We start from the raw sequence: 238,111 nt of genomic DNA, 5'->3' as shown, positions 1-238,111 counted from the left end.
AAGGAAAGCACTTTACCAGCTGAGCTATCTCTCTGCACAACTACTAGGGCTTTCAAGACAGACCAAATATAATGAATATATGTAAGTCAGCCTAATAAAACTCATATGTATGTACATATGTACATACATGCATACACACACACACACACATACATATGGCCAGAACAGTCCAACAATGGCTGACTCATGCTGGAAAGGACAAGAACCCAGTAGTTGGTTATTCCACAAGGCCGAATGCTCCAACAGTCCCATTTTGACATTGAAGGCCTGGAGAGATGATGGTCCTCAGTCTATATGAGAAGCCCGAAGAATCCGGTTCTGACATCAGCTGCAACAGGATCAGGGTTCTGGTTATGAAACTGTCAGTCTTCCCATCTGTAAAATGTGTATCACAGAAGGCACCTGTCTAGCAGATCAGCCCTGGCTGGAGGCAGGAGGCCTCAGTTCTTCCCTCTGGCTTTCACCCTCACTGGGAGGAAGGAAGCACTTTAGCAGTTGCTTTTCCACATCCTGTCCTGCTTTTTCTCACCCAAAGCTGCTTCTAGTTCAGACACTAACCCCCCCTCCTCCACACAGCCTAGGGCTACAGGTAGGCTGGGCTCTCATCTCCTGCCTTGGATGGTCAGCACTACCAACACCCTGTTCCCAAGGGGTATTAGGGAACAGGCTGAATGGTCACAAAAGAGTCACACGGTTTCAAAGTTGAGAAAGGAGTGCACAGAGATTGTGTCTGGCCCAAGGCTCAGATCCTAAGGCAGCCACAGTGACAGACACCAGTGCTGCCTCACTGCAGTGTTGAGATAGAGACCCGTCCTGCCTTGGATGATCAGGAACCCTAGAAAGGCTCAGACCCAGGCCTGGCCACAGGGCTTAAGGTGCTCCAGGGAACTGATGTCCACACCCTCCAGGAGTGGGGTAGTGATTCCTACCATCCACTGGTTCAGTTTGTTTGTCTTCAGGACAGGGTTTCTCTGTGTGGTCCTGACTCTATAGATCAGACTGGCTTCAAACTCAGAGATCCACCTGCCTCTACCTCTCAAGTGCCTCCTAGCACTCAGGAGGCGAAGCTGGGGCATCTGTGAGTTTGAGGCCAGCCTGATCTTCAGAGTGAGTTCCAGGACAGCCAGGGCTACACAGGGAAACCCTGTCTTGAGAAACAAAACAAAAAATGGCCAGGTCCACCACCTCCAAGCTCTGTTTTTGAGACAGGGTCTTTCTATGTAGCTCAGACCGGCCTTGAACAAATGATCCTCCAGCCTTAACCTCCCGAAGACTGGGATTATAGGTGCTTACTACCATGCCCAGTGCCCTATCATCGTAAGGAAGAAACAGCAACTTACTACCATGCCCAGTGCCCTATCATCGTAAGGAAGAAGCAGCAACTTCCCTCAAATATCTTATTGGCTAGGTCCATATTCTCTAGGAAAATCAGGATATATAGCTGTTATCTTAGCAACTGAAGTAAACAAAGTTATCATGACATAGAGGGAAAGTAGACAGACAGCACAAGGCTGTGGAGATGGCTAATCATAGAGTGCTTGCCACCCACATGTGAAGATACCCATCACCTAGATATACCAGAAATGCCAGTTAGTCATGCCCTGCCTGTTATCTCAACACAGGGAAGCAAACTGGCAAGCTAGACTTGTGGAATTTGATGCGCCCTAGAGTCAATAGGAAACTGGGCCTGAATACAGAAGATGGAGAGCAACTGAGGAAGATAACTGCTCTGGTCCATACGCACAAACACCAGCATGTGCATGCACCTATGCAAGGAAGTTTTAAAAACAAGTGTATGCAATAGAATCCTATCATTGTATCCATCCATCCATTTACCCACCCATTCACCATGCAGCCTTCTATCCACTTAGCCTGTTACCCACCCACCCACCCACCCATCCATCACACTAGTCATCCTTCACTTACCCACCCACTCGCCTATCCATTCATCTGCCCACCCACCTATTCACCCATCCATCTGTCCATCCATCCATACACTCATCCACCTGCCCACCCACCTATTCATCATCCATCCACTCATCCATCCATCCATCCACCCATCCATCCACTCATCCATCCATCCACCCATCCATCCACTCATCCATCTGCCCACCCATCCATCCACTCATCCATCCATCTATCCATCCATCCACCCACCCATCATCCATCCACTCATCCATTCACCCACCCATCCATCCATCCAGTCACCCATCTGCCCACCCACCCACCCATCCATCCACTCATCCATCCATCCACCCATCCATCCACTCATCCATCCATCCATCCACCCATCCATCCACTCATTCATCTGCCCACCCACCCATCATCCATCCACCCACCCATCAATCTATCCACTCACCCTCCCCTTCAGCTGAAATTGCAGGGCTTTATCTGTGGTCACCACAGCGATGGCCAGGAGGATGGGCATTTTCTTCCTGTGTGTTCAGCCACAGTATTTGTACTTTTTTTTTTAAACAAGGAACATATTTAAATAATAAAAGATACCTATAATTATGTTTTCTAAAAAATGGAAGTTTGTTCTGTGGTCAACTATATGGCTTTTTTTTAATGACCCTAAACTTCTTTATGCACCTTAAAACTCAACATCTAAGCTGCTTTGTCTTCCGTGGGGTCTCCCATGAGTGTGGCTGCATTTAAATTGCCTCCTTTCTGATCCCCTGGGACTCCCTAGACTAGCCGTAATCCTACCGCGGTGCTCAGGAACCTTGACTGACAGCCCTAGGTAAGAACAAAGCCTGGTGACAGATACAATTATTTAATAGGGTGGGATGGTTCTCAGGGGCCATCAGAAACCAGATTGTTTCCCTCTCTCTCACTTTTGCTGTCTCTTTATAGAAAATGCCAGTCATGTGTATAGAAACTTTGCCTTTTCCCCTCTACTATCTACCTAGCCCTGGAGAAATGGCTGAGATTCAGTAATCATTTGTTGGCCAGGAGATGTGGTTCAGTTGGCAAAGTGCTCACCTTGAATGCAGGAAGCCCTGGGTTCCATCTCCAAAGCTGGATAAACCAGATGTAGTGGTACACACCTGTAATCCCAGCACTCGGGAGGAAGGTGGAGGCAGGAGGGCCAGAAGTTCAAAGTCATTCTTGGCTACATTGGGAGTTCAAGACCTGTCTGAACTTTGTAAGGCCTTGTCTCACAATATCAAACAAAGCACACAAGCACTTGATGAGGGAACAAGACTGGCTTCCCCATTTTCTCCAAGCAAAGTTAGACTACTCTCCTGCACCAGGCATATCCCAGATCCTCTCCCTTCTGTGACAGCCAGGTGTAGCAAAGGGTAGCCAGCTGCCCCTGTTTTTCACTCTGAGCCTAGGGAGAAGCTGATTGGACAGACAAGGCAGGTGTGTTCCTGATCTCACTGCAGCCACAACCAAAGACCAGGTCTCACTGGAAGAGGGGAACATGGACACACCCCAAAGGTACCTCCCACACCAATATGAGCTGATTTCACCTGAGACCCTGTGATGTCCAACTCTTGCAGAACTTCAGTGTCTGGATGGCAAATTATTCCAGGGGAGTTCATATAATACACAGGGGTCCTGCAGATGGCCCTACCCTGGTGAGGGGCAACACAGACAACTCTCTGAAAGCCAGGATGCCTGTCCCAAAGACACCTGGACAGCTAAAACAGGAAAGCAGGTAAGGCCAGGATCCACTGTCCCATATAGTCCAGAAGTCATTGTCAGAAGACTTTGGTCCTGTCTCCCCTACTGCCATGGGTGGCCAAAGAGCAGGCTGTCTAACTTCTTGGAGCTCCAGTAACCCCTTCTAGGAATGAAACAGGGACTTCTTGGTTCTGTGGAAATGAGAAGGCTGTTCTACCTATCCACTGCCTTTGTGTGTGTTAACTTTTCCTCTCAAAAGATCCTAGAAGAATACTTACTTACCTGGCAGGGGAGATACCATGATCACGAAGGTGGTTTTCCCAGGGCGAGGCTTATCCATTGCACTCCGGATGTGCTGACCCCTGCGATTTCCCCAAATGCGGGAAACTCGACTGCATAATTTGTGGTAGTGGGGAACTGCGTTTGCGCTCTCCCCTGGCCAAAAAAAAAAAAAAAAAAAAAGCTCCTAGAAGACAATAGCTGTTTACCCTCATCTTAAGACAACACAGGCTAAACCACTTGTTTTGGTGGCTATTTTTTTTTTTAATAAAGCACAGGGCTACGACAGTGGCTTACAAGTGTCCCAGAGGTTAAGAGCACTTGCTACTCTTCTAGAGGACCCTGAGTTTGGTTACCAGCACCCATGTTAGGTGGCCCACAACTGCCTGTAACTGCACACACACAGCATGTGTGCACACACAGAAATAAAAATCTAAAAAAGCTTTTAAAAATTATATTTATGTATATCTCTGTGTGGGTTTGTGTGTGCAAATGTCCTGCTCATGAAGACTGGAAAAGGGACATCAGACCTCCTGGAGCCAGAATAATAGGCAGTTGTGTGTGAGCTGCCTGGATTGGGTGCCGGGAAGCAAGCCTGCATCTACTGGGACAGCAAGCCGCCGACACCACCACGGTGGCTATTCCTCATCCCCCTCCCCTTCCTCCTCCCCCTCCCCCTCCTCTTCCTCCTCCCCCTCCCCCTCCTCTTCCTCTCCCTCCTCCTCCCCCTCTTCTTCCTCCTCTTCCTCCTTCTCTTCCTCCTCTTCCTCATCCTCCTCTTCTTCCCCCTCTTCCTCCCCCTCCCCTCTTTCTTCTTTTTCTCTCTTGAGTCAAGGTATCATTATATAGCTCTGGCTGTCCTGAAACTCACTACGTAAACAAGGCTGGCCTCAAACAGAGGTCCACCTGCCTCTGCCCATGATTAAAGGTGGGCGCCATCAGGCTCAGCTTGATGGGTAATTTTTTTTTTTTTTTTTGAGCTGAGGACCCAACCCAGGGCCTTGTGCTGTAAGACTCTCAGAGAGAATCTTCCCTCAGGAGGGAGATCCTCAAGCCCAATGACCAGACCGAGTCCATAGGCTGCAATCTGCAAGAGGATTTTTATTGATCAGGAAGCACAGGTATCTGTGGGCGTCCCAGTCAATTCAGAAGACTGGCGCGCCTAGCAGAACCAGGGACGGGTTTTTATAGGGCATTGAGGAGCAGAAGCAGGCTTACAGAAGCAGATGCATGGTTACAGGGATGTGATTGGTGGAGTAAATGAGGCATACGTATATGTTACCTATTTTGGCTATAATCATAACAGTGAGTTAGCAAAAAGTACATGGTGGTCAGGGCTTCCGGGGGGTCAGGGACTTTTTCTTTTTCCTGCCAGGTGGCCCATGGAGCAGTGCCCATAATTTAGTCTGGTTTCTGCATTTTGTTTTCTTTTCTGGTCTGTTTCGTCTAAATGATGGGTCAGCTTGTCCCACATATCTAAAAACTTACTTTTTACTTCTATAGTTGAGGGCCTTGGGCTTGTATAATTCCCTTTCTGGGAGGGGGTCTTTCAGTGCTTGCTAGGCAAGTGCTCTACCACTGAGCTAAATCCCCAACCCCTTGATGGGTAATTTTAACATTGACTTGCTGAGGTTAAAAGTCACCATAGAAACACACCTGTAGGTGTGTCTATGAGGGGTTTTCAGAGGACCTTCTGTGAACATGAACAGCACCACTCCATGGGCTTGGAGATCCTGGACTGAATACAAGGTGGGAAGCCAGCCAAGTATCAGCGTTCATCTCTGTGCTCCCCGACCATGGATGCAGTGTGACACAGAGCTTCACATTCCCACTACACACCTTCCTGCCATGGTATCTACTCTCAAACTGTGAGGCAAAATAAACCCTTCCTTCCGTAAGTTGATTTGGTCAGGGTTTTTTTTTTTTTTAAGTGTGTGTGTGTGTGTGTGTATGTGTGTAGGTACCCACAGAGACCAGAAGAGAGCATCTGATGCCCTAGATCTGAAGTTTATAGTGGTTATGAATTACCATGTGGGTGCTGGGAATTGAACTTCTTCCTCTAGAAGTCTAGCAAGAACCCTTAACTGCCGAGCCATCTCTCTGGCCACTTTTATCAGGTACTTTTGTCAGCGCAATAAGAAAAGTACCTAATACACTTGTCTAAAGCCACTTGGTGGCATGGGAAACCAGGCCATTGAACTGGACAAGGCCATGCTCTATGGGAGGGACATCCCTCCTTGATAGGCAGCCTACTATGTTTAACAAGCTGGCCACAGAGTGCACACAACTGAGGCAGGAGGGTGGGCAAGAGGGAAGGAGGGTTAAGAATGTGAGCGATTGATCATGCTACCCACAGACGCCACTCCCTACACAGACCATGCGTGAATCTGCTCACTGCAAGTGTGGAGTCCCACAGTTGTGGTTGTATGAGGTCACATTCTCTGGAGTCCAGAATGATGTGCAGAGGAGGGAACAAGGAACTATGGGAAATAAAGCCTAGCTAAACTGGTGTCCTGCTGTCTCCTCTGATCAAAGAGGAAAGGGCTAAGTGGTGGAGCCTCTTTACCTATGTGAGAATTCATGTTTTCTCAAAGGCAGCTAATCTGCCGGTTACCAATGTTCCACAAATCTCCCTTCTGCAAAGGAATTAAAACCTTAACTTTTTTTTTTTTTTTAAGTTTTTGGACACAGAGTCTTTGGGGTGATTTGAATGAAAATGACTCCCATTGGCTCCTACGGAGCAGCAGTGTTAGGAGGTGTGGCCTTGTTGGAGGAAGTGTGTTATGGGGTGGGCTTTGAGGTTTGAGAAGCTCAAGTCAGGCCCAGTGTCTCTTCCTGCTGCCTGCAGATCGCCTGCAGATCCAAATGAACTCTCAGCCACCTCTCTAGCACTGTCTGCCTATGTGCCACCATGTTTCCACCATGACGAAAATGGACTGCAAGCCAGACCCATTGAAATGTTGTCTTCTCTCAGAGTGGCGATGCTCCGTCACACCCATAGTAACCCTAACTAAGGCAAGTCTCACTGTAAGCCCTGGCTGGTCTCGAGCTCACTGTGTAGACGTAATAATCATACGCGGAGAGGAGTGCCTGCCTGACCAGGTTAATTTTGCTTTATTAAGGTGTTCCTTTGTATGACACAGAGAATATTCTTTCCCAACACCCTGCGGGGAGCCCTGGCACACGAGACATGTGCTAATATGGGTGTGCACTGCCAAATATGTTTCAAGGTGGCCATAGCAGGGAACCTTGGTGGGGGAGACCCTGGTGGAGATTTGGGAGGTGAGACTCAGTGTCTGACAGACTAAGAAAATGAGAGCTGAGGCACACTCAGCAGACAGGAGGCACGACCCACAGGACGCGCCCCTGGACCTGTGAAACCCAGCTGAGGCAGGCCCAGGGGGCAAGCTCTGCTAGATATTCTGTGAGCTGTCCTAAGCTAGAAGGGCCTTGGGGCATTGGGCCCAGGGTTCTGACCTTCCCAGAGTCCTGTGTGCTAGAATCAGATCAGCCTGGTCCCAAGAGTCCTAGATTTAGGGTAAGTCTTAGGACAGGGGACCTTAGGCAAGGGAGTTATCTTCTTGCATCTGCGTGTGGCGGACCATCTGGAGGGTAGAGACAATGGAAGGAGGCATGAGAGGAATTTCAGTCACACCATCAAACCAAGGTCTCCCTGTCGCGGCTCCCCTGCTGGGTCTGTGGGCTGCACAGAGGACAGGGGATGACTTGTTAATCTACAGCCCTGCAATACTGCCACCACTACTGCCACCATTACACACACACACACACTCACACTCACACAGACACAGATACACACACAGACACAGATACACACACACACAGATACACACACAGATACACAGACACAGATACACACACAGATACACACAGACACAGATACACACACATACATACATACACACATACACACACACACTCACACAGACACAGATACACACACACACAGATACACACACACAGACACAGATACACACAGACACACACACACAGATGTAGACACATACACTCACAGACACACAGAGAAGATACAGATATACACAGACACACAGACACACACACATAGACACACACACACCCCTCTTACAGGGCAGCTGCTAGCTGAGAGGCAGTTTAAATTCGAATGTGTCAAAATTAAATCAAACTTAAAACTCGCCTTTTCAGTGGCACTACCACACTGCAGATGCCTCGGGCGCCTCCTGTGACTAGAGGCTGCCAACATGGGCAGCACAGATAGAAGCAATGTCCTTCATTCCAGAGACTTCCACTGGGTGCCAGATTTCTCTTCTTCTTGAGACAGGGTCTTCTGTGATACAGAATGACCCTGAACCCCCTGACTCTCTATGTACCTTGAGGCTGTCCTTGAATTCTCAATGTTCTTCACTCCATCTCCCAAGTGCTACAGGTGGGTGTCATCACACCTGACTCATATAATTTGAATGTTTGGCCATAGGGAGTGGCACTATTATAGATGTGGCTTTGTTGGAGAAGGTGTGTCACTATGGAGGAGGTTTTGGGGTTATATATGCTCAAGGTATGCCCAGTGTGAAACAGTCCCCTTCTGCCTAAGGACTTTTTTTAAAGTTTTATTTTATGTATATGAGTACACCGTAGCTGTCTTCTGACACACCAGAAGATCCCATTACAGATGGTTGTGAGCCACCATGTGGGTGCTGGGAATCGAACTGAGGACCTCTGGAAGAGCAGTCAGTGCTCTTAACCGCTGAGCCACCTTTCCAGCCCTCTGCTGGATTAAATTGTAAGAACTCTCTGCTCCTTTTCCTGCACTGTGTCTGCCTGCCTGCCTCTCACCATGATGACAATGGACTAAACCTCTGAACCCATAAGCCAGCCACAATGAAATGTTTTCCTTTATTAAGAGTTGCCTTGGTCATGGTGTCTCTTCACAGCAGTGGAAAACCTAAGACAGCACCCACCCAGTTGCCTACAGTGGGATGGCGCTGCTCTTTGAGGTGGGCCTTATCGGAATCTGACTCTAGAAGAAGGCCTAGCCTCTGGCATTCCACTCTGCCCTGCCATGCGCCTCTTGTCCTGTGCTGTCAGACCCCATAAGAAGGCTACTGAGGCTGTGACTAGCATCTTTATTGGCTGGGTGGGGTCTGATGAAGGTTGAGGGCAGGGGATTTGAGTGTCTTTGGGGCTTGTTCCTGGCTCCCCACATATCAGGTAACTTTCCTGGGCAGAGGATTAATGATTCCACTCTCTATATACTCAAAAACTGTGTATGGGTCCTGGTCACCGTTGACAATGATGGCCCGATCGTAGTACTGCTCCAGGTCCCCAGAGTTCCTATAGAACAAGTCCGTTTGGAGCTTGATGTACTCCTCTGAATCCTTGGGGTTCTGCAGGAGGCGAGCCTGGACCTCTATGGTGGGAGGGGGCTTGTACATGAGATGGAACCTACAAGGGAAGCAGATGACAACGGCCTCAGTCCTCTGTTGCCCTCACTAGAGTCCCCTTGTCCTGTCACCATGACTGCCAGACACAAATGCCAGCTGGGCATCAGGACTAGCCTCAGGCTTCTGGGGCAAGAAGCTATGATCCCAGCTCAGGAAAAGGACAAAGGCCAGTGAGTGGGGGTTGAATATAAAGCCACAGTAAAAGCCAGATCCCGCTTTGATCTCAGAGGCCCAGGCAGGCAGATCTCTGCAAGTTCCTGGCTGCCAGGTCTGTGTCGTAAGACCCCACCTGAAAACAAAGCAAACAACATACAAAAGGCCCAGTTCCTTCATTCTTCCTTTCCCCTACTTTTGCGGCCCCCCCTCCCCCGCTCTCCCCCAGTCATGTGTGCAGCTGCTGAAGGCCAAAAGAAGATGTTGGGATCCTTGGAACTAAAATTCTACACTTTGTGCAGGCAGCCTGTATGAGGCATGGAAGAGGGAGCTCTCTCTGCCTGCCCGCCCTCGCTCTCACTGGCAACCCCATTCCTCCACTGGCACTGGAGCCGACTTGTTTGGGATTCCAGCATATACTGAAGACCAACTCTTGAATCTTCCATTGGCAGACTGGTATTGTTGGATCAGTGGTTCTCCATCTTCCTAGTGCTGCAACCCTTTAATACAGTTCCACCCATCCTTAAAGTTATTTCATTGCTGCTCCATAACTGTAATTTTGTTATGAATTGTAATGTAAATAGCTGATATGCAGGGTATTTGATATGCGACCCCAAAGGGGTTGCAACCCACAGGTTGAGAACTTATCAGTTAGCTGGACCACAGCCTGTAAACCACTCTAATAAATCCCACATATGGGCTGGAGAGGTGGCTCAGCGGTTAAGAGCACTGACTGCTCTTCCAGAGGTCCTGAGTTCAAATCCCAGCAACCACATGGTGGCTCACAACCATCTGTAATAGGGATCCGATGCTCTCTTCTGGTGTGTCTGACAACAGCGACAGTGTACTCATAGGCATAAAGTGAATAAATAATTCTTTTAAAAAATCCCACATAGATTCATTCTACCACTTCTGTTCCTGTACAGAACCCTGATAGATACCGGTCCTGGGGTCTAGAATAGGAAAATGTTCTTCAGCAGCTCCGAATGCTGCTCTACCGCTTGGACTTAGGAGCCAGCAGACCCAGTGGTCCTTGAGGTGCTGTTTAGAGCCTGTGGCAGGCAGCCCCTATAGGTGACTCACAGAAGATACCTTTGGGATTTGGGAGCAAGACTCTACCATTGTCTGTAGACAACTATTCCCTGTAAGAGACAGCTCTTGGCCTGCTATTGGGCCTTAGTGAAAACGGGACATTTGACAGTGGGCCACCAAGTTACCATGTGACCTGAGCTGCCCACCATGAGCTGGGTAATATCTGGCCCACGAAGACATCGTGGGATGTGCACAGCAGCAACCCATTATCAAGTGAAAGTGAATACATGACTGGGCCTGAGCAGGCCCTGGGGGCACAAGCAGGTTGCAGGAGTTGCCCAAATTTCTACTGCAGTTTCTACTCCCAGCACGGTGCCATCGGCCTCTGGGCATGCACTCCTTCTGGGGTGAGGAAGAAGATTGGGGCCTCGTTTACTGATGGTTTCCCACGCTGTGCAGGCACCGCTCAGAAGCACAGCATTACAACCCCTTTCTGGAACAACCCCGAAAGATACCTCTGAAAGGAAAATCTTCACAGAGGGCAGAATTTCGGGCGGTACACATGGCCACGTGTTTTGTTTGGAAGGAGAAATGGCCAGATGTGTGACTGTTCACTGATTCAGGGACTGTAGTTAAGGGGTTGGCTGGATGAACAGGGACTTGGAAAAATCATGATTTGAAAATTGGTGAGAAGGACACCTGGGGAAGAAGTGTGTGAACAGATCTCTGCAAATGGGTGAAGGATGTGAAGATACGTGTGTCCCATGTAAATGCTCACCGACAGGTGACTTTAGCCGAAGAGGAGGTCAGGAAATATGATGATTGTTCTGTGGCAGTCAGCCTCTCTACCCAGTCAGTCCTGTCATTGTCCAGTGGGCCCATGAACAAAGTGACCATGGTGGAGAGACGGGGGTTAAGTATGTGCTCAACACCATGGACTTCCACTCACCAAGGCTGACTTGACTACAGCTGCTGCTGACTACCAGGTCTGCCAACAGCAGAAACCAACACTGAGTTGGTCTTCTGAGTTCATGGCCAGCCTGAGGTCTACAAAGCAAGTGTAACAGCCAGGCTGTTACACACACATACACACACACACACACACACACACACACACACACACACCTGTCTCAAAGAAAGCAAGAAAGCAAGCAAGCAAGAAAGAAAGAAAGAAAGAGAGAGAGAGAAAGGAAGGAAGAAGGAAAGACAGACAGTCAGACAGAAAATCCATCACAAGTGTACCCAGCCACTTGAGTTTTAGTTAATTCCAGATGTGGACAAGTTGACAACCAAGAACTGCCACCACACAGAATTTCTTCTGTGTAGGACTTCCTGCTGTCCCGGAACTCCCTATGTAGACCAGACTAGCCTCAGAAGAGCTCCATCTATTTCTGCCTCCCAAGTGCTGGGATTAAAGACATATACTATTACAATGGGCTTATTATTTTTATTTGTGTGTGTATGTGTATGGGTGTATGATGTATACATATGTATGTATGGCTATATGTGTATGTGTTTGTATGTGTATGTATGTGTATGAGTATGTGAGTTTGTGTGTGTGTGTTTGCTGTATATGTATGTATATATGTGTGTGTTTGTGTGTGGGGGTGTGTGTATGTGTGTATGTGTGTGTTTGGTGCATATGTATGTGTGTGTTTGTGTGTGTGTATGTGTATGTATATGTGTGTGTACATGTGGTATGTGTGTATACACGTATGTGTCTTGGTGATTGAACTCACGTCCTCATGCTTGCAAGGCAAGCATTTACCAACTGAGCATCTTCCCAGCTTTGTCTGCCCCTTTTTCATCTTCGCAAACATGATTTGTCCAGTACTTCGGGCCTACCCATCCGGTGCAGCTATTTCTGAGGCTGGAGTCTAGCTGGGGGCCAGGATCACGGTGGCAGACTTCACCAGTCTGCTGCTGCCGGACCTGGTATGTCCCTTCCCTCTTTACCTTTCAGACAGAGGGAGCCAAAGGCATACCCAGAGGAGCTCACTGAACAAGCGTGTTTCTTGCCTCTGTCTGTAGTAGCCAGCACTACCCTGAAGCAGGCCCACAATAGCACTGCGTGCCTAGATGAAGAGGTGGCTCTCGGGGGACCTGGCCATCAGCAGACCTCCATGACCAGCCACCAGGAAGCCCTGACCAACCTTTCTCCTGTGACAGGGTCTGTCCTTCTCAGTGTGAGCCGCTCCAGGATGGAATCCAACGGCACATTCAGGAAGAACACCCTGGAGAGAGACCACAGTAGTCAGTTGTCAGTTGCAGGGCCAGGCAAAGTGTTGACAGCCTGGGCCTGCTAATCCTGGGGAGACAGTTCCTCCTGGCAACACGATTTCGAACACAATTTCGTACATAGCAAACTCACCAAGAGCCCGGAGCTCCACCCACCTTCTCTGTCCACTCTCTCTCTAGGTCAGTAACACCCTAATGGCAGAAATAGGGTGAGTAAAGACTGCCTAGTAGCCCAGAGCCTTCCAGAGTCACCCACTGGCCACCCTGTCCCCTTCCCTCTGCTGCTCCACCCCTTCTCCCCCAACCCCCCGCCTCCGTTGTGGCCCTGGGGGACACTAACCCTCTTGTCACTCATTTACCTCCATAGACCGAGTCCTGCTATAGTCAACCACAGGGAACCCCATGGTTGTCATTATTCCCCACATGTGGGTATCTATGTATTTCAGGGAGGGTCTGCCCCAGATTCCTGAGGCAGCCAAGTGTGTCCTTGCTTCATTCCTCTTGTCTAGGAGACACCTTTTCCCTCTGGCCCTCTGATGCCTGTGGCTCGGCTGTGACCAAGGCTTCGAGGAGGCGAAGCTGAGCTCAGGCTCCTCCTGGCTGCAGGGCTCCTGCAGACCCAAGCCAAGCCAGGCAGGTCACCTGCTGACTGCACAGTGGGAGAAATGGAAGCCAAGACTTAGCCAGAGGGCCTCCAGAAGAAGGCAGCTTGCTCAGAGCCACCAGGGAGGTGGCCAGAGACACTAGGACCAAATGTTGCCTGAGGCCGATGCTTGAGTTTGACTGACACAGGTGTGCAAATTTCTTTCCCTTAGGCCAACTCTCTCTGGGGCTCCTTCTAAGACTTACCCAAAGTTATTTTTTTTTAAATTCTTAAAAACGTTTATGTACTCATTTGGGGGGAGGTAGCGAGTGGACATGCACCACAATGTGTATTTAGAGGTCAGAGAATAACCATGAGGACTCCTGCAAGCTCTAGTGGAGACGAAAGGATGAAACTCAGTTCAGCCCCACTTACTGAGCCGAAACTGGTTCACACTTCTAAAGTCTGACACCAGATGGTTCATTTTAGCCGTATTTAAGCACAGCACAGTTTTGGGGAAATGTTTCCCAATGATGGTACTCAATCCTGTGTACGAAAAGTTTAAGACATGTTTACATTGGAACTCTACAAAGAACACATGCTTCTTCCATAAAGATGATCAAGGCAAAGACCTAGGGAGAACGACGGAGTCATGGTTGGCCTGGTGCAATAGAAGTTACTTAGGCTGTTGTAAATCAAATGTGACATCTCTCATAAGGATGCATTGAACTGAGAAGCTTGAAAAAAAGCCCAATATTCAGTGGAGAAAAGTCAGGGATGAACAGACATAATTGTCTGGGGATGTGGGTGAAGCCCTGCAGACAGCAAAACTCACCAGGTGGTAAACCCGTCCGTTCCCAGCATTCCAGCCAGAAGGCAGGCAGACATCTCTTTCCTTTGAAACATGCATGCGTGTTTAACCTTCCTGGGTTTCTTAGTGTTTGTCTGTGAGGGCAAGCATCCGGTACCCACAGACAACTTGCAGGAGTCCATTTCTCCTTCCACCAAGTGGGTCCCAGGGATTGAACTCAGGTCATCAAGCTTGGCAGTCGCCCTCACTACTGAGGCTGTGCCCTACTACATGACAAGAAACGGCTTGAGGTCGGAAGCATTTGCTCTGGCTCACCGTTCAAGGACACAGGCCTCCTGATGGAGAAGGCACGCTGGCGGGAAAATGAGGCAGCTCTCACATCGTGCTGACACGAAGCAGAGAGCAACAGGAAGTTGGGATGTGTCATTAAAACCTCAAGGCCCGTCTCTGGTCCCAGTGACAGACTTTTGCTAGCAAGGCTTCCACTCCTAACGGTTCCAGATCCTTCCTAGAAGGCACCAAGGGGCCACACACAGCAGCCAATCATGGTCCCTTCACATTCAAACCACACAGACACCTGGACACTTGCTGTCATGCACTAGAACGTGTATGAGCTCAAAAAAAAAAAAAAAATCACCACCACAACAACAAAACCCAGATGAACACCAGACAGGCAAGCAGAGCCCAGAGTTCCTTCTAAGGACAGACACTCCCAGGACTTACCTCCTTTTCCCTTGCCCAGTGTGATGATTTTGCTTATGCTTGGCTCAGGGAGTGGCACTATTAGGAGGTGTGACCTTTTTGGAGTAGGTGTGACACTGTGGGCACGGGCTTTAATACCCTCATCCTAGCTGCGTGGAAGCCTGTCTTCTGTCTGCCTTTGGAACAAGAGGTGGAACTCTTAGTTCCTCCAGTCTGGTGCCTGCCTGGACACTGCTATGTTCCTGCCTTGATGATAATGGACTGAACCTCTGAACCTGTAAGCCAGCCCCAATTAAATGTTGTCCTTATAGGAGTTGCCTTGGTCATGGTGTCTGTTCACAGCGGTAAAACCCTCCCTGCTGGTGCCGAGTTTAACTGCAGCTACCCAATGAGGCAGGCACAGCTGGTTCCCAGCAGCCTGGCAAACCAGAGCCATGATCAGCCTTTCCTCATCACACTGTTGTCTGTCAGGCTCATTCACTCTCTTGACACTGAGAATGATGTTGTCTACAAAGTTTACACTCAAGGACCAAATCAGGTTACAACCCATATGCTTTCGCACTTACTTGCACACACACATGCTCATATACACACACACTCATGTTTTACTAACCCAGGCTGCAAGTGGCCCACGGGCTTGAGGTGAACACACCTGCTTCCTAGCGACTCCAATTCAGATGGCACAGGACACCACCAATACAATGCAGTATTCGAAGCGCTGTATAAATTAGTGAGTCAGGTCCACCAATACATTAAAAGAATAATTCACTATTACAGCGAAGTGGGCTTTAACCTGGGAATGGAAGCCTAATACTTTTCAACTCAACTTTACATTTAAAGTGAAAATTACCATATTTTAGACTAAGTAGACAGCCTTAGTATGTAGCCTAGCCAGCTGTTTGCTGCTGCTGCTTCGCAGCTCACGATGGCCTTGGATTCTCAATCCTCCTGCCTCCAGCTCCTGGGTGTTACAATTGCAGGTGCATGCCACCGTGCATGAGGAGAGAGGACAGGACGGGTCAGCTTACAAAACAACAGAACTCCTAACGCCAAGCAAAAGGTAAAAGACTGAACGTTTTCCCCTGAAACAGGTCACAGGGCAGGGGTATCTGTTCTTACTACCCCTGCTAGACCACAAGTACACACACACACACACACACACACACACACACACACACACACACAAACACACACACACACACACAAACACACACACACAGTGATTTTAAGAAAACTGTATACCAAGCTATGTTAAAAAATAAAATATAAGCCAGAATGGGGAAAATATTTGGGAAATGCGTATCGGATTTGTATCCATATTTCAGAAACTGTGAGCTGCACACATGGTTGGCAACGCACGTGTGAGTGCTCCGGGGCTGATATACAAACGGGAAGGTGGCACACTCAAAAGCAGGTTCTGGAAAAAGACTCAAGTTGCCTCCCCCTTCCAACAAAGACCCAGCCTCTGTCCTGGGGAGCCCTCTTTCAGGCTGACAGGCACAGGGGCTCTGTCCAGGCCATCTCTGACTGTCCCTGGCCATCCTGGCCACGGGACAGCTTATGGTGTTTCCTCTCAAGAACAACAACACGGTGACCACCACTAAAGGAGGAGCTGGGAAGAGGAAACATATACGGGGCAGCAGACTGGGGCTGAGGATGGCCAAACGCCGAACAGAGCACACTGCTTGACTGGGAGCACCATCTGGGACAGGGAAGGAGAGGATGATGCCAAGGCGGTCCTCTGTCATCGGCAGACTTCAGGGTGTTCCCAAGCACAAAGCAGAAGGAGCCAGTTCTTTTTTTCTTTTTAGGTTTTTTTGATGTAAATATTTTTTATTTTATGTGCATGAGTGATTTGGCTACAGGTATGCTGTGTTCCACATTCGTACCTGCTGCCCACAGAGACCGTAAGAGCATCAGATCCCCTACAACCAGCCTATGGATGGTTGTGAGTCGACATGTGGGTGCTGGAAACAGAACCCAGATCTGCCAAAGCAATAAGTGCCCCTAGCTGCTGAGCGTGCGCATGAGGAAGCCATAAACCATCCTTGGGGGTGGTCCTGAGAGACTCTGTCCACCTTCCTTGAGATAGGGATCTCTCATTTTTCTCGAGCGAGCTCACCGATTGAGCTACGCTGAGTGGCAGGGAAGCCCGGATCTTTCCGTTTCAGTCTTCCTAGTGCTCGGGTTACAGCCACATCGCAGCATACCCAGCATTTTTCTGTGCATTCTGGTGATGCGACCCAGGAAGCACTTTACTGACTGAGCCACTTCCCAGCCTCACAGTCTCCACTACACGTTAGGACCCTACTGGAGGATACTCAGTCTCGGATTCAAACTTTGCCAGGCTTATGGACATCAAGGGCCAGGACAGGAGTTGAGCCTGCCTTGTTGATGCTGTGTCCTTCCCGCCCTGCAAATGCTCACAGCCAAAACCTATGCTGAAAGTGGACAGCTGGCTGTCAGCACACGAACTGGTCCAACCCCGTCTCGCAGCAAAGCACAGCTTTGACTCCCTGCTGTTGGCTTCTTGGCTCTCCTGGCAGGTGCCTGGGTCACAGGCAAAGCCTGCTAAGATTCCTGGAATTAAGTGTTGAGGGCGGCTGTGTCCAAACGGAGCAGTGGGGACATGAGAAGAGTCTGGACACGAGGCTTCCCTTGCCAGGATTTTAAAGTGTTTGCTTTGCAGATGTTTCACTGTAACACACTTCCATGAAAATCAAGGGCCAAGCCTTGCCAGCTGGTCCTACCAACCTGAGTGCCGTGTGTCTGGCCGTGTGTAGCAGTGACAACTCTGCTCACCTCCAGTCCCCATTCCTTCAAGATAAGGGCTCCCGCTGGCCATTTCTTGTTGAAACCAGTGCATAATTGACTGCACAAACTTACCCTGTGGGATGTGCAGTCTCTCCAGGGCAAGCAACAAAACTCACTCTCCGGCTGCTAACCAATAAATTAGTGCACACTCTTGGCAGTTTACCAAGTACATTTCCAAACACAGCAGTCCAGTTGAAGGGAGGAATGACCCAGGATACTCTAGCATAATCCAGCTCTTTTGAAAAAGCCCTCTAAAAATTTCTACCTCCTTCACACCAAGAAGAAAGGAAAAGAAATTTTCCCCATGTGCACACTGCCACCCAGGAGCTCCCCAGACAATGAGGAAAAGCCAACTGTCAGAGCCAGGTGGTTCTGCAAGATTCTCCCACAGAGAAAAGCAATGAATTTAAGGAAAAAATGACAGTAGACAAGCTGGCCACCAACAGTAAAGCCAAATCCCTTAGCAGGATTCCCGGGAGACCCAAGACATCTCAGGCCATCCTTGGGGCTTGGTAGGAACAGGAGGATGGAGGTGGGACAAAGTGTTCAGCTGCTCGAGCCTTCTGGTTTCACTGGTCACTGGCTGGCATGTGCACTCTCATACAGGCTTTGGGTCAGAAAAGGGCTGGGACCCGCATTCCTGAGACAAGAAGCCAACAGGACGCAAGACCTTCTAGGCTCTGGTGAGCTTGAAACATCTTCATTTGAGCAGCTTTTATGCCCTCAATTCCATGTTCAGACTCCCCCCATTATTCTGTTGTTTTAAAAACTAAGTTCTTGGGCTTGGGAAATAGTTCAAGAGATAAAGTGGCCTCCTTTCAAGAGCAAGGACCTGAACCAATCTGCAGGGCTTATCTATAGATGGATGGATGGATGGATGGATGGATGGATGGATGGATGGATGGGTAGATGGATGGACAGATGGACAGAGAGATTCCTGAGGTATGTGCTGGCTATCCCAGTGCTGGGAGGCAGAGACAGGTAGATTCTCTAGTTTATGACTAGCCAGGCTTGCCCACTTGGCAAGTTCTAATCCAGTCAGAGACTATTTCTCAAAAGAGAAGGCATTGCCTTAAGAATGAAAGCTATGAGTAACCTCTTTGACTTGTACAATCAGGCCACAGGTCCATGTGTCCTTTACAGCTTGACCAACATCAAACATTGACAAAAGGGTGCAGATACTTTTTTTAAAGAAAGAAGATATATTTATTCAATATGTATATGTGAGTTCCTGTATACATACATGTTCCCCACGTGTGTGCCTGGCTCCCACAGAGGCTGGAAGAGGGTGTTGGATCCCCTGAGATGGAGCTACATGCATTTGTGAGATCCCAAGTGGATGCTGAGAACCGAATCCCTGTCCTTTGCAAAAGCAGACTGCGTTCTTAACCATGGAGCTATCTCTCCAGCCATCAGAATACAAACGTTTTTGTTCTGATCACTGTCTGGCTAACACAACCAAGTGGCCCAGCTGGTATGATATGGGAAGATGTTCTAGTTTTATTTCCATTGCTGTAATAAAATATCCTGACCAAGGTTACAGTCTATCATAACAGGGATTTCAGAGTGGCAGGAACTAGAAACATCTGGTCACATCATCTCCACAGTCAAGAGCAGAGAGAATGAAGACATGCTTGCTTGCTTGCTTTTAGCTAGCTTTCTCCTCTCTTACACTAGTTAGGAATCTCTGCCTAGGGAATGGTGCTACCCATGTGGACTGTGTCTTCCCATATTAACAGTCAAGACAGACACCCCAACTCCAGACATGCCTGATCTCAAAAATTCCTTATTAAGACTCTCTTCCCAGGTGATACTAGGTTGATTCAAGATGACAGTTAAAACGACCCAGAAAGGTTTGGAAACGTCCTTTGTGGGACCTTCTTGTTTGAGACGACTATGATTTTGAAATGAAGAAACAGAGATATTGACTTGTGAGTATTAATACAACAAATGGTGCACAGCACAGAGATGTACTCACGGTATGTTAAATGAAAACAATAACATTGGGACCAGAGACTAAAGACACATGGTAAAATGCTTGCCTAGGTAGCATGAGGCCCTCGGTTCTGTTCCCAGCACTGCAGAAATCGGCATGTGGTGCCTGCTTGTAATCCCAACATTTAGGAAGTGGAAGCAGGAAGATCAGAAGTCCAAGGTCACTTTCAGCTGCATGAACAGTGAACAGAGAGGTGAAATTGTCTGATGCCACTCGAAGGTGACCAGGACAAGCCAGGCGTGCTGCTGTACCCTGCACTGCTTACTCAAGACTGACACAAGACGACGCTGGTGAGCTCAAGGGTTTGAGGTTACCTCGGACAACATGGTGAGATCTTGTTTCCAAGACAAAACAAAAGCCCAGTGGATAGAATAATAAAGATAACCCTCTCTTGCCACTGGTAGGACTACAAGCTCGCACACCCCCTCATCCTTCATGGTTTGCTGGGGATCTAGCCTCTGCAGGTCAGGGGGAGCCTGGGCAGTAACAGCACTTGTCCATTCCCCTGGTGTAAATTCTCCCAGCATATCTGCAAACTGCTTATCTGACAGCCTGAGCACGGAGCTGGGAATGATACAGAGAGTGATGTCTCAGGAGCTGGAACACATTGGCTCTTGTGCCTGCCACATGCTGCAGCCTCTGGGGACTACATGGCTGAGGGGTTCTTGAGCTTTGAGCTGGGTCCTGTGGATACACTGCTTTACTCCATCCTCACAACACCCTGTGAGGCTGTGGTACTATGAGGACATTAACACATCTCAGGCTATGAAGATCCAGACCCTGGACAAAGCTATTCAGCTGAAAAGTGCCTGAGACCTGGCCTTGGGACCACTTCCAGATGTTTGTTGCCCTCAGCTTCCAGATGTTTGTTTGCCCTCAGCTTCCAGATGTTTGTTGCCCTCAGCTTCCAGATGTTTGTTGCCCTCAGCTTCCAGATGTTTGTTGCCCTCAGCTTCCAGATGTTTGTTGCCCTCAGCTTCCAGATGTTTGTTGTCCTCAACTTCCAGATGTTTGTTGCCCTCAGCTTCCAGATGTTTGTTGCCCTCAGCTTCCAGATGTTTGTTGTCCTCAACTTCCAGATGTTTGTTGCCCTCAGCTTCCAGATGTTTGTTGCCCTCAGCTTCCAGATGTTTGTTTGCCCTCAGCTTCCAGATGTTTGTTTGCCCTCAGCTTCCAGATGTTCGTCCCTGACCTCCCTGTGCCATGCTTACTTCCTTCCAAATTAGTGAGGGAATGACTTCAGTGACTCCTGCTCTGGGCCTTCAGGAGGCCAGAGTCGTGACAGTTACCATTGCAAGAGCAAGAGACCTACCGGGGCTAATTCCTACTCTCTGGCCTCCTTCCCTCTGGCCTGCTAAGTCATTGTCCCACTGCCTGCCTGCACCACGTCCTTAAAGGTTTCAAGTGTTTTGCTTCTTTGCTTCGGTTTGAATCTGTGGTCTTCCATTCATTTCCAGCACCAGCACCAGCACCGTCATCATTAGTCACCACTGTAACTACCATCACCCCATCACCACCATCACCATGGTAACCACCATCACCACCATCACCATGGTAACCACCATCACCACCATCACCATGGTAACCACCATCATCACCATGGTAACCACCATCATCACCATCAGTGCCATCAACGCCGTCATCACCATTGATGATATCATCATCACCATTAACAGTGGCACCATCAACACCTTAGTCACCAACACCATCGTTTCTATCAAAAACTTTCGTTAACTGTGTGCCAGAGATTTGTACTAAGCACATGACACATTACGGCACCCATCCTCCGCCACGAGAAATACCTGCATAGGTGCTGTGGCCCGGCACTCAAGGGTCAGCCTAGAGGCTTTGTGCTGTCTCTAGGCTGCGCTCCAGGTCCATCAGACTCTGCGTACTCTGTCGCCGCCCTGTGCTCCTGTGTCAAACAACAGTGAATCACTCTCCTGAGTGGATGGGATATTCCAGACCTCAGGGAGACTTGGGACTGCACAGCGAACACTGAAGCTGCGGAACTCTAGGATGTGGCTAACTGCTCAGGGCTCTGTGTCCGCCCAAGGACTGACTGACTCCTCACTGTCTTCAGGAGGGATGGCGCTAGCTGCCTCCTGGGGCCAAAGACAAACAATGCAGATTACACACACACACACACACACACACACACACACACACACACACACGGTGGCTGCCTTGCCTGAGGACTCTGACACTGTTTTTCTTAAACCGACACTTTAATTACTCCAAAATTATGTTAACTCCTTGCAGAAAAGCAGCAACAGCCCTCTTCTGAGGAGTTTCATCACAGGAAGTTGGGCTGTCTCCAGAACACTTGGTTAAAAGGAAATAGAGGTCTTCAAAATAAAGGCAAGGAGTCCGACCTTTGTCCGCCCCTCCAGGGGTCAGAGACTTGGAGGGGCCAGAAACCTCCCAGTTTACACACAGAAAGGAAAGGAAACACCCTTTGGCTCTGCAATGTAATAGGCTTTACTTCTGGAAAAAAAAAACAAGCCCAATTAAATATTAATAACCAGTGGTATTAATTAAGGGGGAAGAGTCCATCAAGAGAACCCCAATATGTTTACAGTGTCCCCAGGAAACTGGGAAAATTCACAATCAAGTGTGTAAATGTTCTAAAAAAGGATCTTGAATATTTTATGAATATTTGTCATAAAACAGAAATAATAACCACTGTGCAGAGCTATTAGAATTAATATTTATGCCGCCCGCCATGAAATATTCATGGGGACAGAGAGAGGGGGGCCTAAGACAAGAATTAATTTACATTGGGCTCGGTTTACCCGCTGGCTTGATGTTTAAAGCCAGTTGACAAGCCTCCCTATGAATCCACCAGTCACTTCCCTACAGTCTAGGACGTGGAGGGGGTGGGGACTGGTCCAGGCTGCTGACAGCTCACAGATTGAGTTTCTGACAGCCCTGAAAAAAAAACCTAAGTGGCCCCCACCTTTTTTCCCTTATTCCATTGCCCAAGGCGCTCTGTTCCAAAACCGTTAGTCCTATCTCCCCTTCCATCTGCTGGAATTAACGAATTAATGAGCGCCGATACACTTTACTGGTGGGCCCTATGAATGTTTACAGGCGATTAAATTATAATGCAGGGGGTGACTGTATAATTCATGAACCAATTAAAGAAAGTGTTAGTTGATTTGATGGGACTAGGACGTACAAAATGCATTTAACTAATGGGGAGCCTCGGGCTGCCGAGGGCCAGCTCCCCTCTCAGATTACGCAGCTAATTGCCCGACTTTGCGGGGCTGTCACAGATAGCCATGCATATTTCATTGTTCTCAAATACTTCAATTGTCTGCGTCAGTGCTGGGGCTGTAATGTGGAGAGGCCAGGCCAAAACTTGGGTGTCATACAGTGTCTGGCCTGGCCTCACCAGAAACCTAGACCAGTGAGCTCAACAACCAGCCATTAGGTGATTAAAAGGGCTCAGCATGTGATCGGTTGTCTTCTGTTTGACTAGGGGACACTCACTCCACTCGCTGACTTCATGACCTTGGGGACCCTAGGGACTTGACCCCCTTTTATCAGGGGAGATGGGAACTGAATTTTGCAACCCCCTGTATTGTTTCTACCCTGGGAGCCCTCCCCAGCACAGTACCAATCCAGCGTTCCGGGGTTCTGAGGGTCCCCCTGGTTTTCCCCAGGGCAGCTCACCTGGAGGCACTTGCCACTCTAAGTGTCTCCTTCAGGCCTGACTTTGTCCATTTGTACAAAGCAGCCACTCGGGGCTTCATTAAATGCAGATCACGGCAAACTTGGACTTAAACTTGAATTTCTGCCACTGGATGCTTGAGGGGCTCAGGAAAGGAAACAGGCAAAAAAGCAGCGGTACCCATCTCAAGCATAAGAAGTTGCCTGTGCCAGAGAAGAGGGAGGGCTAAAGGAGGTGAGAGAGGGTCCCACCTCCTAGCTGGAGCAGCTGGATGCCTGGGGGAGGGTCTGCCTGCTGACTCCACCCACCCCAAAGTTTTCTAGCTCCCCTCAGATGGTCAGAACCTCCGTAGTGACTGAATCATACTGTCATCTCTGGGCATCCAAGTCAAATCACATGAGAGAATTACATAGGAACGCCTGAATGCACACACACACACGCACACACACACACTCACGGAAACATGCATGCACACAGTCACACATGCACGTGAGCAAATTAAAAGCCTGCAAGGAGCTCAGTCAAGCCCGTATGTTTGCTCCTACTCGTCCACAGCTGAGGGGAGGACCGTACAGAACCAGCAGCTTCCCCTTTACACAGACTTATTGTTGACGCCACACCCTTCTTGGGAAAAAGCAGAAGGCACCGTTTACTCACTTAGGAAGGGTGAGGATACTACTAGAGTTGAGGTGAAATGGATCTAACCCCAGGCTTAGCATCTAGGCTGACCTGATTGTCATCTGCTTCTGCTGAGTGTGTTTTCACAGAACCTGACTCCTGGGGTCTGGTCTCATCCCTTTTCTCCACCCTCTCCCTCCCTGCACCTCACAGCATGGGTCAGCCTTTGCTCCCCATCACACTATGCTGTCAAATTAAGCAACTGGCACTGCCTACAGGTACAGCCTTGGCAGCCATCAGGATCTCTGGAGATGTGCGCTGGGAACCTCCTGGATAGGTGGCACAAACCCAGCAACCACAGGTGAGAGGAACCCAAACAGCAGCCAGTACACCTGCAAACTCAAGCTTGCTTTTCCATATTCACTCGGAGCCTCTGCTGAAGTGGGCCAGCAATGGGTGGTCAAGCTGGGCTTAACATATTCTAGCTTAAAAATTAAACCAAACTGTCATTTACCAGGCACACTGCCTTAGGGGCTTTAAAGATATCACCTTATGCCATCTGGGAAGGCAAATGGTATTCATGTTGCATAAATGGGGAAACTGAGGCAAAGGAGTTCACACATCTTGACTCAGAACTTCTTCTGTAAGAATACATTAGCTGCACAAGAGGAAAACTATGTGGCCTTGTAGAACAGCCACCAATTGCTTGCAAACGACCATTATGAGGCCTATTGATTTCCCTCATAGAAGGAGGGGTGAGGCGGGCTGTCTATACCCTCACCGGAGATGCCAGACACTGTTCCCCACCCCAGCTATATACACTCTGGTCTCAGGAGATGCTGCCAAATGTAGTGTGTATGGGTTGCCTGGAGATGGGGGAAATACACCTAGATAGCTACAGAGACATTGGCACCCATGCTGGGGCAGACTTAAGGGGTCACCTATAATCCTGTACTGAGCCTCTCACCTGGGCCTCTGTAAGCAAACCCAATACACTTATCAGTGTGCCAAGGTAGGCTTGAGTGGAACCTTGAGTTTGAGGCCAGCCTAGGCTTCAGTGTGAGACTCTCAAAAGACAAACAAAATTCCTGAAACATGTTAAAGGCTGTGTTACTGGCGTCGATTATAATAGTCTGGTTTTGCTCAACAAGGAAAGCAAACCTGGACAGATATATAGGCACCCAGTGACTCAGAATGATCTGGGGGAGGGGAGAGGCAAGAGGACAACCATTTGTATTTATACAGGTCTATTTGCTGTGTTTAGTGTGGCTGCACTGCTCTACCGATGGGGAAACGTTAGCCATAAAATCTTCAGAGAAAGACTCTATTGTACTGTAACGGAGGTAGGGTGTCAGGCCGGGGGAAGAAACCATTTGCTGGGCAAGTGCTCTGCCGCTCCAAGCTGCACCCTGAGCCTGAAAAGAATATTTTGTATTTGTTTCTTTTTATATATTTATTTTCAATGTATGTTTATGAATATTTTGCCCATATGAGTGCAGTGCCCATAAAAGCCAGAAGAGGGCGTCAGATCCCATGGAACTGGAGTTACAGATGGCCATGAGCCCCAAGGTAGGTGCTGGAAACTAAATCCAATTTTTCTGCAAAAGCAGTTAGTGCTTTGAACTGCTGAACCATCTCTGCAGCCCCCAAAGATTGTCTTTAATAAAGGAAAAGTATCCATTTGAAGCGAAAGGAACAGCACAGTGGCATGTGTGTAGACCGGTCTTGGTCCTCGCTGCTGAATTAGAATGCTCTTGTTTTGCTGTTACTGAGGACAGGATTTCATACCTCAAGACCTGATACTCTGTGCTTTCTTTCCCCTCAGAGACGGAACTAAGATACACTGCTCCTGAGTGACACCTGCCACTAAAAAATCTTATCCTCAGCATCCTTGAAGACACATGGATGCCAGACTCTGGGAGCAGACAGAGGCGGGATGAGTCAGACCCAATTGCCAGGTGTAAGAGGGGCTGTAAGTGAGAACAGAACAGCTCAGTACAGATCAATGCCTCAGGGCTAGGAAAACCAACTGCTGTTGTCATTCAATCAGTAACCATGTCCCCAGTGCTTCCCGTGGAGTCTCCACAGGGAGGTGGTAAACGAGCCCACAGTGGCTGCTTCCACACACCAGACATCATCTACCTGTGTTTGGAAAGTGGGGTGGGTACCACGATTTGGGGATGGTGCCCTCCTGGGACAGGTGGTCCTGGGCTGTGTAAGAAGATAAGCTGAGCAAACCACAGAGGACGAGGGTAAGTAGTGCACCTCCATGGCACCCATGTAATTCCTGCCTCTTGGTTCCTGCCCTGACTTCCTGCTTTGGCTTTTCTGGGATTTCCTTAGTAATGGACTGTGGCTGTGAACCAGATAAGCCCTTTCCCGCCCGGGCACTGGTGGCTTACACCTTTAACCCTAACTCTGGGGGTGGGGGCAGGGACAAAGGCAGGCGGATCTCTAAGTCTGAGGCCATTCTGGTCTACAGAGGACAACCATGCCTACACAGAGAAACGTCTGAAAAACCAAACCAAACCAAGCCAAGCCAAACAAGCAAGCAAACAAAAAATTTCCTCCCACAAGTAAAAAAAATTAAAAGTAAAACAAAATGTGTTTTTACTAGAAAAGATGAAAAGGAAAAGAAGAGGAAGAAGATGATTATTATTAAAATATATTTTTTCGTGGTGCCCTCTGGGTAGTCAGCCTTGTCCAGATGGAGCTGAGTATCTCCTTCCCAGCCAGCAGCTATCACAGACTTCCTGAAGTGGATGAGGAACACAGGCGTCGTGTTTTCTATGTGGTCAGAATCAGTGGTGAGAGCAACAACAAGGTTTTGCCATGAAGCAAACCCACAGCGCACCTGCTGTAGTGAGGGGCACTCCTGTTAGAGACCAGGGAGAGCTGGAGAGGGGAAGGTTATTGCTGAGAGAGAGAGAGAGAGAGAGAGAGAGAGAGAGAGAGAGAGAGAGAGAGAGAGAGACTACTGCACCCAGGAATCAGTGTCCTGTTCCTCCACTATCCTGACACACAAGCATTGCTGGAGAAATCAAACAGCACGCTAAAACAAGGAGGATGCCAGGCACATTGAACTGTTGCCGAAGAGAATGAAGGCAGCCAATGAGAACACTAGGGTCAGATTGCCAGGGTTAAAGCTCGCCACAGGTTAGGGAGAAAGAGCGAGAGCACTGGGCACACGAGTTCCTGTAGCTAAGGCTGTGGGCGGCGCACACAATCTTTGGCTTGAAAGCTTTTCCATGACGAGTCTGAGTGGTCACCAGCCTTTGTCCTCGGTGCTGATTGTGGGCTGAACGGAATCCTCTCCCTACAGGTTCTGGGTACCACTGTCCCGGACAGGATAAGAACGGGAGCCAGGGCTTGCAATGACTCCAGCTCTTCCAGGTCACATCCCAGGTACGGAAAGGCCAAGTTCAAGCCACCTAATGTGCAGTGGTGACAGTCACCTTACCAAGAGCCCTGGCCTCTTCAGAACCCACACCTAGTTCCGTGTAGGTAGGATGCAGAGGACAGAGCTCCCCCACTCTAAGGGTGGGAAGGTTGCTGTTACCATGTACCAGGAAAGAGTCTCTGGCCGCGGCTGAGCCCCAGGGCAGTGCCTTTGCTCAGTGGTGTTGGCGCATGCGCTCTCACATTCTCTTCAAGAGGCTCTGCTCACTGCTTATGTTTTTGTTCTTTTAGTTTGCTTTGGAGTCACAGATTCATGTAGCCCAGGCTGACCTCGATCTGGTTAAATAGCCCAGGCTTACCTTGAATTCCTGATTTTCTTATTTCCACCTCACCGGCCACTACTATTTTTAACTAAGATGAAACCCACAGGATGTGAGACAAGTCACTTTATGGGGTACAAGTTAGTGGCACCCAGTATGTTCACAGTGGTTCACACTTATCCTCCCCACTGTCACAGATGCTCTGCTTCTGCCTGTGGCCTCGGACAGTCCACGCACCCATGTGACGTCCCCTTCTATGCGCTCGTAGCATCTTCGTTCACATGGCTAAGCTCAGGAGTCAGGAGGTGGCCCTCCTGGTCCTCACTTTGCACTCCTGGCCACAGGCTTCTCTGCTGGGCCTGGCTCTGTGTGGCACATTAGTCAGGGTTCTCTAGAGTCACAGAACTTATGGAATGTCTCTTTATATTAAGGGAAATTACAGGGATGACTTACAGTCTGCAGTCCAACTAACCAACAGCGGGCAGCTATGAATGGGGAATTCAAGACTCTAGCTCCCCTCACGAGGCTAAGTGCTTCAGCTGGTCTTCTGTCTACGCTGGAATCCTGAAGAAGCAGGTTCCGACAGACATGCTGGCAAGTAAATGCAAGCAGGCGGAGAAGAGTGAGCCTTCCTTCTTCCAGTGTCCTAAAGTCCTCCAGCAGAAGGTGTGGCCCAGAGTAAAGGTGTGCACCACCACCCTACACCTAAGCTGTTCTTTCTGTGGAGCTTGCTCTGTCCAAGGCTGGCCCTGAACTCAGAGATCTGCTTGCCTCTGTCTCTTGAGGTTAGAGGTGTGTACCTACTTTGCTTGTGTCTAAACTTTTTATGGCCACTATGCCTCAAGAATTGGATCAAATATGTGCTTCATCCCATGTCAAGATCTGGATCACAGGTGTGCCCTCCATTTCTGGATTGTAGTTCATTCCAGATGTAGTCAAGTTGACAACTGGGCACAGCCATCACAGCAGGCCAGCTTTTTAGCCTGGGGTGTCCATGTCCTGGGTTGACACAGGCCCACCTCTAGGACTCTGCTGAGATGGCACTATGTTCCCGAGTCTTCACTTTGTCTCTTTGTAGATGGTGACATGTGTTTTATATTTACTATTTGCCCCCTGCAGGGGCAGAAAGCACCTTCAATGTCCCCTGCTTTTAGCTCTTGGGACAGTGCCTGACACACAGTAGGTACACTGTAAATGTCCACCAACTAAAGTGTGTCAGTCTTCGAGGAGGTCTCAGAAGGATGCGTTGAAACCAAAGGCATCGGGATAGATCTCAGGTATGGAGAACTGACAAAGAGTCAGTTGTTGCTGTAGGAGGCGACAAGACAGAGCCCACGGGGGTGGGAGTGGGGCTTGGCATGGGCGTGGATCCCATCCGTCATCTTCTCATTTCCTCCAAGACAAACTTCCTCTGCCTTCCTGCCTCCAAAGTATTGATGCGTATTTCAGAGTCCCGCGGTGTGAAGAGACAATGAGGGCCTGCATGAGAGTTGCTCGTGGGCTGGGCTTTGCAGCAGCCTCCCATGTCACCTGTGGCGGGCATCTCCTCCTCAGGCTCTGCTCGTAGCCTGGACAGATCCACCCTCTCTTCTATTCCTCCGTAATTGCTGTTCAGCATGGGGGCCAGAGATCTGTGTGACACAGCCTGGCTTTCCCAGCATTAGTCCTGAGCTGAGGAGACATCTCAGCCAGTGAAACACTTGCCTTGCAAACACAAGGACCTGGTTTGATCCCTAGAATCTACAGGAGAAAACTGTGGTGGTGCATGCTTTTCATCCATGAGCCAGGGTGGTAGAGACAGGGGGTCATGGGAGCCCCTGACAAGCTGTTCTCACTTTATCAGTGTGCTCTAGGCCAGTGAGGGACCTTGTCTTATGACCAAAAAAATCAGGTGACATCGCCCGAGGACATCGTAACTTGACCTCTGATCTCTACACGAATACTCAAACACTATGTGTGCATGGGAGTGCGAGAGTGAGGAGTGCGTTTATATTTGTGTTCACGTGCAAGTGTGTTAGCATGTGTGTGTGGCTCAGAGGTCAATATCCGATGTTAGTCCTCGGGAACCATCAATCTCAGGGGTTGTTTTATCATTAAGATTTATTGTACGTGTGTTTGTGTATGTGCCCTATGTGTGCCTGATGCCCTCGGAGGTAAGAAGAGGGTGTTAGAACTGAAAAGCATGTCACTGACTGACCCATAGCCCCAGCCCAGTATCAACCGGATACTGAACAGGGCCACTCTTACCTCCCCAGTCTGCCACAATATTCCTCACTTCCTCCTCCTCCTCCTGCTGTACTGGGGAGGAAAAGCTTCAGCAAGGCTGCTTTCTTCTCCCCTCTCCCAGCTCTGAGGGTCCCACACTATGGGTTGACATTTTCCCAGCTTTGCTGTCCGTCTCCCACCACTGAAAGGCAAAATCCTCAAAGCTAAACCCGGTCGCTTCTGACCTGAGCTGAGTTTTGATCAGCATCTTCCCTTGGTCCAGCTGACCTGGTTCAGCACTCGCTCAGGGAACCACAATATTTGGGTCACAGTTAACTGCCTAAAATATCTAACAGATTTCTTTTCATGTGTCAGAGACCTTGAACTCCCTGGGCTTCTTGTCTGTTAGTTTTTCCTGCACCCTGTGAGCTACCCCTGCTGTGGATAGGCTAGGAGCTCAGACAACTTAGAGAGTTCCTGGGGGAGGAGGTCTGGGTTAGGCAGGGCTTGCATCTCCGGAGCTGGCCCTGTGGGCACACAAACTTTACCATAGGGTGTCGTCAGGGTTTGAGGAATGCACAAACAACTTGTACCCACTTGCTGACATCGGGAAATCATTAATCATCACAGAAATCATTAATTATCACAGAAATACCCCAGTAGCAGTTGCATTATGGCATCCCCAGACCAGAGAACCCCAGGAGCCTCAAACTTCACAGTCTTTGTCCAGTGAGTGCCTCTAGACCTCAAGATTTCCAAGCAGAGAGACTTCCTCTGTGGGTCCCATTGCTGGTGAGTTTTTTCTCAAACGGACAACTTTACAGAGACTAAAAGAGTTGCCTCTCTCCAGATTCCAACCAGTCCCTTCGAACTTGCTTTCCTTCCCTTTCTGAGGAAAAAACAGCTCTTCTCATGCAGAGGATTACCCTGGAGGAGGAGGGAAGCACCCAGGCTTTGACCTGGCAGCTTCCAGGGCAGATCAGACTTGCAACCTTCCGTGGCACCTAGGGGAAGGCTCCTGGGAGGCTCTGCTTATCCTCAGCTGGGCTTGGGGTGCAGAGCCAGTGGGCGAGTGTCTGCAGCTTCCCAAACCATTCGTTAAACGATCACGTTGCTTACTTTGAAAACTTTCCCTGCCTTATGGGTCACAAACTCTCCCCAAAGCATAAACAAACCTGAGTGGCCCCTGACCCCAAAATGTCAATGACTCTGCTGAATATGACTCCAGGTTCCTTCTCAGCCGGGCGTGATAGCGCACAGCCATGATCTCAGAACTGAGGAAGTCAAGGCAGGAGAACTGCAAACTCAGTAGTCCTGACGCCCCCTTTCCCAATGACATCATTCTGACCACGTGACGTGATGGGTGCCCACGATGGGTGCCGGCTTCTTCAGAGCTCATAATGAGTCATTTACTTTTTACCACAGGTGCTCATCATCGACCCCAATTGGCAGAGGTGAGAGAGCTGCCCAAGGTACATGGCCAGAATGTGCGAAACAGGATTTAGACCTGCACTAAGTCTTCCCCACCGACACAACAGCTCTGAGCCCCCTGAGGGACCACAACAGGTTTGGAGCACATTCTCTACCCTGGACAGCTCCTCCCCTCCCCCAGACCTCCTCACTCTGCATCCCTGCTCCAAGCTGTGGTATATGCGGCCTGCTAAGCTGAAGCCACACCTGGCTGCCCTCTAGGCTCAGATTTTGATGCCTTGTGGATGCTGTTAAAGGCGGATGCTTTCTAGGAGGCCGCACCTGCCACTATGTAGCATAGGGCACAGGGCGATGTACTCGAGCAGCAGCGCAGCCCCCGATTTGTGTGCCTTTCAAATTAGCATCCACACACCCACAATGTGGCTGGCTCAAGATCATTACCAGCCTCAGAGACAACTCCTTGGATTGGTGTCTAGAGAGTTCTGCCTGGCTGACTTTCTCTGTCTCTAACCACTTTAAAACTAACTGCTTCACCAAGCCACTCCTCCCACCCCCGGATCATTATGATCTGAAGTGTTTATTAGCCTCTCTATCATGATCAAGATTTTATGAGCACTCCATTCCAACTGTGAATTAAATACATAATTCCGGACCCATCATGTCCCAGTTTGGCGCTGCGTTTGTCTCTATTATGCCACAGTGGTTGCCGTGGGCATTCAGCAGATGACAACTGAACACATTTGACCAGGGGCAGCTAAAGTGACTGACATTTCAATCCAGGGCAGCCACGGGGGTTAGGGCCATTAGCGGGAAAGATCTCCACAGCTAGGGATGGTGATGGCGGGGCAGGGCAGGGAGCTGAGGAATGGCTGCCTCTAGCCCTGCCTCCTCCAACACAAGGTTATCTACCCACTCAGTGTTTAAGGAAAGATGGCTGCCGTCTTATACCTGCAGAGGTGGGAAAACGAGGTGAAAAGACTTCTCATTCTTCATACAGCAGTACCAGCTCTCTGATGGAGCGATCTGGGCTACACCTGGGGACCTACTGGTTAATCCCGCTCTCCGTGGATAATTGCCACAACGCTTCACTCTGTGTACATGGCCTCATTTGAGCCTCCGCAGTGTGTCACATAGCATACACTACTGATCCACCTTGCCAATGAAGGAACTGAGGCTCCAGGGTGGAGAAACCCTCTGCCCTTCCTGTTTCCTCTCCTATCGGGCCATGATCGCTCTTCCCCATGAGCCTCGTGCTCATCCCGGGGGCTCAGCAGTCTGCTCTGCCGTCAGCTCATGTGCAGGAGCCTAGAGAGGAAGCTGGTCTATGTGCCCTGGCCACTCTGAATGCCTGTTTACTGACATGAAATCAGAATCAGCTCTCTCTGGTTCCAAGACTGTTCTCCTAAAGGATTTAGCAGCCTGGCGTGTTTAAGTCACCCACCTACTCCCCATAGGACAGCAACAGAAACTCCGGGAAAAGGGCAGAGCTGACCAGGTTCAGGGGACCCACTGAGGCTGCTCTACAGATGGCTGATGCCGATCAGCTCCCCCTTCCCAAGGTGGCAGTCTACGTCTCCCCAAAAGGCCTTTTCTCATGACTGTTTCCCTGCCTGTCTCATGCTGCTTGCAGCTTGCCACTCAAAGTGCTAAGAGTAGAAATGATTGTTATTGATTAAAGGCTCTACATAGACATGAAAAAGCAAACCCCTAGGGCTGGGGAGGTGGCTCAGTGGGAAAAGTGCCTGCTGCACAAGTTCAGATCCCCAGTGTCGTGAGTCCAGTGCTTGGGAGGCAGATCTCTGAGGCTTGCTGGCCAGCTCATCTGGCTGAAATGACCAGTTCCAGGTTTAGTGATCCCTTGTCTCCAGAGCTAGGTGGATGGGGTTACAGAGATGGCGCAGTGGTTAAGAGCAGTGGCTGCTCCTGCAGAGGACCCAGGTCCAATTTCTAGCACCCATACGGTGGCTCACACCATCTATAACTCCAGGTCTGGGGGATGCAGCACCCTCTTCGGACCTCCACAGGAAGTGCATACGCATGGTACCCAGACATAAATGCAGGCAAAACACATACAATTCAAAAAAATGTAAATGAAAGATAGAAGGCAATAGAGAAAGACACCCAGACACCTCTGGCCTCCATGTATGAACCACAGGGAAGGGTAACACACACCCACCCACCCACACACACACACACACACACACACACACACACGTACGCACACATATACACACACATGCACGCACAGCAACTGCTGTGTGTACACAGTCAGTCTTAGAGAAAACATGGACATATTTAAAACCTGTCACTGCATCACTGCTCCTAGGCAACAATCAGGCTTCCTAGAGTTTACATTTCCTGCCGTCAGACATTTCTACCACCTGAGCCTGGGGGTGGGGATTCAGCTGAGCTGAACTGAGAACCCGAGGAGGGCTGCAGACTCGCCAGCCCCAAACCATCACTCACATTGCTGTTGTGAGTCTTGCATCCTGGTCTCCCTGAACATGCAGGCTGCCTTTGGCTCTTGGGCACAGCCATCTCCAGGGCTCACACCACCCTGTATGGTTCTTTGTCCCCTAAGCACATCAGGAGCTCCGTGCATGTGGGTGGCACCCAGGGACAACACGCTTTGGGATTTTAGTATTCAGACAGGATGCTGACTGCATCACTGTTTACTGAGTGAAAGGAAAAAGCAGCCCAACAGAGACCCGGCCAGGCCATCCTCAGGACACGCATGACACAGGGTTATGGAAAAGTAAGAACAATCTGACCTATGTACACTCACGTGTCCATCGATAGAAAGACAAGTGTATAGATTTGTATCGATGCAGAAGAATTTTCTAGAATACTCTAGAAGCCATTACTAGAGACTACTTCTGGGGAAGAGAGTAGAGGTCTGGGATGAGAGGATGGATGAGAGTATTTTTCCCCACTTGATCTGAGGTACAAAGTCACCTGCATCTACTTCAAGGCCAGCCTGGGCAAAGTAAAAGCCCTGCACCGGGGAACAAAACCAAAACCTGTTATGCAGTAAAGATTTTAGAATTACAGCTATGTGTGCATGTGCGGTGGGGAGAGCCTGTGAGAAGGGCGTGGTACCCAGAGATTGAACACAGGTCCCCAGGCTTGGCGGCAAGCAGCTCTACCTGTTGAGCCGTCTTGCTGGTCCTGTGATGGTAAATTGTGATTGTCAAGGTGAAAGGGTTTCAAATCCCCATAGAAACGAACCTCGGGACACATCTGTGTAGAGAGGTGTCCTTGAGGGAAGCAAGAGCAACAGCATTCATCTCTCTCTCTGTCCCTGGGTGTGAGACAATGTGAGCAGACGTCCCCAGTTCCTGCTGCCATCCCTTCAGACCGTGTGAGTCAGCACCAACCTCCCTCCCTGAAGCTGCCTTTGTCGGACGGACGCTTAGTCACACATGGGGATTAGTACTGAATACCCAGCCTTTGGCTGCATAGAAATTCTCAGCTTTCAGACTGTGGGGCTCACTGGCCTCTTCTCTGAGGCCTGTTTTAGGATGCTCTCTCTATTCCAAGGTTGCAAGTCATTCCCTCTGCATTCTAAGAACTCTAGACTCCTTTTCCTTTCCCATTCAGGCTATGGATGACTTGGGAGGACATCCATTCTTTATAAATGCTTGTCTGATTCAGCCTTCCCCATATGTATTCAAAACCGTTCTAACATCATTTGTGGGGAAACTCATGTTTTCACACCGGGTCCTGCTTCTCTGTCCACATCAAGGAGTACTTACAGGCATGAGCTGTTTCTCGGCTCTGCACTCTCGTGTTGGCCAAAGGATTTACTCTAGTGTTGGTAGCTAATATCTCAGACAGCCTTGGTGCTTGACAGGGCAAGCCCTCCCACTTGGCCTTTCTTCTGGAATATTCTTGCCTCTCTGCTTTTCTACATAAATCACAGAATGAGCTCAAAAACATCCACTACCCTCACCACCACCAACCATGCAGCCCTCGCTGGCTTGGAACTCAGAGATCCGTCTGCATCCTGGATACAGGGATTATAGTTGTGCATCGTCACATCCAGCACACGGAATCTTTTAGAATATTTCTTATTGTGGGCATATATGGGTAGGCCAGAGGGTAACTCTATGGAGTCAGTTCTTCCCTTCCACCTTTACACAGGTTCTGGGGACGAAATCAGGCCATCCAGTTGCCAACTAAGTGCTCACTGAGTGATCTCACCAGCCCCTCCCCCTTTAAACAGTATCTTTAGAGTAAGTGGGGTCTGTAGGCTCTCTTGGGTCTCGTGTGTCACAGGCTGCCCTCCAGCTCTGTATATGGCTTGGGATAACCTGGTCCCCCAGCCCACGGCTCTCAGATGAGGAGGACAGGTCTGCAGCACCGGGGATTGAATCTGGCTTCCTGTGTGCTAGGCGGGCACTGGACCAGTTGAGCCACATCCGCAGACCTGCCATAGAGCCTTCCAGGTTTTCTTAAAGTACACGACCATAAATCCACACATGGGGGCTTCTGGTTCTTTTAGACCATGTTCCTCGCCCACATTATTGATGCTTCGTCATCTGGTTATATATCATAGAAATGTCAGAAATGGGAAAAAACTTGATTTTAAAGCACATGCATTTCCCTGGCGAGGTCTGTGTTTGGTATACGTGTGGTTTGTATGAAAAGGGCCCCATAGACGCTTACGGTATGGTGTTATTGGAGAGGTGGCCTTGTTGGAGGAAGTGTGTCGCTGGGGATGGGCTTTGAGGTCTCAGATGCTTAAGCCAGGCCCAGTGTCTCTCTTTCACTACTCCTGCTGCCTGCCAGTCCAGATGTAGAGCTCAGCTGCCTCGCCAGCACCATGTCTGCCTGCGTGCCACCATGACAATGGACCAAACCTCTGAACTGTAAGCCAACCCCAATTAAATGTTTTCCTTTATAAGAGTAGCCTTGTCATGGTCATGGTGTCTGTTTACAGCAATGGAAACCCTAACTAAGAGAGTATCATTTGGGAAAATATTCTATATCAGGTTAAGAATTCCTTTTCATTCACAGCCAGTGATGTTTTGGATTTAAAATTAAATGTCTTATTTTCACCGGTTGAAATAACCATGTACTTTTCCTGTCTGTCTGTCTGCTGTCTTCCTGCCTGCCTGCCTACCTGCCTGCCTGTCTGCAGTCTTCCTGCCTGCCTGCCTGTCTGTCTGCTGTCTTCTTGCTTGCCCTCTTATATACTCCAGATTGGCCTTGAACCCATGATCCTCTTGCCTCAGCCTCCCGAGAAGAGAATACAGGGAGGCTGTGCCCAACAGGCTTCCTCTGGAGAGCTAACCCTACGGTGAGTTCGAGACTAATTTCTGATGCTGAGACTGTCGTGGATGTCTGACATGCAGCTGGATTGGGCTGCGCTAATGTTCTGTTTAGGAGCTGGCAACTATGAGTCACATCGCGTCTCAGTGGCCTGTATCTCTCCTACCTCGTTTACCCTTGGCTTTCACAGTTCCTATTACTCCTGCTAAGTGTATGGTAGAATGTCTCTCAGTGTCTGTCTTCTGGAAAGTGTTCATTCAGAAGATGACGGATCCCATGAATGTCTTAGTATGTTTCTGTATTAAAAAAATATAGGGGTTGGGGATTTAGCTCAGTGGTAGAGCGCTTGCCTAGCAAGCACAAGGTCCTGGGTTTGGTCCCCAGCTCTGAAAAAAAGAAAGAAAAAAATGGCCTGGTGTGGGGGGAGGGGAATTTGTGTTTGATTCAGTTCATTCTGTAGTTGTAAGTAATTAGGATAACTGGAGTGGCTGAGGTGGTCATTCATAGCACAGAGCACTGCGAGGGCCTGGGTCCAATCCCTAATACTGAGAGGAGAGAGAGAGAGAGAGGTTGTTTGGTTTACCATCTCTTATGTCATTATCGATAAGACATTATTTTCCTTTTGTCAATATTTCCAAATGTACTATGCAGTTATCGATCTAATTTTTCTAATAATTTAATATACTCTACATGGACTGTATAATGGTGTCTATTATAAACACTATAAACTTGCTTATCCTATTCCTAGAGAGGTTTACCGACCTTATTAATTCTCTCTGAGACTCAGCCTCTGGCCCTGCAGGAGCTGCACCTTTTCTCTGCTCAACCTGTTCTTAGAGCACTTTTTGGAGTTATTACCTCAGGAGCTTAAATGTTTAAAATCAGGAATTTTTGCTGGGCAGTGGTGGCTGATGTCTTTAATGCCAGCACTTGGGAGGCAGATCTCTGTGAGGTCAAGGCCATTCTGGTTTACAGAGGGAATTCTAGGACATTCCAGACTACACAGAAAAACCCTCTTTCAAAAAAAAAAACCATTAATTTTCAGTTATTCTCTTAAGATTTCCTTTTCAATGAATCCCCAGCCTTTCAATTAAAGATCCATTTATATTATTTTTATTTATATGTCTGTGTGTGTGCCTGCATGAGTTTATGTGCATCACACACATGCCAGGAGAGGGCATCAGATTCCCTTGGAATTGGAGTGGCAGATGGTTGTGAGCCACCATGTGTGTGCTAGGACTTGTGCTCCCATCCTGTGCAAGAGCAGCAGGCACTCATGACCATCGAGCCAGCTCTCCAGCCCTGACCCTTCCAGCTAAAAGAGTAATTAGCTTTGGAATTGGCACTGCAATCCTGTTTCTGTGAATTCTTCCTAAGAAGCCTAAACCAAATACACTCTCATCATAGGAAACAGAAAACTGAGCCCTCTGCCAACAGAGGGCGTGTGGATGCCCCCTAACACACACGGACAGTGTAAGACTTCCTGGTGCTTAGGGAGGTACGGTTCCAGGTACAGATAGGGCGACAGTATTTTGTAGACGAAGAAGCAAGCTGGATGCAAGGACCAAGGACTCTTTGTTCAAAGTTGTTGTTTTGCAGCTCCGGGAAGCAACTAGGTCATGGCCCAGGTGAACTCGTCCAACTGGCTTCATGGCTCACTCACCAAACAGTGACCAAGATGGAGTCCCTGAGGCTAGGGGGCAGGTGGCAGGCAAAATGAAAATAGTGGGCAGTGGGACTTCATGGTGGTCAACCTCCTGGGAGGAGGCATCAAAATCACAAGACAGCAGAGCCCTGCTTGCTGCTCCCTGGAGTATGGTTTTGAGCTCTAGCCCCACCCACCCGAGTTTTTAGGAAACTTGCTATTTATTTATTTATTTATTTATTTATTTATTTATTTATTTAGGCGCTCTCAAGATTATCCACTGAAAATCTCTCTGGCAGCCGTGAGCAACCGGGCTGACTTCGTGCTGACTCCAGAGTCAGTGGGACGCTCCCTGGGCAGGGACCACAGGTGGTGCTGGGTCCCAGCATGGCTCACGTAGAAACAGTAAATGAAGGTCAGGCAGCAGGTGAGAGTGAGCAGCCAGAGTGAGCAGGAAGCTCCGTTAGAAGGGCCGGAAAGAACCGGAAAGAACGTGAAGACTTCTCCGGAACAGTCCGTGCAGGTGCCAGCGAGCTTGCTTCTGGCCTGGCGGGGGCTGAGCCTCAGAACCAGCAGCAAGGCCCCCACCATCCCCATCTCTTACTTTCTGAGAAGCCCAGCCTCTACACTGCCTACCACTTGCCACTCCAGCCTGTAACCAGATCTCTGTTAATTAATAAAGCTGTCAGCGGACAGTCCTCGCTGGTCATTAGGAGCCTTTCAGAAACACAATCCTGCCGTCATCACCCACCCCGACCCTTCCGCTTATGGTGCAATTAACTTAATGCTATGCAAATGAGAGGCTCTTTTCATCATTAGCTTATAGCTAATCGCATAATTGGGCCTTCAATGGGGTAATTAGACACGAGCTCCTCCATTAGTCTTACAAGGCTAATTATTGTTGAGGGAGGGAGGGCGGCCCTCCCAGAGCCTCTTGCCTGGTGCCACATCTGGCACAAAGCTAAAACAACCAACGGAGAAATACCAGGGAAAACGCCATCCAACACCATGGCCCGCCATAAGGCTGGGCAGGAAGCAAACAAGGTCTTGGGAAGGCTGGTGGGCAGCTCTGCCCTCACCTGTAGAATATGGCATTTTACAGCAAAAGCAAAAACAACTGAGGCCAGTGCCAAGCCTTAGCTGGGGCAGGAGGCCTATCCCAAACCACCAGTAAATAGCTCAGGGGACCGGCTTCAGCTCTCTGAGCTTCCATCTCCTCTTCAGGGCCGTGAGGAGGGCACTTGTGGGTGTGGCTTTCCTTACTCCATGCAGTGAGAAAAGACAGCCCAGTGTCTTGGGCCTACAGTGACAAAGCAGCAGAGAGGGATTGGGAGGTTGGGCGGTCTCTCCCACCAACACCCGCTTGTAACCCAGGAATAGGCACAAGTGATAACTTTCCAGACTGGTTGTGTTACCATCAGGTGACTGTCTGCTTCAAGCTCTGACAAAGTGTGGGGGTCTGGTGAACAAGCTGGGGAATGTACGGGGGCTCCATGGGTTTAGGCCGAGAGCAATAACAGGGTCCTAGATTGCCAGTCACCTCACAAATACTGAAGGACCAAGGCCCCTAGCCCCTGGGCTCTAGAAACAAACACCAAATGAGCCAGGGTCAAATGGGGTGAGCAATGTTAGAACTCCTCTCCGAGCCGGCAGGGCTGAGCTGGAGGAGGCTTCCTGTATCTCATCTGGATAGTGAGAGATAACTCAGGGTGAAGAGCAAAAGCCTCACAGGAAGCAGTCAATAAAACCCCCAAATCAGCCCTAAGGGGTATACCAAGGGCTTCTCAGAAAGGGAAGAGCTAAGCTTGGAAACACTGTGAAGAAAGTTGGTTGGTGTGAATCTCCATCTATCTAGAACATTCTGACCAAAATTCCCTCAAGCTCTCAGCCTTCTACTGCTCCATATGAACAACCACTGTCCATCCATGTCACATTTGGAACCACCAAAGAAATAAGCAAGGCTGGAGTTCCTTCTAGAACCCCAGGGACACTACCGTACTGAGCATGCATGAGCTGGAGGTCCAATATCTCCACCCCACCCAGCTCGACTTACCTAGATCCCTCCCGGTGTTCCGCACATGCTAACCTGAGCCCCTGGGTGTTCCGCACATGCTAACCTGAGCCCCTGGGTGTTCAGTACATGCTGACCTATTCCCCTGAGATTAATACGAGCAACTCCTGCTCTTGGTGCTTCAGAGGGCAACTATGTCAGAGAGATAGGGCTTTGGAGTGTGACTCAGATACTCTCGGCAATTAGAGGCTGAGCCAGCATGCTCTGTGTGGTCCTGTAAGAGGGGACCCAGACATTCCAAGACACCTGGGGCCCCATGTGCTCAGGCGGATGATCATGTGAGGACATTGCTAGAAGAGTCTAAAGCCAAGGAGAGAGGTCTGTGCCTGCTGTGTAAGCCAAGCTGAGCAGGAACTTGAAGCAATCCTATTGCCTCTGACTCCTTAGTGTTGAGTTTACAGGCATGAGATACCACAGCTGACCTGACTTCTCCTATTAAAACAGGGGGGCTGGGGCTGGGACCTCAGTGGTAGAGACTTGGCTAGCATGCATAAGGCCCCGGGTTCAATCCCCCAACACAATAACACGCAGAGAAGGCAGATCTCACCATACACCTGTCTAACTGCAGCAAACCTCTGTTCAGTGTCACAAAGGCCTTCCCTGGCCACCTTCCAGCCAATACGTTCCCTTTTACTCCCTTCCCGCTTCCTCTCCCCTTGTTCTCTACAGAACCTGGTACGTCGAGTGCATGCTGGCTGTTGATAGCCTTCCTCACTCCAGCCCGAAGGTGAGACGCATGACGGCAACGAGTACTAGGTTCCCTCTCCCTTTGTGTCCTGAGAACTCAAGTGGGGTATGCCACGCAAGCATTCCACGGCGTGACCACTGACCTGTCACACCAACAACAGTGTGTGTAGTTCTGCGCTTCTGTGGAGCTTAGAGAGACCGCAGCAGGCTTTCCTACAGGGGGCAGTGTTTGAGCTAGACCTTTAGGAAACACAGGATATCTGTGAAACCCCACAGGGCTCTGAAAGAAGAAATGCCATGTTTAGGGAACTGGAAGTAGGCGGGACAGGACAAAATGGGAGTCGGGGTGGGGTGGGAAGGAGCGCCTGGACTTCTCTCCTGCCTGGAATGCCTTTGGCATGTGGCCCTGTCTCTGTTTCTGGAATACCCTCCCCAAGGGCAGAGGCCTAGGGCAAAAGCAGAGGTGTCATACTGAGGACCCAGTGGAAGCTCTGACTGAGAGCCAGCCGGGGGCAGGCAGCTCTGGAGCCACCAGGCGTCTGGAGTTGCACAGTGAAGCTGCACTTTTATTTGTGGGAGACTATCTTAGAGTTTTTGATATTAAATGGTTTAGCTGATATTTAGGCAGGACGGCCTTGCACTGCCCACCGTGTGATGCCTCATCTGGCAGGGGCCTCGGCTTTCCCGCTGGAGGCTGGGTTCAGCAGATCAGCACTTTATTTAATACCTCTGAGGAAGCTGGAAATTGAAGTCTACACTGACGTCTCCTGAGTCTCCTCTGAATAAAGAAAAACAAACACCATTTCCCCAAGTCGGCTGATATTGCTAGGTGCTTGCCCGTCTCCAGGAAATGAATTTAAGTTAACGGTTGAGCGTCATGTCTGTCTCAAATGGGGGCATCTCCATCATGGCGCCACTCAAATGCCAACTACCTTGGGCTCCATTCTGTTAAAGGTCACCTGTCAGTCTCCACCTGAGGCAGGAGATTGCTTTGATCTGACTTCTGCCTTGCAAAAGGCCTGTTTATCTTCCCAGATGTCTTCTAGCTATCTTGGGCCAACCTGGTTCTGACTGAACGCAAGGCACTGGACCTCTAATGAGAGCCTGGAATCCATGGGGGGGGGGGGAGAATGAGCTGGCTTTGCCAGAGAAGAGACGGGGCCTTGAAGCTGGGCAGAGGGGCAATTCCTGGCCCTGAGGTTTAGCAGTTGCTGATGCAACGTCCAGAAGGCCATTTCTTTCTCTCCAAATGCCACATGCACTTGGAAAATTGTACCAACCAGTCTTCTCTCTATGACCCTACACCTGGTTAGAAGTAACTTAAGGAAAGAGTATTTATTTCGGCTCACTGTCTAAGGATACAGCCAATCCTGGTAGGGAAGCCCTGGAGGCAGAATCATGTAGCAGCTTGTCACGAGGCATCCATCGTCAGTGAGCAGAGAGCAGTGAACACTGGCTCTGCTCACTTTCCTATTTGCATTCCGTCTGCATCACCTGTCCACCGGATGGGGCTGTGGGCTTCTAGGTGGCTCCTCCTGCCTCAGTAAAGCTTCCCAGAAAACTGTTTGACATTCCGGATCTAGTCAAGATGATGATTAACCATGACAGCATGCTAAGATTCAGGGACAGCAAAGAACCTCTCCTAGGCCTCTTAGGGGTACAGGAAAGTGGGGTCCACGCTATTAGCAGGTCTGGGTGCCCCTGGGCTACATTCAGGAAAGCTGGCCAACAGCACTGAACTTCAGTACATGCCTCTGACTTCCTGCCTGTTCTTTTTTAGGTTCCAGGGATTAAAGTCAGGTCATCAGGTTTGGTAGCAAGTGCTTTACCCACCGAGTTACATCACTGGCCCAGTGCTTAGCTCACAAAATCATGTTTAAGAAAATATTACATCAGGGGTTGGGGATTTAGCTCAGCGGTAGAGCGCTTGCCTAGCAAGTGCAAGGCCCTGGGTTCGGTCCCCAGCTCTGAAAAAAAGAAAAAAGAAAAAAAAAAAAAGAAAGAAAGAAAATATTACACCAATCCCTGCTCTCCGGGGTCTCTTAAGCCAGTCTGCAGGGACTCTTCCTTAAGATAACCTGATTACTTGAAGTACGGGCCAGCTCTCCTGTGCTCGCCAGCCGTTTGCCACGCTGAGACACCACACAGCAGTCTTCCCAAGGCCCAGCTTCCGCACCGGGCCCACAGAGATACAGCTGTGGCCCCCTTGGCCTGTCTGTCTCTGAGATGTGCAGATTTTAACACTCTGCAAAAATCCTCATGGCTGCAGGCAGAGGCCAAAGGCCATTTCTGAAGTTCTTGCTTCCAAAGTAATTGCTCTTGTGCTCTCAGAGACAGACAGCGAATCCAGTGACAGACTGCCATCAGGTTTTCACCCAGGAGAAGCAGTGTGCCCCTCCGTCTGCTCAGGGCCCTCTTCCCCAGACTTTTCCCTTACACAAACATCAGAAAGAAATGCTAGAGAGCCAACAGTCTCTTGGCTGCCGACTAATGGGAGCATTCGCATCGTCCGCTCCATTTCTGACTTCCTGAAAGATTAAAACGCTACAACTCCAGGGACTGTGGGCTGATGGCCCCTCACTGCCATAACTGGTCTCTACCTTGGGCTTGAGGCCCAAGGGTGTATGTACCTTTCCCTTTGTCTTCAACCCCAGACTCAACTCCTGAGGCAGCCTGCCCTCTGACCCCGGACCTCTCAGAGCTCAGGCACTCAAGCACCTTGTTTCAGGGTAGCCCCGCCCCTCAGCACCCCTAGAAGTGGCTTCCCATTGGGCCCTTAGCTTCTGCTTCCTGCAGGAGACTCACTGTTAGGTCAGTCACAGTGCTATCTCCAAGCACCTTTGTAGCTGAGCCAGCAGCCCTAGAAGCCCGTGTCTCTGCCTTGTGAGTGAGGTCTATGCTAGAGACAGTGCATAAAAGACAGCCCAGGACCCACATGGTGCCACAGAGAGACACAGGAAGGTCATGGTGCTGCAGGATCCAGAGATGAGAGGGGTTGGATTCCTGAGTGAGCTTTAATGTCACTTGGTCAAGGAGCAGCACCAGCATAAGCTGTCCCACGGAGGACCAGGTATACCACATTACAAAAGGGCTGTCTTTATCCCAGCTTGAAGTTGGGGCTAAATATTTTGATTCCTGGGGCCAAAGAGAGAGAGAGAGCTCTTTCAGAGGACCTGAGTTCAATTTCCAGTACCATGCCAGGTGGCTGTAACCACAGCTCCATAGGCAATTATAAACACTGCACACATTCACACACACGCACGCACACACACACACACACACACACACACACACACACACACGCACGATTAAAAATAAAATTTAAAATTTTTCTGGAGGGTTGCTAAGCCACAGCCATTCCAGAGCCCAGAACCCTACATGCATCAAAAGCCGGGAGCCTAGAAATGATTAGAGTTTGCCAGTGTACGGGAAGCCTTTGAACTCTGGTATCTGTGGCTAGGCATGACCCTACCTGGCAGCTCCCTCTCACTGTAAGTGACAGACCTTGGGCTTCCATTTCTCTGCCTGTCACACTGTGTCATATCTACCACTCAGACATGACCAGCTTCCTATATTGCAACATAGTGAGCGATTTCATCTACAAAGATCACATCTTAGAATCAAGTCATGGGGCTGGAGAGGTGGCTCAGTGGTTAAGAGCACTAACTGCTCTTCCAAAGGTCATGAGTTCAATTCCCAGCAACCACATGGCGGCTCACAACCATCTGTAATGGGATCTGATGCCTGCTTCTGGCCTGCAGGTATACATGCAGATAGGGCAATCGTATACATAAAACAAATCTTTAAAAAATAAAAATAAAAAGAATCAAGTCACACGCGCACAAATATATACTTCAGGAAAGGGAGATTTCGAGGAAGATTTTGTGTCAGGCTGAATGCAGTGCTCACTTGGCCTTGGCCTCATGTGTTTCATGGGCCACAGGTTGGACACACCTGGGCCCTAAAGCGCCTTTACTCTTATGTGGCTGCAGGCATCGGAGATGAGAATACACGTGGTTTTCTTTTCGTTTTTGTTTTTTTTAATTTACAGATGGACACCAGTGTCTGTGTGATCTCAGAGGCTCCTGGGCTGTGAGCACACCTGATCTCTTGATGTCTCAAAGGGGACATGTTGAGTCTTTGCACCCTTGACCCCAGAGTCTTAGCTGAAACAGTGATCACTTCCTCCAAAATCAGTGTGTGTGTGTGTGTGTGTGTGTGTGTGTGTGTGTGTGTGTGTGTGGTGTGTGATGTGTGGTGTGTGTGTGTGTGTGTGGTGTGTGATGTGTGGTGTGTGTGTGTGTGTGGTGTGTGATGTGGTGTGTGTGTGTGTGTGTGTGTGGTGTGATGTGTGGTGTGTGTGTGTGTGTGGTGTGTGATGTGTGGTGTGTGTGTGTGTGTGGTGTGTGATGTGTGGTGTGTGTGTGTGTGTGTGTGGTGTGTGATGTGTGGTGTGTGTGTGTGTGTGTGTGTGATGTGTGATGTGTGGTGTGTGTGTGTGGTGTGTGTGTGTGATGTGTGGTGTGTGATGTGTGGTGTGTGTGGGTGTGTGTGTGTGTGGTGTGTGATGTGTGATGTGTGGTGTGTGTGTGTGTGTGTGTGTGTGTGTGGTGTGTGATGTGTGGTGTGTGTGTGTGTGTGTGGTGTGTGATGTGTGGTGTGTGTGTGTGTGTGTGTGTGTGTGTGTGTGTGTGTCTCACTCTACAGTCCAGGCTGGCCTTAATTCATGGACCCTGCCTCAACCTCCCAAGTGCTAGAATTACAAGCATGAAACCAAAGTAGGAGAGCTTAGGCCTGCAGGCCCAGAGTGACACCTGCCTAGCAGACCAAAGGCAGCACCTGGCCCCGAGTATGCTCTTGCTTACGGAAAGCGATCATTCAGTGCAGAGACCGCCCTCTCTACCCCTGTGCCAGGCAGCTCTGCTCACCTGCTTAGAGTCTAGAGTTTGCAGCTCACAGGCCTCAAGAAAGGAACCCTACCTAGTCAGAGACATCCGGTCTGCTTGGTGATAAGTATTCCAGCCCATGTCTGGCAGACTCTGTGACGACAGCAGCAAGCCAGGGTCACCCGGGTTCTATTAGCTCAATTAATGAGGAGTAAGATAAGGCTAACACCCTGCTGGTCGGGCAGCTCAGGCGTAGAGCTGCGGTAATGGAGTTATTAACCTCTGCCAGCTGCGGAGTTCTGCCGCGGAGTCCAACTCCATTTCTTCATTCAGGCCTTCATTAATGGGCTGTTTATTATCCCTAATCCACATAAGGATCAGCTGCTGAGATGTGAGAGCTTCCTGGAAGGACCAAGTGATAATGAGAGGAGACAGAGAGAGAGAGAGAGAGAGAGAGAGAGAGAGAGAGAGAGAGAGCAAGCAAGAGAGCGCATGTGCTCCACAAAAGCAATTCTACTTTGCATTTTAATTTTTCTTTGCTCTTACTGCCCTCTTAGGAATGCTCTTCCTTTGGAGCGATTAGAAGAGGCCCTGTCCTCATCCGGGGGCTTCAGTATGCTCTTCTTGCCATAGGGAAGGAAAAGTAGCAAGCTTTGAAATGAAACCGAGAGAGCTAGGACATATGAACTTCCCGCCAATTCAGTTCTGGACTTCACGGTACAGCAAAATATTCTATGACTTAAATATTAACAGAATTATCTGGGTACACAATTCATACCTGTGGTGCCAGCACTTGGGAGGTTGAGGCAGGAGGATCGGGAGTTCAAGGTCTCCTTGGCTACTGTCATAGAGTTTGAGCCTAGCCTAGACTCGAGGAGCCCGTCTTATAATTAGTAATAATAAAGCCTGAGCTGTTTGTGTGAGTGTCTCACAGACAGTCATCTCTGGCATGAAACGATTCAGCCATTTCTACTTCTACTGAGCTGGGACTAAACAGTGCATGGTGAGTGTCATTAAGCAACGTGTTTACACTCAATCTCAATAAATATCCCTGAGGTTGGGAGGGTGTGTACAGGCTACGCTATGACAGCACTCAAGTTGCATCCTCCATGTTTGAGTGAGCCTGCCCAGTGGGAGACTGTGTGAAGTCAGCTCATTTCAGTCTATTGCAATTACAGAATTTATATCAATCACCCCCTTATACACACACACTCACTCACATACATACAACACACACACATAACACACTCACACACATATACACTCACATTCACACACATATATGTACACACACAAACATACACACATTCACACAGGTTCACACACACATGCACACACACATTCATACACACATATATACTCACATGCATATACACATGCACATACATACACTCACACACATACACTCAGACACACACACACACACACACACACACACACACACACACTCATATTCCTTCCATTCTCTAGAGCAAGCTGCCGTGAAGTTAAGAGTAGTGATCGCCGCTTCATTTGATAGACAAGGAAACTGAGGTTAAGTGTGGCCATAGGAATGAACACTAGTCCCACTGTGGGGATTAGTGACAGTTCCAGAGCTGGGTTTGAGGGTGGTCTCTACCAGGACCCAGCTGCTGGAATACAGCCGTCTTCCCTGAATAAACCTGCCTCACGGCTGTGGATGGGATGGAAGAGGGGCCAAGAGCTAGCACTCTGCAGAAACCCTGATCTGTAAGCCTTACTCCTGTGCATCACCAAAGGGGGGGGCGGGGAAGCACCCTCCTCAGACTCAGAAACAGCCACAAGCAATAGATGGTCCTGTGAAGAAAGGACCACTGAGGTGAGCAGAGAGTTCTCAAGAGATGAGGTTCAAATGAGCAATGAACCCAGGGAAAACGTTCGACTTCACCTGTCATCAGAGAACACAAACGAGACACACTGGGATCAAGAGGAAGCACTACTCTTGCAGCATTCAGTTCCTCCCCGAACTCCAACTCTAGGGGATCCAACATAGGCTCAGCACGCACATGCATGTAACTTAAGATGAAATAAGTCTTGAAAAAAAAAACCCCATTACTACATTGAAACTCTACCTCACGCCCATCCGAATGGCAGTCATTGTGAAACTAACAGCAACAGATGCCGGTGAGGATGAGCAGAAAGCTGGGCGGGCTCCTCCAGCCGCTATGGAGGTCAGCATGGACATCCTGGAAACCGCTCTTCCCCAGGACCCAGCTCCACCCCTCCTGGGAACTCGTATGGAAGATTCCAGTTAACAGGTCACACCGGTGCGCAGTGCAGCCTACGGCCTGAAAGCCAAATGCTCGACTCGGAATAGCTGTCCAGGCCGGGTGTAGTGTGCACACCTCTGAGCTCAGCACTCAGGAGGTAAAGACACTTGGATCTCTGAGTCTGAGGCCAGCCTGGTCTGTACAGTGAGCTCTAGGCTGGCCAAGACCACAGAGTGAGGCCCTGTCTCAACAACAAAACAAACAAGAACCCAGGTGCTCAAACAGTAACAGACCAAAGGTAAAGAAAATGTTGTGGGACTCAGCGGTTAAGAGCACTGACTGCTCGTTCAAACATCCTGAGTTCAATTCCCAGCAACCATCTGTAATGGTTGTGAGCTCTTTTCTAGTGTGTCTGAAGACAGTTACAGGGTACTCATAAATATAAAATAAATGAATCTTGAAAAACGAAAATATTGAGTATGTACACGATGGGATTTCTAACCATGAAGAAGGCGGCCATTTCCTTTGAAGGAAAACAGATACAGCTGAGGTTCCTCACATTGTGTGGGTTACCTCCGGAGGACGATATTGCAGGGTGGTGGTGGCCCACGCCTTTTATCCCAGCAGAGGAAGGAAAGGGAGGCAGAGGCAGGCAGACCTCTCAGATGGAAACCAGCCTACTTTACAGAGTGAGTTCTAGGACAGCCAGGGCCACAGAGAAACCCTATCTTAAAAAACCATGATGATGATGATGATGGTGGTGGTGGTGGTGGTCGTGGTGATAGCGGTGGAGGGAAAAGAGGAGGAGGAAAAGAAAGAGGAGGAGGAGAAGGATGAATGTCACTCACCCACTTGCTTTCACTTGTGGGGTCAAGACGCTCCCTCTCTATGCACAAAGTCACTTTCATGTGGATGATATGAAAGTGGGAGGGCCCTGTCAGGGGAAGGAAGGGGATGGGCAGGAGCTGGGACGGGTGAGAAAGGGGCATAGGCCAACTCATATGGCATACTCCATGAAAACGGCCTTAGTTAGCCAGTATAATATAATTAAAATCAGCGGTTAGGAACACGAGCTGCTCTCCCAGAGGACCTGGGCTCAATTTCCAGCACCTACACAACAATCTAGGTGCCAACTGTCTGTAACTCCAGTTCCAGAAGATCCAATGTCCTCTTCTGGCCTCTGCAGGCACCAGGCACACATGTAGTACACATACATGCATGCAGGCAAAAGCCCATACACGTAAAATACATTTTAGAATTTTACTGAGACAGGGTCTTACTATGTAGACCTTGAACTCATAGCGACCCAACTGTCTCCACCTCTCAGTGCTGGGATTAAGACCTGTACCACCATGGTAAAGGAAACTGGAAAGAAAGCTTGGCTACATGGAAGGGCTGGCTCTCTCAGACAGACTGCCCTTGAGGTGTAGCCTAGCCCCATGCACACAGGGTTGGTTTGCTGGCCTCTCTCCATACGGGTTGGTCTTTACATCCTTGGAGGCAACAGCTATGCAAAGTGTCAGTCTAGCAGAAAATACCAGCAACCAGCACCAACAGGGTGCTGACAGCCACAAGGGAAGAGCCCTTTGTCTTGGTAGAGACAAGCCAACCTCTGGACGCAAGACACACATACAACTTAGAAAACATAAAATCTATGAATCCAGACCCCACCATTCCTCAGAGGAGCCTAGATGCAGTTTCCAGTTCGGCACAGTCTAAGTCACAGATGGGGAACATTCTAGTGTTCTTGATGGTCATAAAGTTAATCCTATGGGATAGAGAGACACTGGAGAGGACAGCTGCCACAATGCCCTCGTTAGCAGTCTGCTACAGGGCAGATCGGCCAAGGTCCTCTCCTTCAGCTCCCTTTCCAGGATCCACGATTCTGACTGAGACCATGGGGGCAGGGTGGGCTGAGGTCTCAAGGAAAAGTATGGCTTCAGATACCCAGCTGTCTGAGATGCCACAAACTTCCAGGTCTCCTTCAGAGCCTAGGCCCACCCCCTGCATAGTGAACATGGGTCTTAAAGAAAACACATGGCCACAGACTTGCAGCAAGAAATGAATTATTTCACAGCAAGGCGAGGGCAGGCTTCTGTGCACGGCCTTGGAAGCGGCTCTCTTTGTCTCTCCCCCATTATTATTACGTTTTAACAAACTTTATAGCCCATTTTATTTGTTCTCAAATAACTTTTTCTCCTTCCTCTCGACACATCAATTGCTGGGCTTCCCTCACCGTGCGGTGGTAGAGCGGAGAGATTGATACTGCTCGGCGGAATGTAATTTACTATTATGGGCTGTGGGTTTATGAGGTAGGAGCCTGACAAAGCATTACATTTGAACACACTGCACTTATTGGCTCAAAGAGGAGATTTATATTTGGGGAGGAGACAATAACTTTGTTTTCTGATAAGCCAAAGAGGTCTATTTTTGAGTCTGGCATGCAGACAAGCTTGCCCTTCTCCAATAACTCTATTTACTAGTGTGAATATATTTTAATAATAAAATTGATATATATGTAAATTTATTTTATTCTAATTTCATTGAATCCTCCTGGAAAAAAAAAGAGGAGGGTGGGCGGCTGGTGGGCCTTCGGAGATGGTTTCTGTATCTGAGTTATAGGTTTCTGTATTGTATCCCTGGACTGGCTTCATGGCTATAATTCTGCCAGGATTTCCTCCTAGTGTCAAGCCAGCAGCACCAGAGCGGAGTGTTTTATGGCTGGCATCACACCCAGACCAGAGTTACAGTGCTGGTGTTTGTCCTCACGCCAGTCGGACTTATGTGAGGACATTTCTCTCTTCCCTGGATGAATCTGGGGGTCTGGGGAGGAAATGGCTCATGGTTGAAATCCCTTTCTGAGTTAATCACCAAAATATTCAAAGGTGAGACGCTGTCAAGGGAAGATGCTGTGGGAAGAGAAAGGGGGAGGAAGGAGGGGGAGGAGGGAGAGCGCACAGTACTCGGGAAGCAGAGAGAAAGGTGTACCAGGGCACGGGAGTGGACTGTACTGTGGACAGCCATCTTGGTACACTTTCTGCCTGTCTTATGTCCTAGGATCAAATAAAATAGATGAGAATTATTTACAAAGTCCTTAGAAAGTGGTTTTTTAAAAACTCCATGGTGATGGAGATGTCCACTTGCCAGCCTGCCTGAAATCAAATTGCTTCTTGGCTATTCTTCCTGTGTGCTCCAGAGCCAGGGCACCCTCTCCTTGCCAGTCCTTCTGTGCCGGCCGAGCGCCCTGAGTTGACCGCCAACACTTGGTTCTCTTCCTGAGCTGTTGGTGGTATCTGTGTACACTCCCTTAAAGGAATATTTCACAGCCACACACCCTGCCCCAGACTCTACCCACCCTTGGGATAGAATGAGCTGCCGCTGCCCCTAAGGCCTGACTTAGTCCCAGGGGCTTTGACCATGCTTGGTCCGGCACTGCTGGCCACCTGGAGGCTCACACCAAGACTTCTAAAGCTTTGTCACTCATGATCCCTTTTCCTGAGAAATGTTCATGCAACCCCGCGGCCCTCTGTATATTGGTGCATGATAAAGTAGACATGTAAACCAAACACGTATTGATACTAAACCATAAAGGAATTGATTTTAAAACAATTCTTTAGTAAAAGCATATTTACTAATCAAACAGGGAAATAAATTTGCATACAAGTGAATTCAATCTTGGCAGAATATTATATACTATAGGACCCACAGTAGATGGATATTTGGTTTTATAATAGTCAGCGCTGAGAATGCCACCTCACATCAACAAAATGGCAAAAGTGTATTTTGGAGGTTGTTAGAAATCCCTTTTCCTCCCCAGGAAAGCGACACTTTTGTTTCTTTTCTTTTCTTTTCTTTCTTTTTTTTTTTTTTTTAATTTCAGAAGGCAAAGTAGCAGGTTTCCCTGTGGCATTTTTAATACCTGCTAGATTTTGGCTGACCCTCCGCACCCCTCAACCTCCCTGCCTCTGGTTCCCACGGGAGCCCTCGGTCCCTCACAGGTCTTCCGTTACCCACACTCCCTTTCCACCTTCTTATGCTCTCCCAAGTGCCCTGCCACACGCGTCTGCCACTGCCACGTAGATGAATATTTATAAAAACGGGAGCTGCGGTGAGCAGAGGAGGAGAGTACTCAGTGCGCTTTGCCTCTCTGAGCCTGGATTACCTCATCTGAGCATGCAGTTTCTGAAGGACAGAGAGATCCAGCAGCTAAGGCTCTTCTAATGAACCCGAGTTCAGTTCGCAGTACCCACAGCTGGCAGCTAGCAACCTGCGACCCCAGGGCCTGGGGGATCTGTTCTCTGTGAGCACCTGCTCTCAGATTTGTATACCCACCAGGCAAATAATTAAGAATAAAATATTTAAAAACTGTATTTCCACTTCCATCCCCTTTTCTGTAAATTGTATAATTTCACTTTTCTTCAAAGCTGAATAAAATTCCACAGTGTACAGCACTTGTGGTGGCTGCCCTTGGTCGTCCGCTCGACGACATCTGGAATTAACTAAAACCCAAAATGAAGAGTGCACCTGGGAGTGATTTTTGATTAATTTGCAGTGGGAAGGCCTACGGCTAATCCGGATCTACATGGTAGGAAGACAGACCTTTAATCCAGACCTTTGGGCTGGGAAAACCCACTTCTAATCTGGGCCACTTCCTCTGGGACACGGAAGAAGGAAGCTTTTGCTCTTTGCCTACTCTCCCTTGCCCTGCTGGCCAGTCCTACTTCTTCAGGATTCAGGGGTAAACTGAAGACCATCTGAGACACCCAGCCTCACAGACCAATAATTCTATTGGATTCTCGAACTATCTGTTCACAGCCAGCCATTGTTGGATTAGCTGGACTCATTAGTCTGTAAGTCATTCTAATGAATCCCCTTTCTATGTATACAAAGAGATTTATTCTGGAAGTTCTGTTACTCGAGAGGACTCTGCCTAATCCAGATCTAAGTTCACGTTATGTATGCTTCAGTAGACTGACATCTAGCCTAGTTCTAACCTCCAGCTGTTTTTAATAGAGCTTCAATGAACAAGGATGAGTGAGTGTCTCTGTGGCAGGATATGGAATATTCTGGGACTCAGGAGTAATATAGCTAGGTCACAAAGTAACTCTATTCTTAGCTTCATAATAAACTTCCACAGTGCCAGTCCACACTTCCACCAATGGCGACTAAGGCTCCTCTTTGCCACACCCTCTCCAACATTTGTTTGCTTGATGACAGTCACTGGGCAGAGTGAGACCAACCACTTGGGAGTCCTGACCTCAAGCCAACATATTTTGAGTGACTTTATTTGTTTATTTTTTTTCTGGACAGGGTTTCTCTATGTAGCCCTGACTGTCCTAGAGACCTGGCTGGCCTCAAACTCAGAGATCTGCCTGCCTCTGGATCTTGAGTAGTGGGATAAAAGCAGGACACCAGCACTGCCAGCCAAGCTCTGTGTGATGTTATAAGGTTGTGACCCGCCTGGTGTAGATGCTGGGAACTGAGCCCATGAACTTTGCAAGAGCAGCAGAGTTCTAGAGCCTTCTCTCCAGCCTCATTGAATGATATTTTTTTCCCTAAAGACAGGCTCTTAGGGGGTCCAGGGTGGCCAATACCACTCTATCTAGCTAAGGATGACCTTGAACTTCTGACCTTCCTGCCTCTACTTCCCAGTACTGGGATAACGCATGTGTTTCACCATACCCAGTTTTTATACCGCTGTGGGGATCGAACCTAGCACCTGGTGCTTTGCAGGTGAGCACCGTATCCGCTGAGCCACACCACCAGCCCTGACTTAACAATTTAAAATTGAAATCCAAGTCAGCAAAACAAGCAGCAAGTTTTAAAACCAAATGTTCTAACACAAACAGACTAATCTGCTACTCACTTGACGAAGAACAATAGTAGGGAGCGTGGTTTTCTGTAATTAAGCCATTGTTTCCATAGAGCAGAAACCTGTTGGTGCCACAAAACCCCTGCAGTTTATAACACCCCTGAGCTGTGGATGTTTTCAGCCTCGTTCTTGGCATTGTGTGGCATAATGGCATATACAAAGCAAATTTGTGCACGTGTGCGTTCAGAACCAAGTTCCGTGAATTTTCACCTTGCAGCACAGGCAAGCGCTGTCAGAGACACCTTGGGTTCGAAATGTGTTTCATTACAGATTCCTGTTTTGTTGTGTGTTCAAAAGCCTTTTATTGTTGCCCCATTTTTCCTAAGCCAGTCATGTGACCCCAGGTGGAGTGGCAATATGTCTACCGCCTAATCCCCAGAGTCCACAGAGGACAAAAGGATATGCAATGAAGCACATTAGGGACCTCGGTGTGCCCATCACCCTTGGCTCCTGGGATGAGCCCCATCTTCATAGTTCCTTGGATCTACGGGTCTAGGTGCTGGCCGGGATGAAGGTGAGATATGAGCCAGAGACCGTGGCTGCTCCTCCCCCAGCCTCAGAAGAAGGCGGCCCAATGGAATCTGTGCAGTTTGGAGAAGACAAACTTGTAGTAACTTATGACCGAGTCTGTCAGACCTAACACACCAGCACCCTCCGCTGTGAGACATGCACAGGCCTCTTCAAAGACAGATGATTTATGAAATACCTTGGACGTAGGAGCTTCTCAGAAAGGGAAGGAAAGTGATAAAGTTAATTTAAAAAGACAAGAAATATGCTTTAGACGAAAAGTCGCTCCTCAAAACATAAGGGCATTTTAGATGAAGCCTTATCAACATGCTCAGAGTCATTTGGAGAGGACAGGCTCCAGGGAAGTAAGTCAAAGAGGGCGAAGTTCTCAAAAGGACGAGGACCCAACACGGTTCAGAGAAAAGCCCCACGGGAAACCAGAAGCTTTTGGAACGGAGGAAGTGGCCATGAAAGGGAGCAAGCCCAGCAGGGGGTGGGGTGGGGGTGGGGGTGGGGGTGGGGGGGAATAGATCGGAAAAGGACAGAGGCAGGAAGAGGCAAAGTCCAGCCTGAGAAGAGACTCCAGGCGGGGAGAAGACTAAGCAAAGGCCAGGGAGGAATCCATTCACACCCTCGAGGGGTGTGTTCCTAGCACTTGTGAACTGAGGGGGCAAGAAAGGAGCAAAAGAAAACGAGAGAGAGAGAGAGAGAGAGAGAGAGAGAGAGAGAGAGAGAGAGAGAGAGAGGTGGATGATGGAGAGAAGGGAGGGGGTAGAATGGTATCCTAACGTCCTCAGGGCCTTGGCCCCACATGGTGTCACAGGCAGAAATGATTCAGGATCCTGCTGGATGTGCAGGGTGTTCGTGAGGAGAATCCTGCCAGACGATGCTGACAGGAAGGGTGTACAAAGGCATGCTTAAGGATGCACATCTGGGTGTTTACAAGCCCTACTGAAGATGGCTCCGTATAATCCATTGAAATGAAAGATGGATCAGAATTAATAAACAGGGAGGTGGCTGGAATAAACAGCTGGTGACCATGGCTGAATCTGACTCACAGAGAAGGACTTTGTGAGGTAAAAATGGGAATTGGAAATTGTCATAAATCTAGAACCAAAGAAGATCAAGACAACAGTTTATGTAACGGACTGACACACAAGTATCCCAGGATGCATTGGTCTCTGCCTCCCTACCCTCAAAGTGGAGCACAAGGTAAAGGCCAGTGTCCATTTTTGGAAGAGGAAGGGTATCTAGTATCAGGAGTAGAGGGGTAGAGGGAACTGTTGTCCATGAATGGGGGAGGGGAGGAGGGGGAGAAGTGTGTTCAGGAGGCAACTCCAATTCAGAAGAAAGACAAAGAGACTTCCCTTAGTGCTAGCAAAGGAAGGCTCCAGACAGCCACAAGAGTGAAGCCAGTCCACACAGGACCACAATGGGAGTCACCCAGAGAAAACAGGAAGGGACAGATCCCTCTGCAGACTCTGTGAGCTTCCCTGAGGGACTGACCCTCGTGAAAGAACAAACATGTGCAAAGGAAACTGGCCAGTGGGAAATTGAGGCCATTGAGCTGCTCACTTGCCCAGAGGTGACGGGGACACGAATGAGAACTGGCCCTTCTGCCCTTGCTCTATGTCTGTCTTTGCTAGGGCCAGTCTGCAGCTTGGCTCTGTGTAAGTGTTAGTCACAAGGAGCGTTGATCTACCTCATCCATCTCATCTCCTTCAAGGCACAAGAGGCTGAGACACTAGTAACTAAAGCAGTCTGCTGTCAGTTTTTACAGTATCCTGCCACAGGTCCCCCCAGCATCTACAGGTCTCCAGCCACTGTCCTAAAGCTCCAGTTACCCTTGGATTGCAGGGGCAGCAAAGCTTCACGGGGCTGACCAGGCCCCACGAGGAGAACAACTGCAAGAGGCTGCACCCAGGGCGGATCATCCCAAGGAACACAGGCTGGATTTACCTTATCACTGTGGGGCCTGAGCTGGCACAGTGCTGGCGGAAGCACACCTTCGCCAAGGCTGCTTAACTCCTGTGCTCCTGTTCCTCCTCTATTAAAACCCTGCCATTAAAGCTCCTGTCGGCAACCTGAGGTAAACACAAAGTGGCTGGACCGCCCCATTCTACTGTTATTTCTCCTCCTTTCTCTGTCTCCTACCATTATTCCTGTGTCTTACTGAATCCATGGAGGAAAGCTGGACTGGTTACTGTTTGTCAACAGGACACAAGCTACTTATCTCCCACGTCACGTGGGAGAAGGGAACCTACACTGAGGATATGTCTCCCTCAGATTTTCAGTGCCTGTGTCTATGTGACATTTCCTTGATTGTCGAGTGATGCAGACAGGCTCTGCTCACTGTGGGTGGTGCATCCCCTAAGCAGGTCATCCTGGGTTCTGTTAGAAGGCAGGCTGAGTAAGACAGTGAGCAGCTCTCCTCCATGGTCCTGTTTAAGTTCCTGCCTTTACTCTCCTCAATCATGGACGGTCAACCATGATCTGGATGTGTAAGCAAAACACTCTCCTCCCAAAGTCTTGTTTGGTTCTGAGTCAATCACAGTGAAGAAAGCAGAGGACAGGGGTTGAGCCTCACCTGCTGGGGCATCTGACTTAAAGCTCTGAGTAAAACAATTAGCTCTGAGGAAAACAAAAAGGAAAGAAAGAAAGAAAGAAAGAAAGAAAGAAAGAAAGAAAGAAAGAAAGAACAAGCAAAGAGCTGAGTCCTCCAGTTAAGTCAGCTCTTTCCCAGTTAACTACTTGCAGCACTTAGGCCAGAGCAGAGCAGGCTGGTTCCACACAGCTATTAAGACTGGCGGGCTAGAGGTGTGGTTGTCTAACATGTAGAAAGCCTTGGTTTAATCTCCAGCACCACACAAACCAGGGCTTTATACATGCAGGTTGTACATATGCAATCTCAGCACTTCAGAGGGTAGAGACCGGAGGATAAAAAATTCTAGCTATATGGGGAGTTCAAGGGCAGCCCAGGACCCACGAGGCCCTGCATCACACATACAGAAGCCTGGAAGTAGACTCTGTTTGCCTGTGTGTTCTGTTGTGGTTTGAACTGGAGTTGTCTTTGCAGGATCCTGTGTTGGCCACTTGATTCCCCCAATTGGGGGCACTGTTTTGGGAAGTTCTGCAAACTCTAGGAGGTGGGGCCTAGTCAGGGAAAGGTCACTTAGGTTGTGCCTCTTGAAATTATACTCCGTCCCCAGGCCACAGGCAGTAAAGACACTCCCCACACATGTTCCCACCCCCGTCATGTCCTGCCCAGGCCCATGGTGCTCAGTGACCACATCCTGACCCCAAAACAGTGAGAAAAAGGAAACCCAACCTCTCTTAAGGTGCTTCCCCCAGGTGTGTCATTCACAGCCTCCGAGAAGCGCCTCACACAGTAACAAACACAGCACCAGACCACACGGGCAGAACCACAGGAAACAATAAAAGCAGGCAGAAAGGCCACGTGCCAGCTCTGGCAGTGAGCTCTGAAACCCGGGAGACGATGAGTTTGAGGCCGACCAGGGATAGTGACCCTGACTTAAATAACAGACCTGAGGTGGTGGCTTAAAGATGGAGGGGGATTGACCCCAACCCTAAAAGCGAACCAACAGGGAAAGAAATGCCATATTAGGGAGAAGTTGGCAACCACTTGGTCCTTAAGGGGCTGACCATGGGCAAGTTTTTGAACATCAGTAAGAACGAGGAGGGTACAGATCTGAACACACCCTGCCTAGACCGTATAATGACATGACATTGTAACATACATGTTAGAGAGAGTGAGATGGCTCAGATAAAGGTGCTGGTCTGATGGCCCAAGTCGGATCCCTGGGATCTACATGGCTGAAGGAGAGGACCAGTGTCACTGACTTCACACGTGTGCCCTGAGGTGTGTCAGTTCCGTTGCTACCCTAACAACCTCAATTGCTTGGAAATACTAAGGTAGCCTCTGTAGGCAGGATCTGTATGGGTCTGGGGTGGTGGCTCTCCCCTGGTGCTCACTGATGGCTGTAGAATTATTTTCCTTCTAGAACTGTTAGGGGCCCCCAGTCTTCCAGCCAGCAGTGATGTGCCAGGTCCTTCCCTTGTCCGGCCTCTCTGTGACTTCTATCCTCATGAATTTGAGGGCTCATTGGATAATTTTGGACTCATCTGTGTAGTTCAGGATAACCCTGCTGTTTCCTTAATTTAACTTTTAGATGTGGGGTGTGTGTGTGTGTGTGTGTGTGTGTGTGTGTGTGTGTGTGTGAAGTCCTGTCTATCGTACAGCTGGCATATTTTTCTATCCTGTCATTGTCTGTTAGGTTTTTTTTGAGACATGGTCTCACTATATTGCCTTAGTTGGCCTGGGCCTGGAACTCACTATGTAGACCAGGCTAGCTTCAAACTCACAGATTATGTAACTGATTCTGCCTCCTGTGTGCAGGGAATAAAGATGTCTACCACCATGCCCAGCCTGTGTAGAAAATTTTAACTCCATGTAGGAAGAAAGGAACACTTATTCACTCCTGGAGGGACTGTAACATAGGGAAGCCATTATGGAAACCAGCACAGAGGTTTCTCAAAAAAAATCACAAATACATCTCCCACATGACCCAGACACACCAGTACTAGGTACATACCCACCACACCCTCTGTGTGTATCCAACCACAGAGATGCGTGGCCATCCCTGTCTAGCTCGCTGTATTCACAATGGCAATGAGACCAGAGAGCTGTCCGTCAGCTGTCGTGTGTGCAGTAAGAATGCAGAACACAGACACAGCCAATAAAAGGAAATGAGATTACGAAATTGTCAGGAAAATGGATGAACTTGTGAAGGATAAAAACCACATTCTCACCAAGACTCAGAGTCCATGCTCATGTCCATGCGTAAGTGGATTGGGAATGCACGTGACAGGACAGTGAGTGACAGGACAGTGAGGAGGGAGCTGTGGAGACAAGGACAAATGAGGCAGCGCATGTAGAGGCAGGAGGCCTCCTACAGGAGACTCGGGAGCGGCTCTGTATGGTGAGGACCCTCCCCTGTGGAAGTCCTTGATGAAGGAGACAGTCCTTCCTTGTCCAAACAGCTTATTCATGGCAGATGAGGATGCATAGGACTTACTCAGGGTGGACCAGGGATTGAATACCTTTGCAGGGAAGGATGCCCAGGAAGGGAAGCTCATTGGCTAAACCCTCAGACAGCCCATCGAGATACTTCATTAGCATGGAGGACTCTGGGCTCTATGCTACATGACCAGTTGTCATGGTCCTTTTAGTGGGCCGTTATGGTCATGTGCTCCATAACAGAAACCTGGTCGGGACCTTATTTAAATGCCTCCTGTTCTCAATTATGAGATTTACCAGGGTCTTTTCTAATCTGCTCAACTATACCAATTATTCCATTTGGTGACTTGGCTCCACTTGCTCTACAGGGGCAACAAACATCAAGACTGGAAAGGAAGAGAGGTGAAGGGTCCATCACCTTCACCTGGAAACCTGGAGAGTGACAGGTGCAGACACTTAGAAAGTTCTAGAAAGGAGCTAGAGAACATATTAAAAAGCAAGAAACAATGTCTTCTCTGTTCTTTTAAAACCAAAAAAAAAAAAAAGTAAAAAGTTAAAATGCATGAAAACAACTCATCCAGATATCTCCATGGCAACAAGACAACTCATCCAGTTATCTCCACGGCAACAAGACAACTCATCCAGATATCTCCACGGCAACAAGACAACTCATCCAGTTATCTCCACAGCAACAAGAACAGACAACATCGCATCTAGAAATGGGCTCAGGTTTCCAAGTGTGTGCCCCAGGAGAGCGCTGGCCCTGTCTCCAGCAGTCTAGGGTCCTGCAGAGCAGTTGATAAGCCAAGGCAATTCCCATGGCAGCCCTCCCTCTGTCCATGTAAGATAAATCCATCCTCCCCCCATCCCCCGTATATAAAGAGCAGTAAGAGAGGGCCATGCGATACATGGTGTTGAAGTATGTCACAAAACTAATTCAGCTAAGGCCGGTGAGACAGTAAGCACACCTGAGTGTGTTCCCCTGAACCCACAAAGCATGCAACAGGCATGCAAGCACACACGCACACGTGCACATGGCTCAGTGGTGTGATGGTATTGGGAAATAGACATGGGGATCAGAAAGCACGGAGGTGGACCTAAGAAAGTCGAGCGTTGTTAAGTCTCGAACCCAGGACAAGTGGTCGAGGTGCCTATTGAACACATCACAGTGGGCCTGGCCACCAGGCTCTCCCAGCATCCCTCAGTCCCTCCCTGTTACAGGGTATGGCTGGCATACATCTACAATAAACTTTTCCCTCCACCATACCTAGGAACAGTCCTGTCTTCCCTTAACTTATTTATTTCATCCATCTGGTGTTGAACAGTTAGCAAAAACATAGGAAGTTAGGTATAAATCTCTCGGCCAGCTTTTGTTAATCTGAGTAGACCTTTGTAATCTTAAATTTTTATCATCGGAGAAGTCCATACCCATCCAAAATATTCTAGGGACTAGTTGTTGTTTCCTTAGTCTAAAAAGAGATGCGGTGATAACCTAAGGGACTGGGGGGAAGTTTTACAGTTGTTGCTTTATGCCCCATGGTCATCTTAAGATGGTGAAGTCACATGGCATGCACCGGTTAACCTCAGTAAAGATGGCTGCCAGGCATGCCGTTGCTTCCATGAGGTCATGCTTGGTGAGGTCATTAGACAAGATGGAGGCAAGTCACATGGTTGCCGTTTAAACCTTGCTTTCCTAGCAGATCTATTTTTAACAATTGAACTCAAGTTACATAGACATATATTCTAAACCAGAGTTAAATCACAAATGTAGTGTTTGTAGCTGTTTGGTTTCAGACCCTGGGAAGAGACTGGGGTGCATATTTTACATATCAAAGCAGACCTGGCCTCCAGGTTCTCCCAGCATCCCTCAGTCCCTACCTGGCACACCCCGCCCCCAACCTTGAACTTTCCAGCCCAGGAGCTGGGCTGCCCTTTCCCCATAGGCTCTTCCCTGAGTAATCAAGACCTTTTGGTCTCCTCCCTCTCTCTCTCCCTTCCCTCACCCTCTTTTTCAATGGTGACCTCCCTAGTCTCTGTCTTTAGTCATTTCACTGGTGGAGAAATAATTTATCAGTAGCAAACTGAAATTACCTATGTATAAGTGTTAACTATAAACGTTTCATTTTACATTTTAAACCAATTTTGGTTAGATTTCACTGACTCTTTAACCATTCCAGATGAACTCACAAAGACCAGGTCATGCATGTGGATGGGGCCAGGGCACACATTAAATAAAATTCGAACCCACAACCCAGAAGCAAGAGGGCAAGCCAAGCAGGATTTGAACCTTAGCCTGTCAGAGTTCACAGGGCAAAGGGAGTGGGAGGCATGGGATGGGATGACACAGCCTGCTACAGTGCACCAGAAACAACTGGCACCCACCACCAGAACCTCCGTGGGAAGTGACTGCCAGGGCCTCAGGAGAGGCTGGGGCTCAGAGAAGGCAGCTCACCTGTTGGGACTGTAGCCCATAGAGTTCAGCAGCCGGGCCTGGTCCAGGTCTCTTGGGAAGCCGTGCAGCACCCACCCTTTCTGGATGCAATCTTGTTGCTTCAGACGCTCAGTCAGAACTCTGGTGATGATACTGTCTGGAACTGCAGAGGAAAACAGATGACAGAGCATCCTGTAGCTTTCTGACCTCCCAGGCCACACATGGCTACTCCAGGGTAGGTCTCTGCAGAGCCCTCTTGGGGACTACCTGGAAGCTCTGTGGTCCAGCAGCACGAGTTCACCTTTCAGACCTTAGCAAGACACCATCTTGGTCTGTTGTGACAACTAAACCAAGATCTCAGGAACTGAGAAACATAGCAGGGGGAGGATTGGGCTCTTAGATCTGGAGACTAAGAGGCCAAGCTTAGGGCAGAGTGCTGTCTGAGGAGGGCACTTTCTAGCTGATAAGTTCCCTGCTCCTTCTTGAATAATGGACCTTCTGTGGATATTGACAGAGGTGTTTTAGCACAAGCTTAAGTCTGAGGATCAAGACAAAGAGAGTTGTTCAGAAGAAAGACCACTCAGAGTATGCCTTTGAGAATCTGACGTGTGGTGGGTGTGGTCTCCTGGGTGGGTTGTTACTGGGGATCTCTTGTTTATTATTTACCTATAATTCATTTGGTGTGTCTGGGCGTTTTGTCTGCAATGTCTTTGGTGCACCACATGCATGCCTGGTGCCCTCAGAGGCCAGAAGAGGGAGTCCCGAGTTACAGAAGGCTGTGAGCCAAGTGTGGGGGTTGGGAACTGAGGCTGGACTCTGTGCTGTCAGCAGCTGACAGCTTTCCAGCCAGTGCCCAGGTCTCATTCTCAAGGGATGCAAGTGGAGGTCAGACAGAATTATATGGAGTCATATCTCTTATATACCTTTGTGCGGGTCCTAGGGGTTGAGTTCAGCCTGTCAAGCTTCCGTGGCATGGCATGTAATTTTAGCTACTGGTCCCTGGAAGGAGGGCTCAATCCCACGACGTAATCATCCCTTCGTGCCTTATCTCCTCCCACCTCCATATCAGTCAGCATATGAAATTGGGTGCAGGGACACAGGATTGGGACACGTCAAATGCTTCTCATGGAAGCACTCTAGGTCTGGTGTTTTAATTTCCTTCCAATAACATCAAGGTTCCATCCCATTGGCCTCAGTGGATTAGAATTCACCAGCAACCCCTCTGGTCTCACCAAGAGCCTCCCCTTCTCTGTGCAAACCCAATCTCTCTCTCCAGAATCACCGCTCTGCTTAAACCCGGAGTCTGAAACAAGTTCCCAGCACAAGGAGATATGAGAAGCCTGTTTACATTGCTGCGAGTGACCTTTTCCTGAAACTCATACCCTCGTCCTAGACTCATTAAATGTTCCATGTTGCTAATGTTCTGCGTCCTGGCAATTTGCACGGCATCGCCCGCGCTTTGCACTCATTTCCCCAGAAATGCTCGGTAAATATTACCACTGTTTGCCGTGGATGTGGGCCCCAAGCGGGGGGATGCCTGGATGTTTCTCTAGAAGCTTCTGCAAGGTTCCTCTCTCACCAAAACTCTGTGGGTCCAGCAAGTGGCCCTAGAGCATTTTCTGATGCTTTGCGAGGCCCCACAGGCTGACAGTGAGTGAGAGGCACTTTGCTGCACACCACCATTTGCTGGGTGCTGCCCTGTCTTGAAAACCCCACAGACTGTACTCCAAGGGACGTACATCTCCTTCGATGAGGGGCTTTCCAGCCAGTACGGTGGTGCATACCTTTATTCCCTGCACTTGGGAGGCAGAGGCAGGTGGATCTCTGGGAGTTCAAGGCTGTCATATGTAGGGAGACCCTGTCTCAAACAAAGAAACAAAGCCCTTGGCTGTCCAGGGTGGTTGATAGGGTGGCAGCTTGCCCTGCAGTGAGTTCTCTCAGGGCTTGACAGGAACCCACTTAAAGGATAAAGGTTTGATTTGTTTGTTTGTTTTAGTTGGTTGCTTGGTTTGGTTTGATTTGTGTTTTTAGGTCACAATTCCAGGTCGCTGTCCATTATACCAGGGGAGTCAAGGCAGGAACTTGAATTTGCTGGTCACAGCACATCCACAATCAAGGGGGCTCAGTGTGTGTGCACATTCACGTGAGTCCACGGGAGCCTGGCCTTCTACTTTGGGACAGGATTTCTTTCTTCACTGCTTGTACTGTTTGCATGGGCTCAGAACACTGGACACTGTCCCCAAAGAATTCCCGCCCTCCCTCCATTCCTTCCGACTCAGGATCTCGCTACGTAACTAATAAACATCCATGAGCTTCTTGTCTTCCGTCTCCCTGCCTCTACCTCCTAAGTGCCAGGATTAAATCATCATTCCTGGCTTATGTGGTGCGGGGGATTGGATCCACGGCCTCATGTATGCTTCACGTATGCTAGGCAAACATTACACATGTAATAAGCCATGTTCCTAGTCCCATGTGTTATTTCTTTAGAAGAGGAACTTCTGTCTGCAGGAGCTTGCACTGGCCGCTGTGACTTGTTCCATGGGACAGACTCCCAGAATGCTGTCCTTAGGTCCATCAGGTGGCTCCCACATGAGGAGGAACTCCTGTCTTCTTGTTTTAGCAGCCTGGGAAGTTATGTCAGGAGGCTGGCATGATGGGGGCTTGCCCAGACTTGCCCAACTTGGGTTATCCTGGCAAGGTCCACCATCCTTGTTCAATGGGGAGCATCAAAATCCACAGAGTCTCCAAGGGGCTACAGAGCCCAGGCGAGTGGCCATCTTTTCTTTTCAACTCTTAGTGTATTGTGAGGGATCTCTTCTGGGGCCCTGACTGTGCTGTCTTATGTGGACTGAGGTGAAGGGAGTCAGAAAGACTGCTGGCAGAGGACAAGAGGCAGACCCTCAGGACATTGCCTCTGGGCCACTGCCCCACCCTCCATACAGCCAGCAGAGGGGTACGGTCTGGGTGTGGAGGGTAAACCTTGAAAACCCCCAGATGTGGCCCAAGAGTCTGTAGGAGGCTTGTAGGTACTTCTGTGTGTCTCTGCTTCACAAGCGCCTGCTTCCTGCAGGGACTGGCATGCTGGCCCAAGCCTGCACGCTCTGACCAGTCGGTTCAGCGGCATGAGCTCCTCAGACCAGATTCCACGGAGTTGCTCTGCTGCAAGTTTAAAATTCCCTTGATACCAGCCACATTTATCCTTCATCCTCCTCTCCCAGAGATTTTTCTCCGTCTAAAGTCGTTCACCATTAAGTCAGATGCCTCAGGCTTGATTTCTAGGCTTGACAGTTAACATATTACCCTTCATACCAGCCACTGCCAAGGGCTAGTTTCCCAGAACGTCCTGTCAACCGAGGTTAGCTGAGTGCAAGACAAGAGTGGTCTATTACTCCATGACATCATTCCATTCGGCGTTGGTTAGTTGGGTTTGTTGGTTGGTTTTTTTGTTTTCCTTTTCTTTCCAGGGCCATTAAAATCTCAGTTCACTGTTTCTGGGGCTGGGTGTGCTTGACATGAGTTTACTGGGGTGCTTCCAGGCCCAGAAGGGCACCTACCAAGACCCAGGAGCTCTGGCCAGCCTCTGGTCTTGCATTAGGGGCTTGTGGTTAAACTCTCTGCCTACATACGGCTTCCTGCAAGCATCAATTTCAGGCCCCAGATTGGACAACAAAGCTTCCTGAGGTGACCACTCGTGGTATGGACCAGGACATTGGTTCCTCTCTGGCTATGGGTCTGACATGTCAACTTTAGCCTATTCAAGAGGAGGTGCAAGCCACGGACAATATCCAGGGTGTTAGCAGACCACAGTGCCCCTGCAGTCCATCCAACCAGGAAGCCACCAAAGTCTGAGTCTTTTGATCCTCCTCGACCTCTGAAAGAGCTTTAACGGACTTACATCAAATATCTAGTCGCACCTTCCTTCCACACTCCCTTACAACTCCCTCTCCAACCAGTGTGTCCCTCCATACACCCCTCCCCACTCCTGTGCTCACACACCCCTCCCCCCGCACCCACTCCTGTGCTCACACACCCCTCCCCCGCACCCACTCCTGTGCTCACACACCCCTCCCCCCGCACCCACTCCTGTGCTCACACACCCCTCCCCCGCACCCACTCCTGTGCTCACACACCCCTCATATTTCCTTCAAGCTGCTCCTGTAATTTCTTTCCTCCCTTAGCTCTTCTTGGAACACTATAGATGCCAGTGTCCTCCCCATAATGTCACCAGAATCAAGACTGGCATGTGAGCCTGAAGGTAGGCCATCCAGAATAGGGCTCCTTCCCCCTGTACTCTACTCCCTGGGTCTCCACTCTGTCCCTCCTGAGTCACCAAGAAGGGAGAGCTAACTACCATAACAACAACAGCAACAAGGATCTTGGAGAGAAGAGGGCTGTTTTAGGTTTGACTTTCATTCCATATACCCCAATGCTCCAGAGAGGGAAAGTGCTAGATGCCTTCCAAGGCTTAGCCTAGGTCTTGGGAATCTCTAACTCTTGTATAAGTAAACGAAAGAAAAGCAGCCATTTCCAGGAGCCATTTTCCTGATGGTGCTGCCTGTGGCACTGATGACCTGTAAATCCTCCCTATAATGTCACCAGAATCAAGACTGGCATGTGAGCCCGAAGGTGGGCCTGAAATAACTGGACCTGGTGCCCAGTGTTCCTGGAAAAGACGTTGTTTGTTTATTACGCACTGCCACCTAATGTCCAATTGTGGGTACTGCACCTGAGTGAGCCTACAGCTAGCGGTTTCCTAAACTGCAAGGGAGGTAAGGAGAAACCTGGGTTGCTCTGCCTGCTGCATCCTGCAGTTGCACATGAACAAAAGCCTTTAGGTCTCTCCGGCTCTTTAGTAAACCAAACTCACATTCCCCAGACCATCCCGTCCTGCCAGACCTTGGACCCCAAGTGCAAGGTTAGACCAAATGTCTTCTAAGGTTTCATTAGATTCTGAAGCCTTTTTCTTTTTGAAAACAATTAGTGCAAACCAATTTTACAAAACTGTGGGTTTATTATGCCTTCATCAGTGCACAGTGGTTTAGCCACACACATCTGTTTACCTTCTGCCGGCCCCTCCCTCTTCCCAAACAGTCTGACCGATTCTACTTTCAAAAATGAGTCCACATATGAGGAGGAGGAGTCCATATATCTCTTTCTGGGTCTGGCTTATTTACCACAAAAATCTTCAGCTCTCTGTCTTCCATCGAATGGCACAATTTCTCCTGTGAGAGGCCTCTATTCCCACATCCATGTTCCCTAACCATGAACCCATCTGCTTGGAAAACAATGGCTCCCGGGAAGGTCAATGCTTTCCTAGCCAGAACCGTATGTTAGCCTTGAGCTCTGTGGATTCTGGAGTCTACTTTGGTCCTCACTTCTCAAAGCCTGGCCACTTCCTGCTCTGTGATGCCTACTTAGATGACACGACATGGTGCTGGTGCCAACACACCCATAGCTGGGACATCTCAGTTCGTCTCTGTCTTCTATAACTTCATATAGACAGCATATGATGTGAGAACATACTCAGCCAGCCACACAGTGCGCTACACCTTGGCGGCTGGTCTTACCCCCACCTTACCACCCCCTCTGTCTCTGTCTCTCTTTTAAAGATTTATTTTATGTATGTAAGTACACTGTAACTAATTTCAGACACACCAGAAGAGGGTATCAGATCCCATTACAGATGGTTGTGAGCCACCATGTGGTTGCAGGGAATTGAACTCAGGACCTTGGAAAGAGCAGTCAGTGCTCTTAACCATGCACCACTGAGCAACCTCTCCAGCCCCCACTTTACATTTTTAATGGGCCCTGAGAGAATCTGAGAAAGTAAGACCAGGTCAACCAGTGTGTGCGTGTGTGCGTGTGTGCGTGTGTAAACTGAACGAAAGTGTGATGTGCTAAAGTCCCGGAAGTCAATCCCTTGCACCACAAGCATGTAGCTTGGAAACAGCTTATTCCTCTTACATCCTCCTGGCATCTTGGATATTGTTACCCTGGTGATAAAGACCGATAGCTATGGTGAAGGAGTCCTGTGGTCTGGATAGAGAAGAAGGCCGCTGTGGGTGTCTGTAACCAGAAGTGTGCTCCAGTTCCTTCCCTGAGCCAAGCTCTTGTCTGAACACGTATGTTCACTTTAAGCCAAGTAGTAAATCACTTCATCATTGTGATAATGATCCTATGTGCATGGTGACAGCAGTGTCCCAGAACCGAAGCGTAAGAGGAAGAAGCCACCTGGCTGCAGCTGCACAGATAACAGGTGGCAGAGCTGGGAGACGTACAGCCAGTCTGAATACTTGGTGGCCCAGTCAAGCTCTAAGTTCTGTCAAGCCTTTAGAACTCTACAAGAGTAAAACCAGGAAGCCTGCATTGTGCCCATGTCCATACGGTGCTAGGGGAAGCTAACCACGGCTTCAGAAGGCTGAAGGACCTGAAGTTAGTACATGTGTGAGAAACAGAGCCAGCCACACAGGGACTACAGGGAGAGATGCATGGCCAGCCCCGCATGCCCCACACTTACCACCCAAAGCACAAAGCATACAGCTGAGGGATCTGGGTTGGTCATGCTAGCCCCAGCAGAGATATATGGAAGAGGCTCTGGGGGAGAACCCCCCGATGCAAGGCTCTGAGGACCAGCCAGCAGTCTTCAGGAATTCACATGTCAGCTAACCCCAAGTTAGGACAGAGTGGAGGCCAGTCCTCTACGGGGGCCCTATTCCAAATCCTCATGCCAAATCAGATGGTGATAAACGAGCTCCTATCTTAGGCCACTGTGGGCCAGCTTATCACAGGGTTACTATAGAGACCAGGCATCCAAGCAGGTGGCTTTCACAGGAATAGAACAAGATATCCAAAATGCATCCACGAGGGGTAGTCAGATGGCTTGGTGGGTAAGGTGCTTGCTGTGCAAGCATGAGGACCTAAGCTGCATTCCCAGCATCCACATAAAAGTGGAGTAACAGTGCACATCTATAAACACAGTGGGGGTAACAGTGCACATCTGTAACACAGTCAGGGTAACGGTGCACATCTGTAAACACAGTGGGGGTAACGGTGCACATCTGTAAACACAGTGGGGGTAAAGGCACACATCTGTAAACACAGTGGGGGTAACGGCACACATCTGTAAACACAGCTCCGTGGAGGCGCAGACATGATGAATCCCTGAAGCTCACTGGCAAGCCAGTCTAGCCTAACTGTCAAGCGTCAGGTTCAGTGAGAGACCCTGCCTCAAAAAATCAGGTAGAGAGTGAGGAAGACACTCAACGTTGACCTCTGTCCTCCAGAGGTGCAGGTACTTAAAACACACATGCGATGCACACATTAAATGCATGTGTGTTCATGTATGTCACCACTACAATAGCGATGACCCCTGTCACTACATGGCAGGGTAGTGAATGGGCCCTGTGCACACACTGTGCCTTGCATCCTGTGGTAGTGTGTGGTCACCTTTCTGTTCTTTCTCATTGAGAAAGAGGTAGCAGAGGGCAGAGGGCAACATCTGGGTGCCAGGGTCAGGGGGTCAGGTTCTGTCCACAGCGCAGGGGCTGTGTCATCTGTCACCTGTCTGCTCTCTTGTTCACAGATATCAGCTGATCTGTCCTCGTGAGCATGCTGACGCTGGAGCTGAGCACTGAGGACTAGCCTACTAACCCATCCTCTGAGAGCAATGCACAAGCAGACATAGGTAAACGCTTAGGTGGGGACTGGGGGTGTTCTTTTCACCTCCCAGTATCCTAGTCCTGCTCAACAGGCTGGGAGGAGTCAGAAGCCAAAAATCAAGGTCAGGGGGTTGGGGATTTGGCTCAGTGGTAGAGCGCTTGCCTAGCAAGCGCAAGGCCCTGGGTTCGGTCCCCAGCTCCGAAAAAAAGAAAAGAAAAGAAAAAATCAAGGTCAGGGTGAGAGTAAGGAGGATGAAGGACTCCCTCCTCAGTACCAGTGCCTGGATCCCTGCACAAGGCTGAGACCCCTCTGTTCTCAGACCCTATGCCCCTCAGCCCCAGCCTGGCCAGGTCCCTCTGCACTCTGATTTCTGTTGCCCACTGCCCCCTTACTGCCATAATGTCACTCAGGGTGATATAAACAGGCGTGGAGTTGCAGGCTGAGTCCAACAGAACTGAGCCAGCCTCCCCAGAACTGACTGGAAGCTGAGCCCTCAGATGTCCTCTTGTACCCCTGAGCTGGGTTTGTAGGTACAGAGGCCACAAGAGGCAATGGTGGGGAGGTAGCTTCCTCCCTGCAGCTCAGGCTTTAGTGGGTCCCACGGGTCCCACGGGTCCCACTCGAGAACGAAGCAGCCTTGCTTCCCTCAGTTGGGGACAGTCCCAGAGGAGAAGGGGCTCTCAGCCACCCCTGCCTTTGGGAAGGCCTGAGAGGGGCTTGATCAAAGTACCAGCCATGCCAAGGGCTGCCCAGATGGTATACCGGGACCTCCTGCCTGGAGAAGCAGGCTGGGCTTCTAGGGAAAACCTGTCGAGGACAATTTCACAGCTGAGCGCCTCGCAGTTCCATTTCTCTCTGAGGTCTCTTTGGCCCCCCAGAGAGGAAATGCTTCCAGAAACTCTGGTCAGAGCAGAGGAGGTGGACACTTTGCACTTCTGGGATCTCCGTGGACTGCATAGAAACGCCTGGGTTTGTGTCGTTATCCACTGGATACCTGCTACACAGCAAGCAGGCTTGGAGTCTGCGGGAAATCTGGGATGGGTGCCAAGCAGCAGGGATGGCCGAGCTGCCTGGCATCTTGTTCCTGCTTGCACTCAGGAATGGAGAATCTCCAGCTATCTCAGTTTCCCCCACAGGACTAGTCACATAACAGAAAATCTCTTGGCTTGTGGTGTCAAGGTGACATTGGTGACATTGGATGTCATTTTAATCTCATAGAAAGACAATGTGCACTTTGCAAGGAAAGTCAAGTAACCACAAATGGGCGACTGAGCTTCCAAGAGGCACAAACCTGTTGACAGTACGGGGTGGAGTGGGTGGGGTGGGGACACACACGTACGGACCCCTTTAGAGACCCAACCTCATTAACAGGCCCTTGGACCCTCAAAATGCAAACAGCACTTCCATACCAGGGGCCTGTTTGGCTAGCCTGGCCACTGTGCTCTACTGGGCTGAAAGGAAGTGTGCTACCTAGTTTCCATAAGGAAGTCTTTGTAGCAGTCCCAGTGGAAAAGTCAAAAGTTTGATTTGAAAAAGGGAGCTACTTCAAACGCATTGTCAGGCAGAGGTGAGGGATCCTGGTGAATGCATACATTACAGGGGGCATCCATTAATCCACTGTCAGGCCACCCTTCAGCGGGCTCTGGCTGAGGGGGGCACCCTGAGGGACATGGGTCGACATACCTAGGGGAGGCAGCTTTAGGACAGCCCGTGTTGAATAGGAAAGTGAATTAATGCGTTTAGGATCCAGTGCTTGGACTGTGTGCCTGTGTGTCTGTGTGTGTGTGTGTGCACGTGCACGAGTGTGCATGAGCACAGGGGTGGGTGGGTGTGCATGCACAGAAAATGAAAGAAAAATGTGGGGTTTTTTTTCAATAATAAAAAGGAAGTTACTCTGCGGGGCCCCTAAAGCTTGTGAAAAATTAAACTCGACGGATTCAAACTGTCCTATTTCCACTTCAAAAGCGAAGAGGCGCTGAGCTCTTCCCAACTTAGCTTCAAACGCCCAGCACCCTAGAAAATTTCTGTAGAAAAATAAAGGCTGGCTGTTCCCCCAAGCGTGTGCCGGTTACTGTGCCCGCTGTCTCTCCTCCACTAATTATGCCCCTGTGAGTCTATTAATCATCTGGTAAATTATTTAGAGAGGCCTGCGCCGTCTTCAGCGAGTACAAACACAGCACACTGCAAGGCTGCTGGTAGCGGGCAGAGGTCCCCCAGGGTCTCCCCTCGGCAGGAAGGCAGTGCGCAGCCAGCACAAGCTCCAAACAAGGCCCAGCATCCTCTTACCTCCTCAGACGGGGGCTTTGTGTGGTCTTTCAACTACACAGCTCTTTGCAAGTTTTAAACAAAAGGGGAGAGAGCAAGCCCATTGTCGGCTCTTTCGTGTGCATTTAGCGGTGAGAATATTAATTCCCGATTTTAACAAAATGAGGGGTTTGCGACTAGGCTCTGATGAAGGTTGCCCCCTGGGACCTGGGACTCTCGGAATGCTCTCAAAATCGCTGTAACCACCCGTTTGGGCTGCTGTGGGCTGCCATGGCGTCCTTGAGCTCTGTTAGCTGGTTTTGGAGGTGATTGCTCAAGTGAGGGTCTCAAATCTCTGTCAGACCTCCCACCTCTGTTTGGATTCTATGAGACCTCAAGGGACCTTACCAGGCAGACATGTTTAGGAAATAGAGGCTGTGTGGGAGAAAATGCCGCTAACTCTAGGTAATGATCTTTTCCCAAACAAAACACAGTAGAATTGCCATTTTTATCACGCCAATTAAATAGCTGCAGTTCCCCTGGAAACAGGCACAGGCCTGGGATGCGACAAGGAGGGCGGGCCTTCCTATAGGAACCCTGCATCAACTGCTGGTAAGTCAGGAGGAGCCCATTGCAAGCCTGCCAAGAGCCACCTAGGCAGAGCTGTGGCGAATGGCCCGCCCTTCTTTTAGAGCCAGGAGATGGGGAAGCTAGAACCCAGTTCTAAGGAGCCCCACTGAAGAGACATGTCCTGCCTTGTGGGGTTCTGATGGGACCAAGCTAGCTGTGGCCTTCAGCTCAAGATAAATACAATACACATTTAAAGCAAAGGCTTCAACCAAAGCTAAGCTAATCCTTCGGCTGACTAAGAGTCCTGGCTGGCCTGGAGCTCTCAGAGGCTCGCCTGCCTCTGCTTCCTGAGTGCTGGGATCAAAGCTGTGTGCCACCACACCCTGCCCTTTGGCTGTTTGTAACCTCCTCCATTGAGAACCCAAACGGTATCCAAGAACAAGACAGATGACCAGATCAGGAGTGGACGCTGCCCTCCTGAACTGTGGTGAGGCAGGAGGGTGTCACCCACAGTCTGGAGCTCTAGCTCCCTCCCCACCAAGGGCAGTGCATATTTTCCAACCAGGTGAGTCAGCACAGCCAATGAGGGTCAGCGAACCAGACCCTCTGATCGCAAGGATGCATTGGCCACTTTCCTGCCCGATCCCCAGAATTCAGAAAGTCCACAGCAGCAGAAACCTTTCGGTAGGAAGCCAGCCCAGGGGAGGAGCCACAGCGCCTGGAGCTGGGTCACTTCCAGCACACATGGAGACTTCCTAGCCCTGTACTTGATTTTGGGGAAAGAACCTTGGCCTGTTCCGTGGGCTTCCATAGAAGCAGGGAGGGAGTCCGTGCTGCTGCTGATTTGATCTCAAATGATCCAGGAATGCTGGAGAACTTGCTGTTCTGAAAGTCTGGAATCCTTTTTTGCTCATTTCGTACCCAGGCGGAAGCGCCTGGAAGCTCTTAGGAAAGGCGACATGCTTGAAGCCAGACCCTGGCTGGCAGCCCGAGAGCCCGGTAGGCCGTTACAGAGGAAACTGCCTGGAGAATGATGCGTATGGAGCCCTAGGGGATACATTTGTTGCGTGTGCTGAAGCTCAAGTCAGAATGAGTTTGGGAGGTCAGACCTAGATATTTCAAAGTCTGGGATAAGCAGGATAAGCAGTTCACTGGCCCTCTGTGGTGGTGTCGCCTAGAGTGGGATCAAGAGATTGACAACAAACCAAGATGGGGCCCTGGAGTGCTTTGCCCAGAAAATGTGGGAAGTTGGGAGAATGCATAGTACACTTATTAATTTTCTGCTGAATCGAGGGAAAGAGGTGTTGGCAGCAAGGACAGAGAGAGAGCATCACCAAGTCCGATGAGGTCACAGCTGGGACACAGCAGCGTGAGGCCCAGTGGGGGCCTTGAGGAAGGCCGATGACATCTGGATCCACCCGGCTAAGCCAGTGACAGAATTGCAGGGTGGCAGGGACCACAGAGCTGGGTGTATGGTGAACAGAGACATGAGAGACTGTCCCAGCAAGAGGTCCTGTCGATGGGAGAGGTGACCAGGAGGCCAGGAATGGGAACGTGAGCGAGCAGAGTGCTTGTGGGCACTTACGGGTTCTAATGGAGTCCGAGCCGCCTGACCTGGCGGTTGTTCAGGGTGAGGCTAGGTGGTGGTGTTGCCAACCAGCTCAGAGGCCCCAGGGGCTGCTGGGCCACAGTGTCATCTGTCTTTTTACTTCTTTTTTTCTATACGTTTTCATGTGGCTCCAGGCTGGCTTCAAACTTAAGCTATAAACTAGCAGTGGTGGGCGTGGTGGCTGTGGTGGCGCACGCACACCTTTAGTCCCAGCAGTGGGTGGGCAGAGGCAGGGGGATCTCCAGGTTCGACGTCAGCCTGATCTACAGAGTGAGTTTCAGGACAGCCAGGATACACAGAGAAGCCCTGTCTCAAAACCAAACCAAAACAAACAACACCACAAACAAACCAAAACCAAAACCCTAAATGTAAGCAACACAGCTGAGGGTGGCCTCGAACTCTTGACCCTGTTCACTGTGCGGAAGTGCGGTGATTACAGTCACGTGACACATTTCTCCACAGTCTCTGTTTTTATAATCCTCTGTACCCTGTGGGTCTTGGTTATGTTTGGAAAAAATTCATAATTTAGTATTACCACATTCCTGGGACGGCTGTTGGCACTCAGGGTTAAGGTACTGGAATACGACTAGAAATCTGAAGAGGGGCGTCTGAAATGCCTGGACAGACTCCTGTACACACAGACACACATACAGACACACATGCACACATATACATACACAGACACACACACATACAGAGACACACATATGCAGACACACACATATACAGTGCACACATACACATATACATACAGAGACACACAAACACACACATAGACATGCATACACATACTTACACATGTAAACACACACATACATACATACATACATACATACATACATACATACACATACACACACTATAAGTGATAGAGGAGCAGCTGTGATCTCCCTCTTCTGACTTTAAAGTGTGACAGAGTGTGCCTGTCTTTTAGTATGCAGAGAGACCATCTGACAGGGCAGTGTAACAACACATGACAGGGCCTCTTTCGGGAGGGGCCTTCTGGACTGCTGCCTTCTGCCTCTGCTCAGCAGAGGTCTCGTTCTGGGCGAGGTCTGAGAGTCCATCTCACAGGCCCACCATCAGGATGTGGACATTTTGGGTGTCTTTCCTCAGGCCTGGAGGGCTATGACCTCAGACCTCAACCACATCTCTACTTTGTGGTCCCTGCTGCCCTGGGAGCTACCTTTTCATGGAACCTGCCTCACAGAAGAAATGGTTTATTCTGACTCATAGGTCAAGGTACAGCCTTTCATAGTGGGAGATTGAAGCAGCCTCTCCTGACTAGTTTTGTGTCACCTTGACACAAAGTAGAGTTATCTGAAAGGAGGGAACATCAATTGAGAAAATGCCTCCAAAAGATTCAATGGTGAGCATTTTCTTAATCACTGGTTGATGCTGGAGGGCCTAGCCATCATGGGCAGTACCATCCATGGGTGGTGGTCCTGGACAGGCTGAGCAAGCCATGGGGAACAGCCCATAAGCAGAAACCCCCATGGACTCTGCATCAGCTCCTGCCTCCAGGTTCCTGCCCTGTGTGAGTTCCTGTCCTGATTTCCTTCAGTGATGAACAGTGATATGGAAGTATAAGCCCAATAAACTCTTTCCTTCCCAAGTTGCTTTGGTCCTGGTGTCTCCTCATAGCAATAGTGACGCTGTCTAAGACACAGCTGTTGACATCACAGCCATACTGAGGAATCAGAGAGTGGAGGATGCATACTGCCTCCCTCCTCGCTTACACAATCTGGGATTCCAGCCGGAATGTTCCTGCCCACTCACTGTACGGTGAGCCGGCCTGCATCAATTATCATATTAACCACAAGCTTCACAGGCCTGCCTCCTAGGTCCTGCCAGACCACAGTCACAGGATCGGAATTCAGGAGCATTCATTCCTCAAGCCTGATCATGACACACCTGTGGGCTAGGGTCCTCTTTAATCACAGGTGTCATGGAGAGCTCCCCCAGGCTGTCACATAGCAGTGACTTGGCAGTAGGTGTGGCTGTGGATGGTCAGGCAGTCCCTTGTTCCACCCCACCCTCCCACCCCAGCCTGTGTGGAGTGGCCTCTCCAGCTTGAGCAGAGCTATGTCTGTCCCCTCCTCAGGCCCAGAGCTCTGACTGGCTTGGCAGCTACCCCTGAAGCCACTAATGAAGCCCTGAGTGGTGACGTTATGTAAATGCACTCCTGGCTGTGCCTGTGAGATTGGGCTCAGTGAGACAAGAAGGCAGGTTTATTGCTTCTGTTGGGAAGGTCTGATGCAGACGGTTGTTGTGTCATTAATTTGTAGGATGCGTGAATGCAGCGTGGTGCACAGTCTAAACAAACACAGAGCAGCAAAGGGATGAAAACCAGCACAAACACCGAGGAAAGAAGCCATCCAGAGGAACACACGGCTGTCTCATTCTCACAAGGCCCAGGAGCAGGAGGAGAAAGCCATGCCTGTCGGCTGGGCTCCTCAGCTTGTCTGGGTGAAGGCTGAAGGAGCCACTGTATGCGGAGATGGGCCACATCTCCTGGGAGGAAGTGGCGAGCCACTGTTCCTGATTTCAGCATCTGACTGAGTAAGTCAAAAGCCTGGTACCCACTCCCGAGGAGAAAGGGAGAGGACGAAAAGTAGAGGGCTGTGTGCCTCAGGACCCCACCAAGAAGCAAAAAGCAGCACCTTAGGAAAACCTCCTCAGTGATAGTGACATCCCAGGACACCTGAGGACAGAGTGGCTGGGACAAGCCACCACACTCCCTTGGCAAAATACCAAATCTTCAAAAGTAGTCTGGGACCTGAAGTATGCTGTAGGCATAAGGATCTTGTGGAAGATCCAGTAACAGCACTTAAGAGCATTTGAAAGCAGTGACAGGGGGCTGGGGATTTAGCTCAGTGGTAGAGCGCTTACCTAGGAAGCGCAAGGCCCTGGGTTCGGTCCCCAGCTCCGAAAAAAAAAAAAAGAACCAAAAAAAAAAAAAAAAGAAAGCAGTGACAGCCACCAACCAAACGGCCCAAACCTTCACTGACGGTGGGGCTGGGGTGTGGGGCAGCGGCGGGGCACTGGCCTAGTGCTGGGCCCTGGGTTAGCACACCCCCAGAACTGTAATAAACAAATGAATAAAGATTTGGTAAAGTGAAACACAAGCCACAGCAGTACACACACATACACACACACACACACACACACACACACACACACACACACACACAAAGGGAAAACATGTAACAATTATCTTAGCAGATCATAGTCAACCCTACCAACCTCACTTATAATCAAAAGGTGCTCACAACTGAAAATAGGTTACATGTTGGTCTAACAGGTGAGCAAAGCTAGTTTTTCTGGTAGGCAGAATAGCACTCCTCCAGCCCCCAGTAGATGTCTATGTCTTCGGGGCAAGAAGCATAAGGAACAGTCTAGCAACCTCAGACTCTGCTTGGTTTGGACCATGCACCTGCCCCTCTCCAAACAATGCATCTAGGGTTAAGCAGCCTAGGATGCACCCACATCAGGCTGCTCCTGTGCCTGCATTAGATGAGGGCAATAAGTTACTCCCTGTCCTAGTCTGCTTCCTGCAGCTTGGGGAGGAAAGTGTTTATTTGGCTTCCAGGTTACAGCCTATCACAGAGGGAAGCCAGGGCGGAACTCTGGAGGTGGGAACTGAAGCGGAGTCTATGGAGGAATGCTGCTCACTGGCTTGCTCTCCAGCGCTTGCTCACCAACCTATCTACCTTTCTTCTTCAACCCAGTTCCAGCTGCCTAAGGAGTCCACCGTGGACTCCCCCACAAACCAAGAATCAAGAAACAGCCCACAGACATGCCCACAAGCCAATCTGTGGAAGCAGCTCCTCAGTCGAGGCTCCCTCTTCCCAGATGTGTCTAGGTGTGTGGTAAGTTGACAAAAACTAACCTGTACACCCCCCTCAGTGGTCCCCTTGAAAACACCCCATTTCTCCTTAAACAGACCCTGGGTGGAATCCAACAATTACAGGCTGAGGGCTGGGCCAGATCACACTGGTTTTAGGTGCATGTGCAGTGAGAAAAATTGTGTCCTCGAACATTTTTAGGGCAAGTTCCCTAATGCCTCAGTGAGTGTGAATAAAGCCAGATGCATCATGGGAAGGAGTGTGCACAGTGAACAAAGGTTTACACAGTCAACTATTCATCAAAACACAGACCAGCCCTCACGGTGCTCCTTACTGAACTCCTCCTCTGAAACCCCTATGAAAAGAAAGCCCCGAACGATAACCACACACGTGGTTATCTGTCTGTCTGGACAGTATACTTTTGATCTGAACCGTTGCTTTGCATTTAAGTGAAGTTTCTCTCTACCTCTGCACACCTCTGAGTCCATTATTTCAGTCCTTGGATGATGGCGCCTGCGCCGCCAGTGTGTGATATCATATCAGGCATAGGTCTGCAGGATTGGAAGAAAACACATACATGGGCCACCCGTTTTCAGAGAGTGCCACCAAGGCTTTACTGAGATCTCCTTATATACCCGAGGCAAAAGCCGTGGAAAACAACAAGTCAGGTGAAAATCCCCAACCAGGAAAACAGGAAAAGTCTGTGTGGTGAAAGTTCCAGCCCAATCAGGGGCATAAACAACTTCTTAACAACGACAAGCTGGAAGGCTCGGTGGGGAGGAAGGGTGCCACGGAAAGTCCTGCCTCAAATCAGGGGCTAAGAGCAGCTGCCAAGGGTGTAAACAACTTCTTGCTATAACAGGCTAAAGGCTCATCGAGGGGGAAGGGAAACACCCCAAGGTAGGGCCCAACACTTGGGGTAAGAAGCCAAGGACAGCTGACTTTCAGTAGGCAGAAACAGGCAAGTCTGTGTGAGCTCAAATCTGCCTGGTCTACATAATGAGTGCACCTACACAGTGAAGGAGGGAGACAGGGAGGGAGGGAGGGAGGGAGGGAGGAGGGAAGAGAGAGAGAGAGACAGAGACAGAGAGAGAGACAGAGACAGAGAAAGACAGACACAGACAGACACAGAGACAGAAAGGCAGAGACAGAGAGAGAAAATGCTACATTGCTTTGCTTCTAAAAGGGAGGAGGCCTAGCAGTCAAGGACTACAGGAAGTCTCTAGAAGCTGGGTGTATATTCTTGCCAGAGCTGGGACAACCCTTTAGTTCAGGATTTCTGACCTCCATAGTAAAATAAACTTGTGTTACTTGATCTACAAGGCCTATTACATCAACAGACAAATGTGCTAGTGATGACCAGAAGTGGCTAAGAAATGGAGGAAGCAGGAGCACGCTGAGGTCGCCATGCACCACAGCACAGTTCAACACCCCAATGTTAAATGAATCGGTGACTTCTGATTCAATCCATCAGTGGGCAATCGGACAGGCTGTTAAGCATGTCTACATGAGAAACATACTTCATAGAATAACCCGAGGGATGTGAACTTGGAAACTAGTCTAATGCTTGCTTTTATGCAATTTCATATTTTGGGACACCTGTGGGCATGTTACGCAAAGGGTCAAGGGTTGCTGTACATCCACAGCTGCTGTTGACTCTGTGACCTTGGCTTGGCCACTCTCTTTGGGTCTAATCTCCTAGGTGCTGGCAGGGAGCTAGTTTTTCAGTCATCAACAGCAAGTCACAGGGTGGAAGCCAAGACTACCCAGTTATGTGCCTTGGGCATTCTGCCTATTCATTCAGTCCACGTCTCTGCAGAGTGGGACTTGGCACCCTTAGGGCAGGGGCGGGACTCAAAGAAACACATCAGGTGCCCCGAGTTTGCTCCAACTGCTATTGTTATTGTTGTTGTTATCGTTATTGTTATTGTTGTTACCATCATTATTATTCTGAAGCAGGGTCCCACAGAGCTCAGGCTAACCTTGAACTCACAACATAACTGGGAGTGATCGTCACTCCCGAGTGCTGGGATTCCCAGTGTGCATCACCATGCCCAGTGCACGTGGTGCTGCCTCAGGACGCTGGCCTGAGGACTCAGGGATGTTCTGGAGAGTCAGATCTGGGAACACTTTCAGAGTGTACATCACACAGGAGACTTGAAAAAGCTATCTGATACCGTTTCCCTATCAAGCCCTCCTCTGGTTTATCCTGGAATTTGTAAAACCACAGGAAGCTTCTGGCTTCCAGCAGTTGCTCAGGGTAGCCCACCCTGTAAGCACACTGTCAGTTGTGAAAAGTAACTAGGAGGAGATGGAATGTTCTAACTGCCAGTGGCAAGCCACCACATCTGTGACTGACCTGGCATGGGACCAGGTGTGGATGCCACAGCCACGGCACATCTGCATCCCCTCCCTTTGCCCACAGGTGGACAGAGCACCTGCCCCGGAGCCACCAGGCTGAGGCGGTTAGTGCAGAGTGGTCTACCTACCTGTCATCCTCTTTTCAAAGAATGGTTCTATGAGGTCCCCAAGGCTCGATTCGGCTGCCATAGCTTCCTTCAGCAGCTGCCCGCAGCTGACTGAGGGGAGAAGAGGGGAGACACTGTTAAATTTTAAATAGAAGGAAGGACGAGAAAAAAGGCATTCTGGCTCATACTGCCTGCTGGGATGGGAAAGGTCGTTGAAAAAAATATATAAAAGGGTGCGGGGGTGTCCAAGAGAAAGTAAATATCAAAAAAAGGGGCCTGGAAATGAGGAGAGAGGGAGCCGCGAATGAAAAGGAATGCATTTGCCAAAGAGCATTAAGAATGGACCACTCGGGAAGACACTAACGAGCCTGGCGCCGAGAGGGAGGCTCCTGCAGGGTCCTGGCTGTACCTGGAACCGAGGCACAGACTCGGTGCTCCCTGGGTTGCAATGGAGGAATGGCATGCAGGCGGGGACACATTCACAGTGTGTTGATGCGGGGAGGCTGGGAAGCATGGTGATAACCCAGCCCTTCCTGGGTCCTGGGGGTTTGGGGGTGTTCAAAAGGATCAAGGGATATCCTAAACGCATAACTAAGACTCTGTCAGAGGTGCCTGCTGGCTGCCACGGTCTTCATTGCTCTGTCTGGCTGCATGTGCACTGCAGCAGGGCCTTGTCCCACTGTGTCTCCTGCTCCGATCCACAGCCAGCACATGGGAGAGCTTGGTCAGTGACTTTCGAATGAAAAAATAAAACACTCCAAAACCCCAGAAACTTTCATCCCTAAACAAAGCCACAATCGTTTGTTTTAAGATAGGTTTTGTGTGTGTGTGTGTGTGTGTGTGTGTGTGTGTGTGTGTGTGTGTGTTCGCGCGCGTGCGTGTCACGCATCCTCCTCGATCACACTCTGCCTATTCCTTTGAATCAAGGTCTCATCTTAGCACATGTGTGGAAGTTAAAGAAAAGCTCTCAGGAGTCACTTCCTCCGCCATCTTGTTGGATCTGGAGCTAGAATTAAGGCCACGAGGCCTGTGAGCCAATGGCTCACCTCTGAGCCAGCCTGCTGGTCTTGAATTTGAAATTCTCAATACAGAAGTCCAAAATTCACTCTCAAAACAAGCACCAAAGTGTCCAAGTATGAAAAATGAGAATTACTAGAAAACTTAGAAAAATGCAAACCTTTGCAAGGAAGGAAATGGACCACAGGCTCAGGTCAACAGACAACATAGCATCAGAATTAGCACACCAAGGCTTCGGAGCAGCAGCACAAAGTGCATTTTCAACTTCAAAAGAAAAAAATAGTTAGAATGAATGAACAGATGGAGACCTAAAGCAGACGAATGGAAACAGGGAAAGATGGGACGACATGAGAATCTTTGGAACCGGACACTCACTACAGGCTAGTAAATGAGAATGTGGCTGTATCCAGTGGATAAAAGGCAAGAAAAGTGGAACGGATGACTCTAAAACCAAGCCCAGAGCAGGATGGCAGACAGCCCAGGGCAGTGCTGGGCAGACGAATATACTCATCATCAGAGCCCCAGCAAACAGAGAGGAGGAGAGGGACACAAAACACCCAGGAAACAGTGGCGGCAGAATTTCAGATTTTGGTGACAGATACAATATTCAAGAATCAATGTGTCCCAGGAAGAACAAACACAAAGTAAGCCTTCCCCTATGCAACTGTATGAAGACTGTTAAAAGCCAACAAGAAAGAGAAAACACTAAAAGCCGCCAGAGGGGGAGAGACAATGCTTCTATAGGCAGGGTGACAGGACACAAAAATAATCTGAGTTCTTATCAGAACACGAAGGCCAGGAGACAGTGGAATGACACCTTCAAAGTACCGAGGGGGAAAAACCCACAACCGAGTCTGTCAACACAGATTTCTATATGTAACGAGCATTCTTCAGAAATGAAGGCAAGAAAATGATATTTTCAGACATATGAAAGGAGAGAGAAGTTGTTGCTGGCAGATCTTAAGGAGAAGAGATGTTAAAGGAAGTTCTTCAGGCTGAGAGGAAATGGGAGGTGGAAACCCATATCTCACCAAGAAATGAAGCCTGGAGATATGTGAGTAACAACACAGTCGCCTCTCCGCCTCATCCCTCCACGTCTTTAATAGCAAAAGCATTAAAAGGAATGGTTTTTATTTTACCAAAGCGTGACCACGACTGTAATCTATCTCTAGGTATATTTACATATGTGTACTATTTTGGGAATGTCTGTGCACATTTGTGTATTGGGGGGAAAGTAATTTTCTGAGAAGTTAGTTGGGCTGTGGCACACAGGGGCAGCACCTTCAAATGCCCCCAGCACCATCCTGTGGGCTCGGCCCGCAGCAGCTTCTCTCTCCTTCCCGGCCCTTGATCCTACTAACACAGGCCAGCAGCCAAGGCCGCCTGGGACTACCTCGGCAAAGACCTGGAGAGCTGATTTTAATATTTCTCTCTCTGCCTGGTAAAATATTTATTGAAACTGTGCAGAGTAAGACGCCTTCCTCTGGTGCAGAAAGTGTTGTCTGTTGTCACACCGACCTGGGTTGGGGGGGTGAGGGGTGGCAACTGAAAGGACAGAGAAGAACATTGCTCCAACAGATTGGAAAATGGACAGCGAGGACACGGTCTGGCCCTGTGTGCTGTGGACACGGTTTTTTGTTTAATGTCTTATCCCTACGCGGGCGAGCTAAGAGGAAGGGTTAAGGACCAGGCAAGGCCATTGCTACTGCTTCTTCCCCATCAGCCAGGAACACACAAAGCCTAGGCAGCAGAAGGCAGCAAGCAGCACTTTGGGGAGATACTTACTGTTCACGAGGCCATATTTCTGGGACAGAAGGGCAGCCTGCAGTTTCTTCCCACAGCCCATTGGCCCACACAGCAGCACCTTGGGGGTGAACGGGGCATTACATCGGTGGCCAGATTGGACGTAGGTCAGAGCTAGAACAAGAGGAGTTGAGAATATCAAACCTAGGTCCTATGGGAAAAGAAGATAGCCCACACCTCTGCTTGGACTCTGTCTGCTTGCAGCACACCGGACCCCTCTGTGCGCCTGACATTCAGACAATAGAGGAACCGTCAGGGGGAGGGTCTGCACAGCTGGGCCCAGGCACCGAGGTGTACGGGGGTCATGCAATTTCTAAGCACTGCCCTGGCATCTCTCCAGAGCGTGCATACGGCAGGCAGCTGTTTGCCCCCAATTTGAATTGGGGCTGAGTGTGTTGGAGGTGGGAGGCTGACCCGGGCATGAAAGCATTTCTTATTTACTGTTCAGTTAGTTGGTTTCCGCCTTTATCCAGCCCAAGCCTCTAACCTGAAGCCACAGGACCAAGCTAGTCTCCTAGGGGAGGTGTGGGCTGTATGTCACACGTAGGCTTTGATATGTGCATTGAGCTGAGAGGGAGCCTGGTGTGCAGTGACTTCTAAAGGACTCGGGAATCGGTGGAGAATAATTTGTGCAGCCACACTCCAGGGACACTACTTTGTTGCAAGTCTCCAAAAAGGCAGTAATGAAATAGGTCACTGGAGTGGGCAGACTCAGCCAGGCTCTCCTGACCGAGCTGCACCTCTGGCATTTGATGAAGAGAGAGGTGGGAAGACAGGGGTGAACATCAGCACTGAGGAGTCTTCTCCGTGGGAAGGCATGGGATGCTGGAAAGTTCAGGGAGGATGTACTGCACACCAAGCATGTCCCCTCCTGCACCCATCCAAACAAGGAGAGCTTTGAGGACAGAAGGAGAGGCTGCAGAGAGCTGCCTGGTGGGTACAGGCACAGGACAGCTGTCCACCAAAGAGCCTGCAGACTCGCCAAGGCCAGCCAGCCATGAGTGGCACCTGCCAATCTTCCTTTGTCAAGGAGATCCTGTCCTGAGGAGGGTGGGGCCAACATGTCTCCTTCAGGAAGGCGTGGGTAGGTGTGACTATTACGGGATTTTTCCAATCTTGGTGTGAGGGGCATTTGAAGCCCACACTGGCCTCTATCCACATTCAATAAATGTGTTCGGACATGATCGAATGTCTTCCCCTGGAGGGTGAACTGTTTAGTGAGGGCAAAAAGTAGCCCAACTGGGCAGCAGGATTATTTGTTCATGTGCAGACTTTGGAATCTTTGCGGGTTGCATCTATGGTACATAGAAGGGTCTACATGTGTCAGTTTGTGTATCTGTGTGTGGGTGTTTCAAACCTGTTTTAAACATGGGTGCTGGGAATCCAAGCTCAGGCCCCACGCCTACATAAACACTTTACTGGCTGAGCTGTCATTCTTAGAGGACCATCTCACTGGTCATCAAAGTTTAAAGCTCCCTCTTCTTAGAACTAGCAGCACAGTGAGTGAAAGTTGAGCACCCCAATGCTGAGGTCACCTCTGTTGTGGGCACACCATACCACAGCCACACGTGTGAACTGCTGATTAAATAAATATCCCATGCCATTCCATGAGGGAGCTGTCATTCTTGTCCTCACATACAGACATGGTAATTCTCAACGCTGTGGCTGGGGTTCCATGCCTCCTCTAGGGCAGCTCAAAGCAGGGTACTCTCACATGACTTTCCACTCTTCTGGAAGCCAGCACCTCTGAAAAGCACAGCCACTCGGCCAGCTTACAAATGATGCTTAATTTACAGCAAATAACTAAGTTAATTAGAAGTAACGATCCCCCAGACAGTCTCCACATCCAGCTATTCTTTTTGGAAATAGACGGCTGCTGGATGCACAGAGAAGAGATTAAACAAACAACACAGAGGGAATCTTGCAGCCTGGTTTTCAATTTATCTCTCCGCATTATTAATTAATAATAATTAATATTTAGACGCTCACGTTTTTATTTACAATTCCAGGCATGAATTCTTTATGAATGATCATATGAACTTTTAAATTTAATTAAGTAATTTAGAAGTAATTAATGTGTAAATTCGGAACCGTGGCATTAGATAAATGTGGTAGATGTTTAGCTTAAGAGCACGTGTTTGCTGCTAAAGATCTTTCTAAGATGCAGAGCTCTGGAAAATTGCAAGGCAGCCTCAACCTGACATGGCAAGCAGCACCACCTTCTAGATGCCTGCCCACTGATGAATGCAGCAGGAGAGGGCCTGGTCTTCTTCAGAGTACGCAGAGAGGCCCCAGCCAGAGAGGACTGCAGAAGGTTGGCATAACTCTGAAATCTACATCCAATCAAAATGGCGCTTTTCATTTTGGGGTGTGTGTGTGTGTGTGTGTGTGTGTGTGTGTGTGTGTGTGTTTGCTTGCACACAGGTGCACGTGAACATATGTACACATTTGTGTGGAAGTCAGAGGACATTCTCAGGAGCCATCCACTTCGTTTTTTGAAACAAAGTCTCACTGGCCTGGAACCCAGAAGGTGAGGCTGGGACCTGTTGGTCTGTACCTCTCTCTGTCTGGACCTCCCAGCCTTGGGGCTACAATCATGGATTATCACACCTGGCTTTTGTCACATGGGTACGGAGATTAACCTCAGGCTGGCAAAGCAAACACCAGTGAAGCCACGCCTGTAGCTCTGTGACTTTTCAAATGAAAATGTTTGCTGCAGGATCACCCTGGACTTCCGAGCTGGCCTCAGCTTGCTGACTTTCCTGCCTCAGCATCTTTAAAGTACCGGCTTCCCAGGATGCACCATCACACGCAGCTTAAAACAATTTTTTTTCTTTTTTAATCACACGGTCTCATGCAGCCCAGGCTGGCCTCAAAAATCTCTACGTAGCAGAGATGGCCTTGGACATCTGCTTTTCTGTCTGTAACTGCCAAGACCTGGGATTACAGGCGTGGGCCAGTATGCCAGGTTTTATGTGGAAGCCAACACTTCAGGCACCCTTCCAACTGAGAGCCATACCAGCCAGCACCCCACTTTTTTCCTTGAAGAGATTTGAAAGAGACTATGAGAAAGGGGCCATCAAGGGTCTCAAATGTCTGCTGTCATTTTATTTTGTCAAAACACTTTAAATGCCTTTCCCCCCTGGTATCACACAGGAGGAGATAAGTGGATTTTGAAACATCAAGATTTAAATATTTTTTAATATTTATAAATAGCCCTTTTGCAAGGCTGCCCTTGAGCACCTGTTACATACGGGGACAGCTATGAAGTGTGGTAGTGGGTAGCAAGCAGCTTACTCTGGCTCATGTCCCCTTGCCTGTTTTGTGTTGATGAATATGTTTTTGTCTGAATTATTTCTCTTTCTTCTCCTTCAAGATCAGGCTCCAAACCTTTACTACCATTCTGTCCCTGCCATTCCCTAACCAGCACACTGTCAACCCCTCTGTGGGCTGGGGATACAATCACAGGAGTGTCAGATTTTAGCCCTGGGGCAGGGCTGGGGGAGGGTGGCCCATCAGTGACTTGCCTCCCAGGGTGCCCACATACCCCAGCCACTGCTGTTCCCAGCCTGAGGATATTGGGACAGGGAGGGTAGTCAGGTATTCAGAGTGGGCCCTGGCCCTTGTGTGGGTTGAGGTGAGGAAGCCTGCTGTACTTACCCTGGTAGAAGACATCCACACATGGCTGGTCTGAGCTGATAGTTTTCAGGATTTTAGGGTAGGAAGGAAGAATCCTGATGATGTGCCTGTGGTATTCCAGCAGCTTCTTCGCTGTGTCTATCTCCGAGATGCCTTCTGGCTGTATCAGCCTGTTCTGTATTTCAAGCTCAGGGGGCCAGTCGAAGGTGGTGTGATAGATCTCTGCACAGGGAGAGGCACAGGGTGAGAGTGCCACCAGGGGCTGCTGCAGGCTCTGCTGCTAACAATTCCCAGCCAACAAGTGTCTCACTAACAACATCGATGCGTGAAGAACATAAGCTGTTCTTCATAGAAACAACAACACAGTGATGGGGTTGGAGGAGTTGTAGCTTAGTTGGCAAAGTGTTTGCCTCAAATCCACAAAGCCCTGGGTTTGATTCCCACACAAACCAGGCATGGTGGTCCGTGACATTCACAGGTTTGGTGGAGTCATGGCAACTGTCTCAAACCTAAGCTGGTATACCATTCCGCCTCCAGAACATGCCAAAGCTGGGGACCCTCAAGTGGCTCCCTCTTCTTAGGCCTTCTAGAACGGAGACAGGAGGATCAGAAGTCCAAAGTCACCCTCAACCACATAGCAGGCATGAGGCCAATCAGGATCTATGACTCATAGACTCCTTATCACCTCAAGAAAAACAGACAGCAGTGCCTGTCAGCCTGGAGCTGAGAGCAGACGTGGACCTCTGAGTGCTCCCTTTGTGCTGGGACCTAGGATGGGCCTTGTAGACTCAATTGATCCTCACAGAAATTTGGAATTTCACCCCAAGTCCAGAGAAAACCGAGCCCAGGAGAGGTACCTTCCCCTTGTCCCTCAGTGAAGATGGGATCTTTAGGAAACTCATACGCCTTACTCCTCCACACAACGTGGGACATGTGGCTTCCCAGGAAGAGGGGCACAAGTCCCCCTGAGCAATGTCCCCTGTGCATGAACCTGAGCCTCAAGGCAAGCTCCACAGAGTCCAGCTTCCTGGGCACAGTCAATGCCCAGAGTCCAGTTTCCTAAGGACCAGGCCACCATTACCCAAGATGACATCTTCCCTTGCCTGCTGGGATTTCTGTTCCCAGTGGCTTCTGAGTCTGAGCCAGGCCCTCTCAGCTGTGGCCTCTGAATGCCCAGAGCAGACAGTGGGACAGGGGTGTTCTCTCCCTGTCTTTGAATCCCTTGGGTGGGGTTGTGGGGGCTGTACCTCCAGTGACAGGATCAATCCGTTTCCCCACATTTCTCTCGATCAGGACGGAGTCTGGAGCGCTAAGCACGACTGAATAGAGAAGAAAGGAACAAGCCAGGTGTGCTGGGCTCAGGTGCCACGTGTCTCAGACCTCTGCCGTGCGATAACACTCACCCCCCACCCCGTGTCACCCATCTCCCAGATGGCACTAAACCATCCCGAGACAGGTCTGTGGTGGGACATGTTCCTGGCTGTCAGTTCTCACTGTGGAAAATCACAGTGTAGAGATCTCTGTGACTCAGACCCTGCCGCTCTTCCTTCCCTTGGTTTCCTAAAGAGGCCTATAGCAGAGGGATTCCTTACACAAGGAACCCCACTTTTCTTACTGACAAACCCTAAACACATTTAGTTTGTGAGTGAGGCTCAACTTCACCTAATGTGCCTTTTTCCTGCTGGGTCCCAGGCCCTTGAAACTGTCCTGTGGGCAGGGATTGGGCCTAGGGTAGAGGATGGGGGTGGCCAGTGCTAAAGCATAGTGTGTACTCAGGGCAGCTGGGGCAGGGGCTACTCACTGACGTGCTTGGGTGCCAGTCCCAGGGTCTGGATCATCAGAGCCTGCTCCCGCCTCTCGGGGATGCCATCCAGGATCCAGCCCTAGGTAAACAGCATGGAGAGCTTCTTCACTATGTTTCTACCTTTCTTTATTTTGTGCATGCATCTGTGAGTGGGTGGGTAGTGTGTGTGCATGTGTGAGTGTGTGCATGTGTGAGTGTGTGCATGTGTGAGTGTGTACATGTGTGAGCTGTGTGAGTGTGTGCATGTGTGTGTCTGCTGTGTAAGTGTGTGCATGTGTGTGTGAGTGTCTGCTGTGTGAGTGTCTGCATGTGTGAGTATGTGTGTGCTGTGTAAGTGTGTGCATGTGGGGGTGTGTATGTGCTGTGTAAGTATGTGCATGTGTGAGTATGTGTGTGCTGTGTGTATGCGTGTGTGTGTCTGCTGTGTGTGTGCATGTATGTGTGTGCTGTGTGAGTGTGTGCATGTGTGAGTATGTGTGTGCTGTGTAAGTATGTGCATGTGTGAGTATGTGTGTGCTGTGTGTATGCGTGTGTGTGTCTGCTGTGTGTGTGCATGTATGTGTGTGCTGTGTGAGTGTGTGCATGTGTGAGTATGTGTGTGCTGTGTAAGTATGTGCATGTGTGAGTATGTGTGTGCTGTGTGTATGCGTGTGTGTGTCTGCTGTGTGTGTGCATGTATTGTATGCTGTGTGAGTGTGTGCATGTGTGAGTATGTGTGTGCTGTGTGAGTGTGTGCATGTGTGCATGTGTGTGAGTGCTGTGTGAGTGTGTATGTATGAGTGTGTAAGTATGTGCCGTGTAAGTGCCACAGCACACAAGCAGAGGTCAGAAGACAATTTTCAAAAGTTAGTTCTTAGGGGTTGGGGATTTGGCTCAGTGGTAGAGCACTTGCCTAGCAAGCGCAAGGCCCTGGGTTCGGTCCCCAGCTCTGGGAAAAAAAAAAAAAAAAAAAAAGAGGATCAAATCAAAAGTTAGTTCTTGGCTACTACCCTATGTGGGTCCCAGGGATTGAACTCAGGCCACCAAAGTTGACAGCAAGCACCTTTACCTGCTGAGTAGCCCCTCCCTAGTTTACATGGTATTTCAGGAGGTCTAAAGAGTGCTGGAATCTTTGAAGCCAAAGAAGTGTTCCTGACAGCAGCAACACCTTTGCTGGTGAACCTTTGGAGCCAGTGCTCGCGCACAAACGCACGGCAGGCCCCTGACGTTCTGGCTGTCCCCAGCTGCCCTCAGCATGTGTCCATGCCAGCATGGGCCTTCACTGCCTCTGTTTCTGAAGGTTTATACCACATCCCCTAAGTGATTGAGCCGTGCTGCCAGCTTCACCCACAGCTCCACGAATCTGTAAACATCTTTCACCATCTGTGATGGCTATTCTTGGTTGCCAACTTGCCTACATCTGGAATTAACTAAAATTTTTTTAAAAATGGAGGGCACGGGGTTGGGGATTTGGCTCAGCGGTAGAGCACTTGCCTAGGAAGCGCAAGGTCCTGGGTTCGGTCCCCAGCCCCGGAAAAAAAAATGTTAAAAAATGGAGGGCACATGAGTGAGGGAGTTTTGCTGAATTTGAAGTAGAAAGAGCCACTTCTAATACAGAACAACTCTGAGGTAGGAAGACACTCCTTTATCCTGAATTTTGACACACCTTTAATCTGGGCCAAGCCACTGGCTGGAAGCCTATCTAAGGGCATAGAAGGTAACGTTCTCTCTGCCTGTTAAACCCTCAACCTTGCTAGAATGTCCATTTCTTCAGTGGCACTGGAGCCTTCTTCAGGATTCTGACATCTACTGAAGACGACTGAGACATCCAGCCTCAAGACAGAAACAACCACTGGATTATTTGACATTTTGTTCAGTCAGCCACCATTGGGCTAGCTGAACCAGAGCCTGTAAGTCATTCTAATAGATCCATATATAGACATCATATATGTATGTACATATATACATACACGCATACATATACATCATATATTACACATATATGATTCTGTAATTACACATATTCATTCTGTAAGTTTGTTACTCTAGAGAACCCTGACTACACCATCATAAATGTCACTGCAGGGAGCGTCTTTGGGTGCACAGCCCTTTCGTATGTTGAATTTTCTCTGGGATACAGGATTGCTAAGACAAGGAGTCACCAGGATCAAAGCCAAGCGTGGCAGTGCACACTTACAATCCAATCCCAACCCTTGAAGGTGGAGACAAATGCATTGCTGGGGCTGGCTGGACAGACAGCCCAGACAGCGAAAGACAACTGTCCCCTATAACAAGGTGGATGCTGTTCCTGAGGAAGAGCAACTGAGGTCCCCCTTGCCTTTACAGGAAATGTGTACATGTGATTCACACATAACACACAACGTATTAGGGTTCTCTAGAGGAACAGAACTGATAGACATACATCATACATAGACTACATAGACATATACATGTACATGTATGTATGGTAGAGTGGCACAGCCTTGTGGCTCAGCTTGTCCAACAATGACCGACTATGAACAAGAAGAATCTAATCGTCGTTTTGTCCATGAGGCTAGAAGTCTCAGATGGTCTTCAGTATACACTGGGATACCAAAACATCAGCTCCAATGCCAGTGGAGGAATGGAGTTGCCAGTGAGAGCGAGGGCGGGCAGGCAGAGAGAGCTCCCTTCCTCCATGCCTCATACAGGCTGCCTGCACAAGGCGAGACCCACACTGAAGGTTGAATTTTCCACCTCAAAAAAAATGTGGACTGAAAGTGCATCATCCCACCTCAGATAATCCAGATTAAAAGTGAGCTTTCCCAGGTCAGGCATGGTAGCCCATGCCTTTAATTTGAGCCTCCAGAGGCAGAATTTGAAGCTAGCTTGGTCTACAAAGTGAGTTCTAGGACAGCAAAGGCTACAGAGAGAAACCCTATCTGGGGGATGCGAAGGGGAATAAAATCAATTTAGAATTGTGTGTGTGTGTGTGTGTGTGTGTGTGTGTGTGGTGTGTGTGGTATGTATGGTGTGGTGTGTGATGTGTGTGTATATATGTGTGTGGTGTGTGTGTGTGGTGTGTGTGGCATGTATGGTGTGTGATGTGTGTGTGTATATATATATATGTGTGTGTGTGTGTGGTATATGTGTGTAGTGTGTGGTGTGTATGGTATGTGTGTGTCTGTGTATGTGTGGTGTGTGTGGCATGTATGGTGTGTGATGTGTGTGTGTGTATATATATATATATGTGTGTGTGTGTGTGTGGTATATGTGTGTAGTGTGTGGTGTGTATGGTATGTGTGTGTCTGTGTATGTGTGGTGTGTGTGGCATGTATGGTGTGTGATGTGTGTGTGTATATGTATGGTGTGCTTGTGTGTGTGTGTGTGTGTGTGTGGTGTATGTGTGTGTGTGTATGTATGGTGTGTGTATATAGTGTGTGTGTGTATGTATGCATAGTGTGTGTGTGTGTAGTATGTGTGTGTATAGTGTGTGTGTGTGTAGTGTGTGTGTGTGTAGTATGTGTGTGTGTGTGTATTTTAAACTTTTGTTTTAAAGGTTATTATGTGGTTGTATGTCTGCATGTGCCATGGATGCCCTCAGAGGCCAGAAAGAGACCTCAGATTCCCTGGGGCTGAAGTTATAGAGTGGTGAACTAGCTGATGTGGGTGGTGGGACTTGAACTCAGTTCTTCAGAGCAGTCACAGCACTCACCTGCTGGGCCACCTCTCCAGCTCCATCATACCACAGTTTGTGACTGGTGGCAAAGCACCTGTCTCCCTTCCCTGCATAGTTACCAATGCTGGACACTACTCCGGGAGAAAACCTGTCCCACAAAATATAATATACCCCAGACTGCTTTAATTTACACATTAAGAATCAAATCCACATTGTCAAACACTACCATAGCCATTTGAGGCAGATCCTTGCCACATTTTCCAACGTTTGCCTGTAACTGCCAAGTGTGTGCTCAAGGAGTTTTTGTTAAGTCAGTGCCTCTGCTTTGGACTATGGTGTTTGTGGGTGCATAAAAAGGCCTTTCCTACTACAAAAGGAGGTAAATATTCTCTTGTATTTAAAGCGTGCTCGCTCATGGTTTCAGACTGAAAATTTAATAGAACGATGCTTTCTTTTGTGAACACAGGAGGCTGAGATCTACTTTGCTACCTGGAGGCTCCCAGCCGTCCCAACCTTGGCCCAGAACAGCTCTCCCCATCAGAGGCCTTTCTTTTCAGACTGTAATGGCTGCCAGGAACTTGGCTGTCACCTCTTTCTTTGTAGATTACTAAGCTATGTTTGTTTAACCTTTAAAGTTATCACAATTTTATGGTTTATTGTTTTATATTTAATAGAATCTTTCCTCCTCCTTTTTCAAAAAATGTACTCTTTCAAGTGAGCATCAAAACATTTTTTGTTGAGTTTCCTGCAGGACAGAGGCTCTGAGGACTTCGGAGTAACACTGATGGCGTAGATTAATTCATGAGCAGCTGATGGTCTATGCAGAAGCCAGTGACTCGTCTTCCCGTTTGCTTTCTTCTGCCCATCAGCAACTCCTGCACTTAACAGTTGCTACAGTCCTTTCAAGTCCAGAGAGTCTAGAGTTAGACCACGCACGCACACACACAGGCACACACACATACACACGCACGCACGCGCACACACAGGCACACACACATGCACACACACACATGCACACACGCATGCACGCACGCACACTACATCTTTAGATTTGAAACTCTGACACAGCAAAAGTGAACTTTTTAAGAGTGAAAGCAAGCCAGCAATCAAACAGCTTTGAGTCCACCTCACAGTGAAGGGAGGCCAAAGAAGCCCTCCACTTCCCAGAGACCCTCCCAGGCATCCTGAAGAGTCAGTGTCTGTGGCTGGAAGATGGACTGACAGGGTGAGCCTATACCCCACATCCTGACTTACGAGACGGAGGGCAAATGGCATCTTTCCTTAGAATCAAGACTTTGCTGCACAAACATGGGGGCCAAGCTTGAATTCTCCAGGATACACATAAAAAGTCAGGGTGTGTCTAAAACCCCAGCTCTGAGGAACTAGAGACAAGAGGATTTCAGGGGCTCCCTGGCCAGCCAGTCTAACTGAATGGTAAGTTCAAGGCTCAGTTAGAGACTTTCTCAAAAAATAAGGCGGAGCCAGGCAAAGTGGCACATGACATCATCCCAGCTCTCAGGAGGCAGAGGCAGGCAGATCTTTTAAGTTCTAGGTTAGCCTGGTCTACATAGTGAGTTCCAGGTTCAGCCAGGGCTACACAGAGAAACCCTGTCTCGAAAACAAACAAGCAAACAAGAAAATACACAAGCTGGAGAGAAATAGATGACATCAGATATTGACCTCTGGCCTCTACACACACATGGACATGCACATTCATACATGCATTCACACACACCATCATGATCCTATTTCTTCACCTTGGAAATATTTAGGTGCCAAAGCCTCCCCGGGTGGTTTTGTAGAAAGCTAAACAAATTTACTGCCTAAAGCAGTTGGAAAAACCAGGCAACATTTCATTAATTCTCTATATAGGGAAGTACTGCCACAGGGCCTTGGTTTCAGAACGAGAGAGAGAGAGAGAGAGAGAGAGAGAGAGAGAGAGAGAGAGAGAGAGAGAGAGAGAGAATTAACAGTCTTTGGATCCCTCGAGTCTTTGTTATAGGCACTGACCTTGTTAGGGCAGAAGGAGCTCCTACAGTGGTGGGCAGCCATGGGGGCTGAGGAGAAGCTGCTGCCTACCCCTCCCTTTCAGATCTGGAAGAGGGGACCGGAATCCTCAGGTACTTCAGTTAAATTCTTACACACACACACACACACACACACACACACACACACACACTTCCTATGATGGGCACTGGGGAGTAATCACGAGCCCAGATACATACAGCTATCTCTAGTACAAGAGCTAGTTGTTCAGCTTTAGCCCCCTTTTCTTTTCTTTTCTTTTCTTTTCTTTTCTTTTCTTTTCTTTTCTTTTCTTTTCTCTTCTTTTCTTTTCTCTCCCTTTCTTTCCTTTTCTCCTTTCTTTTTCTCTTTTCCTTATTCCTTCCTTCCTTCCTTCCTTCCTCCCTTCCTTCTTTCCTTCCTTCCTTCCTTCCTCTCTTTTTCTTCCTTCCTTCCTTCCTCCCTCCCTTCCTTCCTTCCTTCCTTTCTTCCTTTCTTTTGGTTTGTTTTCTGGCTTTTGGTTTTCTGAGACAGGGTAGTAGTAGTGTAGTTCTTGCTTTCCTGGAACTCGCTCTGTAGACCAGGTTAGCCTCAAACTCAGAGATCCTTCTGCCTCTGCCTCCGAGTGCTGGGATCACAGGTGTGCATCACCACATCCAGCCTTTGTTTTAAAGACAGGGTCTTGGTATGTAACTAGGCTGGTCTCATACCTCTGTATCAATCCTCCTGCCTCAACTCACCTTCCAAGTTTTGGGATTGCAGGTTTGAGTCACTTCTGGATTGCCCCACTGAGCATGACTCCACAGTGGATTTCAGGACTGGTCTGAAGTCCTTAAAGCTGATCTCAGGAACAGCGCTCACGCACTTTGTTCAAACAAAAACTGGGTTCCCAATGACCAGGAAAACAGGAGACCAGGAGCCCTGGACTCCTGGGCTTATGGTAACATCCTATTCGGGTTGGAGACCCTAGGAAGAGGAAGGGTGTCTCCAGGTCTGCTCTGATGGGGAAGATAAACTATAAAGAAGGGGGCTCCTGTGACAAGGAAGTCACCTGTCACACAGGGCAGGCGTCCATGGACACACCTATCCCTGTGCTGTCCATGTGGGTCTACATCAGTTGCCCTTGGAGGGACAGTAGTGGATAAAGGCTTCAGTGTGAGCATCCCCAGGCTCAGTGCTCAGAAAGCCCTCTTCCTCAGAGCGTGTGCTTGCACAGACACACACACAGACACACACTCATGCACACAGTGGCTCGATCACTGCACAGTTGTAAAACAGGCTGCAGTTTCCGGGGGAAATGGCGATTGGAGCTGAGAACATGTTCACTAAAGCAAGCAGTAGTTAATCAGGAAACACCAACTGATGCCTACCATGCCAGGGACATCGAGACAATTGCCACCACTGTGTTCTGCTAGGTTCTCGGGTCCAGTGGCCAGGACCGGCCTGGTGCTGAGGTGTCAGGCAACCCCTAATTAGATACATTATCCATTTTCTTGACACTTCAGTGAGTTGTCTGTTCCACACTGGAGCCCCAGCTTTGTTCCGAGCAGGTTAATTGATATTCCGATGCCTCAGCTCACCATACCCCCGTGGCTCGGCTCTGTTTTATCACACATCAAAAAGGCCGTATGCTCAGGGCACTCTGCACAGAGCTGGGGGCCTGCACAGCTGTAAGGGGTATGGTATCACAGGAGGGACAGGCACTGAGCAGATGTCACAGCTGCAAGAAAGGGAAGCAGAGAAGCCAGGCAGCCCGGGGAAGTTGTCGAGGCTCAGCAGAGTTCAGCCTGACGTGCGAGGCTCAGCCTGCACTGTGCACAACACTGGCCCTTTCTGCCCTCCTGACTTATCAAAGCGCAATTAGCGAGGCCTGTGGGAAACTTGGTTGCCCTCTGGGCCGCTGGCTCTGTGATGTGCTTCCCTCCTTCCCTGACTCCTCAAAAAGAAGCCAGAGTATGGGTTCTCCCTATCATCCTCTGGCCCCAGCTGAGGACCACTGGAGAAGGCTCCGTGGGAGGCGTCTGGGAGCTTTTGGCTGCATCCTCCAGGGCCCCCAGGAGACCACAGAGGCCTGAGGCTTGGATTTCAATCACATTCCCTTGGTCCAGAGTCTGAGTTACCAAGGCAAGTGTGAGAAGCAACAGAAACCCACCACCACCCTCCTTTTTCTCTAAACGAAATGCTATGTGGTCCCCAACATGTAAGAGAAAAGGGCTCAGGGGTAAAGATGGGTGTACGTCTCTAGATTTACTATGGCCCTCAGAGTTTTGAGAAAAGTGAGCTGTTCTTTGTGTGCCTGGCTCAGACTGGCTGGGAACTTTATACCTGATCATCTAGCTTCAGACTCATGTCTACTCCCTCCCGGTGGCTAGACTCTTTTCTCCGCCTGCCTGTAGGAAGGAATCCTACTTGGGTCTGCAGAACTCAACAGAGAAGTGGGCCACAGGGAGGAGAGGCTGGCCTTCTCCCTGACCCCAGTCCCCAACAGGACCTGGTTCGGACATACTTCAGTCTGCCAAGGGCACAGATGAGTTAATTCTCAGTGCTCAAACTCGTGCCTGACTATACCACCACACACCCCTTCGCCAACCCGGTTGTTCAGCTGTCAGTATTGTGATTCCATACAGGAAAGATCAGCTGTGGGCTTGAGGGGCGGGGCGGGGGCGGGGCCTCAGGTGTCTGTGATGTGCTTCCCTCCTTCCCTGACTCCTCAAAAAGAAGCCAGAGTATGGGTTCTCCTGATCATCCTCTGGCCCGGAGGATCTCGGCTTAGTTCTGCCCATCTAGCTGAGATTGAATGAATGGGCATGCTACTCATGATACAAAACAGGAGCCAACAGGATGATAGGATGCCTCTAAGGACCCTTTCGATAGTAAAACATAGTCATTTCCTTTGGGGATGGGGATGGCACAAAGGACACCTAGAATCTCAGGACTGGGGAGCCTGAGGCAGGACAGCTATGCGTTCAAGATCAACCTGGGCTAAATAGTGAGAGAAGATCTCAAAACAACCCTTTCCCCAACAAAATAATCCCATAGTTTGCTTTTGTTCACACAGCCCAACTCTCTCAGTGTAATCCTGTTAGTTTCCTAAAATAGTTCAGAGAAAGTGAAGTTCCCATGAAGTTCTGGAGCAGGCACGGCACTGGGGTGGCCACATAGGTCAATTCAACAATATGATGGCTCATCCCTCCGCCGGCACCAGCCACACACCAGCCACCGTCCCCACCGCCTGCCCCCGGCTGTCCGATCCCCTCTATTGGTACTGCACTCTAAACTCTACCCGATTCCCACCCAAAAGACAACCGTCTTCGCCCAGCCTCAGTGTCCTTTGACTATTTGCTCTGAACCACCCCAGTCCCGAACCCCTGATCTCGAAGGCACAGCTACTTTCCCTGTCAACCTGAACCTTTGTCTTTGCATGACTTTGACCGGACTCCCATCACTGCTCCAGGAAAAACTCCAGGTCATCCAGTGGCTGGAGAGGGAATCTGAAGCCTCCTGTGCCTTCTTCCGGCCACACTGTGCCTGTCGCTCAGCCTGCAGACATCGGCCCACACCTCCCAGGCCAGTACCAGATCACATTCACCATGACCTCAGTCACGGTGAGGTTCCATGGCCCTCCAGGGAGGGCTGGTAATGTGGTAGTGACGTTCCTCACCCTACACCATGGCTGTTTACCTGCTTCTGAGCAGAGTTCAAGCCTCGGCTTTGTTTCCAGCCCCTTCCGTCCTAGATACGTCTGCAATGAGGCCTCAGAGCCTCAGGTATGTCAGCAACAGCTACCAACCCTTGACCCTCCACAGCGGCTTAGCAGCCCATGTCCTTGGACTGACAGGCTCTGATGTGAGTCCAGTAACACTGCAAGGGGGTTAGCAGGCAGCCCCTGGCTCTGTGCAATCGATTGGGCTCCTTAGCTTGGGTTACATCTCTGCCGTCAAGCACCTATGACCTATGACCAAAAATGAGGGTGGAGTTTCTAGAAACACACCGAGTAAACGTAAAACTGAGGGTCAGAAACACATTCAGTGTTCCAACTTTGTTGGGAAATCAGAATTGTCATGATTGCACACAAGGTCTAAAAGAAACTTATCTGTGAGTACCAAGAGGAGTTTTAGGTTCTATGTGGAGTAAAGACAATAGCCAAGGCATTTCTGTGGCTCTCAGGAGGGGAGACAACCCAGCTTCCAACCCCCTCCAAGGGTCAGAGCTGGCCTCTTTTTTTTTTTTCTTTTTTCTTCTTCTTTTTTCTTTTTTTCAGAGCTGGGGACCAAACCCAGGGCCTTGTGCTTGCTGGGCAAGTGCTCTACCACTGAGCTAAATCCCCAACCCCAGAGCTGGCCTCTTTTTTTTCTCTCTTGAGACAGGATCTCACCTACCCAGGATGACCTTGAACTCAATAGTGTAGCCCAGGATGACCTTGAACTCAATAGTGTAGCCCAGGATGACCTTGAACTCAATAGTGTAGCCCAGGATGACCTTGAACTGATGATCTTCCTGTCTCCACCTCCCGACTGTTGGGATTACAGGTGTGCCATCATGCCTGGTTTTATGCAGTATTGGGAGATCAAATGTAGGCCTCCTGCATGCTAAGCAAGCATTCTACCAACTGGGCTCTATCCCCAACCTGCTGTCTGCTCTATCCCTAGCACATAGACCAGCCTCATGCACTCACTTCCTGCCCTTCCTCTGGGCAATGGGTGCCATGCTTCCTTTGGGTGAACTGATAGGCCAAGCAGACCCTCTGCCCTCTCTTGCCTTTATGGGTCAGTTGTTCAGGGCCACTGGCGGGTGTGTGCGCCAGCAAATGCTGGCTCTCCACAATTTGTGGGAACTTCCTCCCAGGCGGCAGTTGTATTCTTCACTGTGTGTGCCTTCTTCTGCTTACAACCCTACCCCTCAGTCTGAAACGCAGTGAGCAGAACACAGGGTATCTGGGTTCTTGAATTATGCCCAGTTGCTTTCCAGCCTGGGGACAAGCAACTGTTCAAGACCCGGAGGCTGGTTACGGCTGGTTCTCCCTTTAGGGCCCCCTGTGTAAAAGACTGCACTCCTAGGTATGATGTGCTACCGACACTGTTAGATCATGGTCCTGAAAGTGTCCTTTAAGGCTCTTGGTATTCCACAAGTCCACACTGAAAATATGCAAGACTCTCCCTCCCCCTCCTTCTCCTCCTTCCCCTCCTCCCCCTCCCCCTCCATCTCCTCTCCCTCTTTTACCAACCTTCTTTTCTTCCCCTTTCCGCCCACCTGCCCAAGTGCCCCAGTTTTCCCAGACTTTGACTGTCCTCATGGATCTGGTTCTGGCAACAGAACAGGGCCTGGCACAAGTGTGTAAAGCCACAGTGACAGCAGCTGACCTAAAGCTCTGTTGTGGTGGTCTGGAAAACACCCTCAGTTCTGGCCCACTGGCCCTCAAACCACAGCCAAGTCCCCAAGCACCTCAGTTCCTCTCCTCTAGTTATCTGTGTGTCTGTCTGTGTGTACATGTTCAGGGTTTGTGCATGCATGCATTTGTATACGCATGTGTGTGGAAGCCAGAGGTCATGCTCAGATGTCTTCCTCAGGAATTTCCACATCCTCATCCTCTTCCTCCTCCTCCTCCTCCCTCTCCTCCTTATTATTTTAGGTGCTGATGGACTCCAGGAGGGGACTTTAGGTACCCTGGAGCTGGAGTTGTAGGCAGCTGTGAGCCACCTGATGTGGGGGCTGGGAACTGAACCACTGGCCCCCCAAACCAATCCTGAGTCCCCGGAAGAGCAGCAGGGACTTAACCACTGAGCCATCTCTCCAGCCCTCCAGCTTCTGCGATGGGGCTTTCGCTTTTACCCAGTTTGCCTGTCTCTGCCTTCCTGGCACTTACACGGCAGGTGCTCCACCGATAGACCATCTCACTAGCCCCAGTTTCTCTTCTTGTAAAAGGTTTTAAGGAGATAATTTCTGAGAAGAAAACCTATGAAAGTATATGTTGAAACAGGAAAGTCGATGTCTTAGGGGTTTTTTGCTGTTAAGAGACACCGTGACCATGACAACTCTTATCAAGAAAGCATTTAATTGGGGTTGGCTTACAGGTTCAGAAGTTTAACTCATTATCATCACCATGGGAAACATGCCGGTATGCAGGCAGACATGGTGCTGGAGGAGTCGGGAGTTTTACATCTGGATCCACAGGCAGCAGAAGGTGACATATCACAGGGTGTAGCTGGAGCATGGGAGACCACAAAGCTCCACTCCCACAATGCCACACTTCATCCAACAAGGGCACACCTGCTCCAACAAGACTGTACCTCCTAATAGAGCCACTCCCTATAGCCAAGTATTGAAACACATGAGCCTATGGGGGCCATGCCTAGTCATACCACCAGAGTCAGGGTGATGGTACACCTGTAATCCCAGCACTTCAGAAGCTGAGGCAGGAGGATTGCTGAGAGAGAGAGAGAGAGAGAGGCTATCCTAGGCTACAGTATGAGATCCTTTCTCAAACAAGCAGAGAGGATACTAAGAAAATAAGCTTGAATTCATCCACAAGGCTTTGTGGCTTAACAGCAGACATCCTGTTGGTTGAACCTCATTTCTATTAATGGAAGGAATAAAGAAAAAAACTGGGAAACTACACAGCAGAGGGCGCCGCATAAGCATGAAAGAGGCTCCGAAGAACCCGAAGCCCCGGTCAGGATGTGCTGCCAGCTAGGGATGTAACGGTTGAATGTGATCAGCGTGTGGGAGACCAAGGGTGAACGAGAAACTTGGGAACATAAATGGTGGGGACCTTCATCAGGGTGTCACCAGAGAACCCCCCACCATCCATCTAAAGCACCCAGGGCAGCAGCTGCTCTGTCTCTGTGACGGAGCCTGAATACAAGCATGTCCACAGTGCTCACACCTCCTCTTAAACTTTCCACCCTGACCACGTGCCTCTATTGGACTTTAACCACCATCCCCACTCTGCTGGCCAGCAGCAGCTTGGAGAGGGTTTTATTGCCATGGTGGTGGACAGCTCCAAGTGGCATCCCTTCCTTCCTTCCATCAATATTTACAGAGCATAGGCACCATGTGAGAGACTTGGAGATTCTTCACTTCCTAGAGCCTGGGCACTCAGTGAACAGTGCATTGAACATCTCTCCCCTCTCCTTGCATTACAAACATCGGCTAAAAATAACCCATGTGGTATGCGTCTCAGTGAGCCGGATCTCATGTCAGCCACCTGGATCCTCTTCTTTGGGTCTACAATCAAGGTAGCTTGTGTCCACCTCTGCTGGGTCTAAGCCACCTCTCAGAGAGCTGGGCTGGGGCATGCAGACAGGAAATGACCAGAGAGTCTCCCAGGCTTAGGTGGTGCAGTGCACGGTCCCTGTCAGTGACCACCTCATTCTCTGGTTGAGGAGCTCCAGCGCAGTGCTCAGCACCATGTGCTGTCCCGGAGTCTACTTGGACGGAGTTAAGAAATGCCGCTATTGGAGGAGCTAGGTGAGAACATCTGAGAGTCTCAGGGGGACGATGGCTCTGGCTCCTTCTGTGTTTTCTGCTGGAGAGCAGTGTCAGCTAGGTGGGCATGCACAACTCTGACCTCAGCACTTGGGCAGGTGGGCGGAAAGGGGAAGAAAAGAAGGTTGGTAAAAGAGGGAGAGGAGATGGAGGGGGGAGGGGAAGGAGGAGAAGGAGGGGGAGGGAGAGTCTTGCATATTTTCTACACAGCTGTGGGCACCAGGAAGTAGAAAACAGTGTCAAGGTCCTGAGTAGGGTGGGGTCAGTCCAGAGGAGAACTCAAAGGCCTGGGTATCCAGTGGGAGTGGGGGATCAATGCCAAATGCAGGCAGCCCTGCTGAGGAGGGTTCTGGGGTTGTAAGGACATAGCTTGGAAAAGTTAAGTGCACAGGTGAATGCGTGCGTGTGGAGGCTGCACAGGTGTGTGCATGTATGCATGTGGAGGCTGTGCATGTGTGTGTGCATGTGTGCATGTGGAGAATGCACAGGTGTTATGTTTGCATGTGGAGGCTGCACATATGTATGTGTGCATGTAGAAGTTGATTCTGCTAGACTCTCAGGCTAGGGATCCGCCTGTCTCTGTCCCCCCAGCTGGGTTACAGATTTGTGCCGTACCCAGATTCATATCTGTTTTAAAGAAATGCCATCTCCTCTGTGTATAGCAGCATCTTCTGAAGGGTGAGCATCCAAGGCAGGTTTCCCCATAGCTGTCTTGAGGGGAAGAACCATATGGTGGTGGTGGTTTAGGGTGGCCAGAAGGGCCGTCCGTATGTTCTGAGCTCTGAACTATTTGAATGGATTACTGTGGCCAAAAATAAATTCACTTTTTTTTCTGTCATATTGGGTTTTTTGATGCAGTGCTGGGAATTGAATGCAGGGCCTCGTGCATGCTAGGGGCTGGGAAGCCACATGAAGGAAGCCATGGGAGGAAACCTGGACCAAGGAAGAGAGTGTCAATCACCCGTATCAAGCAGAACGCCACATGCTGGCCAGGGCAGCACAGAGTCTCTGCTTCGGACCCTTTCTTTCTGTGTGCTTCACAAACTCATCCCTTCCTCCTTAGCTCACCCTTGTCCACAAAAGTGGTGCGGGCACTCTGACCTCCGGGACGTGACCGTCCCTACGGAGCACCTCTTAAATCTCTGGCAGGTTGAGCTGCCACCTTTTCATAGTTCTGAAACAAATTGCTAATTTCTCTTTCTCCAATGCATTTGATGGTCACTTCAAATAAAATTCTTCAAAGAGATTGCAAAAGAAGAAAAAAGCAGAGAAAAGAAAAGAAACAGGGCATTAACTACAGACTCCTGATGGGTTACGTTTCCCTGAGCGCTCTTCCCTGCGATCTTTTTGTGCTCTAAATTACCAATTCTAGTCCCTGCGTAGCTAAATAATAATAATTACCATATAAATGAATATGCATATGTGTCATTTTTCTCCCGAAAAGCGAGAGAGCCTCCTTGTTTTGGGTGAGGGCTTGTTTTGCTTTTGAACAACCAAAGCTCATAATTAGAAGCCTCGCCTCGCCCTGGAAATCTGTCTCCATCGGGAGGAGATGAAAAACGGCCTCGGATGCCCCTTGAAGGTTAAAAGAAATCTTAAAGCAAACTGGAGGTGGTGGCTCTTCCCCTCCAGGTAACTCCGGCTGAGGCACAACCACAGTCACAGACATGTAGGTCAGAGAGGCACCTCTGTCTTCAAGGCCAATGCCATCGTTGGACAAGTGGGGAGGTGGGAGGCGTGAACACGGACGGAATGATGGCCGAGTCTCAGGAGACATAACCTCCATGACAGGAGGCCCTCCTCAGTACAACACTGATGTCAAACTCAGGCCTCCACACACATTGCACGTGCGCGCGCGCATGCGCGCGCACACACACACACACACACAGTGGGGGCGGGGGAGGGAACACACACACACACACACACACACACAGTGGGGGCGGGGGAGGGAACACACACACACACACACAGTGGGGGCGGGGGAGGGAACACACACACACACACAGTGGGGGCGGGGAGGGAACACACACACACACACACACACACACACACACACAGTGGGGGCGGGGGAGGGAGGGAAAGAAACAGCAATCACTTGGAGAGATGATAGAGGGAGCACTTGGCCTGGCTCCATGCTGTGGGCCTGATCAGGGCGGCCACCGTAGGTCACGGGCTTTCTAAATAGTAAAAATGAGCCTGCGATGAGCTGCAGCAGGTAAAGCTGTTCGCGCGTTATCAGTCACCATGGCAATAAGTATTATAAATATCTGTGTGGTCAGCACTGTCAATCACAATACAACGTAATCACACAGAATAAGATATAATCAAGGCTGCAACTGTGACATAAACATGTCCATAGCAGGAAATGTCATCATTCTGATGGCAGTGGGAACTCTTGGCAAGGACTCTGGAAGCTTGGCTTCGAACTAGGTGTCCTGTGAGAGGAGGGTGCATAGATCAAGCTTGTAAGTAGGTTCTAGAAGGCTCTAGACATCAGACTTGGTTAGGCTGAGAATGCAGCTGAGGCAGAAGAGAGATGGCCTGCCACATGCAAAGTCCTGGGCTCACCATCCCCCACTCTCACAGACCTGTATCATGGTCCCTGTCTGTAACGCCAGCACTTAGGACATGTGGGCACAAGGATCAGAGATGCAATGCCAGGGTGAGCTACGTGACACTTCTGTATCTTGGAGGGCGAGCTTGAGATGTACAACTGGAATCATGGAAGAACCACAGTTTCCCTGAAACCATCACCCTGTGACCAGTTGGGTTTGTGTCTATTTCATATTTATGTGTACATGTGTGTGTGCATGTATGTATGCAAATATGTATGCAGCTACCTATACATATTAAATTAGATTCCCCGGAAGTTGGAGTTATGGGCAATTGTGAGCCACCTGATTGCTGGGAACCAAACTCTGTAACAGCTGTAAGCGCTCTTAATTGCTTAGCCATCTCTAGTCCTGCATACTGCATTTCTATGTGTTACAATAAAACACAGAAGGGCAGCAGGAGAATGCATCTCGCTGCCGGGACACACAAGACCACTCTGTAACTCAGCTTGAGGCATTTGTGGCTGTGCACTGCAGGCTTCCACACCGGGACACTGTCACTGGGATGCAATGGAGTCAGAGAAAACACTCTCACCAATCAGTACTGTTTCTTCTACTCTGAGGCCTGAGAGGCCTCTGACTCTCAGTGCTTCTCAGCTGGCTCTGATGCCTCGGTGTCCACACTGGCCAGTTTGTCCCATTACACAGCACCAAGGAGAGCTTCCCCTCCCCGCCTCTTTACCTCCTTGCCTCCCTCCCACCTTCTGTGTTTCCCTACAGTTGTAGCTGAAGGATGGAGAGGAGACCACAGCACCCCTATAGACATGTCCTCTCCACCGCGACTGCCAGGCCCTCCAGGGTCACTCCAGCAACTCAGGCCAGTTATACACACCTGGCCAATCCTAGATGCTTTTGTAAAGTTTCACTGGGATGCAGTTGTGCCCTTTCAGACACCTGTATTTAGCTGCCTTTACGTTACATCAGAGCTGGGAGCTGCCGCACGGACATAGAGCCAGCAAGCCCAAACGATCTCATCACGGCAAAGTTTGTCAGAAGAGCCCTGGCTCTGGGAGGCAGAGGCAGAGGCAGGTGGATCTCTCTAAGGTTGACGCCTGCCTGGTCTACAGAGTTAGCTCAGGAACGGGGTCCCAAGAAATTGGAGTACATGTCCTGCTAACTCTTTCTCTACTATCCCAGTGTGTGGTCCTGGCATGGGGGTGGTCTGTAGGAAACATGAGAGAGGGTCCCAGGAGTAAAATCCTGAGGAGTACAACAGGAAGTGGGCAGGGAAGGGACCTAGGAAGGCAGCCCGAGTTTTTATTATTATTATTATTATTATTATTATTATTATTATTATTATTATTTTCTTTTTAAAGAAATGGTGATTGGCCTGCATTTCCAGCCTCTGGATTCAGAACCACCATGGAATCCCCTCCCTGGGTGTCCAGGAGAGCATTTCTAAAGGGTTAACGGAGCAGAGAAAACCCACGTGAACATGCGTGGCATCATCCCATTGGCTGGGCTCTCAGTGAGCTGAGCACCACCCCCATCTCTCGCTCTGACTCCTGTCTGTGGACACAACGTGGCTGACCGCCTCACACCCCTGCCACCACACGCCTTCCCCAACGGTATTCCAAGGAATTTGCTGAAAAATGAAGGCTTTGACCTCACCCAAGTTCTCCTGGGTGGTGCAGAGGCAGCAAGGAATGGCGTGGCCCTGCAGTCCTCACAAAGCAGCTGAAAGCGAGGTCCACACCAAAACCAAATCCCAGAGCAGCCTGAGTGGAACTTGTTAGATAGAACCCAAAAGAATCAACTACCTGCCAAGACGAAAATGTCAACATTCTCACAGCACAGGACCCAGAGTCTCATGACGTGAAAAGCATCCAGGATTTAACCTGCTCAGCCCAGGAGATCAAGGCCAGTCCTGACTCATATGGAGGAAGAAAAACTATCACCAAGGTATGGCTCTGGGACTGAAATCACTCACGAAACAAAGACTCTGAGGCCAGCTAATTTTTGTTGTTGTTTTGTTTTTGTTTTTCAAGACCAGATTCTCTGTGTAGCCCTGGCTCTCCTGGAATTCACTCTGTAGACCAGACTGGCCTCCAACTTAGATCCTCCTGCCTCTGCCTCCCAGTGCTGGGATTAAAGGTGTGCACCTCCACTGCTGCCAGACAGCTATGTTTTTAAAGCCAATCTAGTAAACATGGAAAGATACAGTGTCTCGGCAATGAAACAGGAGTCAGAAGAACCAACTGGACTATGGGGACTGAGGAAAAAATAACCCAAATAAAAACCTCACTGGATGCGCTCAGTGGTGGACAGAAGATGGGACAGGAAGAACTAAGGAACCTGATGAAGTTCGCTGTAAGTTATCCTATCTGAAGAACAGAAATAAAGACAGACCAGAGCCCTGGGGTCCTATAAGACAACACCCGTGTTACTAGAGCACCAGAGGGAGAGGAGAAAGAATGTGTGGTGTGTGGGATCAACTGATGTGAGGACAGCCATGTTGGTTGTTACTGCCATGCTGCCACTGTCACCCCAATATGCACGCCGAGCCCCAGAGAACAGGTCACCAGATAGTCATCACGTTGCTGCACGGCCCCTGGCTCCCGCCTTGCTGCTCAGCCCACTCTGGGTGTGGAAAGGCCAGGCACACTGTGAGACACCCTTGCGTGCCTTAGCATGGGACCTTTCCCCCTGCCTTGTGGGGCAGGAGCCATCTGCTCTACTGTTAGCCAGCACACGCTTCTGTCCCCTTTCCTCTGATTGCTTTTAATGTGACACTGCTTACCTGTGGCCGGCTCTCAGACTGAGCCAGATGCCCTGAAACTGTCTGGAGAATGGTGGGAAGGACGAAAGCTGGGGCTGGAGCTCCACAGTTAAAAGCCCTGGCTGCTCTTCCAAACCAGAGTTTAACTCCCAGCATCCAACTCGACAATGTCTATGTCTGCAGTTCCACGGGACCTTATGCCCTCTCCTGGCCACCATGAGCACCCCACACATGCAGTGCACAGGCATACATACAAAACGAAGGTGAAACACTGACTCATAAACTAAAAATAAATAAATCTTCAAAACAAATAAAAAGCTAAAGACCTTGGTCACTTCAGTCACTAATTGGTTCTCTCAGTGTCTACACCACACTCTTTGGCTATTGCCTTTTGCTGGCTGGGCTCTCCTAGGGTCCCTTCAGAATGGCTTAATTGTCCCCATAGACACCCAACATAGTTGTCAACACCCACAGCTACCCTGAAGCCCATGACCACAGGCTGACCTTTGTTGAGCTTCTAGTTCCCAATTTCACCTTCTCTGATAGCCACTCTTGAAGATGGACACCTCCCTTCCCCCTTATCCTGGTAACCACCCCCAGTTGGGCAGTGTTGTACCATGCAGGGACGGGCAGTCTTACCCTTCTGAGGCAGTCATCCTCATTCAGACGCTCCTGGACCAGGCTGACAAGAGTCGAATTGGGCACTCTCTAAAAGAAAGACATGCTGTGTGAGGCCCCAGTCCCAGCCTGGAGCTCAGGCAGGCAGACATGAGCAGAGCCCTTGATTGGGCCCTGAGCATTCTCCCTGGAGAAGGCATGCCCCTGTCAGCCCTTCCACATCCTCCGTCTTTTTTACCACCCAAATGCCATGCCCACCTCCCAACAGCAGGCTTCCCAAACCCTCCAAGTCTCTTTGCCTCCTGATGCCCCACAGCGCTCGGGTGGAAACCCCAGGAGTGCAGATACTGAAGGTCCCATTCCACAAGCTGTTCAAGGATGTGTCTGTCTTCCCCAGCAGTGGTAGCAGCATTTCTCAAGGAAAGAAACTGTGTCTTTGGCCTTTGTACCACACACAAAATAGGGGTGGGAGCCACTGGCCAAGGCCCAAGAGTGTACGTACGCCTCTCTCCAACCGCACACTCAGTGACTTCACACTGCTGCCCAAAAGCCGGCAATGTTCACATCATGATAATGGGCAAATGATGTGAGTTCTTACCCCAGAGAGCCGGGTGGGAACGTTGACCAACAGATCCCTGCCAGGGCATCATGTTTCCGGGAGCCTGGCCTTTATGAAGCAGTGACATGTCTAAGTCCTGGAGTCATAACAACCAGACCTGGCACCTCTGTCTCAGGAGCCACCTACTTTGCTTTTTGAGACAGGGTCTCTCCCTGGCTTAGAGCATTCTGGGTAGGCTAGGCTGGCGGGCTAGCAAACCCTGGGACTCTTTGTGTGTCTATCGTTATGCGTGCTGCATACCTGACTTTTTCACATGGGTGCTGAGGCCTGAACTCAGGTCTTCATGCTTGCATAGCAAGCTCTTTCCCTATTTACTCATCTCCCAAGGGCCCCTCCCACAGCCCCTGCATTTTTTTTATTTGTTTGTTTTGTTTTTGTTTTGAGATAGTTTTTTTTCTGTGTATACCTGATTGCCCTGGAACTTGCTCTGTAGACCAGGCTGGCAAACTCAGAGATCCTCTTTCCTCTGCTTCTTGAGTGTTGGGACTAAAGGTGGGTGCCGCTGTGCCTGCCCCACCCCTGCTCTTCTGAGAGAAGGTTTTGTGTTGCCAGGGCTCTCCTCCAACTCCTATGTAGCCAAGGATGCCTCTTCTTTCCATGTGCTGAGATGACAGGCACGTGTTACCATTCTCAGCTTACTGAGGGTCTAACACCGGGCCTGATGCATGCATGCTAGGTGAGTCAACTGGGCCACACCAGCCCTGCCAGTGGTTTTCCTGGAACCCAGTCGGGAAGTTCTGGACTTGAGAATCTGTTTTTCCAACATGTCCCCAAGTGATGGCATTGTTCCTAGAGTGGGGGCCTCACAAGGAGAACCTCTGGTCTAAGGTGACCTCAGAGTCAAAGGGCCCGCAGGTGAGGAGCCACTAGCAAGTGAGTTGCCTTTTTGTTGGCACCCACTTCGTCCCAGGGGCCCAGTGGAGTTCCCTGCGTTGGCTATGTAGCAGGAGTGGGTAGGTAGCACCTTCTCATTCTCTTCCAGACTCCTCCCAGCCAGCACAGTTCCCAGGGTTCCCCCTCCCTCCCTCCTGCCATTCACCAATGCAGTATTCACATCGGTATAGAAACAGACAGGGAATTCAAGCAGTCAAAGCAATGAGGTTGAAAGGAAGCAGGCCAGGGTGGGGTACATGCCTCTGGAAGCCCTCCCAGCAGGGGCTAGGTAGTGGCTTTGAGCAGGGCCCATCCCAAGTGCCCCCTGCCGTTCCCTGACATTGTGCTGTCTAGATGGCAGCTTTGATGTGTCATATCACCACAAGGGCTTCTGGGCTGCTTCTCGAAGCCCTGCCAAACTGTCTTTGCAGGAGTCAGGCCTCTTCTTTCCAGAATCTGGTGGTGCATCCCCACCTTTAGGGAGGAGGGGCACAGACAAGTAGACAGAGCCCAGGGTGGCCTCTCCCAGCCCAGGTGTGAGTGCCTAGACTGACCTTGGGCAGTCGGCATCCTCACTGCTGAACGACAGCCCTGGCTACATCTACTTCAGCAGCTGGGGGTTCCTTTTCTCCCCTGGCAGCGTCCAGTGTTGCTGATAGCAGCTTCTGGGGCCCAGTGGTGTATGCCTTACTCTCTTGAAGGGCATTGTCTATTGGCTGCCCAGAGGTGCCAGGTTTATGGTCTGTGCCTGGTTCTGCCTCCAGGACCACTTAATTCCTAGAATTGGACTTCATTTCACACAGGAATGGTATGAATTTGGGTCACTGGCAGGTTCTGTTCTCAGCCACCCTAATGTCCCTGGGTTACCTAGGTGGGCACTTTAATACCCAGTACAGACTCCAGCAGTATAGCAGAAAGGGAGGAACTGAGAGTCCCTGGTTAAGAACCTTTCCCAGGTCCAGAGAGATAGCTGAATGGGTAAAGACAGGAGCCGCCAACCCTGATGACCTGAGTTCAATTCTTGAAACCCACTGGGTGGAAAAGAGAATCTACACTTCCAAGTTGTTCTCTGATCTCCACAAGTGCCTTGGTGCCTGAGTACACACACGTGCACACATGCTTAAATATAATTTCAAAGTAAAATGTTTTTGTTGTTTTGTTTTTCTTTGTTTTATTTTGTTTTGCTTTCTTTTTTTTTTTTTTTTTTGTTTTTTTGTTTTTTTGTTTTTCTGGAGCTGAGGACCGAACCCAGGGCCTTGCGCTTCCTAGGTAAGCACTCTACCACTGAGCTAAATCCCCAGCCCCGTTTTGTTTTCTTAAAAGAACATTTTCCAGACTCTTATGCAAAGCTCAGCTGCTGCAGGTTAGCAGGAAATTAAGAGGCAGGGGTTGGGGACAGGGGCAAGAGAAAGAAGAGAATGAGAGGGGCACACTCTAGCCAGTGACACCCTGAGAGAAATGGGCAGCCCTGGAATCTGGGGAGAGGCTACCAAGCTAGCTCAGAAGCCAGAAACGAGGGCTGTATCCCCCAGATTTGAGATTTGTAGACACAAAGCCGAGCGTGGTGGCACGTGCCTGCCATCCTAACGCTCAGGACGTGCAGGACAGAGCATCGTAAGCTGAAAGTCACTGTCAGCTACACAGTCAGTCTGGGACGCAGGGGGAAAATACACTGTATATAGTGTGTAGAACTGAATTAGGGAGAGCCAGCTGCAGGAAGGCCTCCCTGAGCCTAGTTCTCCAAGCTCTGGTCCAGTGCAACATACGATTGAACTCCCACTCCTGACACAGCAACTGTGACACAATTAACTGCAGGGACAGGGAAATTGTATTGGATGGTGCTGCACTGGGCTCTCATTCCCAGGACCTTAATGTTGCAGCTGGACCCTGCTCCTGAAGACTGTCTCTAAATGAAAGAAGCCACGCCACAGACAGTTTCTAAGATGCTGGGGCTCCATGAAGCTAGGAGTTTGCCTAAGTTGCGTGTTTCCTGTGGAGAATCAATCCTAAAAGCTGTGGGCCTGGCATGGGAGCAGCTGAAGCCAGGGCCTGGCCCACTAGGTTCTCATGACTCCTGCATATCTTTAACATATTTCATAATATAAAGTTCAGCAGAAGCCAAAAGCTGTATGAACCCTGGCTGCCATGATTCCTCAGTGTCTTGCCTCTTGGGGTGTTCTGACACTTTGGTCCCAGGCTCTTCTGTGCCTGCCAGTACCTCAACCTTGCCCTTAGGAAAGCATCAAATGAACCTTAAGACCCTTCAGCTCATGCCCTCGCAGCCTGTGCATGTGGCTTGGCAGGTGGTGGGGGCACTGGACAGGTGGTGGGGGCACTGGGCAGGTGGTAAGTCACTGGACAGGTGGTGGGGGTCACTGGGCAGGTGGTAGGGCACTGGGCAGGTGGTAAGTCACTGGGCAGGTAGTGAGGCACTGGGCAGGTGGTGGGGTCACTAGACAGATGGGTCACTGGGCAGGTGGTGGGTCACTGGGCAAGGTGGTGGGGGTCATTTGGCAGCTGGGGAGTCACTGGGCAGGTGGTGGGGGTCACTGGGCAGGTGGTGGGGCACTGGGCAGGTGGTGGGGCACTAGGCAGGTGGTGGGGCACTGGGCAGGTGGTGGGGCACTGGGTAGGTAGTGGGGCATTGGACAGGTAGGTGGTGGGCCACAGAGCACACTGGCATCGTGTCTGACCACTGATCTTATCTGCTGCAGTCCACCTTAGTCTTTGGTTTGGTCCTTTGTCATGGTGGATAACTCAAGTTCAGGGTTTGGTTGGAAGATCAGACAGGCTCGTATTTCCGTCTCACGGGTGAGCATAACGGCTGGCTGGGGCTGGGGACTGATGGATATGGCTCCTGTGGTTCAGAGGCTAAGCACTAGAAAGGCCAAGAGGCCTTGATTGTGGCCAGGGCACCAGACAAATGAATGATGGGGCTGAGGGGACAAACACTCAAATATTAGCAAACCCCCAGGGTCCCACGGGAGGAGAAGGGAACCTGAGCCTCAGAGAATGACAAAAGACACATCCTCACTCTTTGCCCTAAACGGGGAAAAAGGGTTTTGCTTTTCTCTTTGACTGAAGAGAAACAGTGCCCTGAAATACAAGGCAAGGATCTAAAACAGGCAGAGACCCGGGTCACTAGCAGGACAGCCCAGCCTCACAGGTTGGGCTGTAGGTTCAGTGAAAGGTCTGACTCAAACAAGGAAGGGCCTGAAACCCCCCTGCCCTCCATCACATTTGCCTGAATCCTAGTTACCCAAGACTTTGCTGTTCGGTAAATTCAAAAGAAAATGGAGGGCTGGAGAGAATGCTCAAGAGTACTCGCTGTCTTCCAGAACATCTGAGTTCCCAGCACCCATGTTAGCTGTCTTACAACCGCCTTGAACTCCAGCTCCAGGGGATCTGACACCCTCCGCAAGCCTCTGAGGTCAGCAGCACACACAGCTGCGCGCGCGCGCGCGCGCGCACATACACACACACACACACACACACACACACACACACACACACACATGCAGAAATAAGAAGAAATCTCATTAAAAAAATTTTAAGAAGAAAATGGAAACTAGCCAAGCAAGTAGGAATGGAGATCTAAAGCCTTTGCTGCCCTGTCCTCTGTCCTTGGCCCTTGGCCCAGGGCCAGCCTTACCTTGTAAACCTGGTAGTGTTTCTTGGCTTCCAGAGACAGGAGGGAAAACTCTCTCTCTAATAAGTTCTCCTTGGTGATGAGGTTGCTGTTCAGATGTTTGCAGAGCCACATCGCCTGGAGAGAGGGAAGCAGGAAGGACAGTGATCACAACACACTCCTTGGGTATACAACTATGATGGGCTGGGGATGACTCAGTCCGGAACGTGTTTCCCTCACAAGGAGAAAGACTTGAATCCAGCCCCCAGAACCATGTAGCAACTCCTGGTGTGGTGGCACTTGCAACCCAGTGCTGTGAAGGTGGAGGCGGGGATCCCTGGTCAAGCAGTCTAAGCCAGGAGTGAGTTCCCTGTCTCAAAGGAAGTAGACTCTCACTAATGAGTACAATACTCAAGAATTTGTCTTCTGGTCTACACACACACACACACACACACACACACACACACGCACACTCAAGGCTGGGTATGATCCTACACTGCTGTAATGTTAACATTTGGGAAGCTGAGGCAGGAGAAGTGTGGAGGCCAACCTGATCAAATAAAGGGACCCTGTCTAAAAACAAACAAAACAAAACACAATGAAATTAATTCTGCCAAATCCTTCCACATTCTATTAGAAAAAAAGATGGCTGAGGTGCCGGAGATGGGACCTTAGCTTAGCAGTGATGGACTTGCCTGGCATGTGTGAGTGAGAACCTGGAAAAAGAAGAGAAGGCTGGCCCTGGGAAATGGAGCCGCTCTTGGGTAACTGGAAAGGCCCTCAGGAGGTGGACACATCAGGTGCTTCCCAGCCTCTCTCTCATCTGCACTGTCTTGCCCGCCATTTTGGCTCTGTTTGGCTGTCCACTCATGGGCCAACGGCTGCCTTTCTGAGTGAGTTCTGTGGACCACAAGGGAGAGGTGGAGACTGGCCTCTGTGTTCCACACCTGCTCTGCCCAGCGACTCCCTCTTTGTGATCAGAGAGGAGCCTTTTACCTGAAGGAGGCGCTCAGCCCAGGGTGCTCCACTACTGCTGAGAACTCAGCTCAGTAAGAGAGCCCAGCAGGCATCTTAAATGCGGTCCAGCATAGCCCGGGGGTGGCACACCGTTCTATAGCAGAGGCCAGGACTCTGAAGTTTCCAGGTAATGCCAAGGACTCACAAGTTGGGGAACCCCTGTCTCTAAAAGTGAGGTAATGGTGGGGGCTGGGTTTGGGGAAACTGACTAAAAGGAGGAGACTAAACAGAAAAACTACAAACGGAGACACAGGACAAACCAACACAGAGACAGATGACGACAGCCGTGCTGACCCTTACCGTGCAGTATGTACTGGGTGTGTATGTAAGAATCACCCAAGACATGACACTCACCATGACATGAACGTAGAAGGGAAAAGAGTCCCACTTCTGATTATCACAATCTAATCCATCTGTGGCCTTTAGCAACTACAACTAGGGGCTGGCTTGGTGGGTTTGGGTGCCTGATGCTAATCTTGATGACTTGAGTTCGATCCCAGGGACCCACCTACTAGAGAGAGCATCAACTCCTAGCAGTTACTCTCTGACCTCGATATGTGAACTATGGCGCCCTCTCCCAACCACCAACGCACATGTGCACACATAAACACATGTGAAATAAATAGAATGTAAAAAAAAAAAATCTTAAAAAAAGGAAACCTGAACCTGCAGCTGGACATGGTGGCTCATGCCTGTTAATCACAGCTACTGAGAGGCTGAGGAAGGAGTGCTGCGAGTTTGGGGACAGTCTGGAGTCATGGTCAGCACTGAGACTCCATAGGGAAGCCTCTAAGGGATGCAGGCTGCTTGATGGAAAAATCCTTCTAGAAATGCACTCTACAGCTACAGCTGAGGGAATGCCCGCCTGTGATGGATGGAATGAAAATGTCCCCACAAGATCACAGGGACTGTACTATTGGAGTAAGGGTGCCACCGGGGGTGGGCTTTAAGGTTCAGGCTCCACAGCTCACTCTCCCTGTTGCCTGCCAATCCAGATGTGGACCGCTCAGCTACCTCGCCAGCACCATGTCTGCCTGACGCTGCCATGCTCCCCACCATGATGGTAATGGACTAAACTTCTAAACTATAAGTAAGCCAGCCCCAGCTGAAGGTTTTCCTTAGATGAGCTGTCATGGTCATGGTGTCTCTACAGACAGAAAACCCTAACTAAGACACCTAAGTAAAACCATAACTAGAAACACGAGCTGCCACTTGTAAGGAGAAAGTGGGCAGGAGGAGAAGTGTGGGAGTGCGGACAAGTGCATAGCCTCCTGTTCACTGGAGCATGAACGACGCATTCTACAATGACATTTAATATAATGCACTTACGATGGTGGTTTTCCCTGAGGCAGGCGGACCTAATATCACAACTCTCGGCACTGTGGAAGAAAAAGATTTGAATGTCAGCTCTGGGCATGACAAAGTGGCCTCCCACGCCTGTGCTGCTCTGGGTCTATTTCTTTCTTTCCTCCCCAGATTGCGTCTCTGCCAGTGACATGGCCATTCATAACACTGAGGCTGGGAGACGCCGAGCCCCAGACGCATCCTCCGTGTTTAGAGAGGTAAGCGATCACCAAGGTGGGTTATTTTTCGATCTCCGCTGGGACACAGACGCAGTAACTTGTTTGCCAAACTAATGAATATCAAAAACAATTGGGATTTTCAAATGCCATAAAGCATTTTAAGCAGGGACTTTGTCTTGGGGACACTCTTTCAAATAAAGTTGTATTTTATGTAAATCGACCTTTGATGCATTTTATATATATATTTATGCCTTCTTATTTAGCAAATTGTATCCTCCCACCCCATCATTTTACAGGAGAAAATAATGGAAAGAAACCTGTGGTGTACAGGCCAGATTTATAAAGCCCAAGGTGGGCAAGTCTTTGTTTCAAATGTGGGCATCTCTATGCAAAATTTTTTTTTTGGTTCTTTTTTTTCGGAGCTGGGGACCGAACCCAGGGCCTTGTGCTTCCTAGGTAAGCGTTCTACCACTGAGCTAAATCCCCAGCCCCTTCTATGCAAAATTTTTAAAACCCTGGCAGCTTCTTTGTGGCTGTAAGTCCTGGCTCTGAGACAGTATTGGTTTCTGCAGAAGCCCTAGTGGGTCATCTCAGAAACCATGGAGTAGTTGCTGGCAAGAGAAGCATCCCACAGTGCAAAGGATCAGGTCCCAAACAAGATCAAATGGACACGTAGGCCCACGGGTGAGTGCCAATGAAGTGTCTTGATGTCACCTCCATCCGACTTGTCCAGAGTGACTCCCCTTAACCTTAGGACACAGGACACGTGAATACTGTCTATCCCAACTCTCTTGAGACTCTACTGTGCACATGGAATGACTCTTCACCACGTGGCGGTGACATGTGAATGACTGTCCACTCTGGGAGAGACACAGAGGTGGGTCCAGGGATCCTTTAGCTCTGTAGTTCCAAATTCCCAGAGGACATGACAGGTTCCACATGTCTCCACACAGAGGGCAGGCTAGGCGCAGTGAGCCATATAACTCGGGCACCACAGTACTCTGCTGACCATGTCTCCTGATACTTTAGGTTCCTTTGAACCCCACAGGAGCACTGCTTCCAAAAGGTTGGGAAAGGCCTCACTTTTCCTAATAGTTCTGGGGCTCAGAGAATCCCTCTGGGGTCTCAAGTGATCCCCTCCTTGTGCTGAGAGGCCTGAGGCAGCCCTGGTTTTCCCAAATGATCCAAACATACTTTTCACTGTCAAGAATGTCCTGCCTCCATGCACCCGGGACATACCCAGGGTCTCACTGCTTCTTCCTGCTTGAGTCTGCACCCAGGTTCGACCATGAAGGGCTTGATCAAGCTATTTGCAGCAGCTTCCCTTCCACCATGGTGAGTTCCATTACAAAGCCTAAAAATGGTCACAGCTGTCCTCAGCAAATGGCCAGTCCCCTGCGGGCAGGTACAAAGTCTCATCCACAGGTCACTCACTGCTGCATGGTCACAAACACGGCAGCACCGGCAATAGCCATCTCAACTGTCCCAAGCTCTGGATGTAACCACTGAGTCACCATTGCTGCCACCCACAGAGGGCTCCCTTTGCTGGTCAGCATTGTAGGAGCTGCTAAGGATCCTCAGGGGGCCAAGTCAAGACACACACTTTAGTAAAAGGGAAGAGACTCAAAGAACCCCACACAGCTAGGAGCTATGCCAGGGTTACCTCCCGGGAAGGAGACCCCAAGCAAAGCTTCAAAATGGTCTGGGGAAAGCACTGACGCTACAACCTTTGTCCTTGATGTTCTGTGGTTCCCAGGGCTGCCACTGGCCACTGCCATCCAGAGTCCAGGCCTCACAGAGCCACTGGCAAAGAGGGGCAGCACATGGCATAGATTGTCATGGAAACTGGGGGCATTTCCAGCATCTGAGATGTCAGGGCAGGGCTCAGGGCAGGAAGCAAGGGACCCATTCCTACTCTAGAGTCACAGGCTAGGACAAGGCCTCCCAGGGCCTCCACCTGAGGGAGAGATGCCACAGCAGGTAGGAAATACCCGTGGGTTTGTGGACACTCGGTCCAGTGAAAGGTGAAGGTACGGCTGGAGCCAAAGTTTAATCTAGGGTTTGGAGAGCAGCAGGGGAGTGATCAAAGGTTTCCTGCTAGAACTCTGGAAAGTTGCTATGCCGAAAGAATGCCTGCTCAGACAAAGCCAGGAGGATGGAGGGCTGCTGTGTGAATCTACTCGGCACCCACTGCTCTGAGCACAGGCCTTAGCCCGTTCCTTGGAATGCCACTGGATCCATCAGGGTTCAGGGGTGCTGGAGCTGGGGAAGGAAGGAGACTTCTCTCCCGTGGGAGGTGTAACCAGGGCATCCTGGGACTAAGTCGGATAACTGGCTGGGGAGTTCATATTGGTGAAGGCCCTGGGCTGGGGCTCTGGCGGGGGTGGGGATGGGGTGCTCCTCCTCTCTCTTCCTGGCTCTTGTAAGTGCCCCCAAATTGCACAAGCCTAAGAAAACACTTTAAAGAGGAACATCGTGGCCCTTCTCCCCTCCCAACTCCTCGTACTCACTTATGTGACTAATTTTGGTTTCTTAAAATCTAACACCTTGAAACTCCAGCCTAGCTCATGAGTAATTATTTATAAACAGTGTCATAAAAGGCGGCTTGACTGCCAAGAGTAATCAAATTCCTCCAACCACTTCAAAGAAAATCAAAGAACCTTTCCATCCATGAAGCCTTTTGAGGCTTAACTAGGAACATGATTTAAAATTCACAAGGAACCCCTCAGGTATCAGAACTCTAATACAAGGCTTTCCTGGACAAGCGTTTGATAGAAAGCGAAATGAGCCATTATATCCGCCGCCGCCCGTGCTAATATTGCCCAGGGCCACCGTAAATGCTCACTTTGTACTAAATGCTTTTCTCAAGGCAAAGGGGCTGCTAGCCTGAGTGTGGGGCTCCTTCCCTCCTGCCTGTGCATGCTCACAGGCCCGATGACTTCTGCCTCCCATGTCAGTCGCTGGTCAGTGTTGCCTGTGCCCAAGTTTGCCCCACTGCCAGGAAGCAGGGTCAAGCTACTCTTACTGCCGCCCACCCAGCAGACAGAGGGAAATGCATGCTGGATGTCTTGGGACCTCACTAAGCTCCAGAGAGGTGTAGCTCAAGCTGATGTTATATATCTTATCTGAGACACCCCCGAGAAGTTGCAACAGCAAGGTGGGCCCCTGCTTCTCCTCCTCCCCCAACCCCCCATCCTTGCTTTTCTGGGAATGAAAGTCTGTGGATGTCCCTAACCAGATACAGATGCCCCATAAATACTTGCCAAGCCTGAGAGTAAGGTGGGGATCTAGGGGATAATTAAGCCCCTAAAGCCTTGGTTGTGGGACTAAGTGTGTGTGCCCGAAGACCATCCAGACTGGAAAGTGACACCCACCCCCACAACAGATGGGAGGCCGACCTGTTGTCCCCAACACAGGCCTGTAGCAGAGGGTGCTGCATGGAGTTAAGAGAAAGGCTCGTGATGAGCAGGCTACAAAGTCGCAGCCTGGAAATGTGTAGTAGGTGGCCACAAACTGTCACACAGAGAGGAGGTGGCCAGCCCAGAATGGTGGTGTAGAGACTTTAGCAAGCTGCTGCAAGGCATTGGATGCTGAAGTGCTGATCTGCAGCCAGCACAGCAGTACTGAGACTGAGAGAGAAGGCAGAAGCAGCCTCAGGTTGCAGCCTCTTATTCCAGGCCGAGGTTTACAGAAGCCTCGGGCCATTGGCTCAACACACCCCACCCCACCCCCCTCTACCCCTGCACACACACACACACACACACACACACACACACACACACACACACACACAGTGGGAGTTTAGACTGAGAGCTCAGTCATTAAGAGCACTGGCTGCTATCGCAGAGGACCTGGGCTCAGTGTCTAATACCCACATGGTGGCTCACAGCCATGTGCACCTCCATGGGTACTGCGTGTATATGGTGAATTCATACAAATAGGTGAAACACTCATACACAAATAATGAAAATAAATCCTAAGACATATTCCCTAAATGGAGTAGAAACTTAAGGGTTCTTTGGGAAGTCAGTTGGATGTTGCGTTGCCTGGGCAAACACATGAAGGAGTGCTTTCCTGAAGTGAACATGGTTTAGCTGAAGGAACATTTAGCTGAAGCAGACACAAGTGAAAGGACGTTCTACTAAAGCAAGCACATGAGAGGACACGTGATGAAGGATTCTTTGATAATGACACACAGGTATTGGTCCACCTTGCATTGCATAGTTGAGCTACATTTTTCGGGACTTTGCAGACTCAGGTTGATTGGATGCACGTGCTGAGGCAAGAGTCCTGCTGAGGCAAGGCACGTAGAGGACACGTGATGTTTGGAGGGTATAAATAGGACTCCATAGAGTGACACAGACAGAGCTTAGGTTGCTGGTACAGCTAGCTGTGCAACACTTGTGGGTCTCTCATCTTTGCTGATCTTCACTTCCCTGAGAGAGGCACAACCTAGAACTTCTCCTGGTGTTCCTGCTGGTCCCTCCTGTTGTCTTGGCTGAGGCTGAGGCCCGGCCGTCTCTACTTGCTGGGTCCTGTTACTGCTACTGCTGTCCCACTCTACTGAATTGGACTGCTGGTGCATCGTGAGGTGTTTATGAATAGATCGAGCTGTCGCTGCCTGCTAACCTATAAACGGCCAATTTCCATCCAACACAACTAACTCTCCAAGAAGTTTCCACTTCACCTGAGAGGCACACGCGCCCAGGCAGGACATTCATGTCAGCAGCAGACAGGGCCAGTGCAGAAGCTCCCTTCAGCACAGCATAGCCGCCAGTCAACCAGGGACGAGGCAGAGGGAATTAATTGTCGGGGGAAGGATAGGTAAGGTTGGAAAAAGCAGATGGAACTCTAGGAGACAGACTTCTCCAACTCCCTCCTGTCAGGGCTATTTCCACTCACTCTGTGGTCTCAATCTCAGCTGAGTGCTGGGGTACCTAGACTCGACCACCTCTGCCCTGAAAGAGCCTTGGGGCTCCCTTAGAACTGTATGAGGTCCACAAGCTGGACTTGGGATAAAAAAGGACCCTCATCCTGACGACCACCAAGGTGTGGTGAGCTGGCTGTATCTGCAGGCACGAAGCCTGCTCTCTCTGCCTTATAAAAAAAAATTCAAGATTTCTTCTAGTTTAATTTGTGTTGCTAAATCATAAAGACTATAAGAGATAGTTAGTAGAGCTTAGAGTTCCAGGCTACAGTTCATTGCTGAAGGGAAGTCAAGCCGGAAGCTCACACAGCCAGACACATTACGTTCACAGTCAAGAGCAGGGAGAACCCACCTGCTTGTGCTCAGCTGGCTTTCTCTGCTTTCACCCAGTGTGAGAATGGCGCCACCCACGCAGGGCTGGGCCGAGCTAACAGTTCTAGTTTAAGCATCCCAAGATTGATTCTAGCTGTGCAGAGTGTGTGTCTGTGACTGTGCTCATGCCAAGGCCAGAAGAGGGCATTGGACCCCTAGAGCTAAAGGTACAGGCGTTTGTCGAATACCCAGTTTGTTATGGGGACGTCGGAATTCGAACTCGAGCCCCCACGTTGTGTAGCTCTTAACTGCTGAGCTATCTCTCCAGCCCTCCTCTCTCGACCTTTTTTGAACCTAACTCTTTTTGTTTGTTTTGGTTTTGGTTTTTCAAAATAGGTTTGCTCTGTGTAGCCCTGGCAGTCCTGGGTAGACTTCATAGACCAGGCTGGCCTCGAACTTAGGGATCCACTTGCCTCTGTCTCCCGTGTGCTGGGATCAAAGGTGTGTGTCACCACCCCCAGCTTAAACCCAAACCTAATTTTTCTTAGACAATTTAGCATCATTTCTGACTATATGCAGTCCAGTTTCACCAAGGGGCATGTCAATCCTTGAAAGCTAACTTCACTGGTAAGATAAAGCTCCCTCAGAACTGCTAAAGAACCAACCAAGACACCAGATCCCTCAGTGGCTCGCCCAGGGCAGAAAGGTCTTCTCTTGGCTTGGCAAATCTAAACCCTGGGATGCAGGGAGGGGACCTGCTTATTGGAGGGCCTTCCTCTTCCCAGTTCTGCACTCGAGCCTGGGGTCTAGCAGCCTGCCTTTGGCCGAGATTTGGAGAGATTGGCAACTCATTAGCAGGTGCCGATAATGAGACCCTTGGAAAACTCCAAGTGTTCGCCTGTCTAGGTAGACCAGAAACCAAACTTCACCTGACAAGTGGAGTGATCAGAGAGTTTAAACCCAACAGGCGACATCAACGAGGGCAGGCGGAAGCATTAATAATTGATTACATGGGCCATTCTGGGATTTGCATTTTAATAGCCTGGCAAAAGAATTTTTATTAGTTAGGCTCAAAAAGAAAACCAAGGCGTTCTCCAATTAATTAACTGCAACTTGTCAAAGTACCTCCCCTCCCTCTCCTGTTCTGATCCCCATTTAGACACAGACAGGACAGAGGGCTCTGGGCCGTGGTCAGGATGGGGTAGGGTCGCTGAGGGGGCAGCAGCTACTCCTCATGGGAGTGAGTGCCTACCATTATCGTTGTTCCTGCGAAGGTGACTGATCATGAAGCTGATGGGGTCCTCTGGCTGGTGAATCAGGAGCTGCTCCAGCATGCTCTGTGGGCCCAAACAAATTTCAAGGGATTAACACCTGCAGGGCCCCTGGTTGCCATGGGGACCACCTGTTGGGACATCTGCTGGTGTCAGGGGCCTGAGGAAGCTCAAGCAGCCAGGTCCCCCACCTCTTCTTCCTTCGTGTTTCCCACACAGCCTTCCTGTGGTTCAGCATGGCTGTCCTGTTGCAGCACCTCAGTGAATGCTGGCCTTCTGCCTAGAGGGCCTCTCGCTCCTTGACCTGGCTTCTTGGTCATCAGATCTCAGTGCACCAGGTAAACCCCCGATGCCCTCTGCTCCTGCACAGGCCTGCATGTGTACACCTGTGTTCTCTGCCTCATCTTATTCCTGCTCAACCACTCCATGGGTTCTGTGGTCCTCCCTGTCTGCACAATTACAGGAGGTGCCCAGTGCAGATGTTAGTTGGGAAATGAAGCCATTACTAGTGGCTGAGTCTTTCCACAGTGGGACAGAATACTTATCAGCCAAATATTTAAATAGTCCTGGCTATTCTGGCCATTTAACCCAACTGAGCAAACAAAACACATCAGAGGAAGCAATTTTCAGAGTGGCACACCAGAGAACGGGAAAGCTGACAGGAGTGTGGCTGCAGGGGAGGTAGGAAGAGGCCTAGAGGTGCACAGTAGTCAATAGCACCAATGGGGAGTCCTGTTCAGACTCTAGATCTCATCAGCAAGTCCCTTCCCTTCTCGGGGATTCAGCTCTCTTTCCACAGCCCCCTACCCTTCGTTCAGTGGCACAGCTGGGCTAACTCTGTGCTTAGACGCTCTGGTGTTCACTTCTTGACTAAGAGGCTCCACAGATATCACATCTGCACGCTCCAGACTTTGGTAAGGCCAAGAGTATTTCTCAGGACAAGACAAAAAGCATCCGAGTCTGCGACAGTGAACTGAACTCTGAGGACAGTGTTAAGATGGATAAACAGCAGTGGATCTGTGACTCCCATAAACCACAGACATCTGATAAAATTTCATAGAGCTGCACACAGAAACCCGAGAGCAGGTGAAAGGGGAGGAGATCCAAGAGGAGCCTGCAGTGCGGGCTCAGGTACTGGACCCACTTCTGCCTCCTGGCTTTGAGAAGGCCCAGGCTACATGACCCAAGGGTAGACAAGAGACAAGAGATCAACACAATTTTTATAACTTCCCAAGCCTAAGATTATTTGAAAATAAAGTGATAATAAGATAAAGTATTCTTGGTTATTGCCCCACCGACTGAACTAGAAAACAGACCAGAATCATGAATCTCTCTTCTTGTGACTCCAGATTTGCTTCTCTCTCTCTCTCTCTCTCTCTCTCTCTCTCTCTCTCTCTCTCTCCCTCCCTCCCTCCCTCTCTCTCTCTCTCTCTCTCTCTCTCTCTCTCTCTCTCTTTCTCTCTGTGTGTGTGTGTGTGTGTGTGTGTGTGTGTGTAAAATCTAAAAATACCTATGGCCGGGGTTGGGGATTTAGCTCAGTGGTAGAGCGCTTGCCTAGCAAGCGCAAGGCCCTGGGTTCGATCCCCAGCTCCGAAAAAAAAAAAAAAGAAAGAAAGAAAGAAAAAACATACCTGTGGCTCTCAGAACCATCGAGTGGTAAAGAGCGCATCTGTCTAGCCCCTACAAGACATTTTCACCTCTGGAGAGCACAAGTCGAAAGCTGGATCACACCTAGGAGGGGATCTGGTTTGGCCAAAGGCCACAGTTGGCTGGGAACCAGGACAGGGTAGGAGATACAATAAGGGATGAGAGAGGAGGGCTTTCAAAAGCTCAGTTCTGAGGATGGAGGCTATGTAGAAAATACTGCTGCCCTTTGGGGGACCACCTGGAAAAGGAATGCCATCTAAAATTTAAACAGTCGTCTACTTGTCCTAACAGGGTCAAAGACACCCCCGTGAGACAAAACATGTGTCCCTTTGGCTGACAGCTGAGGCCATGGTTCCTGCGAACTGGAATTACCCAGGACTCCAGGAGAAGGAGCTGGTCTCCAGGGAAGACACTCCACAGAGTTCCTACAACTGGTCAGACCACTTTGCAGGAGGGAGTGGAGCGGAGACAAATATGGGTCAGTGATGTGTGGGACCACACTTAACAAGGCTTGCTTAGTTATGCACCTCATAATCCTCATTCCGGACCCCAAAACTACACCCGGGGGGCAGATCACCGGACTTCTTGTGTGTGTTCCTCCTCCTGTTGTGGACACAAGGAATAAATCTTGCTCTGATTTTTTTTAACCGTTACTTATCTCTTTAACTGATCTTAGGGTGAGGTGGGTGAACCTAGCTTGTTAGGGCTTCGAGGGCCCATCTCAGTTAAGACTCAGGCCTCGGGAACCTGCTGAGGTGGTTTCCCACACAATTCTAGAGGAGGCCCTGGAGACTACTGCGGGATTTCACAGGTAGGGAAACTGAAGAAATGGATTCCCCTAGACTGTTCTGCCGGCCCGGCCCGGTAGCTGTACACCCTATCTATCCTCAGGTGCCTGGTCACCTGCATCATCTCGAAGATGTGGTAGTCTTCCCCGTACTGAGGCATTTCTGGGGGGATGCGGTGCGGGGCCGAGGTAGCATCCATGTTTCGGACAACGAGCCGCTCCTTAGTAACGGCGTTGCTAGGACGCCAATCTATGCGTCATCGGTGAGCGCCTCTGCTGTGGCGAGTCCTGGTCCCGGGTTCCATACACCGTGTTCCTGACCTGCAGCAGGTTCTCCTTCTCCAGGGCAGAGGAGCACCGGTCGGGCTACAACACAAAACCCCAGAACGCCTGTGGGACCACTGCGCAATGGCTCTAGGACGCCGGGAGAGGGCACAGAGCAGAGATTCAAAGACGTCCCGAGGAGCCGCCCTGTGTGAACGTCTCCAGGGGGGCGAGGAGGTGGGGACCTGAGAGGGATTGGATCACAGAAACAAGCCCAGCTTCTGGTGTAGCCATTGTGTGGATCTGGGTGCTAGAAGCTGACCCTGCTTCCTGGATCTTAGTTTCCCTATTTTAAACGAAAGACGCTGGGGTAGACGTGGGACCGGTGTCTAAAGGAACAAAAGTCATATGCGCCCAAGTCCCGGGAGTTTGGGGGGAACTGGGCGGATCTCCTGGTTTGGGCCGCCAGCCGAGCCATGTGACCGGATTGCCATAGCACCTGTGGTCACAATCGGCCAAGCCCTCCTGGTCTCTATGGCCTCGACCCCGCCCACGCCCATTTCCTGAGACCTTAGGAGGGCTTTCTCGCCCTCCGGGGGCCCACACACCCACGGAGGCACTGCAAGCTTCTGGGCAGTCTGTGAGGCGAAGGCCAGTCCAAGTCAAACCAGGGTAAAGGGGGCTGCGGCGCCGTCCATGAACTGGGTGGAAAACACTAGGGGAGTCAGGGAGAAAGAGGTGGCGGTTTCCTGACCTAGAGGGAGGAGAGCTGCACGTTGCTGTGGAAGGGACAAGGGTGGCAGGCAGCGTGGAGAAGGCATTGTGTACTAACCCAGAGGGAGGTGCGCACAACCTACAGGGACAGCCACAGCCCAACTTGTGTCTAGATGTTGTGAGTTTGACAAATTTGCCGTGGGCGGGCCTAGTTTCTACCCTGAGCAATGGGGAACAACTTAAACATTCCTCCCACGACTAACCTAAGTAACTGGCCTATAGGAAGTGGACAGTGTGGGCACATAGTGATAAATCTCACTTAACTGTTAGACTGATCTTACTTAACCTCACCTCAGTCACTTTAGACAACAGGAGCTCCTGTCTCACAAGTTTTATTTTTATTTATTTATGTGTATACCGGTGGGACAGAGGAAGAGCCGAGGCTGGAAAGGGAGTTTGGAACCCTGAAGCTGGAGTTGCGGGCAGCGAGCCGATATAGATCTAGTGCTGAGAACTAAACCCAGGTCTTCTGGGAGCGCAGCAAGTGCTCAGAGCTGAGTCACTGCAGCCCCTACAGTTTGTTTACATGGGCCAAGTACCAAGTTGGGCTTTCAGGAGCTCCTGGGGCCATAGCACCAGGCAGTGTCAGTCCAATGAAAACCTTTCTACTCGGAATACAGACAAGACACGGCAGATTAAGACAGGCCAGAGGAGTTAGCTGGGTGACTTTGGGCAAGTCATTTCCCCTTTCTGGATCTCTTTCCTCACCAGCGCTGGGCAGAGAGGAAGCTTTCAAGAGTGTGAAGAGTTTCCATCCAAACTCCCTCCTTTTATAAAAAACAGAGACTGAGGCCTAGCAAAGGGGAAAAGCCTTGCCCAGGGGCTGAGAATGAAATCAGAGGGAGCCTCAAGGCTAGAAGCTGGAGTCCTGACCTGGGATTATGACACCTGCCCATATAAAGCCGGCAGCGTGCAGCCCTGCATCCCCATGACCTGCTTCCTCAGAGGCCTCAGGCCTTGGTAGACTTGTCAGCTGGGGAAGCAAAGATAAGGCCTCCTCAACAAAGAAGCCTGCAGCTTGCACTGGGGGGTTCATGTGCTTCCTGGACATTTTTGAAGTGGCTTTCGTCTCTCCTCATTTATTTTAAGCCCTAGGCGCTTTTCATACCATGATCTAATCTTCTTGAGCAGCCTGGAAAAATACAAATCAATTAAAGCCTCAAACCTATGGGGTAATCACCTTTCCCTGCCTTCTCCCCCCAGAGAGAACGGAGCTTGCTTCTGGGTCTTTCATCTACTCTAATTTGGCTGCAGAGGCCTGTGGTCAGGGGCCAATCACTTTGGATAGCTAGTTACATCCCCTTTTGTGACATCCCTGACATGTTCATGTCACAAGTTGCTAGGATCAAGAACTGAGTCAGGTTTGCTCTAGGGAGCTCATGGGGCGCAGCAAGCCAGTTAGCACGGCTTCCTTGGAGAACCTGGGAGCCCAGAGGATGGGCTGAGCCCACTGCAGTGAACCCTGTGAATGCTACTTCTCATTGCTCTGGGATAGGAGTGGAAGTGAGGTCCCGAGCCCAGCTAGTGGAGGACCCCAGAAGTGGCTGGGTAACTTTTCAGATCCTTGCTAGAGCCATCCACCTGTTCCCCAGCAGCCACAGCCACCCTGATGTCTGTCATCTTGTCTCTAAGGGATATAAGAGAGAGAGAGAGTCTAATCAGAGAGCCACACTGAACCAAACAGGGAAGTGACAAATCTTAGCTGGCCCACTACCTTGTGGTTTTAGCTTCACCCTCAGGTCATCCTTTGTGGTTATTGTGGTTCCTTGTCCTGAGCTATGGCCAGGGATTGAGATGCTGCATGCCCAAGTCGTCCCTAGAACACCGTAGAGTGAAAGGCTCTTCTAACTCCATCATCAAACCAGTGTCTTGCAGATGTCTGCAAGCATCTGCCCTGTAGATGCTCCTCTGGTTGACTGCATGGCTTTGTTTTTTGTGTATCCATCCCTGCCTTCTCTGAGCTCTGCCTTGACCGCCTCCAATGCAGTAGAGTTCATCCAAGGCAGGGCCTCACATACCTTGTCCATTACTGTCGAGCCTAGCACCCAACTACATGAGGCACAGGGCAGGAAGGGTGAATGTGCTGTCCCCACCCCTGCCTTAGATGCCTTCAGCAGTTCTGAGTAACTGGTTTGACCAGGGGTCCCTTGTCCTGAGTACTCCACCCACCTGCTCCCCTTCTTTTCAAGCTTGGGGTTCAGCCCGTCCATCAAGAGAGAGAAACTCTGAGCAGCCCCTGCTTCTCTTGAGTCACTTAACACTCCTTTGAGGTATTCCTCATTGCCTGGATGCTGGGTAAACATAGCTCTGGGCTCTGAGGTCTCCACCTTCTTCGCAGCTGTCACCTCAGGGTATGCCCACCCCAAGACTCGGGTGGCTATTGCTGCCTCTTCCTGTGTGTCAGGGGACATGCTCAGACTATTGTCATCTGAGGTCAGTAGTCAGGGTTGAACAGGATAAGGGGATCTGTACCTGGGACTGGTAGTTACACAATGGCTGCGATGATAGCACCAACCACAGCACTGAGCAGCATCGGCAGAGGCCGGGCCAGCAAGGCACATTCCCTGTCTCCCTGGAGACCCAGCACTGGGCATCTTAGACTTTCCTAGGTTACGGCTTGAGTCATTTGTAGGCCTCAAGCTAGAGCAAGGCAGAACACTGGTCTCTGAATGGATCTCAACAGTCAAAATAGATACATCAATGCACTATTGTTCAAAATTCAAAATGAGTGGCAAAAAATCCACTTAGAATAAGCTATCAGGGCTGGAGAGATGGCTCAGCCGTTAAAGGCTAGGCTCACAACCAAAAATAGAATAAGCTATCAACACTTAATAAAGACAAACATTATTACAGATTTTTCTTACTCAGATTTTTGCCACAGGCTCTGGTAGGTAGGGGAAGGCACAGTAATTCTCTAAAATTCTGTCATTTTGCTCTTGTGGACTTTTTTTTTTTAAGTATTTCTTTACTCTCTTGAATGGATGCTGAAGTTTTTTTTTTGTTTGTTTTTTTTTGTTTTGTTTTGTTTTTTTGTTTTTTTGTTTTTTTTTTGGCACCCAACCCTTAAATTTTGTCTTCCTTAACCCTTCACCTTCAACCCTCCCTGGCGTGTCAGAATTCAGGGGAGGAACAAGAGAAAACCACTGTGTCCAAGTGAGCAGTTCTGCCCTGTGAGGAAGATGCCAAGGGCATGGCAAATGCCCAATAACAAGAATCCCTACCTCATCCTCACCCTGTGTGCACGGCAGGCAGAAGGCTAAGTACAGGAAGGCTGGAGAGGGAAGGAGGGAGGGGCAGCCTACCCTGGCTCCAGGGGGCTGACCTGCACCAAGCCAACCAGGGCTGCAGCTACACCCAGCTGTTGGCAGACGTGGTGCACGTTCTGTTAAGTATATAAGGCCCTCGCTTGGTTTAGCACAGTGCTGTTTGGAACAACCCTGGGTCTGTACAGGGTCTCCTGTAGTCCTCTCCAAGCTCTCTGATGTGCAGACCAGCATCCATAGAGGCCATGTCTGGTCTCTTCTCAGTTCTTACATTCTCTGGCTACCATTTACTTTGACACAGAGGTGGATTCCCACTTTCAGTGTCCCCATTAGGAAGCCACCGATATACTTTCTTTAATGTGCCTTCCTTATGCTTTTCCTGGCATGTCTGGCCCCTTCTACTTCAGGCATCTTGGAATGGCCTTGGATCATGTGATGCAGGCTGGCATGCTGGAGCCTGGGCTCTGTGTGTACCCATGGAGGGGTGGTGGGTAGTGAAGATGCTGTTTAGATGTTGGGAAGCCTGGGACCTTGGGATCGATGGCACAAATTCACTGGGTCTCCCTTAACTCTAGGTCTCCAAATACCTTCTGGAAGTTACAGGATAGGGGCTGAGGTCCCTTCCAGCACTGACATTTCCTAGAGACTATAAGCATTTTGCAGAGGTCAGTGACAGCATGGAGTAGGGCACCCCTGCCATGTCTGCTCAGGGGGCGGATTCTCAGTGCTTGAGGACACCCAGCATCACATCAATGCACCTCCTACAGATGGCTTTACTAGTCAGGTGATGCAGGGAATAGGTAATTAGCATAAGACAGGAGAAGAGTCTATACCCATACTCACCCTGGAAACCTGAAAACCTGAGGTGGGGGGAGGGGGGAGACAGGGGGAGACAGAGAGAGAGAGAGAGAGAGAGAGAGAGAGAGAGAGAGAGAGAGAGAGAGAGAGAGAGAGATGGGGAGAGAGGGAGAGAAAAGAGGGGGAGAGTCACTCAGAACAGCCAAGTGCTAACTCTTTCTTTATCCTGGTTTTCTCACAGGAAGAATCCCCAGACTTTCAGCAACTTCAGTGTATTAGACACTTTTTAAAAACTGCTATGTTGCTGGTTTGGGGGTCTTGTGGCATGTCTTTGATTCCCTGTGTTCTGCACAGAGAGGTCCCGGATGCTCTGTACACACACACTCAAGACGGTGTGATGTGTATGCAGGTATACCCTGTGATCTGGAGACACGGAGGACCACAGAAGCTGTTCCCGGGTGAAGGAAGCCATAACTCATGGCAGACTGTGTCCTGGGAGGGTAAATAGATAAGGGTCAGACTTAGTGCTGTGGCGGACAGCTTGAAGGACCTAGAACAAGCATGTCGCTTCCAGGCCCTGCTTCCTTTTCCACAAAGTAGGGACACAAAGCTTGGGAGTATGCTCCCGTCCAAAGCTGATGGAGAATCTGGCCTCTCGGGCTTCAAGGCTCTCCTCTCCTCCCAACAGACCCTTCCTGTCCTGTGGGACCTAACAGCAACAATGAATGAGGTGAAAGAGTCCCTCCGCAGCATCGAGCAGAAGTACAAACTCTTTCAGCAGCAACAGTTCACCTTCATTGCTGCTCTGGAGCACTGCCGGGAGAATGCCCACGACAAAATCCGGCCCATCTCCAGTATCGAGCAGGTGATGCCCGGCAAATGTGTGCGTGCGTGCCTGCGTGCGTGCGTGCGTGCCTGTGTGTTTGCGTGTCTTCTCCCCAGCCTCGCCTCCACCTGAGATATGAACAGTGGAGCCCGAGAGAGAACAGGTGTGTGTGAGTTGGAATGCAGACTCGGATTCTACCTGACGAAGAGAGTCCCTTGGTTATCCCCACCTATCAGGCACATAACAGTGATTAAAGTAGGGCTCGAGACTCAGACAGCTTGGGCCTATCCGCCTGCCACCCTGAGCCTTGAGCCAGTGACTCACTAAGCACTCAGTGTCTGGTGTCACCTGCTACACCTGGACTGAGCAGCGTGGATTTGTCAATGAGTGGTAGGTACTGGTCCTTCTCAATAGATTCTGCCATGAACTGGCAACTGGCCCAGCTCACTGGTAGAAGCTTTGCAGACTTTTATTAACCCATTTCTTTTAGGGGGAGCTATTGTCCAAGTTCACTCAGTGGCGGGTAGGGGGTGGAGGCCTTCCTGGATGTTAGGGGCCCCAGCCCGCAGGGCAGCTAAGAACACATACACAGGCTAGACCCTAGAACTAAAATTTTGAGGCTACCACCAAGGAGTCAAGCTCCCCTGTAGGACTTAAAAGGGGCTGGAGATGGGTGTGGTTCAGGCTCTGAGTACTCAGGAGACCAGGGAAAACAAGTGACCTTTGCCCAAGGCTCTCTTCAATGTTCTTTTTCTAAATTTTGTAAATACTTTGTGTTTTATGTGAAAAATGCTGACATGAGGGAAATCCATTCCCACAGCCAGCATCTACAGCTACTTAGCCATCCCCATGGTCCACTTTTCCATGCTTATGCCCCTGAACTACTGAAAAGGCAGTCGCTTACACTTCCCCAACAGCTCAGCCTTCCAAAGGCATGGGGCAGGTTTTCAGACTCTAATAGTGGCCCAAGTATACCCAAGCACCCGCATGGAGGGGCTTCCCACCACAGGCCCAGAAGGGGTGGTTCTTGAACACCCAGGGAAGCCAAGGATGCCACTGTGTTGTGGTCACACTGTGAAGCAGCCCCGCCCCAGGTGCCTGGACAGGTGAGCTGTTGGAAACCCCTGCCTCTTTCAGGCTTGGGAGGGGTCCCTTCAGATCACTAAAAAACAACAGCCCTGTCTAGACGGACAGTTTGGAGGGTGGGGGAAGTAGCCGGGCCCCTTTCGTTACTCTAGAGAGTCCAGCTGGCTGTGAAGTGATCAAACCATCCCTCGGTCCTGCAGCTGAGGCAGCCCCTCCCTCAAATGAGACCACTCAGCTCACCTGGCCTGTGCCAAGTCCCCGGGTGATCCCAAGCAACTGGCAAAAGACCCATAAGGGGTCCCTATCCCAGCCAAGGAAGCAAGTGGAAAAGCAGATCAGAGAATTAGTGTTCTCGACAGGTTGTGTGGCTCCTTTAGGCGAGAACCCCATGCTACCTACGTAGCCACATGGCGGGTCTTCAGGAGTACTTGCTCTTCTAGGTATGGTATGAACTTGTACTACTTCCCACCAATCGAGTACACACACACACACACACACACACACACACACACACACACACACACACACAGTAGTTGGTCTCTGAATCTGGATTGGGGTAGAGAGCACACGGCATTGGCCTGCGGATAGTCATCTTCCCAGTCAGGTCTGTAGCAGACCTTTTTTCTAACTCTAGAGTGTAGTACAACCAGCCCAAAGGTTTCTTGCTCCTTCTCCTCCTCAGTGGTTTGGGTGAGCAGGGTGGTGGAGCCCAGGGACTGTGTGAGGAGGCAAGTCAGTCAGGCTACTTCTGATGGCACCCAAGCAGGTCCTTTTCACTTGTCCGGACCTCTAGCATTTAGGAAGTGTATTAAATGAAGTCAGGAAAAGTCCCTACCTAGTGTGGAGGACTTGGGTGATGAGAAAGGGAGGTTAGACTTAAGCAAGTATGGTTTTGTAATGGTGCTTGGAACACAGGCATTAGCTGTATACCATGACAAATGCTTTGTCATTCAAATGCTTTGTGTCAGCATCAAGTCCATGGTCACGGAAAGCCTGGGGCAGTGTCCTCTGTCTCTCTAGCTCCTGACATGATGGCCTCTGCAGGTGCAGAGCTACATGGAACATTACTGCAATAACTCCACCGACCGGCGGATTCTGCTCATGTTCATGGACATCTGCTCGGAGCTCAACAAACTGTGCCAGCACTTTGAGGCCTTGCACTCCGGCACCCCTGTCACCAACAGCCTTCTCGAGAAATGCAAAACCCTGGTTAGCCAGAGCAATGACTTGAGCATCCTCAGAGCAAAGTAAGTCCGTCACAGGGCAGAGTCTCTGCTGAGAGGACAGGGACCTATGAGCCCGCTCTACCTCGCTGACATAGGTTCATACAAGTCTTAGGCCCCAATTACCTACTGGAGTCACTGACTTAATCAAACTGACCTAAACTGGGTCACAGACACAGGAGGAATCAAAAATGTCTCCTAGGACTTAGAACTCTAGACTAGGGAGAAGTTGACTACAGAAGGGACAGTGCAGTTTTTATCTCCTGGGAGTCCTTTGTGACACTGAGGAATCGGGAGTGCCAGGAATCCCATTTCCATGGGCTCTTAAGATGTTAGGGTGAGAAGGGTTTGAGGTAGTAGCCAGCATTTTACAAAGGTAGCAGGGTTCTCCAGCACCTGGTCTTGGTGGTTGACAGCTCTTGTCATCCATACCACAAGTACCTAGGGCTCTTGGCCTTGAACTTTCTGAATCAGAACCATGAAGACTGAGCCTGAGTTTGTGTGCCTGGTTCTTACACCTCTAGTCCATGCAGTCGAGTCCCCTCAGTAGGTCTCACCGCCTGCTCACTGTCCTGCAGGTACCCGCATGATGTGGTGAACCACCTCAGCTGTGATGAGGCCAGGAACCACTATGGAGGTGTGGTCAGCCTCATCCCCATAGTCCTGGACCTAATGAAAGAGTGGATCGCTCATTCCGAGAAGCTGCCTCGCAAAGTGCTGCAGCATGTGAGTGAGATCCTGGGTAACCTGGCAACTCCAGCACCAGCCGCCACCAGCCCTGCCCAGACCACGGTTACCCAGAAGTGGTTAGGAAAACACAAGTATAGGCAGCTTGCAAAAGAGAGCCTCAAACCTAGTTCGAAGAACAAAGCCTCCCTGAAACCTCCCTGGAGGCCGCCTGGTGGGAAACTGTAACTGATGTCAATGTACTTGGCTTCCACTGGTCATATTCTCACTGGGGGCCAATACACTATTGAGAATCTCTCTCTTGCTCTTCACTTCTAAAATGTCCGCCTCTTGACCTCCGTGTTGATGAAAGGATCCCCTCTCATGGAGCTGCCCAAACAGCATGGTGTTGGCAGGGTATGTCCCAGAGGAAGGAGGATGTGCTGATGCCCAGGCCTCTTGCCTACACTGTGGCCTCTGGCTCTGTAGAATGCCAGCTGGTGGGGGCCGCTTAGCTCTGTCTCCACAAGGGCAAACTGGATGAGCTGGAGGTCTCTCATGAACCGGTGTGCGGGGGGATCAGAAGGCTGAGCTCACTTGTGTTCAGTTCTCTGGACCAAAATAAGGGATATATGCTCTCTCTTGTAGCTGAGAGAGGGAGACCATGGCAGAAGTCAGAAGAATTGTTTTGTATCTCTTGAGCGAGACAGCAGCCTGGTCTTGATCGCAGTCTAGTCTACCCACACTGTAAGATGTATGTATACTCCTGGTGTCTCAGCTTGACACGTGTGAGGTCTGACTGTTGATTTTTCCCTTCACAGGGGACGACTTAGCTTCTGTACTGTTGCTTCCTCGGGGGGAGACATTCAAGAATAAAATGTTCTGCCACTTCTCTGCCTGGCTTGGTTTCCTGGGATTTACCCGACAAAAACCCTGTACTTGTAAGACATCAGAGGACATTGGGTAGTGGTCACACAGGCAAAGGGCCCTTCCGATCAGCACCAGAGGCCTCTGCAGCCAAGCCAAGCACTTCCCTTCAGAATGGGCTGCCTCTGGGAGGCTCAGGCTACTGAAGCCAGCCTGCAGCCTTCTTTCTCCAAGGGTGAACTGTCTGGCAAGAGACTTATTCAGACAAGAGACCTATTTAGACAAGCAAAAAACTGCCACCACTGTCTGCTGCTGTTAAGCTGGGCAGTGCAGTTAATTCCAGACATGTCCTGCTTGAGGCGTTGCCATGCAGTTTGTACCGTTTCTGCCTGCTAAGGCCTTTGCTGAGTGGTAGGACTAGATGGTGGAGAAATCTCAAAATTATGTAAAGGTTATCTCTTATCTCTGCCCAATACCTGAAGGGCAGGGTACCAGGCAAGCAGATGGTGGTGGTGGCGTATTACAAACACAGCTGGCCAGGATCAGGTAAGCGTCTGCTGGGTTCCGTCAGAAGGACTTGGGATGCAGACTAGGGTAGCCATGTTGTTGGAGGTGGCCTTCTTCCACACATTGCTTTTATGTCGGGCCATGAGTTTAAGACAGATGAATTATCTGTTCTCCAGCCCAAGTCCAGTACCTGCTATTAACCGTCCACCCCTGTCCATCCCAAACTGATTGCAGTGCCTAGACCATCTCACTTTACCCACAAGCCCCCAAGGCCAGCACAAAGTCACTCCATCTCAACACTGCGGAGTGCAAAACAATAAATCTTTATTTGTTCACAGTTAAACACAAGCAACTGCCTTGACATTTTCGAACATTCTAAGGACAGCAAACCTTTGATTCCATTCACTGAGACTGTACCATGTTCTCCTGCAGCCCATACTTATGGCATCTGATTCAGAGTGTTTGACATGCTTTTAAGATCACAGTGGGAAAGTTTAAACCTTTTGAGAAGTGACTTCCATTGAACTAAAAAGTTTTTTAAATTTTTGATTTGTTTTCACTGATGGGAACCCCCCCCCCCTTAAACTCCAAGTTAGCCATATATGGTTCATCCATGATTGATTATAAAACTAAGTTATGTCTTGGCAAAACCTGCTCCTCCATAATGTGTTTGTGGTCCAGTCTCAAGAAGGGTGACACTGAACTTCCTAGTGCAAAAAATGCCTGCCTGCCTGCGATGTGCCAGGGAGCTGACAGACAGCATCGTGTCCTCTTCTCCCTTCAACACTGTGTGGGCTGAGGCAGGAAGAGGGTCAGCCCAGCGCCCTCGGACTCCAGTGGCTCAGGCTGCCTACTTATCCAGACGTGGATAATGCGGGAGCCCTGGGAAGGGGGAACACTTCTGAGACCCCAATTAATTTCATTCTAAGATCAAAAGTGGTCAGGGTGCAATTTCTGTTGTAGCTGTTGCTGCCTTTCTATACAGCATTTAAAACTCAGGGTGATACCAGAGATGGACGCGCTGCTCTCCTGAACATACCGGGGACTCACAGACTGGAAAGCTGAATGAGAACAAGACTGGACGCAGCAACCCAGGGACCTGTCTTCCGCCCCCTTTCTACATCTACACAGGCTAATCCCAAGACAATCAGCGACTCTGCAGCCAACTGGAGGCCGGAGGTACAAACCAGACCTCTGGATGTTCACAGGGACACAGACACCTCACACTGAGGTTTGCTTTCCAGTGCACACAGCAGTGATTTACAGTATGGGCCTGGAGCAAAGGTGCAGCAGATTCGGTCCCAGTCTGCAGGGCCACTGGCCTCTGGCTGAGGCAGACTGCACATGCTGCAGCCCAAACTGAGCCTGTGCAATGCCCACACGGCTACCAGCTTGTCCAGGGTCTCCCACCCCCACTGCTCCTACCTTCCTATATGGTATGGCTGTTTGCTCCTTAGTTCTTTCTGGCGTAGTTCTTTAGGTGGTAGTTTCCTGCTGGCTGGTCACACTGCACTTCGGTTGTCACGCCTTCCTTGCTTTCTAAGCTTACTCCCAGCCTGAGCTCTGTGGCCAGGTCTCAGGTCCATTTATCCTTGACTACTAATTCTCATTCTCCTTTGAGCACTAGAGCTCAGAGATTCTGCAAGTGGCCCTGAGTCTACAGCTTGTCACCTATAGTGCCACCACCGTCCTGGGAGATGCTTGGTTCCTAGCTGCAGCAGCATGGGGTGGGGAGATTTTTGTCTGCTTTTTAAACCACCAGTAGTCACCAGACTTCTCCTGGGTCATGAGTTTGCCTTCTCAGAAGCCACTCCCTGCTAACCATGTCTCACAGCTGGACCCTTCTGCAACTTAGTCCAGAAGAGCAGGCCTTTTCTCCGAAGGGTCAGAAAAGCTACTGAGCTCAGCATTCAGCCCTGGTACCTATGCTGTGACTCCAGAGATTCCCCCTGTCTCCTCATTCTCACTGCCATACTGCTCTTGTTCCCAAACCCCGTGCTTAGGCTTCAGGGAGGGATGTTCTCTAGATATGTACAGAGCTCCTCTCCCGGGCACTGACCTCTTCCACTACCGTGGCACTGTAGGGCTGCTTCTAACAGATTCTGGACTACATGAGACACAGCCTCCAGTCTCCCTGGGGCCCATCAGCAAGCACAGCACATGTTCTAAGTGATTAGAGGATGAAGGCCATTCGACCCCCACACTCACACACACACACACACACACACACACACACACACACACAAGGCTGCCCATGACACCTCCTGCTCTAATGCCTTGGCCCAGAACTCAGCTGCTTCTCAGAAGCTTTGCTCATGCCTCTGGGAATACCAGGTGACCCACTGACTCCCAGATCATCTGTCACTGCTCTCTAAAATGGAAGCCACCCAACCACACACTGATCCTGGAGTCCTTTGAAGGAGCCAATCTTTAGCTCCTTAAAGATGACTCTGGGTCACAGTCCTCCAACCCTTTTGGATGAAAAAAGTCTTAACAGCCTTCTAGAACTCAAGCCACACAGGATGTTCAGGCTCTGCCACTGGGCGTGGGAACAGGCTGGAGAAAGTGCGGAGGGCCCAAGTGAAATCTATGGAGATGGCGGCCTACACATTAGCTCACCTCACCGTGCTGCTGCCTCTTCTCCCTAAACACCATCACCTGTACAGTCTGTTTTCTTTCTCAATATTTTGTTCTCTGGCAGATCTTGGTGGTGGAGGTGGTAACTCTTGGAAACTGTTTACCATTAACCTGCGAGATCTGTTAATCTGCCATTTCTACAATGGACTGGGGGAGAGGATATCGGGCTTTAGCTTTGCTTTGGGCAGAGCTACATGAGAAGCACGCCAGCTGACACCCACACTCCAAGTGTGCAGAGGCGATAGCTGCCCTCTGCTGGTCTGAGAGTGGTCAGTGGCATCCTTCCTGTGAGCTGGCTGTGTCAGCTATGGCAGAGACATGGCCCTGACAGGTCTCCAGAAAGCGCTGCCATGGTGACATGAAGTCTTGTCTCTTAGGGATGCTAGGACATTTACTGCCACACTTGAGAAAGGCTTTTACCCTCAGGCCGGAAACTTTCACATGCAGTAAGAGTCGTACCATTAGTTTAGTTTTGTTTTAGCTTTGTCGTAACTAAACCCTTTTCTTTGTACATCAGACAGAATAGAAACAAGAAATCCAAGCTCATGGCTCCTTCCCAAGTCCCTCCTTGACTGGGCCAGAATATCAGGCAACAACTCTTACACTTCCAGCATTTATTTCAGGAGCACTGGTTGAGTTTGGGCTCTGCCACCATTGTGCTCTGACTGTGACCGATGTCACCTCTCCTGAGCATGAGGGCAGGCAGTGATATAGGCCACCAGCCTTTATCAGACTCTGAATTGCTCTGCTGTTCCTAACAGAAGTGTTTGATATGAAGCTCCAGAGAGTCTTTCCTGTGAGTTGGAATTGGTGTAAAAGCTGTGAGAACCTAGCACTGTGAGGCGATCCCTCAGCCCGAGAGCCATCATCACATAAGCCCCAAGGAGCTGACTTCTTCCCAGTCTGTCTGCTGCAAAATCACAAAGCAGCTGGACCCGAGGGGAGGCAAACAGGCTGAAGGGTGGAGCCATGGCCAGCCAGAGGCACACGAGCCTGGGAATCCTAGTTGCCCCTCCTAGTGACCACTCCCCGCTGTCTGCAGACTGCAGGTCGACCACCTATACACCCACCCAACAGGCAGCACGGTGCCAGCATTCAAGCAAATACCAAATCAATAAGAGGTAGTGGGGCAGAGGGGTAAGGGCTTTCTAGAGAGGTAAGGCAGTGCGGCCTCCACAGTGCCAACTGCATTATCAAAGCAGCTGGTATTCTCACAGAACCTTCTAGGAAGCATGTCAGAGCTGCCAAGAAAAGGCAGAGGTGAGCGAGCCATTTTCTCTAGAACTGTGGCTTAGATGCTAAACTTCAGAACCAAAAAGCAGTGGGAATGCTCCTGCTAAGATAACTTTGTACGTTATGTCCCCCCGGCAGGGACAAAACTGGACTTACCTGCAGTGCCACTAACTGCCTGGTCTACCCAAGAGCCACCCAGCTGTCTGAACCTCAGGAGAGCAGAGTGGTATGTTGGACCCAAAGATGAAATCTGGCCTCATATTGCACAGGTTCAAATGACATAACCATTTGGTGGAAGAAAATGAAGCACAGGCCCTCAATTAGTACATACTGCTGGGTAGAGGAAAGAGGCTGGGGTGAGGTGAAGGGAAGCGTCTCAATGCCAGACCCAAAAACCATCATCCCACATTCTACCCTCTGTCAAAAGGACCTCTGTCCCATTCCCACCACACAAGCAGCTGCTCAGACCCTGGAAACAGAGAAGCCTACACTGTGCATTCACACCTTCTGTTCTGTGCCGACAAAGACGCAAATTAACACTGACAGACCCTCTTCAGCTGTGTTCGTGATGAGTCTCATTGTAGTCCATGATATGGAGCTGCCCCATACTGTCTGAGCTTGGGGAAGATGGGTGTGGGGCGTCTAGACTTGGGGGAGTCTTGTTTTCCATGCCCGCCGAGTCTTTGCCCAGTTCTGTCTTCAGGGTCTCAGAAAAGCTACTCATGGTCATGCCATCCTCATCACACTGGCTCTCACTCTTATTACGGAACAGCTCCCGGGTCTTCATGCCCAAGAAGCTTTTGGAACTGGGAAGTGAGCCAACAGTGGTGGGGATGCTGCTGGAGGGCTCACCCATGGTGGGCTCCCACCGGCTGCTGAACCTCTGGTTCGGGGGTTTCTCTGGAGTGGAAAGCTCACTGCTGCTGCTGCTGCTGCCTCCAGTGACTCTACCTCCACAGCTGGCCCGGGTGCCACCAGGTCTGGAGGTCCTGGTCTCACCATTGTGACCAGCAGCCTCTTCATTATGTCCTAACAAGGAATCTGAGCATCCATCAGTACAACAGTCAAGCCTGTAAGAGACGCAGGGAGAATGCAGTCGGTAACCCCAGCACTGCAGAGCCAGTGCAGAATTATACCTGCCTCCTGACCCTGCGTGCTCCTTCTTTAATTAATATTTGATGTGTATGAGTGTGTGCATGTGTGTGCCTGATACCTGAGGAGGCCAGAAGACAGTTTCGGATTCCCTAGGTCCGGGAGCCAAACCAAGGTCCTCTGCAAGAGCAGCGCCCTTAACCACCATGCCATCCCCCCAGCCCCACCCCTGCTCCCTCTTCTGTAAGAGTAGCTACAAGCAAAAGTCTCAGGCAGCAAACAAGGACGAACAGAGAATGGCAGGCAACCCAGCTGCCTTTCAGAGTCCACCTTCCTTTCGCACAGCCCGACGTGGCTGCACTTACCTCTCTTCAGCTGCCTCTGCTGCCTCTGCTCTGTCCTCTTCTAGTTTCTGTAGGCGGCCATCTTTCTCCAATCTACCATACAAGTCTAGGATCTCCAGTTCCAACACCCGGGTGATCTTTCTCTGAGCCTCATACCTGCTCTCTGCAGCCAGCAGCTGTCCACTGAAAGACAGGGCGTGGTTCAGAATACGGAAGGGACCCCACTCACACCCAGACCTTTCCAGTGAGTCACCTCGCCTGGCTCTTGACATCCTCAAGGTACTTCTTCTGCTCTAGGAGAAGGTGGTCTTTCTTGGCCAGAAGAGATTCCAGTTCTAAAACTCGCCTCTGTGAGGCATCCAGCCTCTGGTTCTGCTGGAGAAGGTGGCTTCTGTTTTTCTCTAGTTCTTTCCGATAAGCAGTTTTCATCATTTCTACTTCCTATAAAAAGGTCTGGAGTCAGTACTTTCAGACAAGTGCACAGGGTAACTCTACGGTGTCCTCAACACTGAGAGGCACTTAGTGCCATGACCGAGCTGAGGGAGGAGGATGTCCTGGCAAGCAGGCTGGCTAGGCATTGCTGATGTCTCTCTCTAAGGAAACCATCTCAAACATCAGAAGACACCACCACAGCATGTTTACGAACGCAGATGACCCTCAGACATAACGTCAGGACTCTGTGAGAGAAAGCTTACTGTGTACAGGCTACAGAGTACCGGTAAAAAGAGATGACAAGTGAGCCATAGCCTACAGGACGGTGCCTACCACAGTACACTGACAAAAGCGTTTACGATAGCCACGCTGCACAGCTGGAGCTTCAGGTTAACCACACGGTGGCCATTTGCCTTCCCTTACCCTTTCTCCCCCTTCTACAGCAGCTGAGATGGTGACAAAGGAGACATGTTTGTTCAGGAGTAGTCTTTTAGCATGGGAACCTGCCAAAGTGTGTCGGCACAGGTCACACAGGCGGCCGCCTACATGAGCAACCCGCAGTACTGTAGAGTGATGTGCCCCCGAAAGGTAGACAAGAGGCTTCCCTGACAACTGTCGCTATGTGCTCAGCAGGCCACTCACCACCCCACTTGTCATTGTTCCCTAACACAGCAGCACAGATGCTTATCGCACGTCAGGCGCTTGCATGCCACCTAGTGATGGTTACAGTACATGGGAGGATGTGCGAAGGTTAGGGGCCAACACCCAATGGTTGTAAGAGGAACTAGCCACCTGGAATCTTGCAGGACCCTAGACGAAGACCCGCACAGCAACAGTGACACCTGTACTGATGTACGGAGACTCACACAAGGACTCTAAGGGCAAGCCCTGCGCAGGCATCTCCGTTGCCCAGACAGCCTGTGAGAAGCCTGCCCCTCCTCCATGGGTCTGAAGAGCAGCAACCCAGCTCCCCGCCCAGAGGAAGTTCTTGGTCTACTCAAGGCCTCACTGGCCAGTAACAAGCACCATTCAAAACTAACCAAAAGGAAAGTGGGATAGGAAGCACGCAGAAAGGTTTTGAAAAAGGTTTTTCTTGCTGAGACACCACCCATAACGGGAACCCCATGGGGGTTGGCCTATGTGGGGCACTGGGCATGTCAGTGTGTCTGGCTAGAGGACAAGGCTAACAGGGTAAGATGGTAGGGAGGGTCAAAGAGCCTGGCCTCCTCGTGCTGACCCCAAACTGCCACCACCTTCATCAACTTGGCATTCACCTGCATCAGGACTTTCTGTTGGATGAAGCAATAAAGCTGTGTGTTATTAAGCAAGATTTCCCCCACCCCCCCGGGAGCTGAGGACTGAACCCAGGGCCTTCCGCTTGCTAGGCAATCGCTCTACCACTGAGCTAAATCCCCAACCCCAAGCAAGATATTTTGTTTGTGTTTTGTTTTGTGATGTTGAACAGAAGGCATCCCAGCTAACACGAGTGGACTTCTCAATTCATAACTATGAAACAGCTCCCAAGAAGGAACATGCCCGCTGCCAATCTCAGGGTTCCATGTAACAGAAGCCAGCCCAGTTATGCGTCATCTCTCTGGAGGCATCAAAAAGTTGCTTCAACAGCAGACAGACATGGTGGCAACACATTTGATTCTAGTCCATGGGAGGCAGAGACAAGTGCATCTCTGTGAGTTCAGGGGTATCCTGGTCTGAGAGTTTCAGAGCAGCCAACACACATAGGGCTAGCCTATCTTGAAAAACAACAAGCTCTTTAGGGCTGAGTCCTTGGGTCTGTTATCTACCGTCTCTCAAAACTCTTCTGCCTCCAGGGTAATTAGCATTTGGATTCTAGGTAATGCCTGCCATTTTTGACATCCAGAGTCTGAACTGGAGGCTGAGAATTAAGAAGCAACTCTCCCATGAAGTTGTCTCCTCAGTTCTGAGACAACACTGTACTTGGAGACCACAAATGACCTTTGATAGAGCTTTGACCCAAGGGTGACTTGATGGAGGAGCAGTGTCAGAGCGCTAGAGTATACTCTACCGAAATTCAACCGAGCTCCTTTCTGACTGCCCGAGGCTGACTGTCCAGTGACACAAATGTCTGTCTCAGCACTCCTGCAGAACCTAACTGGTCCTGACCGACACCGGGACCAAATGAACGCCAGCAGGAGCAGTCTCAGGAGAAGGAGACAGAGCAGCCGCACACACCATGGGTCCTGACGTGGTAGGAGACAGCCTGGCTGCCCCCATCTTTCCCCTCACTCCTGCTTGGCAGCACTCACATCTCATGCTTTTACTGTGTGATGGCCGATCTTACCAACTTACAGGACACATAATCACTACAGAAACAAAGCTCTGGGCCTCTCCACCATGTCCCCTCCTGACTGTGACAGTGAGAGCCATCCTCACACTCCCATTACCATACACCCTTAAACTGTGAATCAATAAACTTTTCTTTGCTTCAGTTTTTTTTGTCAGTTTTGTCCCAGATAGGAGGTCAGTAACTGACATTTAGGTAGCCTGGACCCCTGCAAAGCAGCCCCACTTGGGCGCATGCCTGAGGCAGTCTTCCCATGCCTGGACACTGGTGTGTGGCTGGGCCTGGATGCTCTGCAGAACACGGGGCCGGGCAGTGCAGTCTGTGTCTCTCAGTGCCCTGGCCACATACCTTGGTGGTGTCAGGATGCTTGCTCTGCAGCTGCTCCAGGTACAGCTCATTGACCTCCCCGAGCACCAGAAGCTGCCTATTCAAGAACTCCATCTGCTGCTGCACTGACTCACTATTGGAGAGCTGCCAGGCGGAAGTGAGAAAGTGCAAGGTCAGCATGGCAGAACTAGCAATGGACAGTGACAGTAACTACTGAGGAGCACAGTGCACTGCAGGGCAGAGCAGACCACTCCCCTGAGTCCATGGCTAATAGAGAGGAAGGCACCAAGGGCAGCAGAAACACATCTGCGTTGTTCTCTGCACAGAAGCAACATGGATGCATTTCAACATAGCCAGTCCGAGAACACTGGAGCGGGGCAGCTATGTGAAGCCCAGTGAACTAACCTGTTTCTGCATATATGACACAGGTCTCACTGAAAGCCTATGGAGAGTCACAGCTCAAGAGCCTTAACAGATTTCAAAAGCAGGGTATGAAAGAGTCCCATGGGCGTGCCTGGCCTCAGCTCAGTAGGTACTTTTGTTGTGAGGACCATCTGCACTGGAGAGTGTGCTGCACTTGGACGTCAGTATCCACGGGCCCTTCCTACTCACTGTCTCCAGATGGTGCCAATGTGTTTGGGTAGAATCGCTCACTGCTGGATCACCAACACAGACGTACAAGAAGTAATGCAGCTGCCTGGCTGGGGGGGGGGGGGGGGGGCTCTGCTCTTACCTTCTGAGAGACCTGGCTGAGCAGCAGCTCGGTGTGGCACACCTTGCTGTTGGCCTTCTTCAGCTCCACTCGAAGCTCCGCGATCATGCTTCTGCAGTCCTCCAGCTTCGTCTGCCAAACACCAGCGGCCGAGCGGTTACCAGAGCACAGCGGACACAGCCACGGGAGAGCTGTGGGTGCTCTGCTCCTCGACTGCTCTGCCCATCAGTATCAGACTTTCCAATTTTAAAGGAGAGTGTCAGAGTCTCTTACTACTTAAAATGAGGGAGGGAGCAAGGGAGCGCGGGCACATTCCCAAAGACCTGATCCCTACAGTTCCAAAACTGCATGTCCTAGACCATGCGACAACACAGAAAGTGGCCCAGACTTTCACTCTTCTGAGGGGACTATAGCAACATCTGTGGGACATCGAGGGAACTACTGATTCAGTGGTAGAGACAGTGCTACACAGGTGTGGATAACATCACTTCCTGGTATTATCTATGTGCTAAAAAAGCAATATGAGAAAACAGAGTGAAGGAGGAAATGAAGGCATCACTGTCTGCTGATTCTGAAGCCAAAGCACTGTGCTGACACCAGGGTCACCTGACAACCATGGCCATTTAAAAGTGAAGGCTAAAGTATTTTTAATGTAGGTGTGTTGTTTCTCAACAGCCACTATGCCAAGAGGACTCAACCCCATTCAGATCTGCTTAGAGCAGAGGTGCTCAGTGTGTGGTCCTGATCTCTGTCGGGTTGTCAGGGGAAACCCAATCATAAACTTGTTTCCACTGCTATTCCTCAGCTGTAATTTTCGACTGAGTGGTATGTCTATTCCAAAGGCCATAAAATGTGTGCTTCCCCTGTGGCGGTGACCACAGGCTGAGAAGCACTGGCTTTAGGACCACTAAGTTGCTTCTTTTGGCTTCAGGGTGCTGGGGACCCCAAGGGAACACTGAACGGAGAGAGCTGGGGACCTCTGCCCTCAGTTAGATCCACCCCACAAGCAAGACACTTGCCACTTCAGAGCGAAGAATTCAGAGTGAGGTAAGAAGACACGGCTGACACCATGCCTTCTGCCACCCGCCGGGTATAGCAGCCAGTACCTGTAACTCCTGACTCTGGTTGTAGAATTCTTCTCGGTCATGCTGCAGCTGTCTGATTTGGCTATGCAGCTGGGTCACCATGGTGTCACGTTGTTGCTGAAGCTGACTGTATCGGGCTTGTTCTTTCTGCAGACTCACCTTCCACATCTGGATGTCCTTCTCTTGTAACTTCAACTGATCTTTCTAGCAAAGGCAGAAACACTACTATTTTAGCTGTTACCCAACATGGGCAGTGACACTCAAGCTTAACACATGTCACCAACATTGACAGCTACACACTGCTCTGAATGCTAATCATATACTTAATGGGTCTGGTGCCTCTCTACTGTCAAATTTTTTTCTAAACTCACATCAGCACATGGAACCTTTTTCAAGGAACTTCTGACACTTGCTGAAGTCCTAGATGCCTACTGAGGAGGACCTTGAATACACAGTGTGTATCCTCTGAAATGCTGGGCCCTGACTCAGTGTGCCAGCTAGAGCAAATGCTCACTGGTATGAGTTAACACCACAGGCTACACACAGAATGCCACTAACTCTTATTATCTACGGAACGTGAGAAGAGCATCAAAGGCTGAACGTGAGACCCCTGCTGTGGTGCGCACCTTAAATCCCAGCGCTTGGGAGGCAGAGGCAGAGAGGCAGAGGCAGAGAGGCAGAGGCAGAGAGGCAGGGGCAGGGGCAGGGGCAGGGGCAGGGGCAGGGGCAGGGGCAGGGGCAGGGGCAGGGGCAGGGGCAGGGGCAGGGGCAGGGGCAGGGGCAGGGGCAGGGGCAGAGGCAGAGGCAGAGGCAGAGGCAGAGGCAGAGGCAGAGGCAGAGGCAGAGGCAGAGGCAGAGGCAGGCAGGTCTAGGTGAGTTTGAGGTCAGCCTGGTCTACACAGTGAGTTCCTGTCCCAGGGCTCTATAGAGAGACCCTGCCTCAAACAACAAACAAACAAACAACCCCCCCAACAAAAATATCAAAGGCTTAAGGTAAAAACCAACACTCAAAGTCCATATCTGGTTGGCTTTAAATCCATGGCATCAAACATCTTCAGTTCTGCGCCATGAAACAAACTCCTTTGGCCCTTTACATGAATGCCACGCAGTCACAAAGGCATTTGTTCTTGTGGTTCTTGAGAGTGTGGGAGAATTAGCCATGTACCCCTGTAACTCACAGCTAAGTGGCCTGCCCTTGGCCACTCAGGGCAGAGCTGGGACCCCCACGACACCCCCAACTCTGCAGCTGCTCCCACAGAGCAGTGGATGGGTGGGCTCGCCCTGGCTGCTCACCATCGCTGCGTTGTGCTCCTCCAGGGCCGCAGCTCGGATCACCTTGCGCAGCAGCCTTCTGTTCCTCAGTGCATGCTGCTGCCGCTTAAAGCGTTCGTACAGCAGCTGATTGTGCAGTAAGAGCAACTGGTCTCGGAGGGTCCGGATCTCATCTGAGGGGGGAGAGCCTGATTGTAAAGCAGAGGGAAGGTGGCAGATAGGCCTTTTACACATAGTTCCATCAAGGCCCTCCCATGTGCCTCACTTAAGAGACAATTCTCAGGGTCTTGGAAGACAGCTCAGACCACGAAGCGCTGTGCAAGCATTGGGGGCCTGGTTTGACCTCCAAAACCCATATAAAAAGAGACAGCACCCTTGGGGCTTGCTAGCCTGCTACCCTTGCTACACTGGCAAGCTCCAGTCGAGTGAGAGACCCTGTCTCCACGCACATGTACACACAATTCCAACACTTCCCAATTAGTCTGCTAGTTCCTAGCACCACCATTCCTGGGAAATGGGGAAATCTACTTTCCTTCCCTTTAAAGCACCCACAAGTGGTATGGAGAGAGGCTTCTGAGGCTGGAGCCTGGTCCTGGAGATACATCTGACCTCCTTTCTCTCTGCCACTGTCCCTCAGTGCTGGGCTTCCCAGGGAGATTTCCTAGCACATTCCCACCAAGTTGATCTTCTTGAGGGAAACCTGGGGCTCACTTTTTCACTAAACTCCTAAGATCACACCTGCCACTCCCTAAAAACACCAAATGCTGACTGCAAGGCTTGGGGTTCTCTCAGCAAGCAGAGAAGCTGACTGGGAAGGAGCCAGAGGAGGTCCCTTCCTAAGGGCACCCCCAGGACAGAGAAGGGGTGAGTGGGTCTGGATGTGAACCGAAGCAGCGTTTACCTCCAAAGTGGGTCCAGTCAACAGACTTGCTGGGCAAGGACAACCTAGGAAAAGATTTCACAGGAAGTTACTGATCATCTGATCTTCAAAATGTGAACCCGGACTTTCTGTTGTTGGTGTGTTCTGAAAAAGTCTCATGCAGCCTAAGCTGGCTCTAAACCTGCTATGCAGTCAAGGATGATGCTGAACTTCTAATCCTCCAGCCTCTACCTCCCAAGTGCTGGGACTGCAGGCATGGTCCACTGTGCCCCATTTTATATGGTTTTGGGGATCAAATGGAGGGCTTTATGAATACAAGGCAAGCACTTAGCTAATTGAGCAACACTCTCAGCCAAAACAAATGGACTTTCAACTGGAGAGCTTAGCTCATGTCTCGTGGTCAGAATCTGCAGTGCTTAGGGAAACTTTCAAACTCCAATGACACAGAGCTGAAGGGAGTCTTAGTGGCAGGGAATGGGCGGGCAATTCATTGTATATAACTAGTCCCAGCCCTAGCACTGAGCTCCCAGGCTTGATGGCTGTGCCACAGGATTTCTCCAACCACCCTCTGCAGATAAACACGAAATCCTCCTGCCACCACTCTCCTTATGGACACAGAGCCACTGTCCTTGGATAAGCTACTGTCAGCCTGTTACGATAAACGTAGTTCATTTACCTGACTCCAATACATCAAATTTCATCTTGTAAGTGGAGGTTTCAATATTACAATTCTTGTCAAATTTCATCTTAGTGTATTATATAGAAAAAAGGTAAAAACTAGCCAGGGATGGTGATACATCCTTGTAATCTCAGCTTCTGGGAGACCACAGTAGGAAGATTATGAGTTCCAGACTGGCCTTGGCTACATAGTGAGACCCTGTCTCAAAACAAAGAAATAAAACTAGCATTTCCCCAGAACCAGTGGCAACTTAGCCAGGTGATTCTTTTCTTTTCTTTCCCTGGAATCCTCTAACAGGTGACAGGGTGTAAAAGAAAAAAGAAAAACAAAACAAACCACTGAAAACTATTGCCTGAGGATTCAGTGGCTGAAGACTAGGGTACCTCTGTCCTTCAGGAACCCTGGCACTCTGAGGAGTGTCTAACCTCCTGAACATGAGAATGGTGGCAATCTAATCTTTCACCAGTAGCACAAGAGAAAATAAACCACTGTGACCGGAGGACATAATGAAACCGGTGTAACTCAACACTGAGCTATTGTAACGTCAATTTTATGTCTGCTTTCCAGAGAACAAATGTGCAAACAGTCACTGGGGCATCCATAGAGGCCCAGAATGACCTGCACTGAAGACTAATTTACAAATGGGCACCCTCTTCCTCACAGATCATCTCAGACTGTACACATGCAAAAGCAACAGAAAAGGAGGCTTACTAAGAAAACACAAGAGAACAAGCTGCCTTGGGTACGGGTGGACAGAGGTAGCTGTGTCCTCACGATCTTGTGCCATGTAAAACAGTTAAAGGCAACAGCACGGCCTGGCTCACCTGCTCAGTTCCTTGCTGTGTGCCCCTGCTCCCTGCTCTAGCAGTCTGTCCAGTACTTCCATTGGGGAGGTAGAGGGCACACAGTCTTCCTCAGGGTTTCCTTTCGCTTTCTTCAACAGCTCTTCAGTCTTTTTGCTGACAAAGTGACAGGCAGTCTTTGGCAAGGCCACCTCAAAGAGATGATCATATGGGGGAAGCTGCCCACTTCCAAAGCTCACTCCCCTCTGAGGTGGAATTTTGCAAGGGCTGGGAGTGAGGATACTGGTCTCCAGAGAAGTCTGGCGATCCCTGTCCCCAGCGGGACTGGCATCAGCACTGCCAGAGGGTGGGTCTATGGGAGTAAAGGCTTGCTTTGGTGTGTCAGGCCCATGTTTGTCCAGGGAGGAGTGCAAAGGCTCAGGGTTCACGCTGAAGCCCTGAGTCCCAGAGGCTGCTGAGTGAGTCTTCCGCTGAGAACCAGAGAGACTGTCTCGGTAGAAGGGAGAGTCAAAGCCCCCTCGAGGAGCTACAGGATCCGCCTCTGCAGTGGTGATCTCAGAAAGCTCTTTAGATATCGCAGCTGAAGGGAGAGTGGGGAAACAAGGGAACCCTGTAAACACTCGGCCAGGCAAGTGGGCTTGGGTTTGTGTACTACAGGGATTGTATGCTGGCAATACATGTTTCCTGTATTCCTGTATTTCCTTTTCCTGTACATGCTGGAACCAACACCACCTTTCACCCCAACGCAGAAAAGTCAATCGAGCCTGAGTTATGACTCTAGAGCCCAGGCCTGAGACAGAAGGACACTTCATCACCTTGTAGCCACCCAGGGATGTTACCTTCTTCCTTATCTTTCTCTATACTGTCTTCCTCTGAAGCCAGGTCACCTAGGAAATCTGGTAGATTCCTCAGAGTGACGGAACCTTTGCTTCCAGGTAGATCCTCTGCAGAGAGACAGACAGACAGAGACAGAGACTCAGGCCATACTGGTTAACCCTGGAAGCACAGTGGCATGATGTGCACACACATCTACAACAGTTCTTCTAGCTGAGCAGAGAAAGTTGGGACCACTACAGAAGATGGAGAACTTACACATCATTTTCAGAGGTTTCAAACCCAACCCCATAAAAAGGACAGTTCTCAGCCATAATGTCTCTGATAATAGATAAAATCACCTTGTTTGACCCGCTCAGAGAAGATGCACTTCAGAGAGTAGCTTGACAACCTTCTAATACTGCTGTTTCATATCCCTGGGAGGCAGCATCGGTGCTATCTCAGAGAACCCTTCTTCACCTGGCTTAGCTTTTAAACTAGAGTTCAACGCGAAGAGGCAAGCAAGGTCTACCATTCCCCGGGGAGCTTACCTAATCCGCGGTCACTCGGAACATCCTGCTGTCTGGGTAGGTAAGGCCTTGAAGAATCTGCTCTTTCTTCCTGAAATGGAAGACAGTGAAAACGCTGGGCATATTCTGTGGCACACGGAATTTAAAGGAATCTAAAGGTTAGCTTAGTGAACTGCTGGACTCCAGGATCCCTTTAGAATCTTAAAAAAGATCCTTAGTGATCCCTGTCCCAAGCAGGACTGGCATCAGCACTGCCAGAGGGTGGGTCTATGGGGGTAAGGGCTTGCTTTGGTGTGCCAGGCCCATGCTGAAAACAGCTCAGGGTTAAGAGTACTGACTGGGCTGGGGATTTAGCTCAGTGGTAGAGTGCTTGCCTAGCGAGCGCAAGGCCCTGGGTTCGGTCCCCAGCTCCAAAAAAAAAAAAAAAAAAAAAAAACCATTAAAAAAGAGTACTGGCTGTTCTTCCTGAGGACCTAGGTTTGACTCCTAGGACCCACATGACAACTCACAGCCATCTATAACTCCAATCCCCGAGTTACACAAAGTATCTGATGCTTTCCTCTGGCTTCTGTGGGCACCAGGCACAAATACTCATACACATAAAATAAATACTATATATATATATATATATATATATATATATATATATATATATATATATATACTGTATAATATATATATATGCTTCTATTTTATGGCTAAATTTACCAAAAATGTTTCATATAAAATTGAAACATAAATTAAAGAGAACTTATTAACTTAAAAATACAACTATGTCATGTTAATGTGTATAGCATACTTTTATGGAAAAAAATGCATTTTCTAAAACAATACTTAAAATTGCCACATTTTTACACTCTCTTTTAATAATTTTAATTAATGAAAACCAGTTGAATGTGCCTACATTTTACTCTCAATATACTTTAATGTGTTACTTTGGCTGAAATGTAAGAAAATCAGGGTCTTTACAGATATTTAACAGTAAAATGTATATTACATCTTACGGTTTCTAATCATAGCTCTAGTGTGGAACCTGAAAACACACATTCTTCCTACTGTGTATTGATTTGTTTTTTGTGTGGTATGAACAGGGTTCAGAGGTCAGAATCCCACGTTATCACTCTCTGATGCCTTCTGGAGCCTGGGCCTGTCACTTAACCTGGAATTTAGATGGAGCCAGCATCTACCTGAGACGGAGGTACCCCCGACCTCCAACGGCAGGGCTGGGGGACACAGCCTGCTCAAACATGTGGCTTTGGCATGGGTACTGAAACCTGGCTTGGATCTTCAATGCCTACACAATTAGCACTGATGCAAGCGCAACACTTTTCTTGTTGGCTTGGTTTGGTTGCTTGTTTATTTTGAGACAGGGCTTCTCTGTGTAGCCCTGGCTGTCCTCAAACTCACTCTGTACTTGGACTCAGAGATCCACCTGCCTCTGCCTCCCAAGTGCTGCAGCTAAAGGCTTGTGCCATCATGACAGCCACAGACATAGAGGCACAAGATATTTTAGGGTTTTTTGTTTTGTTTTGTTTTGTTTGTTTTGAAACAGAGTTTCTCTGTGTAGTCCTGGCTGTTCTGGAACTCACTCTGTAGACCAGGTTGGCTTCAAATAGGCACAAGTTTTTTAATGACCTATTTTTCCTTGCAAGGTTGCATTTTAAAATTGACTTTAGATATTGTCAGCTGTTTACCTTGAAGTGACAGACTTGGTTTATCCTTTAAGAAACTGTCATAGGTAGAAGAAGAAAACATAAGCAAAGTGCATATAAGAATGAAAATGTTATAACAAAATCCATTAGCTTGTACTGAGTTTGAAAACAATCAATTAAAAGGAAAGTTCCTGCCAAATATTCAGGCCGGAATAAACCAGTCAGTTGTCTTTCAGATAAATCAAGTTGTATAGGAAAAAAGCAGCGAGTTTAGCTCCCACTCCAACAGCAACAAGAGGACTCACCTCACCCTGCAGTGTGCGATAAATCACGTTTGAGTTTATTTTGTTCATTTGCTTGTCCTTTTGAGACAAGGTCTCACTGCTTCTAGACTGGCCTTGAATTCATAATCCTCCTGCCTTCACCTCTGGAGCCTGGATTAAACAAGTGCCATGATACTAGCTACATTCCCTGTGGGCGTGTACATAATTTCAAGGTCCAGATTTAATGACACCTCACCATTTCTTTTTCCTGTAGAATCATGCTTCTCATCTCCCCCTTCTATTTCTAAGCTAAAAACCATGTTAGGGAAGATACAATACCTTGAGAGTCTGGTCTGTAACTTGATCTATGCTAAGGGTATCTTACTACTGTCTGAACAGTCAAGGCCATGAGAAGGGCACACATGAGAAGGCACCCAGCGGTCCACGCTGACTTGAAAGCTGGTCTAATCCACTGGATCCTGGGATTGGCAGCTCTATCATGAGAACTGGTGGCATCTACTTTTCCATTATTATGATTCCACTCCATCCATCTGGACCAAGACTGTACCTGGCTTCACAAAGTGAGGTGTGGGTGTACTGGCATCTCAGGCCTGGAGCTCACCTTCCTGGGGGGTGTGGCTGAGGCCTGGGAGGCTGGACCGTGCGCACAGTCGTCTTGGGGACAAGGCGGGGCTGGGGGAGGAGAGGTCGCTGGGGTTCCTGAAGGAGTTCCTTTTCCACCTGCTCAGACACAAGGACAATACATAGAAAGGCTGAGCCAAAAGCAAGGCTGCTGTTTCCTTAACACTGCTGTCACTACAGATACGGTGATCCAGTTAGCTTCTCAGTGTCTGTCTGCTTTCTTACTCATTCTGAGAAGCCCAGAAACTTACACTAAATTTCAAAAACAAGTTTATTACTGCCATATGGCCCCCATAAAACACAGGCCCAAACCAAGCAATCAAGTCCCACCTAAGACCCACATACCAGTGGTAGTACCAAAGGCTTTACTGTATGGATGTGACAAATCAGCCGGGACATTTCCAGGAGACGTAGGAGGAGTGGTCATACCACAGACTGCAGATGGGCTCCAAAGACTAGCCTACAAGTCAGATCAGAAATCAGCAAGGGAGCACTGAGCCCTGCACACACTGAGCCCCGCACAAGGTCTCTAGGCAATGTTTGCTTTTGATGCAGAGTTTCAACTACAAGGAGCATGTTGTGATATCTTTACCACAAGACAAGTTGTATTTCAAGTGTCTGGACTCCAAGGTGCTTCATGGCAACAGTGACTTTGTCTGCTCATATCAAGAGCGCTTAAATGGCCCTCCTGAAACTCACACTGTGTGTGCAATTTCCCCATTACATACGAAATCCTGACCACTGGCCCAGCTTCACCCGGAGGCAGAGGTGGAGAAGGGATGCTGAGTGGCACCGTACTTGCAGCGGCTCAGGTAACGGCCGTGTTGATAGTGAACTCAAACTCTGAGGTAGCTGCCCGGGGGTACTGAACAACATCAGCCGAGAGGTGGAGGAAGGGGTGGAAGTAGCGCCCCCTGAAATGAAAGGGAAGGAGGCAGGGGTGAGTGTAGGGTGCTGGGCCACTCTGATAGCTAACCACGATCCTCTAGACCACATGATAACACTCAATTCTCTATTTAAAACCCTTGGCACTGGGACATCCCTGGGAACAGAGTAACACTTAGGGTTCTCATGGGGTTTGAGACAGGGTCTCGCTGTATATCCCTGACTGCCTAGAACTGGCACAAGGACCGTGCAGGCCTGAACTCTGAGGTCCACTGCCTCTGCCTTCTGAGCGTCAGATTCCATGTGTTCACCACTTCTACCCTTTAAAGGTTCTTTAAGTAGCTTTTGGAAGTTAAAAGTTCAGGTAGGCGTGACTCTACTTATGTACCAGGATAGTTTAAAGGGCACACCATGTCTAGCAGTCTGATGTGCAGACTCCATTCCAGCTAAAGACAGAAAGTGCTGTGCATCCAGATTCTTAGACCATGTCAGTCTAGAGCCTGTGGCACCCGCCCAGTGGAAGCTGAGCTTCAGTGTCCTATGACACAGGGGCCGCCTGTAAGCACGTGGACCTTGACTGTGTTATGTGCTGTGGATTGGCCTGGGATCTGCTGTTATTAGATAAGACAGCAAGAACAGTTAAGCTTGAAGGATAGAAAACCACTCAAACAAAGCGGAGGCAAACTCTGATGCATTTCAGAAGACCCTAGGTAGTAAAAGATGAAGTTGCAAACACAGGAGACCAAAGCAGCTTTTTACCATAGCTATTCTGTGTGTCCACGTAAGAGCTGGTGGTGACATCAGCTGAACGGTGAGGGAAGCAGGCAGAGAGCTGGTGAGACACAGCATCGCCATCTTCATATGAGGCTTCGGTAGGGTCCAGAGAGATTTTGGCACACTCTATTACAACATCATGAGTTTCTAATGTCTTCCACCTAGAAAAGGGAACATAAGTCAAAAAAAGCATGCATAATCCATCTAAGCACACCAGTTAAATCAAGAGGCCAGCTCAGTGGCAGCCACTGGACTGTGACTACCAAAGAATGAGGCACAGCCATGCCAACCCAGGCAGGAGACAGCACTAGGACAAAAACTTGCCATCAGTTAACAAGCCACTTCCTCAAGTTAGCATGGTTTCCTCATGTTAACAGAACTAATTGGAGAAAAAAACCATCACCAACAGAGACAAAGAACAGCCTCTTAAACTACACAGATGGCTCTCAGGGAACTCTGCTTTGAAACAAAAGAATCAGGAAATGGAGGAGCTGGAAGGCACCAAGGAGCTGGCTGACCTAAGGTCTCCAACCAAAGCCTAGGGGTTCTTCTCGCACATCCCTGGATTAGGAATACTGTGTGACCAACTAAGACTAAAGGTCATGTAAAGCACTGTTAAAGGGTTCCTCCATGTGAGCCTCAGGCCCACCTCCAATTAATCCTACAGAACCACAAGAGACAGTGCTGCACCACAGCATGGCTTTCACAGAAATAAGGGCAGTCATAGGGAGCTGTCCTCCAGCTGGACGGTCAGTACAACATTGTGAGCAACAGACTTTCAACAGACCAGTTGCTGCTGTGGGCCTTGGAAATCTTTTTTTTTTTTGGTTCTTTTTTTTCGGAGCTGGGGACCGAACCCAGGGGGAAATCTTCTTTACTGTGGTCACAGCTGTTGTCAAAACTTAACAAAACTATTGTGTGTAAACCATACACCTCATTGAAGGCAATTTTAAAAATTATGCCTTCCAATACTGAAGGACTCTCACCATCTTTCTGTTTGAGTTTTCTGTCTTAAGTTTTTTGAGACAAGGTCTCACTCTATGGTCCTGGCTCCCCTGAAACTCATTCTGTATCCCAGGCTGTCCCTGAATTTGTGACAATCCCAAGTGCTTGCTAAGATGCACCTGCCTAGAATATAATCTCTTTTTAAAGGATTTCTTTTTCTCTTTCTTTCTTTCTTTCTTTCTTTCTTTCTTTCTTTCTTTCTTTCTTTCTTTCTTTCTTTCTTGGCAATGCTACAGCAAGACATAGAGATTAAAAAGATTTCTTTTTCTCTTTCTTTCTTTCTTTCTTCCTTTCTTCTTCCTTCCTTTCTTCCTTTCTTCCTTTCTTTCTTTCTTTCTTTCTTTCTTTCTTTCTTTCTTTCTTTCTTTGGGGGTAATGCTACAGTGAGACATAGAGATTAGAGGCCAACTCATGGGAATTAGTTCTCTCCTTCCATCACGTAAGTCCTAGGGATTGAATAGGACTTAGCAGCAGGTGCCTTAAAAACCAATGAGCTGTTTCATTACTCTACACTATCTAAAATGAGAAAAAACAATACAAAACTGCCCTGCTGTGTGCCCACAGATAGAGTGACAGTATAGACATTCAAAGAACTAGCAGGATTCAGAAGGTAAAAGTGTCCACCCCACAAGGAAGCCTGGTAGGCCAGAGTTGACCCCTGGTACCCACAGAAAAAGCCAGATGTGGTAGTATTCAACTCTAATCCCTACAGCAATATGGGAGACAGAGACAGGAGTCTCAGCCAGAAGCTCTAGGTCAGTGTACTACAGTGACAAAAACATGCAAAGACCCTGCCTCAAAACACAGTGAGAGAACTAACTGATCCCTGAAAAGTTGCCCTCTGACCACCACATACACATGCCCTCCCACCCCCGCAAACACAAGCTTGGACTATAGCTTTGTCATAGATGCTTGCCCAACATCTACAGAAACCTGGAGTTACAGGCAACATCTATTCTCTTGCTTCCTTCTTGTATCTCTTCTGGGTCTGCCAAATGTTCTACAGATGCCCCTAAACCAGAAGAACACTTAAGACTATGCACACTGCCCTAGTACAAAATTGCTTGTAGAGCACAGAGCTCTAATGTCTGTGGTCTGAGTTCATAGTCACTCTCAGGGACCCTAGGGAGGGTGGATGGGGTGCCACCAGAGCACAGGGCTGCTTCCCTAAATGGCAAGTGTTTCAAGCCCTAGCCCAAGTCCCTTGGGTTATGGCAGTGCAGTGGGGAGGGCTCCACTTTCCACACCCTCAGTGTCACTAAACAGTGATTAAGTAAGGAGCAAGTCAGGACACATATATGCACAAGATTAATTTTAGTAAAGGAAGTAAGATTCCTTAATTAAACAACAAACAAACAAACAAAAAAACCAAAAAAAACCACTACATGGCTGCCAAGAGGACTTAGCAGGTAGACATCTGCAGCCAATCCTGACTGGCCAGGTTAAACCCGGGAACCCACCCACATGACAGAAACAGAAAATGATCCCAATAAGCTGTCCTCTGACCTCCACACACATGGCTCATGCATGCATGCATGCACACAGACAGAGACAGTAAATAAACATAAAAGAGGATTACACTAGATGTTTTACTTATGTTTGCAGTGCTGGGGACTGAACTCTGAGTATTATGCATGCTAGAGAAGCATCCAGTTACATATTTTTACAATTCTTTTTATTTATTTATTTATTTATTTTGGTTCTTTTTTTCGGAGCTGGGGACCGAACCCAGGGCCTTGCGCTTCCTAGGCAAGCGCTCTACCACTGAGCTAAATCCCCAGCCCCTATTTTTACAATTCTTTTGTGTGCAATAGAGCATCCCTAAAGGGGTCAGAGGACAACTTATGGGGGTGGCTCTCCTTCCACCATGGCTTCAGGTCCTCAGGCTCATGCTTTCGGCCACTAAGCCACCCACTGGTTCTAAATGTTTTATTTAAAGATTGAGCAAAATCATGCACTGTATTTCCTTGATACTTAAATATATTTATTAAAAAATTTTGTATTTAGTCTTTGTGTGACAAGGTTTCTCTGTGCAGCCCACATTGTCCTGGAACTCATTCTGTAGACCAGGCTGGCCTAAAATCAGAGATCTTGCCTCTGCCACCTGGATACTGGGAGTTAAGGCATGTGCCACCATCCCTGGCTTAAATAGACTGTTTATATTTTAATATCTCTAAAATTGCAAACTACAATCTTAACAGCTACACATCTGTTTAGCTGGTATCCCTCCTCTCAGATCCACATAAAATGTGTGTTGTGCATTTGATGGCATCTCAGGGTCAGTTTATAGTCCCCACAGACTATGATCACAGGGCCGGGGGGATGGAGACAGGAGACTGCGCGGTCAAGGCCCACCTGGACCTTGTCCCAAAAACCAGAAACAAGTCAGTGCCACGTCCAGGTGCCTTGCCCTGTTCTCTGTGACTGCTCTGGCTACTGCCTCCACGTCTGCTTCTGAACTGCTTCCCCCTTAAGGCTCAACAAGTGCACTGTGCTTCTCACTTGCTGCCCTGCTCTGAGGACCAGCGTCACTGCCATGCACCCTTCCCTCTCCTTGAGTTGAACAAGTATTAAGGCTATGTAAGCACCAGTCCTGGAGGGTTCTGATACAGTTTCTCATGCGGTATGACCTGGCATTGTTTCCTTCTCCCAGTTTGTGAGGTGTCCAATGCTAAGTGAACTACCCAGGCCACTCTGGACTAATGCCCACTGTTTCTCTCATATAATGAAATGCAAAATCTACCAGATTAGTCCCCTCTCCCCACTGAGCTCCCTTCTGGAGCTGTGTCAGCCTCTGGCTCAGTGTTCTGACACCTCTGTGACCAGCCTACCTTCACCCCTCTTGGGCTTACTTGGGAAAACACTCTCCCATAGCCAGCTGGGGAGGCAATGGGGTAACTCTGAAAACTCTGAGTCTTGTCCTGTCCAGAAGAGTCCCACACCACAGAACTCTAACCTGGAACCTTCTTTTTTTTTTTTTTTAAGATTTATTTATTTAATGTATACGAGTATACTGTAGCTGACTTTAGACACACCAGATCTCATTACAGATGGTTGTGAGCCACCATGTGGTTGCCGGGATTTGAACTCAGGACTCTGGAAGAGCAGTCAGAGCTCTTAACCGCTGAGCCATTTCTTCAGCCCCGACCTGGAACCTTCTTGAAGGAGTTGAGAAGCTAACACTATCCTGGCTTCTGGTTCTTATTGTCTGGGTATTTTCATCTTCCCACTCTCTGAAAGGTCTATTCCTCTAGTGTTCTTCAATCTCACAGAGTTGAGGCTGGGCAGCATTCCTTTGCACTGATGGAGCTGTGCACTTGACCAACACCTTCAATCTAGAAACTTCAACTTCAGGAAATTTCTTTTACAAGCTCTCCTATCAAAGTGTCCTCTTCTCCTTTTACAGGTGTTTTTATTGTCTATTGGGCGCCACCCAACATTTTAAATCTGTCTCCTGCCTCTGTCCTTTATTCAACTGAGCCAGTCTCAGCTCTATTCCAGTTCCTTAGCTGAAATACTTATTTGGGAGTTCATTTTAATTTCAAGAGAATTCTACTATGTCAGAATGCCTTTACTGTGTCACCCTGCCTCCATATAACCATGCACAATTGGCTGCTCTATGGCTTTGCTGTCAAGATTTTCTTCCTGGCTCCCTTTCCTCATCACAGTAGACAGAGCCTCCTTCCAAGACCAAATGGTCCACACCACCAGGCACTGAGCTGCTGTGTGTTACTTCTGAGAGAGAAGGTCTCAGGTTAATATGGCGGACTGAATATTTCTACCCCACTGTACAATCTCCTGATGTTCCGCCATCTATAGTAAAGACCTATTTTCAAATACAAAGCACAGGGAGAAAGAGAAGACAGAGAGCACAGTGTCTAAGTCCGGAGAGCAGCAGACAGACTTATGTCCAACCTCAGAAGCAAAGTCCTAAGCCAGAGCTTAAGGGAAAAAGAAATGCTTCAGGCCACCAGTTAGCTGCCACACACTGAGAGCAACCCTTAGGAGTCCAAAACCTCACAACACGGCCCCAGTGCTGGTATCCAACCCTGGATGCAGGTTCACAGAAAGGCTCTAGATCAACACGCCCAACCTCACAAGTACAGTTCCTGTCTTCCCACCCAAAGCTTTTATGAAAAGCCTCAAAGACTTAAAAAGGACAAATCAAAACAAGTAAATGAAGGGAGGGTGCTTAGAAGAAATAGACCATGAAGGGAAAATAAAAGACACTGTATCCAAGAGACAAAGAAAGGAGACTAAAGACAAGCACTCAGCAAGCTAAAGAGAGCACTCAGGTGAGAGGCACAAAGGTGGGAATAACTAAAGGGGAAGCTGCATTTCAATGACAAGAAAGCCTGTGGAGTAGACTAAAAATAGGTTCTGATATCACCACTGGGGATGTAGAAAGGACAGACAACCAGAGTAGGAAAGCCACTCCTGCAACATTAAAGAAAACCTCCTAAGACTTAAAGCTTGTATGCTGAACAATGACAACAGATTCATGCCAAGGTGTGTCACAGGGAAACTTCAGAATATCATGCCAACAGAGATATATTCTGTCAGACCCCATGGAGGAAAACGTACCATCAACACTGTCAGCAAAATGGCAGTGGGTTCTGCCTCCAATTTCTGAAGAAGACTAACTCTCAACTCAGCATTCACACCCAACCAAGTCAACAGCATCTGGCTAGAAGATACAGTACAGCACAACCTAAGTGAGGGGCTGGGAGATGGCCCAGTCAGAAAAGGAAAAGTGTTTGTACAATCCCTGGAACCCATACCTATCACCAAACAAAACAAAACAAACATAGTGGGGTGCTTTGCTATGATGAATTCCAGATTCAGTAAAAGATTATGCTTCAAAAATAAGATGGAGAATTGATTAAAGAAAACACCCACCTCTGGTCTTCACGTGCACACATGTGTGTGTAACTGCCAACTCACACAAGTAAAAAAAAGATACAAAATATAGGAAATAGTAGATGGTGCCCAGGAAACAGGCCAAGCAATAGCTCAGGAGAACAAGCCCAAAGTTAGGTCACCACAGGCTTATCCTAGAACAGACCAGCCAAGAGACAAGCATGTTACAGCACACCTCCTCTTAGCCGAGGTGCAGCATCCAGTGATCTGAGAAAACCTGTCTCACTACACACTGAGGAAGCTCACTCCCTCCATCAGCACAGCCTTTACTCCACAAAAGGATTCTGCACAGACCTCCCCTGATACCAGAGCATCCAAAACAGCATATCTGAAGCACAGCCCTCACGAGCAGCTTTGGGAGACACACACAGGGATAGTCTATGCTTCCCAGGCCTCACTTGTGACCTCTCGCAATGACTCCCCTGAAGGCAGCTTAAAGAAGGTGAAGCCAGGCCCACGAAGGCTGACAATGCTCCAGTCTATCCTCATCCTCTGCAAGGTGGCCTCTAAGAGCAGTCAGCTCTCAAAACAAGCCACACAAGGCAGACTACAGAAAGAAGAGTGAACAGAAAGGAAGGCAGCAGCTGCCTCTGAGGAAGATCGGGAGCAGGGAGGAAGAGCTTCTAAGACAGAGCTAACATGTTTGCATGCTCTTACAGTTTGCTTTAAGCTGACTTAGGCTGCACCACAGCAGTAGACTGTAGAGGCACAACTCTAGAAGGATTACCAGGCACGAGCCAGTCTTTCAGAGATACCCCAGCTCAGTTTTCCCCCAAAGCTTCCACCCCTCCCTGGGGATCGTAAGCCTGCCTGACAGGCAGAGGAGCTGTGCCTCTTGCAACTCAGCAGGCCCACAGCTCCTCAGGAAGCGCGTGGAGATTCCCGCAGGGCCCATGGTGATTGGGAAAGGAGGAATCAGACACCTGGCAACGTTTATGGAGAAAGGGACCCAAAGAGGCTCCTAACTCCAAATCTGGTCTCAGTAATCTCCTAGTTTCTTTGTTGTTGTTGTTGTTGTTCTTCTTTTCCTTTTTTCGGAGGAAAAAAGGGCCTTGCGCTTGCTAGGCAAGCGCTCTACCACTGAGCTAAATCCCCAACCCAATCTCCTAGTTTTTGGCTTCCCAATTAACTTACCGACCCAAATACCAAAAAGCAAGCCTTCCTGGGCTTCATGAGACAGGCAGTAGCTGTCACCACCTCTGCTGTGCTCACAGAGTCAGTAGCTCTCTGTGAAGAGAATGCTTTAGATGCAAAGTTCTAGCCCATTACACAAGTGGAATATCTATATTCCCACCGGTATCCATAGATCACATTTTCATCTCTTAAGAGACTCAAAAATTCTGTCACTAATTTAGTTTCTGTACCTTCGAGGGTCCAGTTCATGGTCCTTGGATCCAGTCACTAATTCCGGGTGAATTCGCACATGCTCCATCATTGGCTAGAAGAGTTCGGGTTGACAAATTATAGATGTGAAGTTGTGTGGCAAATCCACATGATGGAACATTATTTGACAACAAAAAGGAATACATGTCACAACACAGATGAACCCTGAAATAAGGTGAGCAGCCCATCACAAGAGACTGCACGCTGCATGATCCCATGGATGCACAAACCAGCAACTCTTGACTAGGAAGTCAGAAAGAGGATTAGTGGCTACCTAGGTGTGAAGTGCAGATGTCAAGGATTTCTTCCCAAAAGTTCCTGTCTGTCATATAATACAAAAGCTATAAAAGCACCTCTCTGAAAGCTCTAAGGATCCAATCAATGGGCAGGGTTGTTGGTTTGAACTCACCTTGACCACTTCTTCAAAAGTCTCCACGTTTTCCTTCATGCTGTAGTGAGAGCGCAGGAAGGAGACGAAGTTACAAGGGTACATTCCATAAAGGCGATGGAAGAGGGCATAAACACTGGCATGGAGGTGGACCAGGTAGACTTCTGTCACATGGCCTAAGGAAGGAAACCAGCGACAGTCGGCTCGCTGTACAGACGAACCTGAGGGTGGCAGCATGCTTTCCCTTGGAAGCTCTCCTACCGGGTTCCAGAAAGGTAAGACAGATGTACATTTGGATACACCACATGCCCCTGTTCAAAACACACCAGGGGATCCTCGGGCAAACTCCACTCTGCTTCACACGACCTAAAAGGACATTTACTCATCTCTGTCGTCCTCCTCCTCTCCAAGCATCCCTGCACGAAAAACTCCAAATACTCTTCCCACACTGAGCTGCCTGTGCACCACAGTCACTCCCTACAATCTGTACTGACATTTCCTGCCTGATTCAGATTTATCTTGAAAAGGGGCTCTTCCTCTCCCCCAGTGTTACACATAGTATTTGATACAAAATGTACATGTAAGGGTTTGTAGAATGAGCATGTAAGAGACTTTTAAAACCAAGTTAAGAGCTTTGCTATGCAGATTTGTACCTGAAGAGGAAGCATTACAAGGCAGAATTAGTTTAAGCTGCTGAGATATTTCCATTAATCTGGCCTTATCAAGATCCTATGGAAACTCTAGTTCTCTAGGAGTTTCCTTTCTCCCAAGAAGGTGTGACCAGGCTGATGCTCAATGGCCCCTATGCAGAAAGCTGCTGCAGTCCCCCGACAGGCCATAAATATTTCATCTTCTAATATAAATATTTCATGCTATGATTACCAGAAAACCCTGCAGTTCACAGACTGACAGCTGAACCACTCTGATCGGGCTATACTGCCTGCTGATATGATCTACTGTGGGAAAAATCCTACACACTGGACATATGTGTCCTAATGAACACTAGAGGCAGCTTCTTCCTCCTCCTCCTCCTCCATGCACAATCAATAGGTTCTCACAACTGAAGCTCTGACACTGTGGCTGTAAACATCAGCACAGGGCACAAACATTTTGTAAGCTCAGCTGTTTAGCACCCAGAGTTAGAGGCTGGGACTTAGTTTTACTAGTGAGATTCAGGAAGCTGTACATCCTGTGCCCAGTGTCTCTGACAATCCTTTCTGACCACCGTCATAAAGACAGTGTCTCACCAGTCCCGCTTCCTATGTGCCCTGTAATGAGTGCCCCCAAACATTTTCTCTTCTATATAGTGAATACCACATATCCTTCCTTCCTGGACAGCGCATGGCTGCTAACACTAGGGACAGCATTCTCTTGAGAAGCCTGATGAGGACCTTGGAGTTATACCTGGTTTCTTCAGGCACCATGATGAAAGACGGCCAAAGATGTCAAAGAAGTCGAGAAGGTGCTGCTTCCCTGACTGCGGGATCATCGGTAGCATGGTGATCAACACCAAGACACCAGTTGTGAGAACCACAACATCAGTGTCCATCTGCAGAAGGGAAGGGCGACGTCAGGCTCAGCACTGGGATGAGGGTCCAAATCCTGAGGTCACAGATCTGAAGCCCCTCTTGTGCTCATTTCCTGACCCCTAAGAATTTGAGGGACAGCACTGAAATAGACTTAGCAAAAAAAGAAGCACTGAGCCCTGTTGCCATTGCGGTGAGACTGGGAGATCATTTCCCATGTTCTACTTGGCTTGAAACTCCCGAATCCCAAATCCCTATCCCAGTGCCTGGATATGACAGTGTAAGAGACAGCTGGCACAGGGAACAGGACCCAGGGCACAGGGCACAGGACACAGGACAATGCTATCCCCACCTATCTGGCTAACCTCTAAGATGCTGACTCTCTGTTAACTGATTAAAGAACACTGCACATGGAGAGTCAGTTTATTATCTCACTAGTACTGGGAACCAAACCCAGGGCCTTCTGCATGCTAGGCAAGAGCTCCAACATAAGCCACATCCCCAGCCCAAACCACTATTTTTTAAAGGACTAATACAGGCCAAACATGGTGGCTAACTTCTATAATTCTAACAGCTGGGAGGCCAAGGCAGAACGATTGCTTTGAGTTGAAAGCCAGCCTGGTTCCTCAGTAATATATAGATTAACCAGGAATACATGTCAGGATTCACACATACACATAAAATACAAATAAACAAATCAATCCAAGGCAAGGGAGGTGGCTCAATGGATCAAGATACCCAGCACCAAGCCTGACGACCTAAATTCCCTGCTTGAGACCCACGTGGTAAAAAGAAAGAACTGACTCCTACAAACTTGGTTCAGTCCCTTTTCTGAACCAATATTTACAGAGGTATTTCCCTCAAAACCTTACAAATATCCTACCTTGAGACATTTCAGTAAAGAAGGCAGAAGAGGTGCTTGAGAGAGCTTATGCTTCCAAGATGGCTGCAGCCTCACAACATGCCCCAGCAGCGAGAGGATGGATAAGCGGGTGGCAGCTTTGCCTACATACTCATTCATTTTGTCCAAGAGGTGCTGAAAATATAAAACATCAAGAGAAAATTTCCGGGAAGCATATGAAGTTTACCAATAAACTGATAAACTCCAAGGTCTCAAGACTTCCTCTAACACAAGCACCAAAAGATGGGCTGGCGATGCACCTGCCCTGTAAAGGCTAGGGCTTGTTCAATCCAGGATTTCAGAACCACACTAGTGAACAAAGTTTTCTTCCTGTGGCCTGAGAGAACAGCTGCAGTGTAAGAAAAAGGATCCCTAACGACTGTAACAGCCAAGCACATACGCTCTAGCCTCAGCTAGAAGGCAGGCGCTATGCTGCTGCACTCAGCCCAGAATAAAGAAGAGCATGCAGCCCTGGGTGAACAACTTCACCAGCACATGCAGACGTAGAGGGCTGCACCAGGGCTTTCCCCTGCTTGGTAAATCCAAAAACCCGACTCACAGCACAGGTTTAAAGATCTTTATTTCAACTGTCATTAATTTACTCTAGTACTAGAATTATAAGATTTCTTTAAAGAGCAAGATCTGTAAAAAGCCTCTGAAATCAGTGCTATTTTGTCGATGTTCAGATTTTCCATGTCGATTTTCCAACCTATGGAGGAGCTGTTGCGGCTCACACCCACCCTCGCTTGGCTGAGGATATACGGACTGCCATGCTATCCCACCAGCACTCACCTTATCATGTGGCTCTTGCAGGGTGGTCAGGATGTGCAAGACCGGCTGAGAATTGGTTTCCAGGTAATAATCCACCAACGTGTTTACAAGCATAGGCCCACGTTCTAAACAAAAAGAGCAATCATCAAACTTATTTCCTTTTCCCTCAATGGGTGTCATAAAAGCCACAAAAAGCACTGTTTTTGGCCTAAATAAACACAAAAGTATATAAAATGCTATCTCAGTTAGATGGCTCGGTGGGTAGAGTGTTTGCTGAACAAGCATGAGAACCTGCATTCAAATGCCCAGAGCACATATAAAGAGCTAGGCTGGAGAGATGGCTCAGCGGTTAAGAGCACTGACTGCTGGGGCTGGGGATTTAGCTCAGTGGTAGAGCGCTTACCTAGGAAGCGCAAGGCCCTGGGTTCGGTCCCCAGCTCCGAAAAAAAGAACCAAAAAAAAAAAAAGCACTGACTGCTCTTCCAGAGATCCTGAGTTCAATTCCCAGGAACCACATGGTGGCTCACAACCATCTGTAATGGGATCCAGTGCTCTCTTCTGGTGTGTCTGAAGACAGCTACTAAATTAACAAACAAACAAATAAATAAAAGCTGGGCACAAAGCCAGGCAGTGGTGGTACACACCTTTAATCCCAGCCCCTGATCTACGGAGCAAGTTCCAGGACAGCCAGAGACACACAGAGAAAACCCTGTCTTGAAAAACAAATCAAAACAAACAACCACCACCACCACAACAACAAGCCTGACACGGTCATGAATGCCTGGGAGGTTGAGACAGGAAGATAAATTACTGCGACTCGCTGCCCACCAGCCTCACTCCAGATTCAGTGAGAGTTGATGTTTCAACGGAATAAAGCAAAGACTGGGATGCCCAAATGCCTTCTTCTAGCCTCTATGAGGTGAGTAGGTGTGCGAGCACGTGCACCAGGAAAGAAAGAGAAAGAAAGGGAGGAAAAGACAGATGGACAGACAGACTGGCTCAGCAGTTAAGAATTCTTTCTGCTCTTACAAGGACCCTACTATACCACCTATAACTCCAGTTCTCGGGAATTTGATACTAACCTCTTACCTTCGGAAGCACATGCACATGTGCAGTACACATAAACTCAGGCAAGCATGTTTGAATACATGCACACACAGACACACACAAACGTACACATAAACACAGGGGCACACATGGGACCTGTACACGTATAAACAGTCATACATGCACACACATTACATAAACAGAAACACATGAGCACACGCGCACCACACACACACACACACACACACACACACACACACACACACACACACACACCATATATATTTTAAGACAAAATGGCAGAATCTGAAGGAGAATTCACGAGCTTACTGTATGGTCTTCATATTAATCAGTACATGTATGAGGACTGCCATAACTAAATGTCTAGAACACATGCAGGATGAACCCACCAATTCTCTCTGGCCTAGCAGTTTAAGACTGGCATGGAGGACCCACCTGAAGTCCCAGCATTTGGAAAGCTGGGGTAAGAGGGTTTTACAAGTTCCAGGCTAGTTTGGATTGCATAATGAAACAAGGTCTCAAAAGAGATACAAAGAAAAATGAAAACTAGCATTTGCCTTCAACCCCCAACTCACACAGCTCCAGGTCAAGAGAGAACAAGTCTCTACTTACCAGAATTGAGGGACTCCTTGAAGATGGTTGTCACGTCATCACGCACACCCAGTGTGGAAGAGTCCAGCATGGAGAGTAGCTCCCCAATGTTGGCTAGCTGGGCCATTCTCTCACTCAATTATGCTGTGTGGGCTCCAGGACATGTGCTAAAGGCTTCCACAGCTCTTCATTAGGGCCACTACCAGACTGCAAAAGGGAAATATGAACAGTGTGACAAATGACTGTTACATGACACCACAAAAACTAAAAACCTGCAGGAAAACAAGCCAGAGAACCCCATCATTGCAATCTATGTTGGGCAGAACTATGTGGATGAAAGACTGGGAAGTTGTTTTTTGTTTTGCTTTATTTTGGTTTTTTAAGATTTATTTATTTAATGTGAGTACACTGTAGCTGTCTTCAGACACACCAGAAGAGGGCATCGGATCTCATTACAGATGGTTGTGAGCCACCATGTAGTTGCTGGGAATTGAACTTAGGACCTCTGGAAGAGCAGACGGTGCTCTTAACCTCTGAGCCATCTCTCCAGCCTGACAGGAGAGTTCTTTTAAGGACAAACTTAGGATGCCAATAGAGCTCTGGGACCATCAGCATAGCTACTTGGTGGTTCTCTGTGCCTCTGGGTCCACCTGGGTGCTTGCTAACACTGCTTCAATCCTGCTCTACTAAGGAGAAGAGCTGTTTCCACACTCGAAGCTGCACATGCTCCTCTCTTCATGACACTATCACTGCTGAAGTTGGAAGAACTGGTGACAGTGCCAGGCCAACAGCTGGAGTAAACCAGGGATTTTAACACACACTAAAATCCATCACAGACACACCTACTGCATACTCAACTGCTGGTAATAGGCAAGTGGTTGCACAGTAGGACCACTAAGACACATCTGCCAAACTCAGTGCTAGGAGGTAGAGCAACTACCGCCTTATCTTTACATTTCATACAGAAAGCAGCTCACTCCCAAAGCGGTACTAAACACGTGTGACAGTTTCTAAAGCTTCATTTTAAAAAGGCAAAGTCTCTACTGCTCATAAAAGGCACTGTGTACTTTCCATGACCGTCCCTGCATATGCTCCTGATACCACTGCCACATGATGGGCACACATGTCTATGTTAGAGAGAGGAAAAAGCAAATAAATAATTGCCTCTTGGTCACAAAGCCTTCTTCACACCTCTGCAGGCACTTGCACGAAATTGGTCAACATAAATACATTCAGGCACACACATTTACATATAAAATAAATGAATCTTTTTTAAAAAGCTTAAAACTAAAATTAGAAATAAACTTTATCTTCTTTAAAATTAAATTAAGCTCAGAATGAAGACAGTATCACCACAGCTACTCCTGCTCAGCGGCAGATGAGGTGTGGAGCAGAGCACTTAGCAAAGGTTTGTGCACTCCTCACCGACCAGCCGGACCCCACCACAGGCTCAGAGACAGCTTTGGACCACCACCTTTAGGACAATCTCAGAAGACCACGTTTACCTGGTTAATCCCTGAACTTCCTGCCAATAAGTCACAACGGATTCTTCCAACCAGTGATGAAGAATGCAATGCACAAATTTCTGTCCCGAGTTCGGTCCTACAAGGTTAGAAGATTCTGTCCTCTGCATAGGCAGAGGCGAAAGATGCAGTACAGAATGCAGTAGCAAACCAAGATGGTGTGCGTTCCATTACCTTGGCAATGTTAGGACAAGGCCCTTGGCTTAGCTTGTTTTCAAGTGTAAATGACATTTTGGTAAGCAACGGTTTGTGGAGCCTTGTCCTCCTATAGAAGTCTTATAGAAAGCGAAGATCAAGTTTTATTCTAAAGCACATCACATTATTATTAGCAACAATCTTTTTCTCTGTGGTTCTAAAGTAAACTTTTTTAAAAAATCTAACTTTTAATCCCAAAGAATAAAAAAATGGGTTTTGTGTGAGATTTTCCATCAGTAACCACAGTTCAAGCCCTTTTGACACTACAGAAAGCCCTCATAAAAGTTGTCACAGGCTTTGAGATCGGCTCCTACACAGAAACATTAACTTAGATTTAGGGACTACAAGCTACCAAGATGGATGTGGTAGGTGTGATGAGAACGCCTATGCGCTCACCACAGAAACAAACAAGGCTCAGTGCATGTGCGAAGGGGAAGAGAAGAGTCTCCGCCTGAGCAGCGGCTGGATGCGCCTCACCCTGCGGGAAGTCAGCACCACAGATTTGGTGACACACCCTCGGGCAGCTATGGAAATCACATACTACAGAAAAGCACAATCTAGAGAATTTGAAAGACAGAACCCAAGGAATGACTTCTGCATCCTTCAGGGCTAAGCAACATTTCCTTTTAGTCACTATCTTGGTGGCTGGATGCACATTACCACACAGATGGCCCTGCTCATGTAAAGGACTCATGACCTTCAATAACTACTCCCAACTCTCAAACCTGTTGCCCTGTGTTGTATTCTGAATCTCTAAAAGAAACAAACATGCTGGATGACACCCCGACCCCCAATCCCTGCAACCCTACATGTGCCCATCTGCAAACCTTCCTCTCAGAAACAAGAGAGCAGCAGCCTCCCTTACTCTGCCTGCACTCTGCCTCTGGCTCCCACTTAACATCAGCCAGCTTCCCCCGAAGAATCAGAGCCAGACTCGCCAGTGTCCTATACCACCCATGGCATGCAGCCAAGCACACTGCCCTCACCTCTGCCTCCTCCTAATAAGCCACTGTGTGTCTCTCTGTATGCTAGCCACACCTACAAAATTTGTCTTCTCTCTACTCCTAGAGCCCTCTCTCCACACCCTGTGGCTGTGTCTCTTCAGTTCTCTGCTCAGAGAACCATGTCTGAGCAGCCTCTTCTGAGCACTTGATTTAAAGGAGCAGAGGTTGTTGGCACTGCTTAAAATAAGGGAAACTTTCTAATCATGAGAAACCCTCTACAATGAGAAACCAAGTTGACCCTCTATAGCTATGGGTCAATTCTGACCACCTGGAACATTCCAGTCCCAGCAGCAGGAGAAGGAGGATCTGGCAAAGCTGACTTTCAGTCTGCATACTTATGGCAGGCCAAAGTGCTAGTCTTTGAAAAGCTACAGATGAACCCTCAGTTCACAGCATACCTGGCTACACCTCAGTCACGGACAAGAAGTGCATTTAGACTATTTAACAGTTCATAGCCACATATTCACTCAAATAAAACATTCAAGACAAAACCTAAGTTTATAAGTCAAAATTCTGTCAATTTAAGTACAAAGTGTGTAACTATGAAAATAAAAAGTGAGTTTAATATGTATTTTGCTTTTCGTTTTTCAAAACAGTTCTGGAGATCTAGCCTAGGGTCTTGAACATAGTAGGCTAACACTCTCCCACTGAACTCCACCCACAATCCTAATCAAGCACATTTAGATCACTTGATATACTAATTAATAATACAAATATTAAATGAGTAGTTTATTTAGATAACTTTATAAATAAAAGTGTATGTTCTTTGAGCCAACCACTTATAAAAATTTAAATAACATAAAAGCTAAATTCTATCCTAATCATAATTTCATGGAATCACTTTCTAAACATTTATAGTTGCTCCTCTGTGTGCATCTATCTCACGTGCACCGCACTCATGAATGGCGTTCAGAGGTCACTTTGAGGAGCTGGTTCTTCCCATCTGGTTTTTTTTTTTAAGATTTATTTATTTAATATATATGAGTACACTGTCACTGTCCTCAAACACACCAAAAGAGCGCATTAGATCCCATTTCAGATGGTTGTGAGCCACCATGTGGTCACTGGGAATTGAACTCAGGACCTGTGGAAGAGCAGTCAGTGCTCTTAACCACTGAGCCATCTCTCCGGCGCTGGTTCTTCTCTTCTACAATGAGGATCCCAGGGATCCTACTCAGGCCTTCAGGCTGGGTGACAAGCATCTACGATCTCAGAGCTATCCCTAGTCTCATGTCCCCAGAAATGTCACAGTACTGTTTTTTGAACCTTATTACAAACAAAATAACCTGTAAAACTGCATTTAATTCATAGTCTTTTAAGAAGAAAATTATGTTGGATGGTGGTAGCATGCACCTTTAATCCTAGCACTTGGGAGGCAGACAGGTGGCTCTCTGAGTTCAAGGCCAGTCAGGGTTACACAGAGAAACACTGCCATTCTGCCTCCCACCTTTTTTTTTTTTTTTTCTTTTTTTCGGAGCTGGGGATGCCTCCCACCTTTTTAAAGAAGAAGAGGAGAAGGAAGAGGAAGAAAATAGAGAAAGGAGGAGCGGGAGGAGAAGGTAGTAGAGAAGGGAGGAGGGGATGGGGAAGGGAGGGGGAGGGAGGGGAGGGAGAGGGAGGAAGAAGAGGAAGATGATGATGATGGTGAGTAAAGATAAAAGAATCCTTTTACCTCAACCTTATATTAAAAAAAAATTATAAAAAAAAAATCCATAGCCACCACCAGTAATAAAAGCTGAAAGAGAGAAGAGGGTTGGGGGTTGGGATACCTGATTGGTAGAGAGCCTTCCTAATTAATATTAGAGCTTGGGTGCCATCCCCACCACCACAAACAAAACAACACAATACCAAGAAAGTATATAAAAACACAGAAGGGAAACAATGTTGAGAAAAAATAGAAAATTAATTTTTATCTACTAGCCAAATTTGACTCTCTTCTTTTTTTTTTTTTTTCTTTTTTCTTTTTTTTCAGAGCTGGGGACCGAACCCAGGGCCTTGTGTTTGCTAGGCAAGCGCTCTACCACTGAGCTAAATCCCCAACCCCTTGACTCTCTTCTTTATAAAAACCCTTGAGTTCTGTGCCTATTAACAGAAAGATGCTGGAGTGAGAACTGAGGGTTGCAGTGCCCCCTGGCAGCTAGGGGGTGAAACTGAAGATGGCTGAGGATTTCCAAGCTGTGAGTCCCTAGACAGCCACCTACTGGAGACTTCCCTGAGTGTGGCTTGATGACAGGACCCAGTGTGCCTGCTCAGAGTGCACAAGCACAACAGACACAGTGATCACAAGATAATCTGGCACACTTCACAACATTCTTACACTTTTTAAATCTGACCACTACAATAATGGAATTGTCCTAATGAAAAATGCTTAACCCTCTGACTGAGTTCATAGTCAGTGAAATTCTAAAAGGAGGTATGGTAGTTCCAAAATTCTTGGCCCATGGGAAGTCACACTATTAGGGGGTATGGCATTATTGGAGGAGGTGTGGCCTCGTTAAAGGCAGTGTGGCCTTGTTAGAGGCAGTGTGGCCTTGTTAGAGGAAGTGTTTTATGTGGGATGGGAGGGTGGGGCTTTGAGGTCTCTATGTTCAAGCTCCACCCAGGGTGGAAAGAGAGCCTCCACCTGGCTGCCATTGGATCAACGTGCAGAACTCCTGATTCCTCCAGCGCCATGTCTGCTTGAACACTGCCATGCCTCCTGCCTTGATAATAATGGACTGAACCTCTGAAAGTGTAAGCCAGCCCCAATTAAATGTTGTCCTTTATAAGAGTTGCCTTGGTCATGGTGTCTGTTCACAGCAGTAACTAAGACCCTAACTAAGACAGAAGACAATACAGTCCAGTGTGGTGGCAAACACTTATAATCTCAGACTCTGCTGGCTGAGACAAGAGGATGGAGGTTGGTCTGGACTACATGGTGAGGTGAGAAGGGCAGGATGAAGAACATGGTTGACCTGAAAAACAAGAGTCACCATGAGGAGTTCTCATTCTTGAGAGAATGACACATCCATTCTCAGTATGGAATGCCATCTACCATCTGTGCTAAGTCCCTGTTTATGAAATCTGACTGCACTTCCTGATCCTTGGACAAGAAGAGTGAGGCACTGACGGACTTAGCAGCTACCACTGACCGTGAAATGAGTCACATTGCTGTGTATGTATAAAACTGGTAGTCAAATGCCAGCCCATCTTCCATGATTCCTGAACAGCACACAAGCATGACAACTGGTACTTGCAATGGCTAACCTTCACTGTCAACCGGACGAGATTGAGAATCACTATAGAAACACACTTCTGGGTAAGCAGATTAAGATGCTGCTATAAAGGTTTAACAGAACCCAGAAAACCTACCCTGAGTGTGGGTGGTGCCACTCTATAGGCTGAGGCCCAGACTGGATAAAACTGAACAGATGAGCTGAGCATTAGCTTGGCCTCCCTGTTTCTTAACTGCAGATGCAAAGTGACCAGCTGCCTCAAGCTCCTGCCACCATTTAACCTCCCAGCCATGAAGGAGGACAGCCTCAAACTGTGACCCCCTTCCTCTTCCTCCAGTTAATTCTGTTAGGGATTTATCACAGCACTTAGTATAGCAGCTTTGCTAACAAATTAAAGAATGGAGCTGGATGGCAGGTAGATCACTAGGACTAAACTCATACCTACACACCTGCCAGAGCCTCAGTAACTATAAAGGATATATCCTGGGCCTTCGAGACTCCATCAATTCTTAAAAACCAATAGAAGAAATAATTTATTCAATAATTTATTCAAGCTGACATAAGACCATGAACAGATACACACACATCAAGATGCCAAAGTGCTAACTCAGGAAGTCTCAATCCATGATGCAAATCAGAGTCACCTGCAGAGTCTACAGTGACAAGGCCCAGGCCCTCGCTGCACAGCAGCTCACAGGCTGAGTCCTGAGATGGCATTAAGTTTGTTTACAGAGGGGTTGGGGATTTGGCTCAGTGGTAGAGCACTTGCCTAGCAAGTGCAAGGCCCTGGGTTCTGTCCCCAGCTCTGAAAAAAAAGAAAAGAAAAAAAAAAGTTTGTTTACAGAATCGAAAGTAGATTCCTGAGGCCCAGGCAGGGTTAAAAACTGGTTAAGTGACTTGCTTTAGGCTTCAATATAATTAGTGACTAAAACTAAGATTTGCTATTCACAGAACTGATTTTCATCTTTGAGCCCAATTCTTCTCCTGTAAAATGGAAATATACCATGTGTAGTTATGAAAAACTGTGTATTACACGATCAGTGCCTAGCATTGAACAGCATTTAGGAGGTCACTGGCGATGCTGTTAACTACCTCAAGCTCTTGTGTCGGTGGGGAGCTAAGACCATAAACATTAGCCACCAGAACAAAGAAGCATCTGCACACTGGGGCACCCACGGGCAAGGTGAGACCTCCCCTCCTATCCTCCCCAGCCACTAGACTAAATGTCTGCCTTACCTGTTCTGGGGACAGACGGTACATCAGTTTCCAGTGCTGCCAGCCTTGTGTCTTCCATGGTCACTGGAGGGAAAACCAGATACACATGTATGTATAGTAACCTTAAATGAAGGAGAGCCTGAGACCTCCTCAGAAGGCCTTTAGGTTGGTCAGGTACAACTCTGCCCCACCAACCCTGGCAGGTGCTCACCTGCTCCCCAGCGCAGTGACCTCCTCTCCTGCTCTAGAGGAGGAGCTCTAGAACCTCCTCACCTATGCACTATTAGCAAGAGGGCATGGCGGCTCTAGAATAGAGTCTCTCTTATGAGCTCTATAACCGTGGGCTGTTCACTAAGTCGCTAATGTCTTGCCTTGGTTACATTCCATGAAGTGAAAATGGCCTCAACCTCAACACCCATACAGGATGTAGAGCTCCAGCGAGGACCTCATGAGAGTGGGTGTAGTGGTGAGTCAGCAAACACTTAGAGGGTCTGCACCATTGTCCTTTCACTGGTTACACCCCTCTCAGCCCTGTGATGTTGCCTTCAGAGCATTTAAACCCCTCAGTCAATAAGGCATCAGATACCCCACTTGAGCACCAGGCACATCCAGCCACATACCTAAAAAACTCCACCCTGCCCCTCCTCAGCTAATTCTTCATTTTTCCTAGGCCTTCTCGACCTTCCCACTGCTATACCCCATCAGGTCAGGCTCCTGATCCACCAGCAGCCTGTACTGGTCACTTCCTAAAACCCCATTAAGAAAGTGTGAGGAACTGTTGGACACACTGGGGAACAACTGCTGCCTACCATCCTTGGCCCCAGCAGCTGCCACAGGGGCTGGTAAATGTACAACGCCTGCTTCTGCCTTCCACAGCACAGACTAAGTCTAACCCTACAAGACAAGAAGAAAACATTTCAGCAGCAGCTTCTCTACTTTCTTCCCTCTACCCTACTTCTGTCTGTGCTGTTCATTATCCATGTCAAGAAAGTATGTATATGAGTATATTCTAGTTTGGTTCTCAGCCATGAGCCCTCAGAACTGAGATGGCTTGGGGGTACAGGTGCTCGGGGGTACAGGTGCTCAGAGGGTACAGGCGCTTAGAGGGTACAGGCACTTTGGTCCCTAAAGACCTACACAGTTGGTACAAGAGAGCCAACTCCTTCCAATTATCCTCTGACCTCCACATGATCAGTGGTGTGTGTACATACATACACGCATACATACGTACACATGCATATATAACAAATGAATATGTAATTCAAATCATTTTTCAAAATATATGGGTCCCTGGCCCCAAGTTTAGGGATCATTTGATTGGAAGACTGTAAACTCCATGAGGAAAGGGTCACATGTTTGAGACCAGGACTATCTTGGTACCTAGTACACGAAAGGAAATATATCCATTCAGACTGTTCCCTAGGACACCACTAAGGTCTCTGACTACCAGTCCTGGCTCCACACTACAGACATACACTTACATGAGGTCCTCTAGGACAAGCTCTGGAATACACGGTGCTGGTCAAAGGCAAACAACAGGATTGAACACCTCTCCAACACAGTATCTGCCCTAGTGACAGGGAGATCACAGTACCACATGGCACACACTCAGGGAGCCATGCCAACTGTCTCAGCAGCCACTGCAAATCTGTGGCAGCAGTGTTGCTGGCCACTGGCCCTACAAAAGGTCTGGCCAGGCCTTGCAAGTAAGAAATGCTACCTAGCTACTTCCACTCCACTGAGTAACAGAGCTGAGCTGGTGTGAGAGCCTCTCATCTTCAGAGCCCTAAAATTCATCAGCTAGTCAGTGGGTCACATTGCCTTCCTCTAATAAGGTAATTCCACATGGATCGTCTACCTGAAAAGAGTGCTTAAGGTGAGGAAAACACTGGGATACAGTAAGGTGAGATCCGGCCACCAGCTAAGGCCAGTTTCCTAGACAGAATACTACTACAGGAATCAGAGTGGGATACGTCTCAACATCATTACACTTTGCAGTAAAGTAATGGGACTGGACTGGCATCAGTATTCTGTGGTACAGTAGAGCCTACCCACCATTATTCCATTTTTAAGTGTTCATTTATTCATTTATTCTGACATCCTGACATGGGAGGGAAGTTCTACTGGGCATAATATTCATGTCAGCAAAGTGAGATATAAAGCGTGAGTCTCTGTGGAAGTAAGGGGTGTGGATGGAAAACACTCATCAGAAAAAGAAAAAAAAAGAAAATCTCCCCAGATCTTTAGAGTTCTCCTTCCTTCATATTTGACGTAAAAGCCATGCTGCCTGTAACTTCATTTCTATAAGCAGTCTTTTTGGGTAAAAATAAAAGGCAGAATTGAAGAAGACAAGGGCTTTGTGTGTCAGTACAATGAGAACAGAAAGAACACTGGTTGGTTTTCACAATTTATCTTAATTAATTTCAGTCTTTAGATATTGCCAGATTGTTTATGTGTCTGGGATTACACATGAACTCCAAAGCAATGGCTGTCATTAGCATCGCCTGCATAAATCTTTTCACTACCTTTGTCAGGATAGTGGCTCAGATAAAACAGATTAACTGTATGTCACCTCAGGGAGCTTTGTACCCACTGGTCTATAATAAACAAAGGCAACTTCCAGTATCCATAAGGGTTATCTCTAACTATAACCTGTCTTCACTGGTCTTGGTTTGTCTATAAAAACCTAAAGGCAATTCAGACAGACTCCTACATCAAGTAGATCTGAGACAAAGCAAAACTGTCGCACAGCTGTGCTTGGTCTAGCTCAGGAACTCACAGGTGACTTAGAGTAATTCCTATCAACGGAACCAGATGCTCTCAGCACCAATGCACCCATACAGATTAGACACTTAATTCTCTCTTTCTGGACGCAAAAGGAAGAAAGGGTAAAAGAGCCGATGAGAAGGGTGTGATTTACAGTCTTAGCAACTGTAGAATCTCTCGAGGTCACAGAAGCCAGCACAAAAGAGGTCCAACATGCCAGGCTGTCTGCTCAAAATTTCTGTCCCACAAGTCCTCAGTGGAGAATGGACAGTCACAAAGCTCACTCAACTCAAAAGATGACAAGCCCTCTAGTCATAGGCCCACAGAGCCACAGCTAGGTTCCACAAGGCATATTTTTTCTTCAGATAATAGTTTATTTTTGACTATTAGCATGAACAAAATTATATACCAAGAAAATGCATGCAGACTGGGCATGGGGATGCACACCTGTGATCAGGCAGAGACGGTCAGACTGTAGCGAATCCCAGGCCTGCCTGAGCAGTAGAGCAAAACTGTCTCAAAGAAACAATAAACAAAATAAATAAGAGATACCACATGCATATTCCAAGTAGTCATACATAGAGCTTCCCTAAACAGAAACGGTCCAGGGCAGTTGAGTACAGCAGGCCATGTGTGGAACTGCAGCCCTCGGAAGCTGAAGGAGTATTCTGAAAATTTCAAGGCCAGCCTGAACTACTGAGTGCAAATGGGATAGAGTGAGAACTTGTCTCAAACAACAAAAACGAACAAAAAAAGAACAAGTCTAGAGTAGAAAGCCACAGGACATGACAGCACAGGGCAGTGAGTCTCCAGTGTAGTCCCCACAGCATCAGCAATGCCCAGGAACTGACCAGAGATGCTTGTTCTTACAAAAGGAGGGAGACAGGAGCAGGAATGCAGGCAAGTACCTGGCTCTTCGTAGGAATCTTAGGCATGAACCTTTGAGGTGATCCCAACAACACTAAAGGTCAAGACCCAGGGATGGGAGTAGGGGCCTCAGGAGAGATGCCTCGGCAGTTAAGTGCACTGGCTGTTCTTGCAGAGGACCCAGGTTCAGTTCCCAGTACCCACATGGGGGCTCACAGCCATCTGTAATTCCAGTTCATCCTTACTGAAGCCTCCTAACCAACTGGACACATTTGATGCAAATATACATACTTTGGCTCGCGCGCGCGCGCGCACACACACACACACACACACACACACACACACACACACACTTAAAAAATAATACTTAACTAAATCTTGGTGGGGGTAGGGCACAGTGAGGAAGGCACAGTGAGGAAAACCCAGCGAGAAGAAAGTGGTGGACACAAAAGACAGTAAGGGAAAAACCGCTCTTACTCCTGCTCTTCTTTTCTTCCCCTTCATCCTTTCTCTCCCCATTCCCTTTCCCCCTTCCCTTCACAAGCTCATGGCTGGCCTCTACTCCTCTCCTCTTCTACTCTTCTCTCTCCCATCCCTCTCCCTTGTCTTGTCCTTTCATTAAACCTCTCCACGTGGAAAATAAGGGAAAAACCTATATGCAAAAATCTTGGGGAAATAATGGGGTCCCCAGGTGCCAGCACAGTCTGAATGCCAAGTCCAACAAGCATTAGTATGTCGTATGCCTAAGTCTTTATAAAATGTGTTTGTTTTTGTTTGTTCGAGACAAGGTCTCACTGCACAGCCCTGGCTGGTCTGGAATGCTCTATGTAGGCCCAGAGCTCACAGAGATCCTCTTCCCTCTACCTCCTGAGTGCTGGGACTAAAGGTGTGCACCACTATCCCCAGGATGATTACTTTTAAATATGGTACCTAAGGCTGAATTCCTAGTGAAGCATACAGGATCATCCAGCACAGACGTTTAAGAAAGTGACTTGTAACATAAACAGCCCCCAGGACTGAGCTACAGTTTAGCTACTGTAACTGTGAGTTGGCCTCCCCCCCCCCACACCTGCAGGCTCATGTATTTGAATATTTGGTCCCCAGTGCTAGAGCAGTTTGGGAAGGAGTAGAAGGGTCTGGTCTTGGAGGAGAGTTGTCACTGAGGGTGGGTTTGAGGTTTCAAAAGCCTACACTGCTGCCAGTTTGCAGTTAGCTCCTCTTCTCATGTTCTTTCTCATTCATATTCTCTCCCTTTTCTCTCCTCTCTCCCTCTTGTGTTTATGGAGCAGATGTAAGTGCTCAGCTACTGCCCAGGCACCATGCTTGGCTGCCTGCCTGCTGCCATGCTCCCCTCCATCATATTCAGGTACCCTACCTCTCTGGAACCATGAGCCCAAATTAAATGTTTTCTACTATAAATTCCCTTAGTCAAATAAAAAAGTAACTAAGAACCTGGAGAAGAATCTGCCTGGAAGGCAGGAGTATCTAAGTTTGATCCCAGCATCCACATAAAGCTAGGTGCAGTGGCACACATATAGCCCAGTGCTAGGGATAGAGGGAAGGAGCCTAGGGCTCAGTGGTCAGCAAGTCTAGCTTAACAGGCGCAGGTTCCAGGCCAGTGGCAGACCCTGTCTCTCAGCTGGTGTTCTGAGATAACACCTGAGGTTGTCCTCTGGCCTGCACATGTTGTGGGCATATGTACATGCAGGAACGCAAGCACACAGACATTGAGTGAGTGGTGGGGCTAGTAATGCAGCACAGTTGATAGAGGGCTTACTTGCCATGTGCCAAGTCCCTTCATGCAACTCCCAGTATTGCAATAAAATAAATACACAAGAAAAATTTAAAAGTAGGCCTTTCCTTCCTACCAGTTTTTTTAAAAAAGTTTTTGATAATGCCCAAGTGTGCAGGGTTTGCTGGTTTTTTGTTTTTTTGTTTTTTTTACTGTTGTTGTTTTGTTTTTGCCTTTTAATATGTGTTTTGCCTAAATGCATGTCTGTGTGCCACAATTGTGCTTGGCACTTGCAGAGGCCAGAAGACTGTGTCAGATTTGCTGGAACTGGAGTTACAGATTGTTGTGAACCCTTATGTGTTGATGCCAGGAATTGAACTCACTTAGCCACCTCTCTAGTCTCTAAATGTGTTTTTAAGAGCAGGAAGCTATCTAGAGTGACAGGTTGGGTTCTAAGCAAGATTCATAACATTTCTAACATTTGGAACACTGGTTCCAAAATCCCATTATATATAGTCATTTTAGGGTAATCAGGTATCAAATGCGGATATTGGCTCACAGATTTGTATAGACCTTAAGAGAACAGATTTGCTCCCACCACAAAAAAGTTTTAAAACCACTACCTAGGGCTGAAGAGATGGCTCAGTGGTTAAGAGCACTGACTGCTCTGCCAGAGGTCCTGAGTTCAAATTCCAGCAACCACATGGTGGCTCACAACCATCTGTAATAAGATCTAGTGCTCTCTTCTGGTGCATCTAAAGACAGCTACAGTGTACTCATATATAATAAATAAATAAACCCTTAAAAAAAAAAACAAGAAAACCACTACCTAGCCAAACATAATTTCATAACAATAATTTCAAAAACTCAGGAGGTTGAGACAGGAGGATTAGAAACTCAAGGAAAGCCTTGCCTACATAGTAATTCAGGACTGGCCTAAATAAATAAAAGTAAAATAAAGTAAAAATCCTACTCACCCATGTAGTGAATTTAGGAGATTAACAGACTGGGCAGTTTATCTCAATGCAACATTAAATAGTTGGGTTCTGAAGTCAATCAAAGTTCATCTTCAAGCTCAGCAGACTTGCTATCAGAATTCTTTCCTATCCTCCTCAAGGTTATAGGAAGAGTAAAGGGGATGAGACACGAAAACTCTCAGCTATGCCTGGCACATAACAAACCTTTGTAACAATGTTACCACCAAACAAAAGGTATTGCAGAGTACAGAGTGTATAGCGGCACAGCCATTTACTAGCAGGTATTTGAAACACTAAAAAAACCATCCTGTAACTTAAAACCGATACACTTCAAATTTGCTACTGTTCTCTGTGAGGGACACAATGTAGCATAAGTTTAACCCCCACAGGCAGAAAATCACTGCATGGCCCTCCATCACCACCCTGCTCTGCCCTATTGCATGGCCAGGGTAAGACAAGATCAAGCATCATGATGACCCTACAGCCCTATTTATTTACATCACAACCTATGATACTCAGGTCAGTAGCTACCATGCCTTGTTTGGGAATAATGCTGTGCATGTAAGTCACTTTACTCATTAGATGTCAATCTAAACTCATTCAGCTACAAAATATATCCTTTTACTTTACTTTCTCTATTTCCTTGTATACAATCCGCCCCCAAAAAAAGGAGGGACTAGAAGAAACTGACAAGGTCCTAAGGTCTTTTATACGCATGGAAATATGCATATCTTTCTATTCTTTCTAATTAAAATTAACATTAAATTAGTAATTTTTAGCAACTACAGACTTAAGAAGTAAAAAGAAAAATTAAGCTCAAATTTACGGGAAATCTCAATGAAATTTAAATGAGTATGCACACCAAAAATATTGAGTTTACACACAAAACTCTATTACACATAGTTATCAACTGATGATCTAAGATTTTTAAAACACACATGTTCAAAACAACAACAACAAAATCCTCAACTATTTCATATACTTGTCTTTCAAGCCTGTAGCCAATAAGACTTGTCTTTAAAAGGAGATTTATAAGAGAACATACAGGGAAACATTGTTTAAAGGTAAACAACCTCACTGTCCCATCCAGCCCAGGAGTCACTCATTTTCTTTGTCATTATAGAACCATTAACATAGTAGGGTCAAGACCAATTAGCATGTGTCAGAGTATTTACTAAAGCTCAGGAAGACTTTGAATCACAGAAACCTGGCGTTAAGGACATCAGTCAGTTCCAGAAGTAAATACTCACTCAGTATAGCACTGGAATTTTTTTTTTTTTTTTTTAAAAAGGAAGACCTGCAGCTTCAAAAACTTTGAAGGAAGACAGAATAGATCAAGCCAGCTGTGTGCAAAGTACAAATTCACCACAACTTCACAAATAGGCTAGAAGAGAGCTTAAGAAAGGCTTCTGTAATAAATTATAAACTGAAAGGAGCAAATAGCCAAAATGATACTTTAAGCCCATGATCACCTAGCTCTTGGGTACACAGAAGCAGACTTCTTCCCAAAACAAAAAAACAAACCATGCACAGAATACCTCTACTCGAGGGCAGAGCACACAGGTATACCTACTATGCGGCCAGATGTTAGCTACACAGAGGGTCAGATAGATTCGTTTGGGATTCTTTGCCTCTGGCAATTCTGTTCTCCTGTAAACACTGCATGTTTAGGTTTGAGTTAGATCTGCCCTGGTCAGACTGTTTAGTTCTATCCCCCAAGTCTGCCCAGAAAGCATCACAGCACAGCAGCAGCAGGACCAGGTAACTGCTCTTGTCAACAAGGAAGAGTGCCACTTAGACACAAGACTGCAGACACTTCAGCTTATTGAAAACATGCAAGACATTGGCAGCCCACTTCCTTCTACCTAGGAATTTAGGGACATACCAAGTGTTCATGACAACAAGAGATGCATGCAGCTGAGAACGCTTACCTCATCTGCCCTTCTAGCCCCATGATGTAAGGGTGTTTTTAGAGAAGATATTAACTTTAGTGAGAAGGTATTTCCTGTTCACATCCTCTATAAATACCCCTTACATTTACACCAGGTGGTTAGAAAAGTCTGAACAGCCTCGTTTGCCTGATGTATGACTGTTACAGGGGCATTTCCTTACAAAACTCTAAATCAGTTTTCCCATTTGCATATCCCAGGTTTATTCAGCGATGCTCAACTTAAGAATCACATGTGGGTTGCTCAGTAAATCAAAGGCTCCCAGAAGATTAGGCTCTGTGATGCTTCTTGGAATTTACCACTGCACTTTCCCAGCCTGTTTGAATGCAGATGACTCCAACTTGATCCTAAAGTTATAAATCAAAACATCTCAGAAGAGCATTAATCTATTTTAGTACTTTCACAGCTTTGGCTACGTAAAGTGAAGTGCTAATTCTATTCTTTTTTTTTTTAAAGTAAGGATTTCAGCTTTTTTTTTTTTGCAGTGAATATCATTAGTTTTTTGGAAAATTACAAAATACTTTGTAATCCAATTTGTATTAACAAATACACGCTACTCTAAGAAACAAAAGCATACAACAAATTAAATGCACCCCGCTCAAAATCAATATCTCTCTCTCTCTCTCTCTCTCACACACACACAAACACACTCACTCAGTCACCTACCTTGGCCAAATAATTAACTACACTCACTTAATAATAGGCCAGCTTTAATCAAATAACAGACAAATGAAACCAGTCAGACCTCAATTCCAGTGCTGTCTCAGACTAGGGGGGTGTGACCTTGGGCAAATTATCCCAATCTCTCCAGGCCTCAGTTTCTTCATCCAGAAAGACTGCAAATTGCTTCTCCTTTGTCCAGAATCAAAGACAGGATGGCTACTATGCACTTCCAATAGTGCCCGGTCACACAGACAACCCCTAACCCCGCCCCCCAGGATCCCCCCCCCCTTGCAAAAATAGTTGCGGTTACTGGCGGACCACATTCCCAGCCATCCCCACGTCGCTGCCTTCCCAAATCCCAAATACAAGAAGCCAAACTCTTTTAACCCACAACACAAAGAAAGTGCTTGGATTCTAAAATGATGTCTGGGATGGCAGGCAGCGGGTCCTCCAGTTCCTCAAATGAATGAATGAGCGTTCAGCAGTGGCTGGGCAGGTAGCTGTCTCTAACCAGCACCTCTCCGACTTGGAGGTAACTGTCTTTCACCATCAATTAAACACCCACAAGTACACCCAAAGCTAAGCACTCGGCCGTGCACACTCTCACCGAGACAGCGGGCGCTGGACAGCCTCCGGTGCCCACAGGCCGCCTTCATTCATTGTCCACCCCCAACTCCGGCTGCTTCTGTCGAGTCTCGGGCCGCGACCCCACCCCCGGGTCCCCGTGCTCCGCCCGGGGTCTCTGACCTGCGCCGCACACCCCTACGGGAGCCTGTCACCGCAGCAAGCGAGGGGAGCGGGTTAGTGGAGCCACCCCGGGCCCGGAGCTGCAGCCATCCATGCCTTCGGACAGACCAGGCCCGCTTCAGTTCCCCGGGGCCCCGCCAGCCCTAGCCGAGCCCCACCGGAGCCAGCGCGCGATGAGGGCGAGGAAGAAGCTCCCTGAACCCCCTTCCCTGGACCCCCGACTCGGCCAACGCGCTCCGCAACGCCCTGCAACCTGAGATCACGCTGCCAGGGCTGCCCCGAAAAGCTCACAAGGAAAAGAAGGGGAAACACCCCCGTACTCACCCACCGTCTCCTCCCCCTCAGCTGTTTACCTCACAGTCCCTCCAGCCTACAGGGCGCCGCCATCTTGGACGCGCAGCACCTCCCCCTGGCGTAAAGCGTCCTGAACGGCGGAGGCCTCCGCTATGAAAAAGAGTCCCTGCCCGGGTCTCTCCTACGCCCGAGCTTAATGCCAGATGACCAAAGCCTCAGACACTCCAGATAAGATAGGATATACCACTTATGACGATACAAGCTGGCCGAGAAAAATAAAACCTAGATTTTAATGTGGGGATGGCGGAAGGATCGCGAAGGTGGTGGCCCACTGAGAGATCTTGTGACTCTAAAGGAGGCCGAAACAAGTGCCGGCGCAGAGGGCGGAGCCTCGAGAGCTGCCGAGGGGTGGGGTGGGGAGGGGCGGCCACGTGACGGTGACAGGAGGCGCGCGCACGGAGTAAGCATAATCAAAAACAAGCTGGCAGGGCTAGGAGCCCTGGAGAGCGCTGGCCCATCCAAACCAGGTCCCTCTGCCTTCGTCACACCTGCCACCTTTGGGGTCTCCCTGTGGGGCGTTCCTATTTCCCAAGGAGCCTCTGAGGTCCGCTTGGATGAACAGCCTGTCAATCACAGCAAAGAGGATGGGGCTTTTGTTTTTCTCCCACTTTCTCCTTTGCAGAAGTGAGTCTGTGGAGTGACTTATAGAGGCCAGCCTTAGTCACAGGATGCATTTTATATTGTAAAGCCAGAATACCTTGATTTACTTGCATGCGGTGACAAGGTGTCAAGTATTTTCATGCCTCGGTTTCTTCCTCTGAAATGGCGTATTAAAGAAGCAACGAGCTACAGCAACTCATGATACTGGGTCTCATGCCTAATGAGTGCGCATTGGCAGGATAGGATAAACAAGAGAGAGAGAGAAAGTAGAGCTTTGCATTACCGGCTGTATTGAGGTTTTCTAAGACAGAGTTTCTCTGTGTAGCCCTGCCTATCCTGGAACTTGCTCTGTAGACCAGACTGGCCTGGAAGTCAAGAGATTCTCCTGCCTCTGCCTTCCGAGTGCTGGCTTTAAAGGAGTGGGAGCCACCGCCGCCGCCTCGCTGCTGCCACCACCACTTGGCATTGCTTATTTTTTGTTTTGGTTTGTTGTTGCTGTATTTTGTTTTTTTTTTAATTTGGGTGGGTCTTTGGGTTTTATTATATTTAAACTTATATAATAAGACCTAGTGAGATATTATAAGCAGGACCTGTTCCCAGAATCATAGAGCAACTCCAAACCACCTGTTACTCCAGTTCAAGGAGATTTACGCCCTCTTCTGGCTTTCTTGGGCACTAGGTCTGCTCACCTGAACATACATGAGGCTCTCATTCTTGTACATAAACTAATCGAGAGGAGGCAGAGGAAGGGGAAGCTTCTTAATAAAAATAAAAATAAGGGCTGGAGAGATGGCTCAGTGGTTAAGAGCACTGACTGCTCTTCCAGAGGTCCTGAGTTCAAATCCCAGCAACCACATAGTGGCTCACAACCATCTGTAATGAGATCTGATGCCCTCTTCTGGTGTCTAAAGACAGCTACATACTTATATACAATAAATAAATAAATCTTAAAAAAATAAAATAAAATAAAAATAAAACGCAAAGTACTTTAAAGTATCAAGACTCAGTAGCACTGTGGAAATTCTGTTTACTTCTGAAATGGGGTCTGAGGCTCTGCAGCCCAGACTGGTTTTGAATTAGAGATTCTCTTTTTTTTTTTTTTTCTTTTCTTTTCTTTTCCTTTTTTCGGAGCTGGGGACCCAACCCAGGGCTTGCGCTTGCTAGGCAAGCGCTCTACCACTGAGCTAAATCCCCAACCCCCACTAGAGAGTCTCTTAACTCAGCCCTTTCCCACTGCTTGGATTACAGAAGTGCACTACTGTCCTAGTTTGCTTTCTGTGTGATGAGGACCATGACCAAGAACAACTTAGGGAGGAAAGCATTGATTTCTTCTCACAGCTTATAGTCTATCATGAAGAGAAGTCCTGGCAGGAATTCCTGACAGGACCGTGCAGGAATAGTGCTTACTGGCTGGATCTCAAGACTCCCTCTGCTTGCTCTTTCTATGATGCAGGACCACCTTCCCAAGCAGGACACTACCCACAGTGGGCGGAGCCCTCTAACATCAGTTCCAGGCTGATCCGAGGGGGGCATTTTCTCAGTTGAGATTACCTCTTCCCAGATGATCCCAGTTTATGTTGACTTAACCAAATAAACGAACATCCTAGTCAGCACAACTACCTACTCTCGGGTTGGATTTCACATAAAAGCTGATTTGGGGGAAATAGAAGAAGGAGAGGAGGGGTTGGGGATTTAGCTCAGTGGTAGAGCGCTTGCCTAGCAAGCACAAGGCCCTGGGTTCGGTCCCCAGCTCCGAAAAAAAAAAAAGAAAAAAAAAGAAAAAAGAAAAAAGAAGGAGAGGAGGCTGCAAAGAGAATAACATCCCAGACACAGGGTGTAGAGCTTTACAAAACGCAGTAGTATAGTGTGGCAGGAGGGAGCATCTCTACGGGCCCTGCTAACATATTCCTAAGGAAGAATCAATCAGCCATGTGACAGACCTAATATAAAAAAGGTTTATTGGTGGGATGAGAAAAGGGTAGAGACAGAGAAAAGGGGGAGATAGAGAAGGAGAGAAAGAGGAAAGAGGAAGAGAGAAAGGAGGGAAAAGGCTGGCCAGGGACACGTGGGGAAGAGAGGGAATGGAGAGGAGAAGATGGAGAGAGAAGTGGGGGGAGGGAGAAGTAACGAGAGGTCTCTCTTTTTTTTTTTAAAGATTTATTTATTTTGGGCTGGAGAGATGGCTCAGTGGTTAAGAGCACTGACTGCTCTTCCAGAGGTCCTGAGTTCAATTCCCAGCAACCACATGGTGGCTCACAACCATCTGTAATGGGATCTGATGCCCTCTTCTGGTGTGTCTGAAGACAGCGACAGTACAGTGTACTCATATGTCATTGTCATAGAGGCAGATGGGAGACATTGTAGATTCCAGACAGAGTTTCCCATCACACTAACCAGGCAAGCCTTAGTTTCCCCAACACACACACACACACACACACACACACACACACACACACACACACACACACAGTGGTGCTAAGGAGTGGGACAAATCCAGTATGCCCTTAAAATGCAGACAGTGCACAGCCTCACTGGGTTATTATCAAGTTTGCTCAACCTGTGCTCACTGTGGACGGAACATCCATTAGTCCCCAGACTTGGTCCACATTTTGCACATTTCAGTTGCTCAAGCACAAGCCCCCAGGGAAAGTTCAGGGAAAGGAAAGGGGAGGGCTTGCGCCGAGTCTCTCAACTTCACTAGTCCATAAGCCATTTCACAAGAGTGGATTCTTGCCTTGACATTCCCACCAGTGTGAGGGTTCGAGTATGCTCAGAGACTTCTGAGACCACCAGTGGCTGGGAGACTTGGAGGGCTTAAGGAATGGGGGTTCCCCTCCCTGCCCTGCTTCCCTCAGCTTGCTGACCTCATGGGGCTGGAATGTTCTCACAGGCAGATGGGAGCAGTGAGGTGCTGAACTCAGGGATGCTGGAGAGAGGCCATAGCCACTTTGTTACTGTTTATACAGTGTCTGGAAGACGAATGATAATTGTTCCCGGGATATGGACCACCAGGGACCGTTAAAGGAAGGCCAAGAATACAGGCAGATTGACAGCCGAGTCAGTAGCTGTTTTACCAATCCAGGCTCTTTGAGATTGGTTTTCATTTCTGAAGAGCTGTTCATCAGACCGTCTCCTTCTACACAGCACCCTAGAGCCTCCCTATGGCAGGGACTCCCTAACTGTGGCCAGTGTGGGCAGATGGTGTTGATTTGATGCAGACTGTGGGCATCTGTCACTTTAGTCCAGGCAGAGAGCATCTTCTCTCTTCTGAGGAGGTGAATTGCCCTTCCCCCTTTCTACTTGTGGTCATCATAGCGCAGACCAGCAAACGTGGATCAGGCCTCATCAAGGCAAGATTCCTATCTTCCAGCTATACTGATAGGCCCCTGTTTGAACACGTGTCTAGAACTTTTTTTTAGTAAGGGAAAACATTTTTTTAAGATTTATTCATTTATTATATATAAGTACACTGTAGCTGTCTTCAGACACACCAGAAGAGGGCATCAGATCCCAATACAGATGGTTGTGAGCCACCATGTGGTTGCTGGGAATTGAACTCAGGACCTCTGGAGGAGCAGTGAGTGCTCTTAACCGCTGAGCCATCCCTCCAGCCCTGACTGGAACTTTTTTATGGAACTATCCTACCAGCAAGACTGCCTTCTTCAGTTTGTAAAAGACCACCCCACGTGGGCTTGTTGACTCGACACTCCTTCATAGAAGGAGTGGGCAGGAACGGTCACTGGATCCTCACCTTTAGACCTAGCACTTGGGAGGCAGAGGCAGGCAGATGTTTGAGTTCAAGGCCAGTCTGGTCTACAGAGTGAGTTCCAGGATAGCCAGAGTTGCACAGGGAAAACACTTGAAAAATAAACAAGCAAACAAACAAAATCCAGGGACATGGGACCAACTGCGTGATGAAAAGAACCCTCGGGCTGGAGAGATGGCTCAGTGGATAAGAGTACTGGGTGCTTTTCCAGAGGTCCTGAGTTCAATTCCCAGCAACCACATGATGGCTCAGGATTACTATAATGGGATCTGATGCCCTCTTCCAGTATGCAGGCGTACATTCAGACAAAGCACTCATAGAATAAACAGACAGGCAGACAGACAGACAGACAGGTAGACAGACAAAAAAGGAGTCCTTTAAGATAGAGGTACAGAGGTCAGGGGTCCAGGAGCTGTTCTTGTCACATGTCACTATGGTCATGCAGTCCCAAAGGCCACGGGTAGGCCTGGCTATCACCTTTCTTTCCCTGCCTCTACAGGGAAATCCCTTGGTGGGGGATTGTGTACCTCTGCCAAGAATCTTGGATAGTCTTTTAATTTTTCTGACAAAACTCTGGGTGAGCTTGTAGCTCTTCTGGGGGGACCCAAGTTTAGTTCTCAGCACTAGGAAATTTGACTCCCTCTTTTGGCCTCAGCAGGCACCCATATCCATGAGACACACATTCAGACAGACAGACAGACAGACAGACAGACAGACACACACACACACACACACACACACAAGCACATTCCTCAACACAGATGTACATATATACACATAATTAAAGATAAATCTTGTCTCTCTTATCTCTTACTCTCTTACTCTCTGCCCCTTCTCTCCCTGCCCCTGCTCCCTCTCTTCCTACCTCTCTCTCTCCACATGTTCCTGGCTGCCCTTTCCCCCTCCTCTTCTCTCTCTTTCTTCTCCCCTCTCACCTCTCTTCCCTCACCCATTTTCTCCCCCTCCCCCCTCTCTCTATGTGTTCCTGGCTGGCCTCCCCCACTTCTCTTCTCCTCTTCCTCCTCCTCTTCCTCCTTCTCCTCTCTCTCTCTCTCTCTCTCTCTCTCTCTCTACACACACACACACACACACACACACACACACACACACACACGAATAGACCATGTTTTGTTTTGTTTTGAGATAGAGTCTTATCATGTACCCCTGGAGACCAAGGGTTTATGCCTGCCTCTGCCTTCCAAATGCTGGGATGAGGGACACTACCACAATTTAGATCAACTGCTTTTTTAATGGAAGTAGATGCTTGGCCTACATGTATGCCTGTGCACCGTATGCACTCTTGGTGCCCATGGAGTCCAGAAGAGGGTGCAAGATACCCCGGAACTAGAGCTACAGACAGTTGTGAGTTGCCACAAAAATGCTAGAAACTGAACTGTCCTCTGCAAGAGAAGCCTCTTACCCACTGAGCCATCTCTCCAGCCTCAAACCTACTGTGAGTAAGAGAGAGAAAGAGAGAAAGAGGGAGAGGGGCAGGGGGAAGGGGAGGAGAGCAGGGGTTTTCTTTCTACATAGCCCTAGCTATCCTGGAACTTGTGTAGACCAGGCTGGCCTCAGACTCGCAGAGATCCACCCACCTCTGCCTTCGAAGTACTGGGATTAAAGGTGTGTGGCACCATGCCTGCCTTCTCAAATCTACTGTTTAAAGAAAGAACTATATTGGGAAAATGTTTTCTGTGTTCAGATGTTCCCTCTCCATTTCTAGCATCCACCCTGTCTTCTTCTTTTTTTTTTTTTTATTCTTTTTTTTTTTTTTTTGGAGCTGGGGACTGAAACCAGGGCCTTGCGCTTGCTAGGCAAGTGCTCTACCACTGAGCTAAATCCCCAAACCCCGGTCTTCTTTTTTAAGACTTACCTTGTGTGCTCTATCTGCACTTACACTTGCATGCCAGAAGAGGGCAACATATCCCAGGATAGTTGTGGGGCACCCTGTGGCTGCTGGGAATTGAATTGCCTCTGGAAGAGCTGCCAGTGCTCTTACCCGCTGTGTCATCTCTTCAGTCTACATCTGTTATTTTTAAATGGAGATCTACATTCTCATCTACACCGGTTCCCTTCTCTCACTACTGGGTTGAATCCCCAACCCTCATAAAGGTTCTTAACATAATGGTTAACTGATTGGTTCTAAAGCATCCTGAGTATAACTTGAACACACACACACACACACACACGCACGCACACGCACACGCACACGCACACGCACACGCACAGAGAGAGAGAGAGAGAGAGAGAGAGAGAGAGAGAGGGAGAGAGAGAGAGAGAGAGAGAGAGAGAGAGAGAGAGAGAGAGAGATTGAAATCCTTGGACCACACCATTATGGAGCCTATGAAGTCCAAACTCTGTAGGGTGTTTGCAAGTTGCCAAGCAGGAAAAAAAAATGTTGCAGGTCAAGTCTAAAGGCCAACTATAGCAAAACTATGGAGAGGAGTCTGTTCTACTCAACCTTGCTCCAATTTGTCACGGCCCACCCACTTTGTGGTACAAAGTGTTCTTTGCTCGTAATCCACTGATGTAAATGCTAATCTTATTCAAACTGCTCTCACAGAAACATCGGGAATAATGGTTGATCCCACTTGGTCCTTCAGAAGTACAGGAGAGGGATACTCATGAACTTTATAGACCAAAGAGACAGGAAAATTGTAGGGCAATAATAACTACCACCCGACAGGTGTTCCAGAGGGCACCGTAACAGCTACACCCCCGACTGATAATGCTGCAAATGGAGCATTAGCCAGGAAAACAGAAGCCTGTTAAGACCAGGCTAGGAAGAGCAGGAATGTGTGTGGAAAAAGACAGGGACAAGAATGCTGGAGCAGTCAGGAAGCTGCTGTCCTAGCTAGGAGATACAGGAGACAAGACACAGGTGACATGAACCAAAACCCCATGCTGTTCTGAGTGTTTGCATGCGTATGTGTAACCTTCAGAGCAACCCAATTTTATAAAGAAATTGAGTAAAGTGGGTGGTTGGTGGCACACACCTTTAATCCTAGCACTCGGGAAACAGAGGCAGGCGAATTTCTGGGGTTCAAGGCCAGCCTGGTCTACAGAGTCAGTTTCAGGACAGTCAGAGCTACGCAGAGAAACACTGTCTTGGAAAAATAAAAAAAAAAAAAAAAAAAAAGCAAAAACAAAAAAGAAAGGAAAAGAAAAAGGAAGAAGAAAAGAAAAAAGGGGGAAAGAAACAGAGTCTGTCCTTGGTCATCAGTTAATGGGCCTGCACAGGAACTGCTGGAACTGTGAGCAGGCCAGGTCCTGAGGAGCCTAGCACATGAAGGCACTTCATCTTGTCTCTGGGATGTGGAGAATGGATAGAGGAATCAGGACCATTTCGAACTGGACTGGTGAGCTCCAGTTTCAGAGAAGGACCCTGTCAAAAACACACAATCGAAACCAATGTGGGGATTAGTAGAAGAAATACTTAACATTGTCCTCTGGCCTCCACCTGGGCACAATGGATAAGTGCACTTTCTGTGCACACACACACCCCAGAGAGAGAGAAGAAAAACCTTGAGGGAAAAAGAGAGAGAGAGAAAGACAGACAGACAGAGAGAGAAAGAACTAAACTTTTGGAAATTGGCAGTGACCGTGATGGCTGGCTGTTGGACAACTTTAGGAAACGCCCACCTTTTGTCTACTTAAGCGATAACTACTCTTATTTTCAGGAGAAATATACTCAACTGTGGATGAATTGTCCTGTTGTCTGTGTTTTCAAACTATTCCATCAGAACTAAACATGCCACATAAATGTCTACGTGGATCAATAGAGAAAAGACAGATTTGGCAAACACTGTGATCTAATGTAGATGGTAGATCCGGAGTGTTCCTGAGATGGGGCTCGTTGGCTTCTCTGTTTGAATTTTGTATACAATAAGACTTGAGAAGGTATTTGAAGAGCCATGTGGTGTCAGGCGGAGAACCATGCCTCTGCTTCTGAGGAACTCTGACCAAATCCAGTTGGAAAGAAAGTTCTCGGAGGACGGCCCCTGCTTTTAAAAGGAAATGCAAATTGGGTACAAATTCTGGCTTCCTGGTTGACTCCTCCCCTGCCTCTCTCCCTAGTTCTGATCTGCGTGGAAGTGGAGCCCATGGGGCAGATGGGGACAGTCCCCTGCAAAGGGACACTCGCTCTCTGAGCTCTTGTTCCTTACTTTAAAGCTTTGCATTTTCTACCTGCGGTGAAAATTCCTTTCTTCTCCCCACTAGGTAGCTATGAGGGAACCACTTACGGTAATGAACATATGCGCACGTGCGCACATACCACACGCACACACACACACACACGCGCACACACACACACACACACACACACACACACGGCTTGCTGGACAAAGCACACATTGCAGTAAGTGTGTACGGTCCATTGAAATGGCTCTGTACACTAGTGAGTGAGGCACTCTCCTGCTAAGGCCAGTGTGCCCTTGGCCATCGTGTCAGTGTGCCCAGGGACTGGTGTTCAGACCCCAATTCTTTAACAAATTCTATTGATCCTATTCCCAGTCATCACAAAATGCTTCTTCCTAGGACCAAAGAAGAGTCCCGCCAACCCTTCCACACCACTTGGCCACTGTCCAGGACTTTTACTTTCTCCTTCGCCTCCTGCAGTCTCAGGGTGAAGTTTCTCAGAGTCTCTTAGGACAATGCAAAGGCGGAAGTCACTGGAAGTTTATAGAGCAGTAACCAAATGCCAGGTGCTTCATTAATGATCAACCCACCATGTAAATTCACACAGCTTGCCTGATTGGTCCTAGGCCAACACCGTCTGCCCTGTCCTCCTGTCTTCCTCTCCACCCCCAGCTACCAAGGTTTCTCTTGGACATTCGACTAAAGGGAAAAAGGTCAGAGCGTGAGTGTGCAGTCAGCTGCCAGCTAAGCGAGCTGAGAGCTGACTACAGTTCAACCTTCTGATGACGCCCATGGGAGCGTCATTCTGTCTCGCTCTGCAGATGCTAAGTCTGAGGCCTGTTCATCACCATGTGCCGCCAGTGTGGGTCAAATCCAGCCATAGTATGTAGTCCACACACTGCAGCTGGAGGCTGCCTGCCCTGCTGGAGGCCAGTGGCCATTTACATTTAGTAGACTGAGATGTCAAGATTACAGGCAATAAAACAAAGGCCTCCGGAAAGGAGGTGAGAAGGGGGGGGGGGGCGCTTCTCTGCCCTCGATGTTTCTCAGGAGCCAAGTGCATTGCTTCCTCTCAGAGCTGTCCAAACACCTGGCTAAGTCTACTTGAGACAAGAAAGGTTGATTTCCGCTCAGGGTACCCGTCCATTTCAGCAGGGAAGATGGCTTGAAGCAGCTGGTCACACTGCACCTGCAGTCAGGAAGAACACTGGTGCCCAGCTCATCTCTCATTCTTACTCAGTTCAAGACCTCAGCCTGTGGAATGGCACCCCCTCATATTCAGGGTGGGGTCTTTCCACCTCATTTAACCCAGGCTAGACACTCCCTTACAGACACACCCAGAGGTCTTCTGGCTAATTCTAGATTCTGTCATATTGACAACACTAGGTAACCCAGAGGGTTTCTCACGGAGCCTCAGTTTCCCCCTCAAGGTTGGCAGCTTGCCTGGCCCCTCCCTGAAATAAACAGACAGGCTCCTCAATCTCATCCCAGCCAACAGCTCTCACTGGCCTCCTGTAGCAGCAAGCTCCATCGGCTCTGCCCTGAGTTACAACACACACATGCTAACTGGCAAAGGACGAGAGTCCAGAGTTCTGGCCATCTCACATCCAGACAGCTCACTTGACTGTAAAAAGTCAGGTGATGCCCAGTGGTAGTGACACACATCTTTAATCCCAGCACTTGAGAAGCAGAGGCAGAGATCTTTGAGTTCAAGTCTACAGAGCGAGTTCCAGGACAGCCAGCACCACACAGAAAAACTCTGTTTTGAGCAAACAAAGCAAAACAGAATCAGAAATGGCATTCCTTGAGTTGAGGGCGTATAAGGCATAAACAAAGGGAATTTTGGGTAAAAGTCCTGCATGTTCTTGTGATGCCCACCCAGGGAGACCATGCTCTCTCTCCCTTGGTAAACACCACACCTGGCCTTGCACACTGAGCATCAGGACAAGCCTTCAGCTGTGTATGTGTGTGGGACGGCTTCAGTATTCTTAAGGAAAATCCACAAATTTTCTGGATTCCAACGTAAGGCATTATGGGGAAGGATGAGACAGGGTTCTCAACAGTCTTCCTAAACCCAGAAACAAGAGGCTGGAGAGATAGCTCAGTGGTTAAGAGCATTGACTGCTCTTCCAAAGGTCCTGAGTTCAAATCCCAGCAACCACATGGTGGCTCACAACCATCTGTAAGGGGATCTGATGCCCTCTTCTGGTGTGTCTGACAGTGTGTACTCATATATAGTAAACCCAGAAACAGGTTGCTGGAGGTGTCGAAGGAATGACTTGAACACTGCTACCCGACACTGCTCTTTCTCCCCACCATGTCCAATAGACCAGGGGTTCACCCTATGCTCTTTTTCAGAATGTTGCCTCACGGCGGGGTTGGAGGACTTTGAAAAGCTGTTTCTCCACCTTGGGAAGATTCTTCTAGCCACATGGCTACCCAGGCAAATGTCAGTAATGATAAGGTTGAACTGAAGCCACTACACTCACATATGATGGGCGAAAGACATGGAGAGAGAGGCATGGAGAGAGGAGGAGGAGGAGGATTGGAAGGAGGGGAGGCAAAGAAAGGAGACAGGCCGATGGAGACAGGGTGAGAGAAAAGGAAAAGGCACGGAAATTAAAAAGAAATTGACATTAAAATATCAATAAAGAGGCAAATTTTAGATTCTTATTTCTATTCATTCGTATATTATGATTCAAACGGTGCCTTTAAATTATTTTTGTTCAACGAAAAGGAGGAGAGAGTGCCACCGTGTGGCCACATAGTAAAATGCTTCTCTAGGAGCTAGAGTGCTCACGCGGGTCGGGCTGATCCTGGAAAGAAGCCTAGGTTTGGAAGAGGCCACAGACCCCCATTCCCACCCCTCCACCTGACCCCCTTCCCATCCCCCCACTCCCACCCGGTCGAGTCCAGGTCTTCTCCTCTTCTCTGCCTACTACCCTGATCTTGCACTTCAAGCCGCGCATGCAAATGGGTGTTTTCCTGGCACCAAAATACATAGAGAAAGATAAACCCCAGATTCAACGGAAGGCTCACAGATGGCAAAGGCCACCTGGCCTATTCTTGGGTTCCTCCTCTTCTGTGTGCAAGTGTGAAGGCCAGGGGATCGTGTTGAGTGTCTTCTTCAGTGGTTCTCTGTGTTTGAGACGGGAATATCTCTTTGGGCTCGGAGCACACGGATTGGCTAATCTGTCCGGTCGATGTGCCGCCGCACCCCCCCCCCCCCCCGAGATCTTACTGAGTCTGCTTGGCAAGTACTGGGTCACAAGTGCATGAAGCCATGCCTGGCTTTTTACATGGTCCTGGGAACCTGAACTCAGATCTTGACGCTGTGCCACAAGCACTTTACCCATGGGCCATCTCCCCAACCTTTCTACTCAGTACCCCTTCTTAAACTGTGAGTCAAACTGCACAGTCAAAGAAGTGAGGTCATGGCTATGATTATCTGATCCTATAATTCTTAAGCCTTCTGAACTGGTCTATTAAAGGATATAGAAGAATCTGGAGCTTGAAGCCACAGATTCCTGAGAACGCCATGTGTAGAGTTTATTGAACCATTCTGACGAGAAAGGAGCAGAGATGAGCTTAAAGATACAAACGAGGCAGAGACAAGAAAAGGATCAGCCCCACAACCGAGAAGACTTGGCTCCAGGGAGATAGCTCAGTGGTTTGTTTAAGTGCCTGTCCCAAGCTGACAGCTTGGGTTCAGTCTCCTGGACCACATGGTGGAAGGAGAGGAGTGACACCCACAGGTAGTCCTCTGACCTCCACACAGATGCCATGGCAAGTGTTTACCCACTCAATAGATAGATGATAGATAGATAGATGATAGATAGATAGATAGATAGATAGATAGATAGATAGATGATAGATAGATGATGATAGATAGATGATAGATAGATAGATGATAGATAGATGATAGATAGATAGATAGATAGATAGATAGATAGATAGCACAGACAGACAGACAGAGAGAGAGAGAGAGCCTTTTCTCTATGCAGATCCTGGGTATTGAACTCCGGTCCCTAGACCTGTGTGGTGTGTGCCTTTTTCCACTGAACCACCTCAACAGCCCCACATGTGTATGTCTGTGCGTACACACACCTCCTCCACCACCACCACCACCACCGTGGTCGTCGCCGTCGTCGTCATCATCATCATCATCATCATAAGTAAATAAATAAAACAATTTCCTAAAGAGAAGCCTTCTTTGTCTCTTTCCTGGGATAATAGGCAAGACCAACTTGGAAATATGCAAATTCATTTGAAAGGAGGGGACCTGACCTGAGACTATCGCTGAAAGATCCTGTGTTGAAAAGCAACTGCCCCAGGAAGTGTTGTCTGAGGTTTGCTCCCCAAGACACACCCTGGCTGTGGTAGCAGGGAACAGACCACAACCCAAGCTTGCAGTGGAATGTGGCCTTGTCATTCACAGGGTGCTAACTCTGCAGATGGGCCAAAAGGCAGGAGTTGTGGGGTCACAGAGCCACTGAGACCGGGAAAAGGCATTCACCTCTCTCTGCTTCCAGCGAGAGGCTGCTTCGTGCAAACCTTCCTTCATTAAGTTACCCTCTTCCGTGTTTTGCCACACAATGAGAAAAGTAATCTAGACAATGAAGACCACTGAGAATCCAGATTGTATCTCGATAGCAGCGCCTGCATCCAACCGGATCTGGGGCGGAACGTGATCAGTGGCAGGATGTGGTTGTTAGGCTAGTGTCGTCAAATTAGTGAGCGTTAGGGCGGGAAACGCTGCCCAGCAGCTAAGGACACCTGTTGCTCTTGCAGAAGACCCAAGTTCAAGTCTCAGCACCTACATGGTAGCTCAGAACCACCTGTAGCTCTAAGGGACTTGATGCTTTCTTCTCATGTCCGGAGGTACTAGGCTTGGACAGAGTGAGCATACATACTGTTTGCTTTCAGACCCCACCCCAGACAAGAGACTGAGGTGCATATTTTACATAGCAATGCATCCCTCCAGGTTTTACCAGCATTCCTCAGTCCCTACCTGGCATAGCCTGCCCTCAACTCTGCCTTCCCCCTCAGAGGTTGTTTACTATACAATCCAGACATTTTGGTCTCTCCCTTGATCTCCTCTCTCTACCACTTCACCCTTTCTCTCTTTCTCCCCACCCCCAACTTCTCTCTTCCCATGGTGACTTCCCTGGTCTCATCAGTCCTTGGGGTTAGTGAACTCACTGGAGAGCAGCTTCCCAATAAACCTGCATCTAATCTGGCTTGGGTTGGCTCACTTCGACGGCAGAGAAATAATTTATCACATATCTGCAGGCAAAACACTCAAACACAGGGCTGGAGAGATGGCTCAGCGGTTAAGAGCAACGACTGCTCTTCCAGAGGTCCTGAGTTCAATTCCCAGCAACCACATGGTGGCTCACAACCATCTGTAATGGGATCTGATGCCCTCTTCTGGTGTGTCTGAGGACAGCTACAGTGTGCTCATATAAATTAAATAAATCTTTAAAAAAACACTCAAACACATGGAATGAATAAATCTAAAACAAAACTTTTAAATAACTTGTATTGAGTTTCTGCAGCTGGCGTCTGAAATCCAGTTGTTATCTGACAGAGTGCTGACATTGTGGAGGACACTGACTGCTAAGCTCCGACATGCATACTTTGGGCCCCCAGGTAAAGGGAAATCAGGGGCAGCCTTTACATGCCCTCCCTGGCTTTGTTTCCTCTGTCCTCACTGGGCTCCCCTGGATTCAGTCTTTCACTTGAACTTGGCTGTGGCCAGTTCCCCTGACTTCCTGGCCTCTAGCTCTCTGTCTGTGATGTTTCTCTTCTCAGTCTCTCCTATCCGCCCAGGCATCCATTTAGAGGCCACTTCTGGGGACTGGAGAGATAACTCAGTGTTTAAGTGCACTGGCTGCTCTTCCAGAGGACCCAGGTTTGATTCCTAGCACCTAAGTCTGTCTACATTCTTATACATAAATAAAAATAAAATATTTAAAAGGTGGGACAAAAGCATTCCTTTAGTCTTCTGTCATTTGCCCTGTATGGTCACAGCCTTATAAGGTGTTTATCGGGCTAGAGAGATGGCTCAGCGGTTAAGAGCACTGATGGTCTTCCAGAGGTCCTGAGTTCAAATCCCAGCAACCACATGGTGGCTCACAACCATCTGTAATGGGATGTGATGCCCTCTTCTGGTGTGTCTGAAGACAGCTACAGTGTACTCACATACATTAAATAAATAAATTTAAAAAAAAAAGGTGTTTATCCCTACAGCCATGTGAGAGGGTACAACAGGGGCTCCTATTAACAGACCTTGACCAAGCATAGAAAAGAGAGGAGGAGGAGGAAGAAGAGGAGAAGGAGGAAGAAGAGGAGAAGGAGGAGGAGGAGGAGGAGGAGGAGGAGGAGGAGGAGGAGGAGGAAGAGAAGCACCTCATTTAAGAGCTGCTGAATAAGCGAATGAATGACCACGTCTCTGGAGGCATTGAGCCCTTAAGAACAAAACGAAGGCACAGCCTCCATGACTGACCACTTACAGAAGCAGTGTTGGCTCCAGAGGCCAGCTAAAGTGGCTTGGTCCAGGGCTGTGTGGGCTTGTCATGCCAAGTGGGGGTCCTGGTATGAAGGGGCTGGTACCCTGGCCACTGCTCTCCCAAAGAAGGGGGGTCGTAGCCTAAAAGAGACCTGGGTCTGGGGTCCTTCAGTGGCGGCAAGCCCCACCCCTTCTTTAGTGTGACCACAGCTTCAGAGCCACTGTTCAACTGGCTGTCCTGCATGGCAGCCTGAGGCCAGGCTTCAGGCAAACGATTGTGCATTCAGAAAGTGAAAGCTTTGGTAAGGTTATGGGGAGGGAAGGGGAGTGACAACCATTAAAGATGTCAACAGAGGAGGATTTGAATGAGATGTGGCTCAGCGGGAAAGACAGCAAGTGTAAGTGTATGTGACAAGAAATGGGGGCTGGTCCCTGTCAGGGAAGGGTTTAAAAATGTCCTAAGTATGGTCTATTAAGTTTTCTGCATAATGGCTTAGTTCCTACTGAGCACTGGCTGGCAACATGTACCATCCAAAGAATATTCAAGATTTTCCCTAAGTCTCTTTTATAAAGAGAGAACAAGGGGCTGGATGTAGCTGTCTCCTGTCCGTGGCCACCAGTTGGGACCTGTATCCCTGGTGTTCTGTGTACCCCTGGGGAATCTTTTGTGGCCTCCGGCCGCTGCCACAGGGTTGGCCCCTCAGCAGAAAGGCCTCAGAGGAAACGTCTCTTTTCTCTACCCTTCGAACCTTGGACTGCAGTTCCAATTGGTGCTTCCTGTCCCCACGTTTGTTTTCTTTATGAAGGAAATGTAAAATCTCTCCAGTCCTGGCTGCAAGAGCATGCAAATCAGCTAACAGTGCTGTTTGGTGGAGTCTCTGTATGCAAAACCTCCTGGAATAAATCAGTCATCTCCAAACGGGAGGAGGCCAAGGGGCAGAGGAGGAGAAAGAAAGTGGGGACCAGGGAATGGGGCTCTGCTCAAATGGGGTGAAATGGCCCATGTTGGCCTGGGTATCCAGAGGGGCCCCCATGGACCTCTTTGTCTCTTTTGCTGCCACTAGATGGCAGCACACGCCAGCCCTAGTACTTGGCATTCAATCTGTACTTGGACTTCACCAGGCACAGGGGCCAAGGCCCCCAAATTCACTACCTTACTTTTTTCTGTTCTTCTCCTCTGCCTGCCTGCAGTTCTACCGGCCTGTGGTTGTCTTGGGGAAACTCCTTTTTTTTTTTAATATAAATGAGTTCAGTGGGAGATGGAATCTTGTTGGTTATGGGTGATCTGTACTGACCCAGGATCCAAGAGCTTTAATGCACAGGGGCCCCTCTGATGCCCTGTGATGCTGGAAGCCAGGAGAGGAGGGGTAAAGGAAGAAAAAGAGGAAAGAGAATGAGGAAAGGAAGGAAAGGGGGAAGAAAAGGAGGAAGGATGGGGAAAGAAGAAAAGAGAAAGGGGAGAGGAAGAGAGGGAAGGAGGGAAGGGAAAGAAAACCTAAAGCAAGGGCCAGCTCCTTCCCACAGCCCCCCGAAGTCAAGGGACTGTAAGTAAACGCTTGACTTTTAAATTTTAATAAGTTAACTACTCCTTTTCACCCAAATGCTACTCAAAGTTTCTGGAGAAAATTCCAGTGGGTTAGAAGCTTCTGTGAAGTTTTGATAAGCAAATGTGGCTGCACTCGGGCGCCCTGGTCATTGGCTGACGCTGCAGCCGCCAGATTTTGACACAAATAATCAGATTGAAAATCAGGGAGGGGAACAGTAGAGGGGGGAAAACACAGAAACGAAAAGGAGAAGTGTCTGTTTGTGCAGAGACTCATAAAGTTGACAGAGCTGAGAGCAGTCAGCGTGGAGGTTCTCGGCTCTCAGGACTCGGGCAGAACTCAGGAGAGGGACAGCTCCCTGACGGTGAGTGCTGCCAGACCGGTGCCGGCTGGGCTCCGCTGAAGAGTTCCTGTCCTGGTGCCGAAGGCAGGAAGGGTATCTGCTTCCCTTTATGGTGAAAGGAAGAATACTGTGATAGTCTCTCTTCTGGACCCAGTGCTCATCACCAGGGGAGAAAAGGAGGAAGGAACACGCGCCAGACTGAGATGCCCCACGATAGCGCAGGAATCGCGTTTTCCCTCCTGTGAATTTTGTAGACGGTTACGCTTCATTTTCACCCAGATACAATCTCTCTCTCCCTCCCTCTCTCTCTCTCTCTCTCTCTCTCTCTCTCTCTCTCTCTCTCTCTCTCTCTCTCTCTCAATCTCTCTCTCTCTCTCTCTCCACACACACACACACACACACACACACACACACACACACACACACACACACGGCACTTTTCTAGGGGCACCAGAGGGACACAAATCGGTGTCTCCCTGAGCCAGAACTGCCCTCTGCCAGGAACTCAGACGGAATTGGTGTCTCTGACAACCTCAAAAGTTCCTGGAAGCACCGGGGAGTCAGACACCCTCTCCTAAGGAATTCACTGAAGGGGAGTGACAAGGTGAGGCGGAGCAGCCTCTAGGAAGCACAGGATTATGGGGGGGGGGGGGGGGGGAGACGGTGCCAGGGGTTCTTGGCTCTTTTTACCTAGAGGAAAAGGTGAGTTTGAGTGGTGGGTTTCTTAGAGACCAGGGCTCATTGAAGCGATGCCCACAGATGCTGTGGTCTGTGTGGGTCCTGAGAAAGCCAGCATCTTTGTGAGACTACTGTGGGGAAAGTCAAGGCACCGCTGGCTGTGGGGTCCAGCAGCCTGGGTGCTGGTAGAGTTGAGCCTACCCACCTGTGCTCCTCCAAGTCCTGCAAAGTCCTCCCTCAGGAGAGAGGTAACGTCTTGATTTAGGGGGTCAACCTGTAGAAAGTTTGGGAGAGTCAAGCAGTTCTGGATGATTTCGGTCTGACTGATGGAATCACCCCAGTGGTAATCGCCATTCCTGGCACCTCAGAAAAGGTGGATGCAGGTCCCCCTAGAGGTTCTGGGGAGCAGATCGCTCAAGGTCTCCCTTCACTGGGACCCAAAGCACACTCCCAGGCAGAAATAGCAGGAGGCTCCTACGTTTGAAGGTGTTTGTATTGGTTCCTTTCTGGTGGCAATCCCAGCCACGGCGGGGTAGGGGTTGGGATGCTCTGCTCTTGGTATAGACAAGTGCAGACAATGTTTTGTTTGTTTTGTTTCCATCAAGGTAAAACATGTCCATAAAATTGACCATTTTTTTTTGCTTTTGAGTTGCGTGCTGTTCTTGTGTGTGGGCATGGGATTCAGAGTCTACCACAGACGTACACTCCCAGGTCCCCAACTCCTTCCTTCTCTCCTTTTACACTATGTAGCTTTTTTTTTTTCTTTTTTTCGGAGCTGGGGACTGAACCCAGGGCCTTGCGCTTGCTAGGCAAGCGCTCTACCACTGAGCTAAATCCCCAAACCCCACTATATAGCTTTTAAAAAGACCCTTAATTTCCGCTCCCACCTCCTGTCTTGAGCTGCATCTCCAGCCCCTTTCTTCTTTTACTTCATTATTTTTTAATCTCTCCTTTCTGTTTTTAACTTAAGATTACTATCATTAACTAGGCCTGGAGACGCACGCCTATAGCCTTAGCACTTGGGAGACAGAGACAGGTGGAGCTCTGTGCGTTTGAGGCTAGCCTGGTCTGCACGGAGAGCTCCAGAATAGCTAGCGTCTCTTAGAGATACTCTGCCTCAGAAGAACTACAAAAAGTATTGTTGTTTGTTTGTGTGTGTGTAAGAGAGATGCAGGGCGCACATGCCTTGGAAGACATGTGGAGGTCAGAGAACAACTTTTGGAGTCCATTTTCCTTCTGCCCTGTGGGTTCTCAGGACAATACAAGTCATCAGGCCTGTGTGACAAGTGTTCCACTCATTAAGATAGCTCACTGACCCACTTTCTCCTCTGTTTGACCAGGCTGGCCCAGAACTCATGGGCTCAAGCAATCCTCCTGACTTCTTCCCAAGTATCCAGGACTCCAGATGCTTGCCCCATATGCCGAGCTCATCATAAGAGCTGGGGAGCAGATCCATTAGCAATTGAGTAGATTCATCTTGTTCAACTATGGTCACCACTGATCCCCAAGGCCGTGTCCATTTGTGAAACTCAGACGCCACACCTATTAACCAATTCTGTTCCTCTGCCCCAGCCCCGCTAACCTCAAATCTACTCCAGTCTGTGAACTTGCCTATTTTGCACAACTAGATATTTGGCCTTCTGTCGCTAGCTTATCTTGCTCCCCATGTTTGAGGGGTTCATCATGCCACGTATGCTGGAATTTCCTTCCATCGGAAGTCTGAATCCTATTGTGTGCTTTGGCCTGGCTCTCCCTTTGCTTATCCATCCTGCCTAGGCGGACTCCTGCACCTCTCAGCTCTTGAGGATGGTGTTGCTGTGGATGTCGATGGTCAGAGTCTCTGAACTCTGTGCTTCTCTGTGCTTTGGTGTATGCCAGAGGTCATTGCTGACTTTATGTGCTTATTGGTGGTGCTGGGGATTGAACCCTGGGCCTCGCACATGTGGGCCACTGACTTGAGGCCCCCTAAGGTCACCCAGGCTCCTGGCTGTGACTCCGTGATGTGACTCTGCAGCTTGTTTGTTACCTCCCTCCCTTCTGTCCTTACACATAAGGAAGTCCAAAGGGTCCCCTGTAGCTGACCCTGAGAATCAACCCAGTCTTGCCCAACCCTCCTGAAAAGGGAACCTAACTGGCCAGTGTCTCAGGCAAGGTAGGTCAGTCCCCAGCTGAAGGTCAGCAGATTGTACACGGGATTTTAGAGTAAAGGGGAAGTTTAGAAATCTCTCAGCCCAACCGTCTCCTCCGAGAGATAGGAAAACCAAACCCAGGTTAGCGGTGCACGCGGTCACAGAATCAGACTCATCCCCCAGGGGCTGCACAAGATGCCTGGAGTCAGGAAAACCTGGCGAGCCCACTATGCTCACAACCTGGGAGTACAGGATGCTACAGTCCTCCAGGCAGCCCCAGGATGGAAGGTTTATAAAGGATCCTGACAAGGGGCCTCTTTCCGGTGTCCAGATACCATCACTCTCTGTTTATGAAGAAATCCCAGTGTCTTTCACAATCTCTGCCTGAGCTCTTTCTCAGAATGGTCCATGTGAATCAAAACTGAGTGGTTGCTAATTAACTACATTACAGGTAATGGTTCCTCTTTCTTTCCTCTCTCTCTCTCTCTCTCTCTCTCTCTCTCTCTCTCTCTCTCTCTTCAGCTAACAAAGACCAAAAGGAAATTCTCTGGGTACAGTTGGCTACTGTAGGCTTGGGGGTCTGACGAAGTGTCAGCTATCCTGCCCTAGAAGGGCAAGGATAGAGCTAAGGCAACCCAATGGGAGGAAGCCAGAAACCCAGGACCTCTTTCTTCCTGTTGTAAGCATAATGCATTCAGTAAGTGCTTATGAATATAGGAGGTGCTGATCCTGTGCTGCTCTAGGTTTGGGTCAGTGACCTAGCGTCGTCTTTAACTGGACCACGGGCAAAACTGCCTTTAAGGAAATCTGTTCTTTTCTACTTTCCACGTGACGCTGTTAGGACCCTGTGTGGAATCTTTGAGGATCAGGGGAAAAAGACCCCTTGTTCCTAGCTCCCACTTTCTTTTGATACTATGATCTACACCAGTGGCTACTGTGAGGAGCAGAGATCGGTGTGGTGGGGGTTAGAGAGGTGGGTCAGGAATCAAATCCAAGCAGGACAGTAGCCCTGGGCCTGGCTCTGTCCTGACCTCTGAGTCAGCATCCTCTCTAAGCCTTGAGATCCCCACCTGCAACCTGAGGACACTTCCTACTTCCCTGTACTCAATGCACGAGTACAGCAGCCACCATGGCTTGTTTTCCTCCTTGATGTACTGCGTAGTGACTGTCTCAGTGAGGACCTGACATGAAAGGCCTGGAATAGCCTGTGGCACATGGACCACGCTGAACAAATAACCTTTGTCCCAGTGCTGTGAGTATGGAGGTCCTGGGCCTAGATATATGCATGCACTCTCCTTCCCCCTGCTCAGGATTAAGAGTCCCTCAAATGAAGGGTTGGGGAGATTTGGGGACTGGGGTGGGAGGGAGAAGGCCAGGAAGGGAGGGGGCAGGGGAGGAAGGCTGGCCCTGGAAGATAAGGTCGTGGCCGCTGTGTGTACCAGAATGAGCAGAGGCCCTTCCAATCCTTTGTTTAGAGAACTAAGAATCTGTCAGTGGAAGAGACCCAAGAGGCCAAGTCCCATCCTTCATTTTAGAGTTCAGAGAACGGAGGGCATTGAACTTATGGCAGCTCTCTGGTTTATCCTTAGAGGGCACCTGCTGGATTGAGCCTAGCCTCCCTCCTGGCCCCTTCAGCTTTTCCTCAGCCGGTGGAGAGGCCATGTGATAGCTCAGCCTAGGTGTCTGCCATGCACCTTACAAGTTCCCAACAATGACAGACATTGAATCAGGCCCCCTCCTTAGTGATCTAAATATAGGCCTCACAGCAAGAAGTGCTGGACCTGTCTACACTGCACAGAGCCCCAACCACCGATACTCCCCAGCAGGCCTCTGGGCCATAGGGCAAGTGGACTTAAGGCCTCTCCTGCCTGGTTTTGGTTCACCCCCTGGGACAGAGGTGACTCAAGCACCCTTGCCACAAGGCTAAGTAAACTCCAAGCTGTCTTTCCTAATCTTGCCTCCATCCTGGTCTGAGCTGAGGTCTTATCACCTAGCCTTCACTGTTGTTCAGAGGCAGCCAAATCCTTTTTCCCGCCTTTGCTGGGCATATCACAGATGCAGCCTTCGGTGAGTGGCCGGTCCTGGGTGGGGCTGGGAGGAGTCTGAGCTTTGGCCTGAACAGTCTGGAGTATGGTGAGGATAAAGGACACCAAGGGGCCTCTCTGTCTCCCAGGACCGTGAGAACACAGCACAGACTAGGACAGGGATAGGAGTCACTAGTGGGAGAGCAACCACATGCTGTCTTAGAGGACTCGGCAGGAGACATCTAGGGAGGTCAGCATGGTTCCCGCCTTATAAACTGGGTGGATCCTTTGGCTCATTCGGACCTCCAGTTCTCTCCCAGTCCCTGACTAAGAAGTTAAATGATGATGTCCACCACTGGAGTTGACGGACATTCACCTCTCCGTGTCCATCCACAAGGAAACTGAACCACCAGATGAAGTGGATGGGTCTCCTCAGGCTTCTTTCCACAGTTAACAGACAGAAATCCCCACCATTTCTGGAGAGCCGGCTGCAGGCTTAGGCTCCCACCTGCAGGGCAATACCGGCTTCAATTAAGTCTCTACTTGCCTCACTAGCCTCAAGCACCTTTAAGCACTGCCCCACCCCCTCAATCCCTGCTACGCATGGGCAGTGAGAACCTGGGTTGTTCGCCAGCATTCCAGGCTGGATAGCACAGCACACCTTAAAGTAAAGGAAACTGGCCCGGAGAAGTGAGGAGTCTGCCCAGATTGAACAACGGGCAAGTTGAGGAACTCCCCTCAGGAGCTTCTTTGTGGGGGGGGAGGTATTTTGTTGTTTGTTTGCTTTGCTCTGTTGAGACAGTCTCACTATACTTGTCCTGGTTGGCCTGGAACATGCTCTATAGACCAGACTGACCCTGAACTCAGGGAGATCCACCTGCCTCTGCCTCCCGAGTGCTGGGACTAAAGCCAGGCACCACCACACCTGGCTTCTCCATGAGCTTTTAATCTAAAAAATCTAAGCTCAGGATGTGTAGTCTCGTAAGCGTGTCAATCTGGTTCTCAAGAACAACTTTTTAAATTTGTTGTCTGAGGATGGGTTTCAGATAGCCCAGGCTGGCCCTGAACTCATATCTTGCTGAGGATGACTTTGAACTCTTGCATCCCTGCCCCCACTTCCCAGGAGCTGGGGTTATAAAATTGTGCCACCGTAACTGGTTTTCTCCAGTGCTGGGGATGTAGCACGTAGGACTCCACCGACTGAGCTGCACCCCAGTCCCTCAAGTACAACTAACTGGGGTCCGCATGTGCCTGCTTCAGGGGTTCCAGGTCTATCTGTCCTCCCTTCTCTTTCCCAACACAGTCCAGGCTGACTCAAGTTTCTAAGGATGAGTATACTCTGCCTGTGACTAATTCGTCATTCTGGGGGGAGGGGCACATGGTCAAAGTCAAGGTGTCGGTATGTTTGGTTCCTTCTGGAAGTTCCTAGAAAAATCAGTTCATGGATCTCTCTGATAACGGGAAGCAGCCCTTAGCGTCCTGAATCTTAGAGGCATGTCTCTAATCCCCACTTCTGATGCACAAGCAGCTCTCCCCACGCCCAGCCCACCCAGGGGACACTGGTCATTTGGGGAGCAAGGCCAATCTTCGGGCACATCCTAACTTGATGTGATATTCACAGGTGCCAGGTGGATGTAAACCTTTGGGGAACATTATACAAACCAGCATGGGATAGCGTGTCATTGTTCCAAAGGAATGATACTGGTCGATCTTAGCCACTCCCATTCCCTCCCATCCCCCACAGGTGCGGAGCACACTCTGAAAAAAAATGCCGCGGTCCTTTCTAGTGAAGAGTAAGAAGGCGCACACCTACCACCAGCCCCGAGCACAGGGCGATGACCTGGTCTGGCCTCCTGCCGTAATTCCTGGTGAGTCTGCGCTTGGGCTATGGCCCACCCCACGCCTACTTGGTACTGTCTTTTTTTTTTTTTAAGATTTATTTATTTATCATATACAAGTACACTGTAGCTGTCTTCAGATACACTAGAAGAGGGCATCGGATTCCATTACAGATGGTTGTGAGCCACCATGTGGTTGCTGGGAATTGAACTCATGACCTCTGGAAGAGCAGTCGGTGCTCTTAACCACTGAGCCATCTCTCCAGCCCGCCTTGGCACTGTCTTGATGATGCTATGGCATCTCTCCTGCGTCTCTTAGCTGTCGCTGAGTGAATGAATGAGTAAGTGCATATGTGAATGAATGAAATAAACACTCGTCTCCTCTGGCCTGTGGAGTTCTGGGAGCATCGGATTGGGAGCCGGGAAGGAACTATGGCTCCAACTGAGGTCTGAAGTCAGGGTGCTCTGGGTTCCCACACCTCTCCCTGTCCCAGCAGAGGTGTGAGCAGCAGCAGGCTGGTGTCCCTGGGTGCCCTCTCCCTGGAAATATGGTGGCCCTTGCTCTCCACAGGCATTCCAGAACTGATGGTGGTGACTCTTGGGTCTTATCTCCTCACAGTGGCAAAAGAACATACCCAGAGTGGCAGCCCTGTTCTCAGCACACTGCTTCCAAGCCAGACCTTGGACTGGAGCGCAGTCAAACAGAAGCAGGAGATGCTGCTGAACCAGAGCCTTCCCAAGATGGCCTCAGCCCCAGGTACCCAGCCAGGGTCTCCTTTGTCTCCTCCAGGTGCCAGAGAGGAAAGTGGCTGGCTCTGTGGTAGCACTTCTTAGGGTCATGAGGTTGGGGAGCATCAGTTGCTAGACGCCATCTGGACTCTCAGCTTCTGCTGGGCACGTCTAGACTAGCATGAGGAGTTGTGTGTGTGTGTGTGTGTGTGTGTGTGTGTGTGTGTGTGTGTGTGTGTGTGTGAAGCAGCTGCAAGGTCCATAGGGCAGTGGCCTGGTGGTCCCCCAGGGGGACAGAGCTGAAACTGCAGTGAAGACTCACCAATGGTACACAGTCAGGCTGCACATTGGAATCCTCAACAGGAGGTCACCAGGGGAGATAGACCACCAGGGCACACAGAGAGTTCTAGGACAGCCAAAGCCATATAGAAAGACTCTGTTTAGAAAGAATAAGAAAGAAAAAGAGGAAGGGAAGAAAAGAAGGAAGGAGAGAGAGAGAGAGACAGAGAGAGAGAGAGACAGAGACAGAGACACAAAGAATCTACTGGTGGCAGTTAGGAACATTCACTGGTCTTCCAAGACCTGAGCATCACAAGGCAGCTTATAGTTGCCCATGGCTCCATCTGTGGAATCCAGCACCCTCTTCTAGCCTCTAAGGGCACCCTCATTCACATGGTGCACACACAGGTACAACATACATTAGAGAGCTGAAGGCAAATCCTCAAAATAAGTCATCTGCACATGTCTTTGTACAGAGGGGCCTCACGTGACATCCCAACCCCAGGATGGGGAATCGCCACTCTCCGAGTCACCCCCTTTCTATAAGCCCAGCTTCTCTTGGGATACGCTGGCCTCCTCCTACAGACACAGCTACCAACAGACCCCCTCCACCATGCAGTCAGCTTTCCTGGAGCGCTCCGTGAGGCTGTACGGCAGCCCGCTTGTGCCCAGCACCGAGTCCCCCTTGGACTTCAGCCTCCGTTATTCTCCGGGCATGGACACTTACCACTGTGTCAAGTGTAACAAGGTAAGCGATGGGCATGGGTGGCATGTGCGCCCTGCTCAGCACCCCTTCTCTCTAGGACCTTGGGCCCTGCTATTATTTATGGTTGGACTGTCCTGTGCTTACAATCTTGAGGCCATGTTGGATTCAGACCATGCCCTGACTGTCTTACCTTTGCTTGACATGAATAAGATCTTGGGGGATAGAGAGAGGTTGAGACACGTGCCCCAGCCCACAAGGAGATATCAGCAACAACATCTATGTGGTTCTAGCTAGCTCTGGCATTCTTATTTTTTTGAGACAAGATCTCGTGTAGCTCAGGCTGGACCTGAGCTCTTTTTACATCCAAGGATGATCTTGAATTCTTTTTTTTTTTTTTTTTTTTCAGAGCCGGGGACCGAACCCAGGGCCTTGCGTTTGCTAGGCAAGCACTCTACCACTGAGCTAAATCCCCCACCCCTTGAATTCTTAATCCTTCTCCCTCCACCTCCTAAGTGTTAGGATTGCAAGTATCACCACAACTGGGTTTTCCTGGTTTTACGCAGTGCTAGGGCCCCATGTGCAATATGAGAGCACTCTCTCATGTTATCAGGTCATTCAGCCTCCAGATGGGCATGGAGGGACCTTCTGGCTCCCTCCGAAGCCCCCATTTTATAGACAGGAAAACTGCCACAGAGAGGTAAGAGACTCCCTGAGATATGCTTCAGAACAGCAAAGCCACCAATGAGGTGCCCTTCTCCTGTTCCATCCTGCTCTGGAGCTAGGCCCACGGCCAGGATAACCACAGACCTGCCCTCCTCCTTCTGGGGGCCTGACTCTTTGCTCTGCCTCAGGTGTTCTCCACCCCTCATGGGCTAGAAGTGCATGTCCGCCGCTCTCACAGCGGAACCCGGCCCTTTGCCTGTGACATCTGTGGCAAAACCTTTGGCCACGCTGTGAGTTTGGAGCAGCACACGCACGTGCATTCCCAGGTGAGCAACTGACAAAGGCTGAAGGGGACACAGGCGGGTTGGGGCGGGGAGCAGACTCTCTACTTGCCTCCCTGGGTCTGCGACTCCTAACATTCTGGGTCTCTGATTGGTTTGAATGGCTTCACATCTAGTTGGAAGGAACTGGGGATTTAGCGGTGGGAGCTGGAGTGTGTCTATGAGGAAACCATCTATGCTCTGGGTAGCCCCGCAGCCATCCTCAATTCTTAGTTTTAGCGTTCAATTTAAATGCATATCTCACCCCTGATCTCTGTCCGTGGGGACCCATTCCTTTCCAGAGCGGATCAGGTATCTAAGCAGCACTCTGCCTGCTTCAAGAAAGGTCACAGGCCAGAGAGAAGTGGGTTACCAACACCCGGGGAGGTGGGAAAGGTGGCGGGATGTGACCCTAGGAGCTTCCATCCCTCAGCAACAGGCCGGGAGCTGGCTCTGTCCTCTACTTCCCAGCCTCTCACAGCCCAGCCAGGACATGGCTGGAACTGCCCCAGTGCAGAGATGAAGAAACCAACCAGAAATGGCTGCCCCCAAAGCATGTGGCTACTGGGCTGGTGGGGGCGGGTCTCAGTTGGTAGCGTGCTTGCCTGGCGTACATGAAGTCCTTGGTTCGAGCCCTAACACCAGATGAACCCGGAATGGCCGTGCCTATAACAGCACTCAGGAGGTGCAGGCAGGAGGATCAGAAGCTCAAGGCTATCATTACCTACAATAATAAGTTGTTCATGGCCAAGCTGGACTACACAAGAGCCTGTCCTAACTAAATTGAGGCAGCATGTCACCAGCTAAGAGGAACTCAGTCTGTGTTCCCGGTGAATCCCTGAAAAACTTCCATTAGCTGTCTCATCAGTCAGTCAACAAACACACCCTGAGGCTGATTTTGGGAAACATACTGAGAGAGGCACAGGGAAAACATCTCATAGGAAGCAAGTCAGACCCCAAGCCTCAGGCCACGCTGAGGAATCAGGGACAGGGGTGGGGTTCTTCCTGCTCCTCTGGACCCCTGTTCTTGAGGCCACCCCAACGGAGTGTCCTCTTTCTCAGGGTGTCCCAGCCAGGTCCAGTCCCTCGCCCAGCTTGGCTGTCCCGGGCCTCGAGGCCCCACCTGCACCTGACCCCCCAAGGCCTCGTTTCCTCCGGCAGGAGCGTAGCTTCGAGTGCCGGATGTGTGGCAAAGCCTTCAAGCGCTCATCCACTCTGTCCACCCACCTGCTCATCCATTCGGACACTCGGCCCTACCCCTGCCAGTTCTGTGGGAAACGCTTCCACCAGAAGTCGGACATGAAGAAACACACCTACATCCACACAGGTGAGTGAGCGCCCATGCTGAGCCTGGTTTCTTGGCAGCCCACCATTTGCCCAGAGGTCCCCCTGAGGAGGGTCTGTAGGACTGGGCAATCACTCGCTGTAAAGAAACACTGGCAAGATAGCCCAGCCAGCAAGGGCCTGAGGGCAGAAAGAGGCCAGCATGGGGATTCATTCACCCTGCCATTCACTCTGTCCACTGGACCTCAGTGCTTCTTTGGGTCAGCCCTTGCACAGCCATAGTGATTTATTGAGAATCAAGGAGGGCCTGTGCCAGCTTGGACAGGCTGAGAAATGGAGAAATCCAGAGAAAGACTGTACCAGTTACCTGACATATCATTGTGACATAGATGCCTGACAAAGGCGGCTTAAGAAAAAGGGTTATTGTGCCTCACAGTTTGAGATGAAGTCCATCATGGCAAGATGGCTCAGTGGTAGGAACACGAGGCAGCTGGTCACATTGCTTTCGGAAGGTGTCAGCCATATTTAGGGTGAGCCTTCAGTTAGCCCAATCCAGAAAATCCCTCAGTGACATTCCCAGCAGTGTGTCTCTTGAGTGACCTTAAGTCCCATCAAGTGGACGGTGTTGACCATCAGAAGGGCATTTTGCTTGTTTGCTTTCTTGCTTATTGAGACAAATTCTCATGTAACCAAGGCTAGCCTTGAAGGTAATATGTAGCTAAGGCTAACCTCAACCTCAAACTTGCAATCTTTGCCTCTACACATTTTCTTTCTTCCTTTCTCTCTTTCTCTCTCTCTTTCTTTCTTTCTTTCTTTCTTTCTTTCTTTCTTTCTTTCTTTCTTTCTTTTTTGTGTGTGTGTTGTTGTTGTTGTCATTGTTGTGTTGGTTTGGTTTGGTTTGGGGATATTTGGGTTGGTTTTTTTTTTTTTTTTTTTTTTTTTTTTTTTTTTTTTTTTTTTGTATTTTTGGGGACAAGATTTTTCTGTGTAGCCCCGGCTGTCCTGGAATTCACTCTGTAGACCAGGCTGGCCTAGAACTCAGGGATCAGTCTGCCTCTGCCTCCCGAGTGCTGGGTTCAGAGGCATGGACACCACACTTGACTATTTCCCCCACTTCCTAAGGATGGCCATAAAAGAAGCACAATATAGAATGAGTGTGTGCAGGGCGGTGGCTGCAGGCCTAGCACTGCCACCTGCCCCTACCCTGCTGTCTGTCCCTTCCCCAGGTGAGAAGCCTCACAAGTGCCAGGTGTGTGGAAAAGCCTTCAGCCAAAGCTCCAACCTCATCACCCACAGCCGCAAGCACACAGGCTTCAAGCCCTTCAGCTGTGAGCTGTGCACAAAGGGCTTCCAGCGCAAGGTGGACCTGCGACGTCACCGTGAGAGCCAACATAACCTCAAGTGAGACTACTGGCCAGCCTGCCCCGGTGTGTCTCGCCTGAAGGCCAGCCTCGTGATTCCAGTCCGGATCCTCAGGCCACCTGGAAGCAGCCCTGCCCATGAGCCTCTCTGCTTCCTTCGAGACTGGGTGACCTCAACCAAGCCATGCCTCTTCTCTGACTGCAGCGGGTGTAGGAGTCAACTCCGGCCTTTCGGAACTGAAGCAGTCACAGATGTGCTCTGGTCACTTCCGCTGCCAGAGCATAGAAAGAAGCAACAAAACTCTGTGGGCAGAGATGGCAAAAACAGGCAAGAGCCAGGCTCCAAGAAGCCTTCTTGCTTGCTTCTCTGCGGCTGGTGAATGAATTTTTAGGGATTCTCTTTCTGCCTGCCAGTCAGAGTTGTCCCCTGCCCTATAGGTCTGGCACCCCTCTGCTTTGGCTAGATGTACTGGCTGTCCCTCACCTCTGACCACACTCATCTGCCCACTGGGAGTGGCTCCACAGGTGAGCCACCAGGCTGTGAAAGCAGGAAGCCTGCCTGCCCGTCAATGTCAATAATAAAGATGAATTTGTTTGTGTGTGACCCTGTTTGTAAAGGGCCTACTAGGCGCCAGGACTGCCTGAGGACTTGAGGGCCTTGACAAGGAGCTAGCAGAGAAGAACCATGACAGGTGTTCAGGAGGACAGGCCTAGAGCTGCTGCGGGCAGTTGTCAGTCTCCAGTCGCAGCTCGAAGGGATCCCAGACCTCATTGGTGTTGCCTTGTGGGTGTGGCAGAAGTGGTTAAGTTGAGGCTGACTCGCTGTGTGACTTCACGTGGGGCTCTGAACCTCTCTGGAGTTCAGCTTCATTGAGCTACACTGTAATCACAGCAGTCCCGTCCTGGTGGGGATATTGGCAGGATTCTGTGAGATTACCCATGGAAAGCAGTGCACACAGCAAGCCCTCAGCATTCTTCTTTAAAGTCCTGCCCCACCAACAAGGGCATGCCAGTGCCACCTCCTCCATGAAGCCAGAGGTTCTCTCTTCTGACACTAAGCTATTTGTACCACATGTCCATGATCCAGGAGCTGCTTACAGTCCTCTGTAGACAGTTTTGGCCTTGGTGAAAGGCATAGACATGAGCGTTTACATACATTTTCTCCAGTCCATACAACCCTCCACAAGGCACATTGTCCCATTTTACAGATGAGACAACTGAGGTTCACAGAGCCCAGCTTCCTGGAGATGAGAAGGTATTCAGAAAAGAAATTCCATGGGCTTTGCTATAGCAATGGTACAGTGCTTGCCTGGAATGTGTGCAACCTTGGGTCAATTCCTAATACCAAAACCCAAAGAATCCCATTGTCTTCAAATGGCTTCTCTACAAAACACAATTTAACCCCATGTGGTGTGTATTTGTTTCATGTGTGTATGTGTGTGTGTGTGTGTGTGTTTCCATATGTATGTCTATGTCTGTATCTATGTGAGTGTGAGTGTGTATTTGTGAGTGTGTGAGTGTCTGTGTATATGTGTGAGTGTGTGGGTGTCTGTGTCTCTGTGTATGTCTGTGTGCGTGTCTGTGTCTCTCTGTGTGTGAGTGTATGTCTGTGTGTCTGTGTGTATGTGTATGTGTGTACATGTGAGTGCATATGAATGTGTGTGAGTCTATGTGTGTCTGTGTATGTGTGTCTGTGTCTCTGTGTGTGTGTGAGTACATGTGTGTCTGTGTGTAAGTGTGTGTGAGTGTCAGTGTGTATGTGTGTAAGTGTGTGTGTTTGTGTCTCTGTGTGTGTCTGTGGCTCTGTGTGTGTGAGTGTGTGTGAGTATGTTTCTGTGTGTGTGTGTGTGTGTGTGTGTGTGTGTGTGTGTGTGTGAAATTCTGCACCTCTCAGGTAAGGAGATAAAGTGTGAAGGTAGTGATTACTCTGAACCTACATGCATTATGTGCACACTCTTGTGCACACTTGATTTGCATGTATTTTGTTTGCTAAACAAAACCGAGACAATATCAGGGTTTCAGCCACTTCTGCAGTGGGGCAGGGTGGGGCCAGGAGAAAGCTGAGCAGAGAAGGGAAACCGGTAGACACATCCTCCATGTTGGCTGAGGTGGAAAGTGGGTGAAGCCAGGCACAGTCAGTTTGTTTATCCACTGGGTACCCCCAGTGCAGAAGGGGATAGGACCACAGAGGCCTCAGAGAAGGGAGTAGGCTGGCTCTCCATTTCACATCACAGACCAAGGGAGCAGGGACCAGGGCGCAGGCTGCGAAGGCTTTATGGCCTAGGCTGGGCTGGAGTGGCTCTGCACCCAGAGATAAGTGGAATTCTGTAGGATGGGTTTCACACAGACAGCAGCCCAGGGGCTGAGGAAGCCTGGAGGTACCTTACAGACTGGCCTGTGATAGTTTTGTCCAGTGGGAACACAGCTAGCTACAGTCTTTGTCTCTGTCAGGACACTGTACATCAAGAAAGCAGAGTCAGTGGGTGTGGTGGACCCCGCCCATCTATTGGAATTTGTTAAAGACCCTTCCTAGCTTCCTACCTGGCCAGAAATTTCCACCACCTGTATCACTGTATGAACTGAGAGACACCACCCAGCCCTGTGGAAATCACCTGTCCCCTTCCAATTGTTACAGATCAGACTGGGAGGCCCTCACTCAAGGTCACAGGGACAGACATTTAGGAACCCTATCAGAATCCAGCTTTCAAAGTTTTAATCCTCCAGCTGCAGACTCAGGAGCTACAGAGTGCGTTGGGAGGATGGGGGGGGGGGGTGTAAGAAGGCTGCCAGCCCTAACTCTTCTGTGGAGGGCAGGGGAGGTATGGAGGGGGGAACCTTTACCGGGTGGTGCTGGTGAGCCAAGACAGGGCATCAGTCAGCTACTCACCGGAGAAGAGCCAAACAGATGCTCACAGGCTGCAGAAATGGCTCGATGCTTAAGAGCTGCTTCTCTTGCAGAGGACCCAAGTGTGACTCCCAGCACCCACATCAGGCAGCTCACAACTGCCTGTAAGTCCGGCTTCAGGGAAATCCAGCCTATGGCTTCCAGGGGCACCACCAGCACTCGTGTATACACACACACACACACACACACACACACACACACACACACACACACGCATAAAAGAAATATTTTTTAAAAAAACCAACATTTTAATATTGAAACAAATTGGCCACATCAGGAAGTGGACTGTCATATAAAATCTCTCCTTGGTTGACTGCTTGGCACTGTAGCCCCAGCACTGGGCTCTGTGCTCCTTTTGAATATGGGTGAAGCCTGGCCCATGGCTGCCAGGTAAATCCCTGATAAAGATGGAAATGTTCCCTAGGTCAGCTGAAGACTGTGAGCGGCTGAGTTGGCTCCATACTGCCTCTCTGCACCCCCAGCTAGATCGTGCTGTCAGAGAAGAGGAGGTTGATGGGTGGAGGTCAGGAGGCAAGGCCAGATGTTGGACATTTGAGAGCGGAGAAGTGAGAGTCCACGCTACCTTTAAGACTGAAACAGCCCTGAAGGGTCCCTAAAGCCCAGGTGTGGCCCATCCTATCATTCAGTTGAGCCCTAACTCTTGCTGCTCTTAGTGACCCCACTTTCATGGGTGACCTCAGTCCCCAGATTTGACAGCCCTTCGCTCAATCCTGTCAATGCCCTACACACCCCATAAGTCCTCTCAGGTGACTGGGCGGAGTTCCAGACGGGAAGAGCTGAGGATAAGGAAGAATCTTGTCCCTCTGGGTTCAAATGCAACAACGGATCCTTGTCTGTGGGTCTGAAGACAGGGAAGACAGAAACAACAGGGAGCTATGCTTTGGAGGGTGACTGAGGTAGGTAGGCACCACCATGGCCCTTGGGGAGTAGAAAGCGTCCCAGGACAAAGGAGAGGCAGGAGCAGGGATAGGATATTGGAGAACCAGTCTCTGCCCCAAGCACTCCAGGAGAGCAGCAGGTCTTCTCCTCATGTCCATGGTGTCTCCTCTGTGGGAGTTCTCCTTTCCCTTCCACAAGTCCACTCAGTCTCACGTGCTATCTCAGGGGCCTCAGAAAACGTTTTCAAACCGTGATCAACCCTTGACCCTTACTCCACTTCCGGGGGATGGGCCATGGGTGTGCATCCTGTCTATAAAAAAGAAAAAAGCGGGCTGGAGAGATGGCTCAGTGGTTAAGAGCACTGACTGCTCTTCCAGAGGTCCTGAGTTCAAATCCCAGCAACCACATGGTGGCTCACAGCCATCTGTAATGCGATCTGATGCCCTGTTTTGGTTTCTGAAGACAGCTACAGTGTACTTATATATAATAAACAAATAAATCTTTAAAAAAAAAAGAAAAAAAAGAAAAAAGCACTCTCAGGGGCCATGAGAACCAGCTGGCCACATGGCTGGTGGCTGGTCTGTATACAGTGTGCTTTTTAAGAACTGGTCTGAAGGGTTGTCTATAAGGCTGAGCAGAAGCACCAGCGCATAAGGGCACAGCAGTCTTCAAAGCAGCAGAGATCTGTTTGTCTGGCACTCCCAACCTGAGCCTGCCAACCGAGGAGAGGAACTTTATGGGGGAGAAAGAGCCTGACCTAACCATACCCAAGCCTTTTCTTATGAGGGTTTTTGGTTGTTTTTTAAGAGTCCCTTGTTTTTATTTTATGTGTACATGCACTCATGATTTTATGTGCAGGTGCCTGCAGAAGCCAGACAGATGGCACTGGATCGACTGGGACTTGAGCTACAGATGGTTGTGAGCTGTCCCTGTGGATGCTGGGATGTGAACCTCTGTTAAAGCAGCCAGTGCTTTTCCCCATGGAGCCATCTCTCTGCCCCCTTTACCCACTCTTTCTCGTCATTCCTGAACAAAATAACGATCATTTCCATCATGTTAGCTGGTATAAAGCCACAGAGCCATGATTTAAAACATGAGAGGAGGGGTTGGGGATTTAGCTCAGTGGTAGAGTGCTTGCCTAGCAAGCACAAGGCCCTGGGTTCGGTCCCCAGCTCTGAAAAAAAGAACCAAAAAAAAAAAATTTATTAAGAACAAAGACATTCACAAAGGAAGTTATTTCAAGTGGAGAGGTAGTTTAAAAGTCAATACAGATTTTTAAAGTTGGCTCAGCAGTTCACAGCGAGTCCTTCTTTTGAAGCAGACCTAAATTTGGGTCCCAGAACCCATTTTGAGCAGCTCACAATCCCTTGGAACTCCACCACCAGGGAATCTGATGTCTCTGACCTCTGCAAGGTGCTTGTGCACACTTCAGGCCAAGAACCAGCACACAATCAATACACAGAGTTGGGCAGATCATTCGACGGTTAAGAACACTGGCTGTAGGGGTTGGGGATTTAGCTCAGTGGTAGAGCGCTTGCCTAGGAAGCACAAGGCCCTGGGTTCAGTCCCCAGCTCCAAAAAAAAACAAAAACAAAAAAAAAAAAAAAAAAAAAAAAGAACACTGGCTGTTTGCTAGTCCAGAGGACTCAGACCCAATTCTCAGCACCCACTGGCTGGCTTACAACCATCTATAACCTAGTCCCAGGGCCTCAGAGAGCACTAGGTAAACAGGTAATGCACAGACAGACAGACAGACAGACAAAGCACCACACCCACAAACATAGATAAAGTTTTTTGAATAAAACAGCATATTCTTTATGATACTGTTCTGTTCGTTGCAAGCATACATGGAAGGGAGGAGCACGCAGGGCCACTGTGAACTGTGAGAGGGTGTGTGTGTGCATGTGCGTATGTGCGTGCGTGTATGCCTTTTTTTCTGCAACAGGCATGAATGATAACACTATCGTTGGTATTAAAAAAAAGACTCCCACAGCTCAAATATAACTTGAGTTTCATATTTGAGGTTTATATTAATTTGAGGTTTGGCTCCCCCCTACCCCTTCCCTTTAAACTGCCAGCCTCTCAGGCTCCTGTTACGTGAGTACATGATGGCTCCTTGGGGACAAGTTTCTTTTTGCCTTAGCAATGTTGCATAGCAAATGCTAGGTCCTGTCATTTGGGGCTGAAACCTAGTTGTCCCAAGTAAATTTAGGTCCACAAGGACCTGGATCTGTGACAATTGGGAAAGGATTTCCTAGGTAGAGCAGGGCCTTTAGGAACTGAGGTCTAGACGGTGGACCGTTGACCCTTCCCAGGATACACAGTATTCGTTCTGGGAAGATGCCATCCCAATGGCCCCCATAGATCTAGCTGGGGTTGGGCCCTGCCAGGGGCCAGCCAGGCTGGCCCTGTGCTTCTTGGGGACTGGGAGTGCAGAAAGGCAACTGGAGGGAAATCTGAGGCAGGACACGTTCTGACCTAGCCATGCTCAGGTTTGGCCTGATAAGTTTATCAGCCTCTGCCGGCTGCCAACTGTCAGCAGGGAGCCTGGCAGTGGGCTGGGTGGGAGGACACTCCTGGCTCGATAGCGCCTTCCAAGTGTTATCAGGGGCACAGTGGGCCAGAGCGCGGGAAACGGAGGAACAGGAGAAAAAGACTTCCAACCACTTTACCCAAAGACAAGAGCTGGGAGGGGGAAAGAGGCCTCAAGGTTCCCGGGGACCCTGACAACTGCTGTGACGCTAGCAGACACAGCTGAGAACCCCCAGGCAAGCCCAAGCTGAGGACCCTGTCATGGACATCCAACCAATTGGGGAGCAGGGCTGCTGTAGTCCAGCATTTGGGCAAGTTCTGGAGAAAAACAATCCTGTTCTCTAGAAGGTTCCAATGCTTCAGAACACATGAGGAGAAGCTTTAGGAGCACAGACCATTGAAGACACGTCACCATTCTTTCCCATGCCACCCCCTCCTTCTGCCCCAAGTTCTCAGGTAACACTTGGTAACAGTTGGACTCACTTTCCATTAAGCAAAGCCACTAGGCTGTCCAGCCCAGCACTTGTTGGATGTCATGACCTTTGCTGATGAGCTTAGACTCGCCCAAGAGTAAAATCACTGAACCTCAGAGTCAGAGTAGATACCCGAGGTTGAAGACAAGGGCCCAGGAGACCAGGGGTGCAGGAAAGGCAGGATCCTCAGAGACCTACTATCCCAGCATCTCTAAGGCTCTGGGGCACAAGGGGAAAGTCGCTTGGGATGATGTCACACTTGGTGTTCAGCAGAGCTGCACTGAGCCTGATTCTCTGCCCTAAGAGCCATCTACGGAGGGAGTCACAGATCCCAGTCGGTGTTAACTTTACTGTGAATTTTTTTTATATCCTTTTTGCTATTTTCTTCTGGGGTTTCCATGGTTTTTATAACAAAAAGTGTTTTGGAGAGGAACCCAGGGAAGGGTGATTATGTGTTCTGTTTTTAAAGAGAGAGAAAGGGCAAGGGGCAATGAGGCTCGGTTGGTGCTGTGCCCACTCAGCTTGTGCCCTAAGTTTGAGCTCAGCATGGGAGGTGGAGGCAGGAGGGTCAGGAATTTCGTGTTGTTCTCAACAATACAGTAAGTTTGAGCTTCTTGGCTGTTTGAGACCCTGTCTGAAATAAATAAATAAATAAACAATAAAGGGAGAGAGGGAAGAAATTCAATAAAAGGAAAAGAAAGAAAGAGGGAGCAAAGAAGGAAAGAAGAGAAGACGGACGGACAGACAGACAGACAGACAGAAAGGGGGAAGCTCCTGCTGTGTTTCCCTGCCTTTAGGGAAGAGGGGTGGTGAGCTGGGCCTTCCCACCCAGGACAAGAGTCTGTGTCTGCAAGTCCCCCTTCTGCCTACACAAGGCCCAAGTAGGTGACTTGGGTAACTGCAAGTCCAGGAGAGTCATAATGAGAGCTGGACCCAGGACCCTTGCAAAAGTACAACAATCATCTGTCTCACTGAGTTGAATGTCACTCATGCACATCCATTACTGGTCTGTCATCACCAGGCAACCTTCTAGGAAGAAAGGTCAGGGTCTGGGGATGCCAGCCAACAATCTCAGCTTCTGCCTGGGGGTTGGGGGCACAGAATACACAGATCTGATGAGAGAGGGGTGTAGCATGGTGTGAGGGTAGTGATGGCCAGGGGACTCACCAAGTCAAAGGGTGCCTGAGGAAGCCTCACCAAAGCCCTGTGTGGAAGGAAGCCCTGGACATGTGTGTGGGATGGGGGCTAGGGATGGGGAGAGCATGGTGTATGGGGTGCTGGCTGCGGGTATGGCTGGGTGCTTTGGTTAGAAGGCTCCTCACCTTTGCTGTCCCTTGCCCTGTCCATCTCTGGGATTCTGGATCTTCCACCTGCCTCCCCAGCAACCTGTAGATTGCTTTTTGTCATTTTTCTTTTCTTTTTGAAACATACTCGTGTTATGTTGTCCAGACTGGTATCAAATTCATTACATAGCCAGACTGGCTTGATCCTCCTGCCTCAGCCTGCGGAGTACTGAGATGATGGGTAGGCCACCAGGCCCAGACTCTTCTGTCAATTCCTGAATGAGGGAATGAAGGGTGGAGGGGGCAATGATGGGGAAAGAAACCACACCATGGAGATCCATGAACACTGGAAAAGAGACATTTGATGAGTCTGCTGCTCACCTCCTGCCTGGCATGGCTGACAAGAAGCTAAGCTCTAACATTCCTCAGGGACTCACATAGCACCAGACAATGGGACAAGAAGTGTATTTAACAAGTTTGAAGACTGTTGCTACTACTCCCATTTCCCTGGGAGGGAAACTGAGGCCAGAGAGATTGCACCACTTGTGGATGTATAGATGGTATGCTGTAGCCAGCACTTGCCAGTGTCCCTGATGCTGGGCCTCTGTTTTTCCTGTCCCTCTACCCCAGTGGCTCATCCCTTCCTGGCAGATTGCTTTCTCCCAACCATCCTGCTCCAACCCAGACTCCATGCTTCCTCAGTAGCTCCCTCTCTTCTGCAACTTGTGTCATGATTTCAGCACCTCCCGTGAGGCAGTGGGGAACAATAAATGTGGCTGTCAGTATTATCCTTAGGGACAACTCTGGTTTGGGGGAACAGGCCCAACCTTCCAGGTCAGCCTGGGGCACAGGTGGCACCCTGCCGTTAAGTGATGGTCCCAACTGTGACACACTCCTCACTCACCCTGCCACCAGCTGCAGCCACAGGAGCTAGGCAGAAGCTCGGAGCTATTTCTGCCAAGGGTGACTTAGAACTTCCTCCCGGATCTCTTAAAAATAGAGGGGTTATCATGGTCCTCAGACCCCTTCCTCCACGTGGGGGATTCTGACATGATTTCTGGGGAAGGCCTGGGCCCCTGGCCTCTCTGGGCCACACAAGGACTTATCTCTGAGCTCAGTTGGGCAGCAGGAAGGGACCAAAGCGACCACTGTGGGCAGCTCTTCCTGTGCCCAAAGTCCCTTTTGGGAGCAGCAGGGGATGTGGCCACAGACTCAGGGGTATCAGTCACCCCCCTTCCCCAGGGCAGTGGTTGCACATTGGCCTTCAGGGAATCAGAAATAAACGAGGTAGACCAAGCCCTGGGGAAGCCCCCGGTTCTGCCTTCACTGAACCGATCTGTCTGCCTCTCCCTAAGCCCAGCATAATTCCCAAGACTGTGTGTGGTCCACTCAACTGCCCGGCCCCAGAGAGGGGCTGGGGGTTCAGGCACTAGAAGCCAGGTTACAGCACTCTGCACAAAGTGTACAGAGAAGTGTAGAGGTGGGAGGGAGGCAGGCACACCTTTCTTAGCCACTGGCTCAACACCCCAGCAGATAGGAGACCCTGGAGCCTGCGATCTCATTTGAGGATTTGGTGGCATCAGATAGGTCCCAGCGTTTTAGAAAACAATTCCCCCTAAGAGTTAGAGAGACCCTAGGACTCCTTGGTTCTGCTCTGGGTTACTCCCTGTGAGGTAAGACCTGGGGGAAAATGATACTGGGGACTAAGGGAGTTTCTAGGCCCAACCCTAAGAGTCAGGAAGTGTTTGCAGAAGAAGCACAGGGAATTTGATCTGTTAAAATAAAGATGGCCTTCAGTGAAGAAGACAGGTGCTGAGACTGGCCAAAGAGACCAGACCCCTCCAGGCCTCTCCAGGCCCCTCCCATCTGTCCCAGCTCTTCCCACAAGAGAGGCCTGGCCCAGTACTACCCTTCCAGGGCCTCATGCAGTCAATGTGTACACCAAAAAAGTGATCTAATGTATCCCACCATGACCACTGTTACTGTCCACACAATCACAGGATGTGGAGAAGCAGGGAAAGCACACGTTCCCCCACCCCCACCCCAGAGCCCTGCCCTGTCCTCTTGAGAAGCTTCGGAGCTTCAGGATTCTGGGCTCAGTCTCCTCAGGGCAACTCTACAGAAGACGTCAATCTTAGCTAGAAACTGTCAGCTCTGGGTTTCCTCCCACCGGCTCCCCAGTGCCCCTTAGCTCAGCCTCAGACTTATCAGAGCCCTCCAGCTGCCTAGACCCCCAACCCCCTCCACCACCTCCCCAGAATGACTCAGCAAATCTTCCCTTGGTGGGGGAAAAAACAAGGATGAGAAATCACAATGTCAGATTACAAAGCCTCAACTGTAGGGCAGGCCCTTGGCTGAGAGATAAGGGGTCTGCCCCAGCACCCCAAACCCTTGTGCAAATAAGCCCTCTCCCAGCAGCCCCCGGCTGCTGCAGGCACAAGCTGGGACATCTGGGAGGACAGGCAGAGCACTTGGGTGGCCCTTGGTGACCCTGCAAGTTGCTCTGTCACTGCCCAGCGAGCTGGGCAAAGAGGAAGCCCTGGTGTTGCCATCCACCCCCGTCCACAGGGCAAGAAAGAGAAGGGCGGGGGCCTTTCTAGAAAGTTCGAAGGGAGGGTACCCCACAAATGCCCTTCACAGATAGGGTGTGGGTGTCCCTGTCCCAGCTCAGCCTGCAAATTGTGTTCTTTGCAGGACATTAGTGGCACCCTTTCTGGGCAATTTAGCAGCTGCTGTGTTGAAGAAGTGAGGCCTGGTCTCAGGGACCAGGCTGGTAGCATGCAGGCTGGGAAAGCCATTTCCAACCTGGAGATGTGGGGGCTCTGGGTGTCTTTGGATGATGGGGTGAAGCTGAAGGTGGCTCCTAGTTGAGCTGTGGTAGCCCTGGAGACCTCTGGGAGAGTCAGCAAGTGGGAACATCAGGAGCCCCAGGCTGAGGAGAGGGAGAGGTGGGGATGACAGGCTGGGAATCGGACTCTCTGCTGCCCTCTGTCACCGTAATGCTAATTTCAAAATGAGAGATCTATCCTGAGACCTAAGGTGCCCACAGCAAGAAGGCGTGACCCCAGGCTCTGGCCTCTGTTTCCCAGGCTTTGGGGACCCGTGACTGCTAGAATGGAGGTATAAATGGACATAAAGCTCAGCACGAGGCCTGTGTCCTGGGCACAGATCCATATGTCCAGTGTCCAAACCCTGTCGTGTTCCCCAAATCTCTGCCATGGCTTCCTCTTCTGAGTTTGCGTTCTCTGGAGCTGCAGAAGGGAAAGAGCCGGTCCAGATAAGGTCTCCAGAGCCTCAGCGTGAAACTTTGCAAAAACACGGAATGCTGGACTGGACAGATGAGTAAGTGGTCAGGAGCACTTGCTGCTCTTGCAGAGAACCCCGGGTTTAGTCTCAGCACCTGCATGAAAGTTCGCAACATTTCCGAGCTCCAGTCCCAGCGGATCTGACGCCCTCTTCTGGTCACTCCTGGAATTGCATGCACATAGAGCACAGCTCAAAACCACCCAAACACCAGTACACATAAAGGCAAATAATCTTAACAAAGCAAAACTGCTCGGCTGTGGGGTTGAAGCACTAACATAGTGGAGGCTCTGGGTTCCAATCCCAGGACCACGTAAAACAAAACGTGAACAAAACTCGAACTGTTTATTGTGTGCGTAGCTGGCCCAAAGCCAGAACCAAAAAGCCAAGGGAAGCTGATTGGCCTCGAGCTGGTCACAGCATTGCTTACTGTGAGGGTAAATCTTGTCAGTTTGGCGGATATGGAATCAACTATGAGACAAGCCCCTGGGGACATTCTTGATTGCATCCACTGAAATAGGAAGATCCTGAATAGGGAGAGGCCCAAATATAAGGAGGTTGGAAGGGAAGGCTTTGGGGTTTCACCGGCTTGTTCTTCTGTCTTATACTGCAAGTGCATCTACTCCTGTGAAAGGTCATCTACACTATTGCCGCCATCCTTCTCTGACTTTAAGGCCAGCTTTTTTGGCCTTCCATGGCGGACGGAAACCATTGACTCTCCAGGAGTACTGCAGGTCTTCAGTGCTAGGCTGGGGCAGCCAAGACTGCCAGTCCCGGGGCCCGGGAAGTTCTATTCTCAGCTGCTCCAGTAAGAAGATGGCCACGGTTGGATGATGCACTGACCATTGTGTAACCAAACCTAGCAATAATGTATGTTCATGTATTGGGTCTCTGCCCCTAGAGCAGTATTTCTCAAACTGTGGGCCGTGGCCCCTTTGGGTAGAACAACCCTTTCACAGGGGCCACCTAAGACCATTGGAAAACACGGATATTTACATTCCGATTCAAAACTGTAGCAAAATTTCTGTTATGAAATAGCAATGAAAATAATTTTCTGGTTGGAGGGGGCGGATCGCCGCAACATGAGGAACTGTATTAAAGGGTCACAACATTAGGAAGACTGAGAACCACCGGTCTGGAGAATCCTGGCACACCAAGAGTAGCCAGAAAGTGGTGGTAACCCACAAGCCCACTGACAGTGAACACTCGAATGTGCGTTACGGGGGATATGGTCCGGCCCTGAAAGAAAAAAAAAAACATTCTGACATGTGTTACAACAGATAACCTTATAGAGACCACAGTACTTGAAGGAAGCCAGTCGCAAAAGGCTCGGGCTGTGGGATCCCTCTAGGGTGCCTAGAGGCGGTGCTAGAGGTAGAGTTGAATGGGGACCATGTGGATGGTAGGATTAGCATATTCAAGAAGCCAGCTGACAAGACTGCTCTGGAAGACTTGTCTCTACCTGAGTCTACAGGAAATAGAGCATGCTCAAAAAAGCCTGCTGCATACACACGCCGGAGGGATGGTGTGGGCAGGATCATGAGTCTCGTAGCCCAGTTCTCCTGAACACAAGCATTTACCCAGTTCAGTAGCTTATAACGATTCACAGAGACTGGGGGAGGGGGAAGGGGTGAGGGAGGGCTTGGGTTCTTTTTGTTTGGTTGGTTTTTTTTATTGTCGTTGCTGCTTTGTTTTCTTATGTACATCAGTGTTTTGCCTGCATGTGTGTCTGTGTGAGGGCTTCAGGCCTCCTGGAACAGGAGTTACAGACAGTTGTGAGCTGCCCTGTGGGTGCTGAGAATTGAACCTGGGTCCTCTAGAAGAACAGCAGTGCTCTTAACCATTGAGCCATCTGTCCAGCCTTTTTTTTTTTTTTTTAATGTTTCAAGATAGGGTTCTCTGTGTAGTCTTGGCTGCTACAGAACTTCCTATGTAGCCCAGGCTACCCCTCCAACTCAGAGATCCCCCTGCCTCCATCTCCTGAGTGCTGGGATTAAAAGTGCACACCATCACCACCATGTATGACTTCTGTCTTTACCAATTAATTAATTAATCAATTAAACTGTCTTCAGACACACCAGAAGAGGGCATCAGATCTCATTACAGATGGCTGTGAGCCACCTTGTGGTTGCTGGGATTTGAACCCAGGTCCTCTGGAAGAGCAGTCAGTGCTCTTAACCACTGAGTCATCCTTCCAGCCCCTGTCTTTTTTTTTTTTTTCTTTTTTTTTCTTTTTTTTTCGGAGCTGGGGACCGAACCCAGGGCCTTGCGCTTGCTAGGCAAGTGCTCTACCACTGAGCTAAATCCCCAACCCAGCCCCTGTCTTTTTAAAAACTTGTATTTTGAAATTTTTATTTACTTTAATATGGAATGCTTCACAGCCTTGTGTGCCCTCCTTGTTCAGGGGCTATGCTAACCTCTGTATTGTTCCAATTTCAGTATTGTTTTGTGCTAAAACAAACACTGTTCGTTCATTTGTTTGTTTTGGGGCAGCGTCTTCCTATGCAGCTCTGGCTGGACTGGAACTCACTATGAAGGGCAGGCTGGCCAAGAGAGCATGGAAATCTACCTGTTTCTGCCTCCCAAGTGCTGGGATTAAAGGTATGTGCCACCCTGCAGCTGATGGATGGAGGTATGGCTTGGTCTGGTCCTCAGGCTTGGTGTGGTGTCTTTACCCACTTCACCATGTTGTTGCCTGCCCTTCTCTTTCTCCCTTAACAAACTGTCTCTGTTTCTGTTCCCACACGTCCCTGGAGCATGTCTTCGTCTGAGGGCGTAAGTTTCGGGAAACTTCAGTGCTTGACAGAGACAGAGCTCCAGTTTTACAAGGCAAAAGTTCAGTGCAGTGATGGCAGCACAGCATCGAGGATGAGCTTCGTGCGTGAACCACACTTAGAAACGGTTCAAATGGACGTTTTGTAATGTGTATCTTTGCACCAACCTCTCCTCAAACAAAACATCAACTGGTTGGCACAGAGTGACCCCCATCTTTGCTTTAAAAAAAAATCGTAAGAACCAGCCCAGCCCCCACATCTCTCATTCAGGGAGAAAGCAGGGAGATCCAGGAACGGGGTCCACATCCATGATGGAGCTGTGAGGCACCTGCAGGGGTGTGGGAAAACTGCAGAGAGACTCCCCTTCTAGGAGTGACCCTCAACGCCAGAACCCCGGTGTCCTTCTCTTAGACTGCCTTTGCCTGCCTCTGAGCTGGGAATGATGGCCCCTGAGCCTAGAAGCAGTTCTCGCAACGTTTCACCTTCTTTATCCCCTTCCCGTCCCACAGGGAAACTTCTCCTTAGTTTGAGGAGAGTCACAGCCTGCAGACACTATCCCTCTGGCTACGGAAATGCCATAACTGTCACTGTAACCTTAGTACATGGGGGGCTGAGACAGAGGCCACCCTGGTCCTGTGAGACCCAGGTTTTCTTTTGTCTTTTGTCTTTTGTCTTTTTTTAAGCATTATGGTTGGAATGTAGCTCATTTGGAAGAGTGCTTGTCTGTCCTAGGCATGGTGGTGACATGCCAGCAAGGAGGAGATGGGTGAAAATAGACCAGAAGTTCAAAGTCACCTTGGCTGTGTAGCAAGCTTGAAGTCAGCCTAGGCTACATGAGACCCTATCTCAAGGGATGAATGGGTGGAGGGTGGCTGGGAGATGGCTCAGGGGTACGAGGCTACTGAGGACCTGAGAGATTTCCCAGCATCATGGTGTGTGTGTGTGTGTGTGTGTGTGTGTGTGTGTGTGTGTGTGTGCGCGCGCGCGCGCGCGCGCACGTGAGAGAGCACGGGCACACACACACACACACACACACACACACACAAATAATAATAAAAATTCATTAAGTAGCTATGTGTGTCACCATGGAAACACATTTTGGAGCGGTCCTTCCTGCTTTCTCAGCAATCGGGAAAGAAATTCTTTTCAATGTCTCCTCGTCCGGAGCAGACTTGATGTTGGTGGTTGGATAGAAGAGCCTGTGCCTATGGTGACTTTAAAGGTCATCTGCCAAAGCCTTTATAACCTATCTCCTCTCTCCTTTCTTTCCTTCTCTCTTCCTCCTGACAGCAGGTGGCCAAGGACCTGGGGAAATTCCTTAGTTTTTAGTGCAGTAGATTTTGCTGCCCTTAGCAGGAGAACAGAGTCCCTATGGAATATGCTCACCAAGCCTAGGCCATTCTCTTGACGCTGCGGAGGGAGCATGGCGCCTCCTGGTGGCAGTACCGCGGAGGAGGCCTCAGAACTTGGACACCCCCACAGGTCTCAGTTCCCTTAGCTGGGTAGCTTCTTCACCAGGGACATGAATTCCAAGTCTATCTGATTTCTGCCAAGTTCTAGGAAACTAAAGGCCAGGGAGAAGGGAGACCCGGTGGGATGCTACGAGCTCACCACAGGCAGGGCCTCATAGAAGTAAGGTCGCCAAACTTCTCTGAGCTAGAAACGGGGTGTCCACAGCAAGGACACCAGGACCTGTGGAGGCCCTGGAGCCACAGTTAGGAACTTGGCGGTAAGGAACGAAACGGATGCAGCAGGGGGGAGATAGGAGAGCCAGAATCCTCCGAGTTTGTTAAAAGGTTGTGCTTGTAACCTGTAGGTCTTGGGCAGGCTAGAGACGAAACAGACATGGACTTTGGGGAGAGTAGGGTCAGGTGCGTGGAAAGAGAAACTGTAACAATCATGAGCTCCTGCAAAGGAGAATGGAGTCCCCAGACTGAGGGGAGTGGAGATGGATAGATGGCTTAGGGCTCAAGGCTGCTCTTGCGTTCATAGCCATCTGATCCGACACCCTCTGAAGGCACAAGGCACACAAGAGAATGAGGTTTGCCTCCAGTCCTGCAAAACCTTTCAAGGTGAAATTGTTCACAGGCCCCAGGACCGAGACACTGCCATATACCTTAGAGACCCCTGGACCTTCACCCAGGTCTCACGAACAGCGAGATACAGGTTGCTATGGACCCAATAGGGAGATGTAATTAAGGCTGACAAATCACAGATGCACACGCCCTTCCACCCAGTGTCTCCCAGATTCTTAGCCCAAGTGTAGAAAACCGCAGCACAGTGATTCACTACAGCAGAGTTTGGGTTGGGACAGGCTGGAAACAACCTAAGTGCCCATCCTAGAGGCCTGAATAAATCATGGTCCAGCATATGGGGAACAGTGTGCGTCTGTCGTAAGAAATGAGGAAGTGTTCTGTGAATTGATTGGGGAGTGATTGATTCCATGATATGTTGCCAGTCGAAAAAAGGAAGGGAGGGAGGGAGTGTCCAGTGAGAGGCCATTTGTGGTCAGCTGAGGGACAGATGGACTTATATAGCAATGAGTCACACAAGAGCCCGCCACCCCCACCCCAAGGGAAGTCAGTAAAAGAACCATTCATTACAGAAGGGATAGAGCAATAGAGCCAACTTGTGGGTGAACTGTTCCCTTTTTAAGTGGGGTGTGGAATATGTGTACTATTTTGGGTTCAGGGGTATAGGTTTTCTCCAAAGATATGAACAAGAAACTGCCCGCACCAGTCACCTACAGAGAAAAGTTGGACAAGCACAAGGACCTGAGTTCAAATGTTACCACTTCATGCATGCCTGGATACCAGCACTGGGGAGGTAGGGACAGGAGTAACCCTTGGGTTTGCTGGCAGTACTAATGGCTCGGTGAGAGAGGCTCCTGCCTCAAAAATAAATAAGGGCCCGGGGAGACGGTTAAGAGCATTGGCTATCCTTTCTAAGGGCCCAGGTTGGATTCCTAGCACCCAAATGTTCGCTCACAACCAACTCCAGTCCCAGGGGACCCAACACCCTCTTCTGGCCTCCATAGTGCACAGCCATGAATGCAGGCAAAACATCCATACACATAAAAGAAAAGAAAAAAGATAAATGCATTAGGTGGAAGGTAGACAAGTGAGTCAGTGGTAAATGCTCTTGCCATTAAGACCGATGGCTGACTTTGATCCTCAGCTCCCATGTGGTAGGAGGAGAAAACCAACTCCTGCAAGTTGTCCTTTGACCTCCACGTGTCATCTCCCCCCACCACACACACACACACACACACACACACACACACACGAAGTACCTGGGTGTCCGAGGGACGTCAGAGAAAGGGAAAGCACCACTGCATGGGGCTTGTAAGAGACAGACTTCAAGCGTAAGGACAAAGAAAGGTTGGAAATGGAAAGATGGGAGACGATAAACGCAACGAAACCACTTTACTAAAGCAAATCTCATTTGGCTTGGTCATAGAACCAAAACTTTACTAGGAAGCTGGGTCAGGGGTGCAGGCCTGGAATCCCCGTACTCAGGGAGGCTGAGGCAGAACGACATGAATTCAGGATCAGCGCAGCCTAAGCTTACAGAGAAGCACCAGGCCAGCCTGAGCGACACAGCAAGGCTGTGTCCCAACAAAGCAAACATGGCCTGAGATGAGAGGGATTTCACATGTCTCAGGGCCACGGACCAGGAACCTATGACACCTTAAACTTTCTATGAGTATTACATGCCCCAAAATGTATCTAGAGTAAAACTGACACATAAAAGAAGAAATGGGTAATTTCGCAGTCACAGTGAGAAAACTACTTGCCATATATATAGCATAAGCAGCTCAAAACCAAGTGTAAATAAAGACAAATCAGAAAAAATAAAACAAACAAACAAAAACATGGAATCCTGTACTTGGGGTCTGGGGGATATTGATGTTTTTCTCCACTGGTGAAATGAGTGAATTCAAACCAGATTTAAGTATATGAAGGCAAGTTTATTGGGAACTAGGCCAGGGAAGTCGCCATGGGGAGGGAGGCAGAAGGGAGCAGAGAGAGGGGGGGGAGGGGAAGGGGGAGGGAGAGGGAGAGGGAGAGGGAGAATGCATGTGTATGCGGAGAGGTGGGAGAGGAAGGAGAGGTGGAGAGAGGCAAGTGGGGAGGGGGAGCAAAAGTGTCTGGATTAAGTAGGAAAAAGCCTCTGGGGGAGGGGAAGTCCAGCGCCTGGGCTGGAAAGTTCAGAGTAGAGGACAGGGTATGACAGGTAGAGACAGAGCGATGCTTGGAGAACCTGGAGGCCAGGTCTACCTTGGTAGGTAAAATGTGTACCTCAGCCTCTTGTTGTGGGTCTGAATCCCAACAAATAAATGTCTTGTTTTTCAAACATCTTTTCTTTTGCACTACATTATCGTGTGTGTGTGTGTGTGTGTGTGTGTGTGTGTGTGTGTGTGTGCACATTCATATAGTTGTACCAAGGTACACATGAAGAGGTAGGTCAGAGGGCAACTTTCAACTGTTGGTTCTAACCTTCCACTACATGGGTTCAGGGATGGAGCTCAGGTCTTTAAATTTAGCAGTAAATGCCAACTCACCGGTCTGAGAACATGTATGCTTTTCAAACGTTTCCCAGAACACTTCTTCAGATAGACTCTGTGCTAGACACAAAACAAATCCACACAAGCTTCAAAGGTACGGTATGTTGTTTGATCTCAATGGAATTAGGCTAGACATTTATAAATATTTAAAAATAACCAAAATAAAAATAACCAAATTTTGGCTGTGGGCGATAGACTTATAAAGGAACTTATATATTAAGGAAAAACTTCTATATTAAGGAAAAAAATCGAACAACAATGCCAACCAACCAGAGCTTCCAGGGACTAAGCCACTACCCAAAGACTATACATGGACTGATTCTGGGCTCCAACCTCATAGGTAGCAATGAATAGCCTAGTAAGAGCACCAGTGGAAGGAGAAGCCCTTGGTCCTGCCAAGACTGAACCCCCAGTGAACTTGATTGTTGGGGGGGGGAAGGGTAATGGGGGGAGGATGGGGAGGGGAACGTCCATATAGAAGGGGAGGGAGAGGGACTAGGGGGATGTTGGCCCGGAAACCAGGAAGGGGAATAACAATTGAAATGTAAATAAGAGGGGTTGGGGATTTAGCTCAGTGGTAGAGTGCATGCCTAGCAAGCACAAGGCCCTGAGTTCGGTCCCCAGCTCCGAAAAAAAAAGAAAAAAAAAAAAGAAATGTAAATAAGAAATACTCAAGTTAATAAAGATGGAAAAAAATAAAAAATGTCAACATAAAAAAAAAATCATCTGGGCTCTGTGACACATGCCTTTAATCCCTACACTAAGGAAGCAGAGGCAGGGGGAATCTCTGAATTTGAGCCCAGCCTGTTCTACAGGGCGAGTTCCATGACAGTCAGAGCTACACAGAGAAAAGTTGTCTTGAAAAACCAAGAAAAGAAAAGAAGAAAAAAAAAATCACAGAGAATGTTATATGTGTGCAATGAGGGAGGGGGAGGGGAGGGAGGAAGGGGATGGAGAGGGGAAGGGGAGGGGGGAGGGGGAGGGAGAGAATGGATCTGAAAAGCATCTGTTCCTTTGATCACACTTAAGGTGGACTAAAGAAATAAAGTCTATAAAAGAATCTATAAAAGATGTTCATGAATTTAGAGACGAAAGATTTCTTAGGACACCATGAAATGAACTGTAGCCACAAACGAGAAACAATTACATTTTAGTCAGACATTATACTATTAAATACTACAGGGTTTTGCCATACAGAAGCTGAAACCCTCACCAAAAGACAATGGTAAACATGCTAGGGTGAGGCTCGACTGCTAGCATAATTGCCTGGCCTGTACAAAGTCCTGATTTTGACCCCCAGAACCTCCAAACCGGGCTTGCTGCTGAGAGAGAAAAGCTTAGGGTTTCCGGGGTTCTGCTCTGTTGCAGACTTGGAGCATTAGACCCATGTCTAGTGGTGCACAATCCTGTTCCTGAGTGGCGAGGAAGTCAATGAGGGGAGGAGGAGGCTGGAACCCCACAAATCGCCTTCAAGGGTCTATCACCTAAAACACCTCCCTCTGGACTCCCTCACCTCCCAGTAACAGCAAATTGGAGGCTTAGCATTTTACGTGTGGCCTTGGAGTTGAGCACATCTTTAGTCCCAGACAAAGAGGCGAACAGATTTCTGTGAGTTGGAGACCAGGTTTACACGGTGAGTTCCAGGATCCAGGGTTACTTAAAGAGACCCTGTTTCAAAAACAAAACAATGCAAAACAAAGCAAAACGCAAATGAGTGTACAGCCTTGGGGGTTTTCCAGATTCAGACCGCAGCAATGTAGGGACAGACAGCATGGTCTGCTTGGCTGTGCTTGATGCTTGTGGTACTGACACAGATATGGGTAAATTCTGTTATTAAAATCTCAGCCCACCCTTCCTTCCTTCCTTCCTTCACTTTTTTTTTTTTTTTTTTTTTTTGAAGGCAGGTAGGAGATAGACTAAAGAATCACAGGCTGACCTCAGATTATAAAGCCAAGGACGACTTTAGGATTACAGATGTGCACCACCATCCCTGGTTTACTTTTTTTTTTTTTTTTTTTTTTTGGTTCTTTTTTTCGGAGCTGGGGACCGAACCCAGGGCCTTGCGCTTCCTAGGTAAGCGCTCTACCACTGAGCTAAATCCCCAGCCCCCCTGATTTACTTTTAAACTGCATTTTTACTTATTAGATTTGTTATTTTATGTGTCTGGGTGTTTTGCCTGCATGTGTGTGTCTGTGTGCCAATTATGTGCCTGGAGCCCTTGGAAGTCAGAAGAGTGCATTGGATTCTCTAAACCTGGCATTACACATAGGTGTGAGCATTACACAGGGTGGACGATGGGAACTGAACCTGGGTCCTCTTCAAGAGCAGCAAGTACTCTTAGCTACAGAGCCACCTCTCCAGCCCCTATATTCATTTGTTTGTTTAGTGAGCAAGGGGTGTGTGAGCAGAGGTCAGGAGACAACCTCGAACAGTTGGTTCTCTTCTAGCACTCCTATCTCGGGTGGAGTTTTGATTGGCAAGCCCTGCATGGAAAACCTTTGCTCCCGGAGCTATGTCGGCAGCCCTACCTTATTTTCTGAGACAGGGTCTTTCTGCGACCGTGTTTTGTGTTCGTTCACTGCCTGGTCAACAAACTGCTGGAAACTCCCTGTCTCTGCTCACACCCAGTGCAAAGGTAACTGATGAGTTCTGTTTTGTTTTTGTTTTTAACATGCCCGACTTTTATGTGGATGCTGGGGACCGGAACTCAGGACCTCCTGTTTGTATTGCCGACCGCTTTGCCCAGTGAACCAGCTCCTTGGCTCCTCTGTTTAGCTTTACACGTCTGCTCCCTGATGGATTTCCCACAGGATGGATTATGGCTCTGGAAGTCAAGAGGGCTTCATCCCTTTTGGTACCTCACAATCCGTAAGTTGTCACGGATGGGGCACGTGTTCCTGGAAGCCACTCCCACAGAAGACATGAGCAGCTACGGAAGCGACTGCAGGCCACACCCATACATCCTATTCATCCCATCCATTCCCAGCTCACTTCCCCTTAGCCAAGTCCCCATACTCCTGAGACACCCAGCAAAGTGTGACTGAGGACGGCATGGCTGGAAAGGGACGGATGTCTTAACCAAATGCAGTTAAAAACATGCTCCCACACGAGCACGATGATGATCCAGGGCCTCCCAACGCCTTCAGAAAAACCTACGCGCAATTGCGGGGCTACGGTGCTTAAATTTCATTAGCTTTACTCTGAATGTGTCTCGGCTAGACAGCATTCTGAAAAGATCTAGCTTGGCAACGTAAACTCTATGAACAAGCTCTGAAGCCTGGTCTTGTACTTGGTTTCATTTTGCCTTGGAATGACAAGCTGACCTGGTAATCGTTATTCCTTTTGGAAGAGAAACCTGTGAAAGACTTCACGCCCATGTCCTGTGGGTCATTGTCACACAATTGATGACAACCTGCCGTGCTGGACCAGATGGGGAGCAAGAATACTGGCCCTGGGACTAGCATTAGCCTTTCAGGGGGCTGCTGAGCTCAGGCTTAGACTGGGATCTCTCAGTGCTGCAACTTCTCTTCCAGGATATCCTGAGCACCTACCACCAGCAGATGGAGGGCCTGCCTATATGAATGCCCTGTCGCCATCTGATGGCCAAAAGTAAACATTACACTTCTCATCCAGTCCAAGGAGACTAAAGGCCCAGCAAGGAAATATTGTTTTTTCTTGGATATTTTTTATTTACATTTCAAATGTTATTCCCTTTCCCTGTTTCCAGGCCATAAGCTCCCTATCCCATCCCATTCCCCTTCTTCTATAAGGGTGTTCCCCTCCCCCTCCCCCGTCCTTCCAACCCCCCACCTCCACATTCCCTTACACTGGGGGTCCAGCTTCAGCAGAACCAAGGACTTCTCCTTCCGTTGGCACCCAACAAGGCCATCCTCTGCTATATATTCAGCTGGAGCCATGGCTTAGTCCATGTATATTCTTTGGGTAGTGGTTTAGTCCCTGGGAGCTCTGGTTGGCTGGTATCGTTGTTCTTATGAGGTTGCAAGCCCCTTCAGCTCCTTCAATCCTTTCTCTAATTCCTCCAACAGGAACCCATTCTCAGTTCAATGGTTTGCTGCTAGCATTCACCTGCTTATTTGTCATGCTCTGGTTGAGCTTCTAAGGAGACAGCTATATCAGGCTCCTGTCAGCATTCTTAGCTTCATCCATCTTATCTAGTTTTGGTGGCTGTATATGTATGGGCCACATGTGGGGCAGGCTCTGAATGGCCGTTCCTTCAGTCTCTGCTCCAAACTTTGTCTCCATATCCCCTCCTATGAATATTTTTGTTCCCCCTTTTAAGAAGGACTGAAGCATCTGCACTTTGGCCGTCCTTCTTCTTGAGCTTCATGTGGTCCCAGCAAGGGAATATTAAAGAAAGCACCTACTGTGTGCTCTGTAGACTGACCTTGCACATACAATGAGTTATACCCCATCTCTATTGAAGCTCAGAAGAAAATATTGTCCAAAGATTTCCTTTTACTCATTGATGAAAGATTAACACTCTCTCCACTCCTGGTTCCTCCAAAGGGACACTGCGGACAGTACTCAGTGTTCTGCAAAGCCCTGGGTAGGAGGACTGTTACGCTGCTTCCCTGACTGTGCTTTCCTGCAGAATTAGGGTCCGCTATGCAGCTAGCGCCTCCTTTCTATCGTCTTGGGTCACCTCAGAGAATAGGACAGCCGTCCTTCTCCAAGTCCATGTATCAGGGGCAGGACCTGAGATTTGAGTGCACATGTGAACAGCTAAGGCCCAGAATGTCCTTAGTCCTAGAGCAGTGGATGGAGGGGTGTTAAGGGTGTTGGTCACCAAACCTGTCTCCACACTGGTGTGCCCCAGTTCTGAGCCTTGGATAACTCACCTCATGTTCCAGAGCCTGTTGGAAACTGAATCCGAAGGGGCTGGGTGCAGAAAAACAAATAAAACGCCATGGGCTTGATCTTTCTTCGACATTATCTTTGCTAGGTATAATGACAGGTGGGAGGGGGCCTAGAGATGAAACCTAGCACCTTGAACATGGAAGCATACCCTCCACCGCTGAGCAGCCCCCCAATTCCTTTGCCACTCAATGCATGTTCTAGGAGGACAGGCTTTCTGATTCACCATCTATTCCTCACACAGACCCACACATGCAGGAGACAGCATTCCCTAAATGCTAAATGTGTGGACACCGCTTTCATTGGCTGCCTGATCCCTTTGGCTCCTCTCAGCTCCCAGCCTGACCTCCCTGGCTCAGATCCCAGGCAGGACCAAGTTTCTGTCTCTCAGAAGCTTGGTCTGATGCCCTCGGGTTGGTCCTTGCCTTCCCCTCCCCTCCTGCCCTTCTCCTTGGTTTCCGTTCACATACGGACATTCCTCTATGGAATGAGACCCAGTCACTGTTCTTTGGCCATGTCCTGATCTAGGACTGGATTGAATGAGTCAAGAGAGTCACCTCATTCATTCACTGGCTCACAACATCTTTCCTGAATGTCTACCTCTGTGTCCAGGTCTCAGAGGTCTGCAGCAAAGCAGTCCTTACCCTTAGGAAGCTGCCAATGCAGTAAAGCAAGGCCAACAGTAAGACTGCCTGATGTGTGCATTCGAGTGCCATGTATACCAAGGAAATCACCAAACTAGGCTTCGGTTATCATGGAGGATTCCCAGGGAAGTTAAAGCTTACACATAAACCTAAAGGTGAAGAGAAGCTGACAGCTAGGTGGTGGAGGGAAGAGGGGTTGGGAGCCCACTGTGACAGGAACAGCATGAGATCTGTTTCTAAGGTCATGTTTCTATGATAAGGAGAAGAGATTACAGCTGAAAACCGAAAGTGTTACTACATTGGAAGAGGATGTTAACTGAGGCTCCATATAGTTTATTATTTTGCCTTTTTGGGGGGAGAGCTGAGGACCGAACCCATGGCCTTGTGCTTGCTAGGCAAGTGCTCTACCACTGAGCTAAATCCCCTAACCCCCCCCCCCCATGTAGTTTAGAAGCAGCTTTGTAGGTTCAGGAACCCAACTTCTCAGTCAGAGGTATGAGCACCACATTCAGCAAACAAAACGTACCGACCAAGTCAGACCCTCATAGAACCAACAAGTGGTTAGACTATGCTGCAAATTTTGCTAAGCAGGTGCTATACATACGTCCCGATATGGGATGCAATGTGCAACTAATATTTTACTGTCATCTCTGGAAGATAACAAAAAGGGCTCGGAAGTTTGTGTGTCAGACTCACAGAGGTATGAGGATAGGAAGCTGTCAATTTGTTAATTTGCAATTGCACTCAGCAGTAAAAGAGCATGCTACTTAGTCACGGTCTCCTTTCCGGAAAATTAAACCATCCAATGATGCTTGGAAAACAGGGATGACAAAAATACACATTGCAAGTTTTTCTCAGTGTGTGAAAAACTGTGAAGAGTCTCCTGGCTTCACCACCCAGGGTAGTGTAGTGGCAAAATGTGAGGTCGAATTGGAAAGGGTAGGCCAAGAACTACAACTCCTTTAGTTCAGCTGCTTTTCAGTGCACATTGCCAGTGTCTTTGTTAGCTGATGGCTCAGTGTGCTCAGAAGGGGATAGACAATAGTTCAGCGGTAGAGTGCTGCTGCTCCAGAGGACCTAAGTTCAGTTCCTAGCATCCATGCTGGCAGCTTGTAGCCACCTGTAACTCCAGCTACAGAAGGTCAGGCATGATCACACACACACACACACACACACACACACACACACACACACACAAAGACATACACACACAGAGACATA

The 238,111-nt window shown here is 49.1% G+C and overlaps 4 protein-coding genes and 2 non-coding genes across 41 annotated transcripts; 3 read left to right on the top strand and 3 right to left on the bottom strand.

Moving 5' to 3' along the window:
- Positions 1-3,907: 3,907 nt before the first annotated feature.
- Positions 3,908-4,071, top strand: Rnu1-136 (RNA, U1 small nuclear 136). The gene has a single exon (XR_005503035.1). It is a non-coding gene; the product is annotated as a U1 spliceosomal RNA (small nuclear RNA).
- A 4,947-nt stretch (positions 4,072-9,018) lies between these two features.
- On the bottom strand, positions 9,019-124,559 carry Ak8 (adenylate kinase 8). Of its 7 annotated transcripts, none has more exons than XM_017591827.3 (14): positions 124,424-124,559; positions 124,048-124,123; positions 121,855-121,939; positions 115,170-115,219; positions 112,848-112,961; positions 107,725-107,793; positions 88,626-88,707; positions 88,072-88,143; positions 86,846-87,046; positions 83,168-83,299; positions 80,387-80,476; positions 61,989-62,130; positions 12,689-12,769; positions 9,019-9,351 (listed from the first exon to the last, which is right to left on the bottom strand). In XM_017591827.3, exons 3-14 carry the CDS (start codon positions 121,934-121,936, stop codon positions 9,114-9,116), a joined length of 1,353 nt encoding a protein of 450 aa, XP_017447316.1. In that variant the 5' UTR covers positions 121,937-121,939; positions 124,048-124,123; positions 124,424-124,559; the 3' UTR covers positions 9,019-9,113. The 7 variants fall into 7 exon arrangements, with proteins under 7 accessions (XP_017447316.1, XP_017447315.1, XP_006233856.1 ...); XM_017591826.3 differs by lacking the exon at positions 124,048-124,123 and adding an exon at positions 123,505-123,616 and having other exon boundaries at positions 124,424-124,558; XM_006233794.5 differs by lacking the exon at positions 124,048-124,123 and adding an exon at positions 123,505-123,604 and having other exon boundaries at positions 124,424-124,556.
- Positions 124,560-124,674: 115 nt separating this feature from the next.
- Spaca9 (sperm acrosome associated 9) lies at positions 124,675-134,101 on the top strand. 6 transcript variants are annotated; one of them, XM_006233766.4, is made up of 5 exons: positions 124,675-124,808; positions 130,095-130,271; positions 132,363-132,565; positions 133,120-133,267; positions 134,029-134,101. In XM_006233766.4, exons 1-5 carry the CDS (start codon positions 124,716-124,718, stop codon positions 134,038-134,040), a joined length of 633 nt encoding a protein of 210 aa, XP_006233828.1. In that variant the 5' UTR covers positions 124,675-124,715; the 3' UTR covers positions 134,041-134,101. The 6 variants fall into 6 exon arrangements, with proteins under 6 accessions (XP_006233828.1, XP_063139551.1, NP_859045.2 ...); NM_181694.3 differs by lacking the exon at positions 124,675-124,808 and adding an exon at positions 125,174-125,243; XM_063283482.1 differs by lacking the exon at positions 124,675-124,808 and adding an exon at positions 126,710-126,893.
- Positions 134,102-134,885: 784 nt separating this feature from the next.
- Tsc1 (TSC complex subunit 1) lies at positions 134,886-184,017 on the bottom strand. 17 transcript variants are annotated; one of them, XM_063284474.1, is made up of 24 exons: positions 183,690-183,935; positions 173,686-173,748; positions 166,534-166,719; positions 164,875-164,978; positions 164,065-164,217; positions 163,060-163,204; positions 161,917-162,021; positions 161,677-161,831; positions 161,249-161,322; positions 153,945-154,120; positions 153,099-153,214; positions 152,646-152,760; positions 152,281-152,399; positions 149,765-149,834; positions 149,240-149,344; positions 148,422-148,980; positions 146,940-146,983; positions 146,060-146,211; positions 144,788-144,970; positions 143,703-143,813; positions 142,991-143,113; positions 140,141-140,328; positions 139,909-140,070; positions 134,886-139,521 (listed from the first exon to the last, which is right to left on the bottom strand). In XM_063284474.1, the coding sequence occupies exons 3-24, from the start codon at positions 166,637-166,639 to the stop codon at positions 139,005-139,007; spliced, it is 3,582 nt and encodes a 1,193-aa protein (XP_063140544.1). In that variant the 5' UTR covers positions 166,640-166,719; positions 173,686-173,748; positions 183,690-183,935; the 3' UTR covers positions 134,886-139,004.
- A 16,470-nt stretch (positions 184,018-200,487) lies between these two features.
- Positions 200,488-213,238, top strand: Gfi1b (growth factor independent 1B transcriptional repressor). Of its 9 annotated transcripts, none has more exons than XM_039105213.2 (8): positions 200,500-200,644; positions 206,010-206,173; positions 207,199-207,322; positions 207,912-208,049; positions 208,777-209,048; positions 209,858-209,995; positions 211,052-211,316; positions 212,500-213,238. In XM_039105213.2, the coding sequence occupies exons 3-8, from the start codon at positions 207,223-207,225 to the stop codon at positions 212,676-212,678; spliced, it is 1,092 nt and encodes a 363-aa protein (XP_038961141.1). In that variant the 5' UTR covers positions 200,500-200,644; positions 206,010-206,173; positions 207,199-207,222; the 3' UTR covers positions 212,679-213,238. The 9 variants fall into 9 exon arrangements, with proteins under 9 accessions (XP_006233851.1, XP_038961146.1, XP_038961141.1 ...); XM_039105215.2 differs by lacking the exon at positions 206,010-206,173 and adding an exon at positions 204,593-204,682 and having other exon boundaries at positions 200,506-200,644; XM_006233789.3 differs by lacking the exon at positions 206,010-206,173 and having other exon boundaries at positions 200,488-200,644.
- A 13,151-nt stretch (positions 213,239-226,389) lies between these two features.
- On the bottom strand, positions 226,390-226,491 carry Rnu6-592 (RNA, U6 small nuclear 592). Its single transcript, XR_005503016.1, has one exon. It is a non-coding gene; the product is annotated as a U6 spliceosomal RNA (small nuclear RNA).
- Positions 226,492-238,111: the final 11,620 nt, after the last annotated feature.

Source organism: Rattus norvegicus, chromosome 3 (genome assembly GCF_036323735.1).
Source record: "Rattus norvegicus strain BN/NHsdMcwi chromosome 3, GRCr8, whole genome shotgun sequence".
Classification (NCBI taxonomy): domain Eukaryota; kingdom Metazoa; phylum Chordata; class Mammalia; order Rodentia; family Muridae; genus Rattus; species Rattus norvegicus.
This window is presented reverse-complemented; position numbering and strand designations above follow the sequence as displayed.

Bases quoted from the DNA above. Each gene is read 5' to 3' on its own strand.
- Ak8 (NM_001004266.1), bottom strand. From the start codon at position 124,507: ATGGATGCTACCTCGGCCCCGCACCGCATCCCCCCAGAAATGCCTCAG. The intron at 87,047-88,071 runs GTACAGCCCCCA...CTCCCTGTGCAG, and splicing joins GATTGATCCTGTCACTGGAG to AGATCTATCACACCACCTTC. The intron at 9,352-12,688 runs GTTGGTCAGGGC...CTTCCCTTGTAG, and splicing joins GACCCTGTCACAGGAGAAAG to GTTCCATCTCATGTACAAGC.
- Tsc1 (XM_063284467.1), bottom strand. From the start codon at position 166,639: ATGGCCCAGCTAGCCAACATTGGGGAGCTACTCTCCATGCTGGACTCT. The intron at 146,227-146,939 runs GTAAACGCTGCT...CTTTACAATCAG, and splicing joins TGACTGGACCCACTTTGGAG to GCTCTCCCCCCTCAGATGAG. The intron at 143,114-143,702 runs GTAAGAGCAGAG...TCCGCCTGGCAG, and splicing joins TCAGCCAGGTCTCTCAGAAG to CTCTCCAATAGTGAGTCAGT.
- Spaca9 (XM_063283481.1), top strand. From the start codon at position 124,716: ATGGCTCTAGGACGCCGGGAGAGGGCACAGAGCAGAGATTCAAAGACG. The intron at 124,809-130,094 runs GTGGGGACCTGA...TCCTCCCAACAG, and splicing joins GTCTCCAGGGGGGCGAGGAG to ACCCTTCCTGTCCTGTGGGA. The intron at 130,272-132,362 runs GTGATGCCCGGC...TGGCCTCTGCAG, and splicing joins CCATCTCCAGTATCGAGCAG to GTGCAGAGCTACATGGAACA.
- Gfi1b (XM_006233789.3), top strand. From the start codon at position 207,223: ATGCCGCGGTCCTTTCTAGTGAAGAGTAAGAAGGCGCACACCTACCAC. The intron at 208,050-208,776 runs GTACCCAGCCAG...GTCTTTGTACAG, and splicing joins CAAGATGGCCTCAGCCCCAG to AGGGGCCTCACGTGACATCC. The intron at 209,049-209,857 runs GTAAGCGATGGG...GCTCTGCCTCAG, and splicing joins ACTGTGTCAAGTGTAACAAG to GTGTTCTCCACCCCTCATGG.